Below are 264,149 nucleotides of genomic sequence, written 5' to 3' on the forward strand. Positions count from 1 at the left end.
AACTTACAAATATATTATGGATAGGCCCTACCTTTTACAAGAAAAAAAAACCTTTCAAACTTGAAAGCATTCCAGTGGCTTACCAGAAACAGCAAAAAACAATGTACACAAACTGCCAGCTGAGACTGAATTCCAATGATTTTACTTCATTCATTATGAACAGGTTAAAGCATATCTAGTAATACAGGTTCCCCAGAAAGAAAGATCAATAAAATCGAACCACATTAGTCCGAAAAATCCTTAAACTTGAAGTGATGATTAAACAAAAATTAATCATCAAAGTGTTACTGAAAATGTGTAAGCTTTTCTTTTCTCCCATATTTGACCAGCCAGATAGCTAGGGCAGTAAATTATTTAACAAATTATTTTAACATACCTTTCACATTTACTGCTTGTACTTTCATGTGCTTTGGATTTACTTTCACATCCTTCCGTGCTGGGTGGGGCAGTGATGAGACTTTTATTCTCTGTCATCCATTTAGTAATATTGTTCAATCTCTCCTTCACATCATCATCTCGTTTGATAAAATCTCTGTACCCTTTCCTGAGGTCAAAATTGGTCCGACGAGGATCGGCCGGAGGACAGTAGACCTTCAGCAGCCTCGCGTCACAATGGACATGCCTCTTGGAATCGAGAGAGAAATGTCCAACTTCTGTGGGCTGTCTGAAGAACGGGAACTTCTGGCTGAATCTTGATATTGGCATGATGGGAAATGGTCGGATTGATTGGGTACTACTCTGGTTTCTTGAGACTCCTTCATACCCGAAATTCTGTTCAACTGTCAAGCTTCTTTCACTCTCATTGTTTGTTATCCTCTTTAGTGGAGGAACCTCTCCAGAACTTGGCCGTTTCATGTTGTTTACTTTAAGTCCTTCTCAAATGCTGGATTTTGTAACATTTACTGATCACCGGAGATACGGATATTTTGACTCAAATAAGACCAAATAGTACATGTAGCTGTGATGTTTTCTTGACTATTTCAATCAGAATCTGCAAGGAGAAAAATACATGTACATGTAATTATTTTTTACTTATTTATTTTACTTTATTCATACAGGGTGGCCCCATCAGTATTTTGGGAAATAAATGTTTTCCAGGGGGCCCTGTAAAGTGTAAAGAAATATTTAGGTTTACAATATAACAAGCAGACAATAAAAATAACAAAATAAATGAACAGAACAAGCAAAATAATCGAAACTAAATACATGAAAAAAAAGAAAGAAAAAAAAAAACAATGTAGATTACAATAAGTAGAAATTCAAATAAAGTTATAGGATATTCTTGACAACATTCTCCCCCCCCCCCATGATAAACAAAGTTAAGGTGATGAAATGTGGATGCAATGTGCCAAAATCTACTGAGGGGCAATTCCATAACATGATCAATCTTTTTGTACATCCGACCCCTATTTTTTCTCAAGTCCAACTTCACTTCATAAAATGACCAAGTCACGGTCCTGTGAGAACATTACAGATTACTTTAAAGAACAAGAAATCAGAGACAGAAAATTTCATGAAGGTCCCACATATTATAGGTGGTCGGATGTACATACTTTATGGAATTGCCCTTATAGGAGAATTAAAAATTGCGTTTCATCATATAAATTAATACTATAATCAACAAATCAAAAAGCTGGTGTCGGGTTCCAACGCGATCGTCTGTCGTCATGTTTCTTTTGCAGCTTGAGCATACGAGTGCCCCAGTCAATCACGTCCATGTTACCATATATCATAAACTGAAAATGGCAACACGAACATGATTGGCTGGCGTGCGCATTCGTATGCTCAGGCTATAATGCTAGCTGCAAAAGAAACATGACGACTAATGATTGTTGGAACTTGACACCAGCTGTTAGAGATAAAAATTTTGGATAATAAATCACATATTTTAGAATACAAAACTGGTAAGCTGATTTAGATTCTTAATAACTTTACATTATTGCGCTCTGTTTCCCCAACCAAAAGGGGGAATTAAGCAGTAATGTTAGATCTAATCGAGGAGGGGGAGGAAGTTCACCCTTTTCTCCATATCTAGACGCTGTAGTTAAGTGTCCTGCGAAGCACCGGCACTACTCCTCCTCTGGGAGACTTTGGTGTATACAATTGAGTGGATACCACGAAGCCAGACAAAGTTTCGATGTAGCATCTCCACCAGACAGAAATAGACTATTTTTCAGTCTATTGGGGCAGCTGCTCATTTATGACGTCACCCAAAAGACTTAGGCCTAACTAGATCTAGTAACGTAGATCTGTCTCTGTTTAAAGTAACTAACTCTCGTAGGAACTCGGCAGCTAGGACAGCATTTTTGCTAAACGCCTAGCTGGTATATAACCACTTAGGCCTACCTCGATCTATCACTATCAAGATATAGCCAAGGCCCTGGCTATAACTTAGATCTAATTCTAAATCTAATCAGATCTTTAATGTTAAATATTGGTTTCCGATTTTCCCCAGTCTTCTTCAAACTCAAAGTCAAACCTTGGCTTCATCGATATTTTATTATTTTTTCTGCTATTTTTTACAACAAACTTTTCTTCAGGGTGTAAAATATCTGTGGATTTGACATTATGTGCTGTACGCGAACCCACGGAGTCGGACTCACTGTCGCCGCGCGACCCGGGCTTCCCCGGGCTCGGCGCGGTCCCCTCGACCCTCTCCGATCGGAATGACTACCGGTACTTATAACTTACAAAAGGTTACAGTCCGTTAGTTAGGACTATATTTTTAAAACAGGCTCAATATAATAATCATCAATTGACCGGCCCAAGTAACCTATGTCATCATTCATCACCAACGTACCAAGTCTATGATAATTTCGATTTAATAAAACTCACCTAGGCCTTTTCATCAACAAGGTCGAGGACTGCATGTTTGCAGCGAACAACATGCTATGCAGCGCCAGTGATTTTCCCTTTTTGATCTTTCACCAAACGCAAGTTGTCTTTTTTCAGACGACTCTAGCTCTCGGAGGTGGACAAAACGAAACGTGAAAAAGTGTATTCATCTGAAAAAAAATTAAAACTATATCATTTAATAAGTTTTTGATGTTCAATAAACGTCATAAATTGTCAGTCCAGAAAGAGGGGACCCGTGTCACATCAACATTAATTTAGATTACCAACCAGGGTCTGAATAATATTCTAGAGATATCAGTTGAGGGGAATACCCGAAATAATCCCGTGTTGTTTTTTCTCTCTCTCCCTCTTTTTATTTCCCTCTCTCTCCTTTCTCTGTATGATTCACTCCTGTATTTTCCAGCCCCAGGGGCCTGTTTCATAAAGAGTTGCAACTGTGCCATTATGGCAACTACCATGGCAACAGGGCTCAGCAGCCAATCAAAATCAAGGTTACCATGGTAGCTGCCATAATGGCAAAGTTATAACAGTTGCAACTCTTTATGTTTAGTTAATTTTGATGAAAGTTAATTTATTATTTTATTTCATTGTACATATTATTTTATATTTTGTATGTAGCTGTCATTGGCCTTTTTATGATTCGTGAACCATGTTTTATAGACTTCTGCCATGCATACAGCCCATACAGTTGCACTGGTAATATGAAGTAGTTTTATTGGCACGTACCTCGAACAATTTTTCCATTTTTTTTTCCAATTCAAAATTTCATAATTGCAAATTGCACAAGTAAGCAATGTAAAATCTCCTAGCTGAAGCCGAAAATCACAAATCAAATTTGAAATAACTGCGGAAGTGGCTAGGTAATACTTTTTAGATCAGAAAAGAGACCCCCCACCAAAAAAAAAAGAAAGACAAATCAGAAATTAGTGAAATTTTGAAGAAAATCAGGCTAATTAACAAGAAGAACTTCATATAGTTTGAAGTCATGATCACTGTCATCTTTAAAACAAATTTAATCACAATATTTTTCTTTTGGAAGGAAAAGTCGTCATGGAGAAAACCGCAATATCCTGCAACAAACGGGATAGGAAACCCAGGCCAACCACTTGCCAACTTAAGTTTAAAGGAGAATGAAACTCTTGGAGCAAGTTAGCTTTTGCGAAAGCAGAAAAATCAAAGAATAAGATCAACAAAAGTTTGAGTAAAATAGGACTAGCAATAGAAGAGTTATGAGCATTTGAATGTCGAGATCACTAATGCTATGGAGATCCTCCCATTGGCAATGCGACCAAGATCTATGATGTCACAGATGAACAACTCTCCCCTTTGGACACTGAAAATATACCCCAAAACATCTCTTTTTGCTCATTCTAATCATATGACAAACGATTCATCAATGATATAATGTTGTGAAACCTCTGTACTTGTCCTCTCATAAAAAGAACACCTCACCTTGTGATAGACTCTATAAAAGTGAGAATATAAGTACTAAAGTAATGAGGGAGTTGTACGTGTGTGACATCACAGATCTTGGTCGCATTGCCAATGGGAGGATCTACATGGCATTAGTGATCTCAATATTCAAATGCTCATAACTTTCTTATTTTTCATTCAATCTTCCTCAAACTTTCAACAATATGTTTCTTTGATTTTTCTCTTTGATATGGATTCAGCTGGTTTCAAGGGTTTCATTCTCCTTTAACAGTTTTGAGATTTTTTTTTTTCACAAATCAATAACTGTAACTATTTCTTGTGCCATTTCTTTCAAATTTTCAATTTTCTTGTATTTTTTCATGCTTTCTTGAAAATCATTTCATTACCATGATGGAGGGATTCCCTGTTTATTCAAATTGCCCCGTGTACATTTTACCTATCTAGCAGTTACCTGTCCTCACCTCCTTGCTCTCTTACACTCCATGGCCCCATCTTACAAAGTTACGATTGATTGATTCAATCAATCATAACTCTATGGAAATCCATCAGTGTCATAATTTTATCTACAGGAAATTTGCAAAATGTCCTTTGCAAACAAAGGCGAACACACCATATTGGGCGATTTCAAGTCTGGTGTTGAAATTTAAATTGCTTCCCCTAGCTCCAAAACTTATTCAGGGCTTGCAAAACTTATCCAGATCACATTATTGACGTCTCAATAACTAGTGAGTGACTTTTCGGGACCATCTTCATTTAACGTTTGGTGTTATAATCGTGTAAAAATTGACCTAACACCAACACCAAAAGGTCAACACTGAACTTGAAATCCCCCATTGTCATGAAAACAATGAATTTATGAACACATGTATATACCATATCTAGAAAAATTTTTGAACTAAACATGCATTTTAGATCGATGTGGGCGTTGCTGGCTTTCCATTGTTGAGGTTGATCAGATCAATCACAACTCTTTGTAAGACAGGGGCCATATTTCTTCCAAGTTCAAACTCCATGGTCAGTTATATTCATTCACACATCCACAAGGAAACATATAACTGTCAAAGTACCCAATAAAGCTGCAGTGAAATATTGATACAAACATTTATTTTCATAATTTTTCTTTGGAACATAGAGCATGTGGAAAAATTATCACAAGAGTTTACTTCATGTGTTATGAGCTCCATTTGACAGGAGTCATAACATTTACAACGTGATAACATTCAGTTATTGGTGCAAACCTGATCATGTGACAGAAAACGTGAAAAATTTACAAAGAGCAGTGCAGTAATAGAGATAACACATTTCAATAATTGAGGTAAATAATTAGTGACCTCATCTACAACCAAGGGTTTTTGATTGATGATTCGGGGTTAGGGGCGAAATAGCCTCACAGCCCTGTTGCCATTCTCTTCCTTCCCTTACACTAGCCATGTCATATTACCAAGGTTTTTGGCACAATAGTATGATGGAAATTTAGAATACACAACAAAATAACCCCTTTACCATTAATTTTTTTTGTCCATTCTCTATCTTCTTCTGCATGAATGCAATGAATTAATCCAGATGTCCATGAAGTCATAATTTCACAAGAGTTGCAAATTAATATGGTAAATATCATTGCGAAATATATTTTTGAACATTAACATGATGATTGTTTAATAAATACATTTTTAGCATCTATTCCAATGTAGGATTACGAATGGTCATCTGGACTCAATCATTGCATTTATGCCTTCATTTGGCACAAATCAAATTTTACGTCACTACAAAACTTGCATCTTAATCATCCAAGTGTAAACATATACCACATAAAATTGGTATCAAATTGTTCTGGAAAAGACACTCGTTCAAATATGACAGTTGTGTTTGTTTAATGAAATCATGATTTTTGATGTGTGAAGTAGTTTTTCAACTTACTCAGTATACCGGCACATTAAAAATCACAGAGGCATTATCAAATACATTTGTGTTTACTTGTCCTATTCAGTCAAACCTCTTTCAAGTTTACTGTAAATTTATTGTTGACAGAATCATATATTTTCTGTTGATCTTACAAAACAATGGTGCAATTAGACTGAAAAAAAAAACCCATTTAAGACAGATTCATAGGCGGACATATTACATTTACATTTTACTCCTACTCTAGATGACCCAAGGTTAAAAGACAGATAAGATTGCAAAAGTCAGATAACATCACAAATGTCCACAGGAAATACTGTACAAGTCAAATTTTTGTATACACTAGATCTGTTTCAGTGATTTTCAACTTTTTTTTTTCTCTGCATGTTTGTGATATTGGTTTTCCTTTCATGATCTACGATGTCTTCTCATTGTTTATGGTTCATGGAAATGACCTAAAATGGATATATTATGAATATGAAGTGCCTCAACAATTGGTTTAAAACAAGTTCTCTGTTGGAGTTCGGAAAGTCCCCTAACCACAGCGAAGTATGATCTATACATTATATAGTATATAGCACAACAGATTAAAGGCAGAAATTGGCCAATTGAAACACCAGCATTAGTCGACAGAAGTAATCACGAATTACAAATTCATTTCACCATGAAATTTGAATGACAACATGTATATAACAGACATTAGAAATGTGGGAAAGTATCAATTATGGCTATACAATTAGTATCTTAAAAATATATATACATCCTTTCTTTACAAAATGTTTCTCAAAAAGAGCTATATTGCACAGCCAGTGAAAAGACAAGAGGAATCAAGGGTCATTCTTAACAATCAAAGTAATATTAATAGTAGCTAGTTTTTATATAGCGCTTTTCCCATAATGGCCCAAAGCACTTTACAGCATATTATTATACCGGTCATTGCATTCATTTCAATCCCGCACAAAAAGTGCACAATTTCCACTCCCTGGGGAGCATTCCTTGCAGCCTAATAATGGCGCTGGCAAATTCAAACATACAATAACTTTCGCATCCTACCGGGTAACCATTTAGCACCTGGGTCGAGAGTGGCAAAGTGTGGATTAACGCCTTACCAAAGGACGCTAGACCACCGGTGGGATTCGAACACACGACCCTCCGTTTATGAGGCGAGGGTCAGAACCACTATACCACGGTTCTTCCACTTATTCATGATCGACCTATTATCATTTCATTAATTAAGACTGTAGGTGTTAAACCAAGTACACACAGAGACCACTATCCTTTGGATATGGTGCTCATGGCCATATGCCAGCGGGGGGGGGGGGGGGGGGGGGGGGGTTGAAAACATATATTTTACTGACAATATTCACAAAATTCACCAAAAGCATGCAATCCTACAAGTTCAGATTTCAAAATGCAGAAAAAGCCCAAATGACAAGCTCGGTTACTTTGCTCCCTCACTTTCGATTTTTTTGGGGGGGAAAATTTAACGCGTTCCAAAAAAAGAAAAAATTCTGTGTACGGGCTAAAAGGCTTGAAGACCAGTTTGGAGTTAGCCGGTGTCACTATTGACCTTTGATATCCATAGATATTCTAAAACATGTGGAAGTATTCTTGTGAACTTAAATCAGGCACTTACAAAATAGTAGAGGTGCCTCATGAACCGCGTTTAATCCCTTTTGACAAAAGAATATCTCCATCTTGATATCAGAGAATGCACCATGAGTGAACAACAGATTGCTTCTAATCAATGAACGGACCTTTCAGCTATCAGCAAGCAATTCTATTCACTCACACTTAATCAAGAATGACGCCCTGTGCTTGGAATACAGGCTGCCTAAATTAATTGTTGCTAAATCCAGAAAACCTCTTAAGAAAAAATATTCAAAATATAAACTAATATCATAGTGATTTATTAGTTGTGGTAGGTCAATGATTAAATCGATAATCATGATCAAGACACTATGGTTGATTAAATCATGGATGAAATACACTTGTTCATGATGTTTGAATTCTATTCTTATTATGCAGGTGAAGAAATTATCAATCACGCTCTGAAATGTAGTCCGCAACATTTACATCTGCCGCCATCTGACGTAAGAATGATTCTGCGGTGAGTTTTGCGACTCTATGCGCCTAACAGACGTCTAATGAACCCAGTGCAGACTTATTATACTGCAGATGATGATGGGTGTACCTTTTCAAAACGTTGCAGAATACATTTCACACTAAGTTCAAATTTTGATTCATTTGATCTAAAGCTGTGTAAAATCAGACCAAAGAACTTCAAAACAATTATCAGATCTACACTAATATGCATGCAAGATACAGATCAAGAAAATAAATAAATTCTCATTAGCATTTAATTCAGCAAGGCACACATTTTCCAATGATCATTACAATTTTCCCTCGTTATTGTCTTATAAAGAGAGATAACACAATTTCAACAACATGTTCCTGAACATACATTAATTTATATAACACTGCTCTTCACATCTGTAATGCTTCATTATGTAAGAAAATTAATAATCTAGAAATTTCAATACCTTATTTTTCTGGTAGACAGACTTTCATTAATACTGAATGATTTTTTTTCAAAAAAATGATATACATGACATGTAGTTCAGTGTACAGCGAGTCCAAACAAAGTAAAATGCTTTTCCATTTAGATAATCATCACAGTATAGTATTGTCTGTTTACATCAACTTCAAGATGTAAAAATAAAAAGAGAAAAGTTCGAGAAATACAACACCCTAGCTATAAGTGTTGAAAAACTATTGAAAATTTAACCTATACAAATTATGATGAATGCAGAGTAGATTGTGTGATACATGTAACACATCGCTTCTTTGTTTTCTGTCAAAATGATTATATACATTGTCACAATTTCAACTACGAAACAAATATCAACACAGCGTCACAAATTTAAATTCAGTACCACACAATCTTGATCTTTAAAGGATACCATACAAGTTTTCAATTTTACGACTGTATGTGCATGAGGAAACACTCGGCGGGCAAAGGCACAGTGTGATAAGACTATACACTGCAAAAACTCCGGTGTTGATTTAACACCAGCCCAAAATCTATATATGTCCACACCAGAGTATTGAAACAACACCGATTTGGAATCAAACCCATGCTGTTTTAATACTAATTGGTGTTGTATAAACACCTATCTGGTGTTAGACCAAAACCAAACTGGTGTAGTTTAACACTTCTCTGGTGTGGACATATATAGATTCCGGGCTGGTGTTAAATCAACACCAGTGTTTTTGCAGTGAACACAGAGACCAACATCAGGTGCATATATATTCTACTACATCTAGACAGCATGAAACCCAATTTAGAATAGCACCTTCAAATCAGAGTTGTTAGTAATTTTATCGACTAACGAAGAGGACACAAACACACTACCAAGACTGGTTCATCAACATAGCAATGAAATACAAACAGAATATCAACATGCTATTTTGGCATGAAAGAAACTTGTAAAACACGAGTGTTTCTGTTTCACATATATGCTACAAGTAGCTCACAAAATGTTGTTTTTGTGCATCTTACAAGAGTCTACCGGAGTGAAGAGGGAGATTAAGGAGGAGGAGAAGGAGAACGAGAAAGAGAAGTAGAAGAAGAAAAGAAGGGGGGGAGATGGAGGAGGAAAAGAGGATGAGAAAGAAGAGGAAAAGAGGAGGAAAAGAAGGAGAAGGAGGAGGAAGGAAGGAAGGAAGGAGAGGAAAAGAAGAAAACATTGACTTAAAATACATTCTATACACTGCATACAAAAACAATCTTTACAAAGTATGCAACAAAATATACAAGCATTTTCAAGGCAATAAAATATATAACCTAAGACATTATACAGTTTGACATTGACCCTGACAATAACAGATTTTGCAAAGATATAGAAAAATTTACCACCATTTCTACAAAATGCAATACACACACCTGATACTACTAAAGTGCCTTGAAATGGAAATGACAGAAATTGATAACAGAAACACGATGTGAGCTCAGTGTCTGTTCTGACTGTATGTAAAGAAAGTTTCACCCATAACCCATAACAGCTATGTATTCACATCCAACTGAAAAAAAGGGAAATGCTATGTATTCACATCCAACTGAAAAAAAGGGAAATGCCTTTCCCTTCTTTTATTTGAATTGAAATGATCGAAACAAATTAAATTCAATAAAAAATCCTTTGCTTCTAGTTCGGATGTATACATTGAACACAAAGTACTTCAAAATACTATGGAATGCATATCTAAGAGGTGTAAACTAGTTGCAACAAACTCCAGACAACACGTATCCAATTATACAGTTCAGATAATGAGCGCAGACATACATACACAGTTTGTTCAGGTGCTATTACCTGTGCATAGAGTGTACTTGCAGAAATAAACATTTATCATACACAAGGTGTAATCCACACCAGGAATAGTTTGTTTAACATTATTGAATTAATGTATCCATTTCAGAATGATAATAAAATACATTGCCGTATGTATTCAGGGGTTTTACTGAATGTACTGTAGAAAGTTGACAGTCAATGTATACCAGTGAAAACACATTTAAAAGTTGTGAATTGCAAATGTTTTCTTCCAAAATCTCATGATATGATTTGTATGCAATATGAAGTGAACTATTAAAATTCCTTCATTGAACATTCATTGAGTATACCATTTTTCCCAATGAGCACATGTACAGCCAGTCTTCCTTAATGGCAAGAATAATTTCAGAAAGTACAATAAAATGACAGCCCCCTTTTACATTGAACTCGATTCCTTTCAAGTTATTTAGATTTTTTTACAGGCTAAAACCTTGCATTATGATAACAGATAATATTAGTAATAATCCATGGTTTGCAAAAGGAAATTTTGGGGAGTGTTTCATGAAAAGTCTTGTCAGTGATTTTCACCAACTTATTAGCTTCCAGCCAATCAGATGCAAGGATTTCTCATAGCTTATAACAATAGTCAGTAAAAATCATTGACTATATGTTCCATGAAATGCTCCCCAATGATCTCCCCTCCCTCATAATTCATCATTCTTCCTTTTCCTCCTCCTGAGTTTTTCCTCCTCCATCTCCCGTCGTATCTCCTCTCGAGATTTCTTCTCCCTGGCCTTCTGTCTCATCTGCTCCTTCCTCATCTGTCTCTTTCGCTCCCACGCCTCGTCGTCGTCCTCCAGCTCGTCCTCCTCCTCGCCCTTCCGCACTCCTTTCGCTTTCCTGGCGGCCTTCTCCCTCGCCGCTTTCTCCTGCCGCTTCTTCTTCTTCCGTTCTTTCTTCAGCTTTTCCTCCCTTTCTTCCTCCTCCCTTTCCTCCTCGGCCTCTTTGTTGTAGTCTACTTTCTCAGCCCCTGTCCATTCTTCGTCCAGACATTCTATGGTTGGAAAAAAAAGGGGGATAGACAAAAAAATGTTAAGAATGGATTGGAAATTCAAATGATTATCAGAATTATATTACATTCCATAATACGTAAGGACAACAATCCATTGGAATGCTACTAAATTGCCTTGATCTAGCATAGTTTGAAGCACTGATAAATAACTCTAATTCAAGGTGCATGGTAGCTGCATGTGCGTGATGGCTTGTACAACGATGGCCTTTATTTTAGGCAATTTTGCAGGGGGAGGGAGTTGACTTTGTTCAATGTTTGGTTAATTTCAACCATGAAGATAGAATGGGTCAACAGGTGGCTAGCCTCCTCAAGGATTTGACAAGTTAAAATAATTTCCAGAGGTTATGAATTAAAAAAAAAGTCAATATTTTATCCCTTTTAGTGTATTTATTTTTCTAAAAGGGTGGGGGGGGGGGAAGCTCCACAAACTCCTAGTTCGAATGATCCAGTATTAAACTAAAGTATCCTTCTTTTACAACCTTCTCCTCTTACCCAAGTCTTCTTTTGATAGTACTCTTTCTCGACAGAGATACTCTGACAATCTCTTCTCCTGATTGGTCTTAAAGAACCAGTTCTCTATTGACTCCTCAAACTGCTCTACCATCGTATCACACTGAAAAAAAAAAGAGTTTCAGCATTAGTTGAAAGAGATTATGCAAGTTACATGAAGGATTTAAGTAAAGATAAATTTGACTCTATAGAGTACTGTATCTTATGGTGACAATAATAATAATAATCAGCTTTTATATAGCCCTTAATACATCGGAACACATCTCTAAGCGCTTTACAGATATATTATTACCCCGGTCATCTAATCCTGGCATGCCCGCATACAATGTATCACCATAATAATAGCATTTTATTTAATTGGTCCATACGGAAATTTTACCTATCAAACTGATACTTTGTCATAGCACAAAATTGACTGGGTGCCCAATAATTATTGCTATGTATTGTTGCTGGTAATATATTGCAAGCATTAACATGCCCAAACGAGGCTGGGTTGTCATGGAACATTGAAGAATTAATGTATATCACTGGTCCAGGTGCCTGTTCTACAAAGACTTATGGTACCACAGCAAATTTTTCTTGGTAACCACCAAATAATCTTTCAGTCTGATTTGCTGCAAGGTACTGAAACATGTTATTATGGTAATTTTCATAATGATAAAGGTACCACAATTTTAAGACATCAGGGCCCCTGGCATGGATAAACAAAGAAATTACGTCTAAAAGTTATCCGAATAAGAGGGAAGATGTAAACTTATGATCGAATGTCTCATCGACTTCACTTCAGCGTACATCCAGAAATTGGCAATTTGTCCATTTATCCAATGATTAAGTATTCATATCTCAATCTGTCACTGTAGCGTCAGCCCGAAATGCAAGCTACATGGGGGGGGGGGGGGGTTATTGATGAAGAGGTTTGATATTTGGGTTCCATGAACATTTTCTCTGGCAACGATTGCTTCCCTATAAAAATTTAATGACTTAACTTCAACCCTAAACCAAACATAAAACCCGTTAACAACCCTACCCCTACATATTATTAGACAAAATAAACCTGGACAATGGTCATAAAGGCAAATGTTGTGTAACTGATATTTGAGACCTAGGTCACATCTTGGTGATGTCAATTTTGGTCCCAGACGTAAATAAACATATCTGATTGATAAATGTCTGTAAAAATGTCAACTGCACATGTACACTGCCCCACCCCCCAAAAAAGTCCTCGGAACCCAACAAAGAATTTAAATTGGCAATTATGATTAAGATCATCATTATTACCATAAAATATATCAAGAATAATGTTTACTTACATATTGTTTCATTTTAGTAACCGCAGCAGAAGGCTCATCCCACATCTGATAAGGTATGCCAAGTTCAACTTTGACCCCTTTATCAACGAGGCCATGAAGTGTTCCCATGGTTTCACTCATACCCTTGGAAAACCTGGTGAGAGAATCAAAGAAAAATGCATATTTTCAACAGAATGAATAATGAAGTTAAACATACAGCAGCGAAAATCATATCATAAATACCTGATTAATGTAAACTAAAATGTATTGTTAAAACATACATACTGTAGATGCATATATGTTGTAAAATGTTGTCTTTACAAAAGAATTGAATATATGAAAAAGGAAAGATGAAAATAAATGAATTCAAAGGTAACCATTCACAACTTAGCTGTCAATACAATTTCATAAAAATGGGAAGAATAAATCATGGAAGGAAACAGCGATGCCCTCGGTATTACCTTTAGATACTAAAGAAATAATCATTTAGAATTGTAAAAAGACTATCCTAAAAAGCAGAAACTGACTATACCTTCTTGAGTTCTGTCTCTCAGCATGAATATTGTATTGAAGGATCTTGGGGCAGACCTCATCCAGAGTCTCCAGTAATCTCAGCTCTCTGAAAGATATAAACATAAAATCTATAATATTTAGCCAAGCCCAATTTAGCCAATTTTTTTATAAAGCGCTTTTCCCAGAATGACTCAAAGTGCGTTACAGCATATTATTACCCCGGTCATTGGATTTTTTTCAATCCCGCACGAAAAGTGCACAATTTCCACTCCCTGGGGAGCATTCACCGCAGCCTCATTATGGCGCTGGCAAATTCAAACGTACTTTTCGCATCCTACAGTACATTAAAAATAGGAAAAAGAATTTAGGCATAGCAATTAGGCATTATAATGCGGTATGGGGGGGGGGGATTCACTGGTTAAAGCTCATTAACCTGAAAATGAAAAGGGGCTTGCTAATCTGAACATTTGTGGCATTATTTGAAGGTCCGTTATTAAACCAAAAAAGAAAACAGGGTTTTCTAATCTGGACTTTTCTTAATCTGACAATAAGATAAAGTACGCTATTCTTAAGGTTCAAATACTTGAAAGGTTTTGATATTCTGAAGGCTCATTAGTCTGAAGGCAGTGGCGTACCTAGGATTTTCCACAGGGGGGGCAAAACCGTCAGCCAAAAAATTTGACAAGCAAAAAAAAAAAAAAAAAAAAAAAAAAAAAAAAAGGTCTTTCAGGGGGGCAATAAAGGTCTTCAAGCTCGTCAGGGGGGGCAAAAAAGGTTTTTCAAGCCCGTCAGGTGGGGCAAAGATACGTCTTTTGCATTGGTTGTGACTCGTCAGGGGGGGCAGAGTGCCCCCCTGCCCCCCCCCCGTAGGTACGCTAGTGTCTGAAGGTCCGTTTGAAGATTTGTTAATCTGTAAATGAAATAACGAACCATATTTCATTTTCAGACCAACAAACCTTCAGAGTGATGAACCTGATTTTATTGTTGGATAAACGAGCCTTGAGCATAAAGCCACAAATGTGTGGATAACAAACTTTTTTTTTTTCGTTTTCAGACATCTTGGTAGAAAGATTCTCATCAGGAAAAGAGAATTCTTACATGCTTTGGATTTTGATATTAAACCAATTTATTCATCTTTAGAAAATATAAAAAATTCTTATAAACATCCTAGATTCAAACTCAATGCCATTGCTTTTATAGGAGCATCTTAAATGCATTAATAAGAGATTAAAATAATATTGATAAAATGATTGCAAGATTGAAATTCAAAGGACAGCATGTGAAAAATTCAGCCCCAACACAAATTTTCCTTGAATTTGAAAACTATAAAGTATTTAAAGGACAAGTCCACCCCAACAAAAAGTTGATTCGAATAAAAAGAGAAAAATACAACAAGAATAACACTGAAAATTTCATCAAAATCTGATGTAGAATAAGAAAGTTATCATATGACATTTTAAAGTTTCGCTTAATTTCACAAAACAGTTATATTCACATCCTTGTCGGTATGCAAATGAGGAGACTGATGACATCACCCACTCACTATTTCTTTTGTATTTTATTATGTGAAATATGAAATATTCCAAATTTCTCCCTGTTGTCGTGTGAAACAACGATTAATTTCTCCCTGAACATGTGGAATTAGCATTGTTTAATACTATATGGTTCAATCAAGTTGGTCCTTATTGTCAAATCTGTAAAAAATGAAATATTATATACTTCAAACAATAAAAAACAAAAGAAATAGTGAGGGACGTCATCGACTGTCTCATTTGCATGTCACTGAGTTGTGCATATCACCGTGTTGTGAAAAATAAGCGAAACTTTAAAATGTCATAACTTTCTTATTTTCCATCCGATTTTGATGAAATTTTCAGCATAATGCTTGTTTGATTTTTCTCTATTTATTCATATCAACACTTTCTGGGGTGGACTTGACCTTTAACAAAACAAGGCTGACATTCATAAAAAATTGAAGAATTTTCAATCCTAGCAAAGATCCAAGATCTACTTCAGAGGAAAATGAATTAATCCTTCATGCAATCACAGAATAGTATCTTAAAACCTTGATTGATCAAAAGTAATTGATCAAACACCTTCAGAATGCTCACATATCATTAGAATAAAATACATTAAACTTCATAAAGTTATGATAATATTAATAATCAGTTCTTGTATAGCGCCTATTACATGATGAATATGTCTCTACTGTATGCCCTTCCAGAGGACTTACCGTAGATATGTACCGTGTTTACACTTAATCGGCATTTGAATCGGCTCGCGGTTCTGAACCGCGAGCCGATTCAGCATCGGCTTTTTCATAGCGTGTAAACGCGAGCAACTTGAATCGGCTCGCGGTTCAGAACCGGCAATTTGCACCACCAAAGTAGTAGGTTCTGAACCGCGAGCCGATGCAGAATCTGCTTTTTTACTACGTGTAAACAGAAAGCCGATTCTGCACCGGCAATTTGTGCGCATTTCAATTACTTTACCATTGTGACGTAATTGTAAGCGCACTGATCCAGCGTTGTCTTTATTATGACGTATATTGTAGGTATGCGTATCATTTCAGGTTTTTGCATCGGCTCGCGGTTCTGAACCGCGAGCTGTAACAACGTGTAAACGCAATCCAAATGCCGATTCTGCATCGGCATTTGGTTCAGAACCAATTGCCGATTAAGTGTAAACACGGTAATTATTACCCTGGCTTTAGCTTGGTGGCCGTAATTGCTTACAGTGAACATGCATTTCAAGGATTTAATAATCCTACCGGGTACCCATTAACCTCACCTAGGTCAAGTGCAGCACGCTGTGGATGAATTCCTTGCTGAAAGAAACTACGCCATTGCTGCGATTTGAACCCACGACACTATGTTTCAAAGTCCAGAGACTAATCCAATGGGCCACAATGCTTTATACTGTTAACAAATGATTTATGTTCCTAATGTAATTAAATACAGTTGGTTTACACAGTGCTTATTTCTCACATCATTTTCACTTTCACTATAAAGCATTATCAATCAAATTGAAGAGGTGCATTTTATGTCTTATTATATTTCATCTATTAATGGCACTTTCCTACTTGTTGGAATTAAATGCTCTAATACAAAGCTGTAGAGTTGTGGCTGAGAATATATAACCCTATACAATGAACATGAAAAAACTAAAAGGCATGATTTGTCCTCCTCCATATTTAAACTACATTAATGAATATTTCAGAATTTTTATTATTCATTCACTGCAACTTTTATGGAAGGGGGTGGGGTGCATAGCCATAGGTCTCCCTAGCAGAGCAGAACAATCCTTGAACTGATTTTAACAAAATTGTAATGAAAAGCTACAATTACTACGATGTACACATTCTTAAATTAAAGTTGCCAAGAGAGAATAAAATCACGGTTTTCTAGCATTTTTAGGGAGTTTTATGAAACAGCTAGGGCTCTATTAGTCCAAATCAGCTAAATATGCAGTAAGCCTACATGTACTACCTATTGACCTCATATCAAGCAAAGCATGCCTGTAGCAGTGTACACGTATGTAAATAGCTACACAGGATTAAAAAAAATAAATTTGCAATATTTCTCCTTTAGTTATCCATTAATTAAGTTTTTTATTAGTTTTACAAGTAAACCAAACAGCAGTTTATATATTTAATGTCAGAAAGTACCATTATATCTCAGGATTGCAATTTGAGTAGTTTTTTTGTACAAAAATGATAAAAAATTGCTTGTGGGCTTTGTCACTAATCATTGCACTGTGACATGTCCTTCAACCAGTGTGGACATAAGATCCATAATGAAAATAACTTAGGCAATTACGGTAAATAATTATATCTCATCTTTTTAGCCAGTAGCATCAAACATATGGTGCAAGCTATGCACCATCTCAAAAGTTATTTTAATTAATACACATAATATTTACATAATTTACTGATATTGAATAAAGTGCTAACACTGTATAACATTATGATAATGGTTAAGAATATATTTCATTAGAAGACACACATCAAGTCTTCACTCAGGCAGACCAATACTGAAACCAAGATGTTACACAAAACTAATTAGTTTGTTTGCTCGAGGCAAATTATCTGAAATCCTTCTTCTTCGCAGTACTTGTCTGTTGAAGCTCAGAACGTCGGAAAGCTCCACCATAATGGCTTCATGAAATATTAATGCATGCATAATGAGGACGTTGCACTAAATACATGTAGGTCTTCGCATATACGGTTTCTTTGCAAGTACATAGTGTTTCTTGCAGTTTTCGCTTATTGCATGAGTTTTATTTTAATCGAAATCTCTGTGAAACTCTTACTGGTTTGGAAGAGTAAAAGCAATCTAATTGATGAAAGAATGTGTACAAGCTGAATTGATTTGATTAATTGTTTTCTTCTGTATTCATATAATAGGTATATTTACCCAGGGTAGCCACTTCAGTTCCGAAAACTGTTCTCCCAGCGGGCCCTGCTATTATTATTACCCCGGCTTTAGCTGAGCTGCCTAGGCGCTCAAGCATTCAAGGAATTTCTTCCTACCGGGTACCCATTCACCTCACCTGGGTTGAGTGCAGCACAATGTGGATGAGTTTGTTGCTGAAGGATCATTTGTAATTCATTTTTCATAAAATAAACATAATACCCATACTACTGACTTGAGCAGGAATCATCATAATGTAGATGAAGTGTATTAAAAATATAATTCCAAACAAAAATACTAGTAGTACTAGTACTACCAAGGTTCCATGACATTTGGTCCGCCAACAATTGCTGCGCTATAAATTCCACACACTAATCAAATGACTTTTACTACAACCCTGGATTTAAAGTCTATAGTATACCCTACATGTAAGCCTTACCCTAAGGCTAAACCTAACATAAATCTCTACTGCAACCCTAACCCTACACCTAGACGAAACAAAGCATGCAGCAATCGTCGCCGGAGCAAATCCTTTTCTTGTGTCACCACTACCAAATTATTATCAACATTCACAATATGCAATCTTAGGCAGATTGCTTGAAAAAATGACAACCCCGTTTCAAACTCATCAAATTCATTGATACATAAAACAGAATAAAGCTGGGTTGACTTTCATCAACTATTACATGCTTGAATCAATAAGCCTAGATCATTATTTGGACTTACGCCTTAAAAACGATATCACAAAAGCCCCACATTTCTCAATGATCTAGGCCTATAGAGTATGGACAAAGGGACATCGCTACATTTGTATCATTGACTGAGTATTAGAAATTTCATATGAAAGGAAATGAGACTTCCAAACATCCTCTTGACTTTCTATAAGTGGAGAACATATATATATTCTCATATTAATGATCTACTTGTGTATTTCAAGGCACCATCCTTTATTCAGGGAACAAGGAAATGATCTTTGGATATCCCTAAAATACCAACTTTTGAAAGAAATGAAGAGAAAGTGAAAGATTAGAGAAAAAGAAGAGAGAGGTAGAAAGAGAGAGAGAGAAATTATAGAGAGATATACAACATTAAATATTTAATAGAACCAAATGCATACAGATCATGTGACAGGAAGTGAAATAGAAACGTGGCATAAAATTTCATTTTCATTTCCATCCCAGTTAGGTAAGTCACATGATTTTTGCTTTCATTTAGGGATATTCTGGTAGGATGAAGATTTTTTTTTAAATCCACAAAAGGAAGCACTGAGCTTTTTCTGGAAGATGAAAATGACTTCCCCATCATTATAATCTTCTTAGTTCTTATACCAATTTCTTACAAGCTTGGAAGCCCTACATGATAGCAGGCTCTGGGGAACATTTCACGAAACAAATAGTCATTGACTTTTACTGTTATAAGCTACTGCAAATCCTCGCATCCGATTGGCCGAGAGCACATTAGTCAGTGAAAATCACACTGACAGAACTTTTCATGAAACGCTTCCCTGGTTGAAGCGATTAGGACAATGTTCTGACCAAACAGTGAAATACTAATGAGGTCATATTGTTCTCTTGAATTGAAAAGCTTCAGGGGATAAAAATGAATAGCTTTCTGCATTTCTTTATTCCATTGAATCTGTTCACAGCATGATAAGGGATAAGCTGATTTAATTGTTATTAAAGAGAATCATGTCTAGAGACATAAAAATTACCAAGATTTCATTTCATGATTCAACAGTTCTACTAAAAACCCACAATTTTGTGTCAAGGCTCCATGCCTACATTGTACTCACGCTCACACTTAAATGTATATTTTAGGGGTATCAATTATTTTATCAAATAATCAACAATCAGATTTGTAGTAAAAATTGTGCCCTTTAGAAATACATTACATATTCATGTATATAGCTGAATGTACAATTGATTTCAAATTATAGTATAGACCCATGCTACAATATGAATTTTAAAATGAATTCAAAAAACCCAAACAATTATTCAGACAATAACCCCCCCCCCAAAAAAAAAAAAAAGAAGGGAATTTGTGCCTTGTCTAGCATATCTCCACATGACAGGATATAAAATGTCTTTTATTGCCACTAAAATTAAATATCAGAAAATTTATGTTGAGTAATATTTTGATTTTTAATGATGTTGGTGAATAAGAATCATTTTAAATCTGGATATAATTGTTTACACGAGCAGTATCCAACATCCGACTCCATATCAATCAAGAGCAAAACTCATATTGCCAGATTATCTTTCAATTCAACACATTTTCAACAAAAATATAAGCTGAAAAGCAGCAGATGAAACAAAATTAATTGACAAAATGATACAAAAGACAAAATAAGTATTTCAGATCAGGGGCGGATCAAAGATTTTACAAAAAGGGGGGGGGGGACATTTTCCCTAGGAAAAATTTGATAAGCAAAATAAAAAGGGTTTTTACCAAAACTTAGGGATATTTCATCCAGAACAAAATTGACAAGCAATAAAACAAAGCTCTTCACTTTCAAAGGGGGGGGGGGGCACACTTCTGTTTTAACGGCATTTTTACATTAAAAATTTTGATTGTGCCTCTAAGATCAATGATACATAATGCAGTCCTATATATGTTTATTAAGAAATCCTCAAGAATGCTTAGTCTGAGTCGGTAGTGCTGGTATGTTCCGTGCACCGTAACATTACTATTGTGTATGGTCAAATTCACATATCACCCCCACGATCAATCGCTAAGCTTCATGCTACGAGGTTCATGCTGCTCTGACCAGCCATACGCTTGGCTGAGGAAGAATTAACCACTGTGTATAACGTTGCTCAACTCCATGTACATGAAAGCTTGCCACAATGAATTGTGAAGGTTGATAGAACTTTTATTTATCATCCCCAACCAATGAAAGTTTTCTGTTAAACTCCCCAACTCTTTGTCTGAGCTGAATGCTCCAGCACCACTTGGCTCTGATCGGCATCTTAAACCAAATCGAAAAAAAAAAAAAAATAAATAACCAAAAGAGGAAAAAAAAGTTTATAGTTCAACTTAAGAGTATCTGTATTTGATTTCTCCCTTTGGTAGATCTATACAGTGCCAAAGATAAAGAAACTGTCCAAAGGGGCAAACTTATGGGGGAGGATATTCAATTTAAACTTACGAGTGCCTGTATTTGATTTCTCTCTTTGGTTGATCTATGCGATGCCCAAGATGGAGGACGTCAGAAGTTTTCCCCGTATCCTCCATGGTCTCCTGAAGCTCGTTGGCTACAAACTTACAAACTGAAAAGAATCACAAAAGGGAATCTTGAAATTAACAATCGCAAATAATACAATATTAATCAAAACTGATGATTCTTTGCATAGCAATGAGAAGAACGATAATGACACAAAACTGGAAACCTGACTGCTGAGATCAATCCAAAGCACTCTCCCACTCCAGAATCTTGGGTAAATATTAAATTAAGAGCGAAATTTAATTTGAATATTTAGTGATTCATCATGGAGATGCAGATCATCTGCACTCGTCTACCCTATCACATTGGGACAATTCAAAATTCAAATTTATTCTTGATAAAACATCATCAAATTGTACTACAATGAAAACATTACAAGAAAAGATAACGTTTGAAATAAGAAGCCTCTATAGGCCTAAAGACAAATTGTGATTAGAGACCCCTTTTGATGAAAAAACCCTTTATTGTTACTGCATTATGAGTCATTTCAGACAATCAATAACCATCGTTTCTTTGTTCATTTATATTACATTAAAAAAAATCCCATCCAACAAAACACAACGTCTTTCATTCTAGATATTTATTAAGACAAGTTCAAGAGAGAAATAAGATTTCTTTGTCATTTCTATTCTTACCTTCACACTTCGAGGGTTCCCTGTGCGGATCGGTCACCTTCGCCTCCACTTCCACTTGGACAGCGTGTAAAACAAAGAAGATGATATAAAACAAGCACACGAACACAGCCATGGGGCTTCCATTGGCAGCCATTTCTCAAGGCAAATTGACGTATTTGTGGGTTGATTCTATTCAAAATTCTACGGCAGAATGAAATGACAGGCGACCACAAACAAGTGCAGAGACATGCCCCGATTCATACGACAGCTCACTGGAGAATGACGGCCGCAATGATCGTGCAAAGAGTGAGACTCGTGAACGTGTGTTTCTGCTATTGGAGAATCCCCGTCCCAGGTCATTCGCTGAACGTGTAATAATGAATGCACAATCAAATTCCCACGGTAAAGTGGGCGTGGTTTCTTTGTTGTTTATCATTTCTCCCGGTCGGGTTGGCTCCGATCGATCATCGCCGCCGCCCAGATTGTGTTTGAAGTATTAATCAACTTTGAAACATGAAAAGAGAATTAAATGTGCATTGATTTGTATATTCAGCTCTATTTCATTGAAGTGAAGTGTTACAAACGATCTTTACAGATTTGTCATGATTATCTGCATGAAATCTCATTGATTTTTTTGGCTTGTTCTTGTTTGTAATAAAAAGATCTTTATCTCGATATTCCTCTCTTTCTAATAAAATATTTTGTACCCGAGTTTGTATCAGTTCATATTTTTCATATACTAATGCACCTCACCACCCAGAGATTATCTTTCCTTTTAATAAAATTCTCCATCAGTCTGTGTTTGGTTTTATCATGGACCTATTTTAATGATAGGTCCATGGTTTTATCAGAGGACCATTCATCTCAAGGCTATTCAAGAACATACTCGGGGGGGGGGGGGGGGTGTTCTATTCCCAAGTACATTTTTCGCCAAATAATTATTCAGTCATGATATTAATGAGCTGTATCTTTCAGAAATCTATGGTGGGGGGGGGGGTGGAGGGCAGAGGTGTCCCCCAAAATAAGTCAGAGAAGAATGGATCAAAGTTCACCACCATGACAGAAAGAAGTTAACAACTGAAATGCCCCCTGCACCCCCTTCCTTTTTAAACTGGTTCCATTCAGGTTTATTCACTCAAATCAATACATTTCTTTCTCTTGTACCAAAAAATTAATTTCCTTTCCATCCTATTCATTTCCAAATCCAGGGGGTAGACCAAAAACAGAACAGATTTAGGGGGGGGGGGGGGAGGTTGTATACGTTACTTTTTATCTTTATAAATCATAATCAATTATTATGAATAATAATCAATAAAGATTGATTATTTTTATTTACAGAGCATTCATCTTCTCACTTCATTTTGATTATTCACTTATAAATCATCCCTCTTTCACAATTCCTCCTCTTTAATTAATTTCTATACCTCAACCCATGGGCAGATCTAGGAATTCATAAAGGAGCCCGGGGGGGGGGGTGGGATTCTCTCCATATTGTTTCTATGTCCCCTTTTCTATATAAAAGTCTAGCTTATTTCAATGAAGGCAATCATTTCATCTGTTTTCACATTTCATGTTTGACATTAGCAGATCTCTTCATGCATTGTCATACAATTTTCATATTAGTTTCAGAAAAAGACGATTACATCAAATAACTAATTATTCATTTATTTTGTTGCATAGCTTTTCTTTTGAAATTTTCATTTTAAAAGAAATTATTACACATTTGGCTTGTTACATTATCACTCAATGAAACATGCTCAACTTTCATCCTTGCTCATCTTTCTAAATTTCTTCAAATTCCCCTTTTTTCATAAATTTTTAATACTTCTCCAACATTCTCTGCACCATTTCACCAATTATCTAAGGAACAAATGCAAACATAGCACATGCCAATGTTCTGAACAATTCAATTTAATTTCAAAATAATTCACATTCACTTGAATACAGAGTGAAGCTGTACTGTTAAATTAGATGAAACAAATGATTTTTATCATCCATGGGAGATATATATTTCAGGTAAAATATAGATTCATAAAACTCAAGTTTGAATGCAGTTAATTCTGCTGGTACATTATGGTAACTGATATATTTTCAAATGGAAGCATGATTCCCTTACACTTGGTAACAAAATAATCTATATATAAAACAAGATAATAACAAAATCTGATTTATTGCATTGTCAAATAATTCACAATGTCACTTTTATGCATGCCAACCAAATTTCATTTTTTATTTTAGACATTATACTTTGTGGACACCAAAGGTCCAAATGTCATTATGAAAATAAATTTAGATCAATAAGAAATCAATAGTTTGAAAATGCCCATTTATTGTAATAACAGCAAAAATCCTGGATTGTTTACTAGCCCATAATCTAGGCGGAGACTACATTTATATCTTTGCATCAGACTCATAGGCCCGAATTCACAAAGGTGGTTTTGAACACCATTGGTTGAACCCTGTGTTAATGCAGATTTCATGTAAAAATTACGCTTAATTTACCGCGGATGTTAAAAAATGTCCAATACTGATGCAAGCTCTTGTCACAGTGCACCAAATTGTGGCCTGTTGCTAAGGTGAAGTACGATATCTTATTCAGGAGTCCACTGTTTGAGGAGTGGACTCATTAATTCAAAACAGTGGACTCATGAATAATACAGCGTGGATAACCACGGCAACAGGCATCAATTTGGCGCACTGTGACAAAAGCACGCATCAGCATTGGACATTTTTTATATACATACAGGAAATCTGCATAAACCATGGGTTCAACCGATGGTTTTAAAAACCATCTTTGTGAATTCAGGCCATAAAGGCAAAGACAAATGCTGCAGCCTCCTAGATTGTAGGCAAATTATTCACCCACAGTAGTTGAAATGTATTCTCGTTGACAGCCCTACAGATGCAATATTTACCATGGAATAGGCTAGTCAAACAACAGTGAAATAATAGCGTTTACAGGTAAGTATTAAAAGCATTTCTCCTGCCCAGGATCGTTAAAAAGATATGAAAGCTTCTTCTTGTGATAGGGCAGTTTCACACTTCCCTGAGGAAACTCTTGGTGAAGGAGAATGACTGACAGTGGCACCAAGAGCACGCTACAGCCTTTGAGAAGCTGCAGAAAATGGCAACTGAAGCTCCAATACTACAATTCTATGATGTGAATCAACCTGTGACTGTATGGATGCATCAGAGAATGGTGTAGGGGCAGTCATTCTCCAAAACGAAAGGTCAGTTGCATATGCCTCAAAAGCCTTCACGTATTGTGAAAAATGGTATGACCAAATTTAGAAGGAATCAGCAGCAGTGGTATACAGTGCAGAGACGTTCCATCAGTATGTTGTCATGAGGAAGTTTGAGATCCGAGTCTGATCACAAACCTTTGGAGACGATCATGAAAAAAAAGCCTCTAGCAGACACCCAACCACATCTCCGAAGAATATTTTTGAAGCTACAAAAGTATGACTGCAAGAATATTTTCAATTGAACTGGAATTTTTGTTTAAAAAAAAATAAACGGACTCATAAATTAATTCTTTATTAATCACCATGTACTGAATTATTTGGTTAATAAAAATATGTTTTGATTAGTGTTACTGTCTTTTTATGAAAAGGGAGATGCAATGACGTTACGATGTCTGTCATCATAAGTTAAATGGCGCCAGCTGGTGGTGAGACATTGAACTTGCAAGACGGAAAATGTACGATCCTGACGCTGAGATTGATTGTCAATAAGCCTAATCCTGATTGCATTCATGGTCTGATTTGATAATTACCCTTCTGAATGTATCATAACTTTCTTATTTATACTTCCCAGATAGATTATAATGATTTGAGGCCAAATAAGCTAATACATTGTATCTCTACTGTTCAAGAATTATGTTACCCTTGGCTATCCATACTTAAACCACAAATTTAGACCAGAGTCTCAATTAAACTCGACTTCAGAATATTGAATACGGACCATTGACTAGGATGTATTACTCCTCTATCACAGACTCACATTATAAATACATGGTAGTGGGTTTATGGTAGAACTTGACAGAAATCCAGAATCACTACAAGGCAAAATGAAGACAAGTGATATTCTGATGAAAAAAATATTTCTATCATCGCCTCATCACTGTTCAATTTAGATGAACAGGGTGATCTGCACATGCCATACAAATATTGCAACATTGTTATAAATTTAGTTTTTCTGCATTCACTCAATCTTAAGGATATTTGTATCATCATGTGAATTTGTTCGATGTTTAGAGTTTTATTTGATTGAATTAAATACACTTGGACCCGAGGCATAAAGCATAGCGATTGTCCGTAGGACTGATACTTACAATTGATTATACACAATAACAAATGCAATCAATCGTAGAAATAAGTTTCAAGATCAATCGCTAAGCTTTATGCAACAGTGCAATTAGGACTGAAGAGTACCTTTCCAGTGAAAAATATATCATATGAGTAGCCCTGTTACAGTCCATCGAGCATTATCATTATTATTATTGGATCATTAAAATTAAACCTATATGAAGTAGAAAATTTAATGGCCCAAATTCTCAAAATTTGTTTCAATTGGACAAATGTTACAAAACCATAGACTTTGCAGATTTTATGTACATAATTGTTTTCTTTTCATTGCTTACATTAGGAAATGTCCAATTATAAATGTGCTCTTTTGGCAATGGGCGCTTCATTCATGCCTGAATGAAGTGTGGTAATAAGAGAAATCTGTTGCATTCCGTGGTTTTGTACAGTACAATTAAAACCACTTCCGGGCCAAACGGGCGCTGCAACAAACTTATTTTCAACTACAAATCAAGCAAGTTCAAACTATTAAGCACAAGTCCTTTGATTAAATGCAAACTTTTCACCGATTAGCATACAATCGCAACTCAATTTTCTTTTGACTCTTGCTTCGGAGACTTACACTTGATTTGCAATTGAAGGTATTAATTTCATGCAAAACCCCATTATTGATGAAATGTTGTTGATTGATGCCTTCATTTCTTGGGTTTGTAGTTGTCCTTGTCTTTGCGTAATAGACCCATCACTGTAACGGGCTCAGTGTTACCTACATACTTCTGGATGGATGGCTCTCTGTAGATGAAAATAAACAGGAGGGATAGAGAGGAGAGGGACAGGGAAGGGTAAATTGAATATATATACATATATATATTAATTACAACCCCTTGCTGATGACTAGGATACATGCATTTAATGATAACAATAATCCACTTTTAAATAGCGCTTTATACATCGGAAAGACGTCTCTAAGCGCTTTACAGGTTTATTATTACCTTTATTATCAACCTTCTTGCATGTCCGACCCTCATTTTCCTCAAGTCTTACTTCACTTCATAAACTGACCAAGTCATGGTCATTTGAGAGCATTCCAGACTGTCAAAAGAACAAGATATCAGAGACGGAAGATACCATAAACGTCCCACATAGTGGGGGTCGGATGTACATATTTTTCGGAATTGCCTAACTGCAGTAGATGTTAACAAGTACAAACAGCTAAGATATAAATCAAACGCATGATTACCTACCCGACTCTCATGAAAGGATTATATGATTTTTCTTCCGCGATAGAAGAGGGTACTGTCGGCATTTTCTTGGCTCTTTGCTCCTGTATTCACCAAAGATATAAAATCATGGATATTAGAATTAGATTTTATTCCAATACAGAGAAACCTACGAATTAAGACAACTAAAGGTAGTTTGGAATGGAAATCATAGGCAGGTTGTATTATGTTGTTTGTACTTATTTATTCCACTTATAAAACAAATAACATAATATACATAACAAATGTATTCGTAAACATAGTGTATCAATGATCAAATTATCTATCTAACAAGTATTTAACACAAGGTACACTACAAAATGTAAAAAGAGTGAGGAGCCTAAATAAAAAGCATAGCTTGTAGAAAATTAGGCTCCCATTGGGAGAAAATATAAGTTGTTACTTTGAGCGAAAAAATTTGGAAACAGAATAAATTTGATACATTTGATACATACATCAATAATGAGCACTGATATATTTCCCCACATGGCAATTAAAAAAAATATGGAAACCATTTGCCAACATTTTCTTCAATATTACAAAAGGGACATAAACCTATTAAGATATGTTCAGATTTGAAACTGGATGAAATCCCAACAAAAAACAGAGCATTGTAAGCATAAGTGTCTAAAAAGTGATTACTGATAGGGCGTTAGTATGTTGAACAAGATATAAAATGCTGATGCATCAATGACATTAATTGGCCATTGCAATTTTGTGATTGATTGCAAAGATTTGTGTTAATAGGGCTTGATGAGAAGAACAGTGAAGGCTCTAGTAAGGCAACAAGGTGACAATTTGGGGCTTGATATTGAATAATCATCACCAAAGGTAGGATTAATTCCTCCAAACTAACAATACCTGACAACTACATCATTTACCTTTGCCCATTCTAACTTCTTTTGAAGATCCTTATTATCTGGTTCCACCGTGAGGGCATAGGTCAGACTGGACACTGAATATTCATGACCGCAGTAAACCTTGGTGTCGTCAGGCAGTCTGCCGAGCTTCTCAATGAGGGCGGTGTACATCTGATCACCGGTGCCTTCGAAGAATTTCCCGCAGGCAGATATGAATAACGTATCACCTTTCAAAAAAGAAAAGGGAAAGGGATAAAAAAAATGTTCATGTGACATTATAGTCTGGATATGGGGCAAGCAATATGAAAGCAAAATGGCTTTTACATTCTATTCACAATTAATAGTGTGTCCTTTGTGCATTTGACGACCTCGCAATAGACTTACAAATCCCTGTCATATAATCAATTAATTAAAAAAGGCATAAATGATTAGCCCATACATGTATTTCAAGTCTGGTCTTGTTGTGTTGTACTATGGAAAGCCAATTGTGTCACTAATCTCAAACAGTAGCAGTTCAATTTGTCAGCACATTTATTGATAAATTCATGCATAACTGCTATGGGAATAATTATAGCTAAAATAGTTTTCTTCACCATTAAAGCATAGGTAATGGATGCAGTAAAACGAAATAAAAATATATCGTTTAAAAAATTGACATTTTTGGCTCCCATAACTTTAGCAGAGAGCAAGCCCATGGCCTGAATTAAATTGACTTAAGAATACAGGCTACTCAATTTCAATAGAGTCAGGCATTAGGTATACATATTTTATGGAATGATCCAACTATTATTTGGGTTTGACGTTTACCTGTAAATACAACTGGATCCTCGGACGCATCTCCTTGGATGTAGTAGCAGATGTGACCTTTCGTGTGGCAGGGTGTGAACATACACGTTACTTGAAGACTACCGATCTATTCCGTATAAAATATATGAAGATATGTATTCAGTAATAGATCAACTGAAAATATCAATAAGCACATTTAGCACCCTGTTTGCTTAAAAATAATGAATAACAATAATAGGAAATAATATGCAACATTTACATATTACTTAATATAATGATTCTAAATACTGCATTCTATTATTATCCTGGATTTGTTTGCTCTGAAAACTTGAATAGTGTCTATGATGTCTTTCACAAATACAGAAGCCCATATCACAAACTATCTGAAAACCATAGCCTACATCCAGAGAAAAATTATGGAAAGCTGATAATTTCAATATTTTGTCTAAATTGAAGGTTCTTTCCCAATGTTTAATTAAAGTGAAGAAAATTATTTTAGTCAAGATTCCCAGATAGAATGGTTTGAGGGTATGAGCTTCTAAATTTAACCTCCACACTTTATAGAGACATTTGTTACCTTTGGCTATCCATACATGTAATTAAACCACAACTTTAGACCATAGTTTGAACTATAACTGAGTTGAATATATCGGTATACAGAACTCTTTTTAAACTGAACACTTTTAAACTAAAGTTCTAAGTGTTCAGTTTGAACTAGAGTTGAATATATGGATATACTGAACTCTTTTTAAACTGAACACTTTTGAACTGAAGTTTAATAATAATCATAATATAGCATTTAGAGTGCGCCTTCTATCTAGTTTCCTATTCAGAGGTGCAGAGGGAATCATTACACAGAAGAGGGAGGGGTATTATTTGAAATATGATGAGAATAGATATGTCTAAAGGTTTGCTTTGAATGACTCTATAGACTTGGCATTGTTGAAGAGAGTGCATTCCACAATGTTAGCACTATGAGCAAAAGCTTTTTCACCAAATGAGCATTTGATTCTACGAGTTGTCAACAACCCGGTTCCCGAAGATCTTAGATTTTTAGCGGGTACATATTCTGAGATAAGATCGTTTAAATAATGAGGAGCACAACCATTAAAGGGGAATGAAACCTTTGGGACAAAGTAGGCTTGTGTCGAAACAGAAAAATCAAAGAATAAGAACAAAGAAAGTTTGAGAAAAATCTGACAAATTATGAGAAAGTTATGAGCATTTTAATATTGCAATCACTAATGTCATGGAGATCTTCCAATTGGCAATGCGACAAGGATGTGTGATGTCACATGTGAACATCTTTCCCTTTGATGGACTGTAAAATACCCCCAAAATGTCTCTTTTTGCTTTTTCCTATGGTGATATAAACTCTTTATCCATGATGTATTATTTAAAAATTGGTATTACATGCCCTCCTGTAGAAAGAACACATGATCTACTGATAGATGTGATAAAAGAGGCAGTTTAAGTGAAATATATACTAAAATAATGGGGAGAGTTGTTCATCAGTGACATCACACATCTTTGTCAATTTAAGGATCTCCATAGCATTAGTGATCACAATATTCAAATGCTCATAACTTTCTCATTATTTGTCTGATTTTTCTCAAACTTTCGTTGATCTGTTTCTTTGATTTGTCTGTTTTCACATAAGCTATCTTGTTCTAAAGGTTTCATTCCCCTTTAACAATTTTCCATGTACGTAACAAAATCTTGAATTTCATTCTCTCCACCACTGGTAACCAGTGAAGTTCTTTAAGAACGGGCATTATATGCGTATATTTAGAGGTTTTACTAGGAATTTGGGCAGCGGCATTTTGCACTCTCTGAGGCTCGAGGATCTGATCATTGTTAGCATTAAACAACAATGCATTGATGATGATGATGATTCACAGCATTTGTATAGCGCCATATATCTGTCAAAGACATTCAAAGGCGCATTGGAGGAGCCAGCCAATCTGAGGGCGCGCACACAGAACTGTGACCCGCAGGTCTCTCCTCCCGATAACTGGTTGGGGGAATGCAGGTGGACCACTACACCGGGGTTTCCCCCTACTCTTATTCGAATAGTGCAGTGGGTTCTTAACGTGCAAAGGTGGTGATTCTCCTTTACACGGGGCCTCCATTTAACGTCCTATCCGAGGGACGTTTACACACAACGCACTGGCTTCAGTCATCCGCCCGGGGTGGACTCGAACCCACGATCTTTGGTTTGACGGCCAGACGCTTTACCGACTGAGCCAACATTGCCATAGTCTAAACGAGAAATAATGTATGAACGTATAACAGATGAAGTTTAAAAGTGTTTTGAGTTTAGTATTTTTTTTTTTCCTGTCTTACCTTGAATTGGTCTCCATCGCCTACTTTCTTATTAAGAGCACCAATGCGATCATCTCCCCCACACACGGTGAGCGATCTGCCTTTGTAATATTCGGCCAGTTTCTCGTTACCACCTGCATGATCCCTTCAAACAAAAATAATAGCAAGAATAACAACGATAATCATAACAATAACAGCAACAGCAATAATATCTCCCACCCCCCCCCCCCCAAAAAAAAAAGAGTGGAATGCCTCTGGCAGTCTCGCCTGCATTAAAGCAATTTAATATAGCAGCAATGCTGACTTTGAAAGCAATCCATGTAAGACCAATATTTTTTTTCAAAAAGAGAGCAAAAAATACACACATTCATTTGATAATAAAATAATAAATTTGTTGAACTTGGCTAAGAAACCTGTATTTGATTTCATATCATTTTTTATCTAATAACAATCTCTTATAAGTTTAATTTCATATAAAGATTAAATATATTTAAAAAAAATAATGAACTAGATATTGATTCTTATCCAAGTTAATTTATCTGAAATGACCTTTGAAACCAGTAACCTGAAATTATGCTTATCTAATTTAGTACAATGTACCTGCTGACCATATATCCAAATACTGACTGATAATTTCAAAATTATCTTTAAAAATTTGAAATCCTAACATTAGTTTACTTTTTTTTTTTTTCAAAATTGACCTTTGACATTCACCTAGTGACCTGAAATTACATTCATCAATCTGCTGATACTTGATAACCAATTTATGACAGTTTTATGAAATAAGGATTTTTATACTTTTTAAAAAGGTATTTTGATATTGAAAGCACAACATGGTCAAAGTTCATTTACCCTCAAAATTACATTTGTCCTTGATCATGTGACCTGATACTTGTACAAGATTATCAGAGATACTTGATTACTCTTACCACCAATTTTCAAGAAATAGGTCCCTACACTTTCAAAGTTATGCAGACATTTAAAAAACTTAACCTTGCTGCCGCCACCACTCTCAGCCATCACCACTGTTGCCATTAAAATATTTGCGCCCGAAGTCTCGCTTTGCTATGCAGGCAAGACAAAAACGAAAATGGCATCAAAAATATTGTTAAAGCTTAGTTTGGATATGGTGCAACACCTTATAATATATGATATTGATTTGAATTCAAATCTTGCTTTAATGTCCAAAGCAATAAGAACATATCAAAATTTGATAGAAACAAGGTTGAAACTTTCATGCTTTCGTAAAACAAACCTTTTTCAAATAAACAAATATATTATTATTATGAAATAGCATAAAAATTTCATTTCAACCTCATTTCTCTTGATATTGATCCACCACGTGAACTATCTACTGAACATAAAAAAATAAATATTCTTATTACTTTGGAAATAACAACAAGAAAATTGAAAAATGAAAAGGGAACAGAATGGATAAATTCCATTAAAAATAGCATAAAACAAATATTCTCATCAACTCTTCGATAAAGAAAAGAGATATATGTCCAAATTTTTACATTTAAACTCTCGACATCACATCCAGCAAGTTTTGTAGTCATAAACGACAATAGATTTCTTCCAAAATATTTTTCTTTGTTCACCTTATTTTTCACAGATATACACAATTTGTTACTGAATTCTCAATTAAAAATCTTCAGAGGGAATATTCCTCTTGGTAGGTAATCAGGGCATTCATTTGCGATTCTTTTTAGTGAGTGTTGAGTTAAAAACAATTCAAAATATATCTATATAGTTTATGTAATCCATTGCCTGCAGGAAGAGAGAGGAACCCTTGGAATCGTTAATGGAGACTAGGGAATTCTGTATTCGTGAACGTTAATCTGAAAATGATTCCATAATTCCATATATAAGTAGATTAATAACAAATTAGCAGGAAATCTTACCAGTGGTGATGAGTGGTCAAAACTGTTGTCAAGTTATAACCTCCATCTTTCACAGCTTGCACAACCTGAGAAAAAAAAGGAAGAAAATAATCACAAAAAGAATAATTATAGACACTCTTATCTATGTAGGATTTATTAATGATGCATTAAACCATGTAACTTTGTCTGCATGATGTGCCTGTTCAGTATGCGAGTACATTAACTGATTTGCTCAATCACATTACGGTTGGAGGAATAGATGACGATAATTACTTTTGATAACTTTATTTCATGGAATACTAGAGATATTCCATAGGGGCCAATATTCAACTGTTAAAGTAGCTGTAGGATTGAGAGCATTTTAACTTTCAAACGAAGCAATACAAGATGTACAGTTCATAATTTATACATTTATTGAAGATGATGATAACTTGATGATGAATACCTGTAACAAATAACAAAGGAATAAGTCTAATGGTGACTATACTCTGAAATGTAAAAATAAACGCTGCAAATTCAGGAGGTAAATATAAGTTGTGAACTTGTGATACTATACTCTGAAATGTAGATAAAATAAACTCTGCAAAATGAGGTGGTAAGTATAAGTTGTGAACTTGTGATCTCAAAAGTAATCTGAAAATCAATCTTCAGAAATTGAACCTTTTTATAATAGTCCAGCAAGACATCCAGCATTTGGTCAACCTTGAGTACTTGACCAAAACAATCAGTACAGTATGTCATAACTTTATTCTAAATTGGGGAAGTGAACCATTTACATGTAGTTAGGAGAAATATAGTGAATAAAAAACCCGTAAGTAAAAGCTGTGCAAAATGAAATCGGTAGACTAGCTTAGCCGGGTAAATATAGGAGCGCCTTGAGCACCTAGCAAGGTGGATACATGCCCTATACAAATCCTATATTATTATATATCATTATTTATAAATGAGTGTGAGTCAGAGGTTAAGCTAGAAGAAGAATGAGTAATAAGTACTTTCTAATGAAAGTTGCAGTTGGTAAACAAATGGTTTCCTGTTATACTTCATGTAGGAGTATTGATTACATGTATGTATTGTATTGATATATTATTGAGATGCATACCGGTATGTCTTATGATCACATAATACTACTCATCTGCAACTCATACAATATTGGCCCTAACTCGTGGAATATCTTTGGTATCACATTCTGAGATAGAAAAATATAATATATAAGTATTTACTCCTGGACCAACCATCTCACAAACTAAAATAAACTCACTTGGCTATAAATCCATTCAAACAATACATGGTCCATTTTCCAATAAGAAATAGTAAAATTCATGGGCAGTGCAATTGTATTTTGATATATTTTAACAGGGGGGGGGGGAAGATGACATTAATCATGACAGGGGCAATATAGAGTTACACAACCAGGCCCCCATTTCATAAAACTTGCTACAATTAAAGAAATTTGCAATAGCAGTTAAAAGCTACTGAAATCATTCAATTTGATTGGCTGACGGTAAACTTGTTACAGAAATTTTTCATCACTTTTTAATATAAAAATTCTTGAGTAGAAGAAATAACCAGTTGTCTCATGATGTATCAAACATAGTTGGAGAGCCAACTACGTCCAACTACGTTTGATACATCGTGAGACATCCGGTTTTTTCTTCTACTAAATCCTTCACCACGATGAACCTCTTCCACATGACATCACAAAAATTCTTGATAGAATGGAACCCTGGATTGATCTACCTTTTCCGGGTTGACGGGGTCTACAATGGCGGCTTCCTTGGTGTCCTCATCGGACAAGAGGTACATGTAGTTGTCCTCCAGGGCCGAGAGAATGGTGACCTTCATGTCGGGTTGGCTTGTCACTGTGGTAGCAGAGTGGCACAGTCTGAGATGGGGTCGGAGCACAGTCTGGATGTGGTGCAATCTTGCTTGAGAAACCTGGCTGCCTGAAAAAATAAGAAGAACAAATCTATGTATGAGGCCTATAAACTTACACAAACTGCAATTATTTAAAGAAAATTATTTGTACTGTAGGCTACCTTACTGTAATATAACTTTGAGAATACATGTACTTGCAGTCTGTTTTTCTGTAGATCTACATCTACTGTTGACTGGAATAACCATAATTTCTGGGGATTTATTTGACATTTTACTATCATCCCTGATCTTCAGAGACTACAGCTTTTGGTCTAGATCTACTGAACATTTAAGGACGTTCCACAGTTAAAGTGAAATCCATGTCATTTTCACCAAACTTTGCACATAGATACTTGAGAACCTTAATATTCGAAATATGCAAAAATTAACATAGGGGCATTTTCACGGTAACTGACATTACACGGCACAATGTTTTCACACCTTTCATTGTGTGTATCTCTTAAACAACAAATGATGGGAGTTTGCTTTTGATAGAGTTAATAAAGTGAACCTTGCTGTATACTCTGATACTAAGTTTTCCTATGTAACCACATTTTTTTACGCATCAGCAAGCAAAAATGTGTCGGTAACTGACATTACGCAAAAGGACATGCAATTTCAGGGTGTTCATTAAAATTGAAATATCTCATGTCCCTGAGTAGATAGAGTAATAATTTGAATATGTAATTATAACTCCGTTACTAGGCTAAGATGTGTCAAAATATTAAAAAATGTGTTTTTGTCTTTTGGGGAATATGATAATTTTTCCACAACCATGCTGGTAACTGACATTACGGTAACTGACATTACACTTAATTTGCCATAGAGATAACACATGGAAGTCAAATGTATGGAATCATTGCATTGTATCTTCTGTGCAGGGATTCACATGAAAGTGAGCTTGATGTGGAAGTATACCCGAGTTTTTAGGAACATTTCAATGAAAAACTTTTTTTTTTCTTAATTCCTTTCTTTGATTTGAACATTTTTATTATACTTGTCGGTAACTGACAATACACATTAACATTTACCAGTGCTATATGATTTTCAAAGGCAAATTTTCTTGGTACTTATATGTAAGGCTTTTTTAAATCATAAAAGTTTCATAATACTTCACATTTTTAATTATCAAAAGATAAGAAATGTATGTTTTACTTACTCGGGGGGGGGGGGGGGGGGGGTGGGGTCATAGCAGCTACATGTTTTCCTATAGTAATTTAATATTGCATTGACTGTACACATCGATTTTTCTGACTATACACCCATAATATATTCATCAGTTTTATATTGACTTTTTAAACCTTTTCCTTCTCCAACCTCCCCCTCCCCTCAAAAAAGGCAAAATGAATAAGGGTCTCCTCCCCTAGGCTACATGTACTCCTCCCCCGAATCTCATGCAGCCATGTAGTTTTATTGATTTCTATTCTGGTCAGTGCAAGCAATGCTTGTTCATATCTGTCGGATTTCAATTCTCTTCATAATTTGTTTAATCATTTTCTTTGCAAATTTCTTTTATAAGCTGTCAACAAAAATAAACTCCAGCTTCTAAACTGAAACTGAACTATTTGTAAATTAGAAAAAAACACCACAGTTTCAGTAGATCCATGCAACATTGATCAGAACTGTCAAATTTCACTTTTCATCTATACTTGTAAACGAAAAACAAAATTGTATCACACATCCACACTACTAACAGGTATAAAAACCAGGAATTTACTTTTAGCGAGGCAATGCTCAAAAGAATCCTAGAAACTAAAAAAGGGACCCTGGAAATCCCCTTCATCACAATGTTAAGCTTTAAAAATGTTGCAGATTTAGGAAATAGGTTGGGAAAAGTACCCCCTACCCCCCCCCCCCCCCGAAAACCAAACAAAAAATTGTCTGATACAAACAATTAGGTACTTGGTAAGTGCATGTACAAAACAATTTCATAGTAATTTTTTTTTGCACGATGGGAATGCAACTGCCTTCATAATTTCATATAGTATTCCTTGTGAACTGGTATACCTTTAAAAGTCAATAGCAAGCTCCTTCTGGTGTGACTTGACTTAAATAACAAGTATACAATATTTCTTTACCATAAAATTGACCACATATTTGCATTTCAATATTGGTAACCAACGTTTTATCATGGTAACTGACATTACATCTCGGTAACTGACCTTACATTTTCCACTTGGTAACTGACATTACATATATTTAATGGTACCCTATGGCTTCATTGTAAATTGATAATCTTTAATTTTGGTGTAGAAGGGAGGGGTGTTACCTAGAGAGGAAATCTACCAAGTTTCATATAATATATCCTCTTTTCCAGGAAATGAGAAAAAAAAGTTCATGTTTTCGGTAACTGACATTACATACCATATCACATACTTCATCAATGTTTTTTTATCAGATGAATGAATTACTGGTGTTTCTTTCTGTGGGATTTTAAAAAGTGTTATAATAGCAAGCTAAATCACAGGCGAAAACATCATGATCAAACCTGTTCTTTAAAAATCTGTCAAAACAAAATATTTATCAATATACTATTTTCAACACTAATTTGAATCCATACTTTGGCAGCCATTTTGAAATAAAAAATGGCTGCCAGAGTCGGAAAAAAAATATTGTCTCAGAAACTTCAGGTCTTGTTTTATTAAAAAACATAAAGCATTTTACATGAATATCAACTTGATTTTTATGCCTCTGTGTCCATCTGTGGTGAAAATGCCCATAGGTCCATGTGCTTGATTTTTTGCTGTAGAGCTTCAAAGTTCACCCAAATTGATGTTCTTAAGAATTGCGCATTCAAAAGAATTTGGCATTTTTAGACCTCACAAGAATACTACAATGAGTTTAAACCTCTATCACTCAGTCAAAATACATGAAAAAGTCATCAAATTTCGCAAGAGAGTTAATAATTGTATCGTTAGAATGGAGAATCTATTTATGGTGCTATTTGTTTGCAACTTTAAGTCTAACAGCACAGTCAGTTCTTAAAAATGGTGTAAAAGATAACAAAAACCCAATCTCAAAAATGTGAAATTTCAATAACAGACTACAAAAGTACAATAAATGCTGCACTTTATTCGAAATCCATGTCATATTCACCAAAATTTGCAAGGTTGCAGAGGAAGCTATACCTAAGAGGTACAAACATTAAAAAATAGGGGTTCATGTGCTTGTTTTCAAACTATCAGCATTTTTATGAGAGCAAATGTGCTTTTTAAAACACCAAAAATGCGCCAAATGCTTTGTATCTATGTGAAGAAAAATCAAAACCACTCTACCATTTATTCAAACTCGGGGTCATATTTGTGATTCTTGGCAGTACTGCAGAGTAAAGTATTTTGAAATTGTAGAGATATTTTTTAAATGATCCATGGAATAATTCCAGTTTTTTAGCTTCATAAAATAACGCATCGGATCTGCAGTTAGGGTGCAGATGATGAGAAAAATCAGCTCATAAATACCCACAGCTAATTAATCACCTGTTCATCCATTGTGACGTCAGCGCGCAAAGTGTTAAATATGCGCAGATCATAATGCGCACAAACATAACTGTGGAACGTCCTTAATTACTGGACTTGGCAACTTTTAGCAGTTTTAGAAGTTATTGAACAAAACATCAGGGCATACATTAAAATTAAACTCACCAACTACATGTACCTGCAATGAGTGTTCTGAAGGTTTAATCTATTTTGGCAGAAATGAATGAATAGCTTTTACCAGCTTTCTAGTGAAATTACCTTCCGATTTGTTTGTATTTTTAAGTCTTGACTGCCTTACTTAAGAGCAAACAAACCTTTCTTCCTCTGTGGTTTGTGCAAACACTGACATCAGACCACAGACTTTGTTATTGTGTTCAATGTGCATAGATGACTTGGCACTTTTTCTTTTCTTACCTCCTTATATCCCCAATAAAATGGAAATTTAATCATGATCATATACAATTTATTTTGCAGATGATGTTTCAAGGTTCGCATATTGGTATGAACAATTGCAAAGGTAGTTTACGGTACACCATGTGTACAATCCTGAAAGGGCTGAGATAAAATAGATATAGAAGTGAAATGGAAAGGCAAGAAAGTGGACCTTGGGAAGTACATGTAGGGTATTCTTTCTGAATGAGTATAGTCCTTAAAAAGGACTGTAAACCAGAATGAGTGGAAAGGTGAGTAGGAGGCAGGGTGAGAGGCTTGAGTAGGCTCCTGCTCTACAGCTCCATTTGCCGACTCAACCAAGCCAGCCTTCTCTCTCCTACTCAAGCCTCTCACCCTGCCTACTATTCACCTCACCACTCATTCTGGTTTACAGTCCTTTGACTACACTCATTCCGAAAGAATATTCCAACCTCCACTTCCTCACCTTTCCATTTAACTTCTATCTCGATCCACTACTATCTCATTCCTTTCAGGACTTCACACATGGTGTATTTAAACCAATGTCCTGATGGGGCAGGTCCACGAGGCCGAGAGTCCACGAGGACGGCTTTTCCCATAGTGTATTTAATTTTCTTTCATAAGGATGTTTGTCTACATGATTGGAAAAGTTTGCACTGAGCAAATTCTCTGAAGAAAACTGACATATAAACTTATAAGTTGCGGTTTGCGTGCTGTCGCCAAGCGGAAGACAAAGAAATCAAGATGGCGACGTAAACACGGCCGTAAGCTCTTCCCATCTTTTCATAACATTTTTCTCGTTTTTTATTGAATTCTTCTTTAAAAACGAAATCGATATCGCAGAAATGTTGGAAATGAAGTTGAACCCCATCATCCCATGTATACTTTTAGGCCCGTAATTTAGGGCTAGATCTTTTAGAGGGAAAGTAGAAATCTCGGGGGCGAAAGTTTCAGGTTTTCTGGCCGTACTTGCGTGAATATACCTTGGCGTCCCAGGCGTCAGTGGGGAGTAAGCCTACGTAGAGTAGATGACTTTTACTCCCCAGACGCCTCCAGGCTAATAATTGCCAAGGGCAAGGCATTGGATTGGCATTGTTTTTCATCTTCCAATTTACTTTGATTGAACCACATCAATGTCAAGTCACAATAAGATAGCTACATGAAGATCTAGATCTTATAAAGAACCGAAAAAATCTAAGATTATATGAATGAAACCAATACAAAACAATGACAATACAGACCAAAGCAAAAAAGTCACATAGAATCGTACGAAGATTATGACACACTGCCATACACAAATCAATACATACGGGACTACATAAAAAGTTTGCCAAGATTATTTTATTGTACATGTTTTATTGAACAGTAATATTATACCTCTGCGGAGCTTTTCACACTGCTGACCGATCGAATGTGGAATTCCGTTGAATGGTTTTCCCAAGGAAGAATATCTGCTCACAAATATCAATTTAGAGTTAATCCTAGACAAAGCCGACATCATTCACTTCGCCGGGTCCGGCGTTCAGCGGTACTTAGAGCAGGATTTTTTGCAGGGCCGGTCAGCGCCGCGCCGCGCCGCGGCCGCCGGAGCTCCAGGGCCGCGCGCCTCGCCGGGTTTGTTGAATTTAGCTGGGCAATGTATTGCGCAATTTACCGTGTTACACGCGATCTCATCATTCATAGACCTCTGACATGTCTGAGTCTGACTCTGAGAGACGATTTGCAATATATTTGAAATATCATACTAGTGTATTTCGTTCCATCAATTGCTCACTGACTTCTTAAGAACCATCAGCTGTAATCAGACCGGTCATCAGGATGCAGATTTGCAGATTGCAGTGCGAAATCAAGAATTTATGAATCAATTATCATTACCATTCACCAGCAGCTTACTCACATTCGCAATCAAAGGCACAGTCAGAAACTTTTCTCAGAATGTGATTTTTAGGAATAACATCAAAGTCAAACAGTATGTGACAGCTTTTGCAAGTTTCAGCTGGAAGCATTCAACGAAGTTGGATCTACATTCGCAGCGTGTGAGAACAGTGTACTCTTGCTCAGAAACAGTTGAAACACTAATACAAAACAGACAAAGGCTTACCCCCCAAAAGTGGGCCTATTCATCACAGTTTGTGAGGACTGCATCACACTGGGAGATGGCAGCGGACAAGGCAAAATTGCGCTTTCTGAAGAACAGGGAAAAGAGAGCGCAACTAGATAAAGCACCACAGCAGAGTTCAGTTGTGTCACTGCAAATTATAGGAAATGGATCCATTGACTGTCCTCCCTCAGTGCTTGTCATCTCCGATACTTCTAGGTATTAATAAAGAAAAGTTTTCTGCAAATGGGGTCTTTCCAATTCCGTGAGGCGGAGTGTCGACTAGGCTAATTTTTAAATATTTTTTCTTCTCGTTATTGATTATTATTAACCGCAAGTCCGTAACGTAGTCAAATTGCTGAGGCCAATATCCCAGTTTAAGAATAGGCTATTAAACTCAGAAGTCTTTCAATAAAGACAAATATCTTGATAAAAGAAAATTACAATATAAAAATTTGGGCCCAGTGGACTCCCCCCTATTTTAAGCCCTTGTTTTTAGTGTTACATCGACATAGCTTAATAGTTGCCAACTTTTAATGTAAGTTTGTTTCAATACATTTATGAAAATTTAGTAAAACATATTGTGCTCGCAATTCTGATGTGATTGAGTATTAAAACAGTATTAAAACAGAATTGAAATAAGTTTCATTATAATTGCCTTGCAGCGAGGGCAATTCTTATTACTTTTGCACTAATTATTTACATACAATTTGATCAATGCAAAAAAAGATTACAACAACTTTTGAAGAGAAAATTCTACTTCACGGAAACTTTTGATGGGAAAGAGACTAAAAAATTTTGTGATATCAAATATTGTTGTTAATCAAAAGATGAATTGAATCTTGAAAGACAGAGAGGAAGGCAAAAGAGACTTTAGTTTGATAATGAAGTTAGCTATGTTGGGGGCAGGTACATATCAAGATGCAGAAGAAATAGGTAGGCCTAGGCTATTGTACTGGAGCCTTTCCAGTCATTCCTACGAAGAAATAAAAAAACTTTTTTGGAAAAGCACCCTTGATAAGATACTGTATGTAGCAAAAAAAAAGGAAAAATTATTTTTATTTTCAAAATCTCTCTGTTTTATTTCAGATACCTTTTTAACTGTGGAGAAGGAACCCAGAGGCTGCTAATGGAGTGTGGGTAAGTAAAATAAATAATAAACAAAAGCAGCAAAAATTATAGATCATGAATTTGTTGTATAAATAGATAATACAGTACTATATTATCTATTTCTTTAACAAATTTATAATTTATAATTGTATTATCTATTTCTTTAACAAATTTATGATGTATAATTTTCACTGCTTTTGTTTATTAATTGATAAGAAGCAAGGGGGAAAAAGGGATACAGAAACAGAGTGAGAGTTAGAAAAAATTATGCTGCAATTTTAAAGTTTATCAATTGTTGCAGATTTTTATTGTGTGTTGTGTAAAGTAGCCCCTGAAAGAGCTTACCATACTAATTAAATCTTGTTGAAATGTTTATATTAAGTATCAAGGGAGGATTGAAAAAAAACACAAAAAAACATTCACTTTATTTGTTCATTATTTTCATTTTATTTTAAGCCTATTGTAGGCCTATTGACTTTTCCTTGTTTTATTTTCTATGGTTTGAATGTCATTGGTCTTTTAGGCCTATAAAAACCAAAATAGAAACTAGAAAAACCATCCATATAAGTTTTGCCCTACCAGAGAGTCAGAGACTATCCAACGTGACGATGGGCAAATAAGCTACATGCACATTAAAGTAAAGTAAATCCAAGTATAACAAATCATTTTTTTTATTTCATCCAACCTGTAGGACGAGGAATCTATCCAAACTTGAACACATATTCCTTACCAGAATGACATGGGAGAATGTTGGTGGAGCAATAGGTAAGTCAAAATAATGCTTCAGTCTCACTGACTCCAAACTGATCAAAGATATTACATTATTTCAAATGGCATATCTTCAGTTTGAATGGAGTTGGTTTCATTAGTGTGACTGTTGCGTAAAGAAGAAGTTAGAATAAGTTACTACTATGATGCAGTATATTGAGTGGATTCAAGGAATGGGGTTCATAAAGAGTAAAAAGCTCAGACCATTTTGTATGTTTTATGCTTTAAATACAATCATTTGTTGTATTATTTACATCAATTGGTGTAGTATAAATGCTACTCTGATAAATCAATCACATTTCTGTTTATGTGGTACACTACCCATCTGGACACCAATATTGAGGTATAAACCAAAGTTGCTTTGTTGTTTGGCTATTCTGGGCTTATTTATCAATGATGACATGAATGTTGTATTGAAAGTATTATCTGTTGTAACCTCTAGTGCTTTTTATGGTGGCAGCGGTGGGATTTAAGGCCTACCTCATTCAATTTGTTTGTATCCATTTGGTTTAAACGCAGATCATGGTCTAATTCTCAGTGGGTCTAACACCATCATGGCTGAAGTGAACCTAGTGCAGTTTGAATGTTGATGTGTGGGGCTCTCTTTCCCAACGCTAAACATAGAGGGCCTTCTGATTCCCAATCCCTAACCCGGTGCATGTCAATGAGGGAATTGGCACTGGGTTAGGGATTGGGAGTCAGGAGGCCCACTGTCTTTACAGCTTTGGGCAAGAGATCTTCCGTACATCAACGTCCAATCTGGACTAGGCTGGACCCACTTGGTCTACTTACCAATTGGTCCAACTACATGTATCACTTGGTCTAATAATCACTTTGTTTAACTGCCATTTAGTCTAATGTCCAGATGTTTACGGTCCAATTTCCACTTTGTCTATTATTACTGTATTTCAAACAAAAATTTAACTCATTCACTCTTCAAGTAATACTCTTCAGCATTTTTTATATTGTAGAGATGTTGTGACTCAGTGGACGAGTCTCGGGAGGTTCAAATCCCACTTCAAAACTCATGTCCTTTAGCAAGGCATTTATCTATATTTGACACACTTTACTCAGGTGTAGTAGATAGGATAATAGGTACCCTGTCAGAAGCCAGAAGGAATTCCTTGAATGCTCAAACACCCATTCAGGGAAGGTGAGCTATGGCTTAGGTAATAGTATCCAGCATTTAAGCGCTGTATATGTTTGGATGTTATTTTATTATTATGAAAATCCATATTTTTTTATTGTTCGAAATAGACATGAAATGAAATACTCCGAAAATTTGCTTTGCCCAATTGATCGTGGCCCGGCAACCGCTGTGCAGCGCCAGATCGACGAGGCTCTATCCCTTTAATCATTGAACGCCAAACAGGGTAGCAGCAACTCCCATCTTTTAGTCTGACGCGGCCAGGGTTTGAACCCCCGACCTCCCGGTTGTGAGACGGACGCTCTACCAACTGAGCCAACACACCGGTTATTGATATTTTTCTTTCTCTTTGGTGTAGGGATGACCATCACGCTGAAGAATATTGGAATTCCACGAGTGACAATGTATGGACCACCAAACATGGTATGCTTTCATGTTCATCGACAATGGATGGAAAACATAGAATTTGGATTTGACTTTTATAGTAAAAGTAATCACAGATATTGTTTAGTAGTGGGAGAGTGGCACTTTGGGGCCCATATTCTCTACTCTGGTTGAACTTAGACAATGGTCTCACTCTGCCAAAATTATGGAAAGCTGAAATTTAGGCCAAAAGTTTGTTTACAGTTTGTTTCTTATGTTTACTTTGCTCTTTCATCTTGCATTATTGGTGAATAATACAACTTTACCTTTTGAATACTGAATTCTACTATTCCCATCTGCAGGGATCATCCGGTTCTAGTTTACAATGGGTTAAGTTATTACTTCCTCACAATTATGAATGATTTGAGTGTCGAATGGGCTGGTAAATTTAACGTGTTCTGTTTGAAATTTTTGTCACTTTTGGTTGTACTTAAGACCAGGGTCCCGTAATAACACAAAGTTAAGCGATTAATGTACGCTTGATTTCAACGATTGATTGTACATTGTAGTCAATGGAATCAATCGTAGAAAACTGTTCTATGATCATTGCTAAGCTTTGTGTAACGGGCCCCAGAATTTAAATTAAACCTGAGTTCAGAATATGGGCCATTATGTTTACTGTAACTACATTGTCATTTAGAATGAACTTGCCTTTTGATGTATGTAGATCATAAGTTATAAATACTGGTACAGGTTATAATTTATTTGTTTGAGCAAACTGGTTAAAAATAATGGCTGCAATAAGCATTGAATCTTGTAAAGTGAGTTTTGTGAAAAATTGGAATTGGAATTGAACTTCATTCTTGCATGATCTGTTTAATTCTTCCCGTAGAAGAAAACTGTTAATGTTCTTAATCAAATGTTTGTTCATTTTTAGTCATAATCATATTTTACAAATTTCACTTTACAGGAAGAATTCAAGAAAGCGCTACAAATATTTGCAAAGCACGAGGCCATTGACATCAGTAAGTAAATCTCATCAGTTGAAGGGGGGGGGGTGGGGTGGGGTGACTCTTTTAAACGACAGAGCTGTCATATTAAAGATAAAATGTAGCATTTTCAGACTGTATCAGACCCTGAAGCCTGATCACGAGAAGGTCAACAAACTTATTCATGTAATTTTCATATCAAGATACAAAACAATTAATTTGTTCTTAGTTGTTTTTTTTAATCATCATAATGCATTTGCCAATGTGTAATTGTAGAAATTTTAATGCCTTTTGCATCATGGAATTTGTGTATAAGAATGTATGAAGAATGCATATTGCAAATGAGATTTAGTTGAATGAGTTAATAATGACGAGATTGTTGTTGTTTTATTTTCCCCATAGATCTAAAACCGTACAGTGAAGGACCATTTAAGAATGAAACCATGGTTGTGACTACCGTCCCTCTGTTCTGTAAGTTTTATGCACTTTGTAGGGCCATTCCTACACGTATAGTATACAAATATACCAGGCTTTGATTAAGTATAGCGGAAATTATTCATCCGAGGTTGGACTGGCATTACTATTTTTTCCCGAAATAGTGATTTTGCCAGTAGAACCGAGGATGAATAATTTCCTTTATACTTTAGAAATAAAGGCCTGGTATATTTGTTTTACATCCTACTTTAATAAGTTTGACCAATAGATCTTGATAATCTAGTTCTTGTACTCGTAGTTTAGGGACAGTGATTTTCCGCGATCGCGGAAAACGGACGGAATTCACGGAAAGGGCCTTTTGAAACGGAAAGTGGCATTTCAAACGGAAAATCACGGAAAACGTATTTTCCCTCAAAATACACAGAATAGCAACAGAAATTACTCCAAAATCACAACAAAATGAGAATATTAAATGGCCAAAAAAACCCAGAAAACACGATCACACTTCGCTACTATCATGACAATTCACACATCGTGACTGCACTCGACATCAGCACACTCGATTGTACCCCGCACCGTACCCGTACCCGGCCGGCCGGGTTGGGCTTCACATATGCACACATATCGTTCAACTCCTTACACGGTCGTGTGTTGCTGCCCTCTACGTTTGAAGTACGTAACAGCACGATATCGTGGTCTTAAAATCCAAGATGGCGGATTGGCAATAGCCGTTGACTGATGATAACGATGTCCAAAAACCCCCAAAATTATCGATGAAATATCATTTCACCATGAAATAATGCTAATAATATGAAAGGTGAGGATGTATGCATGCAAAATGGGTGTGTAAAAATATTTTATGCACCCGCATAGATCCGATTAGAACGGATTTTATTGTGTTGTTGGTACAGTAGCAGATACAAATTTTGACCAGTGCGAGTGTGCGTGTTGTGATTTTGCTATTAAATGTGTAAACGGAATTGTCACTTTTCCGTGTGTACAAAGTCTATGCAGAAACGGAATTTCCGTTTTCTGACATGCTGAAACGGAATTTGAGATTTTCTGAAACGGAAAAAGCAATTTTTTTAAACGGAAAATCACTGTCCCTAGTAGTTCATCCTTTTTTAATCTGAACAAAGATAATCCGCTGCACTGACCGACCTGCTTTTCCTGAAGCCACGCGCTCAGAGCGCGGAACGCGTATTAGTGCTTGCGCAGTCATGATCTGTAATGTCAATGATGGAATAGTGGACTACTCCATCATTGACGTCATGGAATAGCAATTTTTCTTCTGTAGACGTTTCATTTTCATCATCATCACAAAGTAGTGAGAATATGTTTGGTCACATGATGCTATTTAAACCAATCAGCATACATGTTTTAATTTATATAGGATATAATAGTTACTCATTCAGATCTTATATCTACATAAGCTAGATTAGTTAATGTAGTCACAGGAAACTATGATTTCGTGAGAAAGTCTGTGAAATATAGTTTAATTGTAGATCTGCATCTGGGGCCTGTTTCATGTAGGATTTGCAACTCTTGTAACTTTGCCATAATGGCAACTACCATGGTAACAGGGCTCAGCAGCCAATCATAATCAAGGGTACCATGGTAGTTGCCATAATGGCAAAGTTACAAAAGTTGCAAGTCCTTTATGAAACGGGCCCAGGTAGGCCTACAATTAAACATTGTGTGGAATTGTGAAAGCTAAGCTGACCCCCCCATTAAACTGAAGATTGTCAACATACATCAACACATTCGGGACAGTGTATTACGGTATTGTTGCTCGGGGGAAAGGCCCTGCGTCTTGCTTGAACAAGGTTTTATTGCTCATTTCTCAGCTTTCGAGCATTTTCTCCCAGACTTTTTTCAGCATGTTTTCTATTTAAATGCATACAAATACATGGGTGGGCATTTAGTTGGATGTTGTTTGAGTTCATTTAGAGATAGTACTACAACTGGTATTTATACATGTATGAGATATTATCCAAGACTTGGTGTAACAATTATGTATTTTTGTCTGCACTTCTCCTTCGTATCTTAGGGAATTCATTGGAAGGAGGTGTTGCATTTTTTTTTGCATAATTGGCTAAAGATGCACTAGTAACCAAATTTCAAGTTCTAAGCATTTTTAAAAGTTTAAAATGCATTGTATTTGCAACTAGACATGTGTTTTCTCATTTCCCCAATAACCCTTTCCACCAGCAACTAAGAAAGAAGCTACAGCAGTATCAACTGGAACCGAAGATGCCCAAGAAGACGATGGCTGCCCTGGAACCAGTGATGGGGAGGATGATGTCTCCCCTATGCCAGATGATGATCTAGGAATGAAAAGGAAAGCTGCAGGCCCATTGGATGTGATAGCTGACATGAATGTAAAGCCGCAAAATATGGGCTCCTGTAAGTTTTATGATTTTCTATAAGTATCTACAGAGAAAAGTTGAATAAGAATACTCATACAAAGAAACGTGATAACATAAGTACCCCCTTTCTTACATTGACAGTTGTTACCAGTCATGTTTCGAATCCAATTTAAGGTTTTGTTTAGTTCCTGTCAATGTTTCTATGGACTAACTCCTTAATGATTTAGTTACTGTCTTTTAGCCAACTCATCATCTTTGTTCACACAATTAGGATTTAGTCATTGTTCCTCCAATCTCAACAAAAACATACAGTGTATTGTGCACATTAATTTGCTCATGCTGCTCTGAATAAATGGAACAACCTTCCTAATTCATTTAGAACAATTGATACATATATAGCTTTAATATTATTATACATATTAATTAAGATTTATACAGGCTACTTGCAGTAAATGTATAATCTTTGCTTTTACAATCCAAGAAAATTGTCATCTCTGGGAGCATTTCAGCGGTCATTAAAGACATTTCTTTTTAATAGTTAATTTACTTGACTTTTTATGTATGTAATTTTGTTTTTCTTTCACAATTTGATTTTTGCTCATAATTTGTAAAGCGCTGTGATACAATCATTGTGAAGAGCGTTATATAAATACTTGTATTGTGTTATTGTAAGATATGTTACATCATAGAACCCTCTTGGCACTTGACTGGCTACCTTATCTGTATAATGAACACCTAGGGAATGATCAAGCTAGATAGCTATTTGTTATTTTTTGTATTTATTTTCTTTTTCCTTCATTTCTTAGCTGCTAAGAAGAGGAAAACAGAACGACCACCAGACATGACTATTGCTTATATTTGCAAGGTTAGAGAAGTCATTATTGTCTTTAATGTATTTAATGAATATAACAAAGAAATATGCTTACTGTATTAGAGAGTGTTGTCATTAATATCTGTGTCGGTGCGATAACAGATTTTTTGCCTGGTAATCAGAGTATCGTGTGTTCAAATTCTTACCGCAATTTAGCGTTCTTTGGGAAGGCATCAGTTTATGATTGATCAATTCACAATTTGTCACTATCCACCTCGGAGTAAATGGGTCCCCAGTAGGATGCGAAAGACCACAAGTAGTGTGCCTAGCAGTTGTGCTTGGACATTTTTATAGAAAGCTCCCAGGGAGTGGAGAAGTGCGTATGTTGTGTGCACGCAAGTCAGGACCTGATGCCGGGGGTAATCTGTTTTAGAGCTTAGAGCCGTCTTTCCAATGTATGACACTCTGTATGAAAATATGCTTGCTGTATTTAATAGAGAGTGTTGTCATTAATATCAGTGTCGGTGCGATAACAGATTTTTTGCCTTGTAATCAGAGTATCGTGTGTTCAAATTCTTACCACAATTTAGCGTTCTTTGGGAAGGCATCAATTTATGATTGATCAATTCACAATTTGTCACTATCCACCTCGGAGTAAATGGGTCCCCAGTAGGATTCGAAAGACCACAAGTAGTATGCCTAGCAGTTGTGTTTGGACATTTCTATAGAATGCTCCCAGGGAGTGGAGCAGTGCGTATATTGTGTGCACGCAGGTCAGGACCTGATGCCGGGGGTAATCTGTTTGGTGCTTAGAGCCGTCTTTCCAATGTATGACACTCTGTATGAAAACAGAATATGATTATTATATTTATGAATACTGATAATGGTACTATTCATGATGATGTCATTAGCAGCAACAGTAATATAATATCAGTGATAAGTATTTATTGATATCTTCTTTTCTTTTCTAGTTACATGATAAACCTGGAAAGCTACTAGCCCAGAAAGCCGTCCAGATGGGACTCAGACCGTGAGTTAATTTACAGAGGAAAATACAGAAAAAAAGTAGTTTAAGCCTAAAAGATTATAAATCATATTATGATTCAATATATGTTTAAATGTAATAAAACAAAGTTATTTATAAATATATATTTTTTTAAGTTATATCGAAATAATAATTTGAATCATGCTTTTTTTCTTTGAGATATCATTCTGCTGAAATTTGGCACATGATTTGTCTGTATGATTTTTAATTAGTCAGCGATGAAATGACCGCTTGTTTTTGTAAACATTGCTGTACATATATGCCAGCAAAACCAAATAGCATATAAAAAAAGCTGATTAATATATTTTGTCTATGTTAATTATCATGAAAAGTATTGCAGAAAACCATGAATGATAAAGAAAAATTGTTGAAAAGAAAATAAATCATCTTTTTTGTTGTGAGAAGGAAGAGACTTGATGGGGTAAGCTATGGACAAGGGTAAGTTTACTCTATTTTCTTTGATCAATATCACAGTGAACGATTTGTAGTGAACGATTTGTTATCTATGCTGCATTAATTTGTAGTGATATTGACTTATTTTGAATTTCTTTTAGGAATCTTCATTTTGAGCATGTCAAATCTGGTAAATCTGTAACACTGGAGGATGGGAGAGTGGTATGTATGCTCTCATACAGAAAATACATCAGGACCCCGTCTTACAAAGAGTTAAGATTGATTCAATCAATGTAAATCTATGGAAATCCATCAGTGTCAGTTTTTGTCTCACCTGCATATCAGAGTGAGACTATAGGCGCCGCTTTTCCGACGTCAACACCAAATCTTAACCTGAGGTCAAGTTTTTGAAATGACAGCATAACTTAGAAAGTATATGGACCTAGTTCATGAAACTTGGCCATAAGGTTAATCAAGTATTACTGAACATCCTGCCTGAGTTTCATGTCACATGACCAAGGTCAAAGGTCATTTAGGGTCAATGAACTTAGACCATGTTGGGGGAATCAACATCAAAATCTTAACCTAAGGTTAAGTTTTTGAAATGTCATCATAACTTAGAAAATATATGGACCTAGTTCATGAAACTTATACATAAGGTTAATCAAGTATCACTGAACATCCTGCATGAGTTTCACATCACATGACCAAGGTCAAAGGTCATTTAGGGTCAATGAACTTTGTCCGAATTGGGGGTATCTGTTGAATTACCATCATAACTTTGAAAGTTTATGGATCTGATTCATGAAACTTGGACATAATAGTAATCAAGTATTACTGAACATCCTGTGCAAGTTTCAGGTCACATGATCAAGGTCAAAGGTCATTTAGGGTCAATGAACTTTGGCCAAATTGGGGTATTTGTTGAATTACAGCCATAAATTTGAAAGTGTGTTGGTCTAGTTCATAAAACTTGGACATAATAGTAATCAAGTATCACTGAACATCCTGTGCGAGTTTCGGGTCACATGATCAAGGTCAAAGGTCATGTAAGGTCAAAGAACTTTGGCCACGTTGGGGGTATTTGTTGAATTGCCATCATATCTCTATAAGTGTATTGGTCTAGTTCATAAAACGTGGAAATAAGAGTAACCAAGTATCACTGAACATCTTGTGCGAGTTATAGTAGTTTTCAAAATCAGCACTGCTGCTATATTGAATTGCGTGATGCAGGTGAGACGGCCAGAGGCATTCCACTTGTTTCTACATAAAATTTTCAAAATGTCCTTTGTAAACAAAGGCGAACACACCAAATTGTCAAGAAAACAAAGAATTTATGTAATTAACATCATATCTAGAAAACAGTTTGAACATTCATGCATGTTAGATGTTGACATTGCTGGCCGTCCGTACTTGTGATTGATCGGATCAATCGCAACTCTTTGTAAGAAGGGCCCCAGGGGCCCGTTTCATAAAGAGTTACAACTGTTGTAATTTTGCCATTATGGCAACTACCATGGTAACCTTGATGTTGATTGGCTGCTAAGCCCTGTTACCATGGTACATTTAGTTACCATAATGGCAAAGTTACAACAGTAGTAACTCTTTATGAAACGGGCCCCAGATAGATTAGTGGCAAATGCCAAATATTAATGTTATCATGATGATGAAATGTCATAGTATCATTGAAAGTTGCTGTCCATGGGGTCAGTGATAGGATCCGTTGAAGTAGTATTGAAATAAATTTGGGAGTAATCTTACATTATCTAGTTCAGTCTTGTTTCATATAACTAACTTTCAATTAAAATACAACATTTTGTTGAAGAAATTTACAATCTCTTACAAATTTGAGAGGATTCAATGATATGAGTTTCTTGTAACAGCTACTGTATCTTGTTGTTGATCAATTTTGTTACAGAGGGACCAGTTTACATGGGACCTAGGCCCCATTTCACAAAGAGATGCAAACAATTTAAATCAAACTCATATTGTGATTGATCTAAAATTCCCATCTCCCAACTACATCAAGTTAAATCATATAGCAGTTTGGATTTGACTTCAATCTAGTGCACCTCTATATAGGATGGGGCCCATTGTTTCATGGGACTACTTATTGAACTGGGGCCTGTTGCAGAAAGAGTTGCGTTTAAACCCAAGTCAAAATATCAATCACAAGTCCTGAATACCGGTGTTTCATTGGCTGATAATCAAGTTGCGCAAGATTTTTTTTAGTTGTGTTTGATCGCAACTCTTTCTGCAATGGGCCCCAGTATAGGGAAAAAATGATTGCATCTTAATTGTTCTCTTTTCATCATTTTTTCTTTACAAAATTGTGAAATTCAAGAAGATGTGATTACATTTTTGAATAACCTTACATAACTGGGTTTCTTTAATTATATTGATTTGTTTTTTACCTTTAAGATAAAAGCTGAAGACGTCTTGGGCCCAGTTACACCTGGTCAAGTTTTTATCGGTGAGAATCTTCGAGACAATTCAATTTGAATTCATCATTTTAAGACATTCTAACGAGTGATAATATTTCAACAGGTTGTATGAAATCTAAATATTTTTACAATGCATGAGTGATCATTTGTGAGTTGGCCCTTTAGAAAATTTTATATTGGGTATAAAAGAAAAATCATCACAGATGCCTTGATATTCAAACTTCATGAAATAACCGGCCTAATACACGATGTGAATATCTGTACACAAGATATATTGGGTGTACACTTTTCTGCCTTGTATGTTCAGTGATTTACCCCTTGTTACATTATCTTGAATCTTGAATGTGTAGCACCCAACAATTTACATGAACAGGGGGGTGTTTCACAAAGAGTTAAGTATGACTAAAATCACACTTAAATGCCAACGCGCATCTGAAATGCAACGCGCAATCTTATTGATCAATACGCAGTAGTGCACGTCCTCTTTGCAAGATCTGACCAATGCGGTTATGCAATTTATACCGCACGCAACTAGACATTTAAGTGCGACTCTAAGTCATACTTACATACTTTCATCTTTGTGAAACACCCCCCTGGTGTTAAGGGTGGAAGTAATGATTATGTCACAATTCGTTCAGGTACATTTCATTTTCCAATGTTAACATTTCTAGTAGTTCGAATTATTTAAATATATTTTAAATTGTAACATTAAGTTAAATTCTGTTGCATTGAATGATAAAAATTGATATATAAGTAGAAAGATGATTTCATTTTTCAAATTCATCGTGACTGCCATGGACCAGTGATGGCCTGGTGGTACAGTCCCTGACCAGCAATCAGTAGATGAGAGTTTCAAATCCTGCTGGTTCCTCGATTTTTTCTGATCGATCAATGCGATCTTATTTACTGGGTTGAAAGCCATAAATTGTGCTTTTAAAATATAGTGAAACTTCCCTAGCAAGCCTTAACCTTTCAATTTTATCTGTTTACTTTTTTTTATTAACAGTTCTAGAATGTCCATCGGAAGATTTTATTGAACCAGTTGTTAGCAGTGATGCTTTCAATGGGTAAGTCCATCTTTTCCTAATAAATCATTTTGCTATTCAAAGAGAACAATGATTTATGAATTACAATCATTTGAAAATCTCTTTAACAATGCAGTAAAACTCAATGTTAGAATTGTAATTATATAGGGTGTAAAAGTGGTAATTAAGTAAAACAAGGATTTACTTCAAAGGGACACACTGTTTGAAGTGTGCATGATAGTCTCATAATTGAAACAATTGAAATAAAATGTCTTTATTGGGAATCAGGTTGAATTACGGTATATTTTTTATAAGTATTTAAGGAAATTACAGGAATTAAAGGTGATCACAACATTTAAAAAGATTAGAAGCAATTGGGGAAAAACAAAAAGAGGCAGAAAATAATCTTATACATTGAAACAAAATATGTTATAATTGTATTGTGCATTGTCCCTATTTTGATTTTTTTTATTGCTGATCTTCACTTATATTCCTTTTTTTTGTCGTGGGGTGAATCTTTTTAATGCTTGTTGTTTTTGTGAAAGATTTGAAGAAATATTAAGACTATTGCCATTGTTTTACTATTTCAGTTATTTTAGTGGTTGTGGTGATGATACAGCTAGTTTGGTCCTACATATATGTCCTGAGGAGGTCTTGAAGGATGAAAGATATCAACAGTGGATCAGCAGGTATGTTGTTTGATAAAGACTTTGAAATAAGCTTTTGGAATCATTGTTTGCTGCAACTCCTTGGCCCCGTGACACAAAGGTTGTCGATTAATCATACGCTTGATTTTCATGATCAATTGTACACTGTAGGTAATGCAATCAATCATAAAAAAAAGATGATTACGGTGATTGCTAAGCTTTGTGTTACGGGCCCCAAGTATTTGTCTCTTAATTCAAGTTCCCTGTCGTGTATTTCAAAACATATGCACCACTATTAAATGTTTGTTATCATAAAGATGCTGTTGGGTGAAACACTTTTCATAAGACATACGAGGTAGCACTAGCCACTAGTAAGAATTGAAGAATTAATTAAATATTTCAGTGTACAATTAACCCCAAGCACACTGGGGAAATATATGGAGTTTAATCAGGAGAACAGTGAGATCACAGATAAATTGAGGTCTTTAATTGAAGTTTGAAATCACTTTGAAAGAGAAGCACTGACAAATGTGCGGTTTTGAGTACGTATACTTTGGAATTGACCAATCTCCCAGGATTAATGCATAAATGAGCGATGTAACCGTAATTGTGCAACTTGCATGCATACATATTATGGAATGCACGAACACAATTATCTTCTATAGATTTGGAACTGATACAGAGCACGTAATCTTCAACAAGTCGTGTGAGAGTCTGAGGTTGGATGCCAGCAGAGGGCAGCAGACATTACTCAATCAACTCCACGAAGGCATCTTTCCTGTTCTACCAACTCACACATTAAAAGCCGCACCCACACCACTACAGATCAAGGTATATGAACAGTGTGGTAATGCTACCCACGATATCTCTTGTCCACCTCTCGCTTCATCCTCCTTTTCCACCTTCCTTTTTTTTCTCCTTACTATGTAATCAAACAATATTATTTTTCTTATGTACTCTCAATGGACTTTACATCTATATTCATTATAACATTGTAAACTAAAATTGTTAGTCTCCAAATCCTATGATTATTATTTTTGATAAAACCTAATTGAATTGAATCCAAAGTGACAGTCTTTTCATGTGACCATTGTCCAAGGGTTCTAGTATATTTCATTTTCCCATTTTACTTTCTCACAAGACATCCTTTTCATATTGAATACCTGATGGTAGTATGAAGCTAATATCCTTGTTGATGCCGTACATTGCAGATCAATGGTAGCGAATCAACTGCTAAATTGGAATATGCAGAGATCTACAATAAACTTCATCTTAAACCAGCCAAAGGATGGGAAAGGTAAGATTCTGAACCGAGTGTTAAATATAATTTTTTGTTGTTTTCACTTTGATTGAATTGGTTGAATAAGTTTTATTCAGTTGATTTAGCAGTGTGTTTGTATACTTGTTGTTGTTTTTGCAAATCAATTCATATTTCTAATTGTAGAATTAATCATGAGGATGGTGATGGTGTGATCGTTTTTTTTCAGTATAGTTTACATGATTTCACAAAGTTCAGTTAATATAAAAAACTGTACTAGATCTAGATCTACAATGATAAAGTAACAGTTAGCTTGGTTTTACAGACTTTCTCATGAAATCATGAAAAGTAAAAAAAAAAATTCATTTAAATTCCAGAAACTTCATAATCTCTGAAGACATGCAGAGATACTTGAATGAGCTGGGACCGTTGGAGGAGTTCCAGGAGAGTCTGAGGACACTCAAAGCATCACCAGAAATGAATGGCCATACTAAGTCGATGGATCAGAAGTACCCCGAGGTCCTTTTCCTAGGTACAGGATCAGCCATGCCAAACAAGGCTAGGAATGTCTCTGGGATCCTTCTCAGCTTCAGGTATTTAAAAAGAATATGAATATACGCGTATCGAATCAGTGATAGGTCAATACGCCATCATGTGATCATAGCTGCGAGGATCGCGTTTGTTATATTCTAGGATTTGACATCACCTCAGTGAATATAACTGCGTTGTATTGTCAATTGCGGCGTTATATTCACTAAGGTGACGTCACTCGCTGCTTACAAGATGCGTAATTAGCTAGTTTATTTGATGTACGCACTAGTATTAAAGCATTAATTGCATGAAGAATTCGCTTGATGTGTTTTCCAAAATAATTCTATTATGACGTAGATGGATCAGAGCTGCAGAAAGAATTTCGGATTAATCAGAGAGCGAGAATGATGATGAATGCAATCTCTGATGGCGAATCCACATAGACTATATAATATAACAGATATTGCCTGGTCTATCTTTTTAATAAATAACATTTCAACTCCCCTCCGAAGCTATATTTTTCCCTCGGGAGAATATTTTTCCTCAGCGCTGTGTGCTTCGGGCAAAATATAATCCCTTGGGAAAATGTTATATTCAAACTCTTGGTAGGCAATATCTGTATAATATTTCATGGTGGCTCAAACTGGGGGTAAGGATGATTCCTACGAGTGTGAGGTGTATCTAGCCACCCGGGTTTAATAGGGACAAACTGGATTCCAAACTTTTGACTACTGGATGATTGCAAAAGATGCCTTCCATGAAAATAGATGTCATTTCTTTCCTTGACATCTTTGTTTTGTCAGTGAGAACAAGTCGATGATCATGGACTGTGGAGAGGGGACGTTTGGTCAGCTGTGTCGTTACTATGGTGATAAGGTCGATGATGTCATAGCTAGTATCCAGTGTATCTTCATCTCCCATATCCATGCTGATCATCATGCTGTAAGTATGATCTTAACCCGTTGAATATGTATGGAAATTAGAAAATCGGGACTTTACTTTCCTGTGGGCGAACTTAATCTTCTTTTTCTCTTCAAATTGGCAATGATTATTACTTTTTTCCCACTTATTACATAGTTTGAAAATAGATTTTGATATACCAGGTGTCAAAATGAATAATATTTGCAAAATTTATTAAAGATAAAAGAAGGATTCTTGACTCCTGCATGGTCTATTCCCAATAATATGTTGAATATGGTTTGAAAATAAAAATATGATTGAAATGAATCCCGAAGCAAGTTAATTGTGGATATATTAGCTCTCTACCAGTGTTTGGCAATCATTGAGAGGTAATGCCTAATGTCAGGCTTTTAAAATTTGGTCTTAATAATATAGGCTTGAATAAGGTTTTAGCCTAGATTTAATGCTAGCTATTCCATTACATGCTCGATCTTTTCCAGTAGACGCTTTTTGAGATCTAGACTTAATATTTAATATTCTCGACATGGTTGTTTCTAGCTGCTCATGGGTACTGCACTGCCCCCACCATGACCTCGGGCATAGGCGTGTTGTCGTTTCCTTGTTATTTTTATGATTTATTTGTTTCGTTGCAGGGGCTTATAAATCTTCTGAAACATTGGAAGAGAGTTACAGTGAGTATGTTTTGGTTTTGTCTTGTCTTATGTAAATAATACATGTAACATGTATGTACATGTATGCGTTACAGTGTCCTTACACAGATAAAAAAGAAAGAATATCAGTGTGCTAATGCTAATAATTTCCTGCTTTTGTTTATTAATTGAATCATAATAGTAATGGTAATAGTAATAATAATCTCATATTTTACGCATGGTAGCCACTTCAGTTCCGAAAACTGTTCTCTCAGTGGGCCCTGCTTAACATGATTGATAACAAAAAGTATTTTGATGCAGACAAACGGTGTTATTATCTTCCGTCATTGGCCTCAGACTTGTCTACACACCATGCTTCACATCCGCCACTACCTAGTAAGCACTGGCCTATCCAGGGGGGGGGGGCACAGCCAGCCCGTGCCCTCCCTTTTGAGAAGCAAAATTAAAATTTGTAATGTAAAAACGCCATAAAAACAGAGGTGTGCCCCCTCGTTTGAAAGTGAAGACCTTTTTTTTTTGCTTGTCAATTTCTTTCGGTATGGAATATCCTTAATTTTTGGTTAAAAAACTTTTTTTTTTTTTTCCTTGTCAAATTTTTCCCCCTAAAAAATGTGCCCCCCCCTCTTGGAAAATCCTGGATCTGCCCCTGCTAGTAAGCAACCATTGATAATGAAAACCCTTTTCCTCAAGCAAATTAACTTTTAGCCAACGATACAACATGCTCGAGATTATTCTGCAAAGACCGTTTTCCCCTTTTTGAATACCGGACTAGGATTCTGATGATTCTGGAAATAATCTGATCTTGATCGGTCCAAAGAGGATGTTTATCTGGCTCAATCTATTCAATGCTCACTGTGAGTCATTCATCAAGAGGACCAGGTAAAGATATATATACTTGATATTTACAATTGTTTGTAACATTTTGTACATCAATCGTCATCGACTTGCAGTAATGATTAAATTCAATTCAATTTCAATTTATTTCATTCATAAAAACACATAAATATACATAGTAAAAAACAAAATATCAATATAAGAATGTGGAGACAGCTTAGAAGAACCAAGTCTTATACAGTGCTGCCACCAAAATGTAAGCACAAACATAATAACTGGAAAATAAGGATGATGAATACAAATACAAATTATTAATATTCCAAGACAAACCCTACACGATACTTGAACAAACAAAGACTGATAATTATATAAATAATATTTTTTTTAAAATAATCATTTGAAAGAATTGAGTGATACACTTAATTTAATGTTATCAGGTAATGTATTCCAAATTTTAGGACCCTTAAAGAATATAGAATTGATACCAATATTGGTTCTCTCAAATGGCAAGTGAAAATCTAATGGCTTTCGCATATAATACAAGTAAAAATCAGAATTCAATTTGAAAAATGTTGAAAGACTAGATGGTATAATTTTATTAAAACTAAAAACATGAAAACTGCAATATTAAAATCATTCATATAAAAAATATTCAATAACGTCAATTCTTTGAAAATTGATTTAGAATGGGCAAGATAATTGGCATGAAAAACTATTCTTATGGCTTTCTTTTGTAAGAAGAATAATCTCATCATTGAATAATTTCTAGAATTGGCCCATACAATATTGCAATAGTTTAAATAAGGTGAAATTATAGCATTGTAAATCATCAATAAAATTTTACGTGGAAAATGCCTCAACCTACATGTATAAAGTACGCCAATGCATTTTGAAACTTTGTTACAAAGTTGATTGATGTGCTCATGCAATAACAGTTTATTATCCACAATCACCCCAAGAAAATTGATAGATGTAGCAACATTTATTTTAGTACCATTCATTTCAATAATAATGTTATTGTAATTAATTTTCTTATTGGTGAATATCATACATTGAGTTTTATTTACATTTAAAATCAATCTATTTACAACAAGCCTCATTATTGAAGTTAACTATTAAATTGTTAATATTTGCATCAGACATAAAAGCACTTGTATCATCAGCATACAAGATAAAATATTGCATACATCATTTATATAAATAAAAAATAATAAAGGTCCCAGGATGGACCCCTGAGGCACTCCGCATCCTACTGTATCTAATTCTGATTTAACATTATTAATAAAAAGTCCTCAATGCATCTCAAATATGAATTGTAATTTATTGTTTCTTGTAGGTTTCAAGTCCCATTTATCATCTAGTTCCACATCTTCCAGCTTCCATTTAAGTTGAATAAAAATTCAGAAAGTTAGAGCCTCTTCACACGATATTTCTGAAACGCCAAACGATAGAGCTGCAAAGTATTATTAATTTTTTCTTTGAAATCTCACGCAACTTTTGAGACCAAATTCGTGATGTACGGGTATAGTGTCGTGATGCCAAGTGACTTTTTATGAGACAATGTCATGCCGAACATGGCTCATTTTATACTTTGTGTACAAAGTCTATGGGAGATGAAATTCATAAAAGGGTGATTATTTTTTCACTATAATTTGTCCGTTTAATTAATTTAGGGTCCGATTTAGTTGTTAAATGGTCTGTAATAATTTCCAGTGAAAAAAATAATGAAAAACAAAAGATAAAAAAACATAGAAATACATAAGTATTCTAAAAACAAAGGAATGCATAAGGAATAATTTGGCTTTCACATTTTTCTTTGTGGAAACTTTTAAATAAGATATAAAGATGACATCTGAGAAAAGAAATGAAAATTTTGAAGTGAAATTGGGTGTTCAATGCAAATAATGTTTTTCATGAATAAATTTGCATATTTTATTCATAATAAATAAAAAAATAAAAATCTGATTTTTTTTTTTATACTGGCTTGTAATTTATGGGGTAAAGAATATGCGTGCCAACATCATCGGCCGGCTCAGAAGTCCTCAATGCATCTCAAATAGCCCAGTCCTTATAGGGTTAAGTTGAATAAAAATTCAGAAATTTAGAGTCTCATAACTCCAGATGGTTTACAATCAATTGTCAAATTTCACTGGACAATCAAGATCATTTTGTTCATAACACTGCTCATCGACCCTGATTATTATTTATATATTTTAATTGTTTGTTTTGTGGATTGCAATTATTTGTGTAGTAGGGCATGATCTGATATAATTTATGGTGATGCAATTTAATTGAATTGATGTTGATTTCTCTCATTTCAATGTGAAGGTTTGTTGAACTAGCTGACCTGAACAACAACCAACAAGGCGAGAGATCTCGACATGAAGCTTCTCTGTTGTCAAGGTTCAATCTCAAAGAGGTAGGTTCGTGATGCATAGTAAAGATTTTTCTCCTGGTGACGTACAGAGGCTTCAAGTACAGGGACCTGTTTTATAAAGGACTTGAAACTGTTGTAACTTTGCTATTATGGCAACTACCATGGTAACCTTGATTTTTTATTGGCTGCTGAGCCCTGTTGCCATGGTAGTTGCCAAAATGACAAAGTTACAACAGTTGTAACTCTTTATGAAACAGGCCCCAGGAGTATTTATTGTAAAATGCTCGTCAAATTACAAAGAACAAATAAAGAATTCATTGTAAAAAATGGATGAATCAGAATAGCAATTGTGTCTCAGAATTTGAGCTGACGATCAAGGACTAATGATGTTCTGATTTACCAGTCTTTGACAAAAACTTCTTAGTTATCCTTTGATGGACATTTTACAATATATTACTCCCATTTTTTAATCTTCAAGACATCACTGAACGAAAACTCCCTCTTATACTTGAATATGGGTTATTACTAATGGAATCTTGATTTTTTTTAAATGTATAAGTATATCAGCAAGCAACACTGAGATACATTAAGTGCTATATTGTAGAGTCTTATAAAGTTCAGTTCTTGATCTATCCGACACACCATCTTGTTAAAACCACAGAATGCACGCTACAGTAAACTGAATATCAGTCATTTGTACCCATTACTCTTGTATAGTCAGAGGTCTGAAGTTGTTTTTCCTCTAGCACATGATGTGTGTGTGTATTTATAAAAAATTGTTTTGCACATGGTACTTGCACATGGTAGTATATAGCTGTTTTTATAAAATAGGTGTATTATTTCAAGCATCGCGATTGGCCAATACGCGTCACATGACATCCAACTTTTTTGGTGCACTGCACGGCAGTGCAAAAGGTGCGCAACGAAAATTGACATTGCACGCTCAAGCAAACCAGTGCGGTAGAAGTCCCGGGAGAAGTCCAACAAAACTGTACTTTAACTTTTCAAGAATTTGTTTCTGTGTTGCTATTTTATAAAACAAATAATGCACTTGCTCTGTCGTGCGTAAAAGTAAATGCAGAGAAAGCTCGGTTTCTTCAGATGGTGCACACTAGGCACTCGCCGCTAGCGGCTCGTGCACAGTGCGGCACCTATCTAAAGAAACCTCGCGTGCTCTGCATTTCCACTAACGCACTCGGCTGCATGCATATTTGTATAACACCAGTGACATACTTCAATACAGTGTATGTAAGATATTGTTCTAATGCCTTTGGAGTAAACCTAACTAGTTCACATTGTCTCTGTTTACACCACACAGTTCAACACAGTGTATGTAAAGCATAGTGCTAATGTTTTGGTGTATCTCTTACTAGTTTACGTTGTCTCTGTTTACACCACACAGTTCAACACAGTGTATGTAAGACATTGTGCTAATGCCTTTGGTGTAATCCCTTACTAGTTCACATTGTCTCTGTTTACACCACACAGTTCAACACAGTGTATGTAAAGCATTGTGCTAATGGTGTATCCCTAACTAATGGTGTATCCCTAACATCCCTAACTATTGGTGTATCCCTAACATCTTTGGTGTATCCCTAACTAGTTCACATTGTCTCTGTTTACACCACACAGTTCAACACAGTGTATGTAAAGCATTGTGCTAATGGTATATCCCTAACTAATGGTGTATCCCTAACATCCCTAACTATTGGTGTATCCCTAACATCTTTGGTGTATCCCTAACTAGTTCACATTGTCTCTGTTTACACCACACAGTTCAACACAGTGTATGTAAAGCATTGTGCTAATGGTATATCCCTAACTAATGGTGTATCCCTAACATCCCTAACTATTGGTGTATCCCTAACATCTTTGGTGTATCCCTAACTAGTTCACATTGTCTCTGTTTACACCACACAGTTCAACACAGTGTATGTAAAGCATTGTGCTAATGGTATATCCCTAACATCCCTAACTATTGGTGTATCCCTAACATCTTTGGTGTATCCCTAACTAGTTCGCATTGTCTCTGTTTACACCACACAGTTCAACACAGTGTACATGTATGTAAAGCATTGTGCTAATGGTATATCCCTAACTAATGGTGTTTCCCTAACATCCCTAACTATTGGTGTATCCCTAACATCTTTGGTGTATCCCTAACTAGTTCACATTGTCTCTGTTTACACCACACAGTTCAACACAGTGTATGTAAGACATTGTGCTCATGCCTTCGGAGTAACCCTAACCCATCAAGACGGCTGGAAGATGGTGTATTCTGGAGACACCATGCCCTGTGATAACCTCATCAAAGCAGGTAACATCAGTCTTACCCAGCTTAAAGTAGGAATTGACATGGCAAATTGTCAATTGGTCTTAACCCACCATTGTGTATGGAGTTTGCTAAATCTCTTTTTTTTTTAAACCCTCACTGTATTAACTGGCTACCAAAAAGGAAAAATGTCTCAATCTCATTAAGAAGTATTCCAAACTTTGCTCAGATAAAATGCAAAACAGATCATTTTAGAAAAAGTGCAATACCATTGATTTACTAAATTCTGAAAAAAAAAATTACTTTCATAGCCTTGAAATAATTTTTGCCATTGTTTTAGTCTCCATTTCAATCCAATTGATATTTGAATTTTTATTTGTCTAATATTCATCACTATTTAATATTGTATTTACATAGTTTTTTTCCATTCTATTTTATTATATTTAATGAATTTTTATGTACACTTGCTCTTTCAAAACTATTTAGTATCTATGTACATCACAAATCCTTACATGTACCTGTTTAAATTGCAATTGGTGCTTTTACCCATGTATGACTTGTGAACATTTTATTGTAAACATGCTAATTTCAGCCTTTTGGTTGTGTAACATGTATTGTTTTTATACGAAATAAACCACGATTGAATTAAATTGACTTGAATTGTCCAGTATCCGTTTGGTCTAATCCCACATGATCTGTGAGACCAATCGACAGACTAATAGACCAGATAAACTAGTAGTGTATGAACTAGGATTAGACCATGTGTGATAAAATCCTTGTTAATAGAAACTGCTCGAGAGGGAGAGAAGGAAAGTATTCTTTGTGAGCAGGGGGTCTTATATGGACAGGTTCTTGCAAAACAGTCACATCTGTCTATAAAGATCACACAGTGAAGACGCAACAAACAAATCTTTGTGAAAAGGTTCCTTCGATAAATGTTTCAATGGGGAATGCTATTAAAGGGATTCTTGGAAACCAAACTTGTGGTCATTACAGATAAGTGGTTCTTCTAAACAGGTGGTTGGTAAAACAGGTTTGACTGGGCATCATTATTTTATCATTATAGGAAAGGGAGCTGATCTGTTGATTCATGAAGCAACATTGGAGGATGGTATGGAAGAAGAGGCAAAGAAGAAAAGACATAGGTATATTGAGTGTTGTTTTTACAGTATTTATCTATCCATTCAAGCATTCATTCATTCTTCTATTCACTTACTCACTCCTCACTCACTCACCCACCCCACTCATTCATTCACTCACTCACTCACTTACTCACTCACCCCACTCACTCATTCACTCACTTATACACTCACTCACCCCCACTTACTCACTCTTTCACTCACCCCCACTCACTCACCCACCCCACTCACTCACTCATTCACTCACTCACTTATACACTCACTCACTTACTCACTCACCCCACTCACTCACTTATACACTCACTCACCCCCACTCACTCACTCTTTCACTCACCCCCACTCACTCACCCACCCCACTCACTCATTCATTCACTCATTCATTCACCCCCAATCACTTCTTACTCCTGACTCACCCACCCACCCACTCACTCCTTACTCACCCACCCACTCAATCACTCACTCACTCTTCACTCACCCACTCACTCCTCACCCACACTCACTCACCCACCCCACTCATTCATTCACTCATTCACTCACTCACTCAAGCCTTGAAATAAGCGGGCGCTGAGCGCAAATTCGCGCTAATAAAGCCATCAATTGCGCCCATAAAGCCCCAAAATCATCAAAATTTTGACGACCGGGCGCAAATATTTTCCAGGTAATTGCGCCCGCCGAGATTGAGCAGTGAAGCCATATCATACATGTAATTTAAATATATGAACAGCCAAAATCAAGTAACTTTCAATTTACGATAAGCACAGTTTCAAATTGCCAAGTGCGTCTTTTTTCCGGTACCATAAAAAGTGAGCTACGTCCGTCTTTTTTTTCTGTAATACATAGTACGCGCGTGCTTCCGGTAGCGGTAACAGTTTTTCCATACTTCACCATGTGCAATTTCTAATGCACACATTTCCAGTTGGGATATCACAATTCTGTGATATAGTAATTCGAATTGCACAGGAGATAAATCCCTGTTCACAGCACATACGATGTGCGAGTCTTTTATCCTCACAGTCGCCGACTTTGCTTCTCAAAACGGAGCCTTAATAATCCAAAATCACTGAGCTTATAGTTGTGAATTATAGCTTTTTAATTTCTTTCTTGGAGAGGGGTAAATATCAGACAATAAATCATCAAACAAGGCTCCATCTAAAAAAAAAATAGGAGGATGCCATGCACTGAGTGTGGTACTTGTATGCTGTTAGCTTGCCAGTTTGAGCTCATGTTCTCTGCCAGAGCTCTGGGTGAGAATTCTATCAGTAATGGCCTAAGTAATGGTGATTTTCTGTTTCAGATAGAGTTTAGATTTCATGTTAATTTTTGAAAACTGTCAAAAAACTTATTAATGAATACATTTTCACCGAATTTAGACTCTCCCAGAATGAAAGGCATTTTCTGTGGAGATCTGCGTTTTCAAATAACTTGTGAAAAACTTAAGGTACATGAACCTACAATACACGTACATAGCCTGTGGCTATGTGCTGGAATTTGAATAGACTGAGTTAGATATTGATTTCATTTCTTCATTTCTTTAACATAATTTATATGCAATCCAAGTGCACCTCACAGTCACAATCACACACAAACACTCACCCACACCCGTGATACTAACCATGAAAAAAAATTCTCTTTCTCCATCTCTCTCTCTCTTTTTTTATATGTTTATTTTATTCATTTATTTAGATTTTTTTTTTTTTTGGGGGGGGGTTCATTGTTCGTGGTTCATTAAAGATGAAAAATGAAAAGGCCATGTGTGTGTGGTTGTAAAGGGGATGTGGAGTGAGGGTGTCAAAACACACTTAAACATTTAAATCTGATTTCTTAAATGTTTGAATAAGCCTATTACTTAGCATACTATTCATGTACTAATTAAAAAATTGCAGGAGCTGCGCTTACTATAAACAAATTTGGAGTGTGGTCCACTGTTATATTCTTTTTTTTTTTTATTGCCCCTGGTTCCAGAAAATTGCCCCCGGTTCCTGTAAAAAGCCCGTGAGCCGGGGGCAACTTTTGTTGAAAAATTGCCCCTGGTCTGCAGCTGCTTATTTCAAGGCTTGCACTCACATATTTTTTTGTTTCGAATATTTATACACTCACTCACTCACTTACTCACTCACCCCCACTCACTCACTCATTCACTCACTCACCCCCACTCACTCACTCACCCCACTCATTTATTCATTCACTCACCATCACTCACTCACCCACTCACTCCTCACCCTCACTCACTCCTAACCCACCCACTCACTCCTCACTCACTCCTCACTCACTCACTCACTCCCCCCCACTCACCCACTCATTCACCCACCCACTCACTCACCCACTCACTCAATCACTCACCAACACACTCACTCACCCCCACTCACCCACCTACCCACTCATTCACTCACTCATTCATTGAAATATGTTCATACAGGATAAAAACAGAGGCAGTTTTACATTGCAGAACCACAGTAAGAAGATGTGTGCAAAAAATGTTTATGAATACATTTTTCTATTTCTCTTCAAATAGCATGTATCTGATGCAAAAAAGTTTACCAGCTATTGAGGCTAATTTTCTACCTCTGACACTGGAGATGACTGAAGTGTCAAAAATAGGTTATCAACCTGTGTCATACATGTGCATATATTCTCTATCTCCATTTGCCACTCCCCACCCAGGTGTAGTAAATGGGTTCTTGGTAGGAATCCCTTGAATGCTTGAGTGTTTGACCAGGGTAGCCATGCTTAAAGCCATGAAATTATGACACAGAGTGCTGAGAACCATTTTAATTAAGCATTGTATTGATGTTGCATTTATATTTATCATCTTTACTGATAGCATGATCTCTGAGGCCATAGAAGTTGGCCAAGCCATGGAGGCCAAGTTTCTTCTCCTAACTCATTTCAGCCAACGCTACCCCAAGGTACCTCTCATCCAGACATCCTCGACCAGCAAGATTGGAATCGCTTTTGATAATATGAGAGTGAGTATTGGATGATTTCATGAAAAAAATGTCTTGGCATTTATCAAGCACTAATGTTCAATTACTTATGTGAAAGGGCAATGATCTCGTAATTGGCTGGACAGATTTCTAACAGAATTTGTGATGATTTCATGAAAAAAATGTCTTGGCATTTATCAAGCATTAATGTTCAATTACTTATGTGAAATGGCAATGATCTCGTAATTGGCTGGACAGATTTCTAACAAAATTTGTGTGCGTACAGATAATCCATCCATATTTGAGCACATTCTGGCAAGTTCAAGAGTATGCGAGAAGACCTCTTGAACTTTGCTTCTGGGCAATTTCCATAAAATATGTATATTCGACCCCACCCCATAAAAATAAGTTGGCACTGCCTGATTTGGTAGCATTGGTAATTTTAGTGGAACCCTTCGTTCCGATTCACCAAGAAGCATCTCTCTTCAAAGTCCCGTAAAATATCCAAACCAATCATAGATTTTTATATATATTTTTTTTTAATTGAATGCTGTATTCAGTCAAAGTAAGACACTCTTTCCAACAAAATGTTGTTATTCAATAAATATAATGTTCCAACAGCTATCCCTCTTATTCCTCATCTCCTTTTTTCCATCATTTCATAGGTTTCCTTCTCGGAGCTGGACCTGCTTCCTCGATTCCTTCCGACCCTCAAGTACCTCTTTGCAGCCGAGATCCAGGAACTGGAGGTCCTCAGAGAAAAGAAGGCGGAGAAGAAAGGGATCAACAAACAAGCGAACAAGATACAACCCACATCATGACATTTGTGAACGGAACCGACTTGCTATCTGCAGCTAGAACTTTCAAAGTGATCGGAAGTGTGCTGTACTCGTCAATGTTTCCTACAATATGACACTCTTTCCAACAAAGTGCACAGGTAGTTATTCAATGAATGTAAGTTACAGCAGCTATCCCGCCACTGTACACTCATTCTCAGAGATGGACTTGCCTCCGCGATTCCCTCCTGCCCTTTAAAGGTCAAGTCCACCCCAGAAAAATGATGATATGAATAAATAGAGAAAAATCCAACGAGCAAAACGCTAAAAACTTCATCAAAATCGGATGTAAAATAAGAAAGTTATGACTTTTTAAAGTTTCGCTTATTTTTCACAAACAGTTATATGCACATCTCAGTGACATGCAAATGAGACAGTCGATGATGTCCATCACTCACTATTTCTTTTGTTTTTTATTGTTTGAATTATACAATATTTCATTTTTTACAGATTTGACAATAAGGACCAACTTGACTGAACCATAAGTATTAAAACAATGCTAATTCCACATGTTCAGGGAGGAATTAATCTTTGTTTCACTTGACAATGAGGAGAAAATTAGAATATTTCATATTTCATGTAATGAAATACAAAAGAAATAGTGAGTGGATGACGTCATCAGTCTCCTCATTTGCATACCGACCAGGATGTACATATAACTGTTTTGTGAAATTAAGCAAAACTTTAAAATGTCATAACTTTCTTATTTTACATCCGATTTTGATGAAATTTTCAGTGTTATGCTTGTTGGATTTTTCTCTTTTTATTCAAATCAACTAATGGTTGGGGTGGACTTGTCCTTTAAGTATCGTAGAGAACAACAAGCAAACAAGGTATCACACCCGTCATGACATATGTGAACGGAACCAACATGTACCTGCTGTCTGCAGCTAGAACTTTCAAAGTGATATTATTGCAGAGAAGAAAGGAATCAGCACACTACAAGCAAACAATGTATCAACCACATCATGACATATGTGAACAGAACCGTTTACTTGCTATTTGTGGCTCAAAATTTCAATATGATATCAAAAATTTGTCTTTGATGAAGCTTGGAAAATTTGAATCTTGAATTTCTCGCCCTGTATCATGATTCAACTTGATTGTCGTCTGGTATTAATTCTACACCAGATCACTTTGAAATTCACCTCTTAAATGATGGCCTTGTTTCAGGAAAAATATGATTTTTTGTGAAAAAGCAATCTGTCAAGTTGCCTTTTCTATGTCTTTGCAGTATAGTTCATCCATGCTTGTGTGATACAGCCAGCCCAGCCGTTTGTTGTACGTCAAGGGGGGAGTCTATTGGGTCTTCTAAAATAGCTTGGTTCACACGATATACATCTATCAATTCAAAAATTGGTGTAAGATGGTAAGACCTACAGATTTGACTTGTGCTCACCAGGAACCTATATACAAGCTCTTTCATATGTAAGATTTGGCTACGTGTTTGGAATGAGTCCACTTTCCATGTAGCGAGTCTAGTCTGTTGGCATGCTTGCCTCTTACTTTTTTTAATGATATAATAGACAGGATAGTTGTAAACTATATTTTATATACAGTATTTGCACATATATGACTGTGTTTCAATTTCACACATTATGTTTCCAGTGCCTTTGGTTTTCCTGTTCAAGAATATCTAGTTTCAAGGACAGAAATAATGCCCATCACAAAATTATATTTTAGAAGATGTAACCAATCAATTTTTCAGAAAATGTATATTTCACAAAAATTGATTTATTGATTAGTAAATCAATTGAGATTTTTTGCAGATCGATCTTTTTTTTATCACAAACCAATGTGTAGTTTGTAATATGTATGTAGAGCAATTCCATGATATAACCAGCCTTTTCAGACATAGAACCCCATTTTTCTATGTTCCTTACTTCACTTTTACTGCTCATGAATATTTGAGAATAATGCAACTCTTTAAAAATGAATTTCAAGGCCCCTATTGTAGGGGGTTGGACATACACACTTTAATTTGGAATTGCCCAGTATTAAGCTAGTTGCTCATCAGTACGTGGAAAGTACAACCATCAGTATAACCGATCAAATGTTTTATGAAATTCATCAGGGACAGATTTCCCAATGTGATAGGTTCATGATGCCATGATAAAGAAACATAACACTTATTTGCCCCTCCTGCAATGTATTAAATAACATTGAGGCCTTTAGTCATAAACTTTCATTTGAAATATTTGGTTTTGCCACGTTCTTTGAACTCTTGAAGGAATTAAGTCAACTCTTATTTTCCATTATGACTTGTTTCTTGTATGAAATATTGACGAAATTTCATTACAGATAAATCATGACATCATGACAATCAATCTGTCTGCAAGAAAATGACAAATCTATTTGGTCTCCCCAGGCTATGCATAAGAATGAGGATTGTACTCACTTTGAAACAGAAATGTTTTGCGTAATGTACTGCGTTAACTCGTTTTGTTCACCAATCGCTCAGGATTAGTGTGAAGGAATGACGTCATAAGAAGGGCGCAAATTGCGTAATTATGAAACACACAAATTGAATATTGAGCATATGGTTGCGTTACATCAAAGACACTACAAGGGAAAGACTGGACAGATAATAGAGCGCATGCACATAATAAAACACTCGGGAAGAGCGCCCAACAGCGTCGGGTTAGTAGACAGTCACGAATCGCCATTATGGGTTGTGTATAGAACATACGAGGGAAATGGGGGAAGGGCGAAGGAATAGAAAATTTGTTCAATTTAAGATTTTTTCTTTAGATTTTTATTGTCTAAAATTAGAAATGAATATATCTTAGAGGTTCCTGAGAAAGAAAAGGTGGATTTATCCCCATACCCCGCCCTGTGCCCTCTCCCATACCCCCACTCATTTTCCCCATATGTTTTACACACAGCCGCTTGTGCTTTGCGAAGGTTCACTTACCCAACGCTAGTTGGCCCCCTTCCCCGTGAGCAAAATCGCCAAAGGGTCCAGTCTTCCCCTTGTACTGTCTTTGGTCATAGGGTGCTACTGGGGAGCATTTCATGATAACTTTAGTTGGTGATTTTCCTAAATTCAGGGGTGTGAGTGGTCACAAATAAAAAGATCTGAAGTGTTGAAAAAGTCTGAAAAAGAATAAGCTCCCATACTTTTTGTACAGAGGAAGGCCAAAAATAAGCTGAAATTAAGCTGAAAATCAAAAAAAAAAAATCTGAAATCAGATAAAAATCTGAACTCTCACACCCCTGTAAATTGTTCTCGGCCAATCAGACGCATGAATAGGCAGTGAAAATCAATGGTTTTGTATCTTGAAACGCTCCCCTAATCATCATACAGCAAGACAATAGGGTCACTGATGAGAACTTCTAGGTGAGGTCCATATTTAATTTCATCAGGCTTTATGATACTGTGATACTGCATAGCCTCTTTTTAATACTTGTGTTTTAAATATTACACGATGTTTATATTTATATTGATAAAAAAGAAAGAGTACTAATGTCTCTCAGATACTCCACGAGGTGGAGATGGTAATAAATGACAAAATCGCCAATATAAGATCTGAAAGTTGTTTTATTACCTTTATTGAATACAACATCCTCAAAATTATGGAATGGCAAGTGAAAAATATTTTGAAAATCAGCTCAATAAATAAAATCAAAATATGTACATTTACAGAAAAATACAAAAACAAAAGACAATTGCTTTATTCCGAAAATTGACCTGTTAAAATGATCAAATTTAGATTAAACTGTAAATCAAGGTTGCAAGAAATATTCATAATGTTCATTCAGAAATTTCACTCCATATCATATGGTCAGAAATATTGTAGGGATCAAAGTCAAAATCATTCAGATAACATAGTGCAAACCATGTCATCAAATCATAATAATGATCTTCTGTTTACACATATCACACTATCATCAAATGTCTCCATGCACTTCCAAAATATTTGTGGATATTTATATTAACCTGGCTTTATTGCTTTGAGTCAAATATCTCTTAATTGAAATATATTTCTATGGTTCAAAGAGGTTTGACTAGAGGCAGAATTACCTGTACATTCATTGTGGTGAATTGGAAGTTTACACTGAAACTTTTACCCTTATAAAGATAATTCATGCATATACATTCTGTCATGCAAACGATTAAGATGAACTGTAACTTCCATTACATCACATTACGGATATTCATGCTGAACAATCATTGTACATTTATATTCTGTTAACATGTAGTAGTTCCTGATATGAACGCTATCATGACCATATCCTTACAGCCAGTGTCACCCTGACTTTTCAAGAGATTTTCAGTGTCAAAACGAAACAAGACACCAATACAATGAGACCTTTAAATATAGACCACTCAAGAAGACAAGAAAACCAGCATTTACATAAGCAGGTGGTCTTTTAAAGCAACCTTCCATTGACAAATCATGGGGAAATCAAGGCTAATATCAGAACAGAGAAGGGATTCAAGTCTTTCACTCTGCTGCATGCCTGGGGGTGTTATGTAATAGACGCCGGCATGTCTGGGAGGTTTAATATAGGAGAGCAATAGTTAGTAGACTTACCGACCAGAAGTAAACTGTGTGTTTTCACTTTAAAACATGGAACTTCACAAAGGTTATTTATTTTGGTTTAGGCTAAGCGACCTGCTAAGAGTTTAGGAATTTGGATTGTTGGAAACTAGAACTGCGATGACCCGAAGTTAAACAGATCACGAGTCAAAATCGTGCTGTCCGAACGTGTATCGCATTAGTCCGACGGGCTCTCATAACAGACGGATTATATTATGCAAGTCAATTGGCCTTTTGCAAATTTCGTATTGATTCAATTTCCCCATGATTTGTCAATGGCTGGATGCTTTAAGAACAGATTCCTTAAAAATATGTTTTCAGTGGAGAAAATTATCAAAAGGAAACCAATACTATGGCCTTCATAGACGGGTGGGCACAAAGCAATTTTGACTGTATTTATTTATTATCAATCGAGTCGGTTAGATATGAATGTAAATTCTACTGACATAAACCTACTTGAGCAATTCGATTTCACAAGGAGTTTGTCTATTCGGATTGAACGGAGTATCAAGACGCAGATATGTTGATCTTTGATGGGTCAAAGTCGGATCCTTTGAATGGTGACCCTTCTGCATTCCATGCTTTCCTCAGGATGTTATGGGTTTCCTAAATAGATAGACAGGAGAAAGGGTAACATGTCAGTAATGAGCAATGAAGGATATTGAGAGATATGGTGTATTCTAATTATTGTGACTGAAGCTAGGGTTACACCGGAACCAAATCAGCTGCGAATCCATCCAAATACACGTATTCGGGTGGTTTTGGGAGTATTCTGTTCTTGGTCCGCGAATGCGAGAAAATTCAGGAAGGATTCGGGAACATTCAAATCCATCGAAACCATCCGAATGAGGACAAATCCGGCTAGAATCAGTCTGAATTTATTCGGGAGAATTCTGTTTTGGTGTAACCCTGGCTTGACAGGGACCATTAAATTGAGGGTTAAAATGAGGTTTATTTACATATTTGGCCATACAGCTGTAAATGAAACTGATCTCATCACAATGAATAAATGAATGAGTAGGATATACTTGATGCATAGGAACTTGGACACCAATCATCGTCATTCTCATCCCCCTCCTCATCAGATTATCACCACCATAGCAACACCATCATCATCATCATCATCATTACCATCATCATCACCATCATCATCATTACCACCACCACTACCACCACCATCATCATCATGATCATCATCATGATCATCACCATCATCATCATCACCGCCATCAACATCTTCATCATCATCCTCCTCATCATCACCGTCATTATGGCCACAACCAAAGACCTTATAATATATTACTAGACCGAAAGCTGCGTGCGCGTTCAGCACAAACCAAATGAGATTAGGCTCCGCCTACCGCGATCATTTGAAGAAAAAAATAAGCCCTCATTGACATTCATGAGCATGAAGATATTCATAATCCGGCCTTTTCATTGGCTAAGAGCGTCATTAATACGCGATTTCCCCGATTCTTTGTCATCGATACTAGTGGTATCGTGTTACAGAATTAATTATTCATTTGACCTCATTACGTCATCTAATTTATTCATTCTGAAACTTTTCTTTCCTCACACAAAATGGACCCACGAACACTCCGGTGAGTACGTATAAATTGATATAACCACATGAATTCAGTGGACTATTTACACATTTCACACTGTATTTTGTGATCTTAGGTTATTTCTTTAACAAATTAGAGAATTGGCTATCATTCTTCTGTTAAAGGAAAGCAGAATTTGGTCTTTGAAATTGAAGTTAGATTGTCATCGTCGCCCAATGCAGCCTGTATGTTGATTGCAGTGTTGTGCATGGTTATGCCGTTATGCCGCTGTGTTAACCACATGTATTTTGTACGGGCTCCTAGCCGGCTGGGATCGAGAGATAATCAGGCAGGTCTGGTTCACCTCCAACAAGGACCAACCCACGATTGATTAAAACAAGAATGAGGCTTCTTTTTGTACACTGTAACGTTAGATCTAGAGGGAGATCTGCATCTATCTTCAGTAGATCGAGACTCAGTCTGGAATAAACGGTGAAAGCGGAGTGTGGATGAAGATACGCCTGTCATTGTGTCAATCCTCAGTCCTCACTTTGTTTCAGATATCAAATTTATTTTGCATAACTTCAGGCTTCTGCATTTAGCCCCCACCCATTTTAACTCTTATTGTTATTTATATAAATATAGTTAGACTCGGTCTTAGAAATAACATGCTGCTCTGCATGTTTGTCTTATTATCAATAGATCTAGGACCTAGATCTTCTTAATCTTAGGCCCTACTTACTTTATACTTAGATCTAGGCTACCGGTACTTACTTTTATTTATTCATTGATGCTATCAAGAGCTAGGCCTACCTAATTCAAATCAAGTCTAACTTATATACTTTCCCAACCCTCGACACTTGCCCCCAGGGCTTATGATCTAGGTCTATAATTTAGGCCTAGATCTAGGTCTGGGCCTAAACGACTCTATTTACATGTATGAGTATGACTGTCAGTGGAGCAAGGAATAAAAGTCAGAGTCAGACATCAAAATTTCTAAACCGATATAGGGTCTAGATCTCGGTTTAGAATCGAAGCTTTACTTTCTAGGTCTAGATAGATCAAGAGTCCATCGTTAGTCTAGATCTAGACCTAATTTAGATACATGAATGCTGTCGCACAGCACTGAGTCTCGTTGGACTAGATCTATACTTTCTTACAAATAGATCTAGACCTAGTGCATGAGATTATGAAATTATGTTAAAATCAAATGAAATAAGATTCGGAAATAAAAAGATCCAGATTTTTTTTTTTTTTTTTTGGGGGGGGCAGACATGTGAAAAAATTAGAGAAACCTAAAATTCAGAAAGCGAGGGCCAGAAGCGACCAATATTACCTAGGACCGTTTTGTGCATTTTCTAAAGTAAAATTGAAGGATGTCATGCAATTCTCTTTTTGATGAAGGTTTTCACATTTCAGCTCTTACCCAAACCCCTCCCCCTATACATACGGCCATGAAAAAGATCACTTCTTATTATTGTTCTCTCTTTTCTTTCACAAACAGGTTGAGTTTGAAGAACAAGAAAAACAGTAGAGGTCTACCTATATGGTTCAAGATGATGATCATAAGTGCATGCATCATTTTGCAGATTCTCATCCAGGTATAAATCTTAAACTAACCCATACAAAATTACAGATACATTACATGCATTGAATGTTAACCATGTTTACATTAAATAAAAATAATCCGAGCCACAAAGAGGTAGGTCTGTAATGAATATACACTTCTTAAATATACAGGCTCTCGAGTCTAAAATAGAACCAATGCCAAAATTTATGTACCTTGGGCAAATTTATAAAATAAGGTCATATCCTTGATCTACTAGTAATTGAATGGCCTTTTTATTTCCTATTTGTTTATAAACAAAGCAATATTTATTTTTCATATTTTACAAAATTCATTTTATGCATTTTTTATTGTGATATTCATATTTCATATTTGTAGATTTACGATTTTTTAACAATCTTGTTTTACATTTTGTCCAATAGGATGATGCAGTTTTACCATTTCCATGGAGGTGATTGATGATGATAAATAATTGGTGAAGTAGGCCTAATAGAACAGCGACTAGACCACAAAGAGAAATACAACCTACAGCAGTTATATGAGTGAGTTCATTAGTGAATATTTTTGATAATGGAGGTTGTTCACATTTTTTTGGCAACAAATAGACTTGCCTTTGAAAAACCTATTTCAATTTTGTTTTTAGATTATAGTTAGTGTCGTTTTTAATCACAGACCAAAATATTCTGTGCAACAAAGCATATCAACTTTAATTCTGACTATATAATTTACATATGTTGATTCATATATTCATATTCATGAGAAATCTCTGACTTTTTTTCATAGTGTACATGTAGTTATAATGGAGAGTGGTATGTAAACTGCATAGAACAGGTTTAAGTGATACGCTTTATGGAAATACAAGTTTATAATTAGTAGAAGTAAGATTTCCTGTTATGTGTTGAAGAAACATATATGTATAGTCTCACTTTTCTTAAAACATTTATGTTTTATAAATCACGACAATTTCAATTTAAATTCATTGATTTTCTTTCTATATTTTTTCAATCTGCAGGACTGGTGTAACTAATGTTTTCATTCAAGAAATTCAACAATTCAACATAGAAGAGTCTGACTTAGGAACCACTTGAAGAAGATGGAAAAGGTTTTTTTTCCCAAGTCCAATTTTTCAACAACAAAAAATCATTATCACAACCCCAAATTCATGATGTATGAAATTTCTTGTTGATTTTCATTAAAACTAGTTGCAAACGGAGAAGCTATAAACATACAAATAGGAGCGGCGGAGTGAAGTTGAAAGTGGGGGCATAGGGAAAATGCTGTACTACGTGAAATTTTTAAGAAGTTGCGAGCGAGCAAAAATTTTGACATTTTTAAAAAGAAAATCTAGAATATTCAGAATGATATATTTCACCCTTTTCTCTTTTTTTTTCTTGGTCGTGATTTTTTTTGGTTTTTTTTTTTTGGGGGGGGCAAGAGTCCTTCAAGCCCCCCCCCCCTCCATCTGTACGAAACTGCTTTTATACCCCCACTCATGAATTATTAAACTTAATGCAAAAAGGATTTCCTTCATAAGTAAATTATCGAAATGAGAATATTGTTTTCTTGTTTCAAAGGGCAATCGTCATGGTGACCATAAACGGGTCCTCAGGTGAAAGGGACACAGAACAAGTTCTTTAGGAGCACTTTTCTTGGGTGAAAGGGGGCAGTGATTCGAGAAAGGGCACTTACAAGAAGGCGAGGGGGCACTCTTTAACACATGAAACGGGCCCTCAGATGAAAGGGCACAGAACACGTTCCGGGGGGGGGCATTTTTGGGTTAAAAAATTGCATACAAGGAAGAGCACTTGGTAACACCCAAAACAGATTCTCGTCGGGTGAAAGGGACACAGTACACGTTCGTGAGGGGGCATTTTTCTTGCATAAAAAGGCACTTTTCAGTGCTTCAAGAAGTAGGGGGAACTGTGCCCCCCCCCCCTCCCCAGGATCGCTGCCCCAGCATACAAAAAAAAATCTTTTGGTTCAAAGTATTAACATACGCTTAAGAAAAAGGTCAAGCTTAATCCTCTGATAATGTGATATTTTTTAATGGCTAATTAATAAAATTCACCACTAACCAGAAAATTCCTTTGTCTTTCATTTGTGTTCATATAGTATTTGTAAAAGCTAAAATGAAAGGGATTTGGAATTGGCAAAATTCGAAATGAGATGAAGATCGAGAGAGGGAAAGAGTGATGAGAAGTGGGTTGAAAAGAGATGAGAAAGAAATGGAGGGGCACATATGAAGAGATAATTTAGAGAGGGGTGGTAAGAGAGCTAGAATGTGGGAAGTAGGAACAAAAGGGGTGGAAGAGAAATAAGACGAGATTTATGGAAACCAGGAGACAGATAACAAGTGGGAAAAGAAGAAGGAAATATATTAAGAGTTTAGTTGCAAAAGGGGTTAGGGCCACTTTGGACCATTCCGAGAAAAACATGTTTTTATTCTCACTTATTGCAATATTCTTATGAGAAACTAAATTGTCATGATGTACTACTCTATCATGTGAACATAAAATTGGGTATAAAAGAAATCTAACTGTCTTCAATTTTTTTCTATATACTTAAAAAAAATATCATTGTGTACATAACCCCTTTTGCAAGTAAATTGAAGTGAATCCAATCTCTTTTGATTAAAAAAGTGATTTTTTTTGTTGCCACTTCCATTCACGTTTTCATTTGAATTTCAAATTTTCTTTGGTATCATCAGAGTGACTGAAAATTTAGAGGTTTAGAGACAGAAAACAATAAAATATATGAAAAATGGACCTAACCCCTTTTGACAAATGAGTTCTTCAGAAGAGTTTAGTTGCAAAAGGGGTTAGGTCCACTCCAAGAAAATATTTTTTTATTTTATTCTCCCATATTGCAATATTCTTATGCGAAACTGAATTTTCATGATACCCTACCATGAGAACATAAAATTGGGTATAAAAGATATCTACTTGTCTTCATATTTTTCAAGATATTATTTTCCAAAAAAAAGTCTGTGTGGACCTAACCCCTTTTGCAACTAAACTGAAACAGACCTAACCGCTTTTGAAATATGTGATTTTTCTTTGCCATATTAGTTCACTTTTTAATAGGAATTTCAACTTTTCTATGGTATCATCTTATAGAGCTACTAAAAATCTATACATTAAGACATAAAAATCAAGTTTGATGAAAAATGGTCCTAACCCCTTTTGAAAATGAGCTCTACATAATTATGTAGGAGAAAGGCGGCACAAAAGAATTTTGAGTGGGAAAATGATTAAATGGAAGAAAAAAAACAGAGTAAGAGATGCTGGAGAATAAAGGGGACAGGAAACGTATTAAACATGATAAATTGGGGCCCGTTTCATCATGAGTTACAAGTATGGTAACTACGATTTAGGGATGGCAAAAGCACCGTGACTAGAGACTAATCACGACTTGATCTACTCTTTTCATCTTCCCTTTTGGAATTAGCAAAGGCCTATAAGACGCAATACAAACATGCTTTGTTTTTAAGTGATATCGCTTGTGATATCGATACTTTATAGAGCGCAACGTATCGTCTCAGATTTGCGCTTGCTTGATTCGCTGAATCCTTCGCGTCACGAGCGCGTAACAAAATGAATACATTAATGAATTTGCCAAGTTGACCTTTGTCATTGCGCTGATGTGCGTATTGTCTAATACACGTACAAAACCACAGTTGACGAGGGAGCATCGTACGAAATTAATATTAATGAGGGCTTATTTTAGCTTCTAATGGATTAAACAAAATGGCGGTAGCTTCGGGGGCTTGGCCACAACCAACACCATCATCACCATCCTCACCAAGATCATCATGAACTTTCTCACCAAGATTATGCTCACCACCATCATCATCATCTTCACTACCATCATCATCTTCATCATCACCACCTTCACCATCATCATCATCACCATTATTATTATCACCTACACTGAATATATTCCTTCTAATCATCATCATCAGATCTACCATCACAATCATCACCGTCAACACCATTATTACAACCGTCATAAAGACATACAGAGTGCACATTACCTCTTCTTTGCTCGAAGGAAGACCTTGTCTCTTTCGTTCCAAGTCGTACATGACACGTTGGTAATCTGTCTGCGACTGCTCGTCCATCTCATGGACATACTGGGTGTTGTCAATACTCTTCTGATCAATCTCGGGCTCATCTTCTAAGACTCCCTTCCACCACACCTCTCTCCTCTTCTCAAGGTTAATCTACCAATGCAAAATGAAAAATCAAATCCATATTACAAGTATTGTTGATTGCAAGTCGTGCCAGCCAGTCCGACGGTTCCTGACTGATGCCGCAGAATAAACTGGTGCAATATCTTGCTACCGGCAGACCAATGGATTAATGAAATATGTAAGAAATTCACAGGGGTCCAAGTCTTTGACAGTTGACCAATTTAAGAGTTAAATTGAGATTTATATTAACCAATGGAAACAAAAATGTAATAATAATGATTACCGTAATTAAAGCGGCTTCTATCTGGTTTCCTTTTCAGCGGTGCACTTTATCATATTATAATGTACAATTTTATGAAAGACCTAAGTAGGTCATTAACATTTCTGTACATGATAAGCATCAGAAAGTACAACTGGTTACTCTGGTTAATATATCACTTTTTAGCATAATATAAGTTTTAAAAACTGGTAGGGGAAGCTATATAAATAGTATGCCATTTTTGCCAGAAATAATAACTTGGTTTATTATATGATCATTGTTAAACAGTGTTGTTGACTCAAGTTGCAGGATTCACGACTTGGGAGTTGCTACTTTGTTTACTTGTGACTTCCCTAAATAAATGCCTTAACAACTTGGAACTTGACTTGGACTTTAGCTATGGCTAACTGACTTTGGACTTGGCTTGGCTTTCCCTCCAGCCAAAAGGACTTGGGCATGGTCTTGGACATGCAACAAATGACTTGGGACTTGAATTGGACTTGCAAGAAAATGACTTGCATACCCAGACCTGCCAACCTCTGGGAATGAAAAAGTGTATTCTGTGATTAAAAAAAGTGTATTTTCCCCTCAAAAGTGTATTTCATAATAAAATGCGTGGCGCACTCGCTCATCGCGGCGCTCAAGCTGCATGCAAGCTAAAATGCGCACTGCTCTTGCAGATGGAAAAAAAAAAAATTTGAACATGTGTATATCTCACCCTGGTTTTAACAAAAGGATTGAGAAAAAAAAACAAGTTACCTGAAATTGCATTGATCTAATAACCATATTTGTGTAAGTTTTATGAAAAAGAGACATAAAGAGATGATTTTTTTTTTACAAAAACGTATTTTTTACAGAAAAAACTTACTGCTGTATTTTGGTTGCAAAAACGTACTGGTTGGCAGGTCTGCATACCACTATGTTTTAACATACTACAAAGCTTTTGGAATCATAATCCAAAATACGCATTGTTGCCCCAATTCTTTACCTGTAAACAATTTCCTGGATCCAAGCTCCAGATAGTTTCTTCTCCTCTGATACCTTCCTTGAGTTTCCCTTCGACTAAAACCTTCCCGCCTTGACCATCGGATGGACTTCCCTTCAAGGTAACCTGGTCAAGAATGTGAAGAAACAAACCAAACATCATACCAAATTGGTAGCTTCATGGTTTACTGGCACTGGAAATCACCAAATCATATTGAATTACATCGTGCGAAAATGTGAGTGCACAAGAACAGCTAAATTGTTGTGGGAAATTTCACAAAACAGGATTAAGTACATGTAGATATGTTGCATAATTGTTCTTCATTAATGAATGTGTTTAGTGCCCTGTGCTAGAAGCATGCATTATTATTGGATCTTTCTCAGTGTACGAGCTGAAAGAAAGCTGTAAAGCTGAATAGTACTAAAACCTCTTGTGAATTTGGCCACAGACAATGTATACTTTTTTTTTAGTAAGCGATTTATTCATTAATTGACTACATTTGTATTTTAAGATTCTGGTAACAAATCTCAAGTCACAAAATAGTGAGCAACTTAGAATCACCTGTATTAAGTGCCTTTCAATTATTATTATTATTATTATTATGCTTACCTTAATAGAGTCATTCCTGATATCAACCGTGAGTTGTTTTGCTTTGGTGACTGTCGGTGGCACAAACACCTTCAGGTCTATATCCTTCAGTGTTTGCGACCAGGCGTAGTTATCTCTCAAAGCACCATTGTATGTGTCGGCAGCATTCAATTTATGTCTTCAAGAAAAAAAAAGAGAGAGGAAAAAAAAAACAGTACCAAACAATCAAATTTGCTATAACCATATATCAACACATCAATTATTGATAATTATGAAGGGGATAAATATTTGCACTTATGGTAGCTACCTGAAAACAATTTGCTTCAGTGAAAAATACATAAGTGCATTGACTTTTAATAACTCCCTTTTTGGACAAATCAAACAAAACCTGAATATATCTACATTGATATACAGTTCACTAGAAATAACCTGTATCTTTGTCTATTTCAACTATTTTGAATATGAGGAATATGATATTGGGAACATGCTTTACCCAATTGGTTTTGTCTCAGAGTGCTGTTTTTATGGTATTTTTTTTAAACTCGGACTTTGAATGTGCTAAAAAATAGAAACAACTCATTCACTGATATAGCAAAGCATTTAGCCAATTACATAGCCCATTAAAAATGCTTTTATTCTCATTTGGACTCCCCCCTGCTTAATTAAAAGAAGCCATAATTTACAGAACTCTGAAATCGGATTGATGATGATCTATACCTTTGAGCTGGTGTGTCAGGTGGTGTATCATGTGACTTCTGTCTGATATTGCTGCATGCTGTATCAGCTATCACTTCACCAGTATCAGGGTTCAACCTCGGGCTACTACTAGCCCCTGTGGCAGGGCTAGCAGATGGTGCAGTGGGACAGCTGCCTTCAGTTGATTGGCTTGTTGATGATGAAGGGCTACCTGGGAGATCCGTTACTTCAGTGGTGGTCGTGACTTCCACGACAGATTCAACTGCGACTGGGGCATCTGATCAACGAGAGAAAATAGCACGTTACCAACTGATTGTGACTACATCGACCCTCTTGTTAGGAAAATGTGAATTGATGTCTCGTTGCAATTATAATCTCCTATCTTTCCTTTTTTTCCCCTAGATCTGAAAACCTCTTTGAAAGTCTTCTACTACTACTACTGCTGCTGCTGCCGCTAAAAGAGCTAAAAATATAAAATCTCACCAATGGAACGATCAGTTGCTGCTGGTTTTTTGATGTGGCTGGGTTTTACTACTCCTACTGCTGCTGCTGCTGCTACTGCTACTACTACTACAACTACTACTACTACTACTACTACTACTACTTCTACTACTACTTTTAATACTACTATTCATATTACTCCTACTTCTACACCTACTTCTACTTCAAGCGCTTAAAGAGCTAAGAATATAATATCTCACCAATGGAAGGATCAATTGCTGCTGGTTTCTTCTCATTTTTTGCTGCGGCAGGATTTTCTGTCCCATGGGCGAGACGCTCATACTTCATATATGCCTAGATGGAATTAAAGAAGCACATGCATTAGCTTATCTGATATTTACCTATAACCAATACCTACATGTAATATGAAATCACCAACTACATTTAAACATACATTGAAGAAATAAGACAGTACACTAAGTTTCTGGTAGAGGCAATTTTATAACTTTAGACTTAAAAAACAAACATGTAAGCAGTGACATCTAGTCATTTTCACATTCAGTCAACAATGAAATATCATTAACAATTCACCATTTTTTTTTCATTTTACAAGTATGTAACATTGTGAAATGCTTTTAAAGTTCAAGCAATAAATGGCAAGAACTGCTTTGACTTTGTTTGCAAATTGAATAATTTGTGAGGATAAGAATGCTAGAAAAAAGGAAATCTTTGGTCTTGTTGCATAAAAATTTAAAATGGAAACTGTGGCAAATAAAATACTATAGTAATACTATGCCAATTAGCCATATCAAATTCCTTATTTTCATGAAAGATTGCATAATTTCAAAATTACCAGTAGGCCTACTTAGCAATAGTAGCAAGTGGTCTTTTATGGAGGACTTTCTGTCAGACTTCTACAAATAGTTCAATGAGGATCAACTGCTTTTTATAGACACATGATTGCTAACAAAAGTACCTCTGAGAGTGTCCCTGTATATATCATCAGGGGGCCGTTTCATAAAGCTGTTCGTAAGTTAAGAGCGACTTTCGGAATGACTGGTGATCCTTTCTTACGCGCTAAACCATCCCCAATGAATATACCATTTACCACAAGAAAGGATCACCAGTCGTTCTTAAAGTCACTCTTAACTTCCGAACATCTTAATGAAACACCCACCAGGCAGTGTAACATAAAGTGGTATGATTAATATTTACAATTGATTTTAACTTCGTTCAAATGGTTTGGCATAAAATTGTTCAACTGATTATTATATCTTTTGTGATATAGGGCCCAGGGGCCTGTTTCATAAAACTAGTTACAATAGCAAATTTGCAATAACAGTTAAGAGCTAGCGAAAATCTTCTATTTGATTGGCTGATGGTTAATTTGTTATAGAAATTTTGTATTTGTTATCACAACAAGTCTTTATGAAACAGAACCCAGAGGTAAAAAATGACATAATGAAAATCAAGAAATTTAAACTGATTTTTTGTGTTTTTTTTACCTGCATGACATGTTTTCGGGCTACACCAGGAGGAAGACCCATGGAATCACTCTCATGCTTCATCAGCCGATAAAAATCAGTCCTTAGGAGTCATAAAAAAAAGAAAGTATGAAACCTAACATTAATTAATCCTGGCAATACAAAGCAAAAATTTTTATATTAAAGTCAAAATCGCTTTTTCTAAATAATCACACTCTTCAATGAGCATTAAGTGCAGTTTAAAGATAAATACCAGTTGTGGTATCGACCTCAAAATGAGTTGGAACAGAATCCAATAGAATTACCTCCGTATAATGTTTGTATGGATAAATAAAAAGAAATTATGTGCCAAATGACTCTGGTAGAAAATGCGTAATTGCTGAGAAATGGAAATAATAAGCATGGAATTCCATCAAATAGTATTTTTCCAAGCAATATTAACACTGTCCCACATATGCTTTCTGTGTTAGTGAACATCAGAATTACTACATTAAATGGATCTCTTCTTCTTCTTCTTCTGGAAACAGTACAGTCCACCGTCTGGTGTATTGTCATACTGGTGAAGTGCAGCGTGCAAGTGTATGTACATTATTCGATAAAAAATTGCTTACAGCGTGCAAGTAAAAACAACCGATTCCAAAGCAATTCTGTGGCAAATGAAGAGCGTTTGACTTGGGGCATCATGACAAGTGCTAATAGCTAGCCTACCTAAAGAATGGAATGCTCTAGCTGTGATAATTTTCTGTCATTATGATGCAAGAGTTATAAAGGGATTATGGATTAATGTTGTAAATCGGATCAAAAATCAGATCGAAAATCGGATCGGCAGTTAAGCTTCTAAAATCGAAATCGAATCGAAAATCGAATCGGCGATGTTTAAAAACAAAGGAATACATCAAAATGTTGTTCGCGGTCGCGCGCATCTTCCTGACAAAGTCACAAAGACGAATGCATTGGAATGGAAGTCGCCAACATGCGCGATCGTTTTAAAGCCAGGGGTTTTGAGGTGTTATTGCTTTAAAATAAACCGAGTGATTTTTATTAGAAAGATAAACGAAAGACGCATCTTCCGAGCAAAGGCGCAAAGGAAAATAAAATGAAAATATTTCTCATAGATCACAGGTTAATGAACGATCGGCGGGACATCTTTTAGAAGTATTTTTAGGTGCTAGCGATTTAGAATTATTGGAATGATCTCTTACGACGCATCATCTTAAAGTCGCAAGTGCAATTAAAATGAAGTAGAAGACGCAAGCACGCACGATGATTTGAAATATGTTATTAAAATGTTTTGGGTAGCTAGCGTTTTCAAATCAATTTGAAGTTCACGGCGGTGTCCGCTATCACCACGAGGTTGAAAATAAAATGAATATCATCATAAACGATGTAAGAGAGTAACGCAATAAGCTCCGTCAATAGTACAGTCTTTAAAAGTTTATGGCGGGGTCCGCTATCACCACGAGGTTGAAAATAAAATGTATATCATCATAAACGATGTAAGAGAGTAACGCAATAAGCTCCGTCAATAGTACAGTCTTAAAAGTTTATGGCGGGGTCCGCTATCACCACGAGGTTGAAGAGAAGATTTATATCATTATAAAGGGGGTAAGAGAGTAGCGCAGTGAGCTCCGTCGGTAATACGACCTTTCAAAGTTCACGGCGGCATCCGCTATCACCACGAGGTTGAAAATAAAATGTATATCATCATAAACGATGTAAGAGAGTAACGCAGTGAGCTCCGTCGGTAATACGACCTTTCAAAGTTCACGGCGGCTTCCGCTATCACCACGAGGTTGAAAATAAAATGTATATCATCATAAACGATGTAAGAGAGTAACGCAATAAGCTCCGTCAATAGTACAGTCTTTAAAAGTTTATGGCGGGGTCCGCTATCACCACGAGGTTGAAGAGAAGATTTATATCATTATAAAGGGGGTAAGAGAGTAGCGCAGTGAGCTCCGTCGGTAATACGACCTTTCAAAGTTCATGGCGGCATCCGCTATCACCACGAGGTTGAAAATAAAATGTATATCATCATAAACGATGTAAGAGAGTAACGCAATAAGCTCCGTCAATAGTACAGTCTTTAAAAGTTTATGGCGGGGTCCGCTATCACCACGAGGTTGAAGAGAAGATTTATATCATTATAAATGATGTAAGAGAGTAACGCAATGAGCTCCGTCAGTAGCACGATCTTTAAAAGTTCACGGCGGGGTCCGCTATCACCACGAGGTTGAAAATAAAATGTATATCATCATAAATGATGTAAGAGAGTAACGCAATAAGCTCCGTCAATAGTACAGTCTTTAAAAGTTTATGGCGGGGTCCGCTATTACCACGAGGTTGAAGAGAAGATTTATATCATTATAAAGGGGGTAAGAGAGTAGCGCAGTGAGCTCCGTCGGTAATACGACCTTTCAAAGTTCACGGCGGCATCCGCTATCACCACGAGGTTGAAAATAAAATGTATATAATCATAAACGATGTAAGAGAGTAACGCAGTGAGCTCCGTCGGTAATACGACCTTTCAAAGTTCACGGCGGCATCCGCTATCACCATGAGTTGGAAGAGAAGCGGAAGAGAAGATATCTATCCTCTTAAACATCGCCATAGATAATACCGCGTCTTTCTCCCTGAATAATGCGACCTCTAAATAGCTAGCACCTCAAAAACAATCTTGAAATATGTTCTGAGCGATCACGCACTGTAACCAGATCTACGCCGATGTTTTATTTTCGATTTTTTCCTTCAAGGGGCATGATCGAAGATCGGCAAGTGATTGCCGATTGTGGTGAAATCGAATGGAATCGGTTGCCGATTGCAAAATCGGTTACAAGCTTATTATGGATCCACAGGATAAAAGCAGATGAGGATCTAGCCTTACCTGCAGAACCATGTATAAATATATTCCACTGTAACAGCTAAATGGATTTTTCTATATACTTACTAGATCTACCTGAATTGTCCCTCTTTGCAGAACAGTTTTCAGAACGAAAGTGGCTACTTTGGGTAAACTATTATCATTATTATCATTTACTATATATTCACAAAGTGAGAGGATAGGGGTGGGGGGTGTCGAGCCACGTATATTTACCTGCGATATAAAAACTCAAAGATCACATCAAGAAATCTGTCAATCTGTCGTTCATTCTGCATGATGTCACCTAAATTGCCATCATATTGGCCGCTTGATCTTGGAATACTCTCCATTTCTGCATGTCCAGAGAAGAAAAATGAGGAAGTATTAGCAATCACAACATTTTAGCTCTAGATCTATCTTTGCCAAAATTTACCCTCCAGTATCTAACCTAAGGCAGCCACATAAGCGGTTCAAGGGTAGGCTATTTTCGTTGTGTACAAATGGATCGAGGAATCTACACGAGCAGTAGAGGCGCACGGCTAATATGGGAGACTCTCTCCAATAGGGGAGACAATCTCCCACATTGGAGACTTGCTTTGCAAAAGGACAAAAGAAACAACACCAACAAAAACATGATTTTTTCCACCCAAAATTTTGTCTCACTGAGGTCAGAAGCCCATTTGTTTTGTGTGTGATTGACAACAAAAATCCTTATCAAAACAAAAGTAGACGGTGAATTTTTAAAGTAGACGGTGAAAAGGGGTAATTTTTCATGAGGAATCTGCTTATCACATTTTTATTTGCCGCCAAGGTAATCCTTTTGCAGCAAATGTAAACAAAGGAAATTGATCTCCAAAACTGGAGACTGTCTCTGACTCTGAGATTGGATACCCAAATTCTTTACAAAAGTCTCTAATATTGGAGATAATCTCCCACATTGGAGACAGTCTCCAATATTGGCCGTGCGCCTCTACTGACGAGATCAGTCAGGTAAGAAACCTCTAATTTTTCACCTTTTTGGAACCTACATATGCATTAGACATATGAAGGTGTATTATTTATAGACAAGTAAAATCACAAAAATTTACGTGATTTCTATCTTCAAAGATGGATTTAGCCTAGGCTTAGGCTAGGGAAATCCATTTGTTTACAAAAATACATCATGATCAATAGACAATACTAATACTTCGTGATCAAATGACAATATCAAAATCATAAGAAATATGATCACGGAGGGGAAATTATAAGATGGCAAATATAGCGATCTTAAACGCTTATATATAAGCGTCGAAATTTGTAGCCATCTCCTTGTATTAGTGTATATTATACGACGTGTCAAATTGTAGCGAACTAGTTCGCTATTTCCAGATCTCCTCTATATATATATACACGACGGGAAATTGTAGCGAACTAGTTCGCTATTTTCCAGATCTCCTGTATATACATACGATGGGAAATTGTAGCGAACTAGTTCGCTATTTTCCAGATCTGCTCTATATATATACACGACGGGAAATTGTAGCGAACTAGTTCGCTATTTTCCAGATCTCCTCTTAACGACGGGAAATTGTAGCGAACTAGTTCGCTATTTCCAGATCTGCTCTATATATATACACGACGGGAAATTGTAGCGAACTAGTTCGCTATTTTCCAGATCTCCTGTATATACATACGATGGGAAATTGTAGCGAACTAGTTCGCTATTTTCCAGATCTCCTCTTAACGACGGGAAATTGTAGCGAACTAGTTCGCTATTTCCAGATCTGCTCTATATATATACACGACGGGAAATTGTAGCGAACTAGTTCGCTATTTTCCAGATCTCCTGTATATACATACGATGGGAAATTGTAGCGAACTAGTTCGCTATTTTCCAGATCTCCTCTTAACGACGGGAAATTGTAGCGAACTAGTTCGCTATTTCCAGATCTGCTCTATATATATACACGACGGGAAATTGTAGCGAACTAGTTCGCTATTTTCCAGATCTCCTGTATATACATACGATGGGAAATTGTAGCGAACTAGTTCGCTATTTTCCAGATCTCCTCTTAACGACGGGAAATTGTAGCGAACTAGTTCGCTATTTCCAAATCTGCTCTATATATATATATACGACGGGAAATTGTAGCGAACTAGTTCGCTATTTTCCAGATCTCCTGTATATACACGACGGGCGGAAATTGTAGCGAACTAGTTCGCTACAATTTCCCATCGTATGTATATACAGGAGATCTGGAAAATAGCGAACTAGTTCGCTACAATTTCCCGTCGTGTATATATATATAGAGGAGATCTGGAAAATAGCGAACTAGTTCGCTACAATTTCCCATCGTATACATAGAGGAGAATTGGAAAATAGCGAACTAGTTCGCTACAATTTCCCATCGTATGTATATAGAGGAGATCTGGAAAATAGCGAACTAGTTCGCTACAATTTCCCGTCGTTAAGAGGAGATCTGGAAAATAGCGAACTAGTTCGCTACAATTTCCCATCGTATGTATATACAGGAGATCTGGAAAATAGCGAACTAGTTCGCTACAATTTCCCGTCGTGTATATATATATATAGAGGAGATCTGGAAATAGCGAACTAGTTCGCTACAATTTGACACGTCGTATAATATAGACTAATACAAGGAGATGGCTACAAATTTCGACGCTTATATATAAGCGTTGAAGATCGCTATATTTGCCATCTATAAAATACCGATCACGGAGTCCTCAAGGGCAAGGCTACGAACTTCCTGTAAATATAGGAAAATAAAACTCAGGACACTTAAATTACTGAAGCGTGCGATTCTTTTGTACATACATTGAATAGTCGACATCACGATTCTGTGATTGACTAATTAGAATTGCACATAAGCCTAATCGCCAACATTCAGATTGAGTGCGACTGCGAGACTGTTCCAACAAATCATCTCTATTGATGAACTATTTGTAGCTTTCGATTATAAGCCTATTTACTTTAAATACCTATCTAAATGCTTTCTACCTTTAAGGCTTCAGTCTCGACTCAGCAATTAGAATATAGTGAGAGAAAACCACAAGCCCAAGCCCAGAAAATCACCAGTCAAAGTGAGCCGAACACCTCCGAACTCTTTAAAGATAGTACAGCGCAGCAGCATAGAGACCCGCTACGCGCACACACAATGCGGAAGAACTGTCAGGCTATGACATATGTATTATGCACGCCCAAAATGCGAGCGGTAGTATTCTCCCATGTATTCTCCATCACTGCCCTGAAACCTGGCGCTATTTATCCTAAATGTGCTTGAAGCGCAAACCTGGAGCTGACCACGCCGCTCCTAGCCGACTGCCCGACCTCGCCCGCACCGTACCGCTAGCTAGTTAACTAGCGCACCATCATGCACCGATCGCGATATGCGTACCGATATCCGCGCCCCATCTTCGTCTCAAAAGCTGCTTTACCAAAGACGTCAATGGAAATTTGCAAAGCCTTGGCTGATGAGATACTTGATACTACTAATTTGGTCGGGTAAGTTGTCATTTAGAAGTTGAATAGAGAACAAAGAACATCATTCATGAAGAATTGACAAGTATTTTTGCCCAAATATTGGCGACCACTTTCATGAAATTGTAGACAGTCAGTGTCACTGCCTGGCATCACGGTCACAGCCGGCTGCGCTGAGCTGAGGCGCTGGGCCGGGTCAGGCGCTAGGGCCTAGGCTAGGCTGAGGCTCATCTCAGGGGGGGGGGGGGGGGGGGGGGGTGAGGGTAGCCAGGACTCCCAAGAGGCTCCTAATGTTTTTTAGAGAGTAAAAATCATTCACTAATGTGTGCTTACTCTTCACGCATGGAGCCAGGGATTACGTCCCATTTCATGTGCGTGTACCAGTACCGGTACCACGGGAAAAAAAGGAAATTTTTGCCTCCGAGATTTTTACCTTCCTTAATGAACGTTAAATGTTAGCCCTAACGAAGTTAGAGCCTAACTTTAGAGGCCTAAATCATGTAAAAGGGATACAACTTCATTTCCGACATTTATATGATTTTGATTTCATTTTTAAAGGTCTAATTGTTGATTCGAATTAAGCGATAAAAATCAAATTGCTGAAAATGTCATCAAGATCGGATGTAAAATCAGAAAGTTATGACATTTTAAAGTTTTGCTTCTTTTTCACAAAACAGTGATATGCACAAGTGAGTGACATGCAAATGAGACAGTTGATGATGTCCCTCATTCACTATTTCTTTTGTTTTTTATTGTTTGATTAATACAATATTTCATTTTTTACAGATTTGACAATTAGGACCAACTTGACTGAACCATATAGTATTGAACAATGCTAATTCCACATGTTCAGGGAGAAATTGATTGATTGTATTTTCACTTGACAATGAAGAGAAGATTAGAATATTTCTAATTTCATATAATAAAATACCAAAGAAATACTGAGTGGATGACATCATCAGTTTTCTCATTTGCATACTGACCAGGATGTGCATACTGACCAGGATGTGCATATAACTAATTGTAAAATTAAGGGAAACTTTAGAAATGTCATAACTTATTCATTTTACATCCGATTTTGATGGAATTTTTTGTGAACATTATGCTTGTTGGATTTTTCTCTTTTTATTCGACTCAACTTTTTGTTGGGTTGGACTTGTCCTTCAAAAAAAATTCATTATTATGATAAAAAAAAACGAGAAAAATATCTTAACACGTGGACACCTTGCCGATGTTTACGTCGCCATCTTGTTCTCTTCTGTTCTTTGCCAAGCTACGAGACGCATGTCCTCTGAAATGCGGCTCGTAGCTTTGAAAAAAACGTTAAGGCGAGACTCGAACTTGCGTCAATTACCTTGACTGCAGTGAACTCATAAATAACGCATCGTTGACCAATCACGCCACACCAGACGAGCTGGTTGACACGTTGTAAAGTATGTGTAAAGTATTCATTAAGCATAGTCTGACTAAAATGAAAGTTAAAATCCTATTGGGTACTAAGTCTGCTGAATCAGATGGGACTTTTTACTTGCACCTGTATATATTTGCACTGTACACCAAAACCTGGCCATACACACATGCCAAATAAACCATCTGCAAGAATCTTCAACCCTGAAGGAGGCAGATGTAACCTGAAGAAGAAGAAGAAGAAGGAGAATCAGCGCCAATATACATGTACAAAATGTTAGTCTTAATCGAGTGCTCAGGCTGACAATGTAGCTCAAACTCAGAGAGAGAGAGAGAGAGAGTCAGTGAAGTCTTTTTCACTTTGAAAGCTCAGACACTGAGAGTGAGTGTGATTTGATACTGACTTCAGAGACTGATTGAGGGTGTGTCGACTGTACAGGGCGCGGTGAGTGACTTGAGTTTAATAGTGGACAGTCAGAAGATTTTGCAAAATTGCAATTTTGGCAGTTTTTTAACGAGTGGCAGAGAATGTCGTCAACATCGAGTCGCACTTCAATTGCTCATGTCTGTTCACCTTTAAATAAAGATTGAAAAATAAAAGATTTTGTTCAACACCTAGGCAAAGGTATCAACCACTTTTTTGAAGTTTTGAAACTGACTACCTTGTTATAAATATTATTGCTTATTTCAAAATACAAATATGCTACAAGTGTCATGGGAGATTAAGCGCAATGTCCATAGGAACAATGAGATACGAGGGAAATTCATAGAATTTATCAAAATTTTATCAACTCTACCCTAAGCTCATTTCAAAACAGCATTTCATACTCAGAATGTGATATGAGATGATCAAGGACAAATATCTTTATGTGCTGGAGTACGCAGTGGAAGTATTGAGACAATCAATCCATACGGTGATATTGATAGAACTGATTTGAAAGAAGCTGAATATTTTGTCAGCATTCACGAGAATCGGCAGTAAAATTAGTATAATGGGTGGTGAGTGGTCTGTCCTAGTAAACAAAGAGGGGTTAAAACTAAAAAGATTGCGTTAATAGGAATGTCCCTGCTTACCTCAGTGATTTAATTCAGAAATATCAACTCAGTCCAAATCTTTGTTCACAATCAAAGGATCTTCTCTCTGAAATACAAGTAAAGTCCAAGACTTTTGGTGATAGAGCTTTTTGGAAAATGGCACCAAAATTGTGGAACAATCTGCCTCATAATATAAGATCAATACAGATTTCAACAGATTCAAATCTGTGTTAAAAACATACCTTTTTAAGAAACACATGCCCAATAGAAAACAATAATTCTTCTACACGCATAGAAACTATTTATGGTATTATGCATCTCTAAGTTAAAACTGTTTATTATTATTAAATGAGCATGATAAAAACTGTTGCATTCGTTGGTCACTGATATCTATGCGCTTAGGATCTTTGTCATTGATCTGAACATGAGATTCTAATTTTCTAATTTTAAAAATGAAGTCAAACTTATGAATATTTTCAAGATACATGTAGGTCCGTCCAACCATACCGTAATGACTGACATGAGACAGAAAAAATTTAAGCAAGCACTGATATAGCGAATGGAATAACCCACTTAAACTGGGAGGATCCTGTAAATTAGTTCGGAGTAGAGGGCGACTGGACTGGAAAGATTTTTGGAAGTTTGTAACAATAAATACTCCTTCTACTTTATGTAAGCACTGTAATTTCCTGTAATTAACATGAATGTAATGATTTTTATGTTCATTGTATTACTTTGGCAAGATGTCAACAGGATCTGCACTATACATATTGTTTACAATCCTCTTTGGCAGCTGACAAAAGGGGTTCAATTTGTTGAATAAGAGCTTAAAGGGCAGTCTGTACAGCCTTCTTTTCAAAGTAACAAGTCATTGATGGTTTTCTAAAAAAAAAGGGGGGGGGGTGTGGTTGAACTGTGTGGTTCATTTCAGGCTGTCAAATGGTGTAAGGACATTTTCACGGCACAGGGTAGCCTTACGTGTGTCATAAAAGTGAACTGGGTAGTTCGATGGGGGATAATATAACTTAAGCTGCCCCAAGATGAACATGTGACTCTTAGTACAGAAACAGGGGAAAGGAGATGATTTTTAATTGAAAAATGTGAGTCATATTTTTTCAGTTCACTTGCAAAATATGTTGAGATATTAAATATTTAAAATGAATAACTCTGTAGAATTACAGTATTTTTTTTAATCCTGCAAGTCCAAGTTAAGGCCAATAGTAAGCCCCCCCCCCTTGATCCTGACTGCAGTGTAGATTCTTTTAATAGAAGATGCTTCCTGTCCCAGCTTTTTATAGATAGTAGAAATTTCACTTTCCAATTTACATTGTAATTCATCTCCGAAATGTGAAATTATGCATTTGGGGTTTCAGTAAACAAATCAATGTTTTCATCATGAAAGAATTAATCTTGTCAGATTTTTCTTAGGAGAGAGAGAGAAAAGAGACCTTGTCTTTGACAGAACACGTGCATGTAGACCTTCCTAATCATTTGAAACATGGGATTGAAAGCACAATTACCTGCAGTCGCAGATATTATTCTTTTCACTGAATTTCTTCTGACCTATAATAGATCATGACTTTTCGATTTTGATTACCACTTGTAAGCTCTAATCTAAAGTTATGACGTAGAAAGTAATCCTAAGGAAATATGATTGTAGCCACTTGCCAAGCCTAATACAATTTGTTATTTCTTTCCCCTCTCTTCCCCCTCTCTCTCTATCACTGTCTCTCCCTCTTTCACTAATTTTCTCTTTCTCTCTGTGTCTTTATCTCCCCCTCCCCCATCACTGCCTCTTTCATTTTGTTTCATCCCCATTCTCTCTCTCTCTGTCCCCCTCTCCCCTCTTCTATTTGTAACCACTGCCTCTCACCATCTCATCCCCCTTCTCCCTCTTTTACTCTATCTCTCTCTCTCTTTGTAACTCTAGATTTCTCCTCCCCTCTCCCATTTTCTGTATCCCTCTCCTCTCTCATTTTTCCCCTACTTCCTCGATACAGGATTTGATGATCTCATAGCCATGTTACAGTGACTGCCCCTTCGTAGAATCATTACCATGGTTTTATGATCGACGGGTTGGTTGTCAGATGCCTGTGCGAATACCCCATCCGAAACAACGTCTCCTCTACGGACTACAAGAGTGTTAACAACATTCTGCAGAGACGTCTGTAGTAAAGCTCTGTAGAGATCCCAAGAATATTCACACGCAGAGTTTTAACATAGATTGATATGAAGGTACTTTACAGAAGGAAGAAGGAAATTACTGTCTGGAGTGCAAGATCCTGGATGATACTGGTGTGAAGTCTACCAAGGATAGAGAATAGCCGATAGGGGAAGTTCATAAAGTGGTAAAGATGACAGATGGCTAGTCAGCATACGTTAATTCTTTGTTCACACTGCTTTTACCTCTGACACTAACCAGAAGAAGTCTTGATCAGGAAGTGGACATTGCACCTACAAGAAATATAACCAAGCAGCATTTTTCTCTCACAGATATACTGTACATTCATATGTGATTGTACTATGAGAATGGAATCTACACACTGTTTTAGAGTAGGAATTATGTAAAAACCTTGTTTCAAATCAACAGCTTTCATATGTTATGTAACATTGAAGGATTATATTGTCCAAGAATATTTGATTCATCAGACTTCTTTGTGAAGGAGGTGTGGATTCTCTCTTTAATCTCTACCAACTCGCAGAGATGTGCTTGTGTGAGGTATCCCTGTTACAGCAATGAAGCATACTGGGCCAATCAACTATCACGTGTGACCAACCGACACAGTCCGAAAGGAAGGAGAGAGTGAGAAAGAGTTCTGAATCATCGAGGGATAGGAATCACATATTTATAGGACGAGTTTATTTATAGCTGCTCTTGAAGAGAGTGTGTACTACTCCCCCCTTGCCAAATCAAATCGTTGGCGATAAAAGATAATCTCGCCACTAGTGACACATTGCCATTTGCAGCTTATGCATCCAGTGGATATCTTAATGCACACATTGAAGGAATATCAGTATCGCCTCCTCATATACTGGTCAATCCCGTGTGAATTAAAGTTGAAAACGTGTATGCAGATGCCCTTCATAGGGAAAGGAAGGTTTCGTTGATTCCATATCGGGATTTCAGTGTGACTCGTTGGATCATTATCAAGGATTATTTAAAGCTCAACTGACAGTGACATCACACACAAGCCGCTGCATGTATTTCTAATGGATCAGGTTTTCATGGGTTAAAATTGCAACTCGTATTCACCAAGAAATTGTGCAATATTTCGAAATTCATAAAGAACTGTACGTAACTCCTCATTGATGTCGCTACCGACCGGTATGTTTGACGTCCATTGTGCACAGTTCGTGGCGTGATTGACTATTGTGTAGTGTATTTTGTTGATTGGATTATTACTCGGAATCACTCAAAATGGCTCTGAAAGGAACAAAAGCGTTGCAGTCGTGGTGCGTCAAGGTCACGACCGGTTACCCGAACGTCAAGATCGAGAACATGACGAAGTCGTGGAAGGACGGACTTGCCTTCTGCGCTATAATACATCACTACAGACCAGAGTTAATGTAAGTGTGCAATTTCATTTCACTACATGTATGTAGAAGGGGTCTGCATGCATACTATAGAACCATTACCTATTTTGAGTCACTGTTTACGGATTTGATCACTATGGAAACTGAAGGGTGTTTCATGAAGCTGTTTAGTAAGTTAGGAGCGACTTTTCGAATGACTGATGACCCTGTCTTGTGGTAAATAATGTACCCTTTGGATGTACCCCGGTTTCACCAGTCGCTCATTAAGTCGCTCGTAAGTTACAAACAGCTTTTTGAAACACCCACCTGGTCCTTTGTTTATACCTCAGTCACATTTGCTCTACGGCAGCTGTACGGCGAGTCAAAAACAGCTGTTTTATTCATTTTTATTCAAACCATGTAGGCCTATGTGTATATAAAGCTATTTTAAAAATGTTAAAACGGCTGTTTTCGACTCCCCGTAGAGCAAATGTGACCGAGGTATAAGCTACATACATGTACTGTACATGAAGTGATAGTCATATAGCAAGTTTAACTCTTTGCCCGCTTTGTTCGACTAGAGTCACATCCAGTGGACTGCCAAGTTCGACTCAAGTCTATTTGTACATAGGTCTACACACATAAACAATAAATGTACAGTGTAAACACACAACTTTTCTTTGCAATAAACCATTCAAAAGCTATTGTGAGTTGAAAAAGCATAATCCATGCAAAACCCCTCTAAAGGTTACACCTTGAAATTAAATGTGGCACAAAAGGAATTTGGTTCGTAGTGGGCAAAGAGTTTCACTGTTTGCCCGCGATGGACGAATTCCTCTTGTGCTATATTTGCACTGGTCAGGAAAACAAAATGAGAGCTATTTCCTATGACATACCATTGGTCAGATTTGAGTCAGTTTCGTTGGCCTAAAGTACCTTTTGAACATTAAGTTTGCCCTCACTACAGCTTTGAAAAATATCATGTGCTTATAATCTTTTGATGTACAGTACATCGGGCTATAAAAACTTTTTAATGTAATTCTGTGCTATAAACTGCTGTTCAATAAAATATGTTCTATAGAGTTACTTGTACCATGCTTGTACAGTAAAATTAACTTTACAGTACATGTAGGTCATTGGGTTGACTTGGTTTATTTGGTTTATTGGCATTTGACATTTACCAATCATCATTTTGTTTATTGGTAATTTCTTTATTCCATTTCTTTGAGGAATTACTGGTAAAATTTCATGCTCTTTTATTTTAATGTCATTTTGATGTGAAAAGATAATACATCTATAGAGCTACAGGTGTACTTTTATGTCCATGTTGTTTGCTAAGTTCTCAGCATTTAAAAATGTAACTAAAAAAAAACAACAACATTCTTTTCTAGTCTCATCGCACAATCTCTATGTACATTACTGGGATGACATAATAATATCCACTACCATGAGAATGCACTACTTGTATTAAGTACTGTAGCTGTAGGCCTATATGTAGGATATAAAAATGGTAATTTTACTTGGTGTTTTTGACCTGATTTCCCCTTGATCATTAAAATACATAAACCCTGTCTACTAATTGAAAGGAGGCAGGAAAATGGTAGGGAATCTCAAGAAGTAACTAATTTATACTCCCCAACACCTGCATATCAATCTGGCCACCATGTGAAATCTAAAATTAGATCGGTAATAATGGGGGAACTTCCTCCCCGAGGTATGTGAGTCAAGTGAAAAAAAAAAGAAGTTTATGAAACATGATTAGGGTGGTGTTTTATTTTTAGGATGCTGTTGCCATGGATGTTGTCTGTGTACATGTGCAAAGTAGTCAGGGATGGGGTAAAGGCGGAGGAAATGAGAAAAAAAAGGGGGATGGGGTCTATTCAGATGACATACAGTTCATGTAGATGCATGTAATACTGGTAACTTATTGTGTATGGGATGGGAGGGTCTGGAGGGGTCTAATGACTCCTAGAAATTGACATGTGCAGCAAAGAACTTTGCCAACTATATTGTCTTGGTGTCTATAAATCGAAGGTAAATTTCAAGGGGGGACAGGGTGCTGCATGTACATAACCTTTTAGAAACACTCGCCCAGTCGGGCAAGTAAATTTTTAAATAGTTGGAATATACTTGCCCAAAAATCTATTTCACTTGACCGAAAATATTGAAAAGAAAGTTTTACCTCTCCAAAAGAAAGTTTTGCGGTTTTATAAACCTTTTACCCTTTTCTCTCTTTTCACATGAACTGATCTACCTTGTTATTGCATTTCTTTTTCCAAAGTGATTTTATCTTGCCTGCCATGACCCAAATTAGGGTCAATATCATATCATATCGACCCTAATTTTGGTCATTCTACTGTGAGAATTTTGCATGCCCAATTCGGGCAAGTAGTTTTGGTCTTTACTTCATAACACTTGCCTGACTCTAACTTCTACTCGCCCTGGGCAATCGGGCAAGTGCTTATGTAGCACCCAGGGGGATGAACATCAGGGGAGCGTTTCATCAACATTTTTGTCCGACAAGTTGTCAGATCTGACAACTTTCCTTGATTCTGATTGGCTGAGAAGCACTGTTACCATCATGGTATTCTGTCTGTAAAAACCAGACTTGTCGGATAAAACGTCGGGCAAGTCCTTTCATGAAACGCTCCCCAGAAATCTTCCAGTTAATTTCACATGTAATATGGCTTGCTGTTTACATTTTTTCTGGGCTTATTTAATCTCCATTTTTTTTTCTTTTCACATCAACAGAGACTTCAATTCACTGTCAAAGAAAAATATCAGGGAGAATTGCACTTTGGTGAGTACAGTACTGGTAGACCAGAGTATTAAGCTTTTATCGGTTACTATCAGTTCATGTACATAACGTTTCCACTAGCAATGAACATGAATATGTTTTCACAGTTAAATGTTCCTGACAGGCACCTTTACAGGTATCTTCAAGTTCTTCAACTTCTTCCCTGTACTGTAGAAGGGGTTTGCTGAGAGTGTATCACTTAAGATCTTTTTTGCCAGTGACTTTCACTGACAGATGTTATAAGCGACTGTAAATTCTTGTATCTGATTGGCTGAAACCCAAATATTCGATGAGAATTACTAATTGTTTCTTGAAATACACCCCAGGTCTCGTGCTAGGACATCCGTGCAAAAAGCCTCTCGGATGTTCTATATCTAGAGACTTGATCACCTTGGAACGAAAGCTATGTTTTTATCAGATGCAACTGTGAGTTGCTGTTTGAGGTGCTTTTTACATGGCATACATTTTCTTTGTATTTCTGTTAATGTTATTTTTATCCGTTTTCAATGTCATATTTTTGGCACGATACCATATTCTTCATATTTTATCATTGTGATACCATACATGTATTCTTCATATTTTATCATTTTTGGGGCATTTTCACTTTCCCTCTTGCCCCATGACATTGGAAGGGTTTCATACCTCCGTTTTGAACGATTGTTTTCTTTTTTGCCCATCTTTCCCTGTTCAGTGCAAAAGTGGATTACAGTGCAATAGTACGTAGTAGGCCTGTACATGATGCAATGTGTACACTGTATTTACTTGTAAGATTGGTCTAGGAGTACTTCCTTCTTTATAGTATGACAAGATAAATACATGCATAAAATATACATGTAATTCATTTATTTTCAGGGAAGGAAGGGGTGAATCAATTGCATCCCCCTTCATTCATATGTACATACTAGTTCATTCATATGTACATAGACTGAGTGTTCATACATGTAAAAACATCTTCACAATCAATCGCAAATACACCAATTAAACCTTATTAAACCATTTTATTGAGTGATCATAGTATGCGTTTTATTGCAAGAAGATGCCAATAAATTACAACACACTAAATTGCGAGATTTTAATATGAATACTTCATGTCTTGATCCAAAATCGACTTTCAATCCACTGCAAGATTTATTTCAAGATCCTCTGACAGACTGTCTCCCCAAGCTAAATGATTTTTACAGAATACATACATATACTAATCTTATCTTCCTTCTAAAAATTCTATATCTGTTTCTGGTCTATATGTATGTTTTGAAATGTTTAATGATGAATATCATTTCTCCCTTGTATTCCTACATGTAGAGTAAGAAAGACATTTTTCATTTTGATGATTCAATTTTGTTTCTATTCAGCAATGTCTAGCAATGTGACTAATCAACTCTTCAGGATACCTTTCACTTCCAGACAATTCTTTTCAAGCAAAAATGGTGCCATGACCCTATCGGGCCTCTTGTTTACAGAATGACCGTTTACCATCATGACATTGACTCTATTAATTCTAAGATCCAATTAAAACGATCCCTTCCTCACTTTTAGATATTTAATCAGCCACTTGTCAAAATCGTGCACTCGCCTCCCAAGTCCGAGTGACCCTAAACTAGACAAGATATCGCGCCGAATTACGGTCATCGAGGTAGGGGCCTGATTCGCTCTTCCGGTCTTTACTGGGAAGCCAGTGACGCTGGTAATGATTGCTTCCTATCTTGCCATGTTCCGAAAGGATCCTGTGTATACATGGCTTGAAAACAGCAAGACTGGTTCTATTTACACCTAGTAGTATTAAAGAGCTTCTGTATTTACTTGATGGGATCAGGGACCTGTTGCATAAAAGTTACTATTCACAATAATTATAGTAACTTTGTCATGTAAACTATAATCCTCGATTTTGTTTCCACCCAAAAGTGATCTTGAACATTACCCATACATAAAATTTTAATTGTTATTAAATACATACTGTATAAATGTCATCTTCGTTATTTTACAAATCAACATCAGTGTAATCATTTTCATTCCAGCTAAAAAAAAAGTTTTGAATATCAAACTTCCAAAGTGCCGACTTTTTCACTTTTGAATTTTTATGGCGCAGTCACATTTTGCCAACATTTTCGACTCACCGGATGCCGGAGGGGAAATGTGACTGCAGTGGCAGCTGTCGATTGCAATATTAGTGAGACAATATATTAAATGTAGTTCCGGTATGAGACACAAAAATGTATGGAAACTTAGACAATGCAAACTTTGCTCCATAATTGCATACTGTGCATTTGAATGTAAAGACCAATTTGTGATTAATATACATGTATGTAAATAATAATTTTAGTGATGTGAGGCAGGCAATATAAATGCTGATTCCATTCTATGCTACTTTTCAAAAGGGCACATTACAGTAAAATTGGGATGTATTATTTAAAGGGAAGTTCACCCTCACAAAAAGTTTATTGTGAAAAATAGGAGAAAAAAATAATTAAAATATTGCCGAAGGTTTGAGAAAAATCCATCAAAGAATAAAAAAATTATTAGAATTTGAATTATAGTGAAAGGAGTTTAATAGGCCAATCTTTAAACCCAATAATGGCCCTGAATTAATAGAAGCCTCTAGGATTATCTTAAGCATCTATGACATAGCAGTTATTGCCCATGCTAATTGATTTCTCGTGATTTTAATGTATCATCACAGGTGCTACATAACTTTTTAGAAGCACTTGCCCAGTCGGGCAAGTAAATTTTTAAATAGTTGGAATATACTTGCCCAATAATCTATTTCACTTGCCCGAAAAAATCATTGAAAATAAAAGTTTTACCTCTTCAAAAGAAAGTTATGCAGTTTTATATAAACCATTTACCCTTTTCTCTCTTTTGACATGAACTGATCTACTTTTATGCTTTTCACACTGCACTTTTTTTCCTTAACCCCGGGAAATTGGTGGGGCTAAGGGGGGTCTTAGCCCCACCAATTTCCCGGGGTTAAGCTTAGCCCATTTCGTTTTCACACTACGTTTTAGCAAAGTGGGCTAGCACGGTAAATAGTACGGTACTATCTGGCCCTGCAAAAAAGCAGGGTTAGCCGGCTTATTGTGGTGCTAGCACCACAATTGCGGTGCTAAGAGAATGCAGTGTGAAAACGACCAGGGCTAAGGAAAGTGGGGCTAAGCATTTAGCCAATCACGGAAGTCGAATTGCACGTTAATCACGCTCTGTATGGTAAAATCATCAATATTCTTGAGCTGAGGGATAGACCGGGGTTAATGCATTATCCCCGGCTGAGGAGAATAGTATGGGGTTTAATAAGAAAGACAGTGTGAATCGAAAAAAAGATAGTATGGGGTTAAGGATAGTCCGGGGTTAAGGATAGTATGGGGTTAAGGAAATGCAGTGTGAAAAGCATATTAGTTATTGCATTTCTTTTTCCAAAGTGATTTTATCTTGCCTGCCATGAGTAAAATTAGGGTCAATATCATATCGACCTTAATTTTGATCTTTGTACTGTGAGAATTTTGCTTGCCCAATTCGGGCAAGTAGTTTTGGTCTTTACTTCAAAACACTTGCCCGACTTTAACTTTTACTTGCCCTTGGCAATCGGGCAAGTGCTTATGTAGCACCCTGCATCATGATTACCTTTATACCATATATACATGTGTATTCAAAGCATGTTACTAGGTAGACGGAATGAATGTTGATCCTTCAGACATTCTGTAGGGGTTGGCCAGGATATGACAAATCCCAGTCCCTTTTGAGGTTTGAACTTTGCTTTCTGTCTATCTCTATACAGTAGCCGATTTCCTAATCCAGGCTACATATTTTGTAATTCAATACTCAAGTGGACTGAGGAGATTGATAGCTTATCTTGGAAAATACCCTTTCAATGAAAACAAAGCAATGTGGAAAATGTTTTTCTGACAATCAAAACTTATGTTACATAGGCCTACATTTCGTTGAGTCTCAAAATTAGTTACAATACTACTAGGAAGAATTGAATGGAATAAAATCTTGAGTTCAGTATTTTGTTGCTGTGTAGGCCTCAAGGCCAACACACACTAAGCATACTGCTCTTCCATATGCCCAAAGGGCTTTTCAACGTTTAAAGAGGAATGCATGTTTAAAATAAATGTATTTTTTCAAACATTGCAGTGAACATAAAATCTGATGAAATAAAATTTAATAGGAATTTCACTGTGGTTTGTCATTTGTGTAAATTGTGGGAAACCCTGTTTGTATGGTAACCACTTTGTAACCATATTTGTGACCACAATGTGTACACATATGAATATTTTAAACTGCACACATACCAGTGGCGTATAGATGGGGGGTGGGGGTGCTTGCCCTCCCCCCCCCCCAGTTTTTCAAGTAAAGGAAAGAGCAAAAAAAAAAATTGTTGCTCATGACACCACTGGCATGCACATTTATTGGTACATGTATGACAGTGACCCCCTTTATAGGCATAACTAGCAATTTACACAGTTTAGAAACCTCTGATAAATGCACTGTAGACTCAAGACTTTTGTGATTAAAAACATTGTGATGGGGAGATATACATGTACATGTAGGCCTACAGGTGTAACACCTTCTCACAGTTAATATGTTAGCAAATTTTATAGTTTGAGCTTGCATTGAGGTTGTTGCTTTGTTGAAAGGCTCATTACAGAAGTACTTCATTACTATGTAAATTTCATTTTATGTAGGCAGCTGCTCTGTTATGTGTTTGTTCATTGTATTTTGTTTCATTAGTGTTTGATATTCATGAGAAGAAACAGCAGTTAATAATTAAAGTACAGGGGTACAGGTCACTAGAGCTGATATCAACGTGAAAAAAAAACATAAGCCAAAAGTATATGTACATCTAAAAAGTCATGTTAGATGTATTTATGTAGGCCTATAATTGTTATTTTAATCAGAAAATTTGATGAGTACCGTATAATTCAATGTTCTTGGGTCAAGGTCAAAACTCATTAAAGATCAATAGTTTTTTGTCCATTATTTTAAAAAGGCATTTAAACTTAAAGTCAAATTAAATGAAAGTTTATATGAGATGATTATTGATATCATAATTAAATGAAAAGCGAGTTTCCGGGATATACCGTTACAGGCAACAAAAATTAATAAGATTTTGTTCTTCTTTTTCTCTTCCTTTTTTTGAAAAAAATTACTTCTCTCTTTAGAACTTGTTTCAAAATCACATCTGCTGCTGCTAGTGCTAATGGTGTAGATGCAATGCAGGCAAAACTATTAATACATGTACAGGCGTTTTCTTGATTTTTTTAAAATTTTATTTTTACCCTAAAATTGACTTGTCTACATCTGTACAAATACATGCAGGCCTACAAGCATTATGCACTTCTAATTTTGCCAATATGAAAATTGTTATTCATGTTCAGTCATGTTTCGAGGTATACATCTATGTACCATACCAAGATGTGTATAAATAATTTTGTTGAACCTGCTTACATGTATGTCATTGTAAAGTGTTTGCTGTCATGCTTTGTTGGCCATTTGGATCTCCTTTTGATTCTCCAATCTTTACTGACCTTTGATTGCATTTTGACCTTAGTTGATGTTGTGTTTTCGTACATACTATACAAAAGAAAAGAAAGGATCTTAAACTGACTTAGTAAATGTTTTCAGTTTCGCTTTGGTTTATTTTCCATTGCACAGTATGAAGAACATTTTAGCATTTGACAAGAAAGAACCAAACCTCAATGATAAAATATTACAATAGAATAAGTTAATGGACATAAAACAATTGTATCAATAGTAGTTGCAGATTGAAAACACACATACATGTATAATGAAGGGAAAACCAATTAAATGCATAGCTGCAAATAAATCATGTATTGTCAATTTGTTGTAATATAGAACAAAATCTTTAATAGTCCTATTAGTTTGTACTGTGTATCACTTTGAATGTGACAATGGATTGATTGAATACACTGCAAAATAGATCATTTCTTTTCAAAAGGCCTGATCGGTTCTTCAAATTCTAGAGCATTGTTTTGAACTCATTGATTCTAGACTGAACCATGAAATACATTTACATGCAATTCAGCAACGCCAACTAGACTAGTATTGTTCATAATAATGATGTGATGCTCAGAATTAAAAAAAATGTCTTCAAGTTTATTTTAAGGGTGCCTCATCGGCCTTTACAAAGGAACATTATAGGGGGGAATTTTTGTCTTGAAATTACTGTAGATTTTGTGTCTAGCTATGTTATTAGTGCCATATATCACAACAGTGATAGTGTCAAAGGTCTCTTTCAGGGTCACAGTAGTGACTATCCCCTGTGAAGGCTTGACCTTAGAGTTGAAGGAACGCCCCACAAACCTAAAATCTATGTGTACACAGCAGGCCTACATTTACGTGTGTACGTGCAGATTTCTTTTTTAAGGGGAACTTAAATGAAGGGTTGGTAATAATTAATCCAAGAATATAATTTTTAATCTTATTGTTCAATTTTGTGACATCACTAAGCTGCTCTCATACATATACCTACATTTACAAATTACAGTGTATGCTGCATGCATCATACAGTATGTAAATAGGTATGTAAACAGGCACAGGTGACGCCAAACAAATAATAATAATAATAATGTAAATATAGAAAGATATAAAAAAACAATTATAGATTTGTCCAACTTTCATTGATTTATTTCTCATATTTTTCTGCTAAGTTTGTAATCTTGAACCAGCTCAGGATTCTTCAGAATACACTTCCTCTTTTTAAAACAGTTCATATCTCAAATTCCTAGTCAACCAGTCATAATGTAAACAAGAAAGGTGATATCTGATTAAAGCAGCGCAAGACACTGGCACTGGTCCGATGGTCCCAGACTGGTAAATATTGCTGTCGGGCCAATTACTTTTCAGAAATAGCCAAATTTACTGGTCCAACATGACCAGTAAAAAATATATCAAACTGATACAAATTATATTTTCTTTGTATTTGTAAATTATGTAAGTGGCTCTGGCATCTCAAAAAATGGCCCTCTGCCTATTTATGCCATGTTAAAGTATAATGAAAACAAAATCAGAACCTAATCAAATACATTGTATGCGCTCTTCTACTCTTTACTTTGCATGCATGCAAGGTACTCTGACAGCTGTCGAAAGGTAGCTTGACTGAGCAATGTCTCAATATTCTAGACTCTGACGTTCAAGTTTAAAGTACAGTACATGTATATATTTGCTCACACACAAATAAGCTTTTGATTTTCATGTACACGTAACCATATATATATACTGTATGCATAGATGCTGTATGTTTGTATAGCATTTTCCTAGTCCACATATAACTAAAAGTATTACATGTAACAAAATGCATGAACTTGCAGCTGTATGTATGTTTCACATAAGATTTCCTCCTTATGATTGCTTGTAAATTATTACCTGTCATCAGTTATTTATGTGATATGTACTGAAATGAGGACCCCAATGGAAGTAAGCCATTATGGCTTTCATCAGCTAGCTACTTGTATCAAAGCTGTCAAGGTATTTCATAATGATCCACTAGTGAAAACAAATGAAGTGGGGGCCAGTACCTGGCTAATATGTGGAACTAATCTAAAAAAAAAGTTCTGCAAATTGGCCACAGTGCATATTTAATTTTTGAAGACAATGAATTTTAATGTTTACTTTGTACCCAACCACGTCTTTGTACTCTATTTCGTATTGATAAATGAAATCAATCAATCAATCAGTCTACAAATGTGACCTCTTGATATTGTTTCTGTTGTTATTACATTATTTACTGTACATTTACCTTGAAGGGCGACTTTGTTTTTTATCATTTGAGATTTTTAAAACAGAAAATTAATGCTTGAATTGAAGAAAAGCAGGAAGAGCAGAAAGAAATATTCTACATATGTATGAAGGCCTACCTAAATGGATTGAAGTTTTATTTCAATTGCACAAAGAATAAGAAAGGAACTCTCACTGGTGAACATGCACATGAAGGCGGCAGTCTTAGTTTTATAGTTAAGATCACTTCGATAAAGTGTTTTACTTTCACATTAAATTTTTGATTGACAGCCGAAAACAAAGCCTTGTTAATTTATTGATGGATTTTTCTCAGTATCTACCCATTCTATGTCTGGAGTTTACTGAACTCATGATTAACATATCAACAAACAGAAAGCAAAACTACATGTAAGTGTTTAAATTCAGTGTAGGCCTACCTTGATTTTGAAGGTCTGTATATAATTAATTCATTCCGGGTATCTTTGTTCTTATCATCCTTAAATGGATACTCCAGGCTGAAGATAATTACATTTCAATAAAGAGAGTAAAATTCACTGAGCAAAATGCTCAAAATTTGATCAAAATCGGATAACAAATAACGAAGTTATTGAATTTTAAAGGTTTGCTTTATTCCGGTGAAACAGTCCTAGGCCTTCATGAATATTAATTAGGTGGGCTGATGATGTCATATCCCCACTTGTTCTTTTGTATTTTATTATATGAAATAAGGTTTTATTCAAAAATTTTCTACCGAGAACTATAACAAGTGGATTGACAACTTATAAAGTGCATGAGTTATCTAAACATTGCTGCAACTCAATGGTTTTTCTATGACGGCTCGCATGCCTGTGGGCAATAGTTCTGAATTTTACTTTTGCGAGCCTTGGCACATGGAAAATACATTTTCTTACTCTCTTCTTATTTTCTTTCATTTCTACTTATGTAGTCCTCTATATGTAATTATTCAATTTCAAATTGAATTTTTGTATTTACATTGTACAATTTTTGTATGTTTTTTATGGCCAAATAAATATTAATAAAGGATAATAATAATAACTTTTTTCATTATAATGGAGACACATCATTTAAACACGTATGAAAAAGTGAAACAATTATGATTTCATGTAATAAGTTAATAAAATAAGAAAAAACAAAAGTGGGGATGTGACATCATCGTTCATGTTGATGTACATACATTAATACTGTTTTCACATCATATTGCTAAACTTTGAAATTCAATAACTTTGTTATTTGTTATCCAATTTTGATGAAATTTTCAGCATTTTGCTCTGTAAATTTTACTCCATTTATTCAGCTATAAATATCTTCAGCCCAGAGTTTCCCTTAATAAAGTACTACAGACCAAACTAATATTCAGTTTGGAGCTGAAAGTGAAATGTGCCAACCAATGATCAGAAGTAATATTGCAGTTTGGATTGTGATTATAAATTTTTCATTATTTCTTTTGAAACATTGATATTCACATACCAAGGTTCAAGGTTTAATTATATCAACATTTCACATTTTCAAAATCAATACAAACAATAACATTATACATTACAAATTTTCATTATAGATAAGCATAAATAAATATCGTAAAATATGAAATGTATACATAATATAACAATAGAAAAAAAAGTACTAGAATGTATTCTTGTAATTGGTTCTAAAATAATGACGAAGAAAGAAAATGAGAGGTGTGGATATGAGGGAGCCAAAAGTAAAAGCAGAGCTTGTTGGTTGAAGGCTCCAAAGAATATGCAGTGAGAGTCCCATAAAATATCAATACGACAAGAAAGATAGGAGAATAAATAAAGAGTAAACAAAAAAGTAAACAAAAGAAGGGGGGTACACAAATACATAAATAATGAATCAAGTGTAAAAGCAACAAATTTGAATTAGAGCCTGAAGGAGCAGTGGTCAATGGCATCAGGGAGCAATGAGCGGAAGGGACGACAATGGGGGCACACAAGAAAGAGTAGGTGCCACCACATAATAGACTCCCGTCCAATCAAATATCCCTGCGCTGGGGCATATAATTCCGAGGATATGACCACCCATGCACAACGATAATAGATATAAGACATTAAATAAGGATAAACCAGTAGAGCTAATGGAATGAGGCTATAACTGAAATAAAGATACGCAACTGTGTTCATACTAAAATATAGTCCTAGAAGATGTGTTTCAGCTTTCGCCGAAAGACATATACAATGTATTGAGGGTGAAAGTAATAGTTCATTGTGGAGGGCGTTCCAATATTTTGGACCGGTAAAAGTGATATTCCTTTGGGCAAACAAGGTTCTTACACAAGGAAGATGAAAAAGATTACTTTGCCGAGTAGGATATCCATGGACACTACCATTTCTTGAAAAAAGGGAGGCAATAACATTGGCATTTAACTGATACATGTACATGAAAATTCCTAAGTTATAGATATAAAGATCAATGATACCAAGGAGTTTATTTTTTTTTAATAAAGGATATGTATGAGAGAGGTTAGCAACATTGTTAACATTTCTAATTACACGTTTCTGGAGTAATGAAATCCTATCAAGCAGGAATTTTGGCCCGTTGCCCCATGCTAAAATACCATAGTTGAAGTAGGATGATATGAGAGTGAATTATAGGGATAGTATGTTTTGGTGTGGAAATTCATGTTTAGTTTATTTAAAACTCCTGAGTTGCGAGACAATAATTTACATAAATAGTTCACATGAGTCTTCCATGATAAATTAGAATCTATATATATGCCAAGAAATTTTGTTGACTCAACTAGGTCTAGAGTAGTATTATGTATAAATAAGTTACCCGGAAGGGTTGTGAGTGAATTACTGAAGAGCATGTAATGTGTTTTATTAAAATTTTGCCTCCGACGAAGATTCTGCTAGGATCGAAAGCTTAGGCCCCTTTTTGACTTTATAATTTACTCCATTGGCTCTCTTTTATTAGATAAGCAGTTTTCAGCAGCTTCTTTTTGCCATTATTAAAATTTAGAGATAATTTATTAGCATTTATCCAAGTTTGAACCATTACTAGCTCTTCATTGACGGTATCAAGAAGAGTTTGGGGGTTATGATGGGAGTATAATATGTTGGAATCATCCGCAAAAAGAATGAATGACATGATTTCAGAACTATATTAGAAGTTGTTTATATAAAGAGCAAAGGACCCAGCAGCGACCCTTGTGGAACACCACAGGATATTCGTCTGGGGTAGATAGTGGCTGTATTTTGATTGATTAGCCTACTTGTGACTTATAAAAATCCTGTTTTCTCCCAATGTAATGGTAACATTCAAGAGTCACATGACATAGAGATCATAATCATGGAAGCAGCACCTTTTGTCAGTGACTGAAAATAAATGCAGTATACATGTACATTGTTTAATAAAGGTAAAATACAGTAGTTGCAGCAAACAATTATTTGTCAAAATAATATCATACAGTACATCTAGATCTGGTACATTAATGTAAACTTATCTTTGTAAAATCAGGAAATCTTAGCTCAAAATCAATAATTGTGATGATCACTAACACAGAAAAGCATATGTGGGACAGTGTCTTATTAAGGTTTTGAAAAATACCCGACATATGATGGAATTCCACGCTTATTTTGCTCATTTCTCAGCAATTAGGCATATTCTTCTAGAGCTATATATTTGGCACATATTTTTTTATTTATGCATACAAACAAACACTTTGGTGGTAGTTTCATTGGATTCTGTTCGAACTTATTTTTGAGATCGTTACCACAACTGGTTATTTTCTTTAAACTTTTGAATCTCTCATGTACTCAGAAAGATTTGAATGAACTTCTCTGAAGACTCTGATACATGTAGGTCCATTATTAAAAATAAACATTGTAAAATGTTATTGTTCGATGATTATAAAGGAAGAAAAGAGTAAAAATTAGGTGACTTGATTTGATAGAGGAGGTTACAGGTATTATTATTTGTTATTGTTAATTTGTCATATTTGTTGATCAATGCCTTGCAGATTCTGTCACGAATGACTCAGACTTGCATGTTTATCTGCATGTAACAAGTCAAGGATAAAAAACATCAAATTTAGCTTACAGTATTTGTACTGATTTATATGGGCATCTGATGTCATCAACGGTGTCAGGCTAGATCCACAATATGTAGCGTACACCACCAAGGTCCTTCTATACATGTACATGTATGTATCAATGTTTCTGTTTTGTTTTGTTTTTATTCATGTTGCACCCTCATACATTTACTGAGTATCTCTGACTATCTGTCCTTCTTTCTTTTTTATCATACTTGGAAATACATGGAAATGTAGGTCTTTTTGGTAAACAGAGAATTGCTGCCTGGCATAATGGGCATTGAATCTTGGTCTTGGAGATATTGTTTCGATGGCATCTCCTAGTCTGCAGGTACAGACCCTGATTGGAACTTTGATCAACAAATGTGCCTCCATGCAAAGACTAGCATTATACAAAACTTGCTGTTCCAGCCTTCAGTACACAAGGCATGAGTAGGCTGCACATTTAGACCATTAACTCGAGTGAAAGGTTTGCCCAGCAGACTAGGCATCTCCTGGTAAACGAAGCATCCTTGCCTTGTACTATACCTTCGAACATATAGTATCACAATGAAGAGTTTATTTTCCCTTTTCCTTTCTCTTGACACTAGTTGACAGGTCTTTGAGGGAGCGGAGCAGGAGCAAGGTGTACCATTCTTGAATCTTGAGTGATCCTGAAGACAATGTGGCAGTGGCATCTCCTGAGCATCCTCATCACATTTGAACATACATCATTACACTGAAGACATTATTTTTTCCTCTTCTTGATAGGCCTTTGAGGTAGCTGAGCGGGAGCGAGGCACGCCAACCTTGCTTGATCCTGAAGACATCTTTTCGATGGCATCACCTGATAAAAGAAGCATTCTCACCTTGTACCTTTGAAGATACAGTATCACAATATCTTTTCCTTCTCTTCTCTTGACAGGCCTCTGAGGTAGCTGAGAATGAGCTGGGCATACCACTTTACCGGCCTTACCTCATCCAGAAGACCTGGTGTCAGTGGCGTCACCTGCTAAACAAAGTATCCTCTCTGTGTACCTTTGTAAAAATTTTGTCACAGTGATCATGAAGACATTATCTTTTTTCTCCTTGACAGGCCTTTGAGGTAGCGGAGCAGGAACTGGGCATACTGGCCTTTCTACATGTAGATCCTGAAGACATGGTGTAGATGGCATCTCTGATAAACTGCGCATCCTATCTGTATATCTTTGCAAAAAATGTGTCACAATGAGGACATTATCTTTTTCTTCTTGATAGGCCTTTGAGGTAGCGGAATGGGAGCTAGATATACCAGCCTTACTTCATCTTGAAGACATGGTGTCGATGGCATCTCCTGATAAACTGAGCATCCTCACTGAAAAGCTTTGCAAAAACTGTGTCACAAAGAAGACATTATCACCCCACCCCTTCTTGACAGGCCTTTGAGGTAGCAGGGCAGGAGCTAGGCATACCAGCCTTTCTTAATCTTGAAGACATGGTGTCGATGGCATCACCTGATAAACAGATCATCCTCACTGAAAAGCTTTACAAAAACTGTGTCACAAAGAAGACATTATCACCCCCCCCCCCCTTCTTGACAGGCCTTTGAGGTAGCAGGGCAGGAGCTAGGCATACCAGCCTTTCTTAATCTTGAAGACATGGTGTCGATGGCATCACCTGATAAACAGATCATCCTCACTGAAAAGCTTTACAAAAACTGTGTCACAATGATGACAATATCTTTTCCTTCTGTTCTCTTGGCAGGCCTTTGAGGTAGCAGAACGGGAGCTGGGCATACCAGCCTTACTTGATCCTGAAGACATGGTGTCGATGGCATCACCTGATAAACTGAGCATCCTCACCTATCTATCACAGTACTACAACTTCTTCAAGGATAAGAAATCGGGTAAGCTCTACCTTTATAAATGATACCTAGGATTATAAAATCAACAAAATTGTCTAATCAATACAAATTGTTAATGAAAGATATCTTTATCTCATGAATGCCCACTTCTGGGTTTTTGGAACAGAGGCCAGATGGAACGTGAAAGAAGAACATGGATATTTCTTTGTTAAAATTCTGTGTGAACTAAGGATTTTATTTCTTTAATCTATGGTCAAGAAACATTCAATGTAAGGAATATTGTAATGAGGTAAATTCAAATTATCTCTTTGACAAATTAACAAATCGGGTTCATGAAATCTAGGGCCCACTTAAAGGACAAGTCCACCCCAACAAAAAATTGAATTGAATAAAAAAGAGAAAAATCCAACAAGCATAACACTGAAAATTTCATCAAAATCAGATGTAAAATAAGAAAGTTATAACATTTTAAAGTTTTGCTTAATTTCACAAAACAGTTATATGCACATCCTGGTGGGTATGTAAACAAGGAGACTGATGACGTCATCCACTCACTATTTCTTTTGTACTTTATTATATGAAATATGGAATATTCTATTTTTTCTCCTCATTGTCAAGTGAAACAACGATTAATTCCTCCCTCAACATGTGGAATGAGCATTGTTTGATACTATAGGCTTCAGTCAAGTTGGTCCTTATTTAAAATATATAAAAAATGAAATATTGTATTCAAATAATAAAAAACAAAAGAAATAGTGAGGGACATCATCGACAGTTGTGCATATCACTGTTTTGTGAAAATAGGCAAAACTTTAAAATGTCGTAACTTTCTAATTTTACATCCGATTTTGGTGAAATTTTCAGCGTTTTGCTAGTTTGATTTTTCTCTTTTTATTCCTATCAACATTTTTCCGGGGTGGACTTGACCTTTAAATGGGTATTGACTAATGACTGGCAGTTATTGTAGATAAGCAACAAATAAATTAGTCACCAATCTTTTGGAGGGCTACTTTTTACATTTAACAGCTTAAGCTTAACAAACATACTTTAACCTTGGTTCTTGGATGTTCATGTACAATGTACATATAAATATTGAACTGTTCTTGTATCAACTGATCAGTAAAGTACTTCCTATATTAGCTATCTCACAACTTCTTCTGGCATTCGGATACATAGAGGTGTGGTTACTTTTTATAAGAATACTTTGTTTCAGAAAATGAATGTGTTGATGGATTGGCATCCATTTTTACACAAAAAGATAGATCAACACCTTTCCAGGGGCGTAGCAACAGATGTGAAACTGCAAGTTTATAATGTGCTAGTAAATCTGTTAATACCTATTTATAGGTTTATATCACTTTGTTAAGATATATGTACATGTAGGTAGATCATTCACAAGAAGCTGAATATTTTTTATCCCAGGTAGGGTTATTCCAGACATTTTGAGAGAGAGAGCACATTGTTTTGTGGGGAAGTCCTTCAACTGGAATTGTGGTGGTGTCATGGAAAGGCCCCCAAGGCCTGTTGCATAAAAGTATAAATAGTAAGTTTATCATCAGTTGGTAACTTCAATGGTAACAGTGCTAATCAGCCAATCAGAATCAAGGATTTCATGGAAGTTACCATTGGATGGCAGAGTTATTTTTGCCTTTTATGCAACAGGGCCCAGATCTGTTTACCTCCTTGGTCATAACTGATTCCATAGAATCATCTTCAGACATATTTGCTGATTTTCTGTTTGTTTTTCCTGTTGGATGTCATGTCCATTATATGAAAAACACGCTTTACGATATCAAATGGATGGCCTTCATGGCAGAATTTTCCCTTCGGCATTAGAACATTGATTACTTCATGTGTAGATTTTATGTAGTGCTTTGCTGCCCTCTTTGGTCTTGCTTTGGTTATGTTGTCAGCCCTCATTCTCGTTGCTGTGCATTCCTTCATCAGGGAAATGTAATAAACTGACTTCTACTAGTATAATTGGCATTAAGTCCAATGTATGTGCACCTTTTGTGAATTCATGCAATATATGAAAATATTGACTGACTTTACAACAGTGATTATAAACTGTCTGAAAGTGGGAAGTTTATACATGATTATTATGTATCTCCCAGACTCAATCCCTAATGAACCGATCACTGTCAGCACTGACATCCACTGACGTCCACATCAATCCTTCTTCCTTATTTTGACCTAGACTAAGATTTAAGCTAGACCAATCTATCCTTACCCGATTGCCCAAGGGTTTAAAAGCGCCCCCTCTCAATTAATTCATTGGAAGATCTCCAAAGTTGATTCCCAAATTCTGGTACTACATGTATGTTGATGTTTGATCAATAGTGGATGACTTGCATGGCCCAGGTGTATTTATGGCCTAGTGATTGTCCTCATTAATTTTGCTCACTTAAAAGGATGTATTAATTCAAGCTTTCCTTCATGTTGAGCTCACAAAATGCTTCAGGCAATTAAGTCTAAACAAAAAATGAAATTTTGATAATTAAAAGGAAGTATTAATATTTGGAGGGGATCAAACAATGTCTCCAAACTCCTGTACTCCAAAGTACTTCAAAAAACAAGCATCACACCTTTTGTTAGCTCATCCGGCCCTTCGGGCCGGATGAGCTTATGCCATGGCGAGGCGTCCGTTGTCCGTCCACAATTTCAAAATGCTTCTTCTTCGCCATTTCAAGTCTGATTACTATGAAAGCACTAGGTGGGGGATTCAAAACTTCTACACAGAATTTTGAAACTCATTAAATATGCTAATTTATGCACATTTTTCAAAATTAAAAAAAAATATTTCTTCTTTATTTGTAGACCGATTGTGATTTTTTTGCTTCCATCTGGTAGAGCTTCATGAGGTTCACCAAACTTCTACACAGAATTTTGAAAATTTGACTAGAACAATTTTTATGCTAATTTATGCGAAATTAATTTATGCATATTTTAAAAATTCACATAAAAATAAATGCTTCTTCTTTATTTGTTGACCAATTTTGATTTTTTCTTCCATCTGGTAGAGCTTCATGAGGTTCACCAAACTTCTACATAGAATTTTGAAATTTGGAGTAGAAAACTGTATATGCTAATTTATGCGAAATTCATAATTCACAGAAAATGCCTCTTTTATTTATTGACTGAATTTCAAAATGCTTCTTCTTCGTCATTTCAAGTCTGATTTCAATTCTGTTTGCTTTATATATATGATAGCATTAGGTGGGGGATTTAAAACTTCTACACAAAATTTTGAAACTCATTAAATATGCTAATTTATATGTATTTTTAAAAACTCACATAAAATGCTTCTTCTTTAATTGTTGACTGATCTTGATTTTTTCTCTTTCATCTGGTAGAACTTCTTGAGGTTCACCAAACTTCTACACAGAAGTTTGAAATTTTCATTAGAAAATTATTTATGCTAATTTATGCAAAATTCATTCATAAATCACAGAAAATGCCTCTTCTTCTTTATTTGTTGACTGATTTTGATTTTTTTTTCTTCCATCTGGTAGAGCTGCATGAGGTTCACCAAACTTGTACACAAAATTTGAAATTTTGTGTAGAAAATTATTTATGCAAAATTTATTCATAAATCCCCAAAAAAAAGTTTTTTCTCCTTCATTTGTTGATCAATTTCAATTTTGTTTGCTTTATATGATAGCTCTACGTGGTGATACAAAATTTCAACACAGAATTTTGAAACTCATTAAATATGCTCATTTATTCATATATTTTCAAAACTCACAAAAAAAATATTTATTTGTTGATTGATTTTGATTATTTTTGTTTCATCTGAGAGCTATATGAGGTTCACCAAGGTTCTACACAGATTTTAGAATTTTTGACTAGAAAATTATTTATGCTTAATTTATATGAAATTTATTCATAGATCACAAAAAATGCTTCTGTGTCATTTCTTCATCAATTTCAATTCTATATCTTCAATTTATGTCACCAATCTAGTTCACTACAGTGTCAACTGGGCTGAAATTAAAATTGTGTTAAATTTCGTTGCGAGCTGCCGGATGAGCTCCACATCATTGATGTGCTAGTTTTTCTTTGTCCTGGTTCTTTCTCTTATGTGAAACTTTTCACGATGATGTCACTTTGTCAATTTCTTGAGATAATAATCTTTAGATGTGTCAAGTGTTTCATCAACATCTTTTGTCTGGGTTGTTATCTGCTGAGGAGCAAAAGTGTCCGTCTGTTGCTGTGGCAACTGTCAAATAATGACAATTCATCAGCGCTGACAACTTTCATAAAATGGTCCCTAGGGGAGTGTTTCATGAAAGGATTTGTCTGGAATTTTTACCCAGCAAGTTCTTTTTTATCCAACTAACAGTTGCGATAATATTAACAGTAGTTCTCGGGCAGTCAAATTCGAGGAAAGTTGTAAGGTCTTTACAACTTGTCAGAACAAATATGTTGATGATATGCTCCCCAGATCAACAATAATGTTGAACCCCCCTCCCCATTGAACATTTATACAAATAATGCATGCAGTCGAGTGCGTTAGTGGAAATGCAGAGCAGGCAAGGTTTCTTTAGATAGGTGCCGCACTGTGCACGAGCTGCTGGCGGCGAGTGCCCAGTGTGCACCATCTGAAGAAACCAAGCTTTCTCTGCATTTACTTTTACGCATGACAGAGCAAGTGCATTATTTGTTTTATAAAATAGCAGCACAGAAACAATTTCTTAAAAAGTTACAGTACAGTTTTGTTGGACTTCTCCCGGGACTTCTACCGCACTGGTCTGCTTGAGCGTGCAATGTAAATTTTCGTTGCGCACCTTTTGCACTGCCGTGCAATGCACAAAAAAGTTGGATGTCATGTGACGCGTATTGGCCAATCGCGATGCTTGAAATAATACACCTATTTTAGTATTATCACTTTGAATTGATCTACGCAGTTCCTGTAAAGAGGTAGCAATCGATTGAAGATGTTCTCCAGGGTGTCACCTGGAGGAAATGAGTAATAATCACTCCCTGGTCTTGTCTTTGTGTAGACCAAACGAGGGATCCTGAACCCCTGGAACGTGAAGCTTAGAAATGGATCGTTGGGTCGATTCCTGTGACTAATTGCATTGAAGATTAAATGCACAGTCAATCGTAAAATCAGCCTTTTGATAATTGCTAAAAGCTTAATATGTTAGGGGGCTGTTTCATATAGCTGTTCGTATAAAGTTAAGAGCGACTTTGAGAATGACTGGTGAACCTTTCTTACATGTATCCATCACCAATGAATACATGTATACCTTTCACAACAAGAAAGTATCACCAGTTGTTCTTAAAGTCGCTCTTAACTTTAATACAAACAGCTTTATGAAATACCCACCAGGGTCGCGTAACACAAAGGTTAGCAATCAATCGTAGGAAAATGTTCAATGATCATTGCTAAGCTTTGTGTTACGGGCCCCAGGATTGATTCATAGGGGCCTTCCACATCGATGTGGTTACCCACCAATAGAGGAAACCACTTACCTGGAGTCTTCTTCCTCAACAGATGTGTCTTGGGACTGAACCCTGTTCATATTCACTTCTCAAAGCCCTGGGTCTAGTTTGGGTTTGTTCCTTCACTGAATCATGCATGCATGGGGATTCCCAATGTGCATTGCTTTTGCCCTAGTTTGTTTGAAAAAATGCTGGTACCAGTTTAATAATCAGTTATGAAATTAGTAAAGTTTTGTTTAGACCAAGAGTTAAGTTTTGTTAAAGACCAAGAGTCAAGTTTTGTTTAGACCAAGGGTTTTAGATCTTGCACTGGGTGGAGTAGTGGATCCAGGTGGGCAGTTCATCAACATTTTTTTTCTGACAAGTTTTCAGATCTGACAATTTCCTTGATTTTGATTGACTGAGAAGCAATGTTATGATCATGGTAACTATCGGATAGGACAGAGTTTTGGGGATGAACCATCTGACAAGTCCTTTGATGAAATGCTCCCCAGGACTGCCCCTTTACCATAATATTTTTCTCCAGACCAGGGCCTGTAACATCACAGGTTTATGATGAATCAAAGAACCATCCTCATTGGTTCCTGGTCAGTGCTTTGGGCAAATTGGGCATTGAAACAATGATCTTGATTGGTCATTGGCATTTTAGTGATTGATTGCAAGTTGCAAATCTGTTTGTCGTGGATACCCTTTTCATAGTCACATGTACAGTACTGCTGAAAATGGTTTTCAAGTTCAGTCCAGGGCCATGTCTTACAAAGAGTTATAATTGATTGATCCAATCAATTGTAAATCTATCGAAATCCATCATTGTCATAATTTTTTTACAGGAAGTTTGCAAAAAGTCCTTTACAGTAAACAAAAGCAAACACACCAAATGGTCAAGGAAACAATAAATATACCCTGTACAGTGTACATCATATCTAGAAAACATTTTGAACAAACATGTATTTTAGATGTTGATGTTGCTGGCTTTCCATAGTTGTGGTTGATTGGATTAATCGTAACACTTTGTAGGACAGTGCCCTGAACTGCTGCAGTTTAATAATTCATGTAGTGCACCCATCCTAGAATGAAAGTGATTCTTTAAGGGTAACCACTGTACCCCATCAGAGAGGAAGCAACCATCCAGACACTTCCTCTAGAGCAAGTGTCTCCTGGGGCTAGCTGATACCGTTCTAAAGTTTCTTCACCCTCCCACAGGGTTAGTTTGTTGAACATGAGTAATATTTGATTGACACAATATCATTTTCAAAATGCTTTTCACATTTAGTTCAATAATTTCTATAATTCGTTCCAACGTCATATTGTAGTGACCATTATTAGTTTTCATTGATTGATTCTGACATTTTTAGTTCATCAGGTTTTGCATCCTCATTGTGTAATGTTTTTATTTTTCTAAATAAAGCCAGGCCCTACAGACTGTCAAACTGATCTTTTGAATTAACCTATAGCATATCAAAAGCTGATGTATTTTGAATAAAGTTTTGGAGTACTCATTGAAACTGCTGCTTTCATTGGGGCTGTATACATGTACTTCAAATTTGCACAAGCTAATTTTTGAATACTGGACAAGACATTGAACAAGAATTTGTCTTTTTGGTGTCATCTGATAGAGCCTCTAGCAATATTTGAACAGCTTTTCCAAATGTGTAACTTTTTGTATATTATGTAGTGTAATCAGCAGTCAAATTCCAAATTTTCCTTGACTGATTGGTCACTTGCAAGTCAGAATTTCTTTTCTCACAGCGGACGGACATAGAGACTTTGACTTTATATAAAGGCTGCAAGCCAAAATATTACATATCAAATGTCTAAAGAGGGCAGCACACTGAATTCTTGCTCTCTCCCTGTCTCTCTCTTTCTCACTCTCTGACATTTCTTTTTATCCTTGGTTTTGGAAATGTCTCGAGATTAAGAAATTGTTTCCTCCTCCTCCCATAAAAACCAGGATGAGGTCATCAGTAATTTATTACCCCTCATGATGAAAGTCCACAATTTTCATGGACCTACTACGTCCATGGTTGAAACAAATAAATTAGAAGTTCTTTTTCTTGTTATGACATTGGAAAGATCAAATTAATTTTGTGAGTTTTCAAAAGTTCATAAGTTGAGGCTTGCACATGGAGTTCTTTAATCACTTTGCCTGGCCTTAAACCCAAATGCTGTGTGTGTGCCAATGTTTTGAAATGTCATTAATTGTATTATCTTGTTAATCTAGACCAAATGCGTTTTTGTCTTGCCCTTCTGAGTCAGATTGTAAACAGAAAATTATCTCCTAGACAATCAGATGTACAATGTACAAGCTGAGGAAAACAAGTTATGACATCTTGCATGGGATTTGTTTATGATGATGCTTATCAATTGTTGGGAATCAAGTGCATTACTATGATTGGGTGAAAGGGAGGCCTGGGGGGAGGGGAAAAGATAATGAGTAAAACCTGAAGTTTTGCTTAATAGTCGAGATGTGGTTATTACCATGAATCTCAAAGGGCATATCCACCCCAACACAAAGTTGACTTCGATGGAAAAGAAAAATCAAACAAATATAATGCTGAAAATTTCATCAAAATTGGATGTCAAATAAGAAAGTTATGACCTTTTCCCTGGTTGGTATGCAAATAAGGAAAGTTATGATGTCACTCACTATTCTTTTTTTTTATTAAGTAAAATATGAAATAACTTATTTTTTTCCTAATCATGATGTAAAATAAGGTTATATTCCTCCTATAATATGAGGGATCACCAGATGCTTCTGTGTTGTCATATATCTGAAATTATCTATCTAGTTATAGGACCTGTTAAATCTTTTCTGAGGCTAATGCCATGTGACTTGACTTGAAACTTTTGCTACATTCCTGATATGGAGTTTGTTGATGAGTTTGATGTGAAGATACATGTATGTACACATACAGTACATGAGAAATACTGCATATAATGTATATCCCTACAATATGGATGATGGACAACCATAAACATGAAATTCCTTTAAATAATTTTGGACATCAGCTTTGCTCAAGAATGCGCATTGTAGTGTTTGTAAGGAGTTTTTGGCTAAGTCTACTCTTCAGGGCCCGTCTTACAAAGAGTTACGATTGATCCCATCAACGTCACCTTCATGGAAGTCCATCAATATCATATTTTTTTCTTCAGAAAATTTGCACAATATTCTTTGTGAACAAAGAGAAGCACACTCAATTGCCCCCAAAACTTTGAACGTATGAATATACATCATCTAGAAAATAATTTGAATAAACATGCATTTTAGATGTTGACATTGCTGGCTTTCCATAGTTGTGGTTGATCGGATCAATCGCAATTCTTTGTAAGACAGGGCCCTGGAGTACATGTATGTACAGTAAGCCTTTCTGCTGGTTTTCACAGGGCTCAAAATGTTTTGGGAGGGATTTACAAGGGTGCAAAAAAATGACAAAGTCCAACATTTGCATTTTATGTGGCAAAAGTATGCCAAATGTATTAAAGCAAAACATGTGTCTCTAGGTTTGGAAGATTTGCACAACGTTCTTGGGAGTTTCCCCAGAGTCCTTTTTGGTCATGAGTAGTTCATAAAACTTGTGAACGATTTTCCGAAGCTTCCAAACCTTACAGCACATGTCAGATGCATTTGCTTCATAAAATGTGAATGTTGGACTTGGCCATTTTTGACATTGTGTTGTTGCTGCTAGCCAGGTGAAAACCAGGGGCCGTTTCATAAAGATTTACAACTGTTGTAACTTTGCCATTATGGCAACTACCATGGCAACCTTGATTCTGATTGGCTGCTGAGCCCTGTTACCATGGTAGTTGCCATAATGGCAAAGTTACAACAGTTGCAAGTCCTTTATGAAACGGGGCCCCAGGCTCTATCCTCTTTGCATCAGGGTCATTGATGTCACAAACCCTGTAGAAGACTGTTAGGGAACGCGAGTGCCTGCAAATGATGTCTTTGACTTCTGAGAGTGTTCCGTGAAGCATCTTGTCGGTAATTTTTGTTTACAAATTTGCTCTGAGCCAATCAGATACAAGGATTTCAGGAGCTTATATCAGTTTTGAGTTCAAATCACTGACTATTTGTTTTCATGGAATGCTTCCCTGTGCAGTTCTTGGTGTGATCTTTGCGATGCCTTGGCAGCTGTTCATTTTTGATCGATTAGTAAGTACTGGCTTATTATGCAAAGCAGAACTGTTGCATAGTTTCTCTGAAAGCAATTTCAGCTCGCTCGTAAGGAAAATATTTACACGTGTGGATCAAGGTTGTCACGAAATACTATGCGACTTCCACGAGGAAGTGACCTCGGAGAGGGGGTATTACTGATCAAACCAGCCTATACCCCTTGTAACCAGGGCAATGCGAGCCCACTCATGCTGATGTAATGCAAAGCGTTTTGAGTCACCTGACTCGGTATTAGCAACGGCATCGCTCAGTACCGATCATCGGAGGGGAGGGGGGAATTCAAAATCTAGTTCAAATGCTATCTCTTCCCCTGATGGTGTTGCAGCTTTACAAGGAAAGAGGGGTTCTTTTTGGAAATCGTAAGCAAGGACATTGTCGAAGTGGATTGATAAGGGTTAGTAAAATCTTCGGGACTGACGGACTATGCACCACCCTATGCTAGAGTTTGAAACTTGAGTTGCTTGCTGGATTCTTCTCTTCCCCTTCCTTGTTTCCTCTCATCCTGGTTATTTTCGGCTTAGGCAAGCGTCTCCTGCTTCACCAACTGTTGCCAAAAGCATGACCATTATACTTCAAATGAAACAATTTATGAAGACGATTGTGGAAATGACATTGGAAGTTCTTATTTAGCTGCTTCCTTGTTTCTTGTAGTTTGACAGGAAATACTTTGGAATTAATAGGCTAAGAAAAGCAAAACTCTGTGGGTCAAGTTACTGATGGAGGATCGTGACGCACTTTTATTGCTTTTTGAAGTGAGGGATGATGTGGCATATGGAGAAACCCACAGCACCACTTGCTGAGCATGTGTCGGTGAACAATGGTAAAAGAATTCTGGCAAGGTAGATTATTAACGTCTGTCAACAGATGATGATTGGGAAAGTTGAAAGTTACCTGATTATTGATATTGAATGAGTCGTTGGCTTGGACCTGATAGTCATCAGGAGTTTTGATTTTCATCCAAAATGGACAATACTTCAGGACAAGTCAAACAACTGGTAAACAAGGAGATAGTAATTGATGAAATGTTCTGTGTCACTGTCCAAGCCACCAGCCTGTTTTCACTGTTAATCATGGATCCTCCTGGTTAAAGTTCTTATTTTTACTCAGGATTTTTAAAGCAATCTCATCTGACTTGTGGTTCAGATATCCTGACCTTCAATGGTCAGCTAGTTGTAGATTACTCTGTGTGTCAAGGTGAATCAGAATTTAAAAAAAAAAGGCTCAAGGATGGATGATGAGGAGGATTCGGCGCTTGTTTTCACAATCCGAATGGATTTGAGAAAATTGGACTTAAGAAGACTCTTTGGTGAGTATGGGCACCTAGCTTTCCCATTTATGATTGATTCTGAATATTGTTCACCAGTGGCACTTTGGAGGAGGGCCAGGGGGGGGCACACTATCGTACCTTTGAGTGTCCTCTCCCCCAAACAAGTGTATGACAAATGGACATAATTGAGAAGACTGTGAACCAGTGGCTATTTGGAGGAGGGCAGTGGGGGATGGGAGGGGGTGGCAGATGGGGCAAGGGGACACCTATACATGTATATATGTCCCTTTTGAGTGCCCCCCCAACAAATATTTGACAAATGAAAAGAACTTGAAATGTAAATTCCATTCAAGAATCAAAGATTGTTTCTCAATATGAAACAGTTGGATTGTGCAAGTGTAGTATACAAAATGGAAAGCATTAGCAATATTCTCATTAAAATAAAAATTTGTTTCTTTTAGAACAGTGAGTTTGCCACCAACATTTCCCTACATTTCCCCACCCTTTCCCTCCCTCTCTGTTCTTTACCACTGTAATTTTTGTCCACTCCTCCTCCAACTCAATCAAATTTTTAAAAGCATTTTTCCTTTGCTTTTTTTTACTTGCATGTTTGGGAATACCAGTAGTAATGTATACATGCTTGTGATAAAATATATCTGACGTGTTTTGATACTCAGCAATTTTTTAAAGTTAATTGAATGAAACTGACACCCGCATTGGCAGGCCATGTTGTGTTTTTGCTAACCATGCGATCATCTCAGTTTACTCATATTGCTTTGGATACATTATCCTATTTTCCAAAATAGGATTATAAGCTTAATCCCATGGTGGGGACTTTGCATGGATGTCATATGATTATAATCTCAATATTTTTTTACACAGTGCACTGCCGCAAGAAATATCAATAATTGTAATTAACTACCAACATAGTGATGATTGAGAGATTAATATTTTTCATTGGTACATAAAGTGTACAGTATATGGATCACTCATCATAAAAAATATACAATATTTATATGATGCTGCGAATTATATATGCTCAAAGAGGTGTATTTCCTGCATGTTTTAGCCATGAGAAGATCTAGAGTATCCTTTGCAGTCTAATTTTTATGGCTGAATAATCACAAGTCAAGTTGAAGCACAATTGAGAGTTTTACCATTTCTGATTTGATACAAATGCCGTTTGAAGTTTTTATACAACTCTGTTTATAAACTGAATCTGACAGGAGTTGTTCAAACAGTTTAAACAAGTGCTTAAAATCTTAAACAACAAAGTTCTTGATTCTCAATAAACTAAGCATGGTTTAAACTGTTTAACAACCACTGTAAGGATCATATCATTATCAAATTTCATGCAAAATGAATAGTGGATTTTTTTAACCAACAGTCGGTCGGTATCTATTTTAACTTTAAGGGTTGGTCAAAAATTGGTTTAAAAAGCTCTACCTATAACCTTTACTATATGAATGTATTGCATGTTTACAGGTGGTCCGCCTCCTGTGGCTCCAATCAATGAATCTACCAAGCGTAAGTCATTCATGAATGAAAATATCACGCTAACGTGGCATATAACTTGCACCATTCTTTATCATAACCTACTAATCACGGCAGTCAAAGCTTAGTAAGGCCCCCATCACACTTATTCGGAATCAGCAGGAATCAAGCAGAAGCTGGAAAGAAAAAACATTCAAAAAATCTAGAAATTTTTGGGAGGAACTTATGAATTCACCAAACTGGAGTTGAAATTCAGTAAATTGACCAGGTGTATCATCATACACTAGTCAAAATGAACTGCAATGGAGTCAGATTGATAATTCGTGCTATGTTCTTGGACATTCTGAATATCCTGACTGCATTCTGAGTGCATTCGAAATATTTTTGTCATTTCTTTTGGCCGTCCCGAAGGTTTTGGTCATGTTCAAAACATTCGAGGGATATTTTCGAACGGTGTTCGAAGTAGATTTAAATGATCAACTGGTGGTCAAACAATAGTCCTTTCATTCAGGCCAATTCTGTTTGATTCGGAATAAGTGTGATGGGGGCTTAACATTTGCTGAGGGGGAACATGGCACTAACTTATACTAAATTTTTAAGAGAACAATTTATTAAAAACTTTGTGACTCTGCTAACCTGCACATACAGTACATGTACATGTACGGGCTGGCCACTATTAATCCAGTGGCAATTGTTTAAAAAAATACCTTGATTATTCTTTGGTTAGTATGTGACAATATGCCCCATATCAAGGGGATATTGTCCAGTTTACCTCATGAAATACTCAGACGACAAATCTATATATACATGTAGCTATGGACTATGGTTTTCAACCACCAAACAATTAAACTTTTATTGGAGATTAATTTCTTTCAATTAAAGTTTGTGAAGGAAAATTTTGTTCCTTAAGAAAGTTTTGCAAAAATTATCTTACAAGGCATCATCATGATAGAGAGAAATTGCCTTACACTCCAAAATATTGTTTAAGAGGAACAATTGTCAGAGCAAATAGGAGGTGGAAAGAGCCAAAATCTCGCCAATTTACACTTAAACATTGCCACCAAATTTGGAAAAAAAATTGCCCTCAAGAAATAGACGAAGCTCATTATTTTGGACAAAGATACTCCGATTCATCTCTTCATTCATTAATTATGTAGCATTACATGTTTGTATCTATATTTTCCGCTTATAGATCATTCTTGTCCATGTGAGTTATATTCCAGGTTCAGTGTCATTGGTGTTGGTGTTTGTGTTATTGTCAAGAGTGAAAGGTGTTTGTTGATTCTAGTGCTAACATTGAATGTGGGTTCATAAGACACCGTGTAAACACCATTCATGATATGACAACACATAGTCAGATCTGTGTCTTTCATCAGGATCCTGCAAGCGTAATTTCTTTGCTAATCCTCCCACTTCATAATGTAAACAAAATATTGGGAAGATTGCGATTGAATTATTATGTGACTACGAAAGAACACTGCAGGATTTTAAAAACCCAACTGTGCAGTTTTAGGTTTAGGTGCCTGAACCAACACTTAAAGGTAGTGGTGTCAATCTTTAATGGCAGTGGTGTCATTTCAGGTAAAAACTTTTCCAGGTTTGTTATGGCTAATGCTAATTTTTCTTTAACACCAGAACTTGTCTTAACACTTCACTTGCAATCACTCATTTTATTGGTGAAAGATTGTGTATCCTGCTCAGTCATGTTATGTGAAAAATTATATGTCATTCAAAAAGGAACCTTAATGATCCCATTAATCATCTGGGCTACAAAACACACTACAAGTTCAAATAAAATCATATTGTATGCAATAATATTGAAATATCATTGCTGTAGGATTTTGCAAATTTGTAATGTAATCATGATGGTTTTGTGAAAATTGGCTTTTCTGTAATTCGAATGTACTGTGTTAATAGGTGAGCCAAACTGTCTTTATGCTATTGAAATATGTGTACATTCTGGAATCATTTAGATCTTTCATGGAATACAAATATCTATCCTTTTATCACTACCAAATCAGTGTTGTTACTTGTTTGTTGATGTTTTCAATGTCATAAACACATATGTACAGGTTGTAATTCTAGGCACGTGTGTACACCAATCTAGAATGACACAGTAGTGATCAATTAACCATTCTATTAACCAACAAATCAATGCGCACACAATTTTTTTTTAATTGAATGAAATTTACTATTCAAAGATGCTACATGTACATTCCAGAGAAATGTTGACCTTTTAAAGGTCAAGTCCACCCCAGGAGAATGTTGATTTGAATAAATAGAGAAAAGTCAGACTAGCAAAACACTAAAAATTTCATCAAAATCGGATGTAAAATAAGAAAGTTATGACACTTTAAAGTTTTGCTTATTTTTCACAAAACAGTGATATGCACGACTCAAATGAGAAAGTCAATGATGTCCCTCACTCACTATTTCTTTTGTTTTTTATTGTTTGAATCATACAATATTTCATTTTTTATAGATTTGACAATAAGGACCAACTTGACTGAATCATATAGTATTAAACAATGCTCATTCCACATGTTCAGGGAGGAATTAATCGTTGTTTCACTTTACAATGAGGAGAAAAATAGAATATTCCCTATTTCATATAATAAAATGCAAAAGAAATAGTGAGTGGATGACGTCATCAGTCTCCTCATTTGCATACCCACCAGGATGTGCATATAACTGTTTTGTGAAATTAAGTGAAACTTTAAAATGTCATAACTTTTTATTTTACATCCGATTTTGATGAAATTTTCAGTGTTATGCTTGTAGGATTTTTCTCTTTTTATTCAAATCAACTTTTTGTTGGGATGGACTTATCCTTTAAGGATACCATTGAAACCTTTCTATAAATGTGACATTTATCAAATTTCATCTGGACCCCAAAACATAAAGCACAGCAATTGATCGTGAAGCGGATTTCTTTGAGTAAGTGCATTGATTATTATGTATGATCAGTCTTAAAAATCAGCCTTACGATTAATTGACAAGCTCTATGTTACAGGGCTCTGGTCTATATTCAGTTATCATTAATTTATAGGAGCTTGATCTGCAGTGTTACTTGTAAAGAAACTGGACTGAAGGAAGTCAATTCAGCGTTAAAAGGATTTAAGATTTGGTCTTCCTTTCCTTGACCTAATGTAAATTACACATGACAAAATAGATTATATCAAAGGCTTAGGTTCAATCTAGAATAAGGTTTTGTGACCTTGAAAACAATTTTTTTGGTTGAAAATTGACTTGGAAATTAAGTTTCAAAAAGCCCCTGTGGCGACTTAAAATTGACTTTAATAGAATTTAAACATATTGTTAGTGTAGCATTTTGTTAGATTAAATCTTTAATTAGTGACAAAATTTGATACCTTTAAAGAAGAGAAAAAATTATGAAATTTTAAAGTGCTACCAATTTCACGAAACAGTGCACATTAATACCAGAAAGATGCTCATGAAGTGCTAATGATGTTTTGGTGGTGTTTTTTTTATTTTTACCTTCAGTAGGTACATTACTTAATAATATCAATTGTCTATAGAAAATGTAAGCATGTAAGACCATTTATCTTCATAAATTTAGGTCAAGTTGGATAAGATTTTTGAAGGGGGAGGCTGATATTGGTTTGACATTTCCTTTCCCTCGATGACACCACCTTCATTCTATTTTTAGATGATGAAAATCTTTTGTTTTTAGATGATGAATATCTTGTGTAATCCTGGAGAAGTGTGATTCATTGTAATACCACAAAGCCACACTAAAGGTATGGTCACACCGGCAAAGTTGACTCCAAACTTACAAAAGCTATTGCGGTATTACCAGCAATAAACCATCCATGGTTTATTTCCAATTCGTCTAATGCCAATTCGTCCAATTGCCAACTCGTCTACTATCATTTGGTCTACCATCAGTTCATCCACTCACAACATGGTCTACTTTCATTTGGTCAAATGCCATTCTGTCTAATAACCAGTTGGTCCAATAGCCATTTAGTCCATACACCATTTGGTCTAATTGGACCAAGTGTTAAATTATGCAAAGTGAATGAAAATGAAATGGATATTAGTCAGTCTGGTTATGAGACGAAATGGTCATAGAGGAAATGGTGATTAGACAAAGTGATGATTGGACCAAATGGTTAATGGACCAAATGGTTGTTACACGAAATGTTGATGGACGGAATGGCGTTAGACTAAATGAAGGTAGACCATGTGGTGAGTGGACGAGTTGGCAGTAGACGGAACTGGCAATTTACCCCATCCGTTAGGGTGACTGTGGGGCATGAGCTCAGGTACTTCTTGATGGGGTTAAAGACAATACATGTATCTCCTTCCTATGTCCCCACCCCACCCCCAAAATGACCGAACAATCATTAATTAAATAAATTATTGATAAAAGATATGAATAGTCAATTAGAAATGGTAAAAAAATAAGTGGGATAGAATTGATACATGTATGAATGAATTTGAAATGAATTTGAAATGAAATATTAACATGATATGACATGTTGTTAATAATAAATATTGTCTATTGACAAAAATGGGGGGGGGGGGGAAATGAATCGATATGAATAACAAGAAAATCAACTTGAATTGATATATTAACGTGATTTGACGTATCCTTAATAGTTAATCATGTCAATTTTCAAACAGAAAAGATACAGAAAACTGTAATATAATCCAGACTGCTCATGTATCTCTTATTTGCATATTTTGCATACAGTATACATTTTACTCAGGTACAGTACATTATTTTTGCAGTAGGCTGGCTGATGATTTGACACTTTGGGTGTGTGGTCGGCCTGTCAGTTCAGATTAGCTTCTTATTCTAATTCAGAGTAGCTCTATAACCTTTGCATTCAATATTTTTAGTCCTGGCATTGACTGCATCAGCCTGTGATGTGGACCATGTACTATGATTGATTAGTGGTGGTATATACGTAGACGATACTTTTTCCCCAAGTCATTCGGTTGTTTTCCCTGTAGCTATTAACCCAAGACGGTACACAGATTTCATTTTAGGATTTTTTTAAACCACCTTGGTTTTGTTGATGAAGCAAATGCTCTTAACTGGTTTTGAGGTTGCTGCCCCCCCCCCCCACATCCTGAGTGACTCCTGTTTGGAGTTTCCAACTTTGTTTGGCTTATAGCAGACCGACATTTTGGCAAGGGGGATGTTAGACTGTTTCAACATTCATGTTCCAATCCAAGTATTATTTACCCCCAATACATCAGACTTTGCATAACTTTCATTTTATCTTTCCATAAAGACAATATTGAAAATAAACAGTATTTAGCTTTTATAAATATTGGCTGTTAGAGGATATTTTTATTTTTTTTCACATTTTATGCTTTCAAAGTTTTTGCTAGCATTTGAAAAGGAAATTATGTTGTAGAATATTTTTTTTTTGTTAAGAAGGATATTGTGAATATTATGAATCATGGAAAACAAAAATCCCTGGCTGGCTTCATATCAAAGAGTTAAAAGAAAATGCAAGTCATATGTCTCGACAGCCTCGTAATTATAAGAGATTAAATATTGAACAAAGCATTGTGAATCTTTAGTGAGACGCTGGCTTGATCTTGACTGGTCATTTTGCTCATTTTTTATTCACACTGATAATTACCCCTTTCCTACATTCATTCCTCTCAGTAATCGCACTATATTTGTTGACTCTTGCCATTTTTCATATTTCTGTTTGTAAATTGATATTTACAACTGGTCTTTCTGTCTCTTTATTTGTAGACTGGTAGTCTGTTTGGCTAATGACCTTCTTTAGTTCTTCATGATTTCTTCTCTTTTATGAATATTCATATTGCTCTTTTTAAACATAAATCTCTTTGCCTATTTTTCCTCTCTGTATCTCTTTCACTTTGGATTATATCAGTAAGCATTCTTAAGCTACTGACAGCCTAGCTTGCATGTGATTGGTGGAAAGCAGGTTTGTGAGTAAAACTCAATTACAAACCTCTTTGTGAAATAATTCCCAGCTTTTGTATGTCAATGAAACATGGGAACGTCTAAATTTGCGATGTTTGCATTAATTTTGAAGGGAGTTATTCACTTTTACTCAATACACTATTAAGCTCTTACCAGCAGTTAGATAGTCATGTTTCACGTTCAGTAATGTTTATGATTATATTTCACAGTACATATTGAAAGAGAGGGCGAATAATAGTAAGGACTATAGTGGTAATCGGAGAAGCATAGATGAGAAATGTTTTCGCGTTCATGAACTGCCAAACATAATATTAAAATCACCTGGTCAATGAAACACTCATAACAAAATTGCCTTTTCCTTAATAAATTATTTCATATTTATATCAGTTTTTATCAAATTTTGGCATTGGCTGAATTCACTAAAGCTTTGTCATATTTTTTACCCCATTGTTTATCAGACAGCTTGGCCCCAAATCAGTGATTTCCTTGTCTTGGACCAATCTTATTTCATAATAAGGGATGATATATTTCCTGAGAGCCCATATGACAAAACTTTTTTTTTGTAGGGGGGGGGGGGGGTTACACTCAAGGAATTTTTATACTGGAAAGTTTTAGTTAACTGCACGCTATCATTGCTGCCTCCAGTCGTATGAATCGGTCCTAAAATCCCACTTTCCGTTTTTTCTGGGTTTTTTTCTTTATAAAAAGTTGGTTATATGCAACCCCCCCCCCCCCGAATAGTCCTAGTTAGTACTGCCAAAGAAAAAAGATTTTGAAGGTGCACTAGTTAAATGATGGACCCGATCAATGATTGACTAGTGTAACAATAGTCCCATTAAAATAACCCAAATACCACTAGAAACAATTAATTGTGAACTGCCATTTCCTTAATTGCTTGTATGTGTTCCAACTGATGCCAGGATGGTCAAAATTCTGTACCAGTTTTAGGGTGAAAGTATGCAAGTGTTGGGCAGATGTCTATCATATATGCCATACAAAATAAAGTTTTTCTTGATACAGAAATACTAGTGCAGCTGTTGAATGTTGAGAGTTGGATGTTTGTAAGAAGCCGTATGGAGAATACTACCTGTATATTAAAGAAATGGGTGTGCGGGCTAGGGAAGGGGAAGATCTGTCAATTGGAAGGGGTCTAAAGTTAGTCTGGGGGTAAGGGAAAGGTAAGGGGTGGTTAAAAGGGGGTAGATCAACCATATTACTTCCATGGATCAACAGTATTTTATTATAGCCCTTAAATCAAAGTATCTAAACACTGCATACCATAACCCTAACTTAAGCAAGGCTACCTTGATAAGATGCTAGAGCATTCAAAAGCATTTTCCTACTGAGTTCTGGTTACCCACTACACTAGGGGTTAGAGTGGCAAATGTAGATAAAACGTCTAGCCAAAGGACACAATTGCTGCGGTGAGTTTTGAACCCTGAATCTTGTCCAAATCTAGAGACTTGTCCATTATACCAAAACACCTTTATAATCATACAATGTTTCATTATTCAGTAAAGTTCTGATAAAGCTTCATATATAGGTGGTTTCAGACTGCCTCGAAGTTCGTCAGTTCCAGGTATTTTCTGATCGGGAAATTTACCCCGATCTGAAAATACCAGGCAATTTGGGCATTGGGCAGTCTGAAAGCAAATTACGCGTAATCTCCCCGAAAGAAAATGCCCGCTGAATAGTAGTTTGTCAAAATTACGAGAACTTTCGCGGGGATTTTTCCAAGGTCGCAGGTATTTTGGCAATGTGCAAGCAATTTACGTAGTGCGTAGTTGGGTGCGGGTGCCTTGGGTGGCTGCTGAGCCAGTGATTTTGAATCTCGCGCCTTGCTTGCTTATCAGACCATACTGCGCATGCTCGTAACCTCAGGAACTTATCCCGAAGGGTATGTTTTGGGGTGGTGTGAATGCAGGAATAATTTACGGGTATTTTTTGGCCTAAAAAGTTCTCGTAATTTAGCGGGGATTCTTATGATCGAGGCGGTTTGAAACCACCTACTGTGACGTACATGTATACTGTAATATTGCGTGTCTGATCATGGGTATAGCCCTTCACCAGCTGTTCCTATAACCATCGTCCCTCTTGATAGCCCTCTGTGGTCAGACAACCCAATTCCTACCCCTCCTCCCATGCCAACGGCAGTGAAAATGACCAAGACTCTTGGCAGAATATCAACAAGGTATGACTGTTGTTCGAAGACAGTTACAGACATCTTGCACGCAAGTTATGATGAAACATATGGATTTCTGTACGGTCAGCTGCTCGTTCTTCTCAATTAAAGGCGAACAAGTGTTCTTGAGGGGCAGTGCATCGCTGAATGCGTCAGGCAAACTTCTGCAGTTGATTAGTCATTATTGCATCGTATTTATAGGGGGAAGACATTTATCATGGACACGCAACTATGTCCATGTGAGATTAGGTCAAGTTCTTTTGACTTCCCCAGCTGAATTTGAAAATGTGGAATTTCGCATTTCTGTATTTATTATAAACTAATGTCAAAGATTCTGTTAAAAATAATACTAGTAAATTATCAGTCAGCTTATATAATCATGACTTGAAGAATACTCAGAAAATGCCCGGATAGTTTCTGGGGAGCTTTGTTTTGGGATTATTACAGGATATATAATGATGATGACCAATATCAATGATGGTAATCATAATGAAATAATTAATAATAATGATGATAACAATTATTACAGTAATAACAACAACAAACAGACTGCAAACAACAACAATGCTCACTAGTGTAGCTCTCAAGTTCCATCACTTTGGGATGCCTTTGGCCCTTAGACACAATTATTCTGGTCATAGCTGAGATGCAAGCTGCAAAAGTAACTAAAGGGCCGTCAGCACCAGCCCGAGTTTTCAAATTAGCGCGCTATTTCTGATCCGGCAAATTATCCCGATCTGAACAAGCTCGAGATTATTTGTAATGGAGATGCAATCATCGAGATAGTTCACTGGATTAATCTCGAGATTGCAATCCCGAGTCAACTACTAAAAGGATTATTTACAAAATAGCATGCTATTTACGAATTATTCCGCTAATTTGCAGGTGCAGACGCACTCGGGATTATTTATTCACGGCGTCACACCATAATGCATCGATGCCTCGCTCGAGCACGAATTGCTCTTCTTGCGCTGGTGGAGATGGGGTTTCTTGAATCTCGAGATTGATCGCGAAGTGGGCCGACCGGGCTAAAATCTCGAGATTGAGCAAACTCGGGCTGGTGCAGCACCGCCTTAACTGCTTAAGCGTACCAGGTGCCATGCACGGTGATTTCATTGGATATATAATGGTCCCTTTCTGGAAGGGGGGGGGGGTGGGTGGCAGATGACTCTCTAATAGGTGACTATACAAGATTAAAATTACCCTCCCCCCCGATTGCCGACCATGCCAGCCTTCAGGTACCCATTACACCTGGGTAGAAAGTGGCAATTGTAGACAGATGACATGCCAGAGGACAGTTTTGCTGAGGTGGGATTTGAACCCTAGACCCGGGACTCATCCACACATCCACAGCCCCTCTCAGACCCCTTGCCTGGATACCTATTTTCAGACATCTAGATGGTGTCTATGGGCCTGTGTATATATGTTTGTTTTGGTGGATGGGGCAATCTAGTTCAACTATCCCTTCATCGATCTGAACTCGAAGACTTCAAGTTCACGCATCAGTGAGGTGTATCTAACTGTCATGTGACCTCCAAGTTATCTTTGGTATGTCTCATGGTGAAGAAGAAATCAATGACCTGACCGTAATCATCACAATCTCTTTGCCAAGCTACAGAGCTCTGTCAATGGATGATCATAGCTTCTACTAATTCCTTGATCGGAGTTATATATTTCTGCATATTAATTACGAGTTTCTCTTTCATGCGGTAGGTTTCTGTCATGCTTTGATTGCTTAATGTATTTATATTTTTTTAAGTTTGTGGAGCAGGAAATTTTTTTAAACAAAATTTCCAGGGCTACTCTGTAGCTCACCAGTCCAAATTTGCTATATTGTGTTAAAGTTTACATTGGACTCTCTAGCAACTTCAAGGGCTCTTTAAAAAAAATAGTTTTGAGGGCTCTTCGGGGCATTTGGGGGCGAATTCACCCTGAGCCCTTGTGTATTTGTTTTCTGTACTGTTGAGGAAGGTAGATAACTGGGTGTTTCTTGGTTCTACCAGTACAGACACACATGTTGAGTATATTAACTGTTGAAATTTATTTCCTAGCTTTCTGGAATTGCCCCAAACTTTTACATTTTATAACATTGTCTCTAACATACTCATTATGAATTTACTAACCGTATATTTTCAGTTACTAACTTCTTCACATTTTCAACCTTCATTCATCTTTTTAAACTTCCATAGCAGACACTGCTGAATAACAAAGCCGTATGTGTAAGCACATAATTCTCATTTGGTACATAAGTTGTGAATCAACATACTGTTATCATAAAGCGCAGAGTATTATCATTTCATCCATCGATTTAGATTTAGTCATATTTTTAGTACATTCATTCAACTATTGGCTATCTCATCTGCACTCCTAGTATTTCCTTGTACTTTCGAATTTCATTCATGCATTGTATAGATACAAAAATAGTCAAAATTTCTAGCTTTACTGATATTTCACTGAAGAATAGGTTTTTTTTCATTTTAATCCAATACATATATTTCTTGGAGCTATCCACTATTGTTTTTCACACCCCTACCCCAAGCCATAATAATCCTGCATGTAGTTTTAAACCAGGGGCGGATCCAGGATTTTCCAAAAGGGGAGGGGGGCACATTTTCCAGAAGAAAAAGTTGACAAGCAAAAAAAAAGTCTTCACTTTCAAAAGGAGGGGGGCACACTTCTGTTTTAATGGCATTTTTACATTACAAATTTTAATTGTGCCTCACATCTCAAAAGGGGTGGCACAGGCCGGCTGTGCCCCCTCCCTCCTGGATTCGCCAGTGTTTTAAACATCTCATCACCCAGCAATCTGGGATGATATTAATTACATTCAAGTTTAGTCAAAACCCACCTTGGATCGTAACTCTCTAACCAAAGATGTTAATAAATTGAGAGTATCCTGCAGATATGGCATGGTCTAATCCCACAACCATCTAGAGAAGGTAAATGAAGCTTTTGACAGTTTGGATTGGATGTGTAAGGCACTTTGATGATGTGAGGTGATAAGTCAGGAATAAATAAAGTCTTTTAGATGGTAAAGTCAAAGGAGGTACTCCAGGATCAACATAATTTACTTATATTCACCAAGTTAAATGCTGAAAATTTCATCAAATTCTGATCGCAAATAATAAAGTTATCAAATTTGAATATTAGCAATATTTTGTGTTTTGTGTGCATGTACGCGGTCATCATGGATATGTAATAGTTGAGCTGAAGATGTCAAGTCCCCACTTTCCTTTTTCTTTTCTTTACATGAAATCATAATTGTATCATATTTTCATATAGGCCTACTGTATGTGTGTATGATATATGCCTCCTTTAACAAAATAAGTTGCACTAAGGACCATATCCTACCCAGTTAATTCAGTAGTCAATCCATTTTTTTTTTATTCTTGGAGGACAAAATCTGAATTGATATTTATTTCATCTAATAGAAATAAGTTGGAATATGACATCATTCGCTTGGTCATTGCATATTAATGGAGACAAGCAGAACTGTTTCACCAAAATCACACAAAACTTTAGTAGAATATGATTTGATATAATAAGATATGTTATTCCTTGTCCAATTTGGATGAAATTATCAGGGTTTTATTTGTCTGATTTTACTTTATCTGTAACTGTTAAATTCATATTATCTTCAGCCTGGAGTACCCCTTTAAGTTCTTGCTTCCAGAGTTTCAATCCAGTCTCCTTGATGTCTATTTGGTGCCTTGTAACAAGAATATAAAGGTACCGATGATATCATAAAGAAGGGGATGACCAGATTAAAAATTCTTTGACAACCGAGCGTCTGATGACAGAGATTCCGTTCATGGATCAACCACAGAGTAGTTGCCATGACGATTCATCAGAACATTAGTGTGCTCATGTTACAGTTTAACCAGTGAAGGAAATGCATGAGGATGATGGATGATTTCGCACTTATGCAGCGCACGACACTGGCACCGGTCCGACGGTCCCTGACAGGCCAGTAACTTTTCAGACATAGCCAGATTTTACTGGTCCGACATGACCAGTAAAAAAAATATATTTCAAACTGATACAAATTATACATGTATATGCTTCTCTTTTGTAAATTATAATAATGCCTCTGGAGTCTCAAAAATATGGCTCTCATGAATTATGTTGTGTGTACCTTGTCTTAGTTTTTTTTTTTGGGGGGGGGGGGGTAGGGGGTAATGATAAGCAATAAAAGACAGCAAAATAAACTTTTTTAAATATTTTTCTTTATTTTTGGGACCAGTAAAGTTTAGGTTCGGACCAGTAAAAATTTGAAAAACTGGGTATCTACTGGTCCGATATAAACAGGTTGGACCAGTAGAATAAAAGGGTTAGTGTGGAGCCCTGACTTACGACAGACAAAGTCATCCCTTAGCTTCCCAACATCAAATGGTTTGGGGCAACCATCTTTTTAAGATCACCCCAAGATCTGCCACAAACAAGTTCACAGAATCCACTTTCTACGTACAGCAGATTAATGAGAACTGCTTTTACGGCATAATTCCTTTTGGCACAAAAAAGGAGAATAAACTTTCTACGTACATTGTACAGCGGAATTAGGAGAAATGCTTTTAAAGCATAAATCCTTTTTGAACAAAAAAATGTAATCAATTTTCTACATACATTGTACAGCGTATTAATGAGAAATGCTTTTATAGCATAAATCCTTTTTGAACAGAAAAGTAGAATCAACTTTCTACATACATTGTACAGCGGAATAAGGAGAAATGCCTTTAGAGCATAATTCATTTTTGCTCTAATAAAGGAGCCCTTGAAATTCAAGAAAACCCCCCCCCCCCCTCAGATTCAAATATGGACAAAATAGTCCCTAAAATAAAAATTATTTCCTACCCTGGTAAGAGTCACACGAACTAAACCAAATCTGGTGAGTGTTTCATAAAGCTGTTCGTAAGTTAAGAGCGACTTTAAGAACGACTGGTGATCCTTTCTTGTGGAAAATGGTACACACCATTAGCGATTGTTTAGCGCGTAAGAAAGGATCACCAGTCGTTCTTAAAGTCGCTCTTAACTTACGAACAGCTTTATGAAACGACCCCCTGCACTGATCAGAGTATGATGTACCTTCCAGTGGTTTAGAGTTGCATTTATCCTCATTACCCGGTCCCTTAGAGAGGACATTATGCCTTTAGTACTCTGGTTGCTTGATGCCTTTGGTACTCTGGTTGCTTGATTTATAAGCATTCATAATTTTTTTAGTAATTGGGTAAAAGAAAAAAGCACCAACACCAACATGCTATACCAGTTTCTGTAGATGATTTTTTTCCTGATATTTATTGTGGAATGTGTTGTACATGTAGTTTGTTGCACCGTTTCCCAGACCACCATTCAATCATTCACATTAGATTAGGTCCTACTTAAAAAAAGCTAGATGCACCAACTTGAATACAGTCAACCTTTAATAATTCAAACACCCATTTTGTCATCAACAGAAAAAAAAACTTGGGCAAGAGTAATCACACAAGAGCCCTACACTTATAGTTTTGTTAAATTAATAATGATTTTAAATTGTGTCCTAGTGAATTAAAACTTTTGCAAGCAAGGTTGACTGCATTTAAGAAGTTAAATTGAATCATTATATATGCACATCATTCAACAATACATGCATCTTAGGTAGTGAAATATCATTTCACAGCAAAAGCTTTGGTTTTATATAAATGGGGAGTGTTTCATCAATATTTTCTTCCAACAAGTTGTCAGATCTGACAGCTTTCCTTGATTTTGATTGGCTGAGAAGCACTGTTACTATGGTAACTGTCAGATAATATGGGACTTGTTGGATAAAATGTCCGATAAGTCTTTTCATGAATCGCTCCCCACGTAGATGACCACACAGGCTACTTAATACCCTGGTGTTCTTTTCTTTATTTCAATTTTGAATTTAAAACTCTATATTGTGTTTAACACTTAATTGTGTGGTCTTCTAGAGACATCAACTGGTGTTAGTTGTGACACCCTAGTTCTGTCTCCTCTGATCCTGTTGATTTAGAATTTCAGAATCCCTTTGATAGTAATGCTAATGCATATATGTGCCACACATTTGTATTTTAAAGAATTACAAATTGTGTTTTGGTTACCTTTCCTTTTACAATCCAGGTTGTGCAATATAAATGTTTTATAATTGAGATCCAAACAGTTAAAGGAAAAGCAGAGTGATTAAGAAATAATTAAATAGATTTTTAGAACAAACTTGGTAATCCTGCACACCTTGAATGACTTGAGTGGGGTCAAAATATTGAATAACATAGTACGTGTAAGATCACCACATGCCCTTGAAGCTCAAGTTTTCAGATTTATAATATTTACCTTCAAAAGAAGTTCAAGAAACTAAATTTGTTATGGAGTACCGTACAGATTGTAATATATTTTGTTGATCACAGAGATTGTAAGGCTTCTGTTTCTGATTTAATGATGATAATGAAAAGGTTACTGAGTCTGGAGATGTGTAGACATCGGGAATGTTTCATAAGGTATCTTGAAAGTGATTTTCACGGACTAATTTTCTGTGAGCCAATCAGATGCAAGGATTTCTGAAGCTAATACATGTAGTAGGTGAAAATCACTACTTTTTGAAGAAATGCTCCCTTGATCCCTGAGTCTTGAGCATCATTCGCTCTTTTTTATTATTATTATTTAATCTTTTTTTCCTTCCTTCTTTCTTTTGTCCTTTCTTTCTTTCCTGTCTTTCAACACCCTAGCTTCAGGTAAAGATGTTGAGGTCTCAGACAAGGGCAAGGAGATCCGCAGAAGGAGCTTCAAGAGGGCCAAAGAGAAGGAGAACAAAGCGGTAAGAATCACCTTTAACCTTTCAATTCAGATCAATTTAAAACATTTACACCCTCATTGCAGATTCAATCTAATCTTTTGTGTTAATATCAAGTCGACCATCTCGATACTCAGGCCGTTCTAAAAATGTTGTTTAACTATGGATAGCCAATGGTGGCACAAATCTCTAACCGTACAGGGTCAATTTATCAGCTGTTTTGGCACTCAAATAATTCATAAATGCCTGGGAATAACTGAAATATTTTTCTTCACCAAGTAAAGCATGAAGAAAGAGCACATTGAATTTAATACCCCTTTCATAAACCCAATAAAACCTATCCTCCAATTAGCCGCCTAAGAGTAATGCGGATAATTCAATAAAAATTGCGTTCACAAACTCCGAAAATTATCCGCATTATTTTTACGAGCGCCCGTCCTGAAAAAGGCGGATAATCGTCATGACAACTGGACACGCCCCCTCCGATGCGGTTGTGTTGGAAAAGGGTGACCTTGTGACCGCACCATGGCAATTATTTGGAAATACATTCATAAACTCAAAATCTTGTCCCGATGCTGCTATTATGCGGATAATAGCAGCATCAGAATAATGCGGATAACTCTTGTCCTCCTGATTTTACGACCAAATTATGCTGCTATTAGCCGCATAATTGTGTTTTATTGGGTTTATGAAAGGGGTATAAGAAACATACAATTTACACATAATTTTGACATTTAGACATTGTGGGAGAATCATGGTCTAGTGGTTATGAATCTCGTCTTTAACTCTTAGGGACGTTTCTTATTTTAATGATAATGGTAATAATAATCATTTTACATATTGCAAATTTGCAAATGGCCTCCAAGCGGTAATGAGAGAGGAAATATGAATTGAAATAGAAATAGAAATACTTTGCACTTCAAAATGTATCAAAACTATTATTACAATTTACAACTAGTTTTCACCAGATCATGAATAAAAGAATACCATTAAATTGGCCAACAAACATATGATATCAATTTAAGATTTAAAAAGATGAGTTTTAAGCATAGCTTTAAATGTATTAACACAGTTAGTATTGCGAATTTGTAGGGGGAGATTGTTCCAAAGAAATGACGCTGCATAAGAGAATTATTCCTGTAGAAAGTCTCTTTTGAGCTTGTAATACCATATGCGAAGTTGATTGATAATCAGAAAGTTACATACATAAATAATGTCCTGATTTTTTACCCAACTTGGAAAGTGCTTCAATTGATATTAAAAAGAAAAAAATATATGCAGATATGTAATTTCAATCAGGCTCCTGAATAACAAAACACAATGGCAAAATTTATCCAGTATCACACATTTTTATTTCATATCCCCAATATGACAAATGTTTTGTGGCACATTTATATTATCTAGTAAGTAATGTACTGGAACATTAAGGCCCGAGTTCACAAAGGTGGTTTTTGAAACCCACGGATGAGTCCATGGTTTATGCAGATTTCCTGTATAAATTACACTTATTTTACCGCGTTTATTAAAAAATGTCCAATGCTGATGCGCGCTTTTGTCACAGTGCGTCAAATTTACGCCTGTTGCCGTGGTTATCCACGCTATTTTATTCATGAGTCCTCTGTTTTTATTCCTGAGTCCACTGCTCAAACAGAGGACTCGTGAATAAAATAGCATATCTAACCATGGTAACAGGCGTCAATTTGGCGCACTGTGACAAAAGCGCGCATCAGCATTGGACATGTGTTATACACGCGCCTGATACGCGCTAAATTAAGCGTAATTTATACAGGAAATCTGCATAAACCATTGACTCAACCGTGGGTTTAAAAAACCACCTTTGTGAATTTGGGCCTAAATGTTTTGTTAAAGTAGATCATAACTGTTTCAAGTACCAGACTTTGCCTCAAATGGTTCTTTCTTTGTCAGTTACATCCCACATTTTTGTCACATCTAACCGAACAGGATGAGGTGAGATTTTTCCTTGAAAGTTTTTCATTCAAATTGACCAAAATACTTCTTTCAAGTAGCATAAATGGCTTTCATACATATTTGTTTCAATTACCATTCATCATTTGTCTATTTGGCCTCTTTACTGTCAGCTTCTTTACAAATTTGAGTCATATTTCATGAAGTGATTTGGGTTTCATGTGTGATATGTGATTTCTGGTTTTTCTCTTTTCTTTATTTCAATTTGATGATATAACTGTAGTCACCTTCCTAAAATATTTTCTGTGGTTTAACAAAATATGAAATCATTACCTGTGCATTTAAAAAAGAATCATGTGCAAAATTATGTGGCTTATCAATAAACAGATAGTTTTTATACATTTATAACTGCACATAAATGTATATATATAGGCCTATCGTGATTGCTCTTGAAATATATTCTATTTTATACTGTTTTGCTACATAAAAGGAACACCATGTTCTTAGCTGGATTTCTGTAATAATGGCTAATAAGTTTGGTATTAGCAATAGCAGCAATATAAAAAGTTTCTTACTTGCAAATATACATAGGAGCGCTATTCATTGCATATGGTACTGTGCTGAAAACCTTTCACTTTGCAACTTCTAACACTACCGAGACTTGTTTTCATTGTTGTATTAATATAAGACCGTAATAAAATTTTTAATGTTCTTTATTGGGAGCATTTAAGTACCTCCATGAAAATTTGAATGAACCAATGATAATAGTAATAATGATATTGATAACCCATTGTGACTTTGCCATCTTTCGTCTAAATTCCATTAAAACATTTTTTCAGCATGGGGATGACATCTGTTTTTTTTTTTTTTTTTTTGGGGGGGGGGTAATTTTCTTTAAACTGGAAACATCAGATCATCTCCACACCTTTATCCACCTTTTTTTTCCATCAAATAAAGTTTGCTACCTGTATGCTCATTTTTTACGCCTCTCTTTGTGTTTCCCAGCTGATAGCAGAGATGTATAATATTTATGTTTAGTCTAACTCTGAATTGTTTTCCAGAACAATGCTCCTGTTGGAATTCAATTTAAAAACAAGCTTCATCTGTCAGCTTTCTGAAGGCTCTAGTTTTTTAGAGGTGTACTCTTCAAAATGCTGTCATTTTGGCCTGAGCCTGGATTCTAATTTTCTTACTTTCTCACTAAACATATAAATCCTCTGCATTCTATGAAAACTACTACAGTACATGCCAGATATTAACATTTGATCAGAAAGACTAAAAGTTCTGTTCATGAATTTTAAGCTTATCAATTGATATTTCCTTTTCTTGGGGGGGGGGGGGGATCATTCTGCTGGTAACCATTACTGTCCTTGTCAAAAACCTTTTGAATTTGTAAAAGTCTCCCATCAAATAGTTTCCCAAAATTCGTTACACTGACTCTTCAGTCACTAGATCAGTGTGTACTCATCTTTGCTATTAATCATTCAGATGCATTGTAGTGTTGGTAACAACAATGATTTATTGACGACCTCTTATATTTCAATATTTCAATTCTTTCAAAAATGTTGACCAACAAGTATTATACGATAGCAGAATTGTGGAAAACGCATATTTCTTTATCTATTTTTTAAATGTAGTCTTGCCCTTTCTTTTCATGTAATTTTTAAACGATCGAAATGCAGAAAATGAATCAAAACGGGCTGAAATGCTGTAAGAAGTAAGCATAACAACTGTTTGCAAGGTTCCCAGCCCATCAGGGAAAAGAATTTTACTTTTTTCCAGTCAGGGAAAAATCAGGGAATTTGATAAAAAAATACCTCAAATCTGGCAAAAATGCCTCAAATAAGGGAAAAACCAGGGAATTCTCATCAGCCCAGAAGTCGAAAGCACGGTAGTCAGTCAGACTCTGTTTTGTTGCACATCAAAACAACATCAATTGAATGACTGGTTATGGTGGTACTAATTGGATTTACATTATTGTTTTTATACTGAAAATGGGAATGGGTTAAAATATTTATCAGGGAATTTTTAAACTTTGTCAGGGAAAATCAGGGAAATTTGTTTTCTTAAAATGTTGGGAACCCTGGTTTGAAATCTTTAGCATATAACATAAAGTATAATGATTTTAAAATAGAAAAATATTGATATTTTTAAGGTTCCATAGGAACATGAAATGTGTAATGCATAAAAGGCTGTAGCTTTTCCGGTAGATTGTAAATTTATACATGTTGTTGGTAATCGACTAATTCTTCTGTTATTGTCTTTCACTGCAGGCCCAAAGTGGACCTCTTCCGGCCAAGATCTCCCTGAAGAGTGACAAGTGTGAAATCTGTGGCAAGAGGGTCTATCTGGTGGAGAGACAGGTGGTGGATGGTCGACTCTTCCACCGCAACTGCTTCAGGTGTACCAAGTGCAGGAGTACGTTGCGCCCGGACTCCTACAAGCTTACCAAGGATCCCAAGAAGTTTGAATGTATGTGCCACAGCGATAATGGTGATATATGGAACTTGCGCATGAACGTTACAAGTCGGGCTGGTGCTAGGTTGGCGGGAGTAGCGGAAGAAGGGGGAACTATATGGCAGAACAGGACAACTAAGGCTCCTCCAAAGAGGCCAGATCAGCCACCTCCGAAACTACCCCCGAAGGCAACCACTCCTGCAGAACCTGCCATGGGGAATTCAAAGCCTAGCGTGCCTCCTGTAGCTGAAGGAAACAAGCCAGCGTTTCCTGGCTCTGTTCCCTTGCATCCCCATCTTTTGAAGTCGGCCGCCAGGGCAAGGTTTCATCCATCAGGTAGTCCAGTCAGCAGTCCTCAGCTTCAAAGACACCCCTTCAATGGGTCTGTCAGTTCCTTAGCCACTCAGAGAGATACAGACATGGCAGCTTCACAGGAGACTCTTGACAAGAGCACTGAGGATTCGCCGGCCAGACCTGTACCTCTTCCGAGGTCGATCACGAAACCAAAAGAAAATGGTGAGGTGTCCACTGGAAAAGACACTCCTGAAGCTTCCACAGAGAAATCAACTACGGAGAGCAGCAGGGAAGAGTCCAAGGTTCCGGAGAATGGAGATTCAACCATGTTTTCAACAGACGATGATGAATCAAAGTCTTCCGAAGTCCGGAGCCTTCAGGAAGGCGAGTCCTTGGGATTTGAGAGTAGTGATTTAGACAATATCAATGACAGTTTCAACCAGACTTTCAGAGACACAGATGATGCGACTTCAGCAGAGGAGTCGACAGCTAAGGTTGTAGTTGCGACTGCTGAAGAGATCAAAGAGGAAGTTGAAGATTCTGGTAAAGAGGATTCACAAAAATCAGAGGAACCTGTGGAAGTTAGTTTGGATCAGAATGAGGATGTCAGTGTAGCTAGTGAGGAAAAGGATAAGGAAGAAGAAACTATGAACACAGTCAATGTCGCCAAAAATCAAGAGAAAACTGATTTAGAGATTGTCTCCAATGATGTAACAAACAAGTCTGTGGAAGAAGGAAGTACTGGTGATAGCGCATTGTGGGACACCAAGGTTGAGTTATCTGACTCGTTTCAAGATGAGAACGGTGAAACAAAAAAGGCAGAAGAAGATATTGGTATTGAAACAAGTGAAAAGACTGTTGAAAATGATAATGAAAATGAAAAAACAATTCAGCCAACTACGGTTGTGATAGATGAGAGAACTGAAGGAGATAAAGACTCCGAAAATAAGCTTCAAGAAAATGAGAGCCAGTTGGAAGATCCATCTGGAGGGAAAACGACCGTTGATTATGATGATTCACTAAACCCATTCGGAAGTGATGATGATGTAGAGACCGAAGAGCCTCCCAAAAGACAGTCTACGAATCCATTTGATAGTGATGAGGATGATGATGGTTATGACAATAGCTTGAATCCATTCGGTGATGAGGAGGAAGAAGAGGGAGAAGATGAGACCCCCGCAGATGGGAGTGTCAATCCGTTCACAGGATCACCGATTGAAGAAACGCCTTTCAGTTTGAGACTCAAAGGGGATATAAGGGCTGCTTCTTTCTCGCATCCGAGGAGACCAGAGAGACCTCCCCCTCCAATCCTGAGCTCCGGTTCCTACTCCGTCAAGACCAGGTCTCAGATCCTGGAGGAGCTGAAGCGGGACCGTGAAACGCTGAAGAAGAAAAGGGCTGCACCTCCACCACCCCCTGGTGGAAGCCCGGGAGGGGTCACGGCTCCACCTAGATCGCGCAAAAGCCGCAAAGCACCGCAGCCCCCACAGGTTGCTCCAAAAGCAGCTTCTGATGGAGAGCTTCCTAATCGGCCTGCTGAGACCAAGAACGGGGAGTCAACGCCAGCCACACCAGTACCCCAACCAAGGAAAGGACCAATTGCGAATGGCACCAAACAAGAACCAGTGCCATCACCGAGGATGAAAAAGGTACAGAAATTTGGTCAAAAGTTGCCCATTACAGGTATGCCTCTGAAACAGGTTGATCTGAAAAACATAGAACTTAAAAAGGTTCAGAAACCACCATCTGATTTCAGGAAAGTAGAATTGAGGAAGGTTCGAAAACCTGAGGATATCGATGATAGGGATAGGGATGGGGATGATGAAATGGAAGTTGAGCCCGTATGGGTGAAGATGAAGAAGGATTTTGATGTGTCAAGAGAAAAGAAAGCAGAATCAAAACAACTTAATGAAAATGACACAGATAGCAAAGGTATGATGAGTAAAGGTGTTACCACCAAAGATGAATCTCAAGTTGTGTCATTTAGAGGGCAGGGTGTTGATAAGGAACTAAGGGATGAAAAGGCTAGTGATAGTTTGATCAAAGAAAACATTAAGTCAGAGGAACTGTCCAAGACCACAGAGAACAAAAGCAAAACAGAGAGCACCTCACTTGGTGTATCACAAGAGAATGAAATGAAGCCAAAAGTAAGGCTCTATATGAAAAGGGATGAACAATTGGCTCTACGAGATGAAGAAATGCAGGAGCTGGCCCTGAAAAATGAAAAAGAGGGTGTGGTAAGTTGTAGCGTTGGAGATGGGGAAAAGAAAGAGGAGGTCAAACCAAAAGACCTTTCTCTGAACATAGTGCCTCTGAAGCCTAAACAGAAAGAGGAAGATGGTAAGGGTATGATGGAGAGTAAGGTTACATCGGGACCTAAGATTGGTTCTATAGCGCAGTCCAGCGCAGAAACGGATGATCTAGAGGACATCATGAAGAATGTAATGGAATTTCTTAACCTTGACTTTGAATTTGAGAAAAAAGCCGTTGAAGGTATGAATATGGAGGATTTAGAAGACAAGGTCGACTTGCCACTCCCCTCCGGGAAGATGGAAATGAAGAAAGAGAAGACGGAGTCGTTGAGTCGGAGCAAGGAATCCAAACGTCTTCTCTCCGACGGGGAGGAGGATGATGATGTCACCGAGTTGAAGGTGAGACCAATGACAAGGAGGAATGAGATACTGAGCGATGATGAAGCAACACCGGTACCTGCACCAAGGAAGAAACGGTACCACCGGCGCCACAGCCAGCGCTCTGATGTGACTGTCAGTCAAGCATCTACCATAGAGGATGAGGTGCGTTTGCACGGTGACTTGATGAAGTGCACGCTAGAAACGAGCGCAAGAATCGGCTGGACGATGGACTGCATAGAAATTAGCATTATGAAGCAGCAAGGATGGTATGCCAGCATGTGTAACCCTTTAATTTTGTTAAGTCACCCGAAATGCGCTTGCCCTCTGGAATAGACATATCCAGCAAAGTAAATGAAATTAAAAGGATTCCTTAATAGTTTTCTGGGTTAAATTAAGACATATCAGAACATCATTTTTCCTTGATCTTATTTCCTTTCAGAATCATCAGGTCATTGCATTATAAAGGAGGATTTTAAACTTAATTTTGACAAGAGAATGACAAGTACAGATGGTGAAATTCAATTCTTAAAGTTGATTGGAAGATAAAAAGAAATTAATTAACAAGTGTAAGGTTTTAAAATTTCCTGAAATAGGTTTATCCCATATCTATGTGATAAATGACCAAAGTCAATTAGCAAACATTCCTAATGAAAAAAAAAGAATATTACAATAGTTCTATTCTTTCCACAGTGATATCTGTGATAAGCGACAAGCAGCCACAGTCCGTGCACTCTTTCATTTTGTGTATGAAACAAATAGACCTCTCCATTGTATGAAATGGGACATTTCTAATTAGATCAAACATTTTAAACATAATTTCATATCTATCTTAACAAATTGGTCCTTTATTGATCTTTTGAGATAAGAAATTAAAACAGCATGTTTGATTGGATGTTAGTTTAAGGCATGAAGCATCCTGCATGTGTGCATGGCACTATCATAATTGGATTTTTTATCCTTCTCTTTTACCTGATGAGAAACATACTAAATACCAAATAATGAAAGATTGTACTTCTCACATATATAGATGTCTTTGGTACTAGATAGCAATTCAGTTCTAATATCACAACAAAATACCCAACAAAAGATGAAACATTTCAAGGGCCTTTAATAGCGTGTTTGTCTTTGCATCAGGAGTTTAAAATGACACATTTTACACATTTTATCTAGAATTGATTAAACTTGACTTTGATGATGCTTAATTGATATGAAGAGTGTTTCATCAACATTTTTGTGTCATAAGTCGGATGTGACAACTTTCCTCGATTTTGATTGGCTGAGGACAGTTCCTATGGTAACTGTCAGATAAAACATACTTTGTTCGATAGAATGTCCAGTAAGCCTGTCCGTGAAATGCTGCCCTGGACTTCATACTATGGAAAGCTCTACTGGATCGTCGGCCAAAATATTCATGGAAAACCTCAAAGTTCATCATGGTGGTTATTTTTTCTGTGACATGACCTCCAAAGGTCGACATCAGGGATTCTTCTTAAGACATATTTCCCTGGAATTTCTGAAAGTTACCAGTATCTGTCATTGATGACATTTATTTCTCTGTGGAAAACATCAAAGTTAAAAATGGTGGTTTATTTTTCAGTGACATGACCTCAGAAATTACCTGTATTTGTCATTGATGACATTCATTTTTTTCTGTGGAAAACATCGAATTTCATCATGGTGGTTTATATTTCATATACATGACCTCAGAAGGTCTATCAGGGATTGTACTTAAAACATGTTTTTTCTGGAATTCTGAAAGTTACCTGTATCTGTCATTAATGGCATTCATTTTTTCTGTGGAAAACATCAAAGTTCATCATGGTGGTTTATTTTTCAGTGACATGACCTCCAAAGGTCGACATCAGGGATTGTTCTTAAGACATATTTCTCTGTAATTCTGAAAGTTACCAGTATCTGTCATTGATGTCATTAATTTCTCTGTGGAAATTATCAATAAAGATTGTAATGGTGGTTTATTTTTCAGTGACATGACCTCAGAAGATCCTTCAGGGATTCTTCTTAAGACACATTTCTCTGGAAATTTGAAAGTTACCTGTATCTGTCATTGATGGCATTCATTCATCATGGTGGTTTATTTTTCAGTTACATGACCTCCGAAGGTCTATCAGGAATTGTACTTAAAACATGTTTTTTCTGGAATTTTGAAAGTTACCTGTATCTGTCATTGATGGCTTTCATTTTATCTGTGGAAAACATCGAAGTTCATCATGGTGGTTTATATTTCATATACATGACCTCAGAAGGTCTATCAGGGATTGTACTTAAAACATGTTTTTTTCTGCAATTCTGAAAGTTACCAGTATATGTCATTGATGGCATCAGCCCCACACCAGATTTGGCATCCCCTTCGCAAAGTTCTTGGCACAGTTCTTTCCCAGGACAAACCACACTGTTCATTAAGAAATTAGCATGTTTATTCAGTTGTAACTTTCCAGTAATTAAAACCACGGACACCACTCTGTGGCAATGGATTGAGCCGTGAGTGCCTTTGCCAAGCATTGTCAATCATCAATCAAAACACTAGAATTGACTGTTTACTGTATGATCTACATCGAGATATATATCAGGTCGAACGAATGTCAGTGCCTACACGAAAGATAGCAATTTGATTGTATCACCTGTCAATGCTATTGGAAGTGCCAAGAGAAGAGCAATTGATTGTGAAGAATGGTTATGGCAGGGAGAGCAGTGTTACTTCCATGTTAAAAGAACTTGGTTGGAGTACACTCGTCAAGAGGCGAAGGATCCAATCTCACTACCATCTTTAAAGATACATACATGTACCACTTGTGGGAACGATCTCAAAATGAATTCGAACAGAATCCAATGAAATTACTACCAAAGTGTTTGTATGTTTGAATAAAAAAATTGTGGCAAAAAGCTCTGGAAGAAAATGCATAATTGCTGAGAATTAGCAAAATAAGCACAGAATTCCATCAAAGGTCTGGTACTTTTCGAAGCAATATTAAAACACTGTCCCACATAAGCTTTTCTGTGTTAGTGACCATCATAATTATCGATTTTGAGCTAAGATTTTATGATTTTACAAAGATAAGTTTACATTAATATACCAGATCTAGATGTATGATAATATTTTGACAATTAACCTTGATTTCAAAGACTTTCTCATGAAATAATTGTTTGCTGCAACTACTGTCTTTTAACTTTAAAATTTCACAATAAATCATGTAGGACCTATTGATATTGGCTTTTATGTAGATTCTTTCAAATACCCATTTTTTCTAAAAACATTGACAGACTTGAATAGATGGTGAATACACAAGACCCCAAACTCATCAAAGTTATTAAATAGATGGTGAATACACAAGACCCCAAACTCTTCAAAGTTATTAAACATAGAACAGTATTATCAAATGCATGTAGCTTTCTTAGTATTTTTGTGCACCCCTCCTTACTCTTATACTCCTCAGGAGTGTTGAGTCGTAGTCTGCCATATTCTAAAATTGTAGTATACTTGCAGTTAGGGAAACGAGAACAGAAACATATAATCATATTTTGATTGGTGACATTTTACAGTAATTCACAATGACAGGTCGCTAATTATCCATTCAGTAAACTCATTATTTCTGCAGGCACCGACTGTCCCAACTAATCTAAACATTCGGTTGACCTGAAAATGAACATGTTGGCATAGGGAAAGTGGATTATATGCAAATACACAAACTCTGCATGTGACCGACAATTGTCGATAATGTGACTAGGTACTGTACGTTTGAATTTGGCCCAAGTTTTTTTTTCTCTCTGTTTTGTTTGTCTATTAATCCCTTTTCCTGTTTGACATGATGGAATCCTCAATCAGGTTTGATTATAACGTAGATTGTGCTTCTGACAGCGGATTTGACATGCAACTCTCGCAAACTTGTATTGTATTTCCCCCCTAAAAAGTCTCCAAACCTCCCCTTCAACTGGCCTGACAGTGCATTTTCTCACTTTCTGGAGGTTAATTTGATACCGATCTTTCTGCTTACGATGAGGTACGACGAAAAGGAAATGCCATTTTTCCTGTACGAGCCTTTTCATTTCGAAGACATCTTGGCCAATTTTGATATTGGTAAACAAACCTACTGCTGCTATGAGATCGAGGTAAGGGGAGTCCTTCGTTTATTTTCAGAACCTCAAGAAGGATATTGGGGGCTGAGTTGTTATATTGGATTAGGCAAAGGGAGGAAGAAACGGCTTTGGATCAGGGGGTACCAAAAGAGGATCATGCTTGTAGGAAGTAATGAGTGAGAGTTTGGGTTGGTCATATAGACCGGAAGTGATGTCTGGACGACGCCATTGAAGTCTGCAGGAATGTAGGGCATCTCATTAAGAGGTCTTGTGTTTTTATATGAAATTTCTTTCAGTTCATGTCATGGTTCCTATCCTGGTTGATGACTTTTGTCTGCCTGTTTGTCTCTTGAACTTTTGAATCTTATTAGGAAGATTTAATAAAAGTGTTGAAATCCTTCTCTTTTATTTTTTGTTGCTTGCTCTTCTCATTTTCTCTTTGTACAACAATGTAACCTTCCCTTTTTGTGACTTCGCGTCATGCCTAACTGCCAATGTGCATGCGTTATTTAACCTGTAATCTGACTATGCGGTATACACCACACGACGTTGGTAACCTGAGTGCGATTTTTAGTCAGACTTCAATCTTTGTAAAGCACCACTCCCCTCCCCCAATCTTTACTACTATGTCTTCATTTCCTTCCTGTCGTTTTTTCCATGAGCTCTTAGTCACCTTTTCATGTGCTTGTCTAAGTTCTTTCTCCATGTCTCCCATGTCTTGCTTGGTTTGGTACCATTAAGGATAGCATGCTCTCGTCTTTCAAGAAGATGAGAAGTTGCTTCATCCAGCCAAGTCCAATTCCCCCAAGGATTTCTGAATCATAGTAGAACCACAACTCTCCAGTTCATGTTATGCTAGTATGTTCGGTTTGTATTGACTGGGTCTACAAGCAGTTGGTCCACTTCTTACCTACGTTTATACCGTATGGGCTAAACCCATTTGGTCTGAACTACACTTGGTCTACTGTCTACTTAAGTCTACTTCTCGTAATTAGTCTTATACTATATGGGCTGTTTGCGTTTGGTCTACTGTCAATTTGGTCCTATTGCCATTTTGTCTACATATAGTATACCTAGGTCTTTTCCCGTGTAGTCTAATATCCAGTTGGTCTAATTTCCACTTTGTCTGCTATTATTTTTTTACTTTGTCAAATGAAACAATTCGTAAACAGTTGATTTAACCATAGACCAAGTAGGTAATAGCACTGATATTAATGCACAAGGTGTATTGGTAGAATAATTGTAATGTTTATATTGTACTTTGAAAGTTTTTTTTTTTACCTCTAATCCTAGATATGAAAATGCATGATTTTGTTTCCATCATCGAAAAAGAGGTTTATAACTCAAAAGTGAATGATCACATGTCGTTCTTGCTTGTTGTGTGTCATATGATTTAATGTCTCATCTGCCTTTTTTCAACAACAAAAAATCTTTCTTATCTGAACCTTTTATCAATCTTGCGATAGCAGTGTTTTATGATATCAAAGAATGAATCTTATGACCATTTTCTGTGGTACATCTGGGTAGTTTTTCATGAACGGTCTTATAGTTGTTTTCATCCGTCGAAGTCTGTTTTATCTGACAATTACCATGGTAACAGTCAGACACTTGTGCCTCTTATCCAATCAAACTCAAAGAAAATTATCAGCTCTGACAACCTGTCATGTGACAAATGTTGATGACATGCTCCCCTGGAATACAATTTGATGGTAGTATTGTTTCCTAAAATTGGCAATCCAGCCCGTGCATTTAATACGGAATTTAGCTCGTGTTCACTTGTATCAATAAGTATCGATACTTTATATCAATCAAATTTATTATTTCATGAATACGTTGAACAAATTTTTATTTAAAAAAATATCAATCCTTATCTTTTTCATTTACTGGCTTTCTCATCCTTTGCGATTGTTCTCATGCCTGTTATGACTGACCCCCCTTCACCATACAATGTTCTAATAGCTCGGTCACATTTGCTCTACGACGGCCATACGGCGAGACGAAAACAGCCGTTTTATTCAATTTTATTCAAAACATTTATATGAAGCTGGTACAAAAATGTTAAAACGGCTGTCTTCGACTCGCCGTACGGCCGCCGTAGAGCAAATATGACCGAGGTATAACCAGGTCAAAGGTCATGATGACAATATTGTACTTCACCCTAATCCCTCATACCAAATCATTCCCCTCTCCCAATTATAGTGCAGCTGGAAATTTGATGTCTTATTGAATTTCATCTAAGATTCTCACCGTGGTAATTCTGTTTCCTCTCCATCTTCGTCATGACCTCTGTGTCTGGTTGAAGCTCCTTGCTGATGTGATGGCCTTCAGGGGAACTTTTCATGAGACAATAATCGATAATCTTCACCGACTATTTAGACGAGCTACTGCGAATCCTCGCCTGTGATTGGCTGAGGGCAGATTAGTCAGTCAAAATCGCTGTCAAAACTTTTAATGAAACATTCCCATAGGGGATCGTGGAAGGAAATGGGGGTAATTGCTTAGAATGTCACTCGGTGGAAGTAGGCAATGCAAATATGTTTCAAAGGATATCATCCAAAAAAAACTCCAGAATGTCACTATTTTTTCTTTTGACTGTAATGTAGATCATTCCTGATAAAAATATTGAGGCCACTGCTGATGTACTTGTTGTGATTCTTCCTCTTGGGGATTGGGTTGTACATGTACATGTAGGAGGAATATTTAAACGAATATAGACATCTTGGTATTCTTGCATCGCGTATTCATTACACTCCTTCATTAACATTGAAGCCACAGATAACATGTGTATTCAGATTACAAGGGTTTCCCTCCCCTAAATGAGGAAAGGGTTGTGAAATTCAGGATTGACGTAACAAAAAAAGGAGGTGATATGTGTGAAGTGGAGGAAATGTGATTCCTTGGACCTTATTAGAAATGATTTTGAAAGATCTGGGTCAAGGTAGAAGAAAGTTGTAAAATAAAAGATTATTTTGAGAGAGATTTTAATGAAAATGGATAGATAATTAGAGTAATTAATTGGTGAATGAATGAATGAATGAAATCATTCATTAATGAAGAAATGAATGAATATATTAAAAATGGTAAATATTAAGGAATAATTAAATGAATAGATAAATGAATAAATTATTAGATGAATAAATAGATAAATCAGTCAATCAATCATTTAATGGAGGTAAAAAAATCGAAATGAATTAAAAAAACTATACTAGTATTAAAATCGTTACATGAATAAAAAGTAAGGTAATGGCTCTGCTGTGCTGAAAGATTTGTTGAAATCATGATTTTGCCTTTGATATTGATGAAAACTGCGTATTTATCGTATCCCCCAGAAGTTGAAGTGGTTGTACTCCTTATTAGGCACAAACAATATTCTGGAGTTGAAGTAGTCTCAATAAACATTTAACTAATAAAGTTTTGTGACCTGCTGCACCTGTCATGCAGTTGATATAAGAATATGGCAGGAATACTTCAGTGTGCTGGTCTGCCCAGGTATCTTTTTCTTATGGCTTTGGTCCCACTCATTGCACTTGGTGCATTGTACATTTGTACTTGCTGATTGACAGCAAGGAAAATATATTTGGATTAATTCCATGATTGTGCTGTCCTATCAACTTTTGGTTCCCTAAACAAGATATGTAACATGGATGTTGTTTTATCACTTGTTTTTTATTTACACATTAAAAAAAAACTGGCAAATGTTTGGTATATGACATATCCCCAAAATATTTTAATCATGAATCTTGCTTCTCTCGATCTCCTTTTCAATCTCCTTCTCTCTTTCTATTTTCTTAGTATAGCAAGTTCCCCCAAGTCTGCGCATACGCGTATCTGCGCGATTCGACTAAAAGAAGATACGCGACGACCACAGACTTTACACATGCTATACATAGAAAGATATTCATTAATATATCCGGCACAAAATGATGGAAAAATAATGAATTTGGGCATTTCATGTGAAGGCCTCAAAATGCAACCTCTTTCATCAAAATCCCTGAATTGCGTGCAAAGTGAATGGGTGCGCAGACATAGGGTACCATTTTTTGGTTCAATCTAAAAATGACCGCCCGAGGCTTTTTCCAAGAAAATCATGTATTTCTTTCTAATTTTTATGAGATATGTGGTACACTTTCTCATAATAATATAAGGAACATTATCAACTGAAAGATTTTGTGAAATAAAAAGTAATTTATGTTAAATCTTAACTCAAATCGTTAGGTGCGCAGACTTTGGGACCACCATCATATGTTTAAAAAATTTATCTTAAATATTTTTTTCTCATTTAAAAACCTTTATTATTATGTGAGTTTTATTTTCTTGTACTCTAAGTCTGCATTTTAATCATAATTTTTTTCTTCCCTCCCTCTCATATATTTTTTGTTGATCAAAATCCCTTTGAAGCACATAGGAATGTCAAATGGAATGTGATATGTGCTATATACTATAATTATTATTATCATGTCACCCCTCTCTCGATTTCTCTCTGCCTCTCTTGAGTTCAAGCTCCCTTTCTTGATTAATTCAGTTTCATCATGTTTTGGTTATTGTGAGCCGGACGGAACTAGGTTTAGAAATGAACTTTCTATACTTGCAGATAATTAATTATACCCCTACTATTTGCCTACTACAAAGACAATGTTATGGTTTGTATATATTAATGCATGGCATGTTGCATGTTGACTTTGAAAATTGCACTTAAAAATTGAAGTTTACCAAAACTGTCAAGTACAAAAGAAAGTCCAGGTACAAAACACGGTCACAAGCATATAAACATGAAATTTTCAGCATTACTTAATGTGTGCATAAAATAATTATAAACCCTAAGCCAGTCACAGAAGAAAGTAATAATAGGCATTTATATAGCGCCATCTATCTAGAAATATTCTATTCCGAGGCGCATTGTTTATTCATTATTATTACCCCGGCTTTAGCTTGAGCTGCCTTTCAGCGCTCAGTGCATTCAAGGAATTAATCCTGCCGGGTACCCATTCACCTCACCTGGGTCGAGTGCAGCACAACGTGGATAAATTTCTTGCTGAAGGAATTTACGCCATGGCTTGGATTCAAACCCACGATCCTCTGTTTCAAAGTCAAAAGACTAATCCACTGGGCCACAATGCTCAAATACAAATGAATTGAAGGAAATTTCCTTGGGTGATACCTAAATGTAATATAGCAATTCTTCAAAATGTTATTTATACTTATATAAAAAAAAAACCTTAAAAGTCACCAAATTGCTGGTTTGATTGAGTTATGAATGTGTAATCGTTCATCGTTCCCTTTTTGTTCTGTGAAAGCAGCTGGAGCTGTATTCCTGAAGTTCAACAGTTGTGTGAAATGGATCACTCTCACTATCAACAGATTAATTCCACTTAAACAGGAAATCATTAATGAATTTTGGTCAAAACGGTTATGCAGTCAAGGTTTCTACAATCCCCCCCCCCCCCCTCCGGCTCCTTCACAGGAAAGCTGCTTGTGTTATGTATGGAAGACCTCTGATAACTTGCTTATGACAGTCCCCACCTTATGGGTTTAAATACATGGCATCATACAATTCAAGTGGGGGGGGGGGCAGATGGCACAATAGTTCACCCCCCCCCCCGAATAATAGGTTTGCTGCGTGAATTTACGGCAGTGCCCTACTCCCCCCTATACATTGTACACATACACACGTAATTTTCTGAGATTCACACACTCAAAATACTGTTCCTTGGACAGAAAAATTGTATGGGGATAGTTGTGCAACATCATTTTACGAGAGATATATATGTACATGTATGCAGTTCAATTATGTGTCTTTAATTTGGTTAGGCAGACTACAGGGCCATACAGGAAACACTCGCGGACATCGGCTTATCAGAATGCAATCGACGGCCGATTAAATCACGCCCAGCCTCGATCATTCCTTAATATCTTGCTGTGGTTAATCAGTCGCTCTCGACTATGTCTCATGGCTCTTGGCAATAAATCCTCTTTTGAAAGGGTTCAACACCAGGATAAACCAATGCATCTTATGAAGTAATTGAGACACAAAAGGAACTTTGGAGGGATTTGTCTTCAGTTCCGTTATCGTTAATCCTGAGAGAACTTGTTACAATTATCTGATTTTTTTTTCATGAGATATGTTTCTAGAGGAAAACTGAATATTGTCTGATTAATCCACTGAGTCATTTTAAAGATAAACTAATCTCCACATCTCTTAATTTGTGGTTTTCTAAGTCTTCATTTCTCCAAGTTTCATATTATTAAATTAGAGGATACTGAGAAAGGGTTTTAAATCTGTAGGCTAAGCTTACGTCTGCCCAACTGGTTACATTAAGATGTCAGTTCATTCTTGTCTTAACAAGCACAATGGTTGGAATATCGGGAGGTACCTTCTACGATCGCTACTACGACTGCCATGAATGCTATCATTTCTACATGTTTGTAAGCAAAGTGGATCACAGTTTTATATTTCTTGTATTCTTTTCTCGAAGAATTATTATTTCATTGATTTCTGCTTAAAATTAGGATGTACATGTAGTTAAGATCAGACAGCTCTTAACATTTTTAAATTGCATGATTCTGTCTGTTACGCTGTTAGATATTCTAAAAAGAAAAAAAAAGTGGAATATTCTTTTATGAGGTTATCGATGTGAATGGTGAGAAATTGAATGAATCGTAAGTGTACTGTATAATATGTCAGATGACCAATGATACCAAACTTTTGTTTAGTTTTAATTATGATTTACAAGGTGAGTACAGTTTTGTGATGATATGTTAAAGTGATTGGCTAACATTGATTTGACTTTTAAAAAATCTGAGCAAGAAGGTCACACTTGTCACCTGTGTGTGTGATATGTTACAAAAATGTAGCCCAGAAAAAATCACGTCCGAAAATCATTATTTAGTGCTTCAAAAAGTGAAATATAAAGTGACCGGAAACACCATCTTAATTTCATCCCATACACTCATGTGTTCAATTTAAGCGTCTATTACAAAATTGGTTTTTGCCTTGTATTTTTAGCTTTTCATTCTCAGTAATGATTGTTTTCAGGGTTTTTTAGTTCTAATACATGTACTTGTATACATGGTTCATCTTGGTTTGAGAATTTTTTAAATGAGCTGCTCACAAAGTTAAAAAATACCTTTAAGTTATGATTAACCTTTCACCTTTGACCTTTACCCCTAATAGCCTGAGAGACCCAAGTATTCCCCGCCATCTAGGGCTCAATCAAAGAGGAAAGCACCTGCCCCACCAGCCATCAAAAGAGAGGTAGGCATTTCATAAGTGTTTCTGTTCCATCGTAATCAAACATGGTTGGAAGATCAGAATGATGGTGGTGGTGATGATGATGATGATGGTGATGGTGATGGTGATGATGATGATGATGATGATGATGATGATGATGATGATGGTGATGATGATGGTGATGATGATGATGGTAGTGATGATGATGATGATGATGATGATGGTGATGGTGATGATGATGATGATGGTGATGATGATGATGGTGATGGTGATGGTGATGGTGATGATGGTGATGGTGATGATGATGATGATATTAATGATGAAAAAATTATTAGGAGGATGATGATGGCAAGATGAATGGTGATGATGATGATGGTTGTGATCACGGTAATGGCATTGATAATGATAGTTGTGTTGGCGATGTTAATGGCAATGACGATGACAATAAAGTTGATTGTGATGATTGTGATGGCAATAATTGTGATGATGATCGTGATGGTGATAACAGCTGTAGTGGTGATCATGCTGCTGATCATGTTGGTAAAAAATATCAATATGCAAACAACTGAATAAAAATTCCAACTTGAACCCAGTACACTCCTCATTTTCTCCTCCCCTCCAGGTTGGCAAGGATCACATTGAGGTCTCCCTGATCCAGCAGGAGCTGATTGCCATTGAGCAGAGACAGAGGGAGCTGGAGGAGAGGGGCGTGGAGCTGGAGACAAAACTCAGACAGGATACAGATGGTGAGGAATGTCTCCTTTAAAATGTTATAAATGTCGAGTGGCCAACATTTTGTTACATGACATGGAGATTGAACAATCACTCTAAAAGGATTAAAAAGGATAAATATTTTGGCTGAAGGAGCAGCCAGAACAACCCTCGTACACTTGATTACTAGTATTTGGAACAATTTCATCGGAGTAGACTAGTGCAACGGGTTATAAAGGGGGGGGGGGGTAGGTTCTAAAGTCAATCTTAGAACCTACCCCCCCCCCCAGCTTCTGAAAAATAAATTTTAGAAGGTGCCTCCTTCCCCGCCCCATATGAAAACAACTTAAAGGGATCGTTTAACTTTTTTCTCTTTTTATTCAAATTAACTCTTTGTTGGGGTGGACTTGTCCTTTAAAGGGAAATCCAACCCAAATAAAAACTTGCTTTTATAAGGAAAATAAAAATCAGACAAGTTGATAGGTTAAAGTTTGAACAATATTGGACAAACAACAAGACAGTTATGAATTTTTAAAAGTTGTAAATATTGGTAATCACTATACCCATGGAGACTTCAAATTGGCCGCATATGGGATGTCATAGTGATGTAAGGCAAGGACTACTCTTCCATGTACTCCAATACATATTATGGCTAAAATGTAATTTTTCCTGAAAGTTTTTATTTCAAATTATATTTTTCTTTCATGAGGACATAAAACAATATGTACTACCTGGGTTATATTTAGATTACTGCCCCAGGGGAATGGGTACTTAGGAGAAAACCACAAATCCCTGATAATAAAGTACATGGCCTATGGGAAAGTTGTCCTTGCCTCTTGTCATAATTTACTTACCCAGTTGCCAATTTGAAATCTACATAGTATTAGTGATCTCAATTTTAAACAGCTATATTTTTCTTATTGCTTGTCCGATTTCTTTCAAACTTTCACCATTCTGTTTAATTTATTTTTCTCCTTCCCAACACAACATTTTATGGCCAAGGCTGGATTCCCCTTTAATAATGATTTGGAGAGGAAAAAAATATCTGCAATGATTTAGAATTAAATGTCTTGTTCATATTTCTAATACTTGTGAATACTGAATTATTGAGTATTTATGACTTTACCAAAGGACATCAATTTTGGCATTTCCTTTTGATGAATGCTCTTTATGATTATGTTGCATATGGGGAAATTTGTTTTAAATTGAATTATTCATGTCTCAATATCTCAATGTCATCCTGAAAATGTTGAATAGGCTTACATTACATGTATTTAGCTCTGTTTAAAGGGTCAGCCAGATCATGTCTGTGTGTGAAAGAAAATTCTTTCAAAGAACATTATTTTTAAAAAGTTTACAATAGAATGTACAGATCACAAAGAAAAAATATGTGAAGTTACAGACAATTTTTTAAACCCAAAGTAAAAAAAAAGAGTGGAGAATTTATTAGATTAGTTATATTTAGAGTCACTTTCAGCCAGTCTAATGTCCATTATTAACCAAGAAGACAACCGTTTAAAGAATATTATGACACATTTTCAAATTGAATTCAAGCATTTGCAGAGTATCCATACACACACAAACACAAAACAAAACACTAAAATAGATATATGATAAAAAAAGATAAGTAAATAGATAATGAATTGATGCATAAATAAGCAAGTAAATGAATGAATAAATATAGAAAGAAACACATTAATGAATGATTGATAGATAGATAGATAGATGGATAGATACTGTAGATGGATGGATGGATAGATAGATAGATTAGATTGATGGATGGATGAATAAATTAATAGATGAATGGATAAATAAGTGATGAATAAATAAATGAATATATGAATAAATAAATTGGCTCTCTTTTATTACATAAGCAGTTTTCAGCAGCTTCTCTTTGCCAATAAATAAATTAATCAATAGATGGATAAATGTATAGATAAATAAAGATATAAATATATATGTGAATGAATAAAAAAATAAATAAATGAATGAATGAATAAATAAATAAATAAATAAATAAATAGATAAATAAATAGATAAATAAATAAATGATATTAAGGGGAAAGGAGGTGGCTTAAACTGCAAACAGCAAGAAATACAGTCATTGCTTTTTTTTTTTTAACTTCTCCAGCTTATAACGACTGATTGCATGATTTATTTGACTGTAGATGATGCTGCCCATGATGACAATCTCCTGTCTGAATGGTTTGATGTGGTTAACAAGAAGAACAAACTAGTCAGGAGGGAAGGAGAACTCATTGCGCAGTAAGTACATGTATCCCACAATCCTCTGCCAAGGCGTTTATCAAAATTTGCCACTCTCCACCCAGGTGTAGTAAATGGGTATGCAGTAGGGATGAGTTCATTGAATAATAATAATTTTGAAATTCTTATAGTGCAAAATACTCAACTTAAAGACTCTCTATGCGCTTTACAAAATGTATTTAATTACTATATTATACCTTAAACCTAAAATACTTAATAAGATGAAAACAAATTAAATCAATATATAAAATTTGCATTACCAATGAAACTGAAAACTTACAATATTTAACAACAAAATATATTGAATATTATGAATATTATTTTGAAAATAAGTGAGTTTTGAGCATTGACTTAAATATGGGGAAGGAAGGTGCCGTTCTTATATTTAACGGTAGAGAATTCCCAAGTACAGGGGCAGATAAAGAAAGGGCTCTTTGACCATGTGTATTTATATGCTTGAGCCGTGCTAAAGCTGAGATATTAGTACGTGAGTAGGGAGGGGCAAGAAAGTAACTAACCCTTCGTGAAAGATTACTACAGCAAAAATATATTATTAGATATGGTTTTATGCATGGTTTTTTCTTAACTACTGTCTAGTATACATATACCTATAGTAAACTACATTGAAATTTTAGAAATTTGACATATCATTTGTGTTTGTAATCATTGAGTATTTTCAAATGAACCAACAATATCACACATGAGAAGGCATGCAGCTACTTGGCAAATGATAGTACTTTTCAATTGCCTCATGTAGATATACTGAAAAGGTGTAAGGGTAATTTGACAGATCATTTGTGATGGAATCATTTAGAGTATTTCAGATGAACATTCGATTTCAAAATGTTAGAACGTACATGTATGCATATACTTAACCCCCAAAAATGGTGCTTTTCATATTGTGGACATATCATATGGAATGTGGGGGGGATTGAGGTTAACAAACTTTCCCCCTTGGGTCATGGCAACCGCCCTATCTCTAGCCACCATATGTCCCACCCTAATTTACGCAATACGCAGACTCTAATGGATTTTCGGTGCTGAGTCACAAAGCCATACTGACGTAACAGACTTAACCTTCACATAACTCTTGGGACTTAGAACTTTCATTACATCACTTTCAGCTCAGTACATGCGACTGTCAAGAAGGATTTCCTGGAAAGGCTATCGATTGAAAGACCAGTTGGTGTTTACTGAAATGATTAATATAGTATGGGCTGTTGTGGTTTTGGGCGCTTGAGTCATGATAGTTTCACAGTTTTATGATAGAGAAAGAGGGATGTTTCTAGACAGTTTTGAGCTCTGCCTAGTAATATTCAGACATGCAAAATGTAATGTTCTTTATTCTGACCTTTGACTTGCACATTTTTTGACAAATGTTAGATCCAATCCCCAGATTTGTAATAGTATAGAATGATTAAAATAATTAAAATGAAAATAATAACCCTCCCAATTGAAATAAAAATGTAACTAATGATACAAATTAGATTACTGCTAACATTTTAATAATGATAAAATCAAATGATAATCCTCTGATTAGTATTATTGTCTTCTGAGGATTGATTTTACGATACGTTTGCATTGTTTATGAAAACAATTGTTATATTTTAGATGTTATCATCATTGCTATGCACACATTTTAGAAATTACCTGTTGAAGTTGCTTTTATACATAAACTGTATACATTTTATATAATCCAAGCAGATATCACCATTCAACATGCCTTGTAATTGACCGTTTAGTTTAAATAGAAGCTTTCATTGTTTGAAGTAAAGTGCTTGGCTGAAACAATTTAGATGATATTCCCTTAACTTTGATATATTTAATTGTATGTTTAACTTGTATCACACTTTTATGGAGTGTCTGAAATCATCATGATGTAAACAAGAGTCAAAAAGTTAATTTTCAATATAAAGAAAAGGGTTATCTGAATATGACATTAAGTTTGACCAAGGAAAATGAACCTTTAATAGCATTCCATAAAAGTGTGGAGAAAGTATTTGTTTTGTTTAGTTTTAGAGATAAACCCAGATTCCATTTCAAACTACCATCCATTGTGCCTTTTATCATCCTTTCAGAGCCCAGCAGCAGGAGCTGGAGCTCCAGCACGCGGAGATCGAGTACGAGCTCCGGGTGATCCTGCAGAAGCAGGAGCACGAGAGGATCGATGCCGACGCCCAGAGGGAGGAGCAGCTCCTGGAGCTGCTGATGGAGGTGGTCCAGAAGAGGAACCAGATCGTGGAGAGACTGGAGGAGGACCGACTGAGAGAGGAGGCCGAGGATAGGGATATAGAGGCAATGCTGGGAACCGGAAGTAAGGGTGCGATGCAATGAGCTGGATACCGATCTTACAAAGAGTTGCAATAGAGCATTGAAGTGTGACGTCAAATTTCTTCTATGCATTTTAGTGTTTCTGTATCATTTTTTTGAAGGAGCTTAGCCTGGTTCATGACTGTTTGGAACCAGAGCCCCGTTGCATAAAAGTTACCATTATTCATTAACTCGTACATTAGCTGGTGACAGAACTTTTACGGTGTCGGCTTCAAAATCCTGGAACGACCTGCCACTAATAATTAGACAGTCTCCAACATTAGCAATTTTCAAAAAGTCATTAAAAACTCATCTCTTTCATACTTTGTAGTTTCTAAAATATTACATTTAATTAATTCATTGTAAGCGCTTTGGGCCAAATGGGAAAAGCGCAGTACAAATAATAAGTAATAATAATAATAATAATGGTAACTTTGCGATCCAATGGTGACTTGCATGGAATCCTTGATTTTGGTTGGCTGTTGATCAGCATTACCATGGTAGTTACCATTGGATGGCAAGGTTACCATGATAGTAACTTGTGTGCAACGGGGCCCGGGTAGGGGTTTCATATAGCTTTTGGTAGATTACGAACAACTGGTGGTCTATTCTTGTGTTAAATGAAACACCCAAGGTTTTCGTTGGTGTTATTTAAGTTGCAAGAAAGGGTCACCAGTCATTGGTAAAGTCCCTCATATCTTACGAACAGCTTTATGAAACACCCACCGGGCCAATTTGAATTGATTTCAGTGGGGCCTATTATGCATTCATACAGCCACTTGGATGCTCATCATCATGCTCCGCCAAGATATGGTATCCAAAACGCTGATATTTTGTGATGTCATACTTCGGTACTCTATTGGTTCAAATGACCTCAGCTATGGAAAGCCAACAACGCTATAATCTAACAAAAAATCTTTAAAAATAATCTAATAATCTAAATATTTTACCTGATTGCTGAGAAAGCATGAAGGCTTGCAAGAAAGCAACCAGAGGACTGATGATTTTAGGTACTCTCCAAGGGACTTTGGTGTGAGGATTAATGCCTTACCAAGGCACTAGTGCGCAAAGTGGGATTCGCACCGGAGTCGCAGGATTGCAAGTCCATTGCTTTATCAACTGAGCTTCCACTTCTCCTCGAATGTAATTCTACAAATATAAAAAAAATACTTAGGCAAAAAATGTTATTCTTAAGAACAATTAGTGTGCCTGTTTTATTTGCAAAATGAGAGTAAAAATGCCTTGTAGATGAAGACCTGTGATATCAGTGGCTTTTCGTATTTGAGATTGATTGATTGAAACTCTTTGTAAGACGGGGGTACTTCATTACATTGCAATCGAATCGTGAATCGTTATTTTCAATGAGGCTACTTGACTGAGGGTGATGGTGATATTGTGATGCATAATGCAATGGTGTTTCTTGCTTGTGTTGCAACTCCTTTGTATATATTCATGATATATTTTTGTGTTCTATACTTTTATATATCTGTGTGTATCTGTGTAATCAACTACATTGTATTTATGATTTTGTGTGAATATGCATGAGTAAATAAATGAATAAATGATGAGGATGACAGGGGTGTTGTTTTTAATTGAATGATTATGTGCTTTATAGAATGGGTATGCTGATGGTTATGATGAAGATAATGAAGGTGAATATGATGATGACGATGATGATGGTGGTGGTGATGATGATGATGATGATGGTGATGATGATGATAATGATGATGATGATCATGATGATGATTGTGATAGTCATTGTGATGGTCATGATGATTGTGATGGTCATGATGATGATGATGATGATGATGATGATGATGATGATGATGATGATGATGATGATGATGATGATGATGACAATGATGATGATCATGATGGTGATCATGATGATTTTGATGATGATGATGATGGTGGTGATGATAATGATGATGATGGTGATTGTGATGATGATCAACATGATTGTGATGGTGATGATAATTGTGATGATGATGATGGTGGTGATGATGATGGTGATGGTGATGGTGATGGTGATGATGATGATGATTGTGATGATGATGATGATGGTGATGGTGGTGAATATGATGATGGTGGTGATGATGATGATGATAATGTTGATGATTGTGGTGATGTTAATATGATGAAAATGGTGACTATGATACTATTGGTGATGAGGAGGAGAAGGAGGATGATAACGGTGATAGTGATAGTGTTCGTGGAGGCGATGGTTATACAAAAATGAATATAATGATGGTGATGATTATCATCATGGTCGTGATGATGATGATGAAGATAATGGTGATGAAGATGGTGATAGTAGTCATGATGGTGATGATTGTGATGGTGATGATGATAAATATGATGAAAATGGTGACTATGATAGTGGTGATGAGGAGGAAGAGGATGATAATGGTGATAGTGGTGGTGTTGGTGGTGGCGATTGTTATACAGAAATGAGGATAATGATGGTCATGATTGTGGTGATGATCATCATGATTGTGATGATGATGATGGAGATGAAGATGGTGAAGATAATGGTGATCATGATGATTGTGATGATGATGATGATGGTGATTGTAGTTATGATGGTGATGATGAAGATGATGATGTTGATGATGATTATGTTGATGATAATGATGATGTTGATTGTGGTGATGTTAATTATGATGAACATGGTGACTATGATACTAGTGGTGATGAGGAGGAGGAAGATAACGGTGAAAGTGGTGGTGTTGGTTTGCGAAAATGATAATGATGGTGATGAAGATGGGGATTTTAGTCATGATGGTGATGATTGTGATGGTGATCATGATGATGATGATGAAGATAATGGTGATGATGATGATTGTGATGATGATGATGGTGATTGTGATGGTGATGATGATAGCGATAAAGATGATGATTATGATAATGATGATGATGATCAAGATCATCATCATCGCCGTCATCATGATCATGGTGATGATGACGATGGTGATGATAATTGGATGGAGAGTGCAAGATTTAAATACAAAAATTTGCAATAGCAACATCAACTAGAAACAGAGGATATGTGAGATCCAAATCAATTCTCTAAGTGATTATTTAATGATGTTTTATTCTATTTATCCAGGTGACAAGAAGAAAGACAAGAAGCACAAGAAAAAGCACAAGCTGGGTCTTATCAAATGAAGACTGGTGGCTAACCCAACTCTCTCATCTCACCTTGCTGTAGTCATACCTTAAACAGTCCTGGGCCCGTCTTACAAAGAGCTACGATTGATCCGATCAGTCGTAACTCTATGGAAATCCATCAATGTCATAATTTTTTCTACAGGAAATTTGAACAATGTCCTTTGTAAACAAAGAGAGGCACAGTGAATTTTCAAGAAAACCATGAATGCATGAATATACATCATATTTTGAATAAACATGCCTAATAGATGTTGACGTTGCTGGCCGTCCATAGTTGTGATTGATCGGATCAATCGCAACTCTTTGTAAGACGGGGCCCTGGATTTTCATTCATTTGACCAAAAAATCATGAGCATTGCCAAATGTGCAACCCTCATACTTCAGTTTGTTTGAAATATTTGCAACTACCAAGATATTTCAAAATGTGGTGTTGTGGCTCAATGGAATAGTAGCTGGACTATGAACCACAAGGGTCTGGGGTTCAAGTCCCACCACAGCACGGTGTTGTTTTGGCAAGGCATTTATCTACAATTGCCTCTGTCTACCAAAGTGCAGTACATAAGTACCCAGTAGGAAGGAATACCTCGACTGATCAGGGTAGCTGTACTAAAGCCGGGGTAATAGTATGCAGCGCTGAAAAACATTGGAGTAAGCGCTATATAAAATGCATTGTTGGATGAGTGCGGATTTGTAACTTTGCTGCATTAATTCCATAATTAAGAGTTATAAAAAAAAAATGCCAAAACGAAGAAATTGTCTAAAAAGTAAGCTGCAAGCAACGCTTCTAAAGGGTGTAATGTCATGAAATGAAACAACTCAATTTTGTACCATAGGAAAAGACTCCTGGAATGCCCTGGTTAAAGAGCTTCAAAGTTTTGATGTTGGTGTCGACGATCACTCATCAACTTCAGCAATTGTTCTGACAGAAGACAATGCTCTGATTTACCAAATCTTGCTTCAGATTGCTTCCATATTAAGAGTTTTTGTGGTAGGACCAATTGTCATTTGAATCTGTGTTTTAGAAGCAACTTTTGTGTGATGTAGGAAGTCCCACTGAAGCGTGCAAACTGTGTCAATGACCCAGTAAACCCCTACGAAATGGGAAATTATTTCCGTAATCAGATATTTGGTCATATGTCTTCCTTATTTTCATTCTAGTTTTCTTTAAATCTCTCTAGTCGATGCAATCGGTAGACATTTTTTGTTGATGATCTCATGCTGGTAAGTGCAAATTGAACGTCAATGCCTTGGAAGTTATGACACAGAGTGAATTTTTTTTAAAGACCTACCTGTTTTCTAGAATGAATAAATGATAATTGATTAAATGTGAATATGCAATATGTTTACGAAGCTGAATGGGGGATTTTCATCGTCCGTTCTGATGAGTGAAGCAAAGAACTTGAAATTTGAATATTATGTTGGATGTGTATGTGGTGTTTGTATTACTTATCGGAGTCTTCATATTGAGATTGAGATATTCGATATTTGTAATTGCATAATAAATAGAGCCTTCAATCTTTTTTTCTTTCCATACATCAAAAGCCTTTTGATGACGAATGTGATGCCTATGTAAGCTTTAATGTTGCGTGCTTCCAGTGTCTTTTGTCCAATGTCATGTGTCTTTTATCAAACAAGAGGTGTGTTCTTAATCTGAAATCGGTTTTTGAAATGTTTTACTTGGTGCTTGTACTGTCACCTGTGTTATGCCACTGTCGCACCTACGGAACCGGCTCCAAAACCCCTCAATGGCATGTAATTGGGAATAACAATATAGCTTGGGTCGGTCTGGGCTGGTTCCATAAGGTGTGACAGGGGCATATAAGCTTTATGAATGCCTACATGTATATGCAGGAATTACTTTCTGCAGTTGGAAGGTTTTTTTTCTATTGTAAGAATTTCTTGTCAGCTTAAGTAGTGAATATTATTACAATGATGTAAATTTACAAAGCAGATATCATTATGGGATGTATAGTATAGACGATAAATTCTTTTAACTTGTATTAAACTTCAATTTTGTATAGTACATTTTATTTTGTGGGTTACGTTTGTGGTGAAGTTTTACTTCAAAATAGCTCTAAATGAGACCTTTCTGTATAAAGAGACTTAATAATGCTATCAACTCATTAATGTGAAAGAGTGAGTTGGTCTTTTACCGACATTTCATCTTGCAAGAAAGGAGAGAGAAGACTGTGCAATCAACTCACTTTTTGAAGTAGTAAAATAAAACTGCTGATATTTTATGATTTCTGAAAAGGAATTATGGAGCAAATACTGATGATAGCTAATTTAACCTTGGATGTGATCAAAGTGTCATGATAATATATGTGCGTCAGTAAAATTTAATTGACTAATGTTTTTGATGTAACTGACACAAAGTCCCATGTTGGTGTTCATGGCAAAATAGCCTTATGGCCTTGTTTAAGATTATATAAACTTTGTTATTACCAATATATCTTGTCTGTTTGTCATCTCCCATTCATATTTGAGAAGTAATTTGTTTTTCCAAGTCATTACAGGAGATGTCATTGCTCATTTTACTCCTACAGTGCCAAGGGGTTTAGCTTGTTTGAAGATTCTCCAATTTAGATGCTGAACATCCATAGTTCCTAATAGTCGCTTCTAAAAAGATGTTCTTCACATTAGTTGCAGATACTTTGTTACCTTTTCATGTCATTCCACAAAGCAATGTATACTAAGGGGTTGACGTGAGCAAAGTTCCCTTTATATTTGTTCTATTACTTCTTTCAACTGCTTCATCTCTTTTCATACATCACTTTCTCTTTCATTTGCATCGTCAAAGAACAGATCCTTAATGTGTAAAGACAATTTGAGTTGCAAAAAAAACAACTCGCTTCATTCCCTTTTTTCCATTGGAATATATCTAATTTGATTTGCTGTCTTTGGGAGATTAACAAAAATAATAATAACTTTAGAAATGAAGCAGGAAATTAAGAGTAAGATGGAGTGTGATAGCATCATGCACTCGTGGTAACGGGAAAGTACATGCATGGGACTGAACAAAAAAATAACTAGATATTACCCAACAAAATGTTAATAGCGACTGCTTGTAGGCCTATCACTATTTTCCCAATGATAAACCAGGGGTGTTTCATTATAAAAGTTGCTTGTGAAGGTAACATAAAAAAGGGCCAACCATAAATATTTTCTGTCGACATAATTCTCTCAATATTCTGCTCTATATTTCACATCATCCTTCCAAGAACTTGCTTTGGGGAGCGTTTCAGGGAGCATCTCATGAAGTAATTTATCAGTAACTTTGACATACAATTGTTATAAGCTACTAAAATTCTGATATATGATTGGTTCAGAGCAAAGGTGTTGATAATATCACTGATAATAAAACACTTCATGTAACCCCCCCCCCCTTTGAACTCCTCAAGAGGCACTTCACCTAGAAAAAATAGCACTAATATCCTGTACTAATATGCTGCAATGCGCTTTGAGCCATTCTGGGAAAAGCACTTTATAAAAATTGGCTATTATTATTATCCCATTGAATATTCACCTGAGCTGGTATCATTCTCTCTCCGACCATTTCTTGCACCAATTTACTGGGAAACATCTCAACATTGCAGTCACGATAATGCAGTTATTATTTTTTTTAATGTACTCAGAGCATGATTATAAGGCCAAATTATTGTGATTATGTGAAACGTTCAGGTCGGGCACAAATACTCGATGCTGCATTCAACACAATCTAATTTCAATGCAAGAATTTATTGCAAAATTCACACGGTTTGAATATATACATGTAGAAGTCAAGAAATTATGTATATTAGAAAGCCTGCATATGACCTTCGTGAATGTGTATTTATGTATCATAGAAATAAAAACAATGCAATATTTTCTGTGTACATTACGATTGAGCCAGTTAGATTTTTTTAATATATATAAATATTCTATGATTATGCATTTATGCTTCATTGGTAGAAAACATCTGTTTTGTGACATATTATTTGTATTTATTAACTATGCAGCAACACTTCATTTAATTTCTGTTGCCTCTTGTGGGAAAAATGATTTTGTTAATGTTAATAGTTTGTATACAGGTTAATTTGCGTAGTTCTCAGTTTTATTTTAAAGGTTGTAAAAAAATGTTTCAAACAAAAATGCCTTGTTATCTTAGCAGCATGTTAAAATATATTTTCTTTTACAAATGAATAATAATGACTGTATAGTTGATAAGCTTGGGTATTTTGTTGGGCCTTGATTTGTGTAATATATAGCTTATTATACTAGCATTTTATTTTCCCTGCCTATATCTGTAACTTTGTTGTTTTTGTTTTTTGTTGAGTCTTTAAGAGCTTTATGTCATTTGATTTTGGATGTGAAAAATTCTATTTATTTCAAACAAATTTCTACAATATATTTCAAGGGGTTTTGCCTATTTTGATACTATACTAATGTACTTATACTAATGTCACATAATTTGAAATATTGATTTTATAAGGTCTCAGCATTTTGTTTACAAATAGGGATTGAAAAAAATCCACAGCATATTATTAGGATTGGTTTATGATCCACAATATGCGAATGCTTGCTTTGTATGAAGCATTTGATCTTGCCCTCTCGATGTTTCATGTTATAAAAGGGCTTGAATCGAAAGACCTCACATATACATGTATCTTCTCTGTATGTTGCAAAATGCTGTATGAGTGTTATGTGATTGTATCAATTTTTTATTCTCTCTTCACTCTCTCTGCAATGGTTATTAATTTCATATCTATGATTGTATACATACATGGCAAATATACTGGACTTCTTATTAAAAGTTCGCATATATATATATTAAAGGTTAACTTTTGTTATGGATGTGATTATTTTAAACCTGTCTTTGATCTTTGTAGGAGTATATGAAGAAGTCAGGTCAGAAAGGTATGGAATGGATAGTTCACTCTCCTGATAAGGTGGTTTAATGAGAAGCAGAAAAAATTGAGAGAAAAACGTGTGTTTGATGAATACTGTCAAAAATAATGGAGTTTTAATTTCAAACTATTGATTTTGTGATGTGACAGATGTGCAGCTCCTCCACATCATGTGATATAAATTTTAAAAATCAAAAATTTGGAGAAAAAAAAAATTGGGGGGGGGGGGAATATGTACAATGTATATCAATGGTGACATTCTCATATTGTACATGCATGAAACAGTATCCTACTTCCTGTAGAGAACTATTAGTCCAAAAAAAAATAAATGAAATCATGCAAACTAGGTTTTAACAGCCATCAAAACTATGTAAGAAAGCATGAAAAGTTACACACTTCTCAAATACATTTAAAGATTTATAAAAATGAATCAAAATTTACATTGACAGAAAAATGATACTTGTAGGCAAAGAAATACAGTTTCACATTTTATTAATGAAAAACCAATATACAGTACATATTTTCTATCACTTTATCAAATTATCACAATACTAATAAATACAATATCTCTTGTGACATTTAGAAAGCTTCAAATAATCTATGTACAAGTAGTAAATACTTAAAGGACAAGTCCACCCCAACAAAAAGTTGATTTGAATAAAAAGAGAAAAATCTAACTAGCATAACACTGAAAATTTCATCCAAATCGGATGTAAAATAAGAAAGTTATGACATTTTAAAGTTTCGCTTAAATTCACAAAACAGTTACATGCACATCCTGGTCGGTATGCAAATGAGGAAACTGATGATGTCATCCACTCACTATTTCTTATGTACTTTATTATATGAAATATTCTAATTTTCTATTCATTGTTGAAAAATGATTAATTCCTCCCTGAACATGTGGAATTAGCATTGTTTAATACTAAATGTTTCAATCAAGTTGGTCCTTGTTGTCAAATCTGTATAAAAAAAAAAGGAATATTGTATAATTCAAACAATAAAAAACAAAAAAAGTGAGTGACATCATCAACTGTTCATGTGCATGTCACTCAATTGTGCATAGCACTGTTTTGTGAGAAATAAGCGAAACTTTAAAATGTCAACTTACATCCGATTTTGATGAAATTTTTAGTGTCATGCTAGTTTCATTTTTCTCTATTTATTCAAATCAAAATTTTTCTGGGGTGGACTTGACCTTTAATACATGATAAATACATCATTTCATTTTCACATACCATGCAATGAGGGAAATTTATTGAAAGGAAAACATCGGTGGGAAAATAATGTAAGGAAATGGCTTAATATAACATTGAATAAATGATTTCTTAAAATGCCATTATTTCCAAATTTTAATTCTTGTGTTTGTATTTTTACAAGATAACAATAGTCCATTCAAATTATGTATGAAAAAACAAGTAGAATGTCTATCAAGTATATTACATTTCTTCATTAAAACAAATGAAATGACAGCAAGGATTTATTTTCAAAGTTTTGAAAGGATTCATGGCAAAATTTTGAATAAATAAAATATCTTCATTTGCTTTAACTTGATTATTTCATAGTGAAGATTACTTCATGGTTTAAACTAAAAGTAATTCATTAAAAAAAGTATATTAAAGGATGTCATCAAACTATGTAGTGCATACCTCAAAATGGCTTCCAATTAGTTTTTGTTGACAAACATATAATACAATTTGGATTTAAATTAATTGGCTCAATTATATGAAAAGTAAAGAACGGTTTTTAGAAAGAAAAGGGAGATAAAAATGTTCTATATATCTAACTGAGCCAACAATGACATCATTTGTGGGATGTGCCTACTCCATTACTGATTTCAAATGAGTTTGCTAACAACCATTCATTAACACTTTATTTAAAACAAAACTTACCAGGCATTTTTCACAAATAGAAATCTCAATTTTTTTTCATTCCAAGCATTTTTTTTTTTACAAAGTTGTAACCTGTAAATTTGCTTCAATATTTCACCTCACCGTTAATTTGTATTTACTACAAATCTGACAGAATAGTACTATTTCACACGTGAAGTGAGTAGAATAACTAAATTGATTATTTCTACTACAAGGTATTTCTGGCTGTATTCAAACATAGCTACATGTACATGTACACAAGAATTTTGTTCTGTACATTTTCTGAATACATACTTTAACATTTGATACACACATTCAATCAAACATGTAATAAATAGGCCTGGGAATAAAACTCGGACAATCAATGTTTTCGACCAGTTTACCAAAAATCGGCAGCCGAATACTACTATTTACACTAATCGAACGGTCGCCAGACGTTGATTACTGATCTGATACATTTGATTGTCGAAAGTACATGGCTATAATCTTTGATATTTGACAACAAAGTCCAAGATAATAAATGAATTTTATGCTAAAAATATTATGAATTCCAAACTCTTTTGATTTCAAGACAACAATGACAGCCGCTCTGGCGATCGTGTATCATTCAGCTGTGTTGACATGCATGTCATAGGCGCTGTACTGGGACAATGAGTCAGCTTGCACATTATGAGTAACCACTGGTAGGTCATGTAAATAGGTCAACTTTTTTATGATTTCTGATAATCAAGGAATCTTCATTGTTCAAATTATTTGTTTACCCTGGTTAACATTCAAATGGCAAAAGGGTATTCGACAAAGGCCAAATAATAATTACCATGAGCAAATGTGTGCATTAGGAGGAAATCAGGAAAATTTGTAAAACATAAATTATGCCCATATTCTGAAGTCGGGTTTAACTTAGACCACGGTCTAACTCTTTACTAAAATTATTGGGGGCCAAAAATTCACAAATTCTGTTTATATTGTATATTTCTTATGTTTAATATTTTGTTTCCTTTTGCTTTCATAATAGAGAAAAATACTTCAATATACTTCAGTTATCATTCCCACATAATTATGGACAATTTGAGTGTCATATGAGTTCATAAATTGGATGTGTAATGTTAGGGATTTGTGCCCCCAATTGGCTCTCCATACTTAGACCACATTACTTTATATCTGAGTTCACAATACGGGCGTGGTGTCCATACAGTCTTATCTGTCACAAAATGAGTTAAATGTTCATGCTTTTAGCTCAAACCTACTCCTATAAATATGGACCAGATTGTCCATCTCAATAGATACATGAGCAAGATCATCATATGTATCGAATTTTTTAGGGCTCAACATGAAAATTGTTAACCATAATTTTTCTGTATTTCGTATTTATATTTATCTATATATTTATATATTTGATTTGAAACTTTGTGTCTCACTGTAATTGTCCATATAAGTGTTTCTTTTTAAAATTGAAAATGGATTTTGATCAATAAATTTTGAAACTTGAAACTATGAGAATATGCCACAATCTGACCTCCCCCCCCCCCCCCCCATCAAAAGCATAAGCTCTCTACTCAACACATGTAACAAATGTAATACATTATCACTGGTCACCTGTCGAAATATGTAATAGACCATATATAATATGTACAATATATTTACAAGGTCTGATGATCTCAGCTTCCGTGTAATGATTCCTTCTCTGCTATTGCCTTTTTAAGTTGCTGGGTCCTCTGTCTGTCAATCACTTCCATTTCACGGATTTTCTGTCAAAAAAGAACGAAAAGCAAGATATGAATCATCAACGAGGCAAGAATATAGGATTGATTTGTGTGAATTTTACAATGAGATTCCCTTTAATGTATTGTAACCCGACAGATCTGACAGACTGCAAATCCATACATGTAATTATCCTTATGTTAAACAATAGATTGTATCTCATAACAGCTTTAACATCAAGATTTATATTGAGAGAAATAAGAAAATATATAATAATGAAAATAAAATAATGTAATCACATTGTCATCATTCTTTTCATACCCATCATAATCATCAGCATTATCGTCTCCTCAATCATGATCATCACATGCACACATAAATAATCATTACTGTCATCACCATCATTGTCAACATCAACACCACCACCATCATCATAATCATCATCACCATCATTATCATCATTGTCATCATCATCACCACCACCATCATCATCATCATCACCATCATCATCATCATAACCATAGCATATCTAATCATCCACTATCAATCATCAAACAATCATCGTCACAATCACTATGTGTAATTCACACCAACATCATCATCATCACCATCACCACCATCACCACCATCACAATCATCATCACCACCACCATCATCATCATCCACCACCATCATCACCACCATCATCATCATCACCACCATCATCACCATCATCATCACCACCATCACCATCATCACCACCATCACCATCTTCATCATCATAACCACCACAATCATCATTATCCTCCTCTTCCTCCTCCTTATCATCACCACCACGCTATCTTTCATTGCGAATCACCAAACCATCAATATTACAATCACTTTGTGTAATTCAGTCACAATCACTAGTTGTAATTCACACTCGCAATCACTATATGTATAATTCACACTCACAATCACTATGTGTAATTCACACTCACTACGTGTAATTCACACTCACAATCACTGTGTAACTCACACTCACAATCACTGTGTAATTCACACTCACAATCACTATATGTAATTCACACTCACGTGTAATTCACACTCACAATCACTGTGTAACTCACACTCACAATCACTACGTGTAATTCACACTCACAATCACTGTGTAATTCACACTCACAATCACTATGTGTAATTCACACTCACAATCACTACGTGTAATTCACACTCACAATCACTATGTGTAATTCACACTCACAATCACTACGTGTAATTCACACTCACAATCACTACTTGTACTTCACACTCACAATACCTAGGTGTAATTTACCACCATACCTGAGATATTTCTGTATTGATGATGGTTTTGTACTGCTTCTCCTTGCCTAGTTTCCTCATGTCCTCAAGAAACTCAACTCTCTCTTGAATCTCTGCTTCCACTGGAAGTTTTTGAAATTGCACAAAAAAGCATAAAAAGTTTATATTCATCCTAACACAAACGATTCCTATCGACAGTTTGACATGCAGGTCAGGGGCCGTGGAATCCTATGACCTTTTTCTTTGAAGCCTAGCGCTTATTTTGACACCAAGTTTGCAAAATTTTCACCAGGTGCGCAGAACTGCACCTCGCGTCGCACGATCTTACGACCCTTTTCTTTTAAAGCCTTGCGCAAATTTTGACACCGAGTTTGCAAATATCACACCGTTCGTTACAGAGTCATGTGACCTTTTGCGACCAAAGGTCAACCCGAGAAGTGAAATTTTCTCCATTTTGTGTAAAAAAAAATAGGAAATTAATATTTACAATTTGGGCTGTAAATCAAAAATCTTTTTTATATGTATTTTGGCTTTGTTTTTCATTTATTTTGACATATTAGGTAAGACTCAGATCTGTCCTGGGGAGGGGCCTTCGAGCCCCCCCCCCCCCCCCGTATTTTCATGGAGAAAAAAGCCCCGGGTTAAAAAAATGTATACATCTCTAGACTTCTGTGATCATTTAATTGCACAACCATGCTAAGTGTAGTCCTATACATAATCATGATCTTTTAATAAATATTTATCAAGTGATATTATTGATTCATTTCAATCAGTGCATGAACACAGCCTTGCTGCTTCCACCAAGCTATACTTACAATCTGCAAATCTATCAATAATGGGTTCCGGTTCAGGAGTCTTTAGAACTTCTCGTTTACGCTCTTCCGTGATAGGAGGGATGTCTTCACCGTATGCCATGTAATTTGCCAATCTTTCTTTCTCCTTGTCTAATGATTCTGCAAATAAACATTTAAAAATATGATGGTGGTGATGATGATGATGATAATAATAATTATCATAATCATAACAATACTAATGATATTGATAATAATCTTTATTAATTCATGTGACAAGTATCAACGACACCAGATGATAGAGAGACATGTTTTTTTTTGCAACAAATCATTGCCAGGGTATTGAGAGTGGTAAAGATAGAGGTTTATTTTATGAAGAATTACAACTATTTCTTATTCACTGTAATACATTGAATAAGAATTAGCTGTAATTCTTCATGTTCCATCCCTTCTTCCTTCTGTTTTCCCCATGATGCCCCAAAATAATCTAATGAAAAGTGTGGGGGAAGGCTTGACATACAGCATCATGATCATTTTAGAGGTCAAGTCCACCCCAGAAAATTGTTGATTTGAATCGATAGAGAAAAATCAAACAAATATAACGCTGCAAATTTCATCGAAATCGGATGTGAAATTAGAAAGTTATGACATTTTAAAGTTTCGCTTATTTTTCACAAAAAAGTTAAATGCACAACTCAGCGATATGCAAATGAGAGAGTCGATGATGTCCATCAATCACTATTTCTTCTGTTTTTTATTGTTTAAATAATGCAATATTTCATTTTTTACAAATTTGACAATAAGGACCAACTTAACTTAACCATAAACTGTTAAAATAATAGTAATTCCACATGTTCAGGGAGAAATACAAAATTTGTTTCACTTGACAAGGAGGAGAAAATTAGAATATTTCATATTTCATATAATAAAATACAAAAGAAATAGTGAGTGGGTGACGTCGTCAGTCTGCCAATTTGCATACCGACCAGGATGTGCATATAACTGTTTTGTGAAATAAAGCAAAACTTTAAAATGTCATAACTTTCTTATTTTACATCCGATTTTGATGAAATTTTCAGTGTTTTGCTTGTTGGATTTTTCCCATTTTTTTCAAATCAACGTTTTATTGGGGTGGACTTGTCCTTTAAGTTTCTTGTCCCCCCCCCCCCCCCCGACATAAGGATTGTCCAACGAAAAATTGGCAAAGATGATCTGAGGAGTACTTTATGAAAGGAATGGTCAGCAATTGTCACCGACTACTTTTTCGCTCTGAACCAATCAGATGCAGGGATTTGAGTCGCTTTTAACAAACAACTCTAGTGAAAATCACTGACTATGTGTCATGAAATGCGCCCCAGGGGAGTTTCATTGAACAGTAGTCAGCGATTGTCACTATTTCACCCTGAATCAATCAAATGCAAGGATTTTAGTAGTTTTTAACAAACAGCTCTAGTGAAAATCACGACGGTATAGTCCATGAAATGCGCCCCAGGGGAGATTCAGTCAACAGTAGACAGCGATTGTCACTATTTTACCCTGAACCAATCGGCTGCAAGGATTTCAGTAGCTCGTAGCAATCAGAGGTGCCCAACTTACTAGTCACCCCGCCACCTGGGTACTTGGGTCTCTCATAGGCTCCCGACTCCTCTATAACTTCCTTGGAGCGTACCCCCTTACCGTGGGCCATCGGACTCACCCTCGCACTGGGCTTCTGATGGGGTACAGGCTGTGCTGGTTTGGCGCTTGTTGTTGGATTACAAGATAGGGGCAAGGCAGTACCATCTGAGAGTAGGAATCAGTTTTAATATGGAAAATTATTATTCAATTCCTGATTTTAATTGTTTGGTCATATTTTGAATTAAATTTTATTACATTATTATTATTGAAAAATATGGTCATATCCACTACATAGTGTTTACATCAATTTACACTTTCTACAGAAAAAAACACAGAAATTCTATCATTTTCAAAGCCGTTTTGCTGAACATTTAGATTTACAGTGAGTATGTAAAATATGATATTAGGGAAGTTGGCCAGCATCGTAACTTTTATGTGAATGAATTAAACAAAATAGGTTCAATCTCCCCTATTCATCTGCTCAAACGTAGAAATATAGTTTTTCTTGTTTTACTGCGATAACATCAACTTTTTAATCAAATACAGACAGATTGCTACAACATACTTGACTGCATACGTAGGATGAAACACAGTTATCTGTAATGAACCAAGCACTACAAGTGTATAAACAAAGACTTACCGTGCATCGTTTTCTGCAATTGTCTTGTCTGGAAATTATTCAGTTTTGATTCTTTCATCATAACTGTGGCAATAAAAAAATGAAGAGAGTGGGATAGAGACAATACAGATTAAGTTTAACAAAATGAAATACATGTGAAGTTGTGAACACCATTTTTTGCATCTCTAGTCAAGTAAAAGGGACTGAATTTGATTACTGAGTATATTATTTTATTAATGGAATCTAAAAACATTCCATTGTCCAAGAATGCTTACAATGAAAGTCAACAAGCTCTTAATTGTATCTGTTGTGTTACAGGACCCAAGCATGCTATTTCAATCTTAAATAATTCTTTCTATTCCTGAAAAAAATTTAAATCATTGTATGATATACAGCTTGGAAAATGGATGCATTATAATGATCGATCACAGTATACAAACTGATTCTCTTTATCACAAAATATACATGCATACATGTGAATGGTGACAAAAGTTTGAATACAAACATTATCTTTAGATACATAAGGCAAACAGTAAGCCCCCCCCCCCCCCCCATCCAAATGTTGTATTTTTTTAGTAAAAGGGTTTTGACTTTGAGTAAAATATAATAAAGAATTTATAAAATGCTTACTCTTAAAAATAAAATACTGTTCTGGATGTGCAGGATCTAGTGTTTAAAGCATTGGACTCGAGAGTGTTGTCAGTTCAAATCTCAACATGTCCATTATCTCCACTTTAAATGAAAAGGAATGAGAGTAATTTCTGTCTGTAAGGTCAACCATTATGACTAAATTCATGAATGTTTCCTCCAGCATGTAATTGGTGAGAGTAACCAGCTTATGTGGCATTAATGAGGAAAGCTATACTGCCGAGGTATTAGAGATAAATGATATTCATCATAAAATGTTCACTAGTGATTATTAGCAAGCAGGAAAAGTTCACCAATTGTTCTTAACTTACGAACAAGCTTTATGAAACGGCTTGGAGTGACTTAAACAGAAACAGAAAAACATAATTGTTTGTGGAATATCAACGAAATGCATGGCCATCATGATGGTTCATCTTAATTCCAATTTTTAGGTGTGCAGACAAGAATTGTCACTGGGCGCTCGTCTGGTGCGGACATGTCTAGCTCGCGCTCTCACTTTTAACATTTTTAAATTTTTTAATTCGTCTTTTAAATATTTTTTTAGCCATCTTTTAGCCATCAAAGTCTTTTTAAAGTGTGCTATACCCAGTTTTTACCAACTTTTGTGGACATTTAATGGGGGAATCTCTAGTAACGTCAACCAAACTCCACCTTAGAAACTCTAACCGTCCAAGTCGACGCTTCACACCAGATGCCTACAATATCATCGAATACAGAAATGTTAGGCACCTGTACTCATTCCTGCCCAGAACCATACGGGACCTTCCCTTAGCTACTACATCAATGCAATCCCTTGACAAATTTAAGGCTGCTATAAACTAATCAATGTCGCATCTGCACCCGACCACAGCGTCATGGAACTTTCGTTCTGTTGCTGTGTACCCGTGATGATGATGATGATGACATAACTAGGTACTACTAGTTAGTAGTAGTGCCACCTACACACAACTTAACCGAAGAATTAAAATAGCTTTAAAAAGATTGACAGTTAATACATGTAGTTTCAGAATGAAAACAACGTTTATTTGAACACTTAACGTAAAGAAGTTCTAGATAAGGTCAAAAGATAATTATTAAAACTCTTTTTGTGTGTTCCTGCAATTAGATCTTCACACATTACAAAAAATACATTCGCAGTATTTACTGAACTGCATATAAGACTGTTAATTTAACTTCTACTTTCCTCTTATTATTAATTAGCGGAGTCCACGTCTTTGTCATGTTTAAATAAGAGAAACTAGATGGTGCTCTAGTACTACACTTCTTAATTAATCTTTATAAAAAAACAACTATCAAAGTTACAATGAACAAAGCAGACAAACTAAGAGACAAAGAACATTTGTCAACAGAATATGGTCATTGACATTGCTGTCAGTGACACAATGTCAGAGTCAAGTCACAAGTGTCGTCTTTCTCTTAATCAATTTATCAAAGTAAAACCTCAGAGCACCCAAGGGTTCATTACATGCCGCCGCGCACAGAAAAATCAAGCCATAGAAGTCGTGTGTTGTGGACCCAAGAAGTGAGATCCCAGCATGCGCGACCCACTAGTTAGAAATCCACTGCCAAGCAGCCAAACGCGGTTCGTGGTGCGAGGTTAGTATATAGTGAGTGATTGTATTACCGACCGGCCTTGTATTACCGAACGCACGCATCATACGCATCAGAAAATAAATTCATACGCTCAAAATTTTGCAACATCTTTCCAAAGAGAACTTGAATAGAAATTGATGATAAATGGTCAAAAACACATTTTCAAAGTCTTAATATTCTAACAATAATAAAATATGGTCAAAATAGCTCATAAGTGTTTTTGTTGTTTTCTCAACTTTTCCCATAGAAAAAACACGTTCGGTAATACGATACCTTTTCAAGTGACCAAAATATTTCACGTGCAAAGAGGGGTCCGATTAGAAGCTAATATCGTAAAAAGGAAAAACAATTTCGGCAAAATTTTCACATATTTATATTTTGTAGTAGACAGGAATAACCGTCGTTTCTGGGGATTTATTCAACAATTTCTGACATTTTACTGTAATCCCCATTTACCGACGGTAGGGTGTACGTGTGGGCTCGCATGTGTTCTCATTCCCTCCCTTTTGTCAATTCACAGTCCAAAGTTTGATGTAATTTTACACATCGAATTTACAATCTAAGGATGTATAAACAACAAACTTTTAAAATTTGATATTCCATTAACAAAATACTTTAAACGATATAGATGAAAAGGCATGAAAATTATACTTTACCGATGTTTAATTGGGTTGAACTCGATAAAAATGGTCAAAATGGCAGCCAAACTATAAAATATTTACAAACGAACGTCAACAATCACGAATGTGATATCGATATTGCTTTCGATATTATACGATCTGCTCCATATGCGAACGAAACCGAAGATAAACGATACTAGTTATACTAGTACTAGTACTAGTTATAATCGCGATATATCGATTCGAGACATTAAGTTAATAACGATAATGACGTCATTCAAGATGGCAACTTGCAAGAAAAACCGTCAGGTCAGGTGAAAATGTCTTAGATGACAGATTTCTCAATCATCCAGAGGATTTTTTTCAATAACTCCGGCCCAAGGTATGCAATTACTTAAGTTATTTATATTTCCCTGATAATGGAAACCATGAAACTTTCAATTTTGCTTAAAAAACAGTTTTAAATCGCGATCTATAAAACGCTAGTTCACTATACGTTGGCTGTAGGTACGGGGCCCCATCCCCTTCAGTCTATGTATGGTGAGTGGAGCCAACGTAGTTCAGCGGAACAACCAAAATACAGAGACTGAAGCTTTTGGTCTAATTTTGTAGGTAATTATGTATTTATGTTAAAAGTTTGGTGAATTTTATGAGAATAATGTGTTTGATATGATTGAATTCATGAAAAGTGTTCGGTAATACGATCCACTACCATACTAATACTAACCTCGCATGTTGTGTGAGTGCCTCAGAGTAGATCTATATAAAACTAAGACTAAGAGCTAGACTGCATCATTCAGAATTAAGACTTCCAGATAATTCGGCCTTATCCTGAAATAAGTCACCTCTCTTCTCGTGTGCGCTCGTTGTGTACAAAGCCTGAAACTTGAGTCAAAAGACTCAATCATATGGGAGATCATCGCCGCTAATGAAATGAACGGCAGTGAATCATGTGCAGTAGAGGCGCACGGCCAATATGGGAGACTCTCTCCAATAGGGGAGACAATCTCCCACATTGGAGACTTGCTTTGCAAAAGGACAAAAGAAACAACACCAACAAAAGCATGATTTTTTCCACCCAAAATTTTGTCTCACTGAGGTCAGAAGCCCATTTGTTTTGTGTGTGATTGGGGAAATAATAAGATGGCAAATATAGCGATCTTCAACGCTTATATATAAGCGTCGAAATTTGTAGCCATCTCCTTGTATTAGTCTATAATATACAACGTGTCAAATTGTAGCGAACTAGTTCGCTATTTCCAGATCTCCTCTATATATATAATATATACGAGGGAGAATTGTAGCGAACTAGTTCGCTATTTTTCGGATCTCCTCGATATGTACACGAGGGGGGAATTGTAGCGAACTAGTTCGCTATTTTTCGGATCTCCTCGATATGTACACGAGGGGAAATTGTAGCGAACTAGTTCGCTATTTTTCGGATCTCCTCGATATGTACACGAGGGGGAATTGTAGCGAACTAGTTCGCTATTTTCCAGATCTCCTCTATATACAAACGACTGGAAATTGTAGCGAACTCGTTCGCTATTTTTCGGATCTCCTCGATATGTACACGAGGGGGAATTTTAGCGAACTAGTTCGCTATTTTCGAGATCTAGCTCTACTACATACGGGAAATTGTAGTTCGCTATTTTTCGGATCTCCTCGATATATACACGAGGGGGGGAAATAGCGAACTACTTCGCTATTTTTCGGATCTCCTCGATATATACACGAGGGGGAATTGTAGCGAACTAGTTCGCTATTTTTCAGATCTCCTCGATATATACACCAGGGGGAATCGTAGCAAACTAGTTCGCTATTTTTCGGATCTCCTCTATATATATACGAAGGGGCATTGTAGCGAACTAGTTCGCTATTTTTCGGATCTCCTCTACATATACACGACCGGAAATTGTTGCAAACTAGTTCGCTATTTTTTTTTATCTCATACTATGCAATGTGGCAAACTGTAGCGAACTAGTTAGCATTTTTTCCAAAGCTTACATTATTGTGAACAGGCGCGTAGCCAGGGGGGGGGGGGGCGGTGGCCCCCCAAAAACGTCCCCAAAAAGAAAAAAAGAAGGGAAAAAGGAGAGGAGAAAAGGAATAGGGAAGGGAGGAAAGGGAAAAAAGGTAGCTTTGTGTTTTTTTTTTCTTTTTATTGTTTTTTTTTCTCAAAAGAGAAACTTCTTCACTCTTGCTCTAAAATTTACTAAATTTATATATGAATTTTGCTTCCGCGCTGCGCGCGGTTAAATGATAATATTGAAGTTCTCCATTGTTTCCCCCACCCTTTCTCTAACCCTGTTTTTCCACCTCAGCTATATGTGTTTCTTGCCAGTTAAAGTTCGAATGTATACATTAGGGCATGGAATTAGAGTAAGGTGAGGCCGAAGTATATGAAGTTATCTTTTTTTTATTGATTGCGTAACTTCTGGACGGGTCGGCCCTGGGCGGGTAAAATCTTTATATCAATTTCTGCCGTCACCTCCATAAAGTCAACTTCTCCTGCTTTTCAGCTCATCACTAAACAGCCATAATTTTGGGGCAAACAGGTTCCTAATTTAAAAAGAGGAAGGTATAAAATTCGTGTCGTATTAGATAAAAAAGTACAATATTTATTATCAAATTCTATTAAACCTCATGTCATTTCCCTGCACATTTATCTCCTGTCCTGTTTTGCGCACTCAGTTTGAAATTTTGAATGACACTTAGGGTTCTTTATAATTCAAAATGAAGCGCTTCAGGATAAGTCAAAGAAATTAGGCATCCTTTTTTATATAATTTCAATGAATCACAGAAGTTTCAAATTTTTGCGCACTATTTTCCTTGTAATGAAGTTCAATAATCTTAGAAAATCAATTGAATTAGACCCGATGGGGTATTAGAGATATGTGCATTTGATGAAACGTCCGCCCTTTGAAACTTCAGAGGATCATTGCTCTGCGCGGGGAGGAATATCTTCCTCCCGGCATATACACTTCTTCTCCTCTGTTTTGCGAGTTATGCACTGTCGCTAAATTGTTTGTAATCAAATCTGATCTTTCCAAGAGAAGTATTCAATCTATCTTTGAGAATACCCTTTTATCGGGACCCTTTTCATGGCAAAAAAAAAAAATGAAAAAACGCTTTAGCCTCCGCGCTTCGCGCGGGGTTTGAAGCGCGGGGTTATTATTATTTTAATTTCCTCCATTGTATTCCTTTTTTATGCGTTCGCTCACAATCACTGTTGAACTGAACCAGGTTCATGAAAAAAGGGTTAAAAATCACAATATTGTCAACTGAATTGGAGCTGATATACTAGATACTAGAGACGAGAGAGACGGCTCCTTTTCATTTTAATTTATGAAACACCAAAATCTTCGCGCTTCGCGCGGGAGCCCTCCCTGGACCCAATCCCTAGGGAGCGCGCTTCGCGCGCTCTGTAAGTGTTGGCACGCTTCGCGTGCGATTACCGCCCCCTCCAAAATGAAATCCTGGCTACGCGGTTGATTGTGAAGGCTTCAAAGTGAAAATCTGCAGGTTTTGGCTGTATATATTGATGCCATATTGTCAAATTGTATTTGTAGCGAACTAGTTCGCTTTTTTCCAGATCTCCTCTATATACATACGACGGGAAATTGTAGCGAACTAGTTCGCTATTTTCCAGATCTCCTCTATATACATACGACGGGAAACTGTAGCGAACTAGTTCGCTATTTTTCGGATCTCCTCGATATATACACGAGGGGGAATTGTAGCGAACTTATTTTAATAAGCTTGTAACCGATTTTGCAATCGGCAACCGATTCCATTCGATTTCACCACAATCGGCAATCACTTGCCGATCTTCGATCATGCCCCTTGAAGGAAAAAATCGAAAATAAAAAATCGGCGTAGATCTGCTTACAGTGCGTGATCGCTTAGAAAATATTTCAAGATTGTTTTTGAGGTGCTAGCTATTTAGAGGTCGCATTATTCAGGGAGAAAGACGCGGTATTATCTATGGCGATGTTTAAGAGGAAAGATATCTTCTCTTCCAACTCATGGTGATAGCGGATGCCGCCGTGAACTTTGAAAGGTCGTATTACCGACGGAGCTCACTGCGTTACTCTCTTACATCGTTTATGATGATATACATTTTATTTTCAACCTCGTGGTGATAGCGGATGCCGCCGTGAACTTTGAAAGGTCGTACTATTGACGGAGCTCATTGCGTTACTCTCTTACATCATTTATGATGATTTACATTTTATTTTCAACCTCGTGGTGATAGCGGACCCCGCCGTGAACTTTTAAAGATCGTGCTACTGACGGAGCTTATTGCGTTACTCTCTTACATCGTTTATGATGATTTACATTTTATTTTCAACCTCGTGGTGATAGCGGACCCCGCCGTGAACTTTTAAAGATCGTGCTTCTGACGGAGCTTATTGCGTTACTCTCTTACATCGTTTATGATGATATACATTTTATTTTCAACCTCGTGGTGATAGCGGATGCTGCCGTGAACTTTGAAAGGTCGTATTACCGACGGAGCTCACTGCGCTACTCTCTTACATCGTTTATGATGATATACATTTTATTTTCAACCTCGTGGTGATAGCGGATGCCGCCGTGAACTTTGAAAGGTCGTACTATTGACGGAGCTCATTGCGTTACTCTCTTACATCATTTATGATGATTTACATTTTATTTTCAACCTCGTGGTGATAGCGGACCCCGCCATACACTTTTAAAGACTGTACTATTGACGGAGCTTATTGCGTTACTCTCTTACATCGTTTATGATGATATTCATTTTATTTTCAACCTCGTGGTGATAGCGGATGCCGCCGTGAACTTTGAAAGATATAAATCTTCTTTTCAACCTCGTGGTGATAGCGGACACCGCCATAAACTTTTAAAGACTGTACTATTGACGGAGCTTATTGAGTTACTCTCTTACATCGTTTATGATGATATACATTTTATTTTCAACCTCGTGGTGATAGCGGATGCCGCCGTGAACTTTGAAAGGTCGTATTACCGACGGAGCTCACTGCGCTACTCTCTTACATCGTTTATGATGATTTACATTTTATTTTCAACCTCGTGGTGATAGCGGATGCCGCCGTGAACTTTGAAAGGTCGTACTATTGACGGAGCTCATTGCGTTACTCTCTTACATCATTTATGATGATTTACATTTTATTTTCAACCTCGTGGTGATAGCGGACCCCGCCATAAACTTTTAAAGACTGTACTATTGACGGAGCTTATTGCGTTACTCTCTTACATCGTTTATGATGATATTCATTTTATTTTCAACCTCGTGGTGATAGCGGATGCCGCCGTGAACTTTGAAAGATATAAATCTTCTTTTCAACCTCGTGGTGATAGCGGACACCGCCATAAACTTTTAAAGACTGTACTATTGACGGAGCTTATTGAGTTACTCTCTTACATCGTTTATGATGATATACATTTTATTTTCAACCTCGTGGTGATAGCGGATGCCGCCGTGAACTTTGAAAGGTCGTACTACTGACGGAGCTCATTGCGTTACTCTCTTACATCGTTTATGATGATTTACATTTTATTTTCAACCTCGTGGTGATAGCGGATGCCGCCGTGAACTTTGAAAGGTCGTACTACTGACGGAGCTCATTGCGTTACTCTCTTACATCGTTTATGATGATTTACATTTTATTTTCAACCTCGTGGTGATAGCGGATGCCGCCGTGAACTTTGAAAGGTCGTACTATTGACGGAGCTCATTGCGTTACTCTCTTACATCGTTTATGATGATTTACATTTTATTTTCAACCTCGTGGTGATAGCGGACCCCGCCATAAACTTTTAAAGACTGTACTATTGACGGAGCTTATTGCGTTACTCTCTTACATCGTTTATGATGATATTCATTTTATTTTCAACCTCGTGGTGATAGCGGATGCCGCCGGGAACTTTGAAAGGTCGTATTACCGACGGAGCTCACTGCTTTACTCTCTTACATCGTTTATGATGATATACATTTTATTTTCAACCTCGTGGTGATAGCGGATGCCGCCGTGAACTTTGAAAGGTCGTACTATTGACGGAGCTCATTGCGTTACTCTCTTACATCGTTTATAATGATATAAATCTTCTCTTCAACCTCGTGGTGATAGCGGACCCCGCCATAAACTTTTAAAGACTGTACTATTGACGGAGCTTATTGCGTTACTCTCTTACATCGTTTATGATGATATACATTTTATTTTCAATCTAGTGGTGATAGCGGATGCCGCCGTGAACTTTGAAAGGTCGTATTACCGACGGAGCTCGATACTGCGCTACTCTCTTATCCCCTTTATGATGATAGACATCTTCTCTTCAACCTCGTGGTGATAGCGGACCTCGCCGTGAACTTCAAATTGATTTGAAAACGCTAGCTACCCAAAACATTTAAATAACATATTTCAAATCATCGTGCGTGCTTGCGTCTTCTACTACATTTTAATTGCACTTTAAGATGATGCGTCGTAAGAGATCATTCCAATAATTCTAAATCGCTAGCACCTAAGAATACTTCTAAAAGATGTCCCGCCGATCGTTCATTAACCTGTGATCTATGATAAATATTTTCATTTTATTTTCCTTTGCGCCTTTGCTCGGAAGATGCGTCTTTCGTTTATCTTTCTAATAAAAATCACTCGGTTTATTTTAAAGCAATAACACCTCAAAACCCCTGGCTTTAAAACACGTTCCAAACGATCGCGCATGTTGGCGACTTCCATTCCAATAATGCATTCGTCTTTGTGACTTTGTCAGGAAGATGCGCGCGACCGCGAACAACATTTTGATGTATTCCTTTGTTTTTAAACATCGCCGATTCGATTTTCGATTCGATTTCGATTTTAGAAGCTTAACTGCCGATCCGATTTTCGATCTGATTTTTGATCCGATTTACAACATTTTAGCGAACTAGTTCGCTATTTTTTGAATCTCATGATCATATAGGCCAGGGGGAATTGTAGCAAACTAGTTCGCTATTTTTCGGATCTAGGCTATATATATATAGAAGAGATCCGAAAAATAGCGAACTAGTTCGCTACAATTCCCCCTCGTGTATATAATTTTATATATAGAGGAGATCTGGAAAATAGCGAACTAGTTCGCTTCAATTTCCCGTCGTATATATATATATATAGAGGAGATCCGAAAAATAGCGAACTAGTTCGCTACAATTCCCCCTCGTGTACATATAGAGATCTGGAAAATAGCGAACTAGTTCGCTACAATTTCCCGTCGTATATATATATAGAGAGAGGAGATCCGAAAAATAGCGAAGTAGTTCGCTACAATTCCCCCTCGTGTATATATAGAGGAGATCTGAAAAATTGCGAACTAGTTCGCTACAGTTTGACACGTCGTATAATATAGACTAATACAAGGAGATGGCTACGAATTTCGACGCTTATATATAAGCGTTGAAGATCGCTATATTTGCCATCTATAAAATACCGGTGTGATTGACAACAAAAATCCTTATCAAAACAAAAGTAGACGGTGAATTTTTAAAGTAGACGGTGAAAAGGGGTAATTTTTCATGAGGAATCTGCTTATCACATTTTTATTTGCCGCCAAGGTAATCCTTTTGCAGCAAATGTAAACAAAGGAAATTGGACTCCAAAACTGGAGACTGTCTCTGAAATTGGATACCAAAATTCTTTACAAAAGTCTCTGATATATTGGAGATAATCTCCCACAATATGATTGGAGATAGTCTCCAATATTGGCCGTGCGCCTCTACTGATGTGACTTAAACCAGGATAGTGCCGATAATTCGATAATACCATGTACAATTGTTTAAAAATACATCTAATTGGGAGAGCTTATGATTTGAAGTCAAGCTCGATTATTACGCCCGGCTTGGGATTTCCATGACAACAGCTTAGCCACTAACGTACGACACAGCGGCGGCACCGCCACGGACACGGGCGCCGAGCCGAGCCCCGGCGCAGTTCAGCGGATCCGGTGTTAGGCAATCAATCGCGTAGTATTAGTAGGTTGTCGGCGTCTGTAAATGTCATTTAAACTTACCTTTCAGTAACTCTTGAGTTTCTTTTGAATACGATGGCGTTTGTGTATTCCACATTCCGGATTTATTCTGCTGTTTGGCAGACATGCTGACAGTTGAAGAAGCTCAAAATCCAATTCTAAAATTCTAGTTTTTCTTGTCGAAAAATTCGATTGTTGATTACGGTAAGGTGAAAAAAGTAGACACAGCAAAAAGGAGATTAACAACGGATCTTGCTTGTAATTTGTCAAAGGGGCCGGGGAGCGATGGGGGGGGGGGGGGGGGGAGCTGTCAAGTTATGAACCATATACCCAGTTGTTGTGTGTCCGGACGATCAATTTTAGAAAGTCATTCGGAAAAAATTACACGCGAAGTTTCATCAATTTTTAGCACAAAATGTTAGGAAATATTATAGAGAACAAAATAGTAGATGATTACAACTATTGAATTCACATCTTTAGTGTAATCCAAAGTAAAAAAAGAAGGCTTCAAAAATATAAAGTGTCCGGACACCCGACCCCCCATCCTACTAGTTCTTGGTTTTTTTAAATGGACCATAAGCAAGTAATCATCCATCGTTCTCAGAGTACCCTAAAAGGTATTTTGTCATGTATTCACAATTTGGGGGGGGTGGGGGATTAATGAAAAGAAAGTCGCCCTTATGGCGTGGGGAAGTGTGGCTTATACAACTGCGTGCAAAACTATTCAACCCCTTTCATTTGAGACATGTAATAGGAGATGAAATGGGATGGAATTTAACGATAAGGCCTACTAAACTTGTTATCATAATAATAATATATGAACATCGTGTTGCTGATATAAATTTTAAGGGATCATCTTAGTTATTAGTTTACTCCAACGATGTTGTATGACTAAGCCTGTTCATCAAATCTGTTCACCTAAGTTGCTAATTGTGATCATTGAAACACGAATCAGCTTCAAAATGAAATTTAATTAAAAATCATTAAAAATAAGCTTAATATAATTCATATGTGAAATGAGCTGAGTTTAGCAATTTATTTTTTTGAAAGGTCAAGTCCACTACTCCACCCAAGAAAAATGTTTATTTGAATCTTCTTTTTTTTTGGGGGGGGGGGGGGTGTCAGACACATATTAACCAACTCATTGGTATTTTTTACCAATCCTTCGTGGAGTGACATTGATTTTGACCTCTCCCACAATGTTGTGTATAAGGGTACTTTAATAAGAAATAAAATTAAATGATCGTTTCCATTGAAATAATTACTTGAAAATGATAAACCATATACACATGTGAAAATGGAATTTTATTCTTGAAGTTATCTACTAGGAGTAAATGTCCTCCAAGAATTTTGAACAATCAGAATAGTAAGCAAATATAACAATATCCACTTAAATAGCTACTTATTTTTTTTCAGATTCGCACTTTTTATAAAACTCACTAGTCTTTGAATGACCGGGTCAGGAAAACCCGGAAATCAGTCCATTTGCGCGGTATATATTCCATTCTTGTAAAAATATATACATGGTCACGGGTTTTAAGATCGAATGCGACGCAGAAGGGACCAGATCTGACCCTATATAAAAATGGTCACATCGGTGAATCGATCCCCATTCCAGGACATCTTTTATCCGGATGGGAGTGGGGCCCTAATGAAAGGGACCAATGTCCGAGTCGATTCTGACCCGGGTTTCTTTTTCGAGAGAAGATAATTTTTATAGAGTAATTCGTTGACTGATGTCCAATATATATTACATTAAAATATTTCAAACAAAATTTAAGAGAGAGAGAGGGGAATACCCCTGCCATGACCAAGTTCCCACCTATTATATTAACTTTGAATACATAAAGAATATTGTTTGAAGTTTTCAAATAAGAAACGAGTTGTTTTGAGAAGTTTAAACAATTTCAAAAAAGTGTCAACAATTTTTTAAAAGTTTCAACAATCTATTGTTAGAGAAACCTGTTTAAACAAGATGCTACGTTTACTTTTTCAATAAAGTAACCTTTGACATCTTAAAGTTTCAGGTTTCAAAATTTATTGATAAAAATCCAGACATATTGGATCATTTTCAATTTTACAAACAAACACTTGATGTATGGACAATTACAGTGAAACACATTGTTACAAATCAAATATATAAATAAATATAAATACGAAATACAGAGAGATATATATATATATATAGATAGAAATATAATGGGCCCCTTACAGATAATAGTTAAGAAACACTAAAAATACTTAGGTCACATTCTTTAAAAATTATGGTTAGCAATTTTCATTTTGAACCCCTTAAATGAAATGAAACAAAATAGAACAATATTTTGTGTCGGTGCCCCCCCTCCCCGCAACCATGAGGACCGATAGACTCCCATGACATCATTCTTTTTTTGTGTTCATTTACTAGTACCTCACTTGATATCACTGAATTTCTTAGCAGGTGTTTTAATTGACAACAATATATCAGTTATTGTATTCTAAATCTAATCATAATTTATGTATATCTGATAACAAGCCAAAAAAAACAAGATCCAAAATATTCAAATTATATTTTATTTTGTGAAATATAAAAAGATGATGTTTTCGCATGAGCTCTCAACACTGACTTCGACGAATCGTATATACAGTCTATATCCATAGACATATATACTAATAGCGCAAACTAGTAATATATCTTTATGGTATAACCTGACATTTTTAGAACCGTCCTTAGTAAATTATACCAGACTAGGATGTTACATAATATGTACATTATCCCCCTTAACTTACTGTAAAGCTATAGCATCCTTTGCAATACTTATAAATCGCATTGACAAGGTATATATATATATATATATATATATACATGTATGCATATATAACAAAAGAAACTGTTAGTCTTTATGCTTGTGCAGCATTAAATTTATATTTCCTTTTCCTTGTGCATGCGTGTATATTAGTTTCTATTGTGTTCCTTTTTTATTGCTTTGACACCATATATGTATATATCATAACTGTATTTGTTTGCATTCACTATTTGAAATGAAAAATGATGATTTGAATTGGCTATTTATGCTCAAGAAGAAATCATACAAATCTAATTTAATTATGAATAACTGGATGATAATCAATACTCACATGATAAATACCTACTCTTGTATCGATGAAGAAGGAAAAAGAAGCGCAACATCATATTATTACAATTTGATGATTTGATTGACTTTTACTTAAATGGATACTACGGGCTGAAAATATATCTAAATAAATAAAGTAAAATTCATTAAGCAATATGATTAAAATCTTATCAAAATCTGATAGCAAATAAGGAAGTTATATCTGATAACAAATAAGGAAGTTAATTATTAAATAAACAAAATAAGGAAGTTATTTTCATACATGTGTACATGTCTCCCCTGCAAACAAAAACAAGTTGCAGCCAATTTTTTTTTCATTCTTGGTGGACAAAAATTGAATAAATATAAATTAATACAATAAAATACAAAAAAGAAGAAGAGATAAGATATGACATCATCAGCCTGCTCACTGCATATTGATGAGGACATGCACAGAGTTGTTTCAACCGGAATAAAGAAAAAAAATTAAGATGTAATAACTTTGTTATTCCTCATCCGATTTTAATGGAAATTTCATTGTTTTGTCTGATTTTACTTTTATCTGTTCAAATCACATTATTTTCAGCCTGGGGTACCCCTTTACAGATCGGTTTAAATATTTGATTAAACAAGTCAACCTGCGTCCCTCATTCGTCGTAGCCACTCGACAGGTACAGGAATTCGTTTACATCTACATGAGATTATACAGACCATCACCTCCCGAAATGCACGAATCTTTCCCGCGTAAATAATGGGATTGACACAACTGTTAAAGAATATCAGTGCTATACCCCACCGTTGTGCTCCTGATGCATACGGATCGTGCCATACGGTAAATGGATAGGGAATGAAACAAATGATGAAAACAACGAGAACGACTACCAAGCTTTTGGTAACGGCCAACGTCGCTGTCCTCCCGCTCTGAACATGTACAGCATTTTCACCTCTTCGTTGTCCATCACTGGGACTATTTCCACAGGCTGGCTGGTCATCTCCTGTTCTCGGGGAAAGCTCTATTGCTTCTTCACCGTCTACGTTGGTGTCACAAGTTGTCTGGTTCGTAGGTTGATCCTCGTTGGCAACAGAAGGATCATTCACTGATTGACTGTCATCTAGTTCATCATCCGTTGTAGCAACGTCATCTTCATTTCGTTCGGTACCAAGAGATCCGGGTGGCCTTGCTTCCGCTATCATCTCATGCTTTGCCACAAACCGCCAGAGTTTCAGATAGCTAACTACGATCATTACCAGATGACAAAAGATATAAACACCCTCAACTACTAGATGAAAGTCATATGGAATTAAAGTGAATAAGACGCTTACAAAAATGATATTCAATATCCAAGAAAAGCTTATCATGATGATAACATTCCGAATGCTAAAGAGATTCCTGGATCGAGAAGGGTTCTTGGTTATAAGATACCAGCTGGTGAAAGCAATGAATGCATGCGTCGACACACTAACAGCAACTCCAACTAAAATTACATAAAAGAGATTTACGTCTAGTTGGATGTGGTACGGAAGGAAAATATTAAAGTTTTGTATTGGCAATAAGATTGATGTCAAGAGATCCGCACACGCAAGGTTAAGAATAAACCAGTTGAGGGTCGACCTGAGCTTCCGAGAGAGACCGATGGCGAGAATGACGATCGAGTTACCGACGATTCCGGTGATGGCGATTACAAAAATTACGATATGATAAATCATCAGGTGTGCGTCCATCTTGATCTTGCGTGATCGTAAGTTGCAGGAAGAGATATGGCCTGGAAGGAATCCGAAGAATAGAAAAAGGTAAAAATATGGCGTAGTGTATAAGCTTTTTAATATCGAATAATCTATAATTTCTTTGCTATTCAAATTAGAGGTTTTTCTAAAGCTATCTTCTAGTGTAAAACGTTCACGTCTTCGTTGTTGACAATAGGAATCCAATGCAGAACACATCATTAAGGTTCCTCCCGACAAAGTGAATCCCTTCCAAATACACGTTTGTAGAAGATCCATACATTTTCTAGATCAGTTGTGACTTATTGTACTTTACTTGTTCTGCTGTATCTTCCGCTCCTTGAAAGAGAGTTAGAAAATTTCTAGCCAAACTGTCACTTTAAATGTGTCTCATCTTTAAACATTGCTCTAGTGGATTCCTCCAACAAAAGACTGGAATTTAATGTTATTTTAAGAAAACATAATTTCTTAAATTTATATTCTGTTCTGGTTTGGCGTGTTTTACCATGCATCCACTAAATTTAGGTGCTGATATATAGGGTATTTACATTGTTTATTGAAGATTTGACTTTCAATCTTTAAAAGTGTGGGCTTCCGTGTTCAGATTACGCCGTCATCCCTCTAGACTCTAGATCAGAGGTTAAAAAGATCTTTCCCTGCTCATATGTCGTATTTTTTTAACATGTTTTTATTAAGGATTTCTTAAGGATTTCATTTTTTAAAAATCAAGATAAATACAACAAAATTGACAAATCTTCATTTTATATCAACAAGAAAAAATCAAAAATATTTACAAAAAACTGAAGCAAATAATGACGGAATGGAATTCTCTTTATTAATGTAAGAGATCATATAGTCAAAACTCGTTTTACCTCTTATACAAATATTTTGATTATCAAATATAATAGGATTAACCTCCTCTTCAGAATATCGATATTTCCTAGAATCTTGCCCAGCCTTCATCATGAGCATTTCTGAATAAAATTTGGGTTTTTTTCAAATTTCATTTTGAAGTGTTAAAGTCACATAGAAACATAAATTTTCCTCCAACTGGTCGAAAACAAGAATAAAAAAAACAACTTTCATCCTGCATCTCGCTCTTCATGTAAAGTAATCGTTTAAGCCACGTCAAACGTTGAGACTTTACAAACAACTTAAAATTCATCATTTTGTAAACCTCCTTGTGAGTAATGCTGGGACATGATATTTATCTTTATCCGATCTTTTCCTGACCATAAAAATTCAAATGTGATCTTTTCAACCTCAGCATACAACCACTGAGGAACCACTATAAGTGACGAAACAAAGTTTAACCTTGACAATGCATATGTTTCTAACAAATGAATTTTCCCCATAAGTGTGAGATCCCTTTGTTTCCAACATCCCAAGAGTCTTGTTATTTTACTAAGTATTTCTTTGAAATTCATGTCCTCTTTTATTATAACAGTTAGAGAAAAGTTAATACCTAAAATTGTAATTGCTGAACAAAGTTCCCAAACTACTGTATCCGAGGTCTATCATTATCCCTACCCATCCACAAAATATTAGTTTTTCCTTTGTTTATCTTTAGACCACTAATTTTCTCGAATTCTTCAAAAGGTATTGGAAACGTGTTATAGAGTATGTATTTTTTTTTTACAAACAGTGATATATCATCAGCATACAAAATGTGTTTTATGTCATGGTTCTCAAATGGAATTCCTTCGACATTTTTGTCTTTCCTTATTGCCAAAGCAATTTCTTATGCAGAGCAGAAATAAATATGCAGAGAGGGGATCCCCCTGTCTTCGCGTTTTTATATTAAAATAGCTAGAAAAAAACCTCACATGCATAACTCAACTAGTAGCGTCTGAGTATAAAACACGGACCCACGAACAGAATGACTGACCAAATCCAAATAGTTTAAGGATATCAAAATAAAGATAATCACGTGAAACAGAATCAAGGCCTTTTTCGAAATCAACTGTAATTAGATATCCAAATTTTTAAAAGAAGATAGATATAACATATCTTTTAATCTTACACCATCTCCAATGTTCCTACCTTTTACATAACCAACTTGATCACTATGAATAATCTTATTCAGTACACTTTTTAATCCTTTTGCTAAAATCTTTTACAACATTTTGTAGTCCACATTTAAAAGTGTAATTGGTCAAAAATAATGAACATAATAGTGGATTTTTACCCTTCCTTCCCAATGATTTTATGTCACCTTGCTTTTGTGAGGTTCACTTAAAACATCTACCAAAAGTCCCCCAATAAATTCCAAAATGTATATAAAACTCTACCGTAAAGCCATCGTTACCAGGGGATTTATCAAATGTCATTTCTTTTAAAACACTTAAATATTCATGAATACCTTTACATAATAAATTTTCTTTTCTTAATTGGGGAATGTCATTAACAAAGAATTTTTCAATAACAATTGCTTCACTCAATGAGTATAAGTTTTCCGACAATACGATCAAATCTCCTTCAATATTTCCTTTCTATCCTTAATGACAAGTTCATCGTCATCACACACACACACACACCCTTTCACACACGCACACATGCAGCGACGATTGCACACTAAACAGCTAAACGTGACTTACCGTCGATTAATGTCGATTTTGCAGCAACTATAAGTTCAGTCAATATGGTTAAATGCAGATAAAGAACTGTCTTCCACTTCGCTTTTATATGACTTTATCCCTGTACTTCTGTGGTATGATTTCCTTGAAATCAGAGGCAAGATTTCGTTTCGATTTACAATCTATAGTATCGAATATTTACTTTCGCTTTATGATTATCTTACACTGATATCTTTTTCGAAACCCACGTTCTGACAATTTCGACGCCACTTGACTTGTAATGTCGGTATTGATAGAGGCGGATCCAGCTTAGGGGCTGACGGAAGGAATGAGATGAGATAAAAGTATACTCGCAAGATAAGAGGATGAAGAAAATTGAACAAAATAGGGGGCGAGGAATAATTAGTGACTTACTATCACTTTCGAGCTTTTGGTTACAATCCGTCGATCAATCATTCATCAGAAACACTCTCCGATTTTGCAGCAACTATAAGTTCAGTCAATATGGTTAAATGCAGATAAAGAACTGTCTTCCACTTCGCTTTTATATGACTTTATGCCTGTACTTTACTACTTCTATGGTATGATTTCCAAGGTATGATGATAATTCATCACCTCGGCTCGGTCAGGGATTGGCATGCTCATATTTCTACATTCCTATTTCTTTTTCCTTGAAATCAGAGGCTTGATTTCGTTTTGATTTACAATCTAGTATCGAATGTTTACTTTCACTTTAAGATATCTTACACTGATATTTTTTTTCGAAACCCACGTTTCTGACAAATTCGACGCCACTTGACGCGTAATTTCGGTATTTGATAGAGGCGGATCCAGCAATGAGGTGATGCGACAGCCCCCCGCCCCCAGGGGGGGGGGGGGCGAAAAAGGGAAGGAGATGAGATAAAAGTAGCAAGATAAGAGGATTAAGAAAATTGAACAAAATAGGGGGCGGGGAATAATTATAAAAGACTGTTTGGGCACTATGTAAATTTTCGCTCACTCGCCCGTTGAGTAACTGATGTAAATGTTGTGGTATAGGAGGGGTTGTACTTGATTGGTTTGTATTTTATCTTCAGGAGAGATCATAGGTTGTCAAGATCGGTAAAAATAGGTCATCTTATATCAAGCTTCCTTTCGGATCGAGTGCCCCAAGGTTCAGTCCTGGGGCCGGTTTTTTTTTTATAGTCCTCTGACAAAAATTGCACATAAACATGGCGTAAACATTCATGCCTGCGGATCACATACATGTTTCGTTTGATCCAACTGACCCTGCTAGTGAGATGTCTGCCAGGCTTCGTTTACAAAATGCAATAGATTATGCGGTCATGGATGCTAAATAATAAGTTGAAAATATATGAAAGTAAAACAGAGTTGTTGATCATCAATTCTAAATCGTAGTCATTTAATATAAGACCTCTCTATACAGGTTGGGTACTCCTTGATTAAGGCTTTGTCGTCAGTTCGAAATCTCGGTGTTGTATTTGACGAAAATATGTCCATGGATGCACATGACTTTGTAACGAAATTATGTCAATCAGTATACTTCATAATGTTAACAGCATTAGAAAAGTCCTTGACCATAAGTCTGCTGCTATGCTTATACACTCATTTGTACTGTCTCGTTAATATAATTATTAGGAATGATCTTCTTTTTTTTAAACATAACCTTACGCATTGACATTAAACTATAATATGCTCAGAATACAGCTACAAGTGTTTTAGCAGGGACGTCAAAATATCAACACATTTCCCCAATTCTCCAAAAGTTACATTGGTTGCCAATCCTGAAGCGTAAAAAAAATTAATTACTTCTTCTCACCTGGAAAGTTTCAAATGGTATGGCACCAAAATATTTACAAGACCTTGTCATGCCTTCTACACCAGCTCGTATAGCCTGAGATCATCACACCTGCTACTCCCAAAACACGTGTTTCCTATGGTGAGCTTCTCTTTGGAATAATTTGCCATTGAAATTAAGAATTATTATCATCACTACAGACTTTCAAATCTGAACTGAAGTCTTATATTTGCTAATAGTATTAGTTCTTGGCACTTGATACTCATCCAAGCATTTTCATTCTTTCTTTTTTTTGTGCGCCTCGGAAAAGAATATTTTTAGATAGATCATGGCCGCACGCGGTGGGGGGGGGGGGGGCAACTTGCATCCCCCAGAAAACTTACATTATTTTCTGATTTAAAAAAAATATATATGCGTACGGACATGAGATAGATAGCGCCATATAAATGCCTATCATCATTATTAAGATAATACTCTACTCTAGTCCATATTGAACAAAATTATATGCAAGACTGTCAGAGGAGGTGGTTGGAACTGTGGTTCCCGAAGTGACGCCGGAATGCGACTATTTTCCTAAAGGGCGCAGCACTCTCCGATTTTTCCGCAACAGTAAATTTAATGAAGATGAAGAACTGTCTTCCACTTCGCTTTTATATTTATGCCTGATCCCATGAAATGATTTCCAAGGTGTCATGATATAATTCACCACCTCAGCTTGTGTGTGAGGGATAGGCCAGGATGACCAGATTTTGGCAGTCGAAATACGGGACACTTACCAAGAAAAATGAGCGCCCCCAAAACAGAGGAGGCCAGACATGACGTAAGGGACAAAATATGTAAAAAGCTGCGAGCGAAGCGAGCGAGCAAACATTTTGACATTTTATATTACCCAAAAACAAATTGTGTTAGATTTTTACACAATATTCAGAGAAATTATATGTTCCACACTATCCTTTATTTTTCTCTTCTTATCTCATTTTTTGTCCTTAAAAGTTTTATGAATCCATGCCCTAAGCCCCTTCCATCTCTACGTTATAGTTGGTCCTGTATTAAATAGCTTATATTAATTACAATCTCACCTCCTTGGCAGGGTTGCAGCCCCTAGTTTTAAATGATATACAGAAATGGCTAGAATTAAATGGCCTAAAATAACTTCACACAGATGTGAACATATATAATTACAAATTATTACTTTGTTCATTATCAGCTGACGTCATTGGTTACAATCTTCTCTGAATAGCAAAAAATAAACTAATTATATCCGTGTATTATACCCTCAAGAATCGTTTTTAATAACATGAAGAATCCAGGTTCAATTTGATCTTTCGGTTCATTCATTTTATATTTCTCTGATGGGTGTAACGAGTGGCAAAGTTTCAGTATGTCTGTTTTCATATTTGTGTGTATTTGATCAGTGTTATGTTATTATCTGTACATCATTATGTTTGATTCATTAAAAAAATACTACAAGGATTTCCAGTGCATTTATTCATTCATTATCTGCTTGATTGAAAACGATGCAGAGAGAAGAGATATGATTTGAGTTGAATCTACCAGCATGACCGAATTATTAGGTCTTAGTCCACCGATTTACAATAGTAGAAAATAAATATGGAAACTCGAACAATCATGTAAAATGAAAAATTGCTAGCTCTTTGTTATATTGTCTATTTCATGTTAATTTTTTACTTTGAATACAAATTTGGTTCTTAGTGGTTTAAAAAAAAACACTCCTTCTCTCATCGATGCAGCTCGTTTCGCTAAATCTGTACTTTACAAGTATTAAATATGGCAGGACAAAAATTTGTATATTGATGAAAAGAAGGAAATCTAAACAAAATGGTCGAATTACTGACATTGTATTTCGTTGCTGTTTCGTTAAAAGCAAAAGTCGATGACGCTGAAGGCGGCAACACATCAACATTTAAGAAATCCTAATCGATGGAAAATACAAGGGGAATTTGGGTGCTTACCCCCTCCCCCCACCAAAAAAAATTGAAAATGAATACATTATTAAAAAAAAACTAAAAAAAATGAATAATAATAAAATGAAATGAAAGAATATTCAAGAAAACAAATATAAATACATTATTTCGTAAAAAATGAAGGAAAAAAAAAACGAAAGAAAGGGATGAAATATAGTTACAGTATGTTGGATACTGTGTCAACAACAAAAAAAATCACAAAATAAGATTTTATTCTAAAGGTCCAAATTTTTCCCACGCTTTGTTGTGATCTATCTATATATGTTTGGCTCATTGTGCCACTAATCCAAATATTATGAAGCCTCCTAATGGATACAAATTCACACATTCTACGTTCATATCTACTGCCGATTACGGGACCTTTCTCTATAGGTTTCACAAAAAATCATTAAAATAATGAATAAATATTTTAAAAAAAATCTTCATCGTAAGTTTCCCTTTTAATGTTTACACATAATGAGAAAAAATAGAATGTATGAATATTAATTCTTACATGAATGTGTTTAAAATCGTGAAATATGGGACAAAACGACGTCCCGGATAGGGTCTTACGGGACGCGGGACAAATTTGTGAAATAGGGAACTGTGAGTCCCTAAAATTCGAAACGTCTGGTCACCCTGGGATAGGCATGTTCATATTTCAATATTCCTTTTTCTTTTCCTTGAAATCAAGAGGCTTGTTTTCGTTTTGATTTACAATCTAGTATCGAATGTTTACTTTCACTTTATGATATCTTACACTGATGTTTTTTTCTTCGAAACCCACGTTTCTGACAGAAACGTGGATTTCGAAAAAAAAATTATCAGAAACTTTCTGACGATTTCGACGTCCTTTGACGTATAACGCAGGTATTTGTCAGAGGCAGATCCAGGAAGGGTACGCAGAAGCCCCCCCCCCCCGCGAAAAAGGGAAGGAGATGAGAAAAAAATCGTAGTAAGATAAGAGGATGGAACATGAAAAATGAATAAAAAAAGGAATTTCGTTAATTTTGTGATATTGGTTGGAACTATCTTTGGTTCCTTTTTAGATTATAATGACGGATATAAAGAAAACTATTCTCCTTGGGATTCGAGTATTCATTATTTTGTTTAGCGAAATGCCCATCTTGTTCATGCTTTAGAAAAAAATGAATACTAATATCAAAAGTTTGTGATACGTATCCGGCTCTCCATGAATTTCCATAAACAGTCCTTTAAATGTTCCCTTTTCAGGTGATATGAAAACAAAAATCAGCACGCGCTTGGCGGTCGTATCAATCTATACTTACATGCCAATCATGTTCATGATCTTACAAAAGTTGCTGAGAATTTTGCGTGTTAAAAACTATTTTCCTTCAGATTGTTCCTTCTTTGAACGTAACGAAGGGTCAAGCTTTTCAGCTATACCAATTTGATGTCTCCAAGGGAGCATTTCATGAAAGCAATTTTTAGATGTTTTATCCGACAGTTACCATAGTAATAGTGTTCTCAGCCAATCAAATACAAGAAAGGTTGTCAGATCTGACATCTTTTTTTTTTCTTTTTTTTTCAGTGAGGGCATTTAGTATCCCGTAATTAGTAACCAACTGGAATAAAATTATTGGAAATGTTTTTTTGACTGATTTGAGTAGGTATGGGTGTCAACATTTACCAAAAAAAAGTTAGGAGGAATACGGGTTGGGGAAAGTGTTTTTTTTTCAAGGTCAAAGGTCAATGACCTTTTCGTACATACTGTATAATGGTATCTCCCAGATAAAATATTACAGGTTGGTGATCATGGTGTCAAAATGCACAGATTCTTACAAGAAGATCAAATAAAATCAAATTAAGTACCTACAATGCTCATTCACCCATGAAATTCAAGGTCAAAGCCTTTCAAAGTTCAATGACCTTTATTACATTATATACCATATACGGTATAATGGTATCTCTGAGATGAAAAGGTGCAGATTGGTGATCTAGGTGTCAAAATGCAGAGGTTCTTACAGGAAGATCAAATAAAATCAAATTAATTACCCAGAATGCACATTAAACAATAAAATTCAAGGTCAAAGCCTTCCAAAGGTCAATGACCTTTTTCTACATTATATATCATATACGGTATAATGCTATCTCTGAGATGAAAAGGCGCTGGTTGGTGATCTTGGTGTCATAATGCACAGATTCTTACAAGAAGATCAAATGAAATCAAATCAAGTACCTACAATGCTCATTCACCAAATGAATGAAATTCAGGGTCAAAGCCTTTCAAAGCTCAATGACCTTTTTTTACATTGTATACCATATACGGTATAATGGTATCTCTCAGATGAAAAGGTGCAGGTTGGTGATCTTGGTGTCAAAATGCAGAGGTTCTTACAGGAAGATCAAATAAAATAGAATTAAGTACCCAGAATGCACATTAAAATATAAAATTCAAGGTAAATGCCTTTCAAAGGTCAATGACCTTTTGTACATTATGTATCATACTATATAATAGTAGCTCTGAGATGAAACGGCACAGGTTGGTGATCGTTGTATCAAAATTCCCAGATTCTTACAGGAAGGTTAATCACCTAGAATGCATACTAATCCATAACGTTCAAGGTCAAAGGTCAGTGACCTTTTTACATAGGCTATATATCGTACAAAGGTATCTCTAAAATAAAACGCTGCATGTTGGTGATTTTGATGTCAAAAAGCAATTTTTGCAAGAAGACAAAAAAGACTCAAAATAATCATACAGAATAATCCAATATCCAAAGTCAAAGGTCAAAAGTTGATAAATATTTATATGTCCATGCATGATTCCCCCAAAAAAGAAATTAATCCATTATATTCACATTTTATTTGTGAATAATAGAAAGAAAGATAACTATTTGTAATGAAAACTTGGAATTCTAATAATTTCACTCTGAAATAAGGATGAAAAATGGCCATGGAAAATATATTTAGGAGTTAAAGGTCAATCAACTATGTCAATAACGTCAGGGAATTTAAGTAAATAGGTCGATATAACGTGATTGTGGCATGTAGGTATAGTGATTCTGATGGGAAAAAGACTGACCTGCGTGGAAAAAGAACACAAATTTAATAATTGAATCCTTGACCAATGATGATGTCAAAATACAAGTTCGAGGTAAAATGAATCAAGATTCATCAAATAGCACTTTTTCTTATAATATACTGTAATGCATTGACAAAAGTGTTAAAAAAAAATCACGTGTGATATAATTTGAAATGGTGACAGTGGTGAAGTTACCTAAAGTAGCAGCATTGAGATATGCATCTTATAAATCTAAATCAAGGTACTAATTTCTCTGTAGCAATAGGTCACTAACCTCAAATGCTACAATCAATACTATAACACTATAACTTAATCTGTAAATGGAAAGGATAGGCCTAACTCTTATGGCAAGCATCATCCGCGAACATTTTCATATAGCCAGGGACAATGACGAAGAATTAAAATAAGGCAATCATTAGAGCTGCAGCTTTTGTCATAGATGAAGTTAAGTGTCTCAACTTCAGCAAAGAGTAATTGAACTCTTGAAAACCTGACATTTTCAAGACTTTGATCTGGCCCATTCAATGAAAGCCTTACGTTCTGTCAAGGGATATCAGACCAGGATCTATATTATTACTGATAATTGCACAGCTTGATTCTCAAGAACTGGAAGTGGTGCTGTAGTTTTGTTAGGTCGATGGTGTGTACTTGTAAGCTATTATCTCCTTTTGAATTTAATTGTTATATGCCTAATTTGTGCATGATAACAATCAGTTATTCTGGACCAAAAACATGATCCTTGTACAAACTGATACCTAGTAGAAATAGCATCATGGGTGACGTACGACATAGAGCAGATATGAAGTTTTGTCTTGCAGCATTAGCATCACAAGAGATTCTGGCTTCTCACAATGAACTGATGAAAGGTAATTAATAATAATACGGGAATTCACTTTTGTTGAAGTTGATATATATGTAATTTACTACATGTATAACAGAAGCTGCAGCTCTAATGATGGCCTTCATTTCATCATCATCATCATCCCTCTGCTGTTTGGAAATGCTCTCAGATGATGCTAGCTGTGACATGAGAGTTAGACCTGTCCTATCCATTTTCAGAAGATTAAGCTTATAGTTTATAATATTTATTATAGCATTGAGGTGAGTGGCCTATCGCTGGAGAGAAAAGACACGACAACCTTGATTTAGATATAATGATGCATTAAATGCTGCTACTTAAGATAAAAATCATTTCAAATTATATACTTGATTTCATTTATTTTTTCAGTGGTTTTGGCAATGCATCGCAGTATATGAAAAGTGTTATTTGGTTATCAACTTTTTTACTTAATTTCCACTGATATTTTGGAAAGGGCTCATTGACCTCTGACCCCCTAAATACATTCTCCATGGCCTTCATTATTTCAAACCGAAATTATGAAACCTCCATGTTTTCACTACAAATTAGCCATGGTTATTTACATTATTCAGATATAAAATATGAACACAAAAGATATTGTTTTTGGTTATTTTTATGTCATATAGATTATATATTTCCTCTGATCTAGGATTTAAAGGGTGAGAGTTTATTCTTTATACTTATTTTAGTGTTGTTTAATCTTCTTGTACAAGTCTTTGGATTTTGGCACCAAGATCACCAACCTGCGGTGTTTTATCTCAAAGATACCATTATTATTATCTAATGTTAAAAAGGACATTGACCTTTGTCCTTGAATTTTATGGGTGAATGTGCATTCTCGATGCTTAATTTTATTCTATTTGATCTTCTGGTAAGAATCTGTGCATTTTGACACCATGATCATCAACCTGTGCTTTTTCATCTCAGGGATACCATTATACAGTATGGTATATAATGTAAATAGGTCATTGACCTTTGAAAAGCTTTGACCTTGAATTTTATTGGTGAATGTGCATTCTAGGTACTTAAGTTTATTTTATTTGATCTTCTTGTAATAATCTGTACATTTTGACACCATGATCACCAGCATGTACCTTATCATCTTAGAGGCGGTATGGAATATAATGTAAAAAAGGTCATTGACCTTTTGAAAGGCTTTGACCTTGAATTTTATAGGTGAATGTGCATTCTAGGTCATTAATTTTATTCTATTTGATATTCTAATAAGAATTTGTGCATTTCGACACCATTATCACCAACCTGCGCCTTTCCATCTCAGAGATACCATTATACAGTATGTACGAAAAGGTCATTGACCTTTGACCTTGAAAAAAAGCACTTTCCCCAACCCGTATTCCTCCTAACTTTTTTTTGGTAAATGTTGACACCCATACCTACTCAAATCAGTCAAAAAACCATTTCCAATAATTTTATTCCAGATTTAGGGATACTAATTTATTAAATTAATATTTCCAATTTGACATTAAAGGAACTAAATCAACACCTATGAAAATATTGGTGTTTGTCATTTGCCCCCAGAAAGGGTCACAGTTCATCCTCTTGATCGGACGAAAACATTGATGAAACGAGAGCTCCCCTAATCTCGACCTATTCAATTGACAAGTCGCCTGTAAATGACTAACCTCGAGTTCTGTTTAAACTTTAAAGGAATGTTCCAGGCTAAAGCTATTTATATCTCAATAAATATAGTAAAATTCACGAAGCAAAAGTCTGAAAACTTGATCAAAATCGGATAACAAATAACGAAGTTATTGAATTTTAAAGATTTATATTATTCCGGTGAAACAGTTATAGACATGTTTTTATGAATATTCATTAGGTGGGCCGATGATATCATACCCCACTTGTTCTTTTGTATTAGTATTTTATTACATGAAGTTAGGTTTATTCATTTTTTTCTACCAGGAACTAAAACAATTGGATTGAAAACCGATTAAGTGCATAAGTTATTTATTTCTGCAACTCATTTCTTCATAATGGAGACACATCATTTACACATTATTGGAAAAATTAAACAAATATGATTTCATGTAATAACAGTACAAAAAGGAAAGTGGGGATGTGACATCAGTCCACCTAATGAATATTCATGAAGACATGCCTAAAACTGTTTCACCAGAATGATGCAAATCTTTGATGACGTTATTATTTGTTATCCGATTTTGATCAAATTTTCAGCATTTTGCTCTGTAAATTTAACTATACTTAGCTAGCTATATATATCTTCAGCCCGGAGTATCCCTTTAATCATGGAGGTTTGTTAAATCATGATTGTTAAATCATGAACCCTACCGAGGTTCAATTATCGTGTGTAACAATTCAATAAGTAGGTCTAACATCCAAGCATCTGAAGTATTTACAATTATTAATTTATTAGTTTGTTTCTGCATGTTTAATATGTAAAAATACAGTGTGACCATCACAAAGTTAAAGAGATGCATTATCATTTACATAAATGGATGTAGTGCAAGAGGCAGACATGTAGAGGTATGACAATATATATGCTTCAGACTTGCAACACCTTTAAAAAGATGAAACACATATAAGAACATTATGATAACTAATGACTACAAATAGAAAAACAACAACATTATGTTCCACAATTAAATTACAAATATTTACAAAATGTGTGTAAGGAGTAATTACTTGAAATTAAAATTATCCTTGCGCCATCGAGGTATCAACTGTATAGTCCCAACATCACGAAAATAGTGCCAGTCACACCACAGAAACTAACTCCAAATCGACCGAGGGCGTGCCATTCGAATTACGTAGCATTTTTGATCGGTCTGCCTGACTGTTTCGTGAGTATGGCTGTGGCATAAATGCGTCCCGAAATGCGTTTGATATACGAGATGCATATCTTCACGTATAACATGCAAACATGTTAAGTGTCTGTTGTGCTGTTTGTAAGATGTTCTCCAGAATCATGATTATGAGATTCGGTCCCTGTAAGAGCGCATGTATTCCTTGATTTGTTCTCCACTACGCCACTGATATGCACTGATGTGACAACCATGGAGATGATATGAAGAGCTACCAGCGTCATACTGAGACGAAAAGACATCCTTTGCAGCCTTTTAGCTTTATTCATCCTTTCTTCTGGCCACTCCTCATCCACTTGCCGGAGTACCTGAAAGAAAATTCACACCTTAAATATATTTTACCAAAATTTAAACAGAAAACAGAATTAAGTTTATTCGAATTTCTATTTAAAAAAAAAGGGTTTCTGGTCAAAAATGGGTCATATTTTGTCGGCCTATATGAGCAGAACTTAATCATTTTGGCAAGAACTTTCCATTCAAATAAAAATAAGATCCAATGCATGTACCTCTGAAAGGATATTTCAATTCGAATAGATTTTATAGAGTGTTTACAAGTCATGTCAAGAATAATGCACTTAAAGAAATAAAGGTTCAAGAATTACGTATTTATAAGCACCTTCTAATAAAAAAAACCCTCATGTACATGCACCGATGTACACAAAAACAACAAAACTGTGCATAATATCGCGGACAAGAATGCTTTTTTTTCCTTAGAAGGTAGCTTAAATGCGCTTTTATAGATGCACAAACTAAGAATTTTGAGACGTAGGTAAAGCAGAGATAAACAAAATACATCCCTGTTGAAAAGAACACGGTGTCACACAATGTGATTCCAGTGTGTCTTAAAATAAATATTATGTCCACACTGTTAAAACGCTCAAATTCACACTGTAGACACCTCGACAGTATGACTGTTCACAGCGTGTTCACATGGTCGACTGTGGGAATATGTGATTCACACTGTTGAAATGCTCAGAGTTAACAGTGTGAAGGTGATTTTCCATTCAAACTGTGAACACACTGTGGGACACTGTGGTCCACCGGTTCAAACATATACCTTTCCCGCACAGGTCCTTCTCCTAAAGAACACAGTGTGATCCCAGTGTGTCTTAAAATGAATATCATTCACACTGTTAAAATTCTCAAATTCACACTGTGGACACCTCGACAGTGTGACTGTTCACAGCGTATTCACATGGTCGACTATGTGATTATGATTCACACTGTTGAAATACTGAAATTTAACAGTGTGAAGGTGATTTCACATTAAATTCCACACTGTGGCACTGACACTGTGTTCCACCAGTTCACACATATACCTTTCCCGCACAGGTCCTTCTCCTAATGACAATCATGATGATCATTATGACGGTCAACACCCAGGTGAAGAGATTGAAGATGAGAGATGAAACATACATCCTACTGTTTGTACTGGTTTCCACTGCAATGAGTACAGTCGACCATCCGGTCATCATGAACTGGGCTATGTTATTCATGCAGCATGTACTGTTTTCGATCGTGAAGGCTTCGGTAGAGTATTTCAGCTTGGTTCGTTGGTCACGTGATGGCTTTTTTACATCGTCCTGGTTATGAAAAATAGATGTAGGCCTACTTATATATACTTAAAAAAACTAATATTTTTTAAATTATCATAATTAATGTGGCTTCGGTTTCGAATGTTCCCTATATCCCATCATACATTCACCGACATAAACCGTTAACGGCCTCGATAGTTGGCGGCGGGGGGGGGGGGGGGGGGCTTACGATATTTTATATTTTACGTTTTACACGTCTAATGAAAAGTGCATGGACCCCTCAGTCCCCCCCCCCCCCCGCTCCGCGGACCAGTGGTTTGTTTATTATACTTCAATGTTTTGTTATAATTGTATTTCTATGGATTTCCTAAACTGTTCTGTTGAAAATGAGAAAAAAAACCTAAAACTGAAACTGATAACTAAAATCCTGTATATTATATGCTGCAGCCTATCCACGGGATATTTCCCACATATACTGCCATATGATAAAGTGTGATGATGTTATTATTAATTTTTTTTGCAAGAGGGCTAATTAATGCTTATATTTTCCCTGTGATGCGGTAGCATTGCCCCCCCCCCCCCCACCGTGTCACATTACCCCGCTGAATATTCTACAAAATATATAAACATTGGTACCTGATATAATCGTGTTTAAAAATATCGGTACCACGTGGTATAACTAAGGCAGGTGTAATAGGCCTACAGAGATGTATGTGCGCATAATATAACAATTAATTATTGATTAGTGAAAGCCTCCGTATGGTACAACATGCAGGACTTTTCGCATTTACTACAGGGAATCTCTCTGTACAACGTACCAGTTCCTTGGAAAATGCAAGGCAAATCACAGTGGAGAGCTGAGAGGCTTTTGTCGAAAGGTGGACCGGGACAGCATCGGAATCTCTTGACTCTGGACAACGACATATTTGCAGTTGTTCGTCCGGTGCAAATCTTCGGATGATTTGCTGTCCCAGTCTACCAACTTTTGACAAAGGCCTCTCAGCTCTCCATTGTGATTTTGACTGCATTTTCAAAGGAATCGATGCGTTGTAGCGAGTTTCCCCGTAGTAAATGCAAAACTACCTATTATCAAACTGACATACAATTAACTTACCGCCAGTGCATCCGGTGAAGTATAGCTTTTACTGTATGAGGAAAAATAATGAAGACAAAAATGCAACATAAAAGTAACATATCTTAATATTAGCAATTTATTTCCTTCATTCATTCAATTCGTTGCATCATTAATTTTGTTTTATTTGCCCATGGTAGACCCGTCACTTATCAAAACTTATTTTAAAAGGTACAAAATATCTACAATATGATAATTACTAAACAGAATGGACCAAGATAATAAGCTAATAAGTTGGTGATAAAATTATGTGCCACCCTGTATAAAATATCAGAAATAAATGAATAAATAAAATAAATGAATAGCTACAAACGGTTAGCCTAAGATAAACAAACTATATAAAGTTCAATGGGCCATATTGATGTATGAAGATGATATGTCTAATGTACAGAAGCAAAGATAGAGAGAGAGAGAGAGAGAGAGAGAGAGGGGGGGGGATGGAGCAAAGAGGGAAGAGTGAGAGAGAAGGGGAATGCAAGGTGTTCCTTATGATACTTCTGTTGATGGGCAACCAATGATTCATTTTCTAATCAAATTAATTGGTTGTATATTGAAACCACCATGCATATATGATTTATGAGATATATAGAAGAGATGTAATGATGATTTTTTTTTTAAGGCGGACAGTCAACCTGCCCGAAACGTCGAGTAACCTCTCTTCAATTCACTTCATCCTCCTACTACCCAAACCATCGCTACTCAAGCCATATTCAGCTCATCTCATCTGGTTTACAGTCCTTTTCATGATTTCACTCACTTTCAAAAAAAGAATACCTCTAATTTCCTCTTTTCATCCTTTCTCGTCTTTGCATTTCAATTTTCTGCCTGTATTTCCTTTCCCTTGTTCATATTACACATGGTGAACCGTAAACCTTTTCCACGTTATAAACTCCACCATGCAAACCTACAAAGATCATCTAAATTATTTTGTTAGAAAAAAAAATCGGATATACAGTCAGGGGAGGGGTTGAATTTCCTTTCAACCGGACCCCATAAACATCCAATCTTAATCGATATTATTTGCCAAATATTATGTTTGAAGTAATAGCTATACGTTCAAAATACGAGAACTTCATTTTCATGTTTATGCCAGTGTACTGAAAAAACTCAGGTGTTAAACAACACCAGTTTCGTTTGGTCTAACACCAGATAGGTGTTTATACAACACCAATTAGTATTAAAACAGCATCGGTTTGATTCCAAACTGGTGTTGTTTCAATACTTCTCTGGTGTGGACATATATAGATTCCGGGCTGGTGTTAAATCAACACCGGAGTTTTTGCAGTGTGTGTGGATTTATTAAAACCTTATGGTTTTGAAATCTACCAAAGATATGAACTTATTATTTTTTGTGAATAATTCCGATCAAAGTAACACTTTTCATCATGATAATTATATAAATCTAAAGCAAACGAGAAGATGGTGATTGTATTTTACCTCTTTTTGCAACTGGGAGTGCCAAAATACAAAATTCCCAAAAAAAAAAATGATTTTATGATATTTTATTGATTCAATCAATTCAAGATGATTGTACTGTTGCTGGTTGTTTTATCGCTATCCAATCGTTCTGTATTTTGTATATTAATGTGTGTAATGACATTTGTCAACATGCAGGACGCTTTTTCTAAAGCATTCAATAAAACTGACAGGCCAATCATGAAGTATAAAATACAAATACAAAAAGTAAAAATATTAAAGAAATAAACATACCAATACATTACAACTTATTCGTCTACTATTATGCGTGATCCGTGTATTTTGCTGATCAATCAATGTGAAAACATGCATGCGTGGAGAAAGACACTCATTGTATACATGCTATTGATGCTAATCGAAACGAAAACTGCAGAATGGAATACAATAGCTCCCAAATCACCCCGGATTATAATACAGTATGATGCATTTGGTACATATCATTTGGTTAGCTACTGTATATATATTGTGATATTTTCAATACATGTGTCGGTATGAGGAGTGCGTCGCGTTTTGAGACATCCCCCTATATCTCGACCGCGGCCCCACCGATTCATTTGCTAAAGCGTGAAACCCCAGATGCCTGGCTGACAAGTGTTAATAGTCCTTAAAGGGGCATTTTGCTGTGCCATTTGTAGATAAGACTGAAAGGAGGAGAGAGAGAATAGATAGCTAAAGGATCTTTTTTTTCCTTCGAACACTGAGCACAAGATATTAATGTGACATTACAGTGCGTCCCAGAAAAAAAGGAAACCAGGATTTCCAAGTCTTTATTCCTCAAAGGCAAATGAATTTTGATATGTTATTTACATAATCATACAATTCAATTATTTCTCTTTATTTTGATACTAATATGAGACGAACATTTCACGCATTAATGAGCAAGACGAGTTTGAAATGTAAATGTCAAAACCAGGTTGCGCAAAAAACTTGGACACGATTGGTTCATAATACGACGATCGTGCTTATTCGACGATTGGCTCATTAGCATTTCTTATGTATTCTTTGTTAAGATTCTCTCACTACTCCCTGAAATGAGAGTGGATTCAGATTCACACGTGAGTTTCTGCGCAAACCGTTTCTGATATGTCTCAATATTTAATGTTTGTTATCTGCCATGCGTGAACGATTTGCTAAGCTGTTGGTTTCAAATTAGAGATTAGATTCCAATCTTGCCATGAGTATCATATTTATAGTAAAAACATATTTAATAATTGTGAAATCTATCTCTTAAACGGGTTTCCCTTTTTTGTGGGATGCACTGTATAATAAAAAAGATTAACCCTTATTAACAATTCTCAGATATGGAGATTGCATTCAAAGCTTATAACAGACTGGTGCGGATATTTGGATATGGCAGGATTTTTTTCTGTTGGATTAAATACCAGACTTCTCTGTATAAAACTCTCCTTTCCACCTTTCTCTCATTCTATTTTTTAAGAACTATACACATAGGGTGGTCGCCCCCTGTCCCACCCCTGTGGCGCTGTCCATGTGATTAGCTATATAACTTTTTTACACATGCATTGGTGCGCCAATGAATTATGTAGGCCTATGATTCCACCTGCTGATATAGTCCGGGAGCAAAATCTCATAGGGGCCCTATTTAAGGAGTTCGTACAACCCACACCACAGAATAGGTTTGACACCATAGGGGGGTAGTATGGACCCTCTAGACTACTGCTAGGTAAGTAGTAGTCTAAAATTGTGGTATCACCTTTTTTTTTCTACAGACGAATTTAAAGAGCGATGCAAAATAGCAACAACAAAAATGAAAAAAAAATCAATAACTTTTAAGGGTCAGGTGAAATGTAACTTGCCATATCTCCGCTTGTTTATGCCATGAATACGTCATTCATGCATCAAAATATTGCTGGGTGACAGCTTTAACGTTACAGTAACATTTAAAAGTGAAATTTAGATATCAAACCTTCAAAATAGGAATACACTCATGGCCAATATCCACTTCCATCTCAAGTAGATATGAAAGCATTGATACGATAAAGTGATTTTGTGTTGTTAAAAATTATGCGCTCTATATAACTACAGTGGGACTAAATATGCATTATTCATGAAAAAATGAAGATTTTGGCAATATTCTTAATAATTTCAGATATGTTTTAACTACCATAATGGGTTATTTTTCACAATCTTGTAGTGTCGTTAGTTTGAGATCCAACGCTGCATGAATCAATTAGCATTTCTTGTTCACTTGGGATATAATCTGATCCGAACCATATTCAATTTTCTTTCTTCAAACTAATTTTTTTCCCTTAAATTGTAAATTCTTTTATAGGGTTCATTGGCCGAAAGGCCTCCTCCAGGGGGGGGGGGGCGGGGGCTGCCAAAGTCACCTCATCCTTTTCCGAAGTTTCTCTATTTCTTGGAAAATTTGCCATTTTGGAGTCCCTATTGAGGCAGATAGCTTTTCTACTATGTATTAAACCCTCTTTTCTTCATATGAAACCACTTTAAGACAAAGGAGTAACCTTTTATTTATCTGTTATAAATAAAGAGGTATTGGCAACCTTCTCGCTCAGAGGGGCTTCCAAAGTCGCCCAGCCATTTTTAGTATTTTGTCTTTTAATGTAAAAATCTGCCATTTTGAGGCCCCATTGAGGCAAAAAGAACATATTTTCTGCTATGTACTAAAGCCACTTTTATTGTCATGAAATCACTTGGGGACACAATAGTAGGCTTTTCTCTATGAGCTACATATAAAGAAGTGCTGGGACATTGAATCCTCTACCACACAGAGGGGCTGCCGAAGTTGCAACCCCCTTTTCCGTATTTTGCCTATTTATGGGAAAATCTGCAATTTTAGAGCCCCCATTCAGGCAAAAAGCTGTTTCCGCTGTAAAGCAAGCCTCTTAAACTACTTGGAGACAAAAGAGCACTTCTTTCTTTATCAGCTGCATATAACGAAGTGCTAGGAAATCGAACCCTACCCCCCTCAAGTGCCTGCCGAAGTTACCCTCCCCTTTTTTCGTATTTTGCCTTATTTATGGAAAAATCTGCCATTTTGGAGCCCTAATCGAGGCAATAAGCTATTTCATTTGTAAAGCAAGCTACACAAATCGCCTTAAAACTATATGGAGATGGTTTCCGATACAGCAAAAATGCCATTTTGCTCCAATGGGGATGCCAAAAGACGATATTTCCAAATACATGTCAAGTACGAAATGGGGTGAGGTAACTTTTAACAAATTCCTTATAAAAAAAAAAAAAAGGCTTTAATATGCCAGGATAATATTTTGAGCAAATATCTCTTCAATAATTTGCAGGAGATCAATAAAAATAAAAAGCTGCTTCACTAAAATATGCGTTAAATCAACCCCTAGGTCATTTGCATCATAAGTTCATGCCCTTTCTTATTCTACTTGCTTGCTCACCTATCTATGCTCTTTTCTTCTCCTCTCTTCTCTTCCTTTCCCTTCTCTTAGCCCTTTCTTTTTTAATTGTTGTTTACTCATGGTTTTAAAGGTATCCCGATTTCCGACAAAGGCATCTGCTTTATGGGTTTTTACGCATTCTTCCATGTACAATTTATGTACTGTATTTTACATTCATTGTTTGATTAAATGACAATTGGAATAAATAGATGCTTAATTGAATTGAAATGAAGTTTAATATAATACAACAACATAAAAACTGCGACGTTCCTTCAATTACTTTATTCATTTCAAATGAACGGGAATACTGAGTATAGTAACATTCTTCTGAGAATCGAATTTGATCATCAGAATTTGCAATGTATACTTCATTTGAAAATTATCACGAAATAGAGATTTTCACTTCGAAAATGTTTGTCGTATCACTGGGCCTATCATTCAGTATTATTTTGATAAATAGGTGGCGGAGATCATCATACTTATGGGGGGATTGATATAAACAAAGACTATGAGGGGGAAAACGACTTGGATAGATTTACATTTTATGATGTTCAGTAATTAATACTGCTGTAAAAATGGAGGGGGGCTTGGGGTCGTTGACCACTTTACAAATTTCACGATTAAAAAAAATGAAGTAGACGAAAGAAAAGGAGGAAATATTATATTTTCTGGATAATGTGTCATAATCTGTCAAAAAACATAGTGGTGTACACACTAAGAAATAAAGGTTAAAAATTGAACCCCGAAAGGTTGATGCAAAATCAGCACCCTATGGGTTCAAAAATCGAACCCCTGCTTGGGGTTCAAAAATTGAACACCTGGTTGGGGTTCATTTTTGCACCCTGCGGGTTCAAAACTGCACCCCTAGGGATTCAATTTAAAATTTAGGGGTGCAGTTTTGAACCCGCAGGGTGCAAAAATGAACCCCAACCAGGGGTTCAATTTTTGAACCCCAATCAGGGGTTCAATTTTTGAACGCATAGGGTGCTGATTTTGCATCAACCTATCGGGGTTCAATTTTGAACCTTTATTTCTTAGTGTGCATTAAACACGTCTTTTTTGGCTCAATCGATTCGGTCGCGCACAGTTCCTTTGACATTTTGCCCCATACTCCATGTCTGGCCCCATTATTTTAATTTTTGAGGGCGGGGTCCTACGCCAGTGGTAATGCATTTGGTTTGGATCAGATTATATCGCCAGTAAAGAGTAATTCTAATTGATTTAAGCAGCGTTTGATCCAAAACTATAGGCACTACAAGATTGTAAACAGTAGCCCGCAGGCTCGTTATCTGAAAATGTTTAAAAATCTTCATTTTGTCATGAATAACGCATTTTTAATCCAAGTATAGTTTTATAGAGCGCCACATATTCAAACACAAAAATCAATTATCGTCTCAATACTTGAGATGGAAACGGACACTGGACATTAGTCTATTCCTATTTTGAAGGTTCGATATCTCAATTTCACCTTTGAATGTTGTTGTAACGTTAGAGCTGTCACCCAGCAACATTTTGATACATAAATTACGTAGTTATGACATATACAAGCGGATATATGGCAAGTTAAATTTCACCTTCCCTTTAAAAGTTATTGATTTTTTTCATTTTTTTGCTATTTACATTGCTCTTTAAATTCAACGGTAGTATAAAAAAAGTGATACCACAATTTGAGACTACTACCTACCTAGCAGTGATCTAGAGGGTCCATACTAACTACCTATGGTATCAAACATTTTCTGTGGTGTGGGTAGTACGATCTCATTTTTCACAGGTCCTTGCTCCCGGACTAATAACATGAACTTTCAGATCGGCAGATGCGAATAGGATTGATGGACAAGAGCTTTTATGGTGTATTTATAGGTTTATTATTGACCGAATAGCGTTTTTTAACCCCCCCCCCCAAAAAAAAAAAAAAAACCCACACATTTCTAAACACGTGGGATGGATATCTTTTAATTTCTCCTCTTGTATCTCTATACACACACTCTTGTATCCCCAACACACACACCCTCCCACACATATTTCCCAAAATGCAGGTCTTCACAAGCCCGCACGCAAACGTACACTCTAATTGCTGCTCATTTTTTTAACCTTTCTGGGCAATATGCTTCATGCATTGGGTAAAATACTGCCCCGAATTGGTTGGACAAATAATTACCTTCTTGCGGGTTAAAATTTTGCCCAATATTTTTTTACAGTGTATATAAACAAGTTAAAAATAAGTATGTGGGTGTGGGTGTCCGCGCGTGTGCGAGCGGGTATGTGGTAGGAGATATATACATATGAATATAATCTGTACAAGTGTGAAGAGCAAAAATATCAACAAATGAAGTATCAGCTTTATATTCTAACATAATGCAGATCGGCAGTTAAAATACAGGCCACAGAAAAATCTGCCGGTACTTGCCATTCAATCGAACAAGGATATTGATTTTCACTGGTAGTTACAAGAAAAATTATACGGCACATAAAACAAATATTAGAATTGATGCAAGGGAAGTGGAGAGCTCTGACATATCTCATTCTGCATTATCGTTGCATAAAAAAAAGGTTATTGCTCCCAAAACTTTCCAAGGCCACTAGTTTCATATTATCAATTTAATGCTAAGCCAACAAAATAATCTTCTTACCCATCATTACTCTCGTCCATCTTGTATTTCTCCTCGTAAAAAACTCGATCTCCCAATAACATCCTCGATTAAATTAAGCTAACTCTTGATTAGTCCACCTTTTGGTCCCCTATGGAATTGATGGCATCTTCATTGCGTATATATACCATCGCCTAGCAATCTCAAATTGCACTGCAAACGATGCATGAACTCATTCATGTCAGACATGAAGGATGTTTCCCAATTGTCTTCAGTGATAGATCGCCTGGCAGTGGGTTTGGCAGCACGAGTCCATGCTCAACATGCTCAACTGGTGATGAAAGTGCAATGCGTAATAAATTTCCATCGTATTTTGACCTTATCATCCATGGCTGCTTGCTAGTGTCGCTACATCTCTGCTTCTCGTATGATGATTTATTACGATTTCGTCTGTCAACTAAATTACATAGGAATTCGTATTGCTTCAACGATACTACCAATAGATGAGATCCGGGATGAGATACATTTATCATGTTTATCAACCCCAATCAATTGGAAAGGGCATCCGTTCTTTCTTTTCTCTCTTGTAATCCTCGTGAATATTAGTAGCCTATTCGAAAGGTGTATGAATAGCAAATTTCAATAAAATAATATTGAATCGAAAAACATCTTTTTGTTCAAAGCTACGTATATCAATTTGCATGGTGAAAAAATCAAAGTGTACAATATTTACAAACAATCCTTCAATCAAAATATGGCGTCCCCCAAGGATCAATATTATGGCTACTGCTGTTTATCGTGTACATGAATGTGTATTGTTGTTCATTGGATCTACGCCTTTACCTCTGCAGTTCAGATTGTATTTATATTCATTATGTTACGTACTATAATTCATATTTTGTATGACCCTACCTATAAAAAAGTGTCGATGGAACAAAATAAACGCGATTTAATGTTGACTTGAATTGACTTGAAATGAAAAAGAAATCATGTCCTTACATTACATTTGGTACGATTAAATCTCTGACCATGCTTAAATCTTAATTATGCATGCTAAACTTGATTGATGAATATTGTTTAGCTATTGATGCAGGTTATTCTAGAAATAATGATAAATTTAATATCGAAAATCTACACAGGCTTCAAAAGAATTTTCTGACCTTTTTTGTCTTTCATAGAAGAAACTTCATTATTATGAAAACGAATGTAAATTATGTTCAGTCAGGATATGAATCACATTTTAACTACAACAAAAAATACAAACGTATCATAACTTCACTTAAATAAAGTAAAACTTTTTTCTCATTGAAATTCAAGATATTTTGATGGAGGATCAATTGCTTTTAATGCATTATATATACATTATATAATTACAATATAATATCAAATGGTTTAGTAAATGCCGTAGCAATAAAATAGTAGATTTCAAAAGGAGCGTAGCTCTCAAATATGAAAGGTATATATATTTGCACAAGCAGTGTTTTAAAGTTGAAGATGGTTTGTGTAACATAAACTCGATTTAAAAGATAGCAGGCGTGCTTGTTTCATGTGAACACAACTCCCAATTCATGCTGAATAATGAAATACATGTATTGCATTAAGTGGGAGACGCACAGACTGTCTAAATGATGGATGATTAGGCCCCATATATATCAATTTATTTGCCCCTAACCGTTACAAACTAAGATAAATCATTCATGATCATATCATTACATACATGCCCGTGACAGTAGTCGAACGCTACATAATACCAATCAGAAAATTATATTTAATAAGATCCATAGTGTGGGTTCCCATTGCAATTACGATGTCATAAAACCTTAACAGATAAATGCAATTAGTTGATGAACATTATTATTGAAAAACGTTCACGGTTAATTGGCTCTCGCTCACCCTGTAATACTTTCAATTAATAGCTTTGTCATATGGTCTGACATGGGTATCACGATCCAAGGGCATACTAAGCATTCTAAGAAGGGGCGGATCCAGCTTTATTTTAACAAACAGGGCTACACGTTTACCATGATTATGCCCGTATGTCAAGATAAACAAATAATGTGAGCGCGAAGCTCGAGCTGAATTTCGATATACTGACCTGAATTTAGCACCCTTTGTTAACCATGAATACGATAGGTAAAAAACACACACATTAAGTTGGTATGCTAAAGAGAGTTAAGAGTTTTAATGTTTTTAAATGAGATTTTTTTTTTAATCGTGAATAAATATATAACTAGGGGCCATATAATTATAGTAGGATGCGAGTAGTCTGCTGGGCAAACTCTTCACTCGAGTTAAGGGTCTGAATGTGCAGCCTACTCATGCCTTGTGTACTGAAGGCTCTCTCGCTCAGGCAAGTTTTGTATGTGCTAGTCTTTGCGTGGAGGCACAATTGTTGATCAAAGTTCCAATCAGGGTCTGTGCCCGCAGACTAGGAAGTGAGTGAGCCATATGTGGGCCTGCTGCACTGGAAGGGTTAACCCTTAGCATGTGCCTCATGCTCATTTTCTTTCACCTCTTATTTTATTTTTATTTTTTTCTCTGATTTCCTTCATATTTCTTCTTTCTCCTTTTAATTCTTTCAGTATGCTCTTTTCCTTCTTCCATTTTTCTTTCTTTCTTTCTCTCTTTCTTTCTTCCTTCCTTTCTGTCTTTCTTTCTTTCTTTCTTTCCTTCCTTCCTTCCTTCTTTCTTTTATTCTTTCTTTCTTTTTTTCTTTCTTTCTCAAGTTCTTTCTTTCTTTTTAAGCTTTCTTTCTTTCTTATTTTCTTCTCCTTATTATTATTCTTTATCTTTTGGTGTCTCATTTTTTTTCAATGAGTCATTTTTAGTGGAATGCCGGGAATCGAGATAGGCCTATAAGTTTAATGTTTTCCCCGATGTTTTTGCTTTCTCTCATGTCTTCGCTCTCCCCTCCATCTTTTTTAAATGGGCCGCCCCAGACCCCCGGTCAGTTGCAAGAACTATATATAAATAAACAGAAAACTTGAGTCCTTATTCCGCGCGACTCGATCAGTTTGTAACCGGTTGTGCTAAAACAAAGGCTGATCTGTAGTTTGGATTTTTTATGCACGACCGGCAGTTCCGAAACTAAAATCAAAATTGAAAAAAAAAAGAATTTTTAAACCAATACAAATTAAATTTCAAAAAGTTTTAAGCCACACAAAATGTATGATAATACTGCTAATCGAATTTGTATCATTTCAGGCTTTTCGCAGAAAAACTTCAGCACTGAAACAAATTGAAAATAAAAATATGCATGGGATATAACAAATAAATGCAATTGTCTCGGATAAACCAAAGTTGACTTCTCCAAAATTGCATATCAACATAGTGTAAATAGAATGCCGCGGGGGGGGGGGGGGGGAATTGAAAATAAATGTATAATTATATACATAGGCCTACCACCATCTCCTCGGCTTACCACGTTGTTGAAATCCAATAATTTCTTGCATTTTTGCAGAGTGTATGTACAGGGCTAGCATTTTTTATACAAAAAATGATGAATTAAAAATAGTTAACAAGAAATGTTGAATATAGGCCTGCCGACACACCAAATTATTTTTCTATGTGTAATATGTATATCTGAAGACTATGTAACCGGTGTACAGACATAAACATTCTATTTTCCAATCCGTTTGTCAAAAAAAATATGTCGGATAGACGAATATAAAATCAATGTTGTAAAGCAAAATATTTTCAAAAACATATTTTCGCTATTACATATATTGGGGTCAGTTAAATATTTTTGTCAGAAAGCATGTCGTCGGATATAACAATTATTTTGGTATCAAATCAATTTGCAAATTACTTTTGTCGAGTATAAAAAAAAAGCTTATGATAATAGTACTAAAAACAGCTTTCCATACATTAATGGTAATCTCGGAATGATTCTTTACAAAATTACAACTTTTTTTCCACTCGAGGTCGATTTCAAAAATAAAAAGTGAAAGAAGTACAATGAACATCAGGTGCCAGGTTAGCTCTGCATGAGAAGAGCTCGTAGAAGATGAAACGTGCATTTATGCCCAGTTTATTCAAGAATAAACGACCCAGGACTGTCAACAACTCGTCCGCGGGAGCCAGCGGACGTAAGCAGTTGAATAAAGGGGAAACTTCGGGCGACGAAGACTTGAGTAGTATGTACCTTATACCTTTTCCGCGTCGATCGCGTCCGGGCGCTTAAAAAAATAAATTCACTCACCTAACCCAGTATACTATTACTAATACTAACCTCGCAATATGTGTGAGTGCACCTAACCTTCTTATCACATTACATCACATCAGGTACGGAAATGAAGGACTTCTCCTGTAGGTTTTCTAGTCTATCTAAATCATATGGCTCCTGGCCCTTCTCAAGAAATTGAATGTTTTATCAATATCATTTTTAAAAAAAATTGGGGATCTAGGCCTAAATCAAAATAAAATAGCAATATAACTAAGTATGAATCTGATGGTGGGCCCCAAGTCTGCGCACCTAACAATTTGAGTTAAGATTTAACATGAATATCTTCTTATTTCACAAAATCTTTTGGTTAATAATAGTGTTCCTTATATTATTAAGAGTAGGGCCTAAGTGTACCAAATTTCTCATTAAAAAATGAAAGAAAATATAAGATTTTCTTGAAAAAACCTTTGGGCAGTCATTTTCAGATTGAAAAAAAAATGGTACCCCATGTCTGCGCTCTCATTCACTTTGCACACGATTCGGGGATTTTGATGACAAAGGCTGCATTTTCATTGAGGCCGTCACATGAAATAAATGCCCTGAATTCATTATTTTTCCACCATTTTGAGTCGGATTTTTTAATGAATACCTGTCCATGTATTGCATGTGTAAAGTTCGTGCTCGTTGCGTACCTTCTTTTACTAGAATCGCTCAGATACGCGGGTGCGCAGACTTGGGAGACCGCGCAGACATGGGGGAACTGACCATACAGTACGTCCAAAAAAAACTATACACTTTTGAAATGGCTGCCAAATAAAAAAATATCACTTTTGGAGGAAAAAGTTATATATATGGAAAGCCAATAAAACAATAAAGTCAACTTTCAAATGACACCAAAAAGTTGGAAAACCATTCATGCTTGAGCGAGCACTGGCCACTGCTAACTGAAACAAAGGGTATGAAAATTGGGCTGGGCTGGAATTGGCCTTCCAATTTTTTTCAGGTCTTTTGTTTGGAACTTGCAAAGTTGAGGGTTTTGTGATGAATTAATGATCAATTGTGATCATTTTGTAGTTTGAGAAAATTTCATGCGTTATTAGATTGAAATTTAATGCATGAGTGATCATGAATTGCAATTTTTAGTTCAGCATTTTGACTTTTTCATGTGGATCTCATCAATGTGTTCATTAGAGTCAGGAGAATAGGGGTAAGATAGGACTTAAGTACCTGTAGGTGAAGTAAGTTGATGGGACAAAGGTCAACAGAACATTTAGCAACCCCTCCCTCCATCTCTACCCCCCCCCTTCTCTCCTGAGAGACTAAGCTCGGCTAGGCTGGGCAGGAATTAGCCTTAGTTTTTTTAGTGGTTAGTCCTTTGGAACTTGCAAAGCTAAGGGTGTTATACTAAATTATTAATGAGTGAGATAAGTTTTGGTTTCTTGGGCAACTTTCATGAGTTACTCAATTGAAATTTGATGCATGAGTGAACAGGAATTTTAATTTTAGTGTAGCATATTCATTTTGTGGACCTCAGCAGTGTGTTCGTGAGAGTCAGAGACTCAGAGTAATGTGATGGTACCTAATACAAGCAAGAGGGCGAGATATGGTAGGACTTGGTTAAAAGGGCATTCCTCTTCTTTTTGTCCTTTTACAAATTAATAGTCATATATGTACCCCCCTCCCTCCACCTTCATTTCCCAGGCTCCCCCCTCTCTCTCCCTGTCTCACTTCCTGGATTGTAGCCTATCTAAAACTTTAACTGCAAAGTGACCGGTGGCTGATGGTCAGTTTTTTTTTTCATTGAATGATTACCAAGAAATTGACTGATTATGATGATTTATTAAATAATTTATTGAAAAAAATGAATGTTTGATTGATCACATTGCACATTGAATGAATTTTTGATTTATTGGTAAATTGTTGATTAAATGAATAATGGGAAAATGTTGATGCCCCAATTTAGAATTTATCATTAAATCAACATTCTGCTCTGGACTTCACGCGTACATGACAATAGCAATCAGTCTCTCAGCAGTAGGGGAGGGCGGAGAGAGGAGGGGGAGGCTAAATGTTCTGTTGACCCTTATTTCATCAACCTACTTCTCCCACTTAAGTCCTATCTCACCCCCTATTCTCCTGACTCCCATGAACACATTGCTGAGATCCACATGATAAAGTTGAAATGCTGCCCCAAAAGTGTAATTTGTGTTCACTCATGCATTGAAGTTCAATTTAATAATTTATGAAATTTGCTTAAACAACCAACACTGGTCACGGTTTATCATTAATTTATCACAACGCCCTTAACTTTGCAAATTCCAAAGGATTTGCCTCTCAAAAACTGACATAAATTGGAAGGCTAATTCCGGCCCAGTCTAATTTTCATACCCTTTGTTTCAGTGGGCAGTGCTCGCTCAAGCATGAATAGTTTTCCAACTTTTTGGTGTCATTTGAAAGTTGACTTTATTGGCTTCCATATATGTAAGCGTTTTCCCCCAAAGTGATATATATTTTTATTTGGCAGCCATTTTAAAAGTGTATAGTTTTTTTTTGGGACGCACTGTATATAATCTTGTTAAGTTTAAATCCCACTCCCAGCATTAAAAAAAAACTAATTTGTGTACTCAAAGAGCAAGTCATTCATACAGTACTAGGCCTAGGGTCAAGGGGGATGTATGTTAACTTTTTTTTAATTAAACTTTTCAAGAACAACTAAACCATTATAATTCATGGGTAAGGCCTATGACTATATGCTGGAACTGCATCCCATTTTATTATTTTTGTTCGTCATTGTTTTTTTTCATCCTGATCAAGATTTGCCGTCAGATACCAAGGCAGCGTTGGCGTACCTCAGAAGTCTCTTTGACATCCGTCACTTTGAGGGTAGGATTCCACCAATCTTACTCAAGCATCAACTGTACAGCATTATCCAAAATAAAACTCAAGTTGACAGAGAAGTGGTAAGAACTACTTAAAGGGATACTCCGGGCTGAAAACATTTACATCTAAAATAAATAGAGTGAAATTCTCAGAGCAAAATGCTAAAATTTCATCAAAATCCGGTAACAAATAATGAAGTTATTTAATTTGAAAGTTTAGCAATGTTTTCTAAAATCAGATATATGCACGCCGTCATGAATATTCATTAGGTGGGCTGATGATGTCACTTCCCCACTTTCCTTTTTCTTATGTTATTACATGAAATCATAGTTGTTTCATTTCTTCATACATGTGAATGATATGTCTCCCTTATAATGAAATAAGTTGCATCAATGAATATCTAATCCACTGAATCAGTTGTCAATCCATATTTTTAGTTATTGGTAGAAAAATTGTCAATAAACCTAATTTCATATAATGGAATACAAAAGAACAAGTGGGGATTTGACATCGGTTTGCTCAGTAATTAAAGAATCATCTGCTCATGCGTATAGCACACAGAGACAAACAAAAAAGTAAGCAGACTTCGGTGGAAGCAAATTTCTTGTCTCTCCCCCTTTTTAGGCTATTATAGTCTAGCCTCTGGCATAAAATAGATAATGTATTCCTAATCATGAATGTAGGGTTTAATTTCCTTTCCATTCTCAGTCTCAAATATAACAGGCCTATATGAAAAATGGAACAAATGAGGTTCATTTTGATTTGTGATGAGTTTTCTGACTTTCACTGTAACAGTCTGTTTTGGAATCTTCGGCCTGTTTCTTAAACCATTGGATTTGTGATATCATACATGAAGTTTTATCATGTATTAAAGAAACAAACTACTTAATTTTTTTATGTTGCTGGTAAAAATGTACAAAGGTACCTTTAACACATTTATATTTTCTTTTTTATTAGGATCAACTTCGAGATAAGAAGGAAATCAGACTCTTCCGGTATGGCAATAGCAAGGATGTGGACGAGTTCTGCATCGTCTTCTCGGATGACTATCTTTCCCACGTCCGTAAGACGGCAAACCAGCAAGGAATTTCAGATCTCATTGATCGATTCGTACCAGAGATCCTAGAGAAGATGAACAATATTACCTTCACTCGTCAGATGCTCTGTGATGTGCACAGATTCAAGGACAAAGAAATCACGTAAGTTCAAATGATTAAGGTTTTAGTGTCCTGTTTTCTCTAAACTGTTCTTTTTGTGGTAACTACCAAGGATTTGAACTTCTTCGGAAGCATTACTCAGAACCTACTCAAGAAGGGCAATAATCTTTTGTAAATATAACCACAAAAAAGACGTTCTGTCTATTTAATTCTAAAGATCAAAGACTATCAAAGAAAAAGAATCATGAAGGAAACAGTTAGTTAGTATTAAGGCTAAAGCTTTTAATATTGAATGTGATTGCATTGTATGCCAAATATTTTGTGCCATTGAGTCACACTAAACACAGAGATGCCAACCGTTACGGATTCGCCGTATTTGTTCCGATTTTATTCCTCCAATTACGGTATTACGGCAACAATAAAAAGGTTACGGAAAAAACAACTACAATACATGTGTATTGTGTATTGCTTTGCTGTGCATGTGTATATATGCGTGTATTGTGTATTGTGCATGTATATGCGTGTATTGTGTATATATGTATCGTGCATGCAGCGTGTGTGTGGCCAACGGTAAACCAACGGGAGTTTCTCTACTGAGATTTCTATTGCAAGCGCCTCCGCGCGCTGCTGCTGAATACACAGCGAAGTGCGGAGTGCAAGCCGCGGTGCATGCATGCACAATGTCAATGGCGATTGGGTGGTTGAGCGTATAAACGATGCTACTTCGCGGGATGTTCCTGAGAAACTCCCATTTGTTCCTGACAAATATGGTAAATATTCCTGACAACCATCCCTTTAGGTTGGCATCTCTGTAAACATACTGGTTGGCGGAGAATTTGGACCAAGGTATTGTGAGACGTATTAAGCCTTATTAATCACAAAATTGCTTTCATTGTAGAATGCTAGTAAATGCTGGGATGCTGACAGTACGAGACGTTGGGTCATGGTGGCTCTCTATTCCCGGAGCTGGAATCTTCATGAAAAATTTCTCTAAAGGTTGGTAGACTCTGTACCTGTTCTTTAATGACATGTTTTTTTCTTTTCATTTATTCATATAAACATTTATTTTCTTCCATTTTTTCAACATTAATTATACATAATCATTTGTCATAAAAAAGTGTAGATAAATTAGAGATTTGTTAACAGAATTATGTGTGATTCCCTCAAAGCAATAGCTTGTGGCGGGATACTCCTGTGACACATTTAAAATACAAATAGCCGGGGGGGGGGAGGGGAGTATGGGGGTTCAATCAGACCCCCTTGAATTTTTCCAAAGCTTGATATAAAAATTGGGCTGTAATAAACAAAGCATGAGAAAGGAAGAAGGGTTAGGTAAGGGCTGAGAGAAGAAATCTTCATTATCTAGATTGAAAGAAGGGAGGTTGGATGTGCGTACCTCTCTTATTGAGCACACACTAAGATACAGCAGGAACTAAGTTTTCTGGCTTTAGTTTAACCTCTTGCCTCTTGGAAGTTAACTTTATCTCTTTTTTAAACAGTGCTTCCCATTGACCCCCCCCAAAAAAAAAATTAAAACAGAAATCTATACATCAATGTTTCATATTGTAAAGCTTAAAATCTTTTAAACAGGTTCAATTTATGATATGAATACTTCATGCAAGTCATTAAAAGCATACTTGTGAGCTAATTTCCTTCATTTAATTTCTGGAAATATACTCCGTAACATTCCATTGTGACTTGGCCTGTACTTTATTGCATTCTTAAAGATAAATACCAGTTGTGGTATTGATCTCAAAATGAGTTCGAACAGAATCCAATGAAATTACCACCAAAGTTTTTGTATGTATAAATAAAAAATATGTGCCAAATAGCTCTGGAAGAAAATGCGTAATTGCTGAGAAATGAGCAAAGTATGCATGGAATTCCATCAAATGTCGGGTATTTTTCGAGGCAATATTAATACACTGTCCACATATGCTTTTCTGTGTTAGTGATCATCAGAATTATCGTTTTCGAACTAAGATTTCATGATTTTACAAAGATAAGTTTACATTAATGTACCAGATCTAGATCTATGATAATATGTTGACAATTAAACTTGATTTAAAAGACTTTCTCATTAAATAATTGTTTGCTGCAACTAATGTCTTTTACCTGTACGCAACATAGTTTGACATTCTTTCTCCGTTTTTCATTTCCAGGAAGACAGTCTGTTTTGAGAGCAATCAAGAAATCCAAATACAGAGAAATATTGCAGAAGGTCAGTAGCATGGCTATTGGGTGATTTTAAGTAATGTGTTGTTGAGGTTGAGAAATTGAAAATTTGCCCTTTTTTATTGTTTAGGAGTTTGCCAATACCATCAACAGCACTAAACTTGAAATAATAATTCTCCAATTCGCTGATTGGGTCCTGGAAGTGGGAATATCTTTATATCAGGTCTATGGAATGGAACGCTCTTAGAATCCTAGGCAAAGAATATTAATTTGCTATTAGTTTATACTATCAGAATTATTATTATATTGAGAATATATATATTTATGTAGCCATTTCCTCAGTGTCATATTGGTGGTATTGCTGATGCTTATTGCAGTATTGATGACAATGAAATAATGATAATGCAGCATTTATTTAATAGCGATGCAAACCATTATCCCATCTTTAGAATGGTTACCCTAATCTGGTTCTCGAGCATTCAAGGAATTCCTTCTAGATTCCCATTTACTACACCTTGGTGGAGAGTGGCAAATGTAGGATGCATAAGGATGCCCTGGATCTTCTGGTTCAAAGTCCAGAGACTTATCCAATGAGCCAGTACACCAACGATTGTGTTTGGTATACGTTAAATCACTTTAAAAAAAAAAACCTGGATCTTCTGGTTTAAAGTCCAGAGACTTATTCACTGAGCCAGAACACCAACGATTGTGTTTGGTATACCTTTAATAAATCACATTAAAAAAAGTCAAGCTTTTGATCTAAGTACAAGTCATTTAAGGTGACATAATAAGTTTGATTAACTTTTAAATGTCAACGGCCCAAATTCACAAAGGTGGTTTTGAAAACCCACGGTTGAGTCCATGGTTTATGCAGATTTCCTGTATAAATTATGCTTAATTTAACGCGTATCGGGCGTGTGTATAAAAATGTCCAATGCTGATGCACGCTTTTGTCCCAGGGCGCCAAATTGACGCCTGTTACCATTATTAGAAAGGCTATTTTATTCATGATTCCACTGTTTGAAGAGTGGACTCATTAATTCAAAACAATGGACTCGTGATTAAAATAGTGTGGATGCCCGGCAAAAGCGTGTGTCATTATTGGACATTTTTTAATATACGCTTTAAAATAAGGAAATCTGCATAAACCATGGACTCAACCGTGGGTTTTCAAACTACCTTTGTGAATTCGGGCCATCATGTCTCAAAGTACATCTATTTATGAGACAGGTAACGCTGCGTAAGTAAAATCTTCTTGGACCACATGGCTTGTTCCATTTAAAAAAGAAATACAACTTAGTAGAGATATTAAGTAACACATGTTTTTTAATAGCATAAATAGTCTTAAGGATTTTCCCGACTTGTACAATTATTTGACTAGTGGTTACGATTCTCGTCTTTCAATCAGAGGGACGTGGATTCGAATCCCAGCCATGGCATGTTTTCCTTCAGCAACATTTTTACCCACATTGTGCTGCACTCGACCCAGGTGAGGTGAATGGGTACCCGGAAGGGTTTATTCCTTGAATGCTTTAGCACCTATACGGCGGCTCAGCTACAGCGGGGGTAATAACATGATACCAAGTATCAAGCGCAGTAGAGTGTATGCAATTATAGTAGCTGCGCTATACAAATGGAACATTATTATTATTATTTAACTGCATTCATTTGATAATTTATCTGTTTTTCATTTGCATGTTTTTCTGGCAGGAGTTAGAGCAGAGAAAGTTGCAGGGAGTCCAGAAACTGAGCATGATGTATCATATACATGATATCATAGGGGCTGAACTTGTTACCAAGTGAGTATGTAGTATGGTGATGGTTTGATTGGCCACCTCAAAGCAGGGGTCACGCAGACATGCCACCCGTTCCCTTTTTAGAGTATTTGTTCCTCTGTTTTTTTTTGCTATGAATACACAATTACTTTTTTGTATAATTTGTTACTTTTTTTTTTATAATTCCGATCATGGAGTATGTACATGTATTATACACAGTGCGTGACACTAGCGCCAGTCTGACAGTCCAAGACCGGTAAAAATCACTGCCAGGCCAGTAACTTTGCATGAAAGGAACAAGTAAATTCTTGCCTACGAGCACATGTTTAAAAGGGTGAATTATCAAGTTTTCAAGTAGTCATTTCACATGTTTTTTCACCGATCTCACTACAACAGGCTGGCGATTTTTACGTTGAGATAAATTTAAAAAAATACTTTTTTTTGTCAAAAATACTTTTTTTTCTTCTAAGAATACTTTTTTGTTGTAGAAGTTTGGCAGGTCTGGTCATGTATTTAAGGCCGGCCTCGGCCTTGGTCCGAGTCACGTTTACAAAGTCTATGGGAGAATGTTTTCTCCAGTTGCCTAGTGACGTGGATGTGTCGGCCTCAACTACATGTACATTCCAGCCTCAAAGGCCACAGACCCTCTAAGTAATTTTTAGAAAACCAATATATGCCATCCTGGATTGAAGAAGAGAGTGAAGCAGACTCTCTATATATCTTTTCCATGAATTTAATATGTTGCCTACTGGATCCTGGTAGTCCCTAAACGAAGCCTCAATGGGAATTTGCAGAATTGATCCATTAAGAGGTTAAAGCAGCCAGTCATGAATGTCCTATCATCAGATAAATGATAATTATCTGGGGGATTTATCCCATAAAATGTCTAAAATAACTCCCTTATATTGTCATTGAGTCCAATTTAAAGGTGATTCGAGTTGAACAGAAGCATTAATGAAGACGTACTGTATATAAACGAAATATTTCCTGTCTAGGTTGCCTAGCAATTTCAATGTTAGAGCAAAATTATCTGTTGGTAATGAGAGACTCATGGACTGTTTTCTTGAAAGTGCAAGTTGTGTTAAAGAGAGAGAGAGAGAGGGGGGGGGGATACACACCCATAAAGTGTAACTGTTTGATAAGTCTGAATCTCCATGTGTTGCTAAAAGAAGTCTGAAAAACCTGAAAGATCTGTTTAGATTTAAAGTGATAGAAATAACTTGACAGTTGGCAATGCATTGGCATTCAAAAAATGGAGGGAAGGTGGAATAACATAACAGTAAGTTTGGTTTATATGACACTCTTGCTCCAATATTATAGTATCTTAAAATAATATGTAAAAAACTGTGAAGGCTGTTGAAGTATGAAATGTATCAAGCTCTCTAGAAAATGGCAAGAGGCATATTGCATTTTCCACATTTATTTTTTTTTCTCTTCTTTTCTAATTTCAGGATTAAAACAACATCAGGGATAATTCTAAGATTAGATGAGTGAGATGATCCACCCCCTTCAATGGTCTTAAGTGCCTGTAGAGTGTTTCATCTTCAAGTTGTCATATCTGAAAGCTTCCTTGATTTTTATTGGCTGAGAAGCACTGTTGCTATGGTAACTTTTGATTTAAACATACGACAAATCTTTCCATCATTATTAATTTCTTGCCAATATTAAACTTGTTCACTACAGGCACCATGTGGTGCCTTTTATTAATTTATCTTTTGAAATTTATTACATGTGTATTCTCACAGCAATGGTTTGGTCAAGCCTAGGTGAACTCAGACTTCACTTCTATGGAATGCCATTTGCCATCACATTCACCAAGTACAAATTATTGTTATCCAGCACGAAAAGCTAGATGAAATCTGGCATTCCATAGAAGCATGTACTAAAATTCTTGTTAAACCATGGCTTTTATCAGAAGACCACTGAAGGCATCTATAGTATAATAGATTTTTGTTGATTATTTTAGATTTCTCATAATTTGGGTGGAACATGGAATTTCATACAGAACACAATAGGGGTAGAAGTATATAATTTTAATCAAACTGATTTCCAGTGTTTAGCGTGTGTTATTTAAAAACAGACTTTGCTATTTAAAGTCACCAAAGAAAACCAAATTTGAATTTTAGAATCCCACAGAAAATATTAGAGTGAGGTATATTACATATTTTTAATGAGAACTAGGGACTTTAATTTGGCTTTTTTCCTTTACTCTGAATACATTTTTCTGTCTTATTGGACTTTTTAAAAAAGAGTTATCAAGCTAAAACATAAAAAAAAAGTATACTCATTTTAATTTCCTTTTTTTTAAATGTTCTTAAAGAACCTGGGCAAAATTTGTTGAAACATCCTGAAAGCTGTGAGATGAGCCCAAATAACATGTCACTGGTGCTAAGGAAGAATCATTAAAGTATTTAATATCTTTCATCTCTTTGATGGATGGAGAAGTATTTGAAAACAGTTCCATTCATTATTTTGAACTTACAATTGTCAGTCAGCAGGCAGGCCCTCATAAAGTAGCTTCTTTTATCCAAGTGATATTCAATGACTAGAGGATTTTTGCATTGTTAATGAGCTTGGTGCGGACGAATACACCTCTTTTTATTAGGCCATTGCTGCTCTAAATATTGACAAAATTTCATGTTTTTGGTATATTTATAAAGAAGAAAAATCCTTCTTCGTGTGTCTGAATTTTATAAAAAAGATTTTGTAATGGGTATAAGTTTTGATCTATAACATGATACAAAATAATTATTTTCATGCAACAAAAGTTGTTGTTTTTTACACTTAATTTCTGTTTGAGCTCAAATGAGTTTTAGATTATGATAAAGCGATAAAGCTTAAGATCTAAGCTTTAATATGATATAGGTTTTATAAGTTGAGGTATTTTAGATGGGTCAGCAGCCAGCTTTTCATAGGCCAAGTACATCTGGCAGCTTAAAAGTAAGAATACTGTGCTCTGATTGGTCATAGAGACCACACACCCATGCAAATTCCACACTGGGCCTTTGCAAGGTCACACTCACCATGTGGTAATCTCTTCAAATTACCCGCGCCTGTTGTTTTGAAAACATTATTCAGCCAATCAGAACTCTGGATTTTATGCTACTCAGAAATTCCAGAAATCTTGTCTTGCATCTTGATGGAACAAACTGGCTGCTGACCCATCTAAAAGGTGCCACGTATCAAGAGTGACATTGTAAGAAAGTATAGAGTTTTAGCTTTCTGATGATATAAATAGTATTTGTGCCCAAAACAAAGAGTTTTGCACAATTTACAAGAGAAAACAGAGGAAGAAAATTTGTTTGAGGCATCTTTTCAGACCTGACATTCACTTATTTATCAAAATATTTTATTCAAAACAAATTGCCAATATACAGGGGTGTGAGAGCTCTGATTTTTGCGAAATTCCGATTTTTTTTTGCATCAAACAGCAATTGTCATTTTCCGCTTTTTTTTCTTCAAATTTCCGAGTATTGTTTAGTATTAGTTTACCTCTTAATGGTTCAGCATACATTGACGACATATCGCTTGAGTGTGTGCGACTTCTGCAATCTGATCCGACTAGCACTTCAGTACAATGCCATGCAATGCGTGCCCTCAACTTTTGTATTTAGCACATGCGGAAATCGGATCGTCCTAGCGGAGGGATGAGCTGAGAGGGAGAGAGATAGGGAGGGAGCTAGCACGGCGAGGGATCTGTGCCTTTGCCAGCACCTCCCCTGATTGCGTGGTGGTGGTTGTGGTGGAGGTGGTGGAGGAGGAGTGTCATTGCCACTGCTATCTTCAAGTTCTTCAGCTGATTCCTCACACCGGATTACCGACTCATTAGCATCGCCTCCAGCATCTGGCATGAGTCCAGAACTCCATGAGTCGAACAGTGGAATTCAACATTGCAGCTGGTCAGGGCTATCCAGGGGGTAGTGCTGCTTCACCAGCTCAAAGAATGCATGGAATATGTTCCTTTAGGAGACTCGGTTTCTCCACACAATCTCGGCGAGATGTGCCTCAAATTTAGCCATGCTGTTGCCATTTATCTGTTTGAAGTGGTCTTTAGCGTGTTTCCAGGACCCTTCGATCCTATTCGTGAGCACCTTAATTATCTCTTCTGTTATCACATTCCTATATTCCTTCTGAAATGCATACTTATGGATCACGGTAAAGTGCTCATTTAAAGATGAGTACGCTGACCATCCGTCACTGTATATTCTTGTCCCTGGCTCAACGTGTCTTTCGATAAGGGTCACTTATGTCTTTTCATCCCTCCTGTCAACGGGGTAGACAATAGGTCGATTCGTCTCCCTCTCAATCATCTCGAAAATCCATACTTTGTGGCCGGGATTTGGATTCCCGCGATTAATCTTGCACCTCCTCCTGAAGAACTTCTCATCTAATTCCACTTCGCCTCTCAATCTCTCAGTGTCCTTTTAGTATAGGTCGTTAACAAATTGCCTGCAGATATCTCGCATATAATTTGCCCAGTTAACTGATGATACAGAGTATCCTATTCCAGACATGTTTGACACTTGCTTCAGGCTAGGATTAAATAGCCAGAGCCACATGAATAGCAGTATGTCTCTCACATCAAAGTGAGTATGCTCGAAAAATGAGTTCTTGGTGACGCAAAAGGTCTTATCGTGGGCATTTGCTCCTCGTTGCCTGCATCTCCAGACAGATCCTGATGTTCTCCCAGCTTTCTTTTGGAGGCTGCAATGCCGTCCGCATACTTTGCAAATCATAGATCTCGCAACAAGGCCGTCATCCCTCAGCCACTTCCATATCTCTTCCTCGCTTGATGAGCCAAACAATGCAAACAAAATTCCACGGGTATGAAAATTCCTTAAAACTGACTGTCAATGGATCTTGCAAACGCTTGCTGAAAGCCATTTTGTCGGTTTGTGATACCCAGATAAAAAACAGATTGACTTACCTCCTGCTTATCACTATGGGAGCATAATGATGATATTAAAATGAATCAATACCAACCTTTTTTTCTATGTCTATCAAGATCATAATTGTACGCATCTCTCTCATCCGGGAGCGCATCCCACTACCAATGGCGCATCTTACTACCAGTAGAGTCACCATAGTACCTGTCCGCAGACAGTACTTGCACCCAAGTGGACATTCGCGTCTTCTCTTTGTCTATGTCATGATGAGTTCTTGTGACCTTTATCCTTGATCTCTCTATATATACTCATACTTTAAGTCCCCCACCCCCTTTCACACTATGCGCGTTTGCATTTAACCTTAATTGTTGGCTAGAGAAACCTTGAAAGCCAACCTTCATCTCTCTTAATATACTCATACTTTAAGTCCCCCACCCCCTTTCACACTATGCGCATTCCGCGCATTTAACCAACCTTCATCTCTCTTATTATACTCATACTTTATGTCCCCCACCCCCGTTCACACTATCTGCGTTCCGCGCATTTAACCTTGTTGGCTAGAGAAACCTTGAAAGCCAACCTTCATCTTGGTAATTCCGTTGATGGAAAGACTTTCAAACTTCAAGGCTCTCATGTCATCATGAAGATCATCATAATCCTCCTCTTCATGGGCTTCATTTTTCATCTCATGCAACATTCGCCTCTGTGGTGTTTCGCAGCCTTGTCCTTGGTAACCTTGACGCCGTCCTCTGTTGCTGCTATAGCTTGGGTTGTTCGGCCTTGGGTTTGGTTTTCTGTGTCATTGGACTCCTTTCGGCTCTTGCGACACATCGACTGCCAGTGGATGTGTCCATCCTGCAGCTTGTGCCATAGGCTGGGCATTTTCTAGGAGGATGGTTACGGCCGCAGTACTGACATGAATTGTGCGTCTTGCCTTGACTAGACTGTCTCTTAACCACATCTACATTTACTGCAGGATGGTGCACATAATGAAGTGACTTCATGTAGGCTTCAGTTGCTTCATGAGTGCAAATGACGTCCAGTGCTCCATCAAGAGTCAACTTCTCATCTTTTCCTAGTAGAATTTCCTGGGATTTTTTGTTCCTTGTGCCAATAATGATCATCTTGATCAAGCGTTCATTAGTTTCATCTTCCTTCAACTTGCACTTCTGCGCCTAAATCCTACAGCGGGTGATAAAATCATTTATGGTTTCCTGCTGTTCTTGCCATGGAATGACGATAACGTCGTAGTCTCCAAAAGTAATAAATAATCACTGGCTTTGGTGTCCAATCAGGTTCACACGATGTAAAATTTAAGTCATTTGCAAGTGCTTTCGAATTATGTTGACAAAATTCATAACGCGTACCATAGACGTGCACAGTGAAATTGCTTTGTTGGGACATATGAGTATAAATAAGAGAGTTGATTATGGATTCCCAGGTCATCCAACTGTCTTAATATGCGTGTTTGGCGCATCTAACCAAGTTGGCTGAAGTTCACCTTGAAGCATCTAGAACCCTAGAGCTTCCTAGACCCTGCCCTAATGGGACTTTTTTTTTTTTCCAGATAGTTTTATTTACAAGAAAGTGATTGAGTAATTTTGAAGTTCAATATTTCAAGTTCAGTTCGGAAGTGACATCAACAATTATTTTATTGAGGAAGGTAGTTGCAACGGATAAAGCATTGTCTATCACCCCAAATTCGACTTCAACAAGCACGACGTCACTGCTGTCGTCATCAAAGAGATCATCATTAAAGTCTGTCAAATCGCTAACAGTTGTAAATGTGTCAACATCGTACTCATCATCGCTTGCGATGCTGGACACATCTGTTAGGCTGTCATTATCCATCTGATCCATAAACCTTAGCAGGCTACATGTAGACTCTGATAGGAACGATTCGCTATTACCGTCATTCAAGACATTATGACCAGATTGATAAGAGTCGTCGACGTTGTCGTCCTCGCTTTCGATTTGCTTGAGGGTGTTTACCGGATAGTACAAAGTACACCAGCTGTAGGAAATGACCGGCTGCGGCTAAGCCGACCCGTCGTTCCCTGTATTCGCGCCCAAGTTCCTCAACTTATACGAAGTTTTGGAACCTCGGGTGGCCAGGATTTGGATTCCCGCGATTAAACTTGCACCTCCTCCTGAAGAACCTCTCATCTAGTTCCACTTCGCCTCTCAATCTGTCAGTGTCCTTGTAGTATATAACGTTAATCAATTGCCTGCAGACATCTCGCATACAATTCGCCCAGTTGACTGATGATACAGAGTATCCTATCCCAGACATGTTTGACACTTGCCTCAGGCTAGGATTAAAGAGCCAGAGCCACATAATAGCATTATGTCTCTCACATCAAAGTCAGTATGCTTGTTCTTGGTGACGCAATAGGTCTAGTCGTGGGCATTTGCTCCTCGTTGCCTGCATCTCCAGACAGATCCTGATGTTCTCCCAGCTTTCTTTTGGAGGCTGCAATGCTGTCCGCATACTTTGCAAATCATAGATCTTGCAACAAGGCCATTATCCCTCGGCCACTCCCATACCTCTTCCTAGCTTGATGAACCAAACAATGCAAAAAAATTCCACGGGTTTGAAAATTCCATAAAAATGACTGTCACTGGATCTTTTAAATGCTTGCAGAAAGCCATTTTGTCGGTTTGTGATACCCAGAAAAAAAACAGATTGACTTACTTACTGCTTATCACTATGGGAGCATAATAATAATAATAAAATGAACCAATACCAACATTTTTTTCTATGTCTATCAAGATCATAATTATACGCATCTCTCTCATCCGGGAGCGCATCCCACTACCAATGGCGCATCTTCCTACCAGTAGCATATCACCATAGTACCTGTACAGTACTTGCGCCCAATTTGCGTCCTCTCAAATTGTTGGCTACAGAAACCTTGAAAGCCAACCTTCATCTCTCTTAATGTACTCATACTCCCCCACCCCCTTTCACACTATGCACATTCCGCGCATTTAACCAACCTTCATCTCTCTTAATATACTCATACAATTTGTCCCCCACCCCCGTTCACACTATGCGTGTTCCGCGCATTTAACCTTATTGGCTAGAGAAACCTTCATCTTGGTAATTCCGTTGATGGAAAGACTTTCAAACTTCAAGGCTCTCATGTCATCATGAAGATCATCATAATCCTCCTCTTCATGGGCTTCATTTTTCATCTCATGCAACCTGTGCCTCTGTGGTTTTTGGCGGCCTTGTCCTTGGTAACCTTGACGCCGTTCTCTGTTGCTGCTATAGCTAGGGTTGTTCGGCCTTGGGTTTGGTTTTCTGTGTCATTGGACTCCGAGTTTCGGCTCTTGCGACACATCGACTGCCAGTGGTTGTGTCCATTTCATATCTTGCATCTTGTGCCATAGGCTGGGCACTTTCTAGGAGGATGGTTCCGGCCGCAGTACTGACACGATTTGTGTGTCTTGCCTTGACTAGACTGTCTCTTAACAACATCTACATTAACTGCAGGATGGTGCACATGATGAAGTGACTTCATATTGGCTCCAGTTGCTTCATGAGTGCAAATGACGTCCAGAGCTCCATCGAGAGTCAGCTTCTCATCTTTTCCTAGTAGAATTTCCTGGGCTTTTTTGTTTCTTGTGCCAATAATGATCATCTCAATCAAGCGTTTATTAGTTTCATTTTCCTTCAACTTGCACTTCTGTGCCTGAATCCTAGAGCGGAGATAAAATCATTTATGGCTTCCTGCTGTTCTTGCCATGGAATGACGATAACGTCGCAGTCTCCAAAAGTCAAACAATAATAAATAAATAAAAAATCACTGGCTTTGGTGTCCAATCGGGTTTCACACGATGTAAAATTTAACAGTCATTTCCAAGTGCTTTCGAATTATGTTGACAAAATTCATAACGCGTACCATAGACACGCACAGTGAAATTGCTTTGTTGGGACATAGGAGGATGAATAAGAGAGTTGATTATGGATTCCCAGGTCATCCAACTGTCTTAATATGCGTGTTAGGCGCATCTAACCAAGTTGGCTGAAGTTCACCTTGAAGCATCTAGAATCCTACAGCTTCCTAGACCCTGCCCTAATGGGACTTTTTTTTTCCAGATAGTTTTATTTACAAGAAAGTGATTGAGTTATTTTTAAGTTAAATATTTCAAGTTCAATTCGGAAGCGACATCAACAATTATTTCATTGAGGAAGGTAGTTGCAACGGATAAAGCATTGTCTATCACCCCAAATTCTACTTTTGGCAGAGACATTTCAAGCACGACGTCACTGCTGTCGTCATCAAAGAGATCATCATTAAAGTCTGTCAAATCGCCAACAGTTGTAAACGTGTCGACATCGTACTCATCATCGCTTGCGATGCTGGACACATCTGTTAGGCTGTCATTATCCATCTGATCCATAAACCTTAGCAGGCTACATGTAGACTCTGATAGGAACGATTCGCTATCACCTTCAATCAAGACATTATGACTAGATTGATAAGAGTCGTCGACGTTGTCGTCCTCGCTTTCGATTTGCTTGAGGGTGTTTACCGGATAGTACAAAGTACTGTGTAAGCCGTCTTTTTTTTTTCATTGTGATTATAACTTTTTTTTTTAATGTTTTTATTGAACAAATCAAAGCAAATCACAAACAATCAAAACATTTACAAACTATTGTATCATTAAACAAAAAAAACCAAAAAAAAGTGGAAATAAAAAATAAAAAGGCAGCCTTTTTATATCCAATCTTACATCAGCTCTAATCACTTATGGTTATCATGTAGCATTTTATAGATAAAAGAAATCTAACTTTTGAATCATAAAAATGGAGCAGTCACACCTGTCCCAATATTAAAAGTAGAGACGCTCAACAGAATATAAATAAATTACTCTGTGATATAACCTCTGCAAACGAGGGCAAAAGTTGCATGATAATAAGACAAAACCATACACTCTTCAAATGTTGAGTAAAAGAGAGAGAGAAAAAAAATATATATAAAAAATCCATTGCCGGGTAAGGAGGCATGCAAGCCTGCTGGGAAAAATTATACACAAAACAGGACAAAACTTAAATTTTACATAGGAAGAAAGGCTTGAGGCCTTGCTCCTTTAGAGCCTTGTACTTTGGTAGGCTGACTTTCCTCTGCTCCACGACCCGTTTAGAGAGGTCATCACTGACGAAAATTTTCTTCGATCGCTGTTCTTTCGATGACACATATTTGATTAACTCCTTCTTCACATACTCTTTCATTCTGAAGCTTGTGAAACCTAGATGGATGGGATGAGGTCGTGAGGTCTGGCCACTACGGTAAGTTGGAGTGCGGTGGATTCTCGACGTCTGGGCAACAATATCTACATCTATCTTTGCATCAGAAATGAGCTGCTTAACTGTCTTCAGACAAGCCTCAGCGCCACCATCACCCTCACTCTTGTCATCTTCAGGAACATTAAAGATGACGATGTTACACCTCCGTGACCGATTCTCTAGGTCATCTATCTTCTCCTCAGCCTTCGCTAAAGCACCTTCTAGTGCATTGACCTTCTCACATAACTTATCTACATCATGTTGAATTAGACCGTGAGTGTTGGCACAATCCTCTCTCACCTGTTCGAATCGGGCGTGCATTCTCGCTTCAAATGCCCGAGCCCACCGGGGGGCATCATCGTCACACACCGTGCTCGTCGCACTCGCATTCATATTGGATTTGATGTCATCAGTTTTAGCTTTTTTCTTCACTGGACTTGTCATGATTATTGTGGCAATGTATTCTGTAAAAATTCTCAATCAATTTGTAGTTAAATAATATGAGCTTAAACTTACTGAAGTAATATTTAGTACACGAAAGGCAGACCTCTGAGAGCTCTACGTTGCTGCGAGCATCGCCATGTGCCGAGTCCTGCCCTAATGGGAATTCATGCTCGTGGTGTGCGCTTCGCGCACACTTCAGATTTTTTTTTCAATCTTGCTCTCACACCCCTGAAAAAAAAAAAGAGTAACATTTACTCTTTCCTATGGCAAATAAATAATCAATTTTACTTGAGGAGAAAGTGGTTAAATTCTTTGAGAAATAGAGTCTCACAAGTCACGAGATTTTGCAGGGATATGAATTCAGCCACAAGACTCAAGAGGACTTGGATAAATCTTGCTCATTTGCTAATTAGCATAGGGACCTGCAGACTGACTGTTGATGGATATATTTCTTGTTTATATATTTCTGAATTTCACGGCATTTTGATTAATGCTTGTTCCTCAGGGAGGCAGTATATTATGATTAATATTAATGTACCTACCCCATATCGACCACCTTTATCACATTTGTATCTCATATTTTCTTGAAATTGACTTGAGTATCTTGAGTAAGATTTGTAGCTACTTGTCATCAACTCCAACATCTGCTTGAGCCCTGCCAACATTGAGTGCGGCAACTGTTTATCGCTTTCATCACTTTTTTTCATTTTCAGAATGAAAAAATGTAATAACTAAATAAATAAATAAAATGTGTAATCAAATGACCCACTTCTAATTGAAAACACTCACATAGTACTTCCTTCATTTTATTTCACCTATGAATCTTTTGTTACTATGTAAACGTTGCAATTCCCTGAATGTCACTTTCTATGGTTTCCTATAGGCATAGAAAAAAAAAGAACACAACAAAATAAGAACAAGAACAGCATACATGCATGCGTATTATCATAGCTTTGCAACTCTCCTAGCAAAAGCAAAATGCTTAAAGCCCCCCTCCCCCAAAAAAACTCTTCATTACAAGATATGGATAATATATACCTTGTATACTGTAATAAAGTTTTTTTCCTTTGACCACTTTGGAGGATTCAAGTGATGTGCAACCGTGTATATCCATTGTTTTCATTATGAATAAAGCATTTTTTTATACAACTGCTTCATTTTTTTCATATAAAAAAGCCTACAGGTTTCTAATGTATTTATTTTCCCCTTCTATAAGCAGATTCAAAGCTGCTCCTTCAGAATTGAACAAAACAACAATGTCCTCCAACTCTAACAAAGTCAAGGTTCTCTTAATTTCCACTTCATAATTTTTCTTCTGAGTATTAATCATATCTTTTTAACTTGTGATGACCATCATTTCAAACTTGAAGCTTATCCAAGAAAAGATTCTGTTCCCCTGATGAAATTTAGCTTCACGGCAATGACTTCTGAGCATCTTTTGGCATTGCTCATTGCAGCTCCTTGCACTTGAAAATCACCATGTCCATACACTGATAGTCAATGACTCCCCAACTGTTTTGACTGGCTAAAAGTTTTAGCTTGCCGTTAAGGTTATCAATTTTGACACAAATTTGCTGGAATTCCTCTTGCCGATGGATAACATCTCTCCTAATGTCTTACAAGCTTCCATGGTTCAGCTCTACTGAAGAATGATGCCGTTCCTTCCTCTCTTGCTTCTTATAGCTGATTTGTTTTCCTCTTTCTTTCCTCCATTATTATCATTTTTATAGATGTATTGATGTTCCCTTCAGATTCTTCACAGCTTCAAGAATCTTAAGCTTATCTTGATTCCTTAGCAATCTTTATCGGTCTTGGCTTTATGACTAGCCTGACTCAATGTTGTTTCTGATGCTTAATGTCCTTGATGAAATCATCCTCTAACTTTATATTTCCCTTGTATATAAAGTCACATACTACCATTTCATTGTCTTCATTCTGTCTCAGGAATACCCAAGTGCACGCCATTTTCTCTCACGATGTAAGCATGTAGCCTATCTATTTCAGATTCCCTGTCTATCGTTCGTCCTTTATTTTAATTTTAAGTTCTGTCATACAGTCCTCTGTTAACTAGCAGTGGCTGTTCAGTGCTTCCGATACTACTTCACACTATTTCTCGAATGTCTTCATATTCTTTTCCATTCTCACTTCCATTTTCTCCAACTTTACTTCTAGAATCTTTTCGATGGCAGCCCACATTGTCGTACTAACAAATGCATCAGGGCTTACGGGTCCTGCGGCAGTCGACGACTGTCTCCGCCACTTGGTTACCCATTGATGTCCCATTCTGTTTCGACATAATTAGTCACCCATCTCCTTTATTTGCTTTACCCAGAGTTCACTTGTTTCAAAATCACTCTTTTCTCCTCTTTCTCAATTATTTTAGAACTTCAGTAAATATCAGTATTATAACCGCACTATCATCATCATTATTGTCCCTTCATCATTTGCTCATGTTTTGATATGACGTCATCATTTCATTTGTTGATTATGTCGGCTTCGGAACATAAGCGACATGAAGTGAATGGAAACGTTCTAAAAATAGAAAATTTGGATTTACATGTAATTTCATTGAAAATAACAACATATCAAATCATGTATATTATGAATTTCATCGAATTCCTACCTGTTTAGTCTTCATCAAGTCAGTGAGTCCAGTTCAGTTGTGCCTATGCATACCTATTTTGTATGCTAGTAAACCATGATAATAAAAGTGTTGGTTTGAAAAAAAAGGTGGTCGATACGTTGTGGAGTCAGTATACCTCACAATTGTATTGAGAAATTCTACCTTCACAAAAAATAATGTATTCAATATATACCGCTAACCTCTATTCATTAATATCTAAATTTATAGTACCATGGGCATTCCTGTTTCACGATTTTCCTTATTGTATTTAATTGATCTTTCGTCCCAGTAAGCCAACAGCCACCTCAGCTCTGTGAAATGCAATGGGGGCTCATAAGAGTAGTTGTAATAAGCAAACTACTTGTATTTCAAAGGGGCTATGGAAATAAATCTTCCCAGTGTTTATGAAGTAAACAGAAGAATATGACAGTGGACTGTTTCATTTATAACGAAATTGCCAGGGAAATGCTTGAATTTCACGAAATCAACCCAATCAACAGAGTTAACTTTATATACATGTGTATATTTTTTTAAACCAGTTCATAGTTACCTCATGGGCAAGTGTGTACAAATGACCTTTATTTTTTAGTTAGGCAAATTTCAAAGCAAGATTTTATGTAGGCTACACATTTCTGGATGCAGAAACAGGATGCAGAAATTGCAAAGACCATGTGACTAGAATAGCACATCAATGCTCTATTTCTACTTTGAATGCATGGCTTGCTGCTCTTATGATGTACGGTACTTGGCTATAAAGTGCAAAATTACAGTCACTTTATGGATGCATTGTTGTGTACCAGTGGATCTAATGAAAAGCATAATTCAAAAGAATAACATGAATAATTGAGACATCAAAGTTGGTGCTTATCTCATTGAATATTAAACCACCGTGCCATTTGAGTTCAAATGACCTTCCTCTGATCCCCTGCAAAATGGAACTAGGGACTGGCTTGATTATTGCATGGGATTTGATGTAGCTTCATATTTGATTTATTTCTGAAAGGTATGATTCTTAAAAGCCTCGGATTATTTCAACGTTTTCTTCGGATTATCAGTAATTTTCAGTGTTTGGGCTATTCCTCAACAAAGGAAAGTGAATAACCTTCTTTCCCTATTATTTTGATTACCTTGAAATGTTTGTTTTCAAAATATCTCTATAATGTGCTGTATTTGTTTTGGAGAATTGATGGAATTGCATCTAGTACAATAACCTCAGAATGATTGTGTTTATTATGTTAAAGGTCAAGTCCACCCCAACAAAAAGTTGATTTGAATAAAAAGAGAAAAATCCAACGAGCATAACGCTGAAAATTTCATCAAAATCGTATGTAAAACAAGAAAGTTATGACATTTTAAAGTTTCGCTATATTTCACAACTCAGTTATATGCACATCCCGATCGGGATGCAAATGAGGAGACTGATGATGTCATCCACTCTTTTTTTAAAATGTTATTATATGAAATGTGAAATATTCTCATTTTCTCCTCATTGTCAAGTGAGACAACAATTAATTCCTCATGAACATGTGGAATTAGCATTGTTTATTACTATATGGTTCAGTCAAGTTGGTCATTATTGTCAAACCTGTAAAAAATGACATATTGTATAATTCAAACAATAAAAAACAAAAGAAATAGTGAGTGACATCATCGACTGTCTCATTTGCATGTCACTGAGTTGTGCATATCACTGTTTTGTGAAAAATAAGCGAAACTTTAAATTGTCATAACTTTCTTATTTTACAAAAAGGCGATTTTGATGAAATTTTCAACATTATGCTTGTTGGATTTTTCTCGATTTATTGAAATTAACATTTGTCTGGGGTAGACTTGACCTTTAAATGAAAAAGGTGATTATATATTTATGAATAAATTATATATTTCAAACATAAAGCAGACTATGATTCATAATTTCTCTAGATAGATGATCTTAGTTTCTCTCACCATGTCTGAACAAACCTTTACAGCACATTTGTATGTAATTATTACTAACATATCCTTTCATAAACTGTTTTATAGATCTTATATCAACTTGCAATGTATCCTGATGCTATATAGTTCTAATATTTCCTATACAAGGCCCAGTTTCATAAAAGTTGTTTGACCTAGAAGTTACTCTCAACCAATCAAATTATACCATTTCAAAAAAGCTTGTAAAAGTAGCCTTGGACTTGTTATTGGTGAGTTTTATGAATCTAAATGACCCTAAAACACCCGGCATTTATTTAAGAAATACAGATTTGAAAGAAAAAATGAAACATACAACTGAAGTAAATAAAATGTGATTATTTTTTTTTTAATGCAAACTATCGATTAGTGGATAATTAATAGTGTACAGTATGTTACATCAATAAATTGCATATACACCAGCTGTCAATATATTCAAATATAAACAAATGATTAGAAAAGAACCTTAATGCTATACATTTGTGTACACAATGTAATAATGCTGAATTCTAACGCATCATCCCAAAATATTTTTTGATTATTACTGTTTTCTGGAAGTGCAAAGTTATCTGACATGAAAGGAAAAAAATAAGAAGAGCAGATAGGTCAAATTTCGAACAAACCCAGATAAATATTAATACATGATTTTTTTTTTTCAAAAAGAGTCGTGCAACACCTTGAAAAATGTAAAGTAAACTGAATTCCCACAATGCAAACAAAACTCACCAAATATATATATAGGTTTCCATGTGAAAGCAAGAAATAATACAAGTTCAATTGATAGTATTGCACTTGACTGAAACACCTATAATTGGGCCAGAAAGCTTCATACATGTACATCAGAAGATCTGTAATATACCATGATGTTCACCAAGACGACAAAGGTGTTCAATTATAGCACCAAAAAATAGGAGAGAAATATCAGTAAAGGTTTGGCGAAAAACTGTCAAAGAATAAGAGTTATGAATTCTTATTAAAAGATTTGAATTGTGATGACATACGCAAGCAGCCATCCCATATGTCATGTAATATGCAGTCTCAAAAATCCCATTTTTTATTGGATGACTAGAAATAGTTTTGTTATAAAAGTGGGTATGAAATGGTGTTTCAAACAATGTAATACATGTAAATGCCCCCAAGTCAAATAAATCACAATTTCCATAGAAAATTGAATTTTATGGAATGTATATCGCATGATTAATGGGAGAAGCTGCTCGTACATGTATGTGATGTCGAAAATCAAAACTTTAAAAATACCATAACTCTTTTGATCCTTATGTATTTTTCACAAAATCTTCACCGATATTGTTTTTTCTCTCTCTCTCTTAATAGATCCAACTTTAGGCCAGGGTGAACTACCACTTTAATCATTGAATTCTCAACAACATAAATAGGCAAATTATCAATAAGGCCGAAGGGTTCGTAAACAAACTAAACCAAGTGGCAATTTACATTTTTTTCTATTTCCTCTGTATATTGTTTCCAAACTTTTTTCTCAACATTTCTAATCAAAATCAAAGAAACTGTGACTCTGTAAGTAAAATTTGCATATATCAATGAAAAATACAATTTAAGACATAGGAATTACCTAGAAAACGTAAGGAATTTGGACCTTGACACTACATTTGCAAATTAGAATGATTGATAAGAAATGATTAAAAAAAAGATTATATGACAAATAAAAATATTCATTTTCACAAATCATAATGTAACATATCTATACTTATATAATAATTACATCATGGTCGTGACAATGCATTCTTCTCAAATACATGATAGGCTTTAATAGGACGATGAACTCAGTTTGGTTGAATATGGGCAATAGAAAACAGTGGAGGGGGGGGGTTAGTGGGAGGGGTGGATGACTTGCTTCTGCCTCCCTCCCACTTCTTCCTCTCTTTTGCAGATTAATCCACATAAAAATTAACAAGTATTGTGTTACATAAAAAAAATTGATTCTTCACATTCTGAATTTAAAGTAGGGAAAAATATTTCCAGAATTAATATAAAACACATGAAACTGTAAATAGATTAAATACAAATGATATAAAATGCCATATAAAGACAGCATAAAAAATCAATAGAATATAATTTAAGCTAGTATTCCCAAAATAAAAATCAGCCTTTGAAAGGCCACCATAACACACACGTGAATATAACAAGTAGAAGGCCCCTAGTAGTATGGCCTGCATTTAGCAATTCATATAACAACAATGTTGATTTGTGACATTGACATATTTTTACCTACCCTGTCAACTTTATCAAATTTGTGTATATACTTTAACATCTATAGCAGTTGTCATACATTATTTTTTTTTACAAATAAACTTCAATGAATAAGTAAATACATGTCAAATGGATTTGATTAATCATTTTTTTCAAATAATGAGGCAAGTCCAATATCTATCCAACTGACCTGAAATTCATGCCAAATAATCAGTGACAATTAGTTTCAGGAAACAGGATCTGGTACTTTGAGATTTTGAAGATGACAATGACTCAATCGAGTCGCTCATCTCGCTTCTATTCAGGCAGGGACAGTGTAATGCATTTATAATAAAATGCAGTCATACATAGCCAACCTACACTTAAAATGGACGATTCCACAAAATGCCTACTACAATACAACATGAGAAGAGTCCATTATCAAGATGGGGAGGTTTTATCATCTTTTGATGCCGTTTGATCTCAAGATGAAGAATATAAATTTGGATATCTTCTCGTAGCAGAGGAACATGAGAGCAGCCGTGAGCACTGTCTGTAAAAGCTTGGCCTCTAGTCCTTTGTACAGTCCCCACTTACCCTGTGTCCTGAGAAACAAACATTCATATGAATAATGAGACATATCAATTGTAACCCATTCAACACAATTTCAATTAGCATAATCCATATTTTTGTTTAAATGGAGTTCAAAAAGTTGACAAAAAGTTTATTGCAAAAAGAGCAGAAGAAATAGAAAACATTGGTGAAGGTGTGAGGGAAATCCAACAAAGATTTAAAATGTTATTGGAATTTTAATCTTTTGATTGGCGATGTCATATGCGAGCAACTTCCAATGAATCATGATTTTTTTAATAAATCATTGAAATGGCATTTCCTCAAAAAATTGACAAGTGTTTTTATTGTATGTTCAGTATATCAATGTTCAGACAAATCATTTCGCACATGCTCCTGAATGAAAATTTTTATTACATAGCATACGGTGCAGCTGTTCGTATATGACATCACAAATCAATAAATTAAACTTCTTATACCTTTCTTAATCTTTGACGGACTTTCCTCAAACCTTCATCAATACATATAATATTTTTCTAGTATTTGTACGACAAACCTATCGTCGGGGTGAACTTCCCCTTCAAACTCTTTAAACTATAGTCTAATTATAATGCGTGTGTTATTCAACATTTACATAGTGCTCAATACACTCCTTGCTTCCAGGTACCCATTTACTACACCTGGGTAGAGAGTGGCAAATAGAGAATACCTTGCCAGAGGACGTAAGTCTACGAAGTCATGCAAGAATACAAAAAGAATTGCAACTGATTTTAAAAGTCAAGGTTGATTCGAGTAAACAGCAAAGACCAACTACTATGATATACAAGTGAGTAATTGACCTTTTGTATTGAAACCAAGTATGTAGACATCAACATATTCGTTTCAGTTTCAGTTTGGTTTATTTTCATTTCAACTCAAGCCAATACAACAGTAAAAGAAATCAATACTAAGATATAAATGAATGTACAAATATATACAGTATGACAGAGATAAACATTTACAATAGACACTAAACAATATGATAATCATATTAATAATGATATTTACAATGAACTAGATAATCATGATAATAATAATTGTAGAATATTCATGATAAAGCATTTTGCATATAACTTCTTTTATTCATCTTTATTATTTAAATAAATGTTGAGGAAATGGAGGAATCCACTATTTTGCTTTGGAATGAGAAGCGATTCATACTCACTCTATAACATGTTGAAGAACAGCAACTATATTCCTGATCATACTTCCTTTGTGCGTCTCTTTCTCCTTTCCATACTAAAATGAAGAATTATATAACATAAAAAATAGTAATGTTAGAAAATTATAATAATTATCTGTTTGAGATAAAATATGCAAAGACAAGAAATAACTTAATTTCAACAAGTTCATATGCAAAGTAAAATGTTGCTTTCAAATAAGCTGTCTTTATGTGATGTACATTTAATGGTCATGTGACACTCACCCTGAGTTTTGATTGGACAACCTGAAGCGGGTATGTACACAGTGTAGCCATTGTCTTAGCGAAAGCTCCGATCAAGAAGAATTGAAGAGCAGAGGGTTGCTGTGATAAATAAGAAAGAAATGGGAAATAAAAAACACATCATGTGGAATGAAAACATACTAATGATTTATTTAAGAGCAAAAATAATCCAGATTTCTTAGATATTTAAAATGATTCTGAGAGATCAATACAGTCTGATGAATTCCTACAAAAAAAGATCTGTTCCACACTATACATCTTGCTATACTTATTGATTCATGGAACAGATGACTTTAAAACCAGGTTGGTGCATCCCCCCCCCCAAAAAAAAAGTTAATAAATACACAAAAATTTGGATGTTAAATAAACAAGTCACGACAATTCAAAAATTTTCTTAACTTTACGACACGGTTACATGCACATCCTGGTCAGTGTAAAGGTGACGTCTATTACCTTTCTGTCAAAGAGTCTGCTATGATATCTTTTAAGAGCCTCGTAGGAAGCGAAATGAATCGCAGGGTTGATGACGAGCATTAGGGATGAGATTGTCCCACTCCATAGAGCTTCTATACCCTCTTGTTTAATGATCTTCTCAAAGGCATCTACAATAAAGAGATATTTTCAGTGAAAATAGATCATTTCTTTTGGGGATTAAAGATGGTACATGTTGGAAAGTGTGCATATTACACTTCAAGCAAATATGAACCAGGCGCCTTCCTTTAGCACCATCTCAAGTCCTCAACTACTCAAATGTGGCCAGGTTTCTAACCCATAATACAAGATTCTGAGCAGTGTAGTCTTGCAATATAGGCCCACTTTGTAATAATATCATACAAATTCACTACTTAATACATTCATACCACAATAATTATGTTACCGAGTAAATAAACAAGTCCTTTTCCTCTCAAAACATTGAAGTTTCTAGAAAAAAAAATATATACATACGATATTCCCTATTTACAAATATAATATCTCAATAAAAAATATTTTAAGACAAGCTATTTATATCCCAGTTTTGGTCAGTTTGCACCCCCTTTATTATTTTCAAACAAAGTTACATCATCCCTGCTGTTAGGAACACAGTGTCCCACAGAGGGTTCTTTCTGTCAAAACATGATTGCATAATAAAATTAATATTCAAAAAGCTTGAATTATAATATAGCACTTTTTGCTATAGAATATAAAACACAACTACTATTACCCCAACTGTAGCTTGAGCTACCTCATTATCTGCAGTGCTCAGTGAATTCATTTAATCGTAACAGGTGCCCATTCACCTCACCTGGGTAGAGTGCAGCACAATGTGGATCAATTTCTTGCTGAAGGAAATAACGCCATGGCTGGGATTTGAACCCACAACCCTCTGTTTCAAAGTCCTGAGACTAATCCACCTGGCCACTATGCTCTATAATATAATTTTTTTCCTTACCCAGTAGTAATTTTTGCTGAATGGATGAAAAAACTTGCTGTTAGTTGAATTGCTCATATTATCAACACAATAACAGACATACTTACCAATAATTCCGCTATACTTTGGATGTTTGGACTCTCTATAGTGCTTGGTCTGGAAGTGAACTCCCTGCATCTTCAGACGGGTGTTGACAACCCACATGGGAGTGGTGACTAAAACGTTGACCACGCCTAGCAATACGATTGATGATAGTGGAATGAAATGGCATAGATGATATATATTTTCATGACGCCTGAGAGTTTAATACTTCTTAACAGTGGTTCATCCACTAATTTTATGATTTATCAAAGAGAATGTGAAGTATGGAAAGTTCAAAGTAACACTTTACACTAGCACTAACTCATAGCAACAAGTATACAGAATCATATTATTAACAAAATTGTCAAAGTACTGCATATTATAAAATGGTTGACTGAAATATATTATGTGACCAGTCATTTATTTTAGCTAACAGGTAAATTTGCTAATTATTGGTGATAAAGACTATGGCCCGTATTCTGAAGTCAGGTTTAACTTAGACCATGGTCTAAACTGTGCTAAAATTATGGGAAGCCAAAAATGTCAATTTTTTTTATTAAGTTGTATGTTTCTTATGTTTACTGTGCTCTTTCCTGATTCATCGATGGTGAAGAAAATCATCTATTTATACTTCTTAGACAATTATGAATGATTTGAGAGCCAAATCAGCTGAAATATAATATCTCTACTGTTAGTGATTTATGTAACAATTGGCTATCCATACTTAAACCACAACTTTAAACCTGAGATTAAGTTAAACCCGACTTCAGAATACGGGCCTATTTCTATTGACCAGTCTTGGTTTTGAGACGGATGGTTTATCATAAACAAGGATCCACATCAATTTCTTATAAAACACATAAACATTATCTTGCTTAGACATTATTACATGCATCTGTTACCTTCGAAACAGCCAAAATGCCACTAGCTACGCCTTGAGTGCGTTAGAACTGTTTCATAGGTTTCTTGTGCCTGTAATTCTTACTATGCCCTCACTAATTTGTGTATTATTGATACAGAAAGACTGTGTTCTTTACCAGCAGCTATTCCTATAAGCAGATCCCTCACAGCTTTCTTTGATTTCATGACATCGCCTACCGCCACCTTGAGGCCATTGAAGGTATAGAAGTAGACAAAGTTTGAACACCATAGGCTTGATATTACTGGGTACCATCCCCTGTATAATGATGATCTGTATGTATACATTAAAATACAGTAAATGATATAAAATGGCAAAACATCAAGCAATACATAATATAGGATATGTATAGCGCACGTATCCACCTTGCTAGGTGCTCAAGGCGCTCCTATCTATATTACCCACCTCCTTCAGATTGAAAGACGAGTCCTAACCACTGACTAGACCACGACGCCCCCACAATCATAGCAAGGGGATAACATCTAGAACGGGCTGTGCAAAATAAAAGGACTGCCTGTAGGATTGCATTCATTATCAAACATCATGAAATGATAAACTGAGGAAACAAATTTTAATATATAACAGCAAATAGAGGGTCATTCTAAAAATGTCATCAGAATTATTAGTCTCAATAATTGATTTTGGGCTCAGATATGTACAGAGCTCTTGCATATTTATCTGCCATTAAAGGTAAATTCCAGTTCTGGTATTGATCTCAAAATGACTTTTTACAGAATCTAATATAATGACCACCCAAGTGTCTGTTTGTATGAATAAAAAATATGTGCCAAAGGATTCTGGAAGAAATTGTGTAATTGCTGAGAAATAAGCAAAATAAGCGCGGATTCGGTCACTTCCGTCGGGTCTTTATTCCAGCAATAATAATACACTGTCCCACGTGTGCCTATCTGTGTTGGCGATCTTCAGTGTGATCGTATTTCAGCTTAGATTTTATGATTTCACAAAGTTCAGTTTATGTAACTGTACCAGATCTAGATCCACGGTGATATAGTCATACTTAACATTGGCTTTACAGACTTTCTCACGAAATTAGTGTTTTACTGCAACTACTGTAATTTAGCTTTAACTCGGGACATTAACATGGATTATAGCAGATCTTCACACTAGGGATGCATGATACAATCACATTGAATCATTGTGACATTGAAACTTGTAAATCACAGACATTATTAATAATTAATAATAATATCTGCTTTTATATAGCGCTTAATACATCGGAACAACGTGTCTAAGCGCTTTACAGATATATTATTACCCCGGTCACCGGATTCAACCAGTCATTCCTGCACACAATGTGTGCACATCCTCCACTCCCTGGGGAGTATTCCAGTCAGTCGCCTCCAACCCATTTTCCCATCCAACTCACCGGGGTTCCACCGAAAGGGTCATCAAAATGTCACCCCAGCCTTTATTTCATTCCCCTATCTCCATTCTGTAAAAGGTAGCTATAAAGCAAATGTACTTCTCTGCCATTACCAAATTAGCAATGTATCAAATACACATAAGTTCTGCAATTTCGTAAAACTATTCTAATCCAACATAATGAGATCATCACTCCAATATATGCGTACGTGAGCCAAGTTTGACATTGATAACTCAACTACATTATCGTTTATTGTGAGAAGATATCGTCATGTATATAATGACCTTTATGACCTCTGGCCTGCCTTTGACCTTATGACCCCAAATACCCTTCAGATCACTGCCAAATGGGTCTAAATTTGAACTTGATATATCAATTAAGGTATTCAAATTATCATTTTAAAAAAGAAGAACGGACAAAAGTCCAGAGAATATGAATGTAATCCCTCTGGCACCATGTGCGTTGGGTGGAGGCATAAAAAATACTTACAATCCTTCTTCTCGAACAATCTCAGCTACAACATATGGAGTATGCTTGGCAGTTCTGTTCTCGTCAACTATTCAGTCATAATGGGTGAAAAGGTAAGAACAAAAAACACATCAAACATCATAGTCACAAACTTAATATGATCTTCTGAGGCCAGCCCTAATGTGACTTTTATCTACTTTTTTTTCTAGTAAAATGAAATTTGGGTTTTGCATTCATTGCAGGCCCGTTCATGCAGCTTGACCAGAGGCAGAGCATTTGATCTGGGCCCGTTTCATAAAGACTTGATATTAAATAAGAAATGTACAATTTATATAACAAATTTACTTCCAGCCATTCAAATTGAGTGATTTCTGTAGTTTTAAAACTTCTATTGCAAATTTGTTAGTATGACAAGTTTTATGAAAGAGAACTCTGGGAGATACAGGGTGTGATGAGTTTTATTTACGCTAGGGTCCTTTCCACCAGTCATCAAGTTTTTACCCGAGAATGGTTTTCAAAGTTTTCTAAGCAAACAAAACTTATTCTAAAAACATACGACAGAAACACTTATCGCAGTAAAGTACAATCTGACCACCTTATCATGATTTGATTATCTTTTAAATTTGTTGAAATGGACTTTTCCATATCATAGAAGATATTATCACTAATTTTATTTTGGTTAAAAAAAACCCTGACATATCATAGAAGATATTATCACTAATTTTATTTTGTTAAAAAAAAAACCAGACAGTGTTTGCATTTGACTGAAAAAATGAACTAATAATAATAATACATTGAGGGCTATATTATCAATGAAATCCAAACTGTTTAATAAGATTTGTAAACTTAACATGTACATAAAATCATTAACCTAGAAGGCTCATGACATGCTCAAAATGGAAGAATGTATTTATTCATTTATTCTTTAGTTTTATTTTATAAGGGGGGTTAATTTCAGCAATATGCTGCTTTCATAAAAGGCCCTGAAACATAACAAAATGGGGGAAAACATATACAGACCCATATTAACATTTCAATACAAACTGTTGATTTTGTGGGGAAATATATGAAATGAATATAGATGAATGAATATCAGACCAGTAGGAGAAAATGCCTTAAGGACAATTTCACATGTACAACAATATAAAAAAGAAATAAAATGTATAAAAATTAAACAATAATAAGAGAAAATTATCTAAGGCTGTAGTATTACTTTGCAAAAGTATGTTTATAATTAATCAATTTTTTTTTAAAGAATTGTCGGCCTTACAAGTTACATGGTGAGTATGGCAGTATTTTAAAATTGCTGGATGGTCTATTAAATGCTTCAGTCATAACAGCGAAACCGACTCAAAATCGACCAATGATGTGTCATTGGATTCAGCCTGGAGTGGGTTTGGCCGGTGACTGGCAGTGAGACTGAGGTATTCGGAATGTTTGGCTTACTTTGTAATCTTGATCTTGCTGTCTCCAATGGGTAGAATGTTGACATCGCTATTGTGCTGCCCTGCAGAGTAAAGGGGGTGGGGGGAGATGATGAACAGCATTAAACAAGGCACTAAATGGATATAAATGTAAAGGTGCAATATACAAAGTCCCCTTGAAACAGCACGGAGACGTTGGATGACAACATGAGTAATATCATATATATACATAACTAAATTATGATAATAATAAACAGTAATAATAGTACGGTAATAATAAATTATAAATAAATGAATAAATAAGAGCAATAAAAATAATAATACTAAATTACTATCATTATTATTATCAATCAATCAAAAGGATTTTTCACCCAACTTCATTGTTAATTTCTCATCCAAACAAACATGAAAGAAACAACTCTATTTAACAAACAAGTGGAATGCCTCTGGCCGTCTCACCTGCATCACGCGATTCAATATAGCAGCAGTGCTGATTTTGAAAACTACTATAACTCGCACAAGATGTTCAGTGATACTTGGTTACTCTTATTTCCACGTTTTATGAACTAGACCCATACACTTATAGAGATATGATGGTAATTCAACAAATACCCCCAACGTGGCCAAAGTTCATTGACCTTACATGACCTTTGACCTTGATCATGTGACCTGAAACTCGCACAGGATGTTCAGTGATACTTGATTACTCTTATGGGCATTTTCACGGTAACTGACATTACACGGCACAATGTTTTCACACCTTCCATTGTGTGTATCTCTAAAACAACAAATGATGGGAGCTTGCTTTTGATAGAGTTAATAAAGTGAACCTTGCTGTATACTCTGATACTAAGTTTTCCTATGTAACCACATTTTTTTACGCATCAGCAAGCAAAAATGTGTCGGTAACTGACATTACGCAAAAGGACATGCAATTTCAGGGTGTTCATTAAAATTGAAATATCTCATGTCCCTGAGTAGATAGAGAAATAATTTGAATATGTAAATATACCTCCGTTACTAGGTTAAGATGTGTCAAAATATTAAACAATTCGTTTTTGTCTTTTGGGGACTATGATAATTTTTCCACAACCATGCTGGTAACTGACATTACGGTAACTGACATTATACTTAATTTGCCATAGAGATAATACATGGAAGTCAAATGTGTGGAATCATTGCATTGTATCTTCTGTGCAGGGCTTCACATGAAAGTGAGCTTGATGTGGAAGTATACCCGAGTTTTTAGGAACATTTCAATGAAAAAACTTTTTCTTTTTTTAATTCCTTTCTTTGATTTGAACATTTTTATCACTACTTGTCGGTAACTGACAATACACATTAACATTATCCAGTGCTATATGATTTTCAAAGGCATAATTTTCTTGGTACTTATATGTAAGGCTTTTTAAAATCATAAGAGTTTCATAATACTTCACATTTTTAATTATCAAAAGATAAGAAATGTATGTTTTACTTACCCAGGGAGGGGGGGGGGTGGGGGTCATAGCAGCTACATGTTTTCCTATAGTAATTTAATATTGCATTGACTGTACACATGGATTTTTCTGACTATACACCCACAATATATTCATCAGTTTTATATTGACTTTTTAAACCTTTTCCTTCTCCAACCTCCCCCTCCCCTCAAAAAAGGCAAAATTAATAAGGGTCTCCTCCCCTAGGCTACATGTACCCCTCCCCCGAATCTCATGCAGCCATGTAGTTTTATTGATTTCTATTCTGGTCAGTGCAAGCGATGCTTGTTCATATCTGTCGGATTTCAATTCTCTTCATAATTTGTTTAATCATTTTCTTCGCTAATTTCTTTTATAAGCTGTCAACAAAAAATAAACTCCAGCTTCTAAACTGAAACTGAACTATTTGTAAATTAGAAAAAACACCACAGTAGTAGATCCATGCAACATTGATCAGAACTGTCAATTTTCACTTTTCATCTATACTTATAAACCAAAAACAAAATTGTATCACACATCCACACTACTAACAGGTATAAAATCCAGGAATTTACTTTTAGCGAGGCAATGCTCAAAAGAATCCTAGAAACTAAAAAAGGGACCCTGGAAATCCCCTTCATCACAATGTTAAGCTTAAAAAATGTTGCAGATTTAGGCAATACCTGTAGGTTGGAAAAGTACCCCCTACCCCCCCCCCCCCCGAAAACCAAACAAAAAATTGTCTGATACAAACAATTAGGTACTTGGTAAAGTGCATGTACAAAACAATTTCGTAGTAATTTTTTTGCACGATGGGAAAGCAACTGATTCAGCCCCCCTTTATGATCTCGGCCGTCGATCGCGCGATCGCAACGAAAATTGGCACGCGCTTTACCCATGGCATTATCTACAAAACTATAAAATCAAATTCTGCACAAAATCTCATTGCTGATTAATTATGCTAATTTATGCGTAAAATCATAAGTTTGATCTAATTAATAAAATAATGACCCTAAAATGCTAATTTTTGTTTCACATACTCTAGATAGGCATCTGATCAAATTTATTTTTCAAAAATTTCAACATCACATTTATTTTCTTATGTATTCTATTGTTTTCTAAATTTCTTATGTATTTCTTTGTTTTTTGGACTTTTTGTTTTTTATTGTTTTTTCAATGGAAATTGTCAGGGACTTTATTTTGGCCCTATACAAGATAAAATTAATTGATTTTAGCACAGTAAAAGGAAAAATAATGATACATTTTATGAATTTTGGCTGAAAACACTATTTGCATTGGATTTGTACACAAATTCACGTTTTTGAGTAATTTTGGGTCTGCATGCACTTACAAAATGTTGCGTAATTTCAGAACCGTGTACCTGGGGGTCACAATTTTGGTCTCAAAAGTTGCTCGAGACTTGAAGGTAAAAAGTCAGCTAGCGACGCGGTCAAAAACATTCGAGCAGTGGATTTATCGCGAAAAATGTCGAGGGGGGGCTGAATCAGCCCCCCCCCAGTCTTCTTAGGGTTAAATAACAAGTATACAATATTTCTTCACCATAAAATTGACCACATATTTGCATTTCAATATTGGTAACCAACGTTTTATCATGGTAACTGACATTACATCTCGGTAACTGACATTACATTTTCCACTTGGTAACTGACATTACATATATTTAATGGTACCCTATTGCTTCATTGTTAATTGGTAATCTTTAATTTTGGTGTAGAAGGGAGGGGTGTTACCTAGAGAGGAAATCTACCAAGTTTCATATAATATATCCTCTTTTCCAGGAAATGAGAAAAAAAAGTTCATGTTTTCGGTAACTGACATTACATACCATATTACATACTTCATCAATGTTTTTTTATCAGATGAATGAATTACTGGTGTTTCTTTCTGTGGGATTTTAAAAAGTGTTATAATAGCAAGCTAAATCAAAGGCGAAAACATCATGATCAAACCTGTTCTTTAAAAATCTGTCAAAACAAAATATGTATCAATATACTATTTTCAACACTAATTTGTATCCATACTTTGGCAGCCATTTTGAAATAAAAAATGGCTGCCAGAGTCGGAAAAAAATTTTGTCTCAGAAACTTCAGGTCTTGTTTTATTAAAAAACATAAAGCATTTGACATGAATATCAACTTAATTTTTTTGCCTCTGTGTCCATCTGTGGTGAAAATGCCCTTATGTCCAAGTTTCAAGAGAAAGATCCATCAACTTTCCAAGTTATGATGGTAATTCAACAGATACCCCCATTATGGCCAAAGTTCATTGACCTTTGACCTTGGTCATGTGACCTAAAATGCGCAAAGGATGTTCAGTGATACTTCATTACTCTTATGTCCAAGTTTTATGAACTAGACCAACACACTTTCAAAGTTATGGCGGTAATTCAACAAATACCCCAATTTGACCAAAGTTCATTGACCCTAAATGACCTTTGACCTTGATCATGTGACCTGAAACTTGCACAGGATGTTCAGTAATACTTGATTACTATTATGTCCAAGTTTCATGAATCAGATCCATAAACTTTTAAAGTTATGATGGTAAATCTACAGATACCCCCAATTCGGCCAAAGTTCATTGACCCTAAATGACCATTGACCTTGGTCATGTGACGTGAAACTCATGCAGGATGTTCAGTGATACTTGATTAACCTTATGTATAAGTTTCATGAACTAGGTCCATATATTTTCTAAGTTATGATGACATTTCAAAAACTTAACCTTAGGTTAAGATTTTGATGTTGATTCCCCCAACATGGTCTAAGTTCATTGACCCTAAATGACCATTGACCATGGTCATGTGACATGAAACTCAGGCAGGATGTTCAGTAATACTTGATTAACCTTATGGCCAAGTTTCATGAACTAGGTCCATATACTTTCTAAGTTATGCTGTCATTTCAAAAACTTAACCTCAGGTTAAGATTTGGTGTTGACGCCGCCGCCGCCGCCGCCGCCGTCGGAAAAGCGGCGCCTATAGTCTCACTCTGCTATGCAGGTGAGACAAAAACTGATGTGAAATATGAATCATATATATTTTATGAGATTAAACAAAAGAAAAGAAAGAAATATCCACTCATTCAACATGTGTGAACTGCATTCAAATTTGCAAATGACATGTATTCCTTTGTGCTCCTACAGTAGGATGTAGAGTCCAATGTCTGAACTTTGACACGTCATGGGGGTCGGGTGTCCAGACACTTGAAAATTTTGAAGCCTTCTTTTGTCTTTGGATAACACCGGGGATAACACTAAAAATGTGTATTCAATAGTTGTAATCATCTTCTATTTTGTTCTCTATAGTATTGCCTAACATTTTGTACTAGAACTTGATGAAACTTCGCTTGTTAATTTCTCCAAATGGATGTCACAACTCGATTGTCCGGACAGAGAACAACTGGGTACTTCAGTCATCTCCGACAAGGTGGTTGCTTGCACATGCAGCAAGTGATATTGTGATCTTCTTATTGACTATAATATTGGTTATAAATACAATTACAATGAATACAATTGGTTATAAACACAATGTCTGCTGTGCACAATGATGGCACTTTAGCTTCCCAAACCCACCAAGTCTTGCTACTTAAATATTACATAACATAGTGCATAACGTTATCTCATAAAGGTCTTTAAAAACACTTACTATGTATAGGCCCTACTATGTATTAATGATCTGCCTTTCCCAAGCTATAACCTGATTTGCCTGTTCATTCATTCAACATGTTCAAGTTTCAACCATTTGATTCATTTCCCAGATGGAAAGCACAAGCCCCGGGGGGGCCACTTACATTGACGAGTGGATACCATGCGCGACCAAAAAAACACGTAAAAAGGATGTCCTTTTCACGATAGGGCACGTTACGTACGTAACGTGAAAAGGGTGTCAAAAACACAAAAATAATGAAAAAAGGGTGTCTATTTCGCTAGGGAAATTACGTGTTTAGGGTCGAATTTGCAGGAATGATAAAACAAAATTAAAATGTTTCATAAAGGATGTCCATTTTGCCCCAACACTACGTGTTTAGAGTCCGATTTGCGCGAGGTGTAGAGGTGGGGTCGTACTAAACCAAATAAGGTAAAGCCGATGACCGAAGGACCCGTAACAATAAAACATTCCTGTACTTGTTTAGGGGTTCATTACAGGGAATATTTGCCAAGAGTATCGTTTTGTTTCCAATACTTGTTAAGGGTAGGGTTTCAACACGCCAATACTTGTTAAGGGGTGCATTTTCAGAATATGAAAATTACGTGTTTAGGGTGCTTTTCGAGACCCCATGGTCGCGCATGGTATCCACTCGTGAATGGAAGTGGCCCCCCCGGGGCACAAGCACACAATCTGTAATTTTTTATCTAACGTTTGTCGTTAGATCTATAAAATAATGTTAGAAAATAATTCTGTATAAAATCATAGTGACGCATAAAGTTAGGGATTCTAGCTTAGGCCGTCATTGCTAGTCTCAGACTCAATTCATACTAACTAAAGTATGAACTGATTTTTTTTCAAAAAGATTAAGTATGATCTATCGTTAGATCAGATCAAGAGAAAAATTTTGGCGCTAATGCACTTTCGCACCCGTCATGCCCAATGAAATAACACCCACAGCTTCATAGCTGACCCAGCGCCAGCTGCGCCGGCGAGCCAGTTTGTGGAACACTGCTTTGATTCGATGGGCAGTGCTAAAACGCACGAGTACCGAATATATAATATAAATATCAAGAAAAGGATAAGAATAACTAAGCATGGAGTAAGTATATAAATATATGTAATTCTACTTACAATTGCCCCTGACACTGCATGTACCAAAGTGTCGTAAGAAAAAATTGAGGGAGCATTATTTGAATTCGCCATCCCGAATTTTATAATCACATCCAAGTCCAACAAAGGTATTTTGCACATATATCTGCTATGCATATGCATTGCATATAATATGCTGATCGCGCAGACATTAGTCTGCAGGCACAGACCCTGATTGGAACTTTGATCAATAAGTGTGCCTCCACGCAAAGACTAGCACATACAAAACTTGCTGTTCCAATAGCGAGAGAGCCTTCAGTACACAGGGCATGAGTAGGCTGCACATTCAGACCCTTAACTCGAGCGAAGGGTTTGCCCAGCAGACTACGCAGACATCGTCACGTTTATGCTGTTGTTCATCTCCTTATTTATTTCCCTTCGTTATCAGTTTCTTCCGTCTCCTTCTACTCCTCGTCCCCTCTCTTCTTCTGTTCCTCCTCTTCCTTCTCCTTCTTTTCTTCTTCTTCTTCGTTATATTCTTGTATATATCTTATTTATTGTCTATATATCTTATTTATTGGTAATAGTAAATTCTTATTTTTTTTCTTCATTTTTAATATGTAAATAGTATAATTTTAACATTTTATTATCTTAATTCTGTATATTGAGGACCCCACTGGAAATAAGCTTTCGAGCTTTCGTGGGTCATCCTGTGCAAGCCTGTTGTTTTAATGCTACTGTATATATGTTATGGTGACTTGCCAAATAAAATCAATCAATCAATCAATCAATCATCGCAGATCGCGAGCGCGGCTGAGCTGTAGCAGCGGGGAGGGGGCACTCTTTTAG

At 36.1% G+C, this 264,149-nt stretch overlaps 11 protein-coding genes and 1 long non-coding RNA gene across 16 annotated transcripts in view; 5 read left to right on the forward strand and 7 right to left on the reverse strand.

The window, feature by feature from the left end:
• Window positions 1-3,278, reverse strand: part of LOC129269785 (decapping and exoribonuclease protein-like) — a 15,646-nt gene extending 12,368 nt beyond the window's left edge. Inside the window, exons 1-2 of one of the 2 annotated variants that reach the window (XM_064105201.1) lie at window positions 2,887-3,278; window positions 377-991 (exon numbers count right to left, since the gene is read on the reverse strand). In XM_064105201.1, the coding sequence (XP_063961271.1) occupies window positions 377-855 (479 nt within the window). In that variant the 5' untranslated portion in view covers window positions 856-991; window positions 2,887-3,278. Of the gene's footprint in view, window positions 1-376; window positions 992-2,835 lie in introns of both variants that reach the window. The other variant, XM_064105200.1, reaches the window with a different exon arrangement.
• Window positions 3,279-8,530: 5,252 nt separating this feature from the next.
• On the reverse strand, window positions 8,531-22,481 carry LOC129269796 (protein canopy 4-like). The gene is made up of 6 exons (XM_054907282.2): window positions 22,172-22,481; window positions 21,462-21,582; window positions 13,921-14,007; window positions 13,410-13,542; window positions 12,082-12,202; window positions 8,531-11,571 (listed from the first exon to the last, which is right to left on the reverse strand). Exons 1-6 carry the CDS (start codon window positions 22,302-22,304, stop codon window positions 11,222-11,224), a joined length of 945 nt encoding a protein of 314 aa, XP_054763257.2. The 5' UTR covers window positions 22,305-22,481; the 3' UTR covers window positions 8,531-11,221.
• Window positions 22,482-24,043: 1,562 nt separating this feature from the next.
• Window positions 24,044-41,291, reverse strand: LOC129269018 (hydroxyacylglutathione hydrolase, mitochondrial-like). Its single transcript, XM_064105206.1, has 8 exons — window positions 40,746-41,291; window positions 35,305-35,510; window positions 33,589-33,653; window positions 31,706-31,829; window positions 29,381-29,486; window positions 28,595-28,800; window positions 27,699-27,778; window positions 24,044-27,246 (listed from the first exon to the last, which is right to left on the reverse strand). The coding sequence occupies exons 1-8, from the start codon at window positions 40,867-40,869 to the stop codon at window positions 27,150-27,152; spliced, it is 1,008 nt and encodes a 335-aa protein (XP_063961276.1). The 5' UTR covers window positions 40,870-41,291; the 3' UTR covers window positions 24,044-27,149.
• Window positions 40,899-71,401, forward strand: LOC129269660 (zinc phosphodiesterase ELAC protein 2-like). 2 transcript variants are annotated; one of them, XR_010294759.1, is made up of 25 exons: window positions 41,029-41,685; window positions 42,556-42,606; window positions 43,268-43,341; window positions 44,850-44,914; window positions 45,825-45,879; window positions 46,246-46,314; window positions 48,490-48,684; window positions 49,454-49,512; window positions 50,430-50,488; window positions 51,058-51,118; window positions 53,318-53,369; window positions 54,347-54,407; window positions 54,956-55,054; window positions 55,678-55,843; window positions 56,224-56,309; window positions 56,648-56,863; window positions 57,605-57,743; window positions 58,355-58,393; window positions 59,145-59,251; window positions 61,535-61,625; window positions 63,780-63,900; window positions 64,922-65,000; window positions 67,816-67,960; window positions 68,584-68,855; window positions 69,989-71,401. XR_010294759.1 is itself a non-coding variant. In XM_064105202.1 (24 exons), the coding sequence occupies exons 1-24, from the start codon at window positions 41,225-41,227 to the stop codon at window positions 68,737-68,739; spliced, it is 2,706 nt and encodes a 901-aa protein (XP_063961272.1). In that variant the 5' UTR covers window positions 40,899-41,224; the 3' UTR covers window positions 68,740-71,401. The 2 variants fall into 2 exon arrangements, 1 of the variants encoding a protein (XP_063961272.1); XM_064105202.1 differs by having other exon boundaries at window positions 40,899-41,685; window positions 68,584-71,401.
• Window positions 71,402-72,373: 972 nt separating this feature from the next.
• Window positions 72,374-91,189, reverse strand: LOC129269021 (nudC domain-containing protein 3-like). Of its 3 annotated transcripts, none has more exons than XM_064105203.1 (9): window positions 90,913-91,189; window positions 88,149-88,266; window positions 85,076-85,157; window positions 83,831-83,924; window positions 83,151-83,406; window positions 82,455-82,611; window positions 81,849-81,971; window positions 80,443-80,631; window positions 72,374-73,904 (listed from the first exon to the last, which is right to left on the reverse strand). In XM_064105203.1, the coding sequence occupies exons 2-9, from the start codon at window positions 88,262-88,264 to the stop codon at window positions 73,806-73,808; spliced, it is 1,116 nt and encodes a 371-aa protein (XP_063961273.1). In that variant the 5' UTR covers window positions 88,265-88,266; window positions 90,913-91,189; the 3' UTR covers window positions 72,374-73,805. The 3 variants fall into 3 exon arrangements, with proteins under 3 accessions (XP_063961273.1, XP_063961275.1, XP_063961274.1); XM_064105205.1 differs by having other exon boundaries at window positions 90,730-91,079; XM_064105204.1 differs by having other exon boundaries at window positions 90,894-91,035.
• On the forward strand, window positions 90,974-102,917 carry LOC129269022 (uncharacterized). Its single transcript, XR_008585360.2, has 3 exons — window positions 90,974-91,416; window positions 95,835-97,401; window positions 100,099-102,917. It is a non-coding gene; the product is annotated as an uncharacterized LOC129269022 (long non-coding RNA).
• A 9,337-nt stretch (window positions 102,918-112,254) lies between these two features.
• LOC129269661 (F-actin-monooxygenase MICAL3-like) lies at window positions 112,255-149,010 on the forward strand. The gene is made up of 5 exons (XM_064105911.1): window positions 112,255-112,275; window positions 112,849-112,944; window positions 113,667-113,808; window positions 140,986-141,074; window positions 145,250-149,010. Exons 1-5 carry the CDS (start codon window positions 112,255-112,257, stop codon window positions 148,691-148,693), a joined length of 3,792 nt encoding a protein of 1,263 aa, XP_063961981.1. The 3' UTR covers window positions 148,694-149,010.
• Window positions 149,011-152,371: 3,361 nt separating this feature from the next.
• LOC129269662 (aspartate and glycine-rich protein-like) lies at window positions 152,372-168,067 on the forward strand. Its single transcript, XM_064105914.1, has 4 exons — window positions 152,372-152,485; window positions 159,624-159,704; window positions 159,762-160,002; window positions 166,625-168,067. Exons 1-4 carry the CDS (start codon window positions 152,372-152,374, stop codon window positions 167,203-167,205), a joined length of 1,017 nt encoding a protein of 338 aa, XP_063961984.1. The 3' UTR covers window positions 167,206-168,067.
• Window positions 168,068-173,498: 5,431 nt separating this feature from the next.
• Window positions 173,499-181,620, reverse strand: LOC129269787 (UPF0193 protein EVG1 homolog). Its single transcript, XM_064105207.1, has 6 exons — window positions 181,534-181,620; window positions 180,925-180,987; window positions 180,264-180,449; window positions 178,692-178,829; window positions 177,898-177,998; window positions 173,499-176,642 (listed from the first exon to the last, which is right to left on the reverse strand). Exons 2-6 carry the CDS (start codon window positions 180,983-180,985, stop codon window positions 176,553-176,555), a joined length of 576 nt encoding a protein of 191 aa, XP_063961277.1. The 5' UTR covers window positions 180,986-180,987; window positions 181,534-181,620; the 3' UTR covers window positions 173,499-176,552.
• Window positions 181,621-208,263: 26,643 nt separating this feature from the next.
• On the reverse strand, window positions 208,264-220,604 carry LOC129269788 (uncharacterized). The gene is made up of 4 exons (XM_054907275.2): window positions 219,837-220,604; window positions 212,324-212,354; window positions 210,994-211,257; window positions 208,264-209,982 (listed from the first exon to the last, which is right to left on the reverse strand). Exons 1-4 carry the CDS (start codon window positions 219,896-219,898, stop codon window positions 209,737-209,739), a joined length of 603 nt encoding a protein of 200 aa, XP_054763250.2. The 5' UTR covers window positions 219,899-220,604; the 3' UTR covers window positions 208,264-209,736.
• A 3,033-nt stretch (window positions 220,605-223,637) lies between these two features.
• Window positions 223,638-236,754, forward strand: LOC129269789 (inactive serine/threonine-protein kinase 19-like). The gene is made up of 7 exons (XM_064105209.1): window positions 223,638-223,930; window positions 226,774-226,919; window positions 227,797-228,038; window positions 228,895-228,992; window positions 230,159-230,217; window positions 231,882-231,970; window positions 233,398-236,754. Exons 1-7 carry the CDS (start codon window positions 223,801-223,803, stop codon window positions 233,438-233,440), a joined length of 807 nt encoding a protein of 268 aa, XP_063961279.1. The 5' UTR covers window positions 223,638-223,800; the 3' UTR covers window positions 233,441-236,754.
• Window positions 236,755-247,470: 10,716 nt separating this feature from the next.
• Window positions 247,471-263,841, reverse strand: LOC129269023 (peroxisomal membrane protein PMP34-like). Its single transcript, XM_064105208.1, has 9 exons — window positions 263,343-263,841; window positions 257,107-257,167; window positions 255,682-255,748; window positions 253,927-254,081; window positions 252,916-253,041; window positions 251,854-252,002; window positions 251,383-251,481; window positions 251,122-251,195; window positions 247,471-249,952 (listed from the first exon to the last, which is right to left on the reverse strand). The coding sequence occupies exons 1-9, from the start codon at window positions 263,481-263,483 to the stop codon at window positions 249,808-249,810; spliced, it is 1,017 nt and encodes a 338-aa protein (XP_063961278.1). The 5' UTR covers window positions 263,484-263,841; the 3' UTR covers window positions 247,471-249,807.
• Window positions 263,842-264,149: the final 308 nt, after the last annotated feature.

The sequence above is a fragment of the Lytechinus pictus genome, chromosome 10 (assembly GCF_037042905.1).
Source record: "Lytechinus pictus isolate F3 Inbred chromosome 10, Lp3.0, whole genome shotgun sequence".
Taxonomy (NCBI): domain Eukaryota; kingdom Metazoa; phylum Echinodermata; class Echinoidea; order Temnopleuroida; family Toxopneustidae; genus Lytechinus; species Lytechinus pictus.

Bases quoted from the DNA above. Each gene is read 5' to 3' on its own strand.
- LOC129269023 (XM_064105208.1), bottom strand. From the start codon at position 263,483: ATGCATATGCATAGCAGATATATGTGCAAAATACCTTTGTTGGACTTG. The intron at 251,482-251,853 runs GTAATAGACGTC...TATTTATCACAG, and splicing joins GCAGACTCTTTGACAGAAAG to CAACCCTCTGCTCTTCAATT. The intron at 251,196-251,382 runs GTGAGTGTCACA...TCTTCATTTTAG, and splicing joins TTGTCCAATCAAAACTCAGG to TATGGAAAGGAGAAAGAGAC.
- LOC129269662 (XM_064105914.1), top strand. From the start codon at position 152,372: ATGAGGTACGACGAAAAGGAAATGCCATTTTTCCTGTACGAGCCTTTT. The intron at 152,486-159,623 runs GTAAGGGGAGTC...TACCCCTAATAG, and splicing joins ACTGCTGCTATGAGATCGAG to CCTGAGAGACCCAAGTATTC. The intron at 160,003-166,624 runs AAAAAATTATTA...ATGAAGGTGAAT, and splicing joins TGATGATGATATTAATGATG to ATGATGATGACGATGATGAT.
- LOC129269789 (XM_064105209.1), top strand. From the start codon at position 223,801: ATGAAACGTGCATTTATGCCCAGTTTATTCAAGAATAAACGACCCAGG. The intron at 223,931-226,773 runs GTATGTACCTTA...ATCCTGATCAAG, and splicing joins GGGCGACGAAGACTTGAGTA to ATTTGCCGTCAGATACCAAG. The intron at 230,218-231,881 runs GTCAGTAGCATG...TTTTTCTGGCAG, and splicing joins ACAGAGAAATATTGCAGAAG to GAGTTAGAGCAGAGAAAGTT.
- LOC129269021 (XM_064105203.1), bottom strand. From the start codon at position 88,264: ATGGAGAGTATTCCAAGATCAAGCGGCCAATATGATGGCAATTTAGGT. The intron at 85,158-88,148 runs GTAAATATACGT...ATGACTCCTAAG, and splicing joins TTTGAGTTTTTATATCGCAG to GACTGATTTTTATCGGCTGA. The intron at 81,972-82,454 runs GTAAGCATAATA...ATTCTTGACCAG, and splicing joins TCAGGAATGACTCTATTAAG to GTTACCTTGAAGGGAAGTCC.
- LOC129269796 (XM_054907282.2), bottom strand. From the start codon at position 22,304: ATGGCTGCCAATGGAAGCCCCATGGCTGTGTTCGTGTGCTTGTTTTAT. The intron at 21,583-22,171 runs GTAAGAATAGAA...GATTCTTTTCAG, and splicing joins GGAACCCTCGAAGTGTGAAG to TTTGTAAGTTTGTAGCCAAC. The intron at 11,572-12,081 runs GTAAGAGGAGAA...TTCCAACCATAG, and splicing joins ACTATCAAAAGAAGACTTGG to AATGTCTGGACGAAGAATGG.
- LOC129269788 (XM_054907275.2), bottom strand. From the start codon at position 219,898: ATGTTATTGGGAGATCGAGTTTTTTACGAGGAGAAATACAAGATGGAC. The intron at 212,355-219,836 runs GTAAGAAGATTA...TTCCTCATACAG, and splicing joins ATGGACGAGAGTAATGATGG to TAAAAGCTATACTTCACCGG. The intron at 211,258-212,323 runs GTAAGTTAATTG...TTTCATAACCAG, and splicing joins CTTCACCGGATGCACTGGCG to GACGATGTAAAAAAGCCATC.
- LOC129269787 (XM_064105207.1), bottom strand. From the start codon at position 180,985: ATGATGAAAGAATCAAAACTGAATAATTTCCAGACAAGACAATTGCAG. The intron at 178,830-180,263 runs GTAAGTTGGGCA...GTTTATTTGCAG, and splicing joins CCCAGGTGGCGGGGTGACTA to AATCATTAGACAAGGAGAAA. The intron at 177,999-178,691 runs GTAAGTATAGCT...AAAAACTTCCAG, and splicing joins TATTGATAGATTTGCAGATT to TGGAAGCAGAGATTCAAGAG.
- LOC129269661 (XM_064105911.1), top strand. From the start codon at position 112,255: ATGGCATCTCCTAGTCTGCAG. The intron at 112,276-112,848 runs GTACAGACCCTG...TTCTCTTGACAG, and splicing joins TGGCATCTCCTAGTCTGCAG to GCCTCTGAGGTAGCTGAGAA. The intron at 112,945-113,666 runs GTATCCTCTCTG...TTCTCTTGGCAG, and splicing joins GGCGTCACCTGCTAAACAAA to GCCTTTGAGGTAGCAGAACG.
- LOC129269660 (XM_064105202.1), top strand. From the start codon at position 41,225: ATGAATCAATTATCATTACCATTCACCAGCAGCTTACTCACATTCGCA. The intron at 49,513-50,429 runs GTTAGAGAAGTC...TTTCTTTTCTAG, and splicing joins CTATTGCTTATATTTGCAAG to TTACATGATAAACCTGGAAA. The intron at 51,119-53,317 runs GTATGTATGCTC...TTTACCTTTAAG, and splicing joins CACTGGAGGATGGGAGAGTG to ATAAAAGCTGAAGACGTCTT.
- LOC129269018 (XM_064105206.1), bottom strand. From the start codon at position 40,869: ATGATGTCGGCTTTGTCTAGGATTAACTCTAAATTGATATTTGTGAGC. The intron at 28,801-29,380 runs GTAAACGTCAAA...CTTTTTTGAAAG, and splicing joins GGATCCAGTTGTATTTACAG to GTGATACGTTATTCATATCT. The intron at 27,247-27,698 runs GTAGGTAATCAT...TTTCATCTACAG, and splicing joins AATCCTTTCATGAGAGTCGG to AGAGCCATCCATCCAGAAGT.